The sequence below is a fragment of the Paramormyrops kingsleyae genome, chromosome 2 (genome assembly GCF_048594095.1).
Source record: "Paramormyrops kingsleyae isolate MSU_618 chromosome 2, PKINGS_0.4, whole genome shotgun sequence".
Classification (NCBI taxonomy): Eukaryota; Metazoa; Chordata; class Actinopteri; order Osteoglossiformes; family Mormyridae; genus Paramormyrops; species Paramormyrops kingsleyae.
The window spans coordinates 10007760-10296117 of NC_132798.1; the positions used below are offsets into that span (position 1 = coordinate 10007760).

At 41.2% G+C, this 288358-nt stretch overlaps 7 protein-coding genes and 1 long non-coding RNA gene across 27 annotated transcripts in view; 4 read left to right on the forward strand and 4 right to left on the reverse strand.

Annotated features, from left to right (window-relative positions):
- Positions 1-5147: 5147 nt before the first annotated feature.
- trpm3 (transient receptor potential cation channel, subfamily M, member 3) lies at positions 5148-129093 on the reverse strand. Of its 17 annotated transcripts, none has more exons than XM_072705246.1 (27): positions 128560-129093; positions 53829-53908; positions 52700-52895; positions 51770-51983; positions 50539-50663; positions 47988-48159; positions 42856-43030; positions 41902-42025; positions 30716-30788; positions 29319-29419; positions 28702-28836; positions 27679-27729; positions 25220-25255; positions 24942-25082; positions 22902-22931; positions 21472-21764; positions 20400-20628; positions 18215-18382; positions 15220-15360; positions 14272-14400; positions 12827-13078; positions 11830-12004; positions 9753-9845; positions 8694-8844; positions 8283-8476; positions 7972-8104; positions 5148-7537 (listed from the first exon to the last, which is right to left on the reverse strand). In XM_072705246.1, exons 1-27 carry the CDS (start codon positions 128734-128736, stop codon positions 6067-6069), a joined length of 5259 nt encoding a protein of 1752 aa, XP_072561347.1. In that variant the 5' UTR covers positions 128737-129093; the 3' UTR covers positions 5148-6066. The 17 variants fall into 17 exon arrangements, 16 of the variants coding, with proteins under 16 accessions (XP_072561347.1, XP_023659048.2, XP_023659052.1 ...); XM_023803280.2 differs by having other exon boundaries at positions 18179-18382; XM_023803284.2 differs by lacking the exon at positions 128560-129093 and adding an exon at positions 104265-104518.
- Positions 129094-163264: 34171 nt separating this feature from the next.
- On the reverse strand, positions 163265-195008 carry cemip2 (cell migration inducing hyaluronidase 2). Of its 2 annotated transcripts, none has more exons than XM_023803278.2 (24): positions 194642-195008; positions 192260-192587; positions 190922-191062; positions 190051-190618; positions 185470-185639; positions 184921-185109; positions 181891-182060; positions 180856-181065; positions 180090-180295; positions 179046-179115; positions 178435-178563; positions 177688-177776; positions 175845-175976; positions 174540-174575; positions 174088-174243; positions 173286-173463; positions 171880-172095; positions 171314-171525; positions 170632-170814; positions 168104-168323; positions 167602-167703; positions 167139-167284; positions 166728-166834; positions 163265-166643 (listed from the first exon to the last, which is right to left on the reverse strand). In XM_023803278.2, the coding sequence occupies exons 2-24, from the start codon at positions 192573-192575 to the stop codon at positions 166444-166446; spliced, it is 4146 nt and encodes a 1381-aa protein (XP_023659046.2). In that variant the 5' UTR covers positions 192576-192587; positions 194642-195008; the 3' UTR covers positions 163265-166443. The 2 variants fall into 2 exon arrangements, with proteins under 2 accessions (XP_023659046.2, XP_023659045.2); XM_023803277.2 differs by having other exon boundaries at positions 192260-192591.
- Positions 195009-197676: 2668 nt separating this feature from the next.
- On the reverse strand, positions 197677-221837 carry abhd17b (abhydrolase domain containing 17B, depalmitoylase). Its single transcript, XM_023803245.2, has 4 exons — positions 221295-221837; positions 217592-218066; positions 200004-200183; positions 197677-198866 (listed from the first exon to the last, which is right to left on the reverse strand). The coding sequence occupies exons 2-4, from the start codon at positions 218056-218058 to the stop codon at positions 198647-198649; spliced, it is 867 nt and encodes a 288-aa protein (XP_023659013.1). The 5' UTR covers positions 218059-218066; positions 221295-221837; the 3' UTR covers positions 197677-198646.
- Positions 221838-222005: 168 nt separating this feature from the next.
- c2h9orf85 (chromosome 2 C9orf85 homolog) lies at positions 222006-227911 on the forward strand. The gene is made up of 4 exons (XM_023803247.2): positions 222006-222242; positions 223052-223158; positions 223524-223637; positions 226669-227911. The coding sequence occupies exons 1-4, from the start codon at positions 222141-222143 to the stop codon at positions 226895-226897; spliced, it is 552 nt and encodes a 183-aa protein (XP_023659015.1). The 5' UTR covers positions 222006-222140; the 3' UTR covers positions 226898-227911.
- A 778-nt stretch (positions 227912-228689) lies between these two features.
- On the forward strand, positions 228690-233763 carry LOC111839369 (uncharacterized). Of its 2 annotated transcripts, XR_011984845.1 has the most exons (4): positions 228690-229610; positions 230729-231443; positions 231973-232059; positions 232156-233763. It is a non-coding gene; the product is annotated as an uncharacterized lncRNA (long non-coding RNA). The 2 variants fall into 2 exon arrangements; XR_011984843.1 differs by having other exon boundaries at positions 228690-231443.
- A 4292-nt stretch (positions 233764-238055) lies between these two features.
- gda (guanine deaminase) lies at positions 238056-252698 on the forward strand. Its single transcript, XM_023803189.2, has 14 exons — positions 238056-238203; positions 238992-239080; positions 239258-239429; positions 240968-241055; positions 243099-243204; positions 243410-243437; positions 243628-243735; positions 244597-244704; positions 246266-246363; positions 248841-248908; positions 249054-249200; positions 249585-249703; positions 250070-250097; positions 251176-252698. The coding sequence occupies exons 1-14, from the start codon at positions 238084-238086 to the stop codon at positions 251244-251246; spliced, it is 1350 nt and encodes a 449-aa protein (XP_023658957.1). The 5' UTR covers positions 238056-238083; the 3' UTR covers positions 251247-252698.
- Positions 252699-261418: 8720 nt separating this feature from the next.
- Positions 261419-270949, reverse strand: zfand5a (zinc finger, AN1-type domain 5a). Of its 2 annotated transcripts, none has more exons than XM_023803297.2 (6): positions 270794-270949; positions 267222-267396; positions 266635-266740; positions 265382-265485; positions 263807-263935; positions 261419-263665 (listed from the first exon to the last, which is right to left on the reverse strand). In XM_023803297.2, exons 2-6 carry the CDS (start codon positions 267379-267381, stop codon positions 263517-263519), a joined length of 648 nt encoding a protein of 215 aa, XP_023659065.1. In that variant the 5' UTR covers positions 267382-267396; positions 270794-270949; the 3' UTR covers positions 261419-263516. The 2 variants fall into 2 exon arrangements, with proteins under 2 accessions (XP_023659065.1, XP_072561445.1); XM_072705344.1 differs by having other exon boundaries at positions 270672-270801.
- Positions 270950-280122: 9173 nt separating this feature from the next.
- The window catches only part of tmc1 (transmembrane channel-like 1), a 14579-nt gene continuing 6343 nt past the window's right edge, over positions 280123-288358 (forward strand). The window contains exons 1-9 of the mRNA XM_072709230.1: positions 280123-280236; positions 281989-282027; positions 284562-284955; positions 285031-285198; positions 285561-285651; positions 286081-286162; positions 286383-286489; positions 287425-287523; positions 287704-287846. Coding sequence (XP_072565331.1) covers positions 280200-280236; positions 281989-282027; positions 284562-284955; positions 285031-285198; positions 285561-285651; positions 286081-286162; positions 286383-286489; positions 287425-287523; positions 287704-287846 — 1160 coding nt within the window. The 5' untranslated portion in view covers positions 280123-280199. The remainder of the gene's footprint in view (positions 280237-281988; positions 282028-284561; positions 284956-285030; positions 285199-285560; positions 285652-286080; positions 286163-286382; positions 286490-287424; positions 287524-287703; positions 287847-288358) is intronic.

Below are 288358 nucleotides of genomic sequence, written 5' to 3' on the forward strand. Positions count from 1 at the left end.
ATAATTTGCGTAAGTGGATGATTTTATCAGTTACTTTCACTTCGACTTAAAGCATGAGAATATGTTTTTTTTATATAGTATTATCGCTTGTAAAATAGAATTTGTAGGTCAAGGTGATTTACAGATTTAATACCTAAGGACCAGTTTTGTACTGATACACAGTTTACACATACTCCAGAGAGCTAACAGAACCAGCCTAATTTTTTGTGTGACCATACTGAGACCACATTGTTCTTTTTCACATTCATGAACAGAGATACTTGTATATTTCGTATATTTTAATACAGTAAGTCTGTCAGTGAAACAAGACTTTTAATTCTTATGCAAAAGCTTCACAACGTCATTAGTATTAACAAGTGAACAGAATGTAGGAGAATGCAGACGCATATTGGAATACACTCCTGTGTAGTAGAAGCATGTGATTTCTTATTTTAATATTTGTATTCCACTGAAATAAACATTAAACGCATCTAAATTCAAAAAGTCATGAAAGCCAGTGGGTTTTTCTCAAGTTTGAAACCCTACAGTGCCTGTCACCAGTGTTGCACATAACAGAAACAAAATCAAAAGGTAAAATAAAATATTTCTCTGGCCACTGTGTGTGGGTGTGTGGTAGGAAGGTCAATTTTAAATGATTATTTTTACACAGATACAGATTTCCTTGTAAATTTGCTAAACTGCAGAATCTGACGACTCCCTTTGGGCCAACGATCCGCCTTTCTGTCGTCCAGGCCAAAATCTTCCCTGATTCAATTAGACGTTTATGGAAAAAAACGTGGCTAAAAAAGACCTTTAAAAGTGTTTGTGAGTTTGTACATTCAAGCTTTGAGTGAATGTCCCTCCTAGCTGGTGGCAGAGGAACTGTACATTTGAGAACTAGTGCCAATTCACAGAAATGCTTAATTTATATTGACAGTAGTGTTAACATATTTATAAGGGGATATAGTAAATAATGTGCATCTTTACAAAAAATCATATTATACATGAATAAATCTTTCAGTACTAATATTCACCATTGCAAGAGTTCCATCCTAAATAATGATTACAATACTGGTAATTGAATAAAATAGCATACTGAATAAAATATAAATATTTAGCTATGAATGTACTTTACCCTTTCAGAAAAATGGGTAATAAAACAAACTATTTATAAAACAAAACTCTTTTGACTGAAACAATCCAGGTATAAATTAAGCAATATATAGAAAAAAATAGAGAAGTCTTGGATAAGGAGTACCTTCAAGTAAAGGAATCTGAAGCACAGAATTCAGTTAATAAAATTTTGTCCCAAAATAAATGTCTCAATTAATGATTAAATTTAGCTTGATAAGCTTTAGACAAGATAAAGTAAATGTTAGACAATTATTTACAAAAGTTGAAAGATATTGTAGAATCACAAATTAAAAAGTAGCTAGATATCTTTAGTCTGAGAATGTTTTACATCACAACAGGGCCAACAACAAAGCTAAAATTTTTTTTTACCTCACTGGCCACTAGAGGTCAGGCGCTGTTTGGGTCTTGTCTACATCAGTCAACAATGCTGTAATTTGTGCTACATCAGATACACTGGCAGGGTGAAGACAAGTGTGGTTAGTCCCAAAGAGTATCCTTCCATTTGCATGCCATGATCCCAGCAAATTGGACAATTACAGGGCTGAGGGAACAGCCACGAGCACATTAAGCATATCAAATTTCCGTCAGTGTACTGAACATTTTAAACTTGTTCAATTGCTACTGAGCTGACTAGTGTCGGGAAACATGATTCATGGAGTTAAACGGTCAGGCAGCCAAAGAGGTCTTTGTGTAGTTAAAGCTTACGCTTTTGTTAAACCTAAGAAGCCATATCCTCTCACCCTGGACTGACATTTCCACCACTGCAATACATCATTCAGATCGTTCAGAAGTCCAGCCCTTTGCTTTAGTGCCACATCCTGCATACACAAACGACTGCGCTAGGACACACTTCCAATATCACTATATGAAATTCAATTTAAAATGTGCATATTTTAAAGCGTTTTATGTTTTAAAGTGCAAGAATCTCTATTTCACATATCTCTACATGTTACTTGCATAGCAAGTGCTCGTGTAATGACAAATTTAGAAGCATAGGTGGAATTCTTTGATATCGACTGCACATTAACAATTGTCATGCTGAAGAAATTATGTGAAACATTTAGTAACTAAATAAATTCTCTAGAAAAGAAAGCATCCCCATGAGTTCTGAAATAACATTCATCACTGCAAAGTGAAGCAGACTTCAGAATCAGTTATTCTCATAAATTAGCCTTTAATTTTCAGCATCCATATCCCTGCATCAGTTCCAACACACTGACACAGCTTGTGGCAGTATCACATAACCTGGATTTTCACTGGAGGCATTAAATTTTTTACAGTTATTCCATAAAAGTAAAACATTTGATACACTCAACAAGAGTTTTGGTCACAAAGCTGACAAAACCAACTTCTAAACAGATTCTAATTTTTTATTTGGTTCTGAAACATTTTATTTATTATTTTTGACTGAATACCTTAGAATAACAACTGTAAAAACGGCAACGAAATATTTTTTTAAGTTAAAAAATTTCAGTGTAAATGTTTTGCAGAAAAGTCAAGTACTACTGATATTGGGTCTGTATTGTAATGTATGAATCTATATAGTATGGACAATGATGAACTCTGGGAAGGTCATTAGCCAACATCCTCTATAACAGCCTGATATTCTAACCTAAACACCAAACGGCACCACCAAGTGTCCTTGATGAATTGCACTGAAAACACTGTAAGCTTCTTGGGACAAATAATGCACTTACTTTCAAACATGAAATAACACAGTTAAACATAAAAAAAATGTATATATAATGTGTATATAAATGTGTATTTCCATGTGCATTCAGTTTCATGGTGAGAATTGTTATGGGTGGTGAATTGTTTGTTGAAACATTTCTGTTTTCATTTCCATCTAGACAGGGATCTAGTCAAGCAGGTTATGATGAAAAGTGGCAGGCCGATTATTACTGTTACTATTATTTTGAGTTACTATATCCCTAATTTGCAATTTTCTTTTTCGAGGCAACCTACCATGTTGGCAATAGCAAAATTAACAAAAATGTTCATTTCTAAGAAAGTTGTCTCACCAGAACAAGCATACAAATCTGTGGACTATGATTATTTTATGCATTTTCTTTTTTTGCGTCCCCTCTGTGATTATTTACATTTTGTTTATTTCAGCCTTGCAATCTTGCTCAGGATAAAAGGTTGAAACATTGACAGTTTAATGTTGGTCTAAACAAATGACAGAACGGTTAGTATATTTGGTAACAGATTACATTCATTGCAACTTCACAATACCTTTGTAATGCATTTGTAGAACATTCAGTGCACCTTCATAATGCATTCCTAATCAGCATGTAAGTGCCTTAACATTCTAAAATACCTTAACAGCCTTATTATACATTAATAACAAACATTATATGATTATACAATTATAATGTTTGCTATAATCATATATTGATCATTATTAATGTATATTAAAGCTGTTAATATATGCTAGGATTTTAAGGTATACTTACATTCTGCTTATGAATGCATTATGAATGTTCATTGAATGTTATATGAATGCATTATAAAGGCATTATGAGGGTGCAGTTAACAAACATTTTCTGGTCATTCCGGTCAAATCTCAGGGGTTTTCTTAGTAGTTACTGATCGTCATCAATTTTTCCAATCAAGAAAATAATATCTAGCTAAGCCAGGCATGTACAGACAGGTATTGGCCAGGAACCCCAAGGGATTAAATCCACTGCTCAGATGAAAACTAGAAGAAATTGTTGCTTACTATTTTCAATGACCTGTTGTATAAACATTTATTTGAATGTGACCAAATCAGTTTTTATATAAGTAGAAATGTAAGATTAATTCCATCATAACAATATGACTACAGAAAACTGTGTCCTGGGTTGTTACTTTTCAATTTGCCAAAGTACTTCAGATGAAAGCCAAAGTGTTATTTTTTTCCAGATTAATGACTTGTTAAAACATTTGAACAACTTTATGAGAATGGCCACAATAGCATAATATTGCTAATCAAATGTTTCACACAAATAATATAGATGTATATTCAATATACCAGGTAATGAGTGTAGCAAAATAACCCCCTTTGCTAGGAACCAGCTACACTTATCTCTTTAAACTAGAAAGGGAACAATCTTTACTGCAGCAATAAACACCTATAACACCTATAACCTATGATATCAAAGCAATGCATGAAACATAAATGTTTCAGTGGACATACAGTACCAAGCACACACCCAGTTGATGGTCCTCACAATCTGACAGGACATTCAACCAAATGCTTTCCCTTTTTCATGTTTATTATTATCACAATAATTATAATCATAGAGACCAAATATACCCTGCCTTAAAATAGATTTTTCCCCCCAAAAAAATTAGTTTAAAAATGGAAATGGGGCAAATTCCAAGTTCTATCCTTCACATCACTTTAAAACATGGTTTAATATAAAGAAATACCTTTGTAATTTTTCCACTTAAGCTGTGGAAGGTGATGCCTTCAACTAAAATGCAACCATTATTTTATAGCATATATAGTGTAACTTTGCAAAATGCTACCCGTAACAGCAGCACATGTGAATCAACAAAACAAAATGACTGAGTGCATCTGAAGGAAAATTAATTAAAATATATCCCCTTATTGCAAGAGACTTAATAATCTGCATTTTAAGAGGAAAATGAGAAAACAAACAAATAAACAAACCTTGCTATAGCTCTCAGATGTCAAACAACTCTTTTGATGTCGCCTTATGTTTGAATTTGTGCGGTGATGGATGTTTAACCAGTTCAGGCATCACACAGGAAGAAGAAATCTTTGGCTTTAATACCCTGTTTCAATTCACATTCTAGACATCTCCTTATTTAGATTTTTTTCTTCTGAGTGTTATTTTTTCATTTGGATGTTGATTATTTTACAGGAACAGCTTGTCTCTGCTCTGCTCCCAACCAGATAATGTGAATTACATGAACATGTACTATATACAGCACCAGAGGATTTCAGCCTGTCACCAACCTGACAGGGACCCCTTACCACTCATGCAGCTTCATATAAGCAGAGAAGAAGATGATGGGGGGGGGGGGGGTAGGTGTGTGTATGTGTGTGTGTGGGGGGGGGGTACAACACACAACAGTTATTTCTTAATGCAAGCTGGAATTGTCTGTTTGATTCCATTTTTATATATTTTCTAGAGCGGTGCTTCTGAAGCCGGTATTCGGGGACCCCCAGATCGTCCGCGTTTTCCCCCCTCCCAGCTCCATGCCAGACAGTATACTGTAGGGACAGGCTCAGTAGGAAGCTGGGAGGGAGCGAAACCGTGGACTTTCTGGTAGGAAGCTGGGAGGGAGCAAAAATGGGGAGTGTCTGGAGTCCCTGAGGGCCGGGTTGAGAAACACTGTGCAAGAGGGTGCTGAAGGCTTTTTATTATTGATGAGCAGAGCCTGCAGCATGTGCAATATCCTTTTTCTGGTTTGTATCAATGATTAAACAGGACAGGTACGGAATACTAAGATTAAGACAGATGTGTAATCTAACAAATTTATGATTGACCTTTTTCTCCCCAGACAATGTTTTTTTCTAACTTAGAATAATAACAAAGAAGTTGGGTCCAAATATGAGAATCTTACGTTAAATAAAGACTAACAGCTTTTTTGTTTAATGCAAAATCACCATGGAATGTGTGTTTTGGGAAATTGTTGATTTGATCCACATTGACTGTCTCCATGGAAGAGTTTACACTGAATGCCACTAATTTTCAGCTCCTATTCATTTTTTTTTGGTTTGGTGATGGCCCATTGGCACCAGGCAATATAGTATGTACATAATATGCTAAGAATTTAGGAAGTCAGATAAACAATATCTTTGTACTGTAAACCCTCGGAAGATCTAGGTGGATTAAAATGGGTGTAGGTTGACTAAAGTGGTTGACATGGAACAACTGATTTCATCATTATTGGCAATAACTGTGTGGTCCTGTTCCAGGAGTCACGGTAAGAGACCCTTTATGTAAAATTCTGTCTGCTGTCAAAACTGCGGAAGGCCGAGCTCTTAGTCATCTTCTTCATGGTGAGACTATCTGTCTTACCATCTGACTTGGTTGTGGACTTGCTTCTCTGGAAGGGGTTCCTTGAGTACCTCTGCCTGTCCATCTTCTCGCTGAAGGAGAAGGTCTTGAGGGCATGGGCATTGGCTGTGTGCGAGTCCTCGGATGAGCAACTGTTGGCCCTTTCCAGCCGAGACAGCGGCATGCAGAAGGGGCCCATCATCCCCGCCCCGCTCTGGTAACCAGTCACGGTCGCTACCGTCGATCTGCGGGACTCGGCCAGCAATTCTCCTTCCTCGGGGTCGGACTCAGCGTGGCTGAGCTCGGCCTCCCGTTCGGGGTGTGAGGCGCCCAGGTCTTGTGGCTTGTCGAAGAAGCAGGAACTGGGCGACTCGGAGCGCTCGGGCGGGGCGTGGGGAGTGGAGACGCAGCGCGTGTCGATGCAGTCGGTGATGCTGGTGTACTCCGCGGCCTTCACCTGCACGCCCAGGCTGCCGTAGTAGCCACGCGGCGTGAACATCAGGCTGTGTGACTTAACCAAGGGCGGGTCTTCCAGGAAAAGCGGCCCTGCAGTGGACAGGTAGCGGCTACTCTTGGAACGCTCCAGGGTTGCCGGGGGGTCGAGGTCCCACGGCGTCAGGCTTTCGGGCAGCAGGTGGCTGGAGCACAGCGAGAGGTCAACAGCTGCGCTGTCCTCAAACACAGCTGTGCCCTCCGAGAGTCTGTCTCCCCCAGAAACAACCCCCAGGCCTGAACTGCTGTAGGATTCTCCAGCCTGGACGGCTTCCATGATTTCCGAGTGGAGGGAAGACTCCCCCGGAAGGGACAGCAACCTCAGAGGGTCAGCGTCGGCCATCGGAGCATGAGCCTCGTCCGACGCTGACACGTAGATGTCGATGCACGAGGATGGACGATGCTGCTGCGAGACGGCCAGCGTGTTCAAGGGGATGGGCTTGTGCTCTTTCTGGGCGGCAGATGCCATGGACTGCGAGCTGTTGGCACGGTGCAAGCTCAGAGAGTGCTCTTTGAAGAAGCCTTCGATTCTGTCAGCCCCGCCTCTGTCCCGTGAACCTCCAACATAGAAAGAATGGCTCCTGGCACGTGGAGCCAAGATGGTCGGTGAGGTGGGAGAGATAGATTCCTCACCAGCCTGCTCCAGGGCTTCCTGTATCCGGTAGGCGTTGCCCTCTTGACTGTTGAAGCTGCTCTGTCTCAGGATATAGGCCGTATCGGTGCAGTCGGAAGATGTGCGCGACCGAGCCTTGTTGACCTCGACGCGCTCCACCCCTGCAACCCGCTCCAGCGCCAGAGCCAATCGGCCAATCATTTCTTCCATCTGAGCCAGCCGGATGTCCACAGTCTGGAGAGAAGCCTTCATGAAATGTTCACGTTCGTTCACCTCCTCCAGGCGCATAGACATGTTCTCCACCCTGACACGAGACAAGCCAGCAGTAGAATGTTTGCATTTGTTGGCAAATTACAATGTGGCAGCCTTACCTATTTATATACACCAGATGCTTTTCTGAAACATGAATATGAGTGACAGAAGAAAGGACAAGCAAGCAGCTAACAGGAGCATATCCAGCACTCCCGCATTTACATTTTTGGCACATTTATTAGATCATGCATTGAAGTGGGTCTTAAAATACATTTTTAAGAACAGACTAGTCTTTCTCTCACATTGTATCACTCATTAAACAGAATATGTAAGTACAGCTGCTCTATTGGATAAAACATGAAACAGAATTTCTTTATCTCTTTGCTAATTGTGTAAATGTGGATTTAAAAAGGAAACAACTTCCATAGCTCTTGGCCATGAAGACTATCGCAACACCCCGACCGTGGAAATCGCTACAAATCCAACCTCTCAGATGTGACTCGGATTCTCTCGTCATTGGAAGAGTTGAAGCAGTCCTCCTTTTCTCTGAAGTACTCTTCTATACACTGCTCCTCAAAGTCATGCAGCTTCTTCAGCTCGTCTTCGGTGATGAAAAGCTCTGCAGGATTAAATCGAGCGGCATTTTTTTTTATTCCACACTAAAGGATTGTAGAATGTAAGTGCTTCCTGTTAATATTTCAGTGTCTACAGTACAGAGGAGTTTCGTTATGGAGTCACGTTCACTGGTGTATTAAATGCGCTTTGCCCGGCCCTGCGGTATCTCGGCGGTCACTCACTCAGCCCATAGTCATGCTCATCATCGTCATGCTTCCGCCAGCGACAGCACAGGTGCTTGAGGACCATGGTCATGTGACTGAAGATTATGAGCGGTGGGGGGAGAACCGGCCTCTCGTGGAAGGTCATGATCAGCTGGTATCGCTGGAACTTCCAGACCTGATTAGAGATGGACTTCACCTCAAAAAAGGTGTTACTGTGGCAAACAGTAAAATATAAAAATATATTAATATGAAGAGAAATAAACATTTCAAATGACAGGCAAGAAAGCACGACGTGTTCACCAAGGGCTTCACAAAACAAAACAACTGATGCTTTACTTTGTACATAAAATCAGCAAAACCAAATCAGAGTATGGGACTATTATTTTTAAAATTCTGGTTCATCATAGATAGGAATCGTTCTTGGCTTACTTGAAGACAGCTATCAGAAGGTTGACCAAAAGGATGTTGGCAACCAAAAGGTAGCAGGCCATAATCGCTGGAACAATCCAGGCTCCCGTCTTGCAGGGTGGAAGTGTCACAATGCCTCCATCTTCATTTGTGACATTCTGTCCACACGGCGCTGTCCGTTAAACAGAGAAACAAGACGGGGGGCTCTTTTATTTATGAAACCGCAATACACATTTTCTGTCTAAAATGGAAAACAATGTGCACTGGAATGTATACTAAAAATATTTTTGATATATGTAAATAACTTTGCATTGACAATATATTTAAACACATGTTTAAAATATATTGTTGCTGTATGCATAAAAAGCAAACTTGTCGAAAATGTTTGTATATTACATACAAAATGTTAAATAAATGTATTGAAAACACATAGTTCGTTTTTTCCATCTGGAATGGTTCAGTTGCTGTGGTTCATAAAAAGGATTAACATTCCAGAATTAAATGTTTGGATAAAAAAAAAGATAATAAAATCTCGCAATAAAACACAACATGGAAGCCCAAAAGTAGAGAACTGAAACAAGCGTTCCTATTGGCTGCATTTGCCTTTGGAACGAAGCGATCAATCAGAAACTATGACAACTGAACCAAGTGAAAAAACTTTTATGATGAGAAGATACAGAGGCACATTGGGCTGCACGATTCCCATTGCCTTGTCTCTCCATACTGCCATGGATGAAGTGATTGTCATGTGGCAAAAGGGATTTTTTACATGCACTTTTCTACTCTAAAGACACTGGCGTACAAGGATGGAACTAACTTTTATACTGAATTTTTCCAGTAGAGTAGAATCCTGATATGGATTTCCCAAGAAAATTTGAATGAACCACATCAGAAAATGTGTGGAGCTGAATTGCATTTACTTGAAATAAACAATGCATAACAAAAACAAAAAACAGCCACCACTGGTCACTAATTTATGCATCCTGCACGATTCAGAACTCTCTAAAGAGTCAAAGAGAGATGTTTTGATGACAATGATAGTGGGATGGCGTGGTTCAATAACTGCTCTGCTGTATGGACCATTGTTACGCCACGTTCCGTGAGTTCGAACGTTATTTTCAACCAGCCAGAATTTTTCATTCAGCCTGTGCTGTGGCTTCCTACTATTCATATCTGAAACAAAGAATGACAGCATTATTTCAGTTCTCTTTTTGGGCAACCTCTTCCTACACACATACACCCAAAAAAATACACGCATACAAAAAAACACGCGTCCTACATTGATCTAGCAAATGCTACATTTCTCCAGATAGTATACAGTGCATACATACAGTATGGTAAGGTTTCAGTCCTTTCTAGTCCTCCACATTATGTTGTTTCAGACTCATCTTAAAACAGATTCAGTCCTTTTTTTAAGAAAAAGAAATATTCAATCTACACACAATACTTCACAATGACAAAGTAAAATCAGGCTTTTGGAGTGTTTTGTTAATCTGTAAAAATGAACACACTGAAGTATCCCATTTACATAAGTATCAAGAGCCTTCACTTTGAGAGCAATGACAGCCTCAAGTCTTTCAGGTAATGACCTCATAAGCTTGTCACACCTTTCTTGTGGAATTTTCTGCCATTCTTCTTGGCAGAATCATTTGAGCTCTACCAGATTGGAAGGGGTGTGTCGGTGCACAGCCATTTTAGGTCTCTCCAGAGATGATCTCTTAGGTTCACATCCAAACTTTGGCCCGGCCACTCCAGGAGTTTAGCAGTTTTCCTGAAGTCGCTCCTTCGTTTCTCGTTGATGTGCTTTTGGTCCTGCTCTTGCCGAAATGTAAACCTTCTCCCCAGCCTGAGGTCTTCAGCACTCTGGAATAGGTTTTACCTGAGGATTGCTCTATACTTCTCTGCATCTGTCTGTCCCTCTATCCTAAATATTCTCCCAGTTCCTGTAGCAGAAAAACATCACCACAGCACGATGCTGCCACCACCGTGTTTGACCGTAGGGATGATATTAATGAGGCGATGCTCAGTGCCTGCTTTCCTCCACATACAGCGCTGGGAATTGTGGCCAAATAGTTCTCTCTTTGTTTCATCAGAGCGGAGGGTCTTGCTTCTCATAGTCTGAGAGTCCTTAAGGTGTTTTTGGAAAACTACCAGCCGGCTGTCATGTGCCTTTTAGTGAGGAATGGCTTCTATCTAGCCACTCTACCACAAAGGCCTGATTTTGATCTATCTAGCCACTCTACCTGTTTGACCAAGGCTCTTCATCCCCGATCACTCAGTTTGCGTGGACGGCCAGATCTAGGAAGACTGCTAGTGGTTCCAAATCTCTTCATTTGGAGGATGATGAAGGCGCCTGTGCTCTTGGGCACTTTTAATGCTGCAGAATTGTTCTGGGTCTTGCTACAATTCTGTCTCGCAGGTCTACAGACCATTCTCTCAACCTTAAGGCTTCACTCTGACATATTCCATCAACTGTGAGACCTTATATAGGCAAGTGTGTGTCTTTCCTAATTAGACATCCATGGAGGAGAAGCACACCAATCCAACAGCATGACACCTCATTTGCTTCATCACTGAAGTATTGTTTGTAGATTGATTATTAAAAAAAATAAATTGAATTCATTAGAATTCAATTCGGCACAGGTGGACTCAAATCAAGTTGTAGAAGCATCTCAAGGATCATTGATAGAAGTACGATGCACCAGAGCTCATTTAAACGTGTCATAATAAACAGTCTAAAGGCTTATGTGAATGTGATATTTTAGTTTTTTATTTTTAATAAATTAACAAAACACTTCAAAAACCTGTTTTTGCTTTGTCATTATAGAGTATTGTGTGCAGATTGATTAGAAAAAAAAAATGAATGAAATCTTAAGATGAGACTGAGATATAATCAAATGTAGACAATTTGAAAGGGTCTGTATGCACGGTAGTTCAAATCTTTTTTATGTTAATGTGCAAACAAAATTTTAATAGGGAGTTATACTAGTGTTCATTCAGAAACACTAGGCCTGCAGAAACATTATGTTTAAGCAGGATGTAACTGGGATTGTATCAGAATTTTTAACGAAAGACCTAAATCTGCCATTGCTTCAACTACGTCATGCCATTTAGGGCAACTGTGAACATCGGAATAATTCTTGGGCAGTTATCTTACGGTCAATCTGATCTGCAAACACCTCTCCATAAATCATCCAGTAGGGCATAAAAAAGATGTTGCGCGCCAGCATCCAGGACGGGTCCTCGTTGGGGTTGAGAATGGCCTGCCGTGCCACTCCGAAACTCATCAGCACCACCAGCATGATGATGACAAAGTACATCATGTCGATCATCTGTTAATAGAAGTAAAGTTCAGGGGAGAAGATAAAGTTTGTCAGAAATGGAGGAGAAACATGTCAATCCAACTACATGATACCTCCAACTCTAACCACACCACTACTAAAAACATCTAAGAGCTCCTAACTGGAAACAATCACTGGGGACCCACAGTGCGGTCTGTCCATACTGGGCATGGGATGTTAGCTAGCTTCTCTATTAACATCTGTTGTTATTAACATCTATTAGCATGTCTGATTTATGCAGTTTGCTGATTGTAAGACTGATCTTTGATAAATCCTCTTAGTCAGTGAAAAGTTGAATAGAAGTGAGCTAATGAGAGTCTGAAGGGGGGCATATAAGGACTGCCCTCTTAGCACAAACACATGTGTGTTTCAGGGAGTTTTTAAATGTGCACAACTAGGGGCATACACGGGGGAGGAGTCACAGGGACACTGGCCCCAGCTGAAGGCTGATTGGTGCCCTGTCACTCTGATTCAAAACATATCATTGGCTAATGATAAGGTAGGCCCCTCTGCACGAATTAAGGTTACACTTACATATCCCACCTTAAAAAAATCATAGAATTACTCTTGTGCATAACCAATGGATTCAACGTTGACCAAAACAGCCAGGAGACGGGGGAATACCAGAAAAATATTAAGAACTGCTCCTCAGTGTGTTCTCCTCTTTATTAGAACTTGATTTATCATATAATACACATAATATAAATGCATCATGAAGTTCTTGACCAGAACTTTGTGAAATCTGATGAAACAGCTGTTAAAAATGAAACATTACCGATTTATGTCTTACATAAATGGACGTTTCTTACTTACCATCTTGCCTATCATCATGACATAGGGACCCAGGTACTTGTTGACCCCAAAGATATCCAGCAAGCGGATGTACCAGTATATGATGTTGACACAGTAGATCACCCGGCCATAACTCATCAAAGGCGGGTCTTGGAGGCGGAGGACCATGCCCACAGAGAAGATCAGGATGGCCATGAGGTCTGTGATGTTCCAGTATTCCTGGAGCCAGACTTTGACCTTCTGTAGAAGCTTCCCTGGCTCTGACATCAGAATCTAGGGGATCACAGAAGGAACAGAAGCAGGAACCCTGTGAGTCATTAGATGTTTCTGTCTGGTTGGGTATCGTCATGCAGTATTTAGATTTTTTCTTTCATAAAACAGAGATAGCTTAATGTTCAATGTTCTAATCAAAATGGAAGAGAACAGAATGCTTGGGATGAAGACAAAATTTCCAGTGATTTTGTGGTATGTGCTTGTTAAAATACAAATATTAATGTACTAGACATTAATTGTTATTTCAGAAAAAGCATGGCATTTAATGTTTGAAAGGTCATTTTACATGTACAATTATATAGTTTTAACAGTTGTGCACTTTCCATGAAGAATCACGCAGTTTATTATCAAGATTTTTAAATGGCAGATATAGTCAAACATGTTAACATTTAAATAGAATAAAAAAAACTCTACAAAGCCATTAGTACCACTACCTCAAAATGTTCTCAGAAATTTAGAAAAAGCATGAAAAACCACTAAACAGCAGCTTACTATTTTGGGGGGGGGGGGGGGGGTTCTGTTGAGAATTGAGAATTCTGTTGTGTAAAAATGTCTGCTGTCTGTATAGTGAAATGAATATGTTCAGAATATGTAATGAAATTGCTTTCATAAACATGTTAAATGTACATATGAGAACATATAATTAACTCAAACTATCAAATGATTAAGTATTAAGAAAGGTACAATGAGTTAAAATATGCCTGTCCAAACTGCAGGGGGCAGTATAAACATGTTTGCAGAATGGCAGATACGCATGACCAAAAGAATATCAATAATAACACCTTTTAATACCCAATGTTCCAGCAACCCTATCTCTTTAATATTTACGTTATAAATGTGCCAGTATTTTCATGGAATGTCGGTACAATGCAGAAGGTTGCTGGTTCAAACCCAGCCTCGGCATGTCTGTGGGTCCTTGTGCTAGGCCCTTAACCCCCAGCTCCCTGGGCGCCACTATGGGTGGCTGCCCTTCACGGACAATTTAGTCTACAAAATAGAGGAAGTTGAGGGAGGCATAAAGACAGTTTCCCACAGGGGTCAATAAAGTGTCGATTATTATTAAGTATTCTGGAGTGTTTTTCTATCTTACAATAACAATTCCATAGAATGGAAATTAACCACCTTCTGTGTGGCATTTGCAGCTCAGGTCAGTGGTGTGTGTGTGAGAGAGTCCATTACCCCCACTGACACACCTCTCTCATCTTCTCGATGCCATTGGTGAAAATGTACGCAATAACGATCCACTCCTGGGGGGATGGCCACAGGTCCATCTTGACCAGCACAATGTAGTTGAATAACATCAAATACCCAACATAAGCCATCTGAAGCAAAGAGACAGACACCATTATAACCCATCGGATCTAGGTTTGATTAACCCACTGCAGAGACCCCCGGAAGGTCCAGCGTGACAGTGTCATTGAGCACACACATTTCCAAGAAAATCCGCTCCATATTTCTCTTCTCACCAGATAAAACAAGTATTGAATGTGCTTTCTCTCAGTTATATTGTACCCTGCAAAAGGGTAGGACAAGGCGATTGGAAAGTGTCTTGTCTAAGAAAATTTCACGTCAGGGTCTTGACTGCCTCCGAATCTCACAAAAAAGGCTAATATTTCTTCCATCACTGCACCCAGGTAGGTCGAGTAGTGGTGATTGTTTCCATGTTTTCTGCAAGGTGTAATTTAATGTCAAGTTGCTTTTTCCTCAGAGTTGACAGAAAAGGATTAGACGGTTTCTCTGTTATATCATTCACTATAGCGATTATGTTACGGGAAGGAGTACAAACATTTCATTTGTTTATTTTCACAGCTCCATCACTGGGAAAGACACGACCATATAAATCATGCTTTCACTGGACCGTTTCAGATTTGTAAAGATAACAGAAAAATAGGTTTCACACGAAGAACCAACATGCATGTGGATCCAACCTCAGACCCCTTTCCAAATATATATAAGCCAGGTCACAAAGCTCTCTGCTGGCTAAGCAGATGTGAAAAATGGAAAAAAATCCTAACCTGAAGAGAACATTGGATTTATTCACACAGCCTAGAACTTTGTTGTGTGTAAAATAAGAAATCAAAGAAAATAATAATTATATTTGATCTTTTAAAAAGCATAGGGAATAAAACAGAATTACTCACTGTGTGGAACCAGAACTTGACGATTGGGGCATTATAAAATTCATAGATCTTTCGGCCGAAAGGGATCAGTCTGTGTCTGCTCTGAACTTCCTCCACGTCTTTCTTCCGTGAGGTTTCTGCAGTTACTTTTCCTAACATGGCCTTAAGTTAACACAAAGAGGAAGAATGAAGGGGAAAAAGAAGCATAGAGAAATGAGATTTCCCTGAAAGTGTGGCTGTATAAAATTTCAGTGGCTACATGAGCTGATTTTTGGTGCGATAGCATGAAAATGTCAACAACTCTTTCAGACTGAATTTGCATTCATTCAATTATCAAGCAAGGTCTTTGTCAGGAAGTGCACTCACACCGCTCAGGGCAAAGATGCCGATAAAAACAGAAATCGACAATGGAATGGATTAAACATATCCCAGATATTTCATGACTCTGGCTGATGGATATTTAAAACACAGTCCAGGAAAATAAGTAAATTGTATTGCAATGATCAGCTTTGCGCAACTCAGCAAACAGAATTCAAGTCAAGCATGATACTTGTTCTTATAGACAAGTAAGCTTTGTACAGTACTACGGAATATGTGCATTTTGGCTAATCATTCCCAAATTACTCCTTCATCTTGTCCTCGCTGAAAAACATGGGTTCAATGAGTGAAAAGTAACTGATTTGCAGGCATGTGATACTCACTCCGCAAGCTCAAAGAAATGTCTGCAATAGTTTCTAAGCATTTCTGAAAGTTTATCCAATCAAATGACAGGACTGACTGATGGACTGATTTGGGGGTAAGGGAGTGTGCTGGATATTGAAACATTTTGACTGTTAAATCTCAAATCCGTTACATTTGGGGTTTGTTAAGTCACGGATTTACTGTACCATAATATGCAATTGCATTTGCATATGTGAAATGCTCCAGGTGTTCTAGAACTTCTGCATTAGCACGTGTTTCTTTCTTTAGGGATTGCCTCTCCACATTCTGACAATAGGTTTCCGTGCTAGGTCTCCGTGTGAAACAGCACAGCATAGAGGAGCAGTGTGGAGCATGCTGGGAGATATGTCTAAATAGCCTCTTGCTTGTATTATTCTAAGTACTGTTCCTGATTGTTCTGTGTGCCCTTGCGTGTGTCATGCGTGACTCCTGTCCAGTCCCTGTGTGTTTTTACCTGCTGAATAACTTCCCACTATGTGTGTGCCTTACTGCCCTTGTGACTTTCCTTACTATCTTATTCTACTATTGACACTTTTCTCTACTCCACCACCCCAACATATATGCCTCTTTCCATTATTAAATCTTGGTTTAATCTGTGTGATTCGGCCGTGTGATGTATGATCCTCATCACGGCACATTCATGAACAAACTGACAAAGTCACAGTCCCACCTCATTGGCTTTGACTCAAGAACAAGCAGTCCCAAGACCACAGAATAACAGCAAGTACAAAAACATTTCAGCTTCAGCTTTTTCTGGAAATGCATCTAACCAGTACCATGCTACTTAAAGTTGGTGTGCATGTTTATTTTAGTATATTCTTCATAACCTCTGCTGGACAGGGACGGATTATGGACCGGGCCAGCAGGGCCGCTGCCCAGGGGCCCTTGGGGTGCAGGGGGCCCGTGGGGCCCCTAGCCCAAAACAATTTGCAACGCTTATCAACAATGTATTTTCGTTTGTCTATTTTAGAGGGCCTACATTCTTTGATCCTCTGCCTACAAGGGCCCCTGACCCTATAGGGCCTCTGATGGAAACATGGAGGGAGGGCGTTTGGCTGCCAAGGGCCCTTGAATTCGGGTGGTTGTGGTGGTGGTGGTGGTGGTGGTGGGGGTGGTGGGGGGGGGCTCGCGAACGTTTTGCCCAGGGGCCCACACAACCCATAATCCGTCCCTGCTGCTGGATGCTACGGAGGTCTGGCTTTCTTGGAAGGGAACACTTGATGTGTACTGGCATAACTTTGGTTTGAACATTGGGGGGGTTGAGAACTCTACCCATTTAAGGGGAGACATGATTATTGAGGGGGGGGGGGTATACCCTGCCACCCGTATTTTATGCCCATGGTTGCAATGCTTAACCTCTCAATGTTTTGTTAGATATCTTAGGATATTAGGATTATCAGCCTTGGAGAATCCCAAGAAAATTAGTTAGAATGCAGCTGATTTAATCAATTGTCAGATCAAAACAAAGGACTGGCTCAATTCTATTAATTTTCTTTGAAGTGACAGATTATTATCCATTTCTGCTTTAAAAGGAGGCAAATTGAGCAAAGCTGAGCTGCAGTACAATTTATTCCAGGTGTGGAACTACTGTATACAGATGTGGTATAAATCAATTTCCCTGGTTTGGGCTATGCAGACACATGCGTGACCCTAGCTTGGTCTGCATAGCCAAACGCATGTGTCTCATTTGGCCAGGGCAGATGGACACATGCGTCTGATTTTGTCTGCAGATGGATAGGCGTTCACCGTATTCAGATGCATACTGATACACAATACTGTACCTCTGCGGAAACAGCTCTAGGTAGAAGTTGGCAAGAGAAACAGATAAACCAAAACCACAGTGAACAAACAAAGACAAAGTCTGGAGGGTTGGGGTTTGGAGGGAACCATTGCGCTGTCCACATTAAATAAACTATTGAAGTGGAAAATGTTTGTATGTGCTGCTCTCATAGTGGGGAAAAGGGGACTTTAAATATGCATATTTATTTGAAGAGTGAAGAAAGAGATGGCGGTGTGCACCAGGGTGGGAGGAGGTCCCGGGATATGAGTGCAAAGCTGGGCCCTCAGGCCCGTATTAGACGTGGTTTGTGTGTTTTTTAAGTGGAGGTAAGGGAGCAGGGCTGGAGAGTGCTTGGTGTGGGAGATGGGAGTGCTGGTTTGTGTGGTTTCATGGGGAAAATGGAGGCTGCGGTAGGTGTGTGGACCAGAGAGGGGCCCACGGTGCAGGAAGGAGGAGGGGGGCTGAGGTGGGTGCTCTCACCACGGAGTTGTACTGTGTGCCACAGTAGGACCTTACTGTGAACTCCATGTCCTCCTCCTCTTTCTCCTTGACTTGTTTCTCCGGCTCCTCCACGTCCTTCTCCTGTAAGTTGGACTCCTGATCCTGAGGCATGTAGGACAACTCGTCCTTGTTCTTAAACTCCAGACTCAGGATGGAAGGGGGTAGAAGAAGCCCCAGGATCACCTGTGTAGGTATAATGATGCAGTAACCTACCCAGATTACCTTCCACACCACACTGAATAGTTAAGCAGTTAAATCAATTAATTATAGAAGAATAATGAGCAAATAAAAACAGGTCACCACGTTAATAAACTGAATAACTAAAGACAGTACAAAATGTATCCACTAATAAATAAAAGCACAAGTTAATGTGAACGTTCCGAAAACTATATGAATTCCATATTGACAAATGACATAGAATCTTGAGTTGATTTGTATTTCTTCAGAAGAATGGGATTCATGTTCCCACATTAAAAAACACTCTATTATTAATGTAGTCGGTTAATGAAGTCTGGATGAGTCTATAAGGAGGAGCAATTAAAATAAGATTAGTTGAGACAATTCTATGACAGAATAGAACAGCAAAGGCTATGAGGCATGTTGATATGCAAGAAAAGTGAAGGTTCATTGCCAGCTGTAATCCATCGTTATAGTGAAGAAAAAGACCAGTACTCAATGATGCACTACTCTACTTCTACATAAACGTAGTATGAGTGAACATTGAATTGCTTAGCTAATGCTTTCAAAATTTCTGCTTGATTTCGGCATTTCAGGTTAAGCTCAAGCATTCCACTGAGCCGGAATCATATGCAGGGAACTGGAATGCAAGATTAAGTTAAATAAGTACGTATCTAAAAAACACACACACACCCCAACTATCTGCAGTCTGTTTTCTGCACACTTGCCATGGCAACCTGCGGTATGATATACCATGTTACAGTCCTAGAAGGTCACAACCGCCTCTGTAATTTTTCAAAGAAATTAATCAATTAATGGAGATCAAACTGTGACGAGCTGGCTCAGTGCTCTGGAACGAACAATGCAGTCTCAATTATTCACTTATTATTATTGACTTTAGATGACTGTCCTGAAATTGACCTTTGACTCTAGGGTGGGCAGTAATGACTGCTTAATAGCATATTTCTGGTTGGACACAGCACAGGTCCAATTTCCTGGAAGGAAACAGCACAGGCCCTACTTTCAGGGAGCAAATAACACATGTCCTGCTTCCTGGGAGGAAACAGTATAGGTCCTACTTCCTAGAAGGAAACAGCACAGGTCCTACTTCCTAGAAGGAAACAGCACAGGTCCTACTTCCTAGAAGGAAACAGCACAGGTCCAATTTCCTGGAAGGAAACAGCACAGGTCCAACTTCCTAGAAGGAAACAGCACAGGTCCTACTTCCTAGAAGGAAGCAGCACAGGTCCAATTTCCTGGAAGGAAACAGCACAGGTCCAACTTCCTAGAAGGAAACAGCATAGGTCCTACTACCTAGAAGGAAACAGCACAGGTCCAATTTCATGGAAAGAAACAGCACAGGTCCTACTTCCTAGAAGGAAACAGCACAGGTCCAATTTCCTAGAAGGAAACAGCACAGGTCCAATTTCCTAGAAGGAAACAGAATAGGTCCTACTTCCTAGAAGGAAACAGCACAGGTCCAATTTCCTAGAAGGAAACAGCACAGGTCCTACTTCCTAGAAGGAAACAGCACATGTCCAATTTCCTAGAAGGAAACAGCATAGGTCCTACTTCCTAGAAGGAAACAGCATAGGTCCTACTTCCTAGAAGGGAACAGCATAGGTCCTACTTCCTAGAAGGAAACAGCACAGGTCCAATTTCATGGAAAGAAACAGCATACGTCCTACTTCCTAGAAGGAAACAGCATAGGTCCTACTACCTAGAAGGAAACAGCACAGGTCCAATTTCATGGAAAGAAACAGCACAGGTCCTACTTCCTAGAAGGAAACAGCATAGGTCCTACTTCCTAGAAGGAAACAGCATAGGTCCTACTTCCTAGAAGGAAACAGCATAGGTCCTACTTCCAAGAAGGAAACAGCACAGGTCCTACTTCTAGAAGGAAACAGCACAGGTCCTACTTCCTAGAAAGAAATAGCACATGTCCTACTTCTAGGATGAAACTCCCTGGGAGGAACAGTAAAGGTCCTGCTTCCTGGGAGGAAGCAGCACTGGCTCTGCTCACCTTTAGACCGGAGTTCTTGCGCATACGCAGTCGGCCCATCCACATATCTGTCAGGAGCATCTGGCTGCAGGTGTGTGCGATGAAGTCTCGGTGCTTGGCTGCAACAGCCAGCTGCAGGCAGGTGGCATTGCTCCAGTTCTTCAGCTCATAGGTGAGCAGCTTCATAGCCATCTGCTCATCCTGTTTATAGGACTGGTCAAGAAGCTCCACGGCCAGCTGACCGAACTCCCTGGGGAACCACAAGCAGACACACGCAGGCACGAAAATAACTCCTGTTAAACAACAAAGGTATGTAGGCAAATAATGTCAACACACAAAATGTGAAAGTTATACACAGTAATGGCAGGATTCTCTAGGAATAAAAATTGACTATTAAATATGAATACAGTTGCGCAAGTGATAGCCTTGTATTATCAGTATAGATGTATAAATATTAAATTGAGCAGACTGGAATGGAAATGGCTATTACTCTCAAGTAATTCAAGCCTAAAACATGATGTGTAAATGTGTATATAGAGTTTTATTTTGCGTGAAAAGCAATCCTAACCAGACATTCATCACTGAAATCACAGCAGAGCAAGAACAAAATTGAGAAACCGAGAAGAGATGTTCTTCTCTCATTAAAGGGTTTGGACAGTGACGAGGTCAGTCGAAAAAACTGCAGGGTACACAAAAGCAAATTATAAGCAAGAAGCAAAACTCCGAGATGGTAACTGTAGTGAGGGTGGGGACTCTTGGATATAGGGGATACGATTCTGGGTACGTTTGCAAGGGGTCAGAGGAATAAGAAACGAATATTTATAGCACTAATACAACAAGGAACCTGTAAATTGAAAGAGAAGAATTCTGGACCCTGTTAAAAATGGCTGCAGCTTAGAAGGCTCCGGTCATGCTGCTCCGTAAGAATCTTCATGCTATCAATCAGTAGCAAACAGACCATGTACCTCTAAAAACCAAGCCCTGTAGCATTACCAGTGATTTTAATTAGCTGGTTTGGATGACCTTTCACAGTGGGGATAAACAGTTTTACTCTGCATCATGTATGTGTAGTCATGTGAAGGAGGGACGCCACCTGGAGTTGCGGTTGAGTTCCTGCGAAATGTCGTCAACCATGTCATTCTCGGACGCCTCATGCGCCATAGCCTTGCAGAGTTTACATGCAACAAGGGCTTTGGCCATGGCTTCCTCTCCATGCTGCCAAAAAAAGAGCGCCATCTTCTGGCGCTTCAGCAGAACTGCCCACACCATCAGCTCATGGAATGGGAAGGGGAAGTGATTAATCTCTGGGTCATCCAGATCAATATCCACTTCCTCTTCTCTCTTCCTCGTTGTCTTCTGTCTGCCTCTCCTGATTGGCATGTCATCCTGTAGCCAGCAGGAGCAGATTAGATTTTTATTTTTTGTGATTTTTAATGGCTTGATTTCTGTGTTTATAGAAGAAGAAATCCATTTCATAATTATCTTTTACAAATATCAGGATAGCATTATCATTACAATAACAATGTACAGAGAAAATCCACGGCATGTTTTTTATTTTCGTTCAAAGATGACTGTACACAAAGTAGCACTTAATTACTTCTCATAAATGATATAACCACCTCCCCGTGCTTACACACCTAGCATGAGGATCAAAATGTCTCTCAATTTTAAAATGACCCGAGAACAGCTTACTGTCAACTCAATGCAACAAAGAAGCTGGATCTGCAATTAACCTGCTGCTGGTTTTTAGAAAACAGTCACTTAAAGACTAAAACATGATGAATCTGAAACCCTGAAGGAGAATCTTTTTCCATTGATGCAAGCATCACAATGACAGTATGTAGCTTTAATAAGCTGAACACGTCGATTTAAAGAGATCAGCCATGGATGCATTTGGCGGCAGTGGGTACTGAGCCTCGCGATATAATGATGAGTTGCAGCACGGATGAATTCCCCCCCCCCCCCTACGATGGCTTCCCATACAAATTACAAAGCAAATGGAAACTGACATAGGTCTGGTTTCGCAGCACGATTTCCACAATTAAAAAGAGAGAGAAAAATAAAATCCCTACATGTACCATTTGTACACGTTCATATGTATGAGATTAGCGAAAGAGATATATACAGAATTATTAAAGCTTTGAAAAAGCATTTCCCAGATGGTAGGAACACAGAGATAGAATCTTCATTTAGCCCATTACTGGTAGAAGCATTCAATTTAAACTGCAGGCAACTATGTGAGGTAATTTTAACTGGACATTTCACTGAAGGGAGACCACGGTATGGACCTTTTCTGCACAACCAGCATCCTAATTACCGCCTGCCACTGTCATGCCAACATGTAATAATATATTATTGTCCCTTACGTGTGCCCAGCGCATATTAACATTTTAATGCATGATACTGCTTAGCTTTTCTTCCAAAGCTCCAAGCGTAGCATAAAGTGATATTTGCCATCTCACATGCTGCTATTCTGAGGATTGTGGGAGAAAGCTAGGTTAGGTTAGCTTAACCATCACCTACCTCCATTCCTAAGAGCTTCAGTGCTTTTGGCTATTGAAGAGAGAAAGTCAGAAAGAAATGTTCAAGAGTGTACACATTGCACTTCACAAGAAAGATTAAATATTATTATAGCAAACAACTCATAACCCTTTACAAGGATAAATTAAATAAGAACATTTAAAGTAAATGGCAGAGGATCTCCTTATGAGGCAAGATTATCTCCTTCAGGTTGTGTTTCCTGAGGGTCTGTGTTTGTATGTCTGTGTGTCAGTGTATCCCTTTAATCAGATTAAATTTCATTCTTTTATTGACGTATATCAGACAAATTAAAAACTTTCTCTCACGCATGAAGAGACTGCTTGATAGGATCAAATAGCAAAGCAAATTTCCAAGCTTAGAATTTACAACTACTAACATAAGGTGTGTGTGTGTGTATATATATATATATAAATTTTATAAAAGTATATGGGCAAAAGAATTTACATATCCTATATATATATATATATATATATATATATATATATATATATATATATATATATATACACTCACCTAAAGGATTATTAGGAACACCATACTAATACGGTGTTTGACCCCCTTTCGCCTTCAGAACTGCCTTAATTCTACGTGGCATTGATTCAACAAGGTGCTGAAAGCATTCTTTAGAAATGTTGGCCCATATTGATAGGATAGCATCTTGCAGTTGATGGAGATTTGTGAGATGCACATCCAGGGCACGAAGCTCCCGTTCCACCACATCCCAAAGATGCTCTATTGGGTTGAGATCTGGTGACTGTGGGGGCCATTTTAGTACAGTGAACTCATTGTCATGTTCAAGAAACCAATTTTAAATGATTCGAGCTTTGTGACATGGTGCATTATCCTGCTGGAAGTAGCCATCAGAGGATGGGTACATGGTGGTCATAAAGGGATGGACATGGTCAGAAACAATGCTCAGGTAGGCCGTGGCATTTAAACGATGCCCAATTGGCACTAAGGGGCCTAAAGTGTGCCAAGAAAACATCCCCCACCCCATTACACCACCACCACCAGCCTGCACAGTGGTAACAAGGCATGATGGATCCATGTTCTCATTCTGTTTAAGCCAAATTCTGACTCTACCATTTGAATGTCTCAACAGAAATCGAGACTCATCAGACCAGGCAACATTTTTCCAGTCTTCAACTGTCCAATTTTGGTGAGCTCGTGCAAATTGTAGCCTCTTTTTCCTATTTGTAGTGGAGATGAGTGGTACCCGGTGGGGTCTTCTGCTGTTGTAGCCCATCCGCCTCAAGGTTGTGCGTGTTGTGGCTTCACAAATGCTTTGCTGCATACCTCGGTTATTTCAGTCAAAGTTGCTCTTCTATCAGCTTGAATCAGTCAACCCATTCTCCTCTGACCTCTAGCATCAACAAGGCATTTTCGCCCACAGGACTGCCGCATACTGGATGTTTTTCCCTTTGCACACCATTCTTTGTAAACCCTAGAAATGGTTGTGCGTGAAAATCCCAGTAACTGAGCATATTGTGAAATACTCAGACCGGCCCGTCTGGCACCAACAACCATGCCACGCTCAAAATTGCTTAAATCACCTTTCTTTCCCATTCTGACATTCAGTTTGGAGTTCAGGAGATTGTCTTGACCAGGACCACACCCCTAAATGCATTGAAGCAACTGCCATGTGATTGGTTGATTAGATAATTGCATTAATGAGAAATTGAACAGGTGTTCCTAATAATCCTTTAGGTGAGTGTATATAGTATATATAGTCGGGATTGATTTATTGATTTATGTTTTCAATCAAAATTAATTATTGTATTAAATTCAGATCTCCATATTTAATGTTTCAATTGGTATTTGTGCTTCACAGGGGGGGGTGAATTTTTAAATCTGAAGTTATCTTAGCATTAATTCTTAAATCATAGCTTTTATAATGTGTCAGGAAACTGAGATTAAGAGATAAACTGCTGCATAATTTCTATTACACATCAGGGACATTAATATCTCTGGAAGTAACCTCCAAATGAGTCTGCTTTAGAAAAGAAGCAATAACCCACTCACTCTCTTGGGGCCGAAGAGATTGTGATAAAGAGTTCGAAACCTTTTCCTGGTGTAATTGCAGCGGTAGGCTCCCCCCATCAAGTACTCAATCACCAGGCCGATGTCAATCAAACTGATGCGATAGTCTGGTGGCAGGTTGCCCTGGAAACCAGGAGTCCATTCAGATACACTGGACTTGCACGACTACCAAACTTTTATGTCCAATGATGGAAAAAAAAATCAAACAACTGCAAAGCAAAATTAGCTAAACTGGAAAAAAACGTTATTAGCTGATTCACCTTGAAATAGATCCAACTGAACCCTGGATATTCTTGCTTGGAAAGAACACACAAGGTCAGTGAGAAAGAACGCATGATATGGGAAAAACATGATGACACTGAAATCCCACAAAGATCCCTCCTTAAGTAAGACAAGTGTTACTTTATGTGGCTCTTGGAGGTTCATTGTAGTCACACATTTGGGCACATTTGAATGTGTAATTTAGGATAAGGCTTTACAGGATTTCAGCGCTTAGAGGTCTGGAAGAACAAGGTACACAATGAAAATTCATACTTAAGGAGTTCATGGCTTGGAGTACATAAAACAGAAGCTGACACAGACAAAGAGAGTAAGTGACAGCTTGGGTATTAGTGACCATCCTACCTTTCACTGTGTACTTGTTGTGCCTGATCCTCGGATAATAATATTAATATTAATATTATATTAAATATGGATAATATGTATAACGAAATTTGTTTATATTTAACCTAAAGGATGCTCCTCTGAATCGTTAGAATATTAAGATTTATTTGAGAATAGCCACTTTTGACCTAGTCTCACATGCACAGCAAAGAGGGCGTGCTAACAAGCTAATGCGACTAAAATGTGATTGTCTACTGATTTATGCAGCATACAGTAAGAAATTAACTTTGAACAATATTTCTTGCAATTTGTTTATATTTAACCTAAATGATGTTCCTCTGAATCGTTAGAAGATTAAGATTTATTTGAGAATAGCCACTTTTGACCTAGTCTCACATGCACAGCAAAGAGGGCGTGCTAACAAGCTAATGCTACTAAAATGTGATTTTCTACTGATTTATGCAGCATACAGTAAGAAATTAACTTTGAACAATATTTCTTGCAATTTGTTTATATTTAACCTAAATGATGCTCCTCTGAATCGTTAGAAGATTAAGATTTATTTGAGAATAGCCACTTTTGACCTAGTCTCACATGCACAGCAAAGAGGGCGTGCTAACAAGCTAATGCTACTAAAATGTGATTTTCTACTGATTTATGCAGCATACAGTAAGAAATTAACTTTGAACAATATTTCTTGCGAGCATATAATGTTAGTCTTTTGATTTAGAAAGCCGAGAATCTAGAGAATTCCGCTGTAAATGGCATTGTCATTGACAGCGTGGGTACGCTATCATGCACCAACCCCAAAACTACCAGGCACCACAAATACTACCAGTAAAGGGAGTTTGTGAAAAGCTATAGGCACAGAGCAACTAACACAAGCAGTGAGACGAGGAGATACTACGACACCCCCACAAATGGCCTTCATGCCTCCATACTCCAGTACTGGGCAGCAAATCAAAGAGCAGAAGCAGCTTGCAGTGTACATACTGGGGGGGGGGGGACACCGGAGGCTGGGGATAAACATATAACAGGTGCAGGGTCGAGGATTGTAAGGACATGACAAAACACGACGAGCCCCGAAAGCACCAGCAGGGTGCGCTCCTCGGTACTGGGGAGTCTCCGTGTAAAACGGGGGGATTTAAACATTGTGTGAATGGCAACCATGTGAGCTCGGAATACCCAGCTATCCTTGCCTGTGTACTAATCCGGCACAGTGTAAGATGCTTCTCATAGGCTTCCAGTTTCATTCACTTTTTACATAAGGAGATTACAATAAAATAGCATGGACAGAACTGCAAGTACCAAACTATGATTCATTATGTACAGAAGACCTTCCACACTGCTACATATCCGCCATTGCTGGCCCAGAAGAACAGGTGCATTTTTAAAATTACATTTACATTCATTTACACTCATTTATCTGATGCTTAAGGCTCATTTATACATCTGCATAGGATGTCCACACTCGTTATGGCTTTGGTCCTGCGTAGTCACGCACCTGACACTGCAGCCTACGCCTTTGGCTGAAGCACACCTTTCCAGATATGTGGCGCCGGGCATCAGGCTGCAGCGTAGGTTACAGTGTAGGGCACATGGCTACGCAGCTACTGACAGCATAGATGCTACGCAGAAGCATGGATCAGCTTCTTTCAGCAGAGGGAAGGGGTATAATTTATGTGCGCTAACTGGGAAAAATACCTCAATTATCTGTGGTACTGCACACAAACTGCAGACGATAAAGTATCTTTTTTCATCTGCTCCATGCCACATAAGAAAAGTTCTGCCAGATGCTGAACGTGAGCTATATTATCTATCCACAGTCAGTCCTCATGAAGATTGCAATCTAAATACAGAATGCTGGTGCTTCAGGGTTTTGTGGAAAATTATATCAAGCTGACTTTATGGTACAGAATAAAAAAAACAAGAGTGTATAAATCAAGAAAAATAAACAGTCAGCTGTATTTTCCAGCAGTTTTAGCAACATTCAGAACGACAGCTTCCTCCAATGGAGATGACTAAGACCTACAGTGCCGCAGCTAGAGATTTGCTCCACAAAAGCACTAAATGGAAAACTTACTGGCACAAAATACATAGAAGAAAACAACTGTACCTTTTTGACATCTCTGACCAGATGGTACAGTGTGTTTGATGGTCCGTGTCTCTGATAAAGACAAAAGAAATTATTTAAAAATAGGGAAAAGCTGCAGTTTCAAATTTATTCTAAAAATAGTTCGATCATCTCTATTTCTTGAGTCCAGCGGTTTCATTAAGTTATTGGAAAAAGGTGATCCCTTTGGAAAACACGGTTTCCGATTCTGCGGCATCGTTTAAACGTGTCAATTGTTGCCTAATGAGGCCCTAGTGAAGGTAGCCTTGCGAGTATCACGCTGTAGCGTCACTCTTGGCCCACAAAAGGCAGCTAAGGGAGCTAAGAAAAATGGATAGATCAGAGAATAAAGAACTGAGGTAGATAGCGGATAAAACACAAATATATGAAAGTATAAAAAACCTGAAATTATATCATGTAGATAAACAAAGGCAAATATCAGCCTAAGAATACATCAATGCGATTTACCTGCCTATGCTCAGAGGTGCACATTAAAGCACAAAACCAAACTGGTAACACTTTATTTAAAGCACTCATGTATAATGCATTATACATACCTTTATAATGCATTATAATGCATTCATAAAGTATTATAAACTTGTATAAAATTATGCATCATGACTGTCTTATGAAGCTCTTATCTATAATGCACTATAGGTACCTTTATAATGCAGTACAAAGCATCCTTAATGCTTATACTACCCATTATAATGCATTATGAATGCATCTATATGTATTATATATATGAGCTTCACCGTGCATTCATAATGCCTAATAAACATGGCTATAATGTATTATGCCTTTTTATTACTATTTATAGCCGTAATTATAATACTTTATGAACGCATTATTATGCATTATGAAGGTATCTATAATGCATTATGACGACTGCTTTAAAGTGTTACCACCAAAAAACAAGTAATAAGTAAAATGAGAGTGAGCGATAGAGAGAGAGAGAGAGAGAGAGAGAGAGAGAGAGAGAGAGAGAGAGAGAACAGCAAGAGGTCACCATGTGGGCGGAACTACCGTGTTGTAGAGCTCCTCCAGCCTGGAAAGAGTCAGGAAGCGGTGCATGCTGACCCCATTCTCAATCAGCAGCTTCACAAAGTCCACCCTGTCCAGCACTAAGGCATCCAGCATGGACTGCTCCAGGGAACCCACCTGCAGACCAGAAGCAGCCATGTCACATCCTCATAGTATTCTGCATGTATCAGGAGGAAAGGGATTTCAGCCACTGGGTTTGCAGTGTTATTTTGCTTGTTTAAATGGCCCTTGTTAATGACTTAACAGTATTACAGAAAGTAATGGAGTGTGACTCGATTATCAGAGACATATGTGAAGTCGATCTGGGCAAGTTACTTAACTTTCAGTATTTATGTAAAATCATGGAAGTGGAGAACAGGAATGATTCAAGGTCTATGTGTAGTTTTCTATAAGTAAACAGTATATATAAATACAGCAGATATAGGGTATTCCTCATAAACAACAGAGCACACATAATGTATATATCAAGCATCTGAATTTTCATTTAATGACTGTCAAATAGATCATTATTTCCAAACAATAAGTCCAGAGCACTCCTTGTGTCTGCCTTAGGTAGAGGGATGTATGACAATGGGGGGGGCTGGGGGTCACTGTATTACCGGCCACTGCTGTCCATAAATGAAGATCTGGCTCCTGGCAATATCCACCCTGTTCCAGGCCAAAGCCAAGCTTAACTGATCAGGGGCTGATGCGTTGGCTCCTATTAAAGAAATAGTGGGAAAAAAAGGAAGTATTTCACTGTAAAAAGCATTCATGACTTTATTACCACATTCCTAGTGACCGGAATTTAGAAACCTATGAAAGCATGCTAAAACGAGAACAACTTCACATCATTTAACATCTCACATTTAAATGGTCTTCTAGAGGCGGTTTCATGAGATGGCCCATGTAGATCTATCCTTTGCTGGCACAGCCCATCAATTGTAGAGTCATGAGCTCTCCTAGATAGCACAGCTGATAGGATAATGACGTGCACTTGATCTACTACTTAGCAGATACTTGTCTCAGGCATGGAGCCTCTAATTATACAACAAGAGTCATGACGGGCCTTTTGGGTTCTGTAAAATATGCTCATTTCAACAGCTTTCTAAAAAATGTTGCTACCATTGAATGTGGAGCAGCACATAATTTCAATGGTGTGGTTGTGTTAATTTAACATACGAGTCCTTCAGGACCCAAACAAACACCCTCTGTGACACATTAACGCTGCCAGATTTTCTGTGTTGCCTCTAAATAACGTTACGCTAAATGGCACTTCAGTCCGTTAATTTTCATAGGTCTCCGGCAGCCGAAGGCCTGACGAAACACTGACTCTCACGGCCAATCAGAAGACGGGACATGCCGCTTCCCTCCAGACAGAGGGCACTGCTTCATAAATTTTCCATTCCCTCGCTGTCCAAAGTTGACCCAGAAGCCAGATAACTTATGCTGGGCCCACGCCACTGTGGTGTCCAAAGGGAACCTAGTGGGTGAGTGTGGGTGGAAATCATTAGCAAGTGTCAGCATATCTGTGCTGGACAGGGTGTTGGACGGTTCCCATTGTACATCTGTATCCCAAGGCAGGTGTCAAAAGGGCTCTATGCCACTCATTGGGAGGGACTAAGACAAATTACTGATCACAGCAAAGGTTATCACACTGTCCATATTTCTCTTTTCAACGCACTGCAAGGTGCTGGGTTTTTTTTTATTACTGGGGAGAAAGAAACAGAGAAATTGGAATGTGAGATAAGACAAAATGCCTTTTCTCTATTTTTCTTATAGATTCATCGTAAACATGGACAGATAAGAGGATAGAGGGCGGGCGAAAGCAGTTTTTATCTTGCTAAAAAAGGAACGCTTTTCATAGCTCGGACAGAATGCCCTCACCCTCTCAACATGTAATATTTAAAGCTCATTAACGAATGAACCTCAACGGTAACATGCAGAACACATGTCCAGGACACAGTACAGGACACAGTCCCCATGGCAGACATTACAGCAGACGGAAACCCGTTACCTTTCAAAAGGGCTGTCAGGATGGCTAGGTCGATGTCTTGATGTCCCTCTGACCCCATTCGAAAAACGGTTATCTGGTATTTAAAAGGAAAATGCATCATTCACTTGAGGATTGAGCGTTTATGCCTTTCGACAAAAACAGGCAACCCGACAAAGCAATTTCGATTCATAGCTACAAGCTGATAACTGCTGATGTATTCTAAATAATAATAGACATGTTAAGAATAGCTATAAATTCATATATATATTGTAGTGCTGAGCACATCAATATTATTGGTTATGAAATTCATTTAAAGGGAGGACTTTCTGCTGTGTATTGTTTCTGTTTAGTGGGAGAATATACAAAGATTTATTTTACTGTTTAGTTCTACAACTTAACTGGCTAGATTGTACTTCTCTATCTTTTGAAGAAAATAAAATTCCATTTCCTCATACACAACATCTACAAGCCTCTTTAATGAAGATATATCGCCATTCATTGTAATTCATCAATGCACATTAACATCATTGTAACCGAAGGCTGTGCACGCATCCATTTATGTGAGAAAACACAAGTTCACAAATTTATGGCAGACATTTGCAGTTTGTCACCTTTCTTCTAATTTTTATCACACTGCGAGCCACCATATGTAACTATCTGACAGAGGTGCTAAACGGAAAAATAATAGAAATCAATAACACTTAATTGAAGATTCTGTCGATACCCAGACCTCTGCGACATTCACAGTGACACTCACAAAGAAAGTGATTGACTGAAATGTTACCATAATCCCTCCTGCCCTGCACCTCATTGCTACCGCTGTCCTTGGGGATCCCCGACTTCACGTCAGTTGTATTGCCAAGCTTAATTTGTTCAGGAGCATTTGGCATAAGCTGCTACATTTTACTGAAAGAATATAGGATGTCTACAATTTAAAACAGCTAAAACATTGCTAAGTAATTAACAGAATAGCGACTATAAGATTGTCATTAAAATAATGTAACATTAATTCCAGAAACAGAGGGGAGGTGTGGATTGGGGTCTTTTTGATTGGTGTTTAACTTAGAAGCCCATTTGCTCTTGATATTAAAATTGTAGATTAAATTAGACCAATAACAGGTGCCCAATCAATTGCTAGCTACTCATGCATTTCATTTGACTACATATTCAGATGTGATAGCAGCCTTACAAAACGGCAATTGGAAGTGCATTGATAATTGTGATATTTATGTCACATTGTACGTAATTATGGGAAGAACACATTTTTTATTCTACATTAAGATTGTTTTCAGTGACAGCTATAACTGTGTTCTTAGGGTGAATGGATGGTAAGCACATTTCCCTACTAATACTGCAAGAGGACCATGTGCGTTCAGGGAGGAGGGGGGATCGCCAACGATTTGGTCTCTACCAATGTTGAAATTAAACCTACACCCTTGTCACCCTTGTCATTTTCATATTTATTTCTAGATATGTCTGTTTCAGAATGGAGCACAAGTAGTTATCCAATTTGTCAGAATTTCCATGATTTTTCGCCAAGAATAATAGTCAAAAAGACCTGTGCATAGTTACCTGTTTTTGGATGATTTAAGACAACAATTGACATTAGCTTACAATTAGGGACTTTTCTTATGATAACTCTTAGTGCGTGATTTAATACAACTTCTTCATTTGAATTCACTAGAAACAATTAACTGGTGTAATTGTCATTAGAATGGCTCTAGTCCTCTGAAAATGGCAATTTGGTTTGCAAGTAAAGCCAATTGAACAGGGACCACTTTTTGGTCACACTCTCCAGGCCTTTGGTCTTTTAATAGCCACTGTTTCTATCCTCCCTGCTAAAATCAGCAAGAGTTAATGGGCGACTCAATGTTCCCCTTAAAGTCTATATTTTTATTTTACACAACCCCCAAATGGATACCTGTATTGACTCTTCAATAGCGGGTTGTTTAGCACTTTGCAGAGGCTGGCTAAACATTACTAGGAAAGATATGTAGCCCAGCTGTCCTTCACTGAAATGGCCCATTAAGCAAAATGCTAGCTTCTGCTTCCTCTCCAGCACCCGGCATTTCAGGTAGTAATGGGTGACCTACATCGGAATCCTTTCAGCTGTGGCACTATCAATTTTCTAATGATGGGGTAAAACACTGCTTCGCACAGCCTCTGTGGTGTCACTGTGAATCATAATCAACATAGTGTGCACAGACAATGACTTCCTATGCTGACTAAACACTGATGAAATCCGGGACCTTGATGTCAGCCATTCCTGTACAGACATTTTAAATAAGTATATATTCTTAAGTGAATAATGAATAATAATGGTATGTATATGTCAAAGATCTACAATAATGTAATATATACAGACAATAATGTAGTGGTAAAGGAGTATTAAGCAGGAAATGAAGAATGCAAGTAGTCATTGGCTCAAAAGCAGAAGTTTTTCCCAGAAGAGATCCTGCAACTGCAAATTTGAATGAAGAATTTAGTTCAATATGAAAATTTACCTGCATACAAGGAGTCATCCGCATTAGATAGAAGCATCAACTAGAAATTACATGTTTTAAGATGGTGTTCTAGGCAAACTTGCTGATCGTGTTTCCTAAGTTAACTAAATCTCTTTTTAAAACTGCCCATCGAGGTGTTCCTCATCAGTGACACGGTGATATCCATGAACAGAAAGACCACGCAGGGAAATTGGTGATGCATCACTGGCTGGCAAGGGCACAGAGGAGAGCATCTCCAGATGTGAAATGCTGGGCGTCACATAGAGGTCCAAGGCCATTGGAAAGCGCTTGCTGCACGTCCCGGAATTCCACCCCTCGGATGATAGGACGTTACAGCATTTCAGACCTCAGAGGGGGTGAGAGGGAAGGAGCAGCAGAGCATCACAAAGCCACCACTGAAAGGGCACCTTGTCGTTTCCATGCCTGTGTCTCGCAAAGCTCACGCAGATGGGATAAGCACTGCAATCCAATTTGTTCCCCTTCCCTCTGTCAACCCCCAGGTCTCCACAGCAGAACCCACTGATCTTCTGGGACCTTTGCAATCCATCGCCTTAAGTGCATTTATGAACATGCATCTCTGAGGATGCCCCAGGAAGATTCCATCTCCCCAAATCTAATTACATTTCTTTCTTCTATGCATTATATATTCCAGATATTTGGCAACAACATAAATGGATGCTAAGCCACTATATTCTCCTTGCATTATATAAATGATATTTACATGATGTCCCACACAGGCTCAGCATTTATTAGCTGCTTGAGTTTAACCAATTTTGGGGAAATATGAGCGTTAAAAGAATTAGTTGGAGGACTGATTCTTTTGTGATCAACAGAATAATAAACGTATATAATAAAGGTATACGAATATCAGGATAAATCTAAATGTATAGCAAGAAAAAATTAATTGACTAGACTGATGCTTACTTGGTCACGTGAATAGTCCTGTGAATTAGCAAAGTAGGTGAAGTTAATCATTAAGCTATTTACGCCTCCAGTCACTGTGTTTCCAAAAATATGTTTTCTCCGTCCATCTGTCCATCCCGTCCCGTCCCCCCGCCCATCTGTCCGTCAGTTCATCCATCTATCCTCCGACCTCTTATCCTGGTCAGGGTCAAGGGTCTGTCTTATGATTTTTACTGCAATTTCAAGGCTATGGTTTAAAATAATAATAATAATAATAATAATAATAATAATATGCTAAAATAAAAGCTTGACGAGACGTAAACAGAAGAAAATCTCAAAGACTTGCAGGTAGCTTAGCTTCAGTTCTGTAAAATGGGCAGGTGACAAACAAACTACAAGCCTTAGACAAAGTCACAGCTGAATAGAGGTCACTGGATCCAGGTGACCATATCTGAAGTTGCACAGAGCAGTGCCCAGAACAGCATGGCACCAGGGCAGTGTTCCCCCAGTCCTCCTGGAGCATATGGACTCTCAGCAGAGTGGGCATTTTCCTGGCCGGCGACTGCTCCAGGTAGGCCCTATTTTAAAACCTGATTCAATAACACCCAATGAGTAGGTCTGATTGGACACTTTCAGTAGCTCACGCTATGCTCTAACTGCAGCTAACTGCAGCCAAAAGATGATGATAATAATGATAATAAACATTAAATGCTCCCGGAGCTGAAGTCCCGCAGCAGAAATGTGACAGTGTATGGACTATTATACTGTGCATCGATGCATTTTTAACGGATTTTGGTCAGCCATCATCCGTGCATCATTTTCAGAATTTCATGAGCACCCTGGTGTTTAACCCTGATACATATTTAAATATCCTGGGCTCAAAATACATGAAGGTGCTGCATGGCCTAGTTGCTCTAAGAAAAGCTATTCATCTTCATTTAATTGGAGGAAATCTCCTCTCTTGGCAGGGACTGCCTCTCTCGATGGCGCTCCATTCTGGAGTGTCTTCAACCTAATTCGGCGCGCAGCCTAATTACGTCAAAATTTCCCTCCTGCATAATTCTATCCTTTTTTTCCCTGGAAAGCAAAAACAAGAAAAAATGATACTATCGATTGCAGCATACTTAGCCTTTGGATGATATAAAGGGTTATTATGCACAGTTACTATGCTGCATTGCGGCTCTACAGTACACCTAGTAATAGCTTAGTCAAGTGGCTGCTTTGATCGGTCATTAATTAGGTACTGTACACTGCAGAGGATACTCCCTTGAAATAGGGGGGGGGGGGGGATGAAATACCTCAGCATGTTTCCAAACACATTTTGCATGCATGATCGCTGTCATTCTGAATTTTAGTTTGTAGAATTTCCTCATCTGAGTATCAGAAAGCTGAGCATGTGGCTTTTCATCTTAAAGGGTACAGTGAGTGCCAGCATTTAGCAATGTAACGTTGTCAAGAGTTATTTACTACGGCATGTCGTACACATTGCCGGTGTTTTGCGGTAAAGCATCCCGGATGTTTCTTCCATTAGTCGTCTTGTGTATCATAACGATCATAATAATGACAACCATTAGTGCACAATAAAGGACCAGGAATTTATGACTGGCGGTAAAAAATGACTATTCGTTTATATATATATATATATATATATATATATATATATATATGTACACACACACACACACTATATCTCCTCTTGACTATTAAATATCTGTCCATAGTTAAACTGAAATTAGCAGTAACAGTTAAAATTATTACATTATATAATTAGCAGAATGTTCTCGAAAAGGGCTCAGGGAGGAGAAAGAACCTGCGTGAAAAGTGAAGTATGAACAGGGCCTTTGGCAGCTGTTCCCACACGAGGCCTGAAGCAGCGACAGTGTGGGCCCCGAAGGCATCACAGGGGCCACCGGGCCATGTGACACCCAGCAGTCTGTCACTTTCATTAACGAAGCCTAAATCTAAACCGACTGCTGCTTCAGTTAAAAAAATCAGGTTGCTTCTTGGGAAAATACAGCACGTATCCTCACTTATTTAAGAACTAAGGTCGACACTGAAGAGTACAAAGAATAACTGTTGTTTCATGTCAAGATAATTGTTGCTTTATTAACTTTAAATTGGTATCTGATAAATATGTTTGTATCTTTAAATATTACAGTGGAAATTCAGTTTAGACTTAATATCTTATTATATGTCAACTGTCAGATTAGTATACAAACAGATTCATGTCTACTGGCAGATTAAAAATTACGCGAATTAAACAGACTGGATTGTTCGCTTGTTAAAATTGACCAATCTAACCTAATCTAAATCTGTCCTTGGAAAACACACAATAATATTCAACCCAAAACTAATTAAGGTCTGGTAATTAAAAATCCTTCTTATCTGATGTTTATTGTGCAATGCTTGCAAACTAAGTAACGCAAACAGTAAATTCTCAGTATTAGCTAGAGATGTGTAAAATGTGGAATCATTAAAGAACAATACCTTATATACTTACCCTGTTATCCAGTACTTAAGCATCAAGGCCACATCTCTAGTTAATAAGAAAGGGGCCTACAGACATCAGCAAACCTCAGCTTCATAGCCTTCTTAGAACTGCTCACACGATCACCATATGCTTAACATTAGAAACAAGTGGTTTTAGCACCTTAGGGTGACTCTGTTGACAAAGGTGCTATATAAAAAGAAACTGAATTCAAAACTCTAGTTACCACTGAAGAGAAACAATGTTTCCCATGCATTTGATTAATAATAATTTATATGTATACCTTTCATATCATTCCATAGCTTATCTATAATTATCACTTATTTATAAACACTGATTCATTCATTTTTACAGTATGAACTGACACAGGAGTGACTTTAACATAGAGGTGTTTAGGTAAGTTCTGGAAAGCCTGGTAGTGATTTTGTTCCTACAGTATAACCTGCTATGTGTCTACAGTAGGTGTCTGATGCTGAGTACTTGATTCATGCACAGAGAGAACTTTGTCACATACTGTACGTCGCCATTAACAAATACAGAGATAAATAGCAGATGAAAAGCCAGTACTACATGGATTCAGTGCCGTTGTTACGAGACCCCACGTTCTGATGCTGGTATCACTACACACTGTTCATTATCCTCTCAGCAGGCCCACATGGTCAAAGGGAAAAAAGAAAAAGCATGATTTACAGTCTAAATATTCACCCAACGCAGCTCCAGTGTAAGATCAGTGCTCAGCGCTGATCGATATGTGCTACCAGATACAAATGGGACAGAAAGAGCCACACCGCCTAATATAATGGGCAGCATTTCCACAGAGGAAGTGCCATCGATCTGCCTGGCACTGGGGCTACTACGGGAAATAAACACTCAAGCCATCTGTCAATATTATTTAAAGAAAATCAACAGGTCACAGTAATCAGAAGCTCATGCTGGGAAGCAACTGGTGCCAGTCAGGGTATTTCCCAGGGAGAGACAGCATGCAAGGAAACAGTGTGGCTCCAGGGGGCTATCAGGCGTGAGGGATCCTCAGCACCCAAATGGGACCCATGAAGGCATGGGGAGGATATGCACCCACATCAAAAAGCCCAGGGCATGGAAAGCTGGAGGTATGAAGCAAGTCACCGACTCAGCCCTGATAGGCCATTGTTATTCATTATTCTGCACCTCAAAAGCTGAATGTGCTTTTCTGCTTTCTTGCTGAGGTCGGCTTTGCATACAGGGCTGGAGCCAGGCGTCGCCAAACTAGGAAGCAGCCAAGGGTCCGATTGATGTCTAAAGTCATTATAATATATATATAAATACTGTATATATGATATATATGTTTAAATGATCTTTATGTTGGTGTAAAACTGTGCTATTATGACTGTCAAAGTGTGTTAGCTTAGCCATTTCAAAACCTTTGCTAAAGTCACCCCAGTATTTCCAGCAACCATACAATAGACCCATGTAGTGTTTGATTCAACCACTAGCACACTTCGTATAGCTAATCAATATCTCATTGACATTTTAAACTAATTAAGTTAATTAATTGAGCTGATGGTTAAATTTAATGAATACATGGAATGGCTGAGGTGCCCCTGAGGAGAGGTATGGGAATGGAAATGGTGTTCATCAAGCCATCCAACAAGATATCAATAACTTTTTGGAGAACAGAAGAAATTTCGTTAGTTTACTTCAGGGGACACCAATAATGTAGTAGCACACGGTTATTTAATGCATTAATTAACCAGTAATTGAGCGTTTGTTAAGTACTTATCCCATGTTCATTCATCATTAATCAATCATTATAGTTCAAGTATTTCAGGGGGAAACCGATATTAGCTGATGTTTTGTTTTTGAGTAATAAATGAGTTAATAAGTAATGTTTCCCCCCCTCAAGTTGTCTTATCATTAACTAATTAGTTAACTGTTAACTAATATAGTACCTGAATGGAATATAGTAACTGTCATGATTGATTAATGATGAACAAGCATGGGATCAGCATGTAACTAACACTTAGATACTGGTTAATTGATGCATTATGTAAGCATGTACATTGTAAAGCGTGACTGAAATTTTTAGTAGTTTTTATTGTGTTACCCTTAATTTGCATACATTCTAAAGCTAAATTGTGTGCTTATTATCCTGATAAATGGTATTTAATTTTTTTTTGACTGCCTAAGACTTGCACAGTACTGTACATGGGTGGCTCTAGCTATAGGCAGAGCTGGCAGTTGCTTAGTGACCCTGAACTGTCTGTATTGCAGAGAGAGTGAAATGATCATCAGTAGGGTGGCTTCCCCAGTAATGCTTTGCCTAGGGCCCTGGAAAAGGTAGATCCAATATGCAACAACTGGGAAAGACAAGTGAGAAAAAAGTATGGAAAAGGCATTTTAAAGTTCTCATTTCATCATGACTAGAGTTATGAAAACCTGGACCAATTACTAATGTTTTTTTCCCTATTTGCCCTATTTTTGGCAAGGGGTTCATGATATATGTGCATAAAATCATTTTCATGTATTTGTCAATAAGTATAAGTATACAAATGGCATATCCATCTAGTTGTAATTAGAATCTGAACAACCCCCCCCCCCCCCCATCTCTAATCTAATAAAGTTGTAAAGAGAATAAATAGCAAATTCCAAGAAATGTCATGAGATTACAGTTTCTCTAACGGCCAAAGGAAAATTCCCTTAGACCCAAACTGCACCGGTTCGGGTGGGTCTCTGCCATGATCCTTATAGTAAACAGAATATCCACACTAGTTTACTAACTGCCACACAAATATTTTTTTTTCAAATTTTGTCCGTTCAGTAAGTCTGATTGGTTAAAAAATTAAAATTAAACCACGAATTTTGCTACCTTCAATTGGAATTATCATGTAACAAAATGGCACCTTTAAAAGTATTTATGATTCCTATTTGTTTTGAACAATATAACTGAACATGTCAGTACTTTTAGTTCTGATTTCTGTTTCACATATTGAAATAATTCAGCCAGGTCTGTTTTTGTTATGACTGTCAGAACGAGTTTTAAAACAATCGCTATGAGAATGTCTGCTTCAGCACACAGACTTTTGATTTTTCTGATGCCTTGTCACCAAATACTCTCTTGAATATATAATGGACCTCCAAAAGAAAAAAAGCCTCTTTACATCCTATTACAACAGAATTGGAAATCAGCAGCGGCCAATGAAAATGACCCGGATCAAAGGCCTGCCGCCATGTGGAGTTCCGGGCTGCAGAGATTCTGATCACGCGTAGTCGCAGAGCCTGTGACTGAAAGGCCTCAGCTTTCTGCTAGAAGAGCTGCCTGCTCACCAAAGGCAGAAGAGTAATGAAGAGGCTCAGCACTCTGCAGGAGTGTTTCAGCAAGAAACTCTCAGAACTTCTTACAACAACACATGTGATTCATTTTAATAATGAGTTTAATAATTGATTATATAATTATTGCATAATTCATAAATCCTGTATATACCATATACTAGGGAAGTATATTACTTGCTAATTTTAGTAATGTTTTACCATACTTTACATCACGATTATGAACTATTATATTTTTTTTCAGTAATGGAAACAGCACTGTAAATAATTCTAGCACTCTGCTCTCAAAGAGTATAATTTAGTAAAAATAATAACAACAACAAAAACAACAGCACAAGACACAAATATTTATTCAACAAATGAATTGGAATTATTTTAATAATTAAATGACAGAGAATGAACACACAACAACAAAAACAAAGACACTTCCATTACAAAACAAAGTTTATGATTTAATGTCGATGAAAAACAAGATCATACACATTTAGAAGCAAAAGAATGGGCTGCCACATGGACACACTGATCTTGTTCAATGTACATATGCAGGTGACAATAATACACCCATGAAGACTGAACAGGCATTGATCACATGATCAAAGAGGGAAACTATACCCTAAAAATACATTTTACTTTATATGAGCCTGAAATGCAAATGGTGTCCCTGCAGCATTTAGAGGTTTTGGTAATGAACTGTGCAGATATACATCTGACATCCGTCTGATGCAGGGGTCCACGGCTTATCCTAGAAGCTATGGGCGCAAGGCAAGGAATAACCCAGGATAGGGCATGCGCACGTGTGCGTGCGCACACACACACACACACACACACACACACACACACACGCACGCACATGTAGGGTAAACATATCCTTATGGGGACCGCTCATTCATTTCATTGGGAAAAATGCTAACGCTAACTATGACAACCTTAACCCCTACCCTGCCCTAACCATAACCATAAGTTACCATAACCATAAGTTTCTGCATTTTTAGTTTTTTCATAGCAGTCACCGATTTTTATAAAATAGAGTTTTCCCTTATGGGGACCAGGAAACCGGTCCCCATAAGGGAAAAAAAAACGATTATTTATCACGTTATGGGGACATTATGTCCCCATAAGGATAGGTAAACCCGCTCGCACACACACACACACACACACACACACACACAGGTGTGTAATTAAATATCTTTGTAATGACTCTCCATTAATTTCTATGGGGAAAACTCTAATCCCAACAGGAAGACTCTAACCCCTACCCAGCCCTAACCTTAACCATAAGAAACTAAACAAATTACACATTTTTAGTTTTTTGATTGCATTCTCTTATCTTTGTGGGGACCTGAGAAATAGTCTTCACAATGTAAAAATAAGTGGGGTACATTTGGTCTCCACAATGTAATGTAAACATAATCCACACACACACACACACACACAGGTGACCTCACAATGATATGAGAAGAGCATGTGTCATTAATGTGCATGTCATGTCATTCTTATGACGGTTACATGTCACCCTTATGTAGACTGCTTCAAGTAAAGTGTTGCCAATTACTCTAATTGTGACAGTGAACTGATGATAAAAATCAGGGTTCTGGTAAAGAGTATGGCTAACATGGGAATAAGTACACAGTAACTAACGCAAGCAGCATTTCTTGTGTATTTAGGTAATACTGCATGTTACACTGATTCACTACAATAATATAAAACTTAACCGGTATGTTTACCTCTTTGGATACTTGACTGCTTGGGAAATTTGTATGAAGGATAGAAGTATTTTATGGGTCGTATTCTGCATACACACTCTCTAATCACTTTAATACCTTCTTCTCATTTATATATCTGAGAAGCACCAAAAAAATAATAATAGGAGCAGTTTGTGTTAGATTATATAAATATGACTCCAGCTGTCAGAGTAACCGCATTCACGCGGCTGCTGACTCCTATATGTGCCGGAGGTGAGTCTGACGTGACAGAAGCCTGATTCCCAGGCACGAGCTCAGACTCACCAGCTCCTTCTTCTTCATGCACTCCATGAGGATGATGAAGAGGTGCTGCGCCTGCGTCCGGCTGTAGTTGAAGGTCTTCTGGATGGTGACGAGCAGCTGGTCCCTTAAAGACTCGTTAATGATCCTGCGGAGCAGAGAGGAGAGGAGGGACAGGCCGCGATTAAGGAAGGTGGAGGATGACTGGGGCGGAGGGGGGGAAGAGGAGAGGAAACAAAGGGATGCTGGGAACAGCCGGAATGCAGCTAACATAGAGGTGTTTTTTTTTCTTTTCGTTAACGTTACGTTAATGCCTGCAGACTCATGCAACAGATCTGGCAAGTGTGTCTATTTAAATCATATACACCTTGAAAGATTTACCAAATGTTTCTTTTAAAAATGGCATTATATCTGAATATGATTTCAATGCATTTTTAAATCACTTTCTAGTATCGCCAAATGATGCCCAAATGGATGAAATAAATTAAATCATCATATCATCAAGTTTTTTGAAAGACCTAAACTGCACCTGCAGAAAAATCGCTGGAGATGAAATACTTCCTGCAATTTGAACATTTCTTTAAATATATTTGTATTTTTTTCTGAAATATGTATTAGTCATTTGAAGAAACACTGAAAAGTACAAATTCCATCAATTTCACAGAACCTTACACAAGAAGCTACATCCTAAAAAGTTTTTTGATCTTTACTTCTATGTTTCTTTTCCTGTGGTAGATATTTTTTAATATTGAAAATCTGGATTAAAAAAAAATATATCATTAAGAGATCATGAAAAAATAAACACAATCAGCAGAAAAATCTCTAAATGACAACTTGACCAGCTATATAATAAACACTCAGTTTCAACATTGTTAAGAACTTGTTTCAGAAGTGGAAGAAATGCTTTATATCAGAGTTCATTCCTCATGATCAGTCAGTAATGAATCAGAGCTGCTTGACGGTGAGCGCAGACCATACCCTCCTTCTTCAGAGTATTTGTGCCCAAAGGCCAGGATGTCTGACGCCCGGCCACTGCCATCACAGACCACAACAGGCACAGGGGGGGTGTCTCGCAGGTACTCCAACACGATGGAGATCACGTTGGGCCCCCCCTCCACGATGAGCGCCACCACAGGGACCCCCTGTCCGATTCCTTCCAGAAATTGAGAGAAAACTCTGTTAGCTTTGGCAGAAATGTCATTCTGAGGTTCATGCTTATCTTAGCTTATTTCAGCCAAACCATTATTCCATCCATCCATCCATTTTTGTAACCGCTTATCCTATTCAGTGTTGCAAGGGGTCCGGAGCCTATCCTGGAGGTTATGGGTGCAAGGCAGGGAACAACTCAGGATGGGGCACCAACCCATCGCAGGGCACAGTCACACGCCATTCACTCACACACCATCCACTCACACGCCATTCACTCACACGCCATTCACTCACACGCCATTCACTCACATGCCATTCACTCACACACCATCCACTCACACACCAGTCACTCACACACCATCCACTCACACGCCATTCACTCACACGCCATTCACTCACACACCATTCACTCACACCTCATTCACTCACACGCCATTCACTCACACCTCATTCACTCACACGCCATTCACTCACACCTCATTCACTCACACGCCATTCACTCACATGCCATTCACACACACCATCCACTCACACACCAGTCACTCACACACCATCCACTCACACGCCAGTCACTCACACCCCAGTCACTCACACACCATCCACTCACACGCCAGTCACTCACACACCAGTCACTCACACGCCAGTCACTCACATGCCATTCACTCACACAGGCACACCTACGGGCAACCTGGTAACTACAATTAACCACAGCACATTTTTGGATTGTGGGGGGAATCCATACTGTAGTACCCAGAGGAAACCCCACAACGAAATGCGGAGAACAAGCTGGTCCTAGAGGTGTGAGGAAACAGTGCTAACCACTTCAGTACCATGTCACCACCACTGTTCCCTATCCATCCATCCATCCATCCATCCATTGTCCAACCCGCTTATCCTACTGGGTCGCGGGGGGTCTGGAGCCTATCCCGGAAGCAACGGGCACGAGGCAGGGAACAACCCTGGATGGGGGGCCAGCCCATCGCAGGCACTGTTCCCTATAATGTTACTAATATTAGGAAATAATTTGAAAGACTACATGATTCAATGAATGTCAAGACATGACATCACATACTAAGAGATACCTTATTACTGCAAGCAGAAGAGTTCAAGGTCATTCTGCTCCACACACACAACCATCTGACCGACCTCTACTGCACCAACCCAAGTCTCTTATCTTATTGTCTCATGTTCTATGTAATTAAGCATTTAATTAAGATTTCTAATCAGAAATGATTGAATGGTTAGCCAATAAGCAGACTTTGATCCCAACGTGACAGGTCAATGCTTTCAGGGTAACAGATTCATTTGACATTAATTAAGATCCACCAAATATTTAGAAAGACGTAAGATGATGCAAATTAAAAGAGGCAACAGTCAACATTACAGGAGTGCTGCAGTGGGTTTTTCCTCAAAATGTAGAGAAAAACAGAATCATTAACCGGAACGATCAGTTGGTAGCATTATGTACTATAATACATAAACTCTTATAAAAGACAATTCATATGCACCATATCTACAGAAGACAATGCTTCCCATTCTCAGCTTGCAGCCATATTGGCAGATATAGCATTCCTCATATTTAGCAGAATCAGGGCAATGAAGAAAGCTCTAATTTTGACATACAGTGAAAATGTATTGCAATTTTTATGACTATGGTTGATCATGATAGTGTTTTTCACAAAGGAAAACATTTTCTAATAGGCTTCAAATAGCAAATCAGCCTCCTAAACCTTTCGTAAGGAAAGTGATTGACTAAAACTCCAGGGGACATAATGTCTAACAGATTACAGCAGTAACGGAGGAACAGATTGCAGCTGATTTCGAATCACAATGGCTGGGGCTGGCTGTCACATCTAAGCCCATTTGTGTACAGGAAGAATTCATGGAGCATCTACAAGAGTTCCGATAACTCAGCTTGTATAGCAGTATGGCAATCGGTTTTTAGGCATCATCAGACACATATGCAACTTGTCAAAACTAGAAATCCCTGTGTGATTTTAATGTGACATAAATATGCTTCCCCTCCCCGGACTAGCGCACACAGAGTTCGTGTATGTGTGTGGGCATGCTGTCTCAGCGAAATTCACACACTGCGGTCTATATAATTCACATCGAGCTGGGAGCAGAAAAGGTGGGCTGAATCCCGATTCTCAATCTGTGCTGTCACTGCCCTCAGAAACAGGCACAGTTACATAAATAAGCCTGTTCTCAGCATTATCAACTTCAAAGCTGATAATCATCTGTGAGTCTTGCATCTGAAAGTAGGAAGTTGTCGCTTGTTAGTTTTCACACAGTCATCTTTTTCCCTCTCCGCATTAATTCCTAGTGAAAAGGCAAATGTTTCAGAAGATGACAGTGAGGGAGTGCAGGCATGTAATGTCATTCGTGACAATTTAACAATGGCTGTTACATTTAACAATTTAACAGCCTATTAGCGCTAAAAAAACAGTAGTACTAAGTTACAATGTCAGCATAATAATGGATAATGATCAGATCAAAGTCCAGTGGCTGACACATAGAATTCATTATTATATACAGTACTGCCATTGTAACATCACCGTGCTTAAGCACTACTGATGGATTCCTCAAATGCTGAATTAATCAGAAACATACATTATCTAAAGATATTTTTATCACGTGCATGTTTATCTTTATAGGAGATGTCATTAGTATTGTGTACTTTATGAAAATGACTTTCACTGCTACAGGAACAACTGACTTATGAACAATTTTGGATTCTCAGCAGACCCATGATTCTATATTTAGTCTGGGAATATGGGAGGAAAAGCAGGCACATATAACAGGATTGAACAAATCTATTTAAGCATGGAGTGAGTCATTAGAAACGCATTTGGGCTGCTGTAAAGATGCAGGCTGGGGTGGCACATTCCTGGGTGACGGGCGGAGACATCCCTGAATGAACGCTGGCTGCTCTCCCATGCAACTATCCTGGAAGAAGGGGGAGGGTGTCTTTGAACCTCAAACCAAACTATGTCTGTACCAGCTAACATCACACTGCAAATATGCAATCATTCTGACCAAGTTGTTTTCGTCTTGAAGAATCAGTTTTTCCATAAAGTAAGAAAAATGAGCAAAGGAAAAGTACCTGATGGTGGAGATGGAAGATGGACGGGCGGAAAAGGTCAGTTTAGTTGGAACTTGCTATACATAAAACACAGTTTTCTTAAAGGATAAAGGGGATAAATAAATATCACAACTAATAATAATAATTATAATAATGATAAAAATAAGATATTCACAGTAATGTTATGGAGATGATGCCCATAAATAATAAAAAAGAAATACATAAGCATTGCTCAGCAGTGACAGACTGTTATTTTTGTTTTTTGGAAAGTGCACATTCGCTCACATTTCTGTTTAAAGCAAACAGAAAAAAGCAGATACCAGATATACCAGATAAATAAATACCAGAGCCCATTCAATTTTTTTCAGGTCTGTGCACCTTCTGTTTTGAACGTTCGGTATCGATCACACAACTATATGACCAATCAATTAATGAAGGAATCAATTAAATCATACAGAAAGAAAAAAATCAGAATATATAAAATGTCCTTTCTTTCCTTTTCTTTTTCCCCACACTTGGAGTGTCCCTATAGTCAGATCAGATGTGTGTCATTTCTTGGAGTGAGAAAAAAACGCAGCGAATGGGAAAATGGAGAGAAAGAAGAAGGGGGGGGGGTGGACGACATGAGCAATGTGTGTGCTGGATTCAGCAGGGGGGGTAAGATGCTGATGATGACTAGTAAGCGTCCCTTTGCCTTCCCAGCCCCCGTGTCAGATTCTCAGGCATAGGATGACAAAGGGAAGTCCACAGGCCATGTGAGCAGATGGGCAGATCGTCAGAGCGCTTCCCCGTACCGTGCGTCTGCATTTCCCACAGCTCCCGCATTTCACAGCCACCCAAATGTGGTGTGTCCATGTGGGATAGAATGGCGGTTACAGAAATGTACGTTATTATGAGTCAGGTTTGAGGGAAAAGCAGTTTTTATGCATTATGGAGTCTATTAGCATAAGAACCACCATGGACAAACAAAATGCAGTGAACCGCCTCAACATATTGACAGTGAACATACAGAGCGATGGGTCATGGCTGTTTATGCATGTTACTGTAAGCGTCACATAGCATGTAAAGCAAATTAAGATGAACAGAAACGCTACTGAAAAGTGTTCAGTTGTCCATGAATTATGATGTATGCAATTTTGTTGAAATGAGCCATTTCAATTTTTTCGTTCTCAGCCTGTTTCAGTCATCAGAAGGGTTCCTCCATGAAAATAAGTATCGGCTGCCCTTCCTGCCAGCTTCATTACAACTCGGGGGGGGGGGGGGGGTTCATAAAAGCAACGCGATGCCATCGATCTTCATTTCAGCAAAGAATCATGCGGAACGCAGCGGAATGGAGTTCTTACACAAGAGAGTCAAAAGTAATCAATCAATAAACATTCTTCTCAATTAAGAAACGGCACTTTCTCATTCAGTTTTTATTACATGTGCTGCCGTGAAAAGCTGTTTAAGCACTATATGGTGCCTCATACTGTTCACAGCTTCAACACTGAGATAAACTGACAGAGTAACATGCTGTGACAGGGTGCAAATAAAAGGGAATATAAAATTTTAATCCCATCCATGTGCTGGCATTAAATCTGTGGTCACTGCATGGATTTTCATTGCTAAAGTTATATTTAAGAATCTTTTATTTGTAAAAAGAAGGAGAAGTTGCTCGGATTTCATTGTCTCACTGAGGATCACGCAAAGATATCATTTCTGCTAAAGGATAAGAATCAGTCACTCCGAGGTCGCCAAGCCGACAAGGAGTACATTCTGGACAATGACATCTTGTCAAGGAGACAGACCCACCATAATAAACTACTGCAATCACCCCTACAGCACAGGCCGAGAGTTCGATCTGAAGTTTTCCCACGTTATCTGGGTGCGTACTCACGAGTATTAATCTTCTGAAGTGAGATGTGCTTCTCTAGCTGCCTGCGGAGTTTGACTTCAGCTCCATACTTTCCAGTGGTGCCGTTGTCAGCCAGGATGAAGTGAGAGTGCAGGCTGTTAAGCACCGTCAGCTTGCTAAGAGGATTTGACATGGTCTGGTACGGCCTGACCACCTGCTCAAAATATGGAATGGCGACCAATTAGCATGTAGAAGCAGACAGAAGTTTAAAAGAGGCATGGACATCATTAATGGCCACAATAAGACAGACAGTAACAGTTAAAGAAATTGGTTAGCTGATATATAATAATCTACCTATTCAAAAATGTTAGTACAACTGGTAAACCAGACGTATTCTATAAATATGGACACTGGGGGCCATTTAATTCTCCCAATTTGGTAGGATTCTTTACTGGGCTTGATGATATCTTTGAGCATTTTTGATTTGGCTTGGAGTATGAATAATTATTTTTTTTCTCCACTTCTTACTCTGCTTCAGTGGCAACCAGAGTAATTAAAGATCCATCCCCGCTAGAGGCCAAAAGGCCCAAGGAGTGAATCTGCAGTCTTTGGCTCTCGGTTGCTGTTCCCGGAAAGTGGATTTTAACATTTTAATTTCACTGTCAGAAATTCGGCAACTGAAACATGCTGTCTTCTCAGTGAATTAATCAATTGGACCATTGAAATGTTTAATTATGGTGCATGTCATATAATTATTGAGGCAGTTTCCGGAAATTGGCTCTTTACTTGCTAATACTTTGTATCTGCATTATGGAGTATATAACACACCCTTGATAACCACAAATTTTTAGATATACTGTATATGTCTAGAATATTTAAGTATTATCAATGTAACACTGGGTCCACTGAGCCAAAAATATGAATTGGCAATGATCAAATGTGTAGCATGGCTTCACCGTGGCCCCCTACTGGATAAGTGAACTAAGATGCAAAAACCCTAGCAGGTCTTGCAAATATTGCTATAATCATTACTATAAGTAATATTATGCTGAGCAAAAAAGAAGAGTTTATTGCCAAATACGGAGTAACAGTATTTCAATCCTATATACAGTAACTGTATTTGACTATTATGCTTGATGTTCATGTACACAGAGTTGATATACAATTATAAAGAGCCAGCACAGACAAAAATAACAGTTTAAATTAAAATGGTTTTTGGTTAATTGTTGGTTACTCCATAACATGATCTTATTTATTATTTAAATATGCACCTCTACTCTTTCATGCAAGTTATGATGTAACTGCAAGCTGCTGGCAAAGACATTTTTGCCCATTTTATTTATCATTTAATAAATCATGCTGTATAACTTAAGAATCAAAATGTCCATGATTTTTTTCTTAACAACACTAGCAAAAAAAAAACGGGACACTAAAACAGTTGGTTTAAACCAGCTTCTGGCCTTTAATGTGTCATTCATTTAGCAACTTCTGTCATTTGTGCTTAATCACTCTGCTGCAGCTCACTAATGAGTTTGCAGCATGTAACAGAAATCGAAGAGGCTTTCTTAATGTGAGCTGTCATAAATTCACGTTCACATGGTAATACGTGTAATTCTTCGACAACCTGATGAAGGCAAGGAAACACTGGCAGTAATTAACATCTCGGTGCAGAAAGATAATTGTGTGGTTTAATTTTTTCTATTTTAGAAACATACATTTTATTTTTTAAATGTTAAATTTTACATTTACTCAATGGTTCACTAGGAGTTGTGAAAAATATTTCGTTTCGGGGACAGATCCTGTGTAATCGATTATTACATTAATGGGGGTATTATTGTCTAATCATTAAAGCGGAGCCCAGAGGATACAGCGATCTCCATTCCTGCAGCCTCTCCAAAGCACTAACGCCGCTCTAATTCCCCTTAGCTTCTTAGTTACCAGAGCAGCAGTCAGTGGAAGGCTGATGTAATACAGGCAAATAGGGTGAAAAATGTTTCCTTTTTCTAATCAGACACTGTGCTGAACTGCATCATTTAGCATTTAGCATAAATTACTGACTTACAACACAGGAAACTATGCTCCAAATGTAAAGCATATTTTATAGCAGTTTGAATGGACTGTTTGATTGGATTAAGGGCCCGTAGGAACGGCTTTTCGCCATTCTGTGGTGCTCTCATGTGTCATTATAATGGTATTAAGTGTTTCTATACAGCGCTTAATTTCAGTTACAGATGGCTGGTGTTTTGTTGTTTTGTCACATTCAGATGTCCCTGATAGCAGTGTACTCTTATCTTGAGACGGAGAATACGAATGGTTGACCTAGCTGTCCTATATTCATCTCATACTGGGTAAGCACATCACGGATCAGTGATATCTGTTAGCCAGAGAATTGATTCTTTTCCATTATTTTTTCTTACAGACACACACACAGCAAATAATGGCCAAATGTCTGTATACCAATACTTACTAACGTTACACTATCGCATGCAAATGTATTATATCTAACCACCTGTCACAGAAGATGTAAAAGCATTAATTCAGAGAATGAGGTGATTATCGCATAAATAGAGAATGACTATTCACAGGCACATACGTCTTTGCCGATGAGGTCATCCTGATTCTCCACAATTCCCCAGGGTGCGATTCCAATAGTGCAGATCTTGCCCCTGGATTTTGAGGCATGGTCCTTAAGTGCATCCCCCACGTGACGGATCACGCCTGCGGACGGCCATAACACTCCGCTCAGGCACAGCATTTAAAAATACAAGCCCTGCTTACACTGCAGCCAGACCTGATTACATGGATTTTCATTATTAATAAGCACCTACCTTACACTCATCGGACATGACAGAATATTAGCTCCAGTGTTTCCGTCTTCATTACGATGATATCAAAAATATGATGGTACACTGATATTTTTATCCACATGCTACCCAGGTTAAGCCCGGTTTTCATGAGGCTTCATGAGATTTTCACATAAAACGTCCATATTTCTTTTGAATAAAAACTAGGTGATGATCTTAAATTTAGAGGACATAAGTTCAAGTTACTTGCACTGTTGTAGTCTTTCATGAGTTGCTCAGTTTATGTAAATCCTACTTTGTTAAAATGCATGTCTGCATTGTGTGAACAATATGCAATTCATAAATGCTTTCAGAAAAACCTTTTTACAATGTTGAGTGTTCACTGGGTATGATGGACAGCCTCTGCATCTCACCTGAAAATATATTTTCTTTTTCTGCCATATACATTATAATAATAATAATCTTATTGCGTGAAACAGAAAAAAAATAGAAGGCTGCGTAGAAAACATTTTAGCAATAATGGTATCTATCCATCCTCTTCTATATCTGCTTGTCCTATGTAGGGTCCGGAGCCTATCCTGGGAGCTACAAGCACAAGGCATTAAATAATCCAGGACAGGGTGACAACCCATCAGAGAGCATACACATCATTTACACCTATGAACAATCTGGCAGCTCCAGTTCGCCCAAATGTGTTTTTAGACCGCGATGGGAGAGAGCGTAAACTCCATATATGTAGAACCATGGTGGAGACTTGAATCCTGGGACCAGAGGTGAAAAGCAATAATGCTAACCACTGTGCAACCATGCTGCCCACAATGATCATATGTGCAAGGTACAGTACATTTCCCATAATGCTTTGCAATCATTGGGTAATGTGATTTTCAAGGTGGTTTCCTTCAGGAATGAACACAATGACCACAATACACCATAATTACTTTTAAGTACTGGTAAATAACTGTTCTTAACAGCACATTCATAATAATTCATCACCCACACCATAATATGCAGCTCCCTCACCTGTGTTCACTCCCCCAGTGAAGATCCACGCCCCTGTTGTCATTGCTGCCTTAATGAGCCCTTTACCAAAGACCTGCTTGAGTTTGGGCTGCAGCTCAAAGTTCTGCAGTCCGCCATGGACCGAGATGAGGAGCTTGGGAAGGTCCAGCTGCCACTCCTTAGTCATCAGGTGCAAGAGAAGGTCAGGCTTGGTGTCATATGACACCCTGACGTACTACAAGAATATGACAACCAGAAATAGCAGTTACATATTTTCACATCAAGCCAAAAAAATTAAACAAAATTTTCCATCAAAAATTATTTGATGGAAAATAGCAATAGTGTTTGCTGACAAAATGCAATTATATTAAACAGCTGTATCTAATTAATATTTCTGTATTATTCACATACAATCTAAAGTCAACTTGGGCGGTACAAAATTCCTGCTTAAGATAAAAATGAGTATGTATCAAAAAAATAACATCATAATGACAATATTATTACTGTTTTGTCAAAGAAACATCACAATTAATGCAATTCACCTGGTTATTTATTTAACGTTAATTTAGTGAATATGGCTGACGCATTACTGGAGGTAATTTATCTGAATGACTTTCAGCAAATATATTTTATAATGACCTATTACGTAAGACACACCATAATTATGCACTATGTTTTGGAAATGTATACACTGATTGCAAATGCTTAGTAAATGTGCAATATTATGAACACAGACTACCTAGATGAATACCTTATTGGCCTACTCTAACTAAGAAAATGGCTTACAATTATTTTGCAAAGAGTTTCATTTTGAACCTCCTTAAAATGCAATGCTTTAATTCAGATTTTACCATTATAGTCCTACTTTTAGACTCCACTACATGCAATTGACTGTATTAGCAGAGCATAGCTGAGATGTTTCTGACCTAGTAGGTGGAAGTCTACACTCACCATTGCTTTGTTAGAGTGTCCCCCTCCCTGAAACTCAATGGTGCCGAAGGCATCCGTGGGGCTGATCTGCGTGTGCTTGCTGACAGACCACTTCTCCAGCAGGCTGTCATTTTTCCTTTCATTCTTGTCATTCTGACTGGAGGAGATGCTCGGGGGCAAACCAACGTGCTGACCAATCAGACGTCCGCAGCAGCACCTGTGGAAAGCGGGGGATCACACATTAGGCTCTCTTACATGAAAACCGCCAGCGGCAGATCAACCCGTGTTCCTGCGAGATAGGAAGTGACATAAAGACCCAAAATCCGTCTAAATACATATAAGCACAACTGCTGAAAAGTAAGATTTACTGTACTTGAGGCATTTATAGAATCTGGGATAAACAGCTCAATGAAATTTTTCATGAGCAGCACAATCACATGTTATTCATTCATAACGGTTTCGTATAATTCGTCCTGTCCTGTTACAGTTCAATTAAAAATCGAATGATCACATGATTTTGCAGTAATAAATTTGGACTAGCTGTAGAATTAAATTGAACATCAAATTTAATTAGATAAGCTGTGGTGTCTCAAACAGAACCTTCTCCTGAACACGAACACAGGCAATGCAGTTTGAGCACTGCAGTCAACAACAATCCCTGTCAGGGCTCTAGACACAGATGTTTCCATCTGATTTTTCCGTTCAAGGTCAAACTGTGGTAACTGAACAGTTCAGCTTCTGCCATTTTCTGTAACAATGAGTCTCAGATAAAAGCCTCATCTGTGAGGGACACATTACAGAATCCATACATGACATTTTGCCAAATCTAACGCCGTTGCGGCAGCAAGATTCTCACTGAATATTTTATGAGCGTTTCCTCATTAATCTGGCATCATCCTACCCCGATTCTCCCTCTTGGTGCAGACTTGCCTGTTTGTATAGAGATATCCTTAACAGACACTGTACGCCTCCCATGTGAAACGTTTTTCATGGGTGATCCCAGGTCAACAATTAATAGAAATAAGAAGACATACAGATACTCTTCGCCAACCACATCGCTATTCTTCGCATTCAGCAGGGCATTGTGTGCATTCGTGTAAAACCCATAATGCACCTGGACCAGTCCATATGAGGATAACGTGTTCCTTACCTGTGGTGGTCCTTTGTGCTTACAATTACGTGTACACATTCTCGCTTGCTGAAGGCTCTTTCTATCCAGGACTTCTGTGCCTTGGGAAACAAAAGGGGAGGGGGGGAATGAGTAATTTAAATTTCGTAAATAAGTTCTGGCTGAACAACAAGAAGCCAAATGTCAAAAATACGCACACGCTGGTGCAATGCTGGGAAAAGGTATAGATAAAGAGAAAGCAAACATGCCCAGAGTAACTCATTTTTGAGTAGTACTATAAATAAACCGTAGTAATGCTGCAAAGGAAATCATCATTGGGGTGTGCAGCTGCAGTAGGACATAAGGTTCTGTACGCCAGTCATGGGCACAGTGTTGACAGCTGTACAGACTACAAGTATCTTACTTCCAATCTCTTATCAAAGGGCTAAATAAATGCAGGGGGGGGGGGGGGAATGCACAGCCACCTACAGATCCGGAATTCACACAGTAGATTGACAGCAGGTGAGAAATGTCTTTATTCCCTTTAATGTTTGATAAATGTAAGAGGCATCACGCATCTCCCTCATATTTATGATGAAACTAGACCCCGCTCTTAACCTCAGAAGTGAGGCACAAAGATGAATGATACAAACCTTCTCAGATGTCAGGAGAACTAGGTGAGGAAATCAATGATGTAACACAGAGCTCAAGATCTCTCCCTGACTTAGATCTCCTGCTGGAGCCTGACTGGCATGACAGCACCACCTCATTCACCCCAACACACCCTGTTCTCCTTCATATAAATGAATGATGGGGATCCACCGTAAGCTGACTCGCTGTGCTCACGCTGCTGCCGTCCTCACGTGCCTATCCACACACACACACCTACACAAGAGGGCGGTGCATGGCTCAATGGGTTACGCCTCTGTGCCTGTGACCAGAATCACGCCCTCAGCAGAATAGTCACACGTCCGTCGGGCCCTTGATCCTTCAACGTGCTCCACGGGCCCTGGATAGATGGCTGACACTGCGATTCGGGCCCCAAGCTTCACTCTCACCTCTAAATGTGCGTAATTGTCTCAAAGGAGAGAATGATAAGCAATGCGGAACCTAAGGAATTCCTAAGTGCTCGTGCAAATGGCAACATATTGTTTCATGAAAACTAACGCAGAAATTCAACACTTTAGTCAACATTCGCAGACCACATGCAACAAAGGAAGCAACAAAGAAACTAGAGGCACACTTAAGATTAAATAAGAGAGTGACTGTCACTAAAAGAATATTAAAATATAAACTGATAATGTGATTTGTTTGTGTCACATGATGATATATAATGATAAACAAAGATACACCAAACAAGCCAATACAGTGACTACAGGAGACAAATAGATTGCCAAGCGCATTATCATATTGCGCATTGGAGGATTAAAAGTGTTTTGACCACTTTTGGAAGACGGCTGCTTTTACCCTGCAAGGCAAAGAGGTGGATTTACAGGGAATCTTGGCAAAACGGCTGGCGATCGGTGGATTTTACATCTTTATAGCCTGCAACGTGAGCACCGCTACAATGCACAGTTGACAGCCTGGGTGGTAATTAAAGTTTATCTTGGTGGAGGTTTTTGCCAGGGTTCCCCACAGGATGGATGCCAGGGTGCCGGGGGCGTTATTTCTCTGGCTTGGACATGCTCTGATTCGTTGTGGGTGCTGTGATTGTGCTTCCATAAACATAAAGTTATGCTGCCGTTAAAATAAATATTAGTCTTGCAAAATCAGAAATAACTCGACTGAACCATCCTTAATGTCACACCCCTTCCAAACACACTTCATCCTTCGTCCTCATCCTCCCAGCAGCAGGGTGGATCAGCGGCTAGCTGTGATGGCCTCACACCCCCAGGGTGCCTCCGTGCCGTTTGCACCCCCTCGAGTTTGTGTGGGTTTCCATTCCACGCGTGTGAAATATGCTGGATTATGAAACATTGGTATTCCCATGCTCCAGTTTAAAACTGTGTCCCCACAGAATTCCCCGGTGACAGAATTATTGATTACACAACTAACAGTTAAACATAAATGTTTGCTAATTAAAAATGGCAAACAAGACGAGTTACATAAAACCAAATAAAACGCTTGAGCAGATATCATGTGAGAACCAGCAACAAAGCCCTCATGCTCATTTGATTAAATAAAAATTATTGCACATTTAATTTGGTTTTAATTTCTCAGTAAATATTAATAAAACACAGTAGCTGTATACAAAGAAAGTGCAGAGTCATAATCAACTAACCCGCTGACTCCCTGCTTATAGCTCATATTAGCCAAACAGCTCCGTTCATATTGCAGAAGTCAGGAGTTCTATCAGTTATAAACTTTTACAGCAGAGCAGGAGAATTGAAAAAGCATAATTTTGCTCAGCAAATTCAAAAGAAAAGAACGAATCTGATTCTGACAGTAAAGGCACTGGAACAGCGGCATGTGGTCTTTGGAAACTACGTATGAAAAATTTATCAAATATTACTGGTATATTCTGTAATCCTAAGGAAAAAATCATTTCAAAAATGAGAAAAACTTCTCCGAGCATACAGAAGAGCAAGCTACTGCTGTACAAATATAATTTATTCTTTAATAAATAATGACCTTTTTAAGATGATTCTTCAGTTCTGATGGTCATATGACTTCAATGTATATTCAAAGTATAGTTTAGTTAAAATAGTTTTTCTCTGCAGTTTTTACACCAGTGCTAAGTTTTCTTTACTACATTCTACTTAGCAACAGATGCCACAACTTAGCTAATGAAGCAATGTCACATTTAGCTAATTCATAAATTGATAAATAAAAACTGGCATTACATATTTAAAATAGTATAATATTACTAAACAAACACGACTCACACTGCCCTTAATGGCCAGTACCTTGTCCTCTCATCCCACGCTGCAGGGAGCTTCTGTACCGTCACTAACAAGTGTGGCGTCCGCTTGACCCGCTACTCGGCTGACTTCACTCACGGCTGGACACTCAGCAACTCGCCCGTTGAGTCCCTGGGCTGGGAGTTTAAAACCGGCCGTGCGCTCAGGCCCCATTAGGCACTTGGAATGTGCCACTGCAGGATTAGCCTCATTAGAAGGCCTGGGTACAGTCGCCAGGGACCTGAAATAACAGAGCCAGCCCCCCCACCCCCCCCCCCATCCCACACCCAAACGCCAACCGGGCCCCTGAATTCCAAGGTATGACTGGCACATGTGTGCTGCCTCCTCTCTTCCTCCATCTCCCCCGCTTTCTCTCTTCATATCACCATGCAGAAATGTGAGTGTGCATGATAACAAGGCAACTGGGAAATACATATTTCTCTCAGCATTCCTACTCGCTCCAGAGAGAGCGAGGGAACATGGGTAAAGATTGAAAAAACTTTGAAAAATCATCATCTTAGATAAAATAAGCTTTTGAGAACAAGTCTGTCCTCAGGTCTCTCTGCGTCAGTGACTTCCATTCCTTTAAAGACTCACCATCATTTCATGTTTCACCATATACTGGATATCTCTGAATTTAGTGAAATTGTTTTTAGCAAAACTAAACAGTACTTTATTAGTCAGTAAATAAAACAGGCCTACCTTACAAATGTCAAAAGGCTTATTGAAAACCAGTAAAATGCCAAAGATTCATTCTGGAATTCAAGATGGGGTCAAGATATAACCAAAGTGCTTAACTGCAACACAACGTAAACGCAGAGGCCACATGCTCGTGCACTGAGTGGACGATAACGCAGCGTGATGCGAGTGTTGCTTTTGGATTTTCCTCCCCCCCAAAAGGGCTGTCAGGCTGGAATAAATTGCTTCAAAATCAGACCTGCATAAGATATTCCATTTGGACATTTGCATCAAGCCCACAATTGTTCTCTAAAATAAGACCAGCTGCACCGCTTGTGGAAACCAGCACCGAGTTACATGTGTGGCATCCGACTTGCAGGTTCACAAACTCCTGATGAACCTCCTGAAATATCGTCTTCCAGACAAACCTAAAAATACACAGACAAACAAATCAACAGATATCCATCTGCCCATCTTCCATCGCCGCTTTTCCAGCACTGGGTCACGGCGAATAACATTGACTTTACAAGAAAAAAAATCATTTTGTATCATTTTGAATCCACAGTTAGGGAGGGTGACCTGAGGGAACCGTACAAAAACACGAACCTTTTTCAGCGTATTGAAATGTTCCCAAAGCAGGAAACTGACAGACGTGCCGACACAACAGGTCAGAAATATTTCCAAAATCTGCTCGCCTGTCAGGCAGCCTCGTCCTACGCATTTCGACATTCTGTTCGAGAGTGAAAGAGAGGTGCTGAACCTGTTTACAGGGACCCCTGCGGAGACAGCACTCGCTGTGCTAAAGGCTCATTCCGATTCACTTCACCGTACAGGAAAGAGCAGAGAGCGGCAAGCCTGAGGCGCTGAGTGTTCCAGCAGCCAAAGCCAATGTGAAATTAAGCCATCTATGTTCTTACAATTATGTCAATGACTGAAAAATGGTCCTAAGGTACACCAATAAAAAATTCAAGAAGTTATATAAGATTGAAAAACTAGGGAAGGTAAAACTCAATTTCAGTGCATTTTAATGTGACCCAGAGCATCAGTTTATATTAAGTCTAACTTAGAACACTAAACATGTTCCAGTTCTAGCTGTAGGTTATACTTGATGAAAATCAGAGATTTGGGGACCACACGAACTGCAACGCATTCAACAAAGCAGTTCACTGCCATTAATAACCTGTGGAGTGACATTTGATGATACTGCATCTGGTGATGATCAGAGAAGATCAAGGGCGTGGCCTGGACTGTGTGAGTCAGGAGGCTTGTTTCATGTCGTCATGACGGCGGCGATCCCCTTCAGATCTCAGTTTTCCAGTAGGCCATTTGACCTCAATCTACTGGATATCTCAACCTGTACAAAATAAGTGTCTTTTTTCATAAAAATCTAAAGCTGCAACTTCAAAGTTGATTAAAATAAAAAATCTGAAAAAAGGGGAAACTGGCCCTATGCTGTTACTGTACAAACTCTAACCATCTATAAAGTCCCTCACTGCCGAATGGTGAAGCTTCTCATGCCAAATGTTTATCCAGTTGCTCTCCTCGGATAAACTCAAAGATGCAGATTAATCTCTCACTGCAGTCTGTATATCCTATTACATTTTTTATATAGCATTTTTGTATGATTAACTGGGGCTTGATACAACATAAAACTACATTTTTAATGCATTATTAATTATACGATGAAAATGAGAGGTATGAAATGAAAAGAAAGTTAAGGGGTGTCTTCTGGTGAGATTCTGACTGCTATAATAAAGTTTGCGGTCACTAATAAAGTAAAACGGAGGTGGTAAGCGGGGGGGGGGGGGGGGTGTTAGGAGTAAATATATTACATGAGGAGTCTATGCAAAAAAAGACAGGACTCCTGGATATAAAACCCATGAGGGGCAAAGCTGTGCTTCTGGGTCACTGATGAGGCTGGATGTCTGTGGCAGTAAGAGGCTGGGGCTGAATCCATGCATTGAGTTTGTTCTTCATGTTTTATTGCAGCAGCTACTTGAAGTCAAAGCCTGACTGAGGCACTCAGGTTCAGATCATGGCGGTGGGAGGGGTGTCTCCAATAATGTGATATCTCAGGAGATTCTTCCACAGGGTCGGTACACGGTATCCCAACATGCAATGCGCTGTGCTGTTGATCACTGGTTGCCCAAGTGCTGTTTCACCAATGCATTTCCTCCAAAAAAATGTATTCACAGAAGATTACATAGTTTTCCCCCTACAGCTTGACATAATTAAAGCTACTAAGATTTGTTAAAGACTGTTTATCTCGGCGGATTAGGATCACAGTTATTTAACAACCTGAACAAAAGAATTTCTTGTGGACTTGCTGCTCAGCAACAAATTCTTCCTGTGCTGAGTGAAGTTAATTTTTGCATCTCGTGATCAGCTAAACAGTGAGATACTATACACAAAGGGCAGCCTGACGCTGCAATCATTACATTACTCAGTGTTAGGACAAGTATCCACTGTTGTTGCAAATCTTTCAATACTCAATACTTTGCTGTGCAGGTTAAGAAAACCTTTCAATACTTATTATGGATCTCTAGTAGAATTTGAAATCATTAAAGGAATTAAACACTTAAAATTAGATCGTCAAAAGTCGTCAGTATTTATTATTTTCTCTAACTTTGAAGGCCAGTGAAAGCTTTCCTCCAGGGCTTGAAATTAAGCTGGCCCAGTCACCTGAGTACAAAAGAGTGAACAATAGCCGGCTGACTAGTAAAAAAGAAAATTTGCATGTTGGACTTATTTTTTTTTAAGAATTAGCCCTGTCGGCTAGTGGGAAAAAAATCTTAATTTCTACCCCTGCTCATGCTGATAAAGAATTAAGAAGTGCCACAAAGTTTATTGATTTATTCATTATGACTTTTCCAATCCCTGATGCCATGTGACAGCTAATGCTGAAGACATCTGGTCAAATATCTCACATGTAGAAATAAGCTCAAGTCAAGGTTGCTCAAATACAAAGGATCGGTGTTGTTAAGAACAATCCCACCATGCGTACAATAGGTACACTGATTAATGGACAATACGACCAAGAAATACAGGAATATGTAAAACGGGTTGGTGACGAGAAACAGAAATAAATATAATCAACTGGTAACAGAGTATAGTACTAGAATTTAATATTATTTGAAATTGGAACTAAAAATTGACAGGTAGAAATTTGGGGTCCGTGCTGATAAATCACACAAAATTACGGGGCTCTGGAGGTTGGTCTGAAAAGCAATTTTGTTCTTTTTTCCAACCTGCCAACAAATTCCATCATACTAGCAATTCATAGCTTGGCATAAATTGTTTCTATTTCTGGATGTGATATTACACACCTCGAAGTGTCTAAAAGAAAGAAATGAGATTTGCTGAATGTCATCAGAGGCATTGTTATGTGTGAAGATTTCAGTCTGAAATGATAGTAATTAGCATCTGAGTCATACCAATTTCTAAATGATCGGAAGATAAGGCGCTAGATTAAATGGGAATGATAGCATGACTGATACGGATGGAGTTTAAAAATGCTGGAAGGGCTTTTGTCAATAGAATGACAAGCACTTCATGCTTTGTTGCGTAAATAATTTTGTAAATTCAGAGCAGAGCAGGAGAGAAATTCTAAGGGGAACACAATTACACCGAGAATTTAAGAGAAATGATACATCTAAGGCTACAAATGTCAACATACCACATTACGTATATATCTTACAAAAAAATCATGTGATTCCCAAAAGAATGCATAAGGGTATTGAAATTGGGAAGATCCTTGGGAAAGCACTTTGAAAATGGAAATTAAGAAATTACGCTTCACTATACACTAGCAATCTATATGTAAAGCCTTACCAAATGAAACGTTAAGCTAAATTAATTTGCATTTTTTTCCATATCTTAGAAGAGAAATATTTAAATGACACAGTACACACAGCAATTTTAAATGAAAAGTCAATCAAGGAACTATTCAATGCATGACCTTTTCACTTCATATATATATAAATAACTTTACTATTAACCAATTTCAAATGATAGAAAACTTCAAGTAATATATCAGCCAGACAAGTTTTTCAATCGTGAAATTTTTTTTGAAAGCTCAATTAAAATTTTGATTAGGGATGCATTGAAATGCATATATGGAAGTCATTTTCTTGAAGAGTAAACAACAATCTGCAATCTCACATTCCATTTGGTTTGTTTTTTGCAGAATTAACCCAGGTAGAGAGGTTAATTGTATTCCGCCAGAAATTCGCATGTTAATTAAGGTACTAATAAGCAAGTGGAAAAATTGTGGAAAGTCTTTATAAATAAGGCTATCTATATTCTTAGATGTTAGCAAGGAACTATCTGTTAGGGGAACTTTATCTGTGTTATAATGGGCAATTAGGGTTGAATCACTGCTGACAACGAACTACCTAAAAAGCATCTCTTGCAGTTTCCACACAATTCAATATTACAGCAAACATAATAAGGGTTTTCAATACCTATTAATTAAAGTTACCAGCAACATTTGGAAAGGACAGTCCCTAACATTATAGAGAAACAACCCACTAACCTTCAAGATCCTGTTTAAGCCACAGAATCCTTCATCCCCGTTGATAATATTCACATGAGGAAGATTATCAGCCTGTATTGCAGCCCAGGTGCAATCCCTCCATCTGAACATTTCCAGCTTGATTACTGTTTTAGTGAATTTCCACAGAGACAAGGCCTCTAAACAGACCTGGCCAAATAACTTCCCGAAAGCATGATCCTAAAAAAATCTGGTGATTATACATTTTTTGTCACCCAGAATCATCCTAATGAATGCAATGTTAATCCATAAAATATTTATGCTGAGTTGCTTCCTGAATAGCAGAAATCTAGGACTTGGTTAGATATATCAAAGATTTATCAGCCGTGTGAGGTGCCTTGTTGTGATTCAGCTGGCGGAGGCCTTTGTGCTTGCTTTAAGATGGTCTAAGCGCTTCTTCGGGGTGTGAGACCTGAAGGGGGTTCTGCGACAACGCTCCGATCTTCATAAACCTAGTCAATGTACACCACCAAAATGTGAGAAAAATGAATTTTAAAAAAGAAAAGAAATTCCTTTGAATTATTTAGATTTTTTATTTTGTCGGTGAAATCGACTAGTTACTATTTAAAAATCGACACATGAACAAGAGCTAAGTGACCCTGCTGATGATGTACTGAAGATCAAAGGTTTTCAAGCTTTGTGACACATGGGTAGATTTCAAAATCTGAGAACTTGGATGGGAAACAAAAAACAATCACATAACATCTATGTGAAATTTAGCGTTTCCTTCAGTAATGAATGCAGGCAAACAAACCTCAGTTTGTGACTGTCACCAATAGAAATAACGGGTATTTTCACATCATTATTCTGAGACTGTACATACTGTAGGCTCTACCCGACCACCACAGACGTGACAATGCCCTGCTACAGACCCAAGAACCTGATATATAGATAGCAGTTAATGTATTCAAGATATGAAACTGTTAATGGCTGACAATGGACTGCATATTTTCAAAGTATAATTATTTAGTGATGTGCATAGATTTGTAAATTATGTGACTGTGACCATTGTTTAAAATAACATGTAACATAGATAATGACGTAACAACACTGTCATACATAACCTTGAATAGAAAAGTTACTGATACTGACTTAATGGCATGGGTGACATTTACAATTATTCATTTCAAAGTCACAATTAGAAGTCTAATGTGCAAAAGTCCATAGAGGTCACAGTAAACCATAACATGCTTCAAGTGCTTCTGTCTTTTGGCTATACATGTAAATTCATTGGTCATTTTTGCATTTTGTGCTTTAAGGCCGGTATACTTATAAGTTTTAAGAACCTAAGGATTTGCAGGGGGAAATAATCCTGCAGTTGTATCCATGGTAAATGTAATTACTGAATTATCCCTGTCCTAAAACACTAGCTTGAGCTGTCATTTAAAAAGCCGGCTTTTATCGTTCAGAAACTCCCAAACCAAAAACAATGTTTCAGATTTTCATCAGACTAAGTGGGTCAAGATCCTCAGCTGCAGCCCGGCGCCACATCTGATTAAAGCTGCACTTTGAAACCTCTGAGCCGGAGCTGACAGGGCTGACTGAGGGCTTGTTTTTACAGCAGGTTGCAAAGGCCCAGCCCCTTCTCTCAGGGTGAGCTTAATTAACATTCATTTGTACAAAACATCAGGCGGTCTCAGCGGCAAGAGAGGATGCCAGTTTTTTATGTATCTGCTCTCCAAAAAACAACTGTGTACAACATATTGTCATATAGTGTCCAGAAAACAGTATTTTAGCAGAAGGCAGACAATTCATTATTAATATCTTCTGCTTGCCTGGATGAAAGAGAGTAAGACTGAGGTAATACTGAATAAGATGAAGAAGTAGAATTCCTGCTTACAGTATATTAACAGGTCTGAAAACTCCTGATGATTTAAATAGCTCTGTCTATATACACATGATACTCCTCAAAATCGTTGTGCAAACTTGATTTCAAAGCCCTAAGTAATAAATACTCCAAAGTTGCCCTCTAACACCAACATGCTGATATCAATGGGGTTAATATCTTTCATTAGCCCAGCTTCATTGCAATGTTCACAGATTTCTTTGGGAAGTAGTTCATGAACAAATCCTTCAGGAACAATCACAAATAACAGAAAAAAAACTAAGTTGAATAAGTAATATTGCTAAATGCATGCAAGGGCCATAGGCAGAAAAAAATATTCACATGTAGAGCCCTGGCAAAGAATGACTATTGAAATTATAAGCTCGTGCTCTCTGTCTGCTTTCGGATCAGACTGTGACATGACGACCAGAAAGAAACAGCACAATTGTGACATGAAGGTACAATGTGAAATGAAGTTCTCAGTGAATACAATAATAAAAGGCAGTGGCTGTTGAAAACAATCTGCTCTTATGGCACAGGAAAAGGAAATCGTTAGATGTAAAAGATCCAAAATCATTCATTCTAACTTCTGAAGTTATGTTTGAAGCATTAGGCAAAGCATAATGGGCTCAAGTTGATTCCAATACCAAGGAATCATGGGTCAGGATACCTGCCACCACACTAGATTGCTACAGCTTGTCTGAGAGGCAACAGAGTGAAACAGACTGGGGCCAACAGGTCTTTGGCACATCCATTAGTGCATCTCATTGCATGATTCAACATTTCTTAATGTCACACCGTTAGCTTACAAGAAACGACAGGCTCGGGCAGTAGCTAAAGGAATAGAACCTCGTTATTCAAACTTCTATTAGATGCTCCAATCCCCTGTGTGTATAATTATTTTTTTTTTTTATGGAAATACAAAATTCATTGGTGATTCTTGTCTCTGCGAAGAGTCTTGCAAGTATCGAGACAACATTTTGGCTTCTCAATAACTGAAAACATTGCAGATTGTTCAGCTCAGCAACCAGTCTTCGCCATCATTTTCCTGCATTTGAAAACCAAGATGTTGTATCGTACATTCGGAAAGCGATGTGTAGACACCATTTATTCGTGTTTGTCAGGGCCATTACTTACCGTTCGCATTATTGCGTGTCATGGTGATTCATGCGGTAGGACAAATCAGCCAAAGGCCTTCACCAAACGATATGGCTGCATATATTGTAGATCTGTCTTTGTCAGAATAATTGTATTTATAAACATGCACATTCACAGAATCAGGCCCTCTGGTATGAATATAATAGTCAATCTGTTATCATCATATTTGAAAAACCCCGCACTTTAGTTTTAAGAAGGAAAATGAGTGAAAAAATCTTAATTAGGCTACTCAGCAAAAACAAGAGCCCCAACAATGAATGACTGGGCAAGTTTTAATCCCCTTACCTGATGTCAATCCTTTCTAAACAACAGTAGGGCATTGAGGGATTGGGGGATAAAAATGCCTTTTAAAAGTCGTGCCAAGAAACATGGCTGACCAATAAGGTTTAGGTAGATTTGGGCCTGTTAAGTCTGGCATATTGATGGGGGGCCTTTCACGGTGCAGCCTCAGGTTCACCATGTAGTCAGGGATCTCTTTTGTTGTGAGAGTTGGGGCAGCTGTAACAATGGCGAGATCACAGGAAGACAAACACTGAGTTGGGCGGGGGGGGGGGGCAGTGACGGGCTTTGCCCATTTCAGAGCCCGAAGCGTTGGAAGTGACTCGGATAAAAGCTAGCAGGCCTTTCCCACAGCCATCCTTAAAGCTGTAAGCCACCCCCCCACGCAACATTAGGATTATTCGCATGAAGATTTAAAAAAGCATTTTTTTTTTTAAATTACATTTAAAGGGAGTTTTAAAATGAACATATTCTTCAATGATTCAATGATGGCTGGAGACTTCTTTCATGTTTTTACACTGACAACATCCTGAGTCATAATGCTTCTTCTGAAGCATGATAAAAGCTGACCATGGCATTAGATGTGACTCGAGTCCCATCCAGGGCAGACCGTAGCGTCGCTAGAAGCATGATGTTAGGTGAGGTTTGAGTTTTCCAGAACAGAAAACCCTCAGATCATGGAAACATCACTTATAGCATGCTGAGGGTCAGCAAACACCAAATTAATATGCCACACTAAGGTGATGGCTAGATTTTTATAGTAAAAGCCACTGATAACTCCAACATCTTAAATGAGTGGAGACCTCAACCCCCCAGTGCTCAGCCCAAAGTGATGCCATTGCTTTTAAGGGTCCCACTTCTAACAATAACAATAACAATACATTTTATTTAAATAGTGCTTTTCAGGATGTCAAAGACGCGTACATAGAATAAAGTAAACATAACAAAACAACAAACTGGAGCATCTAAATCAACTTCTATTCAAGCACAAGTGGTTTTCTTCACTCGGAAGCTAACCAAAGTGTACATACTACTAATATACTACTAAATCCCCTTATTTGTGTGTTTGTCATCCACAATCCTCAGTGCAGTCCAGTCATTTTGAAACCCACTGAGCGCATTACGACAGACATGAATCATCACCAGGAAACATCTACTTTACCGTAGCAGCTTTATTATTTGTATCATTTCCTATTTATTTTTTAGTATAATTATATATTTAACAAGCACATTTCACAGTGACAGTAGGTTAAATGCTACTGAGACAAGTCACCCAGCGGAATGTCTGGCTTTTTGCTCTGGCTTCGGACTCCTGATCATCGCATGAATGTTTTAAAGTTAATTTCCTATGTTAATAAGAAAGCATTGGAGCTTAATTGATTAACTTCAATTTAATTAAGTTTTAAAACTTAAAAGCGGATGTATAAGTTAAAGGAGCCTCTGTTCTCTGGCTTCCCATGAATTAATGCTGCTTATTGAAAGTACAAAATACAGGTATAATATGTCATTTATATCAATTTATTTCAATATCAACATAATACAACTTCCTGATAGTGGGGACTCATCCCCCACAATCCAGACCAGACTGAACAGTTACAGGAAGAGTGGATCGATGGCTCAACATTTATTCACTCCAGAAAGAATGTTTCATGTGTACAATTTTAATTTACCCCACCCATGGGCTGGAAAAACAACATATTTTCAATTATTTATTAAATTCCAAAGGTATTTGATAAATTCCAAAGCAAGGATTACATTAATCTCCCAACACTGCAATATTAGAAAAAGCAAAGCTTGCTGTTTGACTATGAATTAGTTCATAGTATAAATTACATAAACTTATATTCAATTAAATCATGCTCCCCAATAATACTATGAATTAGTTCATAGTATAAATTACATAAACTTATATTCAATTAAATCATGCTCCCCAATAATACTATGAATTAGTTCATAGTATAAATTACATAAACTTATATTCAATTAAATCATGCTCCCCAATAAGGCATGTTTTGAAATGTGAATTTGCTCCGATGCAATTGATATCTTTGGAAACAATTATAGTATGATGTTTTCGTCTGTTTTTTAAGGAAACCCAGACTTTAATTTATTACCTAGCATTCAGCCCAGACTACCTTAATTTCAACAGGGTATCCAGCTAAGCAAGAAATCCTGCTTCATGATATAGGCCTCCGTTGAGCGAAGAGGACACCGACCAACTGAACCGATTCACTTAGCACAAACTGAATACAAACACACCACTTACGGCATCAGCTCACTGCTTATGGTATCCTACAAGTGTTTGGTTTGCTATTGATCCAGCTTTTGTTTACTTTTATAATCTAAAAACGCTCATTTACTGTAACACCCCATAACCTGTCTAAGCGGCCTGGTTCAAACATGCCAAGCTGCCAGTACAAACGGAAAGTTTTATGTATTGAAGAGACGCTCAAAATGTTTAAGCTCTTTGAACAGAATGAGAGGACAAGTGATATTGTGAGAACAGCAGGCAGCAGAGACAATGCCACAGAAATTAAAGAAAGTTCTATAGCTGGAATAACTTCAAGTGCCGCAGTGTCCGCCCTCCCCCACAGGCAGCCGGCTCCTGACACCCACTCCCACCAGCAAACTTTAGGTCTTTGCGGGGAGGGTGGTGAAGTGCCATATATACTGTAGGATTTATCTATTTATTAGGTATTTATTACTTATAACACTGTTCTATCATTCTGCTCAGGTCCTTGCCTTTTTCTGTGTGTTACTTGCGAAGTTCTGAGCTTTAGTTTACGGCAGGGTTATTCAAATCAGTCCTTGAGGTCCGAGCACTGCTGGTTTTCCAGCCTTCCTTTACCTGTCAGTCAGGTGTGAAGCCTCTGACCAATCAGAATCAGTAATTATTAAACTAACTACCTGGGAGAACTGAAAACAAGGCCTGGATTTGGAATCGAGGTCCAGATTTGAAGAACCTTGGTTTACGGGGTTACCCAGGCTGAAACCCAGGGGCCTCGGCTTAAAAGGGGCCTCAACTAACCTTAATAAAATTGTAAATCTAGAAGTAGAGGATTTTCCATGTCCCTTTCATGGACATTTCTACCATTGTAGGGCCTCTGTCTATGCCAATTTGCCTCCGCTCATAATCAGCACAAATTTGATAACCACAGGATCTTTTAGATGTTGTAGGAGAACGTCCAGTAATTACATTGTGTATGGTACAGAATGCTGCATAGTTATACAACTACAGACTAGAAAAATCATAGAATTAGTTTTACGACTAGCCAATGTGGTGCTTATCGTGTCAATCCATTCAACGGATTTTGTAATGCTTTTGCACACCATTCTTCTGGGCATCGTTTTTTGGACATTGTTGATTCCACAGTTGCGAGAAACATTACTGACTGTGTAAATGAGTCTGTGAATAAGTATGACATTCAATAAGTATTAATAACCTGCGAGACAGAGCGACAGAGCGACACTGCTGTTAGGATGATAGGAGGCCTTTAGTCAGAGATGGAAAAATCCAGCTTCCAAATGAGAACGTTAACAATGCCCTCATCAAAAGAGAAAACACACCTGTATGACAGTCTTAATCCCTAAACTCCAGTTATGAGCAATTCAATAAGGCTTATTTTATTTTTCAATCCACAAAATCTTTGAATTCCACATGCATTTGTATTCTGTAAGCTTGACAGAAAATTTGGAAATGAATTCCTATTGCTACAGATAACAGGAATTAATTGTCTTCAGTCAACAAGTACTGTCTTCTTCAGAGTTTGCCTGTACTGAATGGGAAGATACCACTCTCTGGCTGCAACTACAGTATCTATACTGTAAAAATATTACCGTATTTCCTCCAGCGCCCTTCTTGTATTCCTGTATTCATTCTCTAATGCAAAAAGCTTTAGCTGCCCAGAAGGGGACTGGCGAATCGCCAGCGCGATCTGATTTCCAGCTGAAAGGTGTCACAGAAAGCCAGACGCCAGGATGCAACAGACCCACACAGAAGTCCCTCCTCTAATTCATTTCCTTTGTTGAGAGGCCTGGAAAATTCATTAAAGGGCTGATCTTTCCCTGCCTGCTGAGCAGAAGTAACAGCTGTCAGCTCCGCTCACCTGGCACACAATCATCCATCTCTCAGATGAGATTCAGTCCAGGAGACTGAGAACGAGCCCTTTGACACACACACACACACACACACGGACACACACACGGACACGGACACGGACACACACACGGACACACACATGGACACACACACACACACACACATGGACACACACACACACACACACACACGGACACACACATGGACACACACACACACACACATGGACACACACACACACGGACATTCATTTTACCAAATGCAAGCAGACACACACACACACACGGACACGGACACACACATAGACTCACACACACATACACGCCGGACTCAATGTCTGGGATCATTTAAAAAAATCCTGTCAATGATGGGAAAAATAAATTGTAGGGTTTAAAAACCAGCTTCTAAGATTTGAGAATTCCATGTAAGAATTACATTTTTAGTATTGATGTTCTGCCAGAATTTTCTCAGTCCTATATTAATGTAAGTTGAATATTGAATAAGATTTTTTTACCTTTACATTTTAAATGAACTCTATGGAATGGAGTTTTAAATTAAATTCACTTCCTAGGCTGGAAAGCAGCTAAAGGGCATATGATGCGCACAGCACAACACGCTGTGGCAGAAACGAGCTCAGCGAGCTTGTAGATAATTTCACCTGAATCACATCAATGACCGTTTTCTGTGGAAGACAAATCTTATCATGCAGAAGCGCCCTTTGCGCACAAGCACACTGTGAGAATAAACGCGCATCAGCAGAATAAAAACACAGAGAAGACACGGGTTCCACCCACGACCCTGAATAGTACCAGCGGTTTCGGAAAATGGATGGATGGATGAATGCAGAGCAGTACTCATCACACAATATAAATACACACAGATGCACGTACACGAGAGCATTTCAGGCTCGGGAGGGAAGTATAACGGCCGGAAGCGAGGCGGACCATTCGGGAAGCGTCCTCCCCCGGCTGGCCATCTGCTTGGGAATCGCTCCATTCCTGACCTGTAACTGGGAATCGCACGGGGGCTGGCCTGCTGCCACCACTGCAGCAGTGCCCCGGCTCAGCTGGACCCACTTGCGTGCTGCTTTTTAAAACAGTGAACACGCCTCCCTGCACATCAGCTCATCACTGCGCTCACTGCCTTCACTGGAGCCATTAAGCTACCCGGGTTCGGCTGTATCGTCGAGATGAATGAAAAAGACATTTTTAAAACGATCTGACGTGCTTCTCTTACATTCCTATAGTCCATGAAAGTAAGGAAGTGGGGGGGGGGGGTTCTTACACTTTATTCATGTGCCTTACAAGAGTACTTTCAAAGTAGAATGGGTTATGTAACACATACAATACTTTATGCCAGAGCCGTGCTTCTGGCTGGCGTCAGGTTACCGTTAGTCATGCCAGATTTTGGCATGGAAGCTAAAATTAGACGGGCGAGTTGAAATTGGGCCAGTGCATCTCTGGGGTGTACATCCTAAAATATGGGATGTCATAATTGTTTGATTTTTTTTTCCATTTCTTATTTTAAAAAATGAACAGATCTACTGAAAAATGCTATTTTTTATCACACTTTCAGTTTTTAGAATTAAACGGTTTAAATATATGAATGGTGATGCATTTAAAATCTTAATTAAAATTACTACCGTTGGCTCTGATTTGTAACAATAGCAGGTTACTGTTCCGCGCTTAAGATACTCAGACTGTGGATATTGATGGAACATGTTTCATATATATACTATAGAAAAAGTTCTAAAAATGATTCATATCTGTCTTTCCATCAGTTGGGTTGTAAGCAGTTTCTGCATACATGATAATTATTATGCATTATATCAGTTGGATGAATCATGACCAATGTCGCAGACCACCAGGGTGGAAAAGTAAGAGCTTGGAGCGCTGTGAAAGATAAATTTACTTAGCGTGCAAACGTGTTCTAGGAGAGTTTTAAGCCGCAGACCAGAAATTGTTTTACATTGCCCCTTTACAGAGATTAAAAGAGAATCCAAATGTGGGAGGGTTTCATGGGGATACCAAGAAATGCCAGAAAGTAGACTTTCTGTGGAAATCGTCAAGTGCACTTGCTGTGGTTCAGCTTCCTGCCAGAATGCTTGCCGGTTCCAAGTACATCAACCCTGAACCAAGGTCAGAACCAAGAACGTCGGCTGACTGGATCTCCCATGAAGCATGGCAGCCCGTTCCGACACGTATGCTGAATTTAATGGCATATTTTTGTTCTTATTGCCAATATTTGAATAAAAAGAATATATAAACATATACAAATGCTGCCAAGAGCCGATTAATAACCAGTTAATCATTTGCATTCGTTACATTACCATTTGCAGGGGTTCAAGGGACCTGATTTCACCTGGGGACTTGACTACTCCCAGAGAAAGAAAAAAAAAAATCCACAAATTTCTAAGGTACATCCTTCACCAGGCCAATGTTATTGGACTGATACATGTCTGCACCTACATGTTAACTGTCAATCAAATGACACGAGAAACGTGTGGACATGGTCTACCACCGGCTGGGCAGTCTGAACCGCCAGAACTAGGCACAAGGCCATGGACAGCCATTAGTCACATCCTCTTGACATAGTTTGCCAACAGAAGCCCCTCTCTCCAGTCCGCCTCTCAGTGAGTAGAAGCTTAAATGTCTTCGCAAGGTTCGTACCAATAGCGAAAGGAGCAGCGCGATACAGCGAGCAGAGCAGACTGGCTTATCTCTGATTATCAACTCCAAAAGGATGATTTCTGACGCCTCTCTTCTATTGCTAGACTGTGCTAATCACACCCACTCGGCATTCCTTATAGTTCTCTAGCAGCCTCTCTTACTTATTAGTGCTCAGCTGGATAATTGCGGGTCGGAATGAGGAAAAGGCAGATTTTGCATTTAACCAAATCATTGTGACATAATAGAATGTCAGTGCTGGATGTAGGTCTATTTGTTATAAATTTGTAATTAAAGAAGGCATCTACAATCCTTGTTTTACAGATAGAACTGCATGTAAAATTCTGATTAACAATAAAGCAATATGCCGGAGTGGCACACTGAGAGGTTAATTACAGTATCTGGTGACAATTTAATAAGTGCTTTAGAGACAACCGGCTTGAAACAATTTTTTTTAATTGCTTGTCTTTGAAATTCCTTGTCAGAATTCACTTAGCGTTGTACTGTGCTTTATTCCTTGAAATAAGAAACCAATGTGTCCAGGAAATAATTCCAGAAGGAAAACTGAGTTTGTTCCTGGGTTTATGATGACCTAAAAATTCAGTTGTGGTATTTTTTTCCTTCACATTTTCTTTCTTCAGACAACTTGAGCAGTGAATTATGTCTGTACTCATAGACTCCTATGGGAATAACTGTTACATCTCTGCATACATCTGCACAAAGATTACCATATGGCTGGATAAGTCCATTTGCTTGTGCTTACAAAGCATCCACAGGGACTGTAATGTTTGGTCTCCAATAATAATGTACTACAATACAAAGAAGGATATTTCCACATGGTAAATAATGACTACAAGGATGCTGTTACGTTTGCATGTTGCTGACTGGATACCAAATGACCTTTCAAAAATTCCTGTCATTCCTAAGGGATACAAGCTGAATTTTCAACTTAGCTTTGACTATGAATGCAAATTAGAAATTAGAACCAATAGGGAATAACTAAAGTCTATGATTATTATGTTTCCACATAATTACAAACCCTCAGTACCATGCATGTCATTAAGGAAAGGACAGCGATCACATGGACTATACAGAAAATCACCATTTTCCGAATTACTACATTGTGATGTGGTGGTTAGCACTGTTGCCTCACACCTCTGGGACCTGGGTTCGAGTCTCTGCCTGGGTCACATGTGTGTGGAGTTTGCATGTTCTCCCCATGTCATCATGAGGTTTCCTCCGGGTACTCCAGTTTCCCCCCACAGTCCAAAGACATGCTGAGGCTGATTGGAGTTACTAAATTGCCCATAGGTGTGCATGTGTGAGTGAATGGTGTGTGAGTGTGCCCTGCAATGGGCTGGCCCCCTGTCCAGGTTGTTCCCTGCCTCGTGCCCATTGCTTCCGGGATAGGATCTGGACCCCCCGCGACCCAGTAAGATAAGTGGGTAGGACAATGGATGGATGGATGGATGAATGAATTACTGGAATGCTAAAAACAAAAAAATGTGTGGTCTTATCAAGATGTGTCAACCTTCCCCATCCGTAAAAGGTTTCTAACTGAACAATTCTGTATATCGAATCATTAATAGATGAAGTAACTGTAGTACAGGCAGGTTCTGTATGGCTCCTTGCACAACAAATATAAATTATGAATGAATTTCATGAGTGGTAGAGCAAAGGAGACATAGGGGAAGTTAGCTAGCTTTCCCCCACTCAGAAAAAGAACAATGAACTGAGCCATCCAAATTACATGTCAGTGGTCAGGTGATGACAACATAAAAACAGGAAGTGAAATGTCTCCTGGGAAGACAAAGAGGGCCAGAGGCTGTGCAATGAAACACTTTGCAATCAGCATCTTCCGGTATTTTCTCCATTCCTTGCATTTCCTTGGAATAACAACATGGTGTGTTTTCAGTCATCGGTCAGAGCTGTGAAATATTATTCGAAACCATATCCTAACTTTATTCCAGTTTGCTCCGAGTCCCTGCTGTTCACCGAATGTGATCCAATACTTGCCACCACACAAAATCTTGCAGTAATCATACAATCAATTGATCTAACCTGCAATCAATTGATCTAACCAAGCATGAAATGAAAAATATCAGCAGCATATCTATTATTTTACAGAAAATGTTAGAGTTTTAGAAATACTTAACTGAAAAATATTGGCATTATAATTGGTGCTTTATTATAAACAGCATAATAAAACATTAAAGATATTCGAAGTGACATTATTTAGACTGATAATGAATGAAGGTATATACATTCATAAAGACACCGCAGCCTGGAACTCGATAAGTGACTAGATGATGGAAGATGGATGTAAATACATTGATTTCGTAGAAGCACTTAAATTCCTCATAATCTGGGATCTGCTGTGCTGATAGCTTGACTAATTAGCCTTGTCAGATCAAAAAGTATGTTTTAGACCACAAACATCGATTAGCAGTCAATTCGTGGCATTTGAGTAGAGTAACTCTGGTAACGTAATTTGAAAAGGAGTCAGCTCCTCCTCTAGTATATTAATGCTACTGATAAGATGCCTATTATGACTGTAGTGTAATCTTTTGGAAGGAAGTATTATAATCTTTCTGTGACAGGAATACATGCCTGGCTACCAAAATCCATTGCACTGTCTGTACCTCCCAGCGAGCTTAACAGTTATGCCTGTTCTGCAGTCCTTGTGCTACATTAAATCTAGAATTTCTGTCTTCACGCATTTCACTAGCTGTTCTATACAGTACATATATCTTTGTGTCAGTGTGTATATATGTCTTTATATGCGCAGCTGTAAATGAGTTATTGTGTATTTCGATATGAACCCCCTGTGTGCCATTTACTGACCCTGAATGTCTGCACCAGAATCTGCTGATTTATTCAAATCTTTAGCGAAATGCGCTTCCAGTGCTGCCAGTGGACACCCGCCCAGTGGAACCTTCTGCATAGATTCCGTCTTTGTTTCTTCTATTATTTGCACTTTGTAAATACGGCACCCGAAGCTCACTGCCATCATGTCTGTAAGGGTTAGGGGCAGAGGATCACAGCGGCTGTGAAAATTTCCCAATAATACCTGGTCCCCCCCTAACCTCAACCCACAACAGTCCGCCAGCCTGAACGATAATGTAAAAAGCCTCCAACCAATTTCCAAACAAATATTACTGTACCGTATACTCTGCGTGTCACATTACCTTGTCATTTCCTACCAAGACCTTTTTGTATAGTATACAAACTATCTAAATTATGCCCCTGTATGTACAAAGTTACTACTGTACACACCAGGAACACTACGTCTTGGACCCATTATTAAACATGCATATTGACGTCACTGAAAAGTTTTAAAGGCACTGCGATGTCACAAAGACAGCTAACACATGAGTGAGGCAAGCCGTACCCAAGCCGAGACTTTGAGTATTAAAAGACATACAGTAGTATGAACTCACGATAACAAATATTATGTATTACTGATATCTATATATTACATGATTTGATGAGATCAAATCATTTTCAGTATTGTTTTTAGCTTCCATGTCATCAGCTTATACCCCTGTTGCTGATCGCATACCTACTGTATGTAAAAAAGTGTATTCTACTGTACTGAACTGAGTAATGAATAGGCTAGAGGTTTGATTGTTCGACTGTAATTTGCTAGAGACAGAAGCTTCATGCACTGCAGGTGCCCAATGGTTTGATTATTATTTTTTGTTTTAGAACTGAAGTTGGAATTTAAATCTCCCTTTTGAACTTACATGGTTTTTTAGAAGGAATAATCAAACGTCATTTTTGGTTAACTGTGACAGCATTAATCCTCACCCATTTTAAGTCTATATTGCTTTTAGTTTTTGCTGGTAGTTTGTATCAGTTCATTGTGAGTATTTTGAGTTCATTCAATACTGAGCATTTCTGCCTCTTACTTTGACTGTTAATTGCCATTATTGTTCTGACCTTCTGCCTGTTTCTTCACTTTACAGTTTTGGATTCTGATTCTGGCATTGTTCTATCCAGTTCTGGTTTTCTGACTAATTCCCTGCGGATGACTTCTCAGATTCCGTTTCAGCTTTGGTGAATAAACAGCCATGGAACAATCCCAGCATGGACCTCAGCCTGATCTGCTACAGTCGCATTGCTTATCTCTGATGCTTCACCGTTAAAAAACATCCATCCATTGATCTTCCAACTGCTTATCCTGGTCAGGGTCAGGCCTACAGCCCAGGACTGGGCACAAGGACGGGGCAGCCAGTCCATCGCAGGGAGAACCCGTCTAGTCACGAGTCGCTTGGGCAGTCTCACGGATATACTGCGGTATTTTGGGTACACCACAGAATTTTGGGTATACTGTGGTATTTTGAGTATACCACAGAATTTTGGGTATACTGCGGTATTTTGGGTACACCACAGAATTTTGGGTATACTGTGGTATTTTGAGTATACCACAGAATTTTGGGTATACTGCGGTATTTTGGGTACACCACAGAATTTTGGGTATACTGCGGTATTTTGGGTACACCACAGAATTTTGGGTATACTGTGGTATTTTGATAATTGTTCCACCCCAACCAGAAAATTTTACTGATATCTTGGGGCTGCAGGAGGAAACATCCAGAACTCAGAGAGAACGTGCAAGTGCTATACAGTATATACAGCCAAGGTGGGATTCGAACCCCAAACCTGGAGGTGCGAGGTGATAGCACTACCCCCCAAGTCACCATTTCACTCGCAAGCCAAACATTTAAAATTCATACAAATGTTACCATTTTTACAGTGTTAATCTGGAATTCTTTCATAAGTCAGGCGTCCTTTGGTTTAAAAGTTGTCACCTGGCCATAGCTACAGTGAGGAATTTGGCATCCTGCAGTTGTTTTTAAATCTTTTACATTCCAGGTCAAATGAACTACGGCTGCATTGAGATTTCACACACTTTTCCAGTGTCATGCCCTGTCAGCTTCTTCTACATCAGCATTTAATCAATATTCATAATATTCATGAGAAATATTCACTAAAAAGCTACAAGGTAAACATGGTAATGATGACACAAGGACAAATTATTATAAATATATGTGTAACTAGGCTGTACCTTGGGCTATGCTGTATCTGGGTTATAGTCTATGTTTCACGGTTACAGGTATCACAAACTGTATCTAAGCTCTAAAATACATAATCAAAGCCTTTGATTCTCCCATTGTGCCGTTTTTTGCTTTCAAACGTGCACTTTTCCTGGGATAATTATATTTTCTGAAATATTACAAAGTGAGAAACTGTTCACAAGCAACTGGCTAAATTTGCCCTGGTAGGTGGAACCATGGTTGCCATGACAACGCTGACCACTGCGGCATGAGCGCCGCCCATATCTACTCCGGCCATTCAGCTGATATTACAGCAGAGGCCAAGAACAGCATGACGGAGGAATACTGGGGGCCGAAAGTCCTGGCAGACTGAGGTTCACCTTTAACCTGGAAGATCACCATTCGGGAAAAAAACACTCTTTAAGCCATACCAACATTTAATAGAAAAGGTGCATGTATTGTATTTGCATTTAAATGTTAGATAAAAAAATAAACGTGAAAATACTGGAAAAACTCAAGAAAATGCTAGCCTCCTCATTGCATTATGACTATCTGAAGAATATGATACAAACAGAACTGAAGTCCACCTACCCTGCATCTCACATTTGCTAAAATAAGCCATCAGCCCTCTCTGCGGGTTAAAAGTGATCATTCTGGAGAGAAAAAATAACTAATAGTTATTAAAGGTGTCATCTCTTACACCCACATCTACAAAAGTGTGAACAAAAGGCTTTTCATATCAAACAATAGAACCAAACACTTTTGCAAGCATATAGAAATCAGACTTCTTTATTTAATACTTCCGTTATGCGCATGTCTGATTTAAAGATATTATTTCGTTTCTTGGATTACTAGGGTTCCAAGTAGCATAACATAATGGAACCCTATTATGTTTTACTTTTATTAATTATTATTATTATTTTACCGGAGCAGTTCAGGGTGAGCTCCCCGTCCTCAGGGTATTGTACAGGAAACCTTCAAACCACTAGCTTTGTCAGTAGGGATGGGTGATACTGGCAATTTTGTTTTCAATCTGATTCGATCCGATACTACATTTCCTGATCCTGACATTTGGTACAAACCAGACCATGACAGCGGTGCTGACAAATAAATTCCCTGAGTGAGGTGGGATCTTCCGTCAGAGGATTGATTGTCCCGTTTTCCTAATTACTAGTGTCTGGGCCCCCGAAAGCACCCCCCCCCCCCCCCCCATGGGCAATCCTGAGCGTAGTAATTCATGTCCTGCTCCCTATAATAATATAAGCATTTAAATGACCAGGTAAAAGTCAATATTTTAACGTTAGAATTGATTCTCAGAATGAAACATTCAGATGAAACAATCGAAATTACTGTATCGATCTTACAATATATAGCCCTGCTGGGCTGGGTCTTCACTGGTTTAACGATAAGGCCAATTCCCTTGGTTCAGTTGGTCCAGCTGTCCTATTTGTTATACAATAACAAAAAGGTAAATTTCTGGCCCATTCCATAATTCCTATCACCTACCCATGATTTTCTGTGATTATATATCCTGGTGGATGGGTGTCTACTGCACAATCGTGGACTTGATTGTCTTACACCACTCCGCTAATCACCACAAAATAATGGACGGAGGCTAAAATAGGAATTATATAATGCGACACCTGAGGAACACTGCACAGCCTTGAATTTTTGCCATTCTGCCTAATGAGCACATTTCCCTGATAATAGTTTTGTCAGCTTAGCGCCTTGGAAAAGGTGGGTTGCGCTCGGTCACTGGGCATTCCGTCAGGCGTGATTAAAATGCAGCTGAGGGCTGCCGTCGCTGAAGCGCTAATGAATCTTTAAAAAGACAATAAGTGATATATCTTGCCCAGCTGTAAATTTCTCTAGCAGAAGACTATATTTAAATACTAGTTGACCGAACATAACCTTATGTTCAATATATATTTCTTTCTATCTTGAACTAAAAAGGATTAAATGTAAATCTCAGGTGCCCCTCCATGTTAGGACGTCTCGGCACAACCAAACCTCATCCCAGTCTGTCCCACATATATGTTAAAAGTGTGAAACTGGTTGAGACAGGTGGAGCAAGTCCTAGACTTGGATCATTCCGGAATGATCCCTGGGGGGTTTCCTGGCACGAACCAACGGCCTTGGATGAGAGACAGCTCTCTGCAAGCAGGTCACAAGGCACCAATCGCATCAGCCCCGTCTCTCTGGGCCTGAGCGATGTCTGCATACATGTACGTGTTTTCCAATAGGAACAAGAGTGTGTAGCAAATGGAGTGAAAGGTCTGATTCTCAGCCCAATCAATCATGCTAAAAAAAATGGGTTTTCATTTATTCACAATATATTGCAGGGCAGCATGTGGCTCAGTGGGTTGGGATTTTCATTGCTTTGAAAAAAAACATCTGCTAAATAAGGAAAATGTTAATTTATTCCTATTGTCATTATGCCAGGTACATATTTCAAAAGCTCTTGTGTGAAAAATACCATTAGTTGCTTATAAGATGCTCCTTGACTTACAATGAGGTTACATGCAGATGAACCTATCTTAAGTTGATAATATCACAAGTCGCATATGAATATAATACACTCGGTGACAAACAAAGTTAAGCACTCAGAAGTAATGGTCCGATTTGGATGTAATTTCATACATGTGCCAACCAGTGATGGGCATGTAAATGGTTTGATTTGCAAGGAGCTGGCACGTCTAGTCACCAGACGCAGAGGATGCCACACAGAGGCATTAGACGGCATTACCAGCGCTTGACAGAGTTTGGTTGGGGTCAGATTGTAGGTTTGCATGACGCGGGCGAGTCGTAGTGTGCAATTGCCCGGCATGTGGGGCATGCAGATGTCACAGTCACCCGAAGTTGGGACCAATGGGCATGTGAGGGCACCGGTCGCCAAAGCCAGACCAAGGCAGGATCACCGTATTGTGCGGCAAGCATTACAGAACCTCATGACATCTGCGCCTGCCATCCAGAGACAGGTATTGGACTCTCTACAACACCCTGTGTCATCCCATACTGTGTCCTGACGACTGGCTTCAGCCGGACAATAGATTCCCTGTCCCATGCATAGGCTGCCGTTAACACCAGTGCAGAGACGGTGGCGTTTGGAGTGGCACTGTAACCAGGAGGCATGGACTGATGACGAGTGGCGCTGTACCAAGTTGAGCGATGAATCTCGGTTCTGCATCATCATGGATAACCATTGTGTGTGCGTATGGTGGCACCGAGGGGAGAGGACCAACCCTGCCATTGTGGGCAGTGGTGGCTTAATGGTTAGGGACGCGCACTTGTAATTGAAAGATTGCAGGTTCGAATCATCAACCAGCAAGGCACCACTGAGGTACCCTGAGCAAGGTACCGCCCCCAAACACTGCTCCCCGGGCGCTGAATTAGCTGCCCCCTGCTATGTCACATATGGGTTAAATGCAGAGATCACACTTCGCTGTTGTGTGCTCTGGTGTGCCAACAATGAAAATAAATTCAATGTTGTGGAGAGACACACTGGCGTTACTCCTGGCATCATGGTATGGGAGCCATAGGGTATGACTTCAGGTCATCTCTGGGAGTGACTGGGGGGCCCTGACTGCACAGTGTTACGACTGTGACATCCTGTGTCCGCATGACTTACCCCTCCTGAGACAGCACCCTGGTACAGTCTTTCAACAAGACAACGGCCATCCATACACGGCACGTCAGGAGTCATGTTGAGGTCCTCCCATGGCCAGCCAGGTCCCCTGATCTTTCCCCATTGGAACATGTGTGGGATCAGCAAGGACGTCAAGTCAGACCCAGTGCCAATCTGCAGGATCTCGAGCGTCAGTTACAGTAGCTGTGGGCCGACGTGCCGCAGGAGAGGATACAATGGCTGTATGACTCCCTTCCGCACCACATCGCTGCATGTATCCAGGCCCGGGGGGGGGGGTGCCACACCCTACTGACATGGGACCAGCAGTGTGCCCATCCTGCCAACTCTGTTGTCCATTTTTCTGATATTATAATCATTGCGATACAGTCACATGACCGTTCACCACGTGCTGATTCATTTCATTTCCACCACTCCGTCTGGGTGCTCAACTATTTTTTTGTCACTGAGTGTATGATATGACACACACGGGAGCTTAATAGACATAATGGGTTGGGAAAATTTGGTTATACAGATAATATCATAAACTCGAACCACCAGAAAGCAAGGCATCTGTACTTAAATGGAGCACAACGAAAACTGCTACGGAATGCCGAGCTGCTTTTCTGCTATATACTACAATTTCCTAATAAAGCAGCTACATATTGCAGTGATTCACTGTGAATGGACCCTAGACCACACTGTGCAAGCTTACCCTACAGCTCCAGGTCCTGGCCTCATCATTCTGTTAATGGCCTGGAATTTACTCTCTATCCGGTCCGTCTTTTCCTCTTCTCACGGCCCAGCGCACCCAATACGATGCTGCCCAAACCAAAACGTTATGGAAACATTCCAAAAAGTAGTTATGCAATTAGGGTTTCAGTGACCAAACTCGGAGGTATCAGGCCAAAGGAAGGCATGCAGTACACAGGGTGGTGGTTCGCTGCAGGGCATCAAAACATTTTCACCCAGTGAGGTGGATTTTGCATCAGAAATCTACCCATGCAGCTTGTGTCTGAGAGGAAACCCGAGTGGATACAGGGAGAAACCGTGAAAACTGTGCACACGCAGAACCTGGGCCTGGATCCAAGCCCACATTCCAGGAGTCGTGAAACAAAAACAAAACCCACTGAGCCAACTGACCACAGCGACCCAACAGCGCTTGGGCTGTAAGCAGAGCAAAAACAAGCTACACTACCCTCTAAAGCGAATCTATCCAAACCATGATCAATACTTCCTCCTTTTATTTAGCAATTTGAGTCTGATTGTTGTGTTATCTTACCCAAGTCATTTCTACTTTAATTAAATTTAATTATGTGGTACCTTTTTGATGCAAAATATTTGCAATAAAGATAAAATGACAATATATCTATACCAGTCCATGTCATGACTACTTTCCTGTGCTTTTAACCTGTGAGTATTATAAATGCTAGATTGACCACGTGGAAACAAACCCATAAGTGAGGGTTATACAGCTATTCCACATTCCGTTTATAGCCACTATCTGCTTGGTGGGCCTGAGATCTGAGGATTACTGACAATTTATCTTCTGTGCCACGAGGGTAGTGTAAACTGACAAATATCTTTGTAACAGATAAAAAAGACTGCATGCAATTGATTTTTCCACCCCCCCAGCAAAGCCAGTAGTATATGCCTTGTCTTCTAATGCATTTAGGATACCAGGCTCATGTCAAAAGAATTTAGCAAGTGCACTAAAGAAATGCTACATTATTTTAAAGCTGGACCAAGGCACAATGAGCTACGGTCCTCTCTGGTCTGTTGCAGTAAAAATGGACCAGAACTGTCTGAACGTATTTCCGCAGTCCAATGCCGCCGTCCTTATCCCGATTCTCCTTGCACCACTGGACCAAAACGGGTATTTCCAAGTGAGGAGAATTCACCAGCCATTCAAGGGTCTGAATGCATGTAGACAAGACAGGCAACCACCCACAACCAAATGATTGTATATACCCTGCATATGTAGCACAATAGAACAATTCACAGTTTTGCGAATCCGACATGGTGAATTAGCATACGGCCAATTAAAATAAGACTGAGGTATTCAGGATCTTAGAAAGGCAGCAAAAGATTACATGCGGTACATGTCGATTTTAATATGACTGATGAAACCCATATTTTATGTGTAATATACAGTACATACATTCACATATAGGCAGGAGTGCCGTAAAGGGAGGGAAGGTAGGATGACTCCAAGGGCCCCTGGGTGACAGGGGCCAAAAAAAATTTTGGATCATAATTGGATTGCTCTTGGTTGGGGGCCCAATATAACACGCTATCATTGGGCTTAAAATCTCTAGCCACACCCTGCATGTAGATAAGATGCATAGCCGGCTTTGAATCGAGTTAAACCGCATAAGGCAAAATACAAAAGCCATTAGTTTATTCACTTCCAAAGTGTTACATTTTAGTTGTTGAAAACAAATAACACCCTACATTATTACAGTTTTTCTTTTTTTGGATGAAATAGAATCCTAAAAGAAAAATGACCGTGTAGAGAGACCAAATAACACTTCAAAAAAGAAAATCTATTCACTTCACAGCATCGATTCTATTAGCTGGAGTAAAATCTAAACCGAAAGCAATCTAGGCTTCCTTTATCAGTAATAAAAGAACAAAATGATGAGCACCACTAAACTAATTTGTTGTCGAGATTGAAAAGAGTGAACGCACACATGCAAGCAAACTGCTCAAAACAACCATGTACGGATGATAAACTTCTGCAATCTAGTATTTGCTGATATCACAACATGAATACCAGTCTATCTAAAATGAAAACGTCTCTACTTTGGCAAAATAAAGAGATTTTTTTTCTAGTATAAGAGTAATCTTCTATGAATTAAATTAATTATAATAAAAATATATAAAGCACAAGTTACTTATCAGTATCAGAATCAGAAAAACTTTATTGATCCCCGAAGAGACATTTTCTTTGTTGCAGTTGCTCACCAATCAGTTAAGGGAGAAAAGAGGAGAACAAAGTAAAGTAAAAAGTGAGTACAAGCAGTGGTACCAAAATAGTACAAAAGAGTAAACCTGGACTCATTCAATGTTAATATTACATTTTAATCCTGATTATTTAAGCACTACACACTGTACAATCAAAGTACTATAAAATAGTATAATCTGTTGAAGCATTAAAAATGTGGTTTTAGGCTAACTTTGTGTGCCATCATATGAACGACTTGCTCAGAAGAAAATCTGGTAGCTAGTTTTTGTCGCTAATCTTGGGCACATTGTAGGGCATATATGCTGTAAAGTAAACATGACCATGACAAAACAAACATACCGAAAAACCTGGTTCATACTTAATATGGCAAAGGTAGCATTCCTCCACCATTCCTATGAACGGAATCCGGCAATAAAGCACAGAGCTACAAGTGGCGTGGGCTTCATTTGCAAGAATCTAGCTGCCAACGTTATCCTGTTGGCCATGATCTGAAGACACAGACACGGTGACTTGATTTTAGGAGATTAGTCTTGTGACTGGATGCTCAAGTGCAGATAATGAACTGACTAGCCAACTCAATGACCATGGTTTTTGATCAATGGGCAGTCTTAAGCACGTAAAGGCACCCCAGTCCTCTGCATCTTCCAGTGGTTTGCAGATCATAAAACATTATCTCTGCAATTAGTAAAAATGAGTGAAAATATGCATTGTGATAACGCATCCTTAAAATTTCAAGCAAGACTTTGCTGCCATCTCAGAAAATGAATGATAAATTATTCTTTATGATGGTGTCTATTATGTACAGAAAAATCATACAATTTAGAGAAACTCAAGCATTTTAAGGTAAGACAAATTTCAGGGTCAACCAATATGTCTCAAGTATGCTTATTGAATGCAATAGTGCTTTGCTATGGTTCAAGCCATGCAAAGACGCAACTAACAAAGAAGGGCGAGAGGGAGTTGTCAAAGGGTATTTTTCTTGTTCGCCATAAGTAGGGGTTACCAATTTCATAACAACAACCTGTCTAGCATACAAACCTGTCGAGGTGATCTTACAGTATAAAGCGTTTTGCCTGTGGGGCACTGGGACACACCACTGTAATATTTTGTTACATCACAGTAATGATTTTGGCTTGAGGGTAGAAATATGATATGAAACCAATGGACAGTCAAATAAATAAGTGACAAGTCTCGAAGTGCTTAATATGTTTCCTATTTTGTTATATGAATGAATACATTATTTAAGCTTAGAATTGAAATAAAAAAAACATCACAAGGGTATATTAAAGTGAAATCGATTTTTTTTTTAAATATTAAAAAAATCAACTGAATATTGTGTCACATGAAACGTCTTTTCTCTGAGATCAAGAGCATTATTAGCACTTTGTGGCTACCCAGTGAACATGATGTGTTTAATAAGTGTGGAGTGGATCTAAAAACTATGAAATTCCGCTGTTCAGTTTTAATTGGCTGGCTGCAGATCATTACGGACCGCGTCCCTCCTGGGTCCCATTCCTGGCTACACGACTGGGATAATCGTCTGCACTCCAGCACTGGGAGCCTCAGGCCAGATACCAATACAATCACCAGGAACCATTGTCCTGTTGAAAGACGAACTTATTCCCAATCTGTAGCTTTCTGACAGACCGAAGCTGGTTCCCTTGCAGGATTTCCCTGTATTTTGCACCATCCATTCTTCCTTCTATTCTAACACGATGTCCAGGCCTGTGGGGGAGGCGCAGTCGCACAGCATGAGGCCTGGTGTTTTTTGAGGTGTAGGCAGTGTTACATACTAGTGCTCCCTCTTAGTGTCATCTGACCAAAAAAGAACATGTTGCAATTGTGCTTTCACATGGTTCTTTGTGAATAATGACTTCTTGTGTACCACCCTTCCATACAAGCTACTATTATGGGTTCTCAGCTACTGAACTCTGTAGCTTCTTATTCGCAATGAGATTTTAGAGGGATGACCTTTTCTGGGCTGTGTCTCAGTGATTTGACAAATATTCTTCTTCCACTGAACCTACAGTGCCCACTGGAACAATCAAAAACATTGTTTGTACCCTTTACAAATGACTGCTTTAACTACTCCTTATCTCTTCTTCAGAATACTCATTACCGTCTTCATTTTCACAGCTAGAGCTGGGAGATATCGCCTAGTTGCCCTCCCCCACCCACCAACCACAGAAGCATGTTGATTCCCTGACAATAAATACTGGCAAGAAGGGGTTAGGGGATCCCCTATGATAAAATTTGCTGGGGGGGAAATGTGAACAAAAATACGGGACAAATCACAATTTCCTGGATCAATACAGGATACAGAATTAAATTTTTTAGTACTGGGTGGGGTGTGCACCACAAGCCTAGCCTAGTTCATCTAAATATTGTTAGTGGGTCTTAATTTTTTTTCTCACCTTGAAGTTGCAATTGAATAGATTCAATTGAGTTGAATTGAGTATAATTGAGTTGAATTGAGTTTAATTCAATTCAATTCAATTCACATTCTAGCTTCTGACTGGAAGATAGACGTTGATAAAATAACTTACAAGAATGGTGAGCAGACTATTGCTGCAATGGACAAATCTTGTGAAATGTTGTGCTATAATAGCCATCCTTTTGTTATCTTGCTTCATGGGTAGGTCTAAGCCTACAGTACAAAGGCAATAATTGCCGGACAGTCACTGTCAGATGTTGATACCGTGTTTCCTGTCTAATATCGTCAGCCCTACTTCAGATTCAAACAAGAATCATGACCAAAGTGTGAGGTTTTTATTCTGTTATTTTAATGGTAGAGGCCAATTTTAAAGCTATATCCTCTTTAGAGTGATGATTTGTTCACCTGTGTACATTTTGTGTATCAGCACAAGGTGTTGAGAATCTCCCAGTAAAACAATGCCATAAATGTACCTGTGCTGAATCAGTATTCACATGATTTTATGACATAGTAGGAAACTGAGAGACACGGACAGAGACATCACATAACATGACAATTGTTCGCCTTCCGAAGGCTATGAATGTGATGCCATTCTGTGGAAACTGATTGCTATTGATTCTAGTTACAGAGCACTTCCCAAGCGGACAGGAACAACAACAACACTACTCAATATGGCACTCATGACTGTCTGGCTGGAGTTCTAAATCTGGGCTACTGAACCACAAGCTTCCTGCAGATCGGGGGTCCAACCGACCACGTGAATCTGAACAGTCCTCCTGAAACTGTCCCAAGTGGCTCAGTCCCAAATGGCAGCATCCCAGACCAAGAGGGAGCTCTGGAGGATTCAATATATATATATATATTTTTGCACAGTGGGCCCGTGCTGGCCCGTGCTGACTCCAGGAGCCAGGAAGCAGGTTCTGGCGAAAGGCCGAAAGCTGTGTAATCCAAAGGATATGTGGAGCAGAGGGTGATGTGGGACGCTTGTTCCCAGTGTCTGGGTTACGGAGATAAGACTTTATAACGGGCACAGTGCAAAGACTGAAGTGGTTTCGCCTTATTGCCAATCAGTCAGCTGTATACAATCTGTAGCCGCTCATGTCATCTTGGCGGCCTGCTAAACAATCACATTAAAGCAAAGGGTCAAAACGGCGCGATGAGGGGTGAAGTTTGGGCATTACGCTTGGATCTCGCGGCTGGAGAGGTACGGAGATAATCTAACTGCGCGTGGTGTTGGTAACCATGGGGGGGGGGGGGGGGGAGTCGAGAGAAGGATGCGTCGTCTGCTGGGGGAGGTGCTGTGAGACTCAGCCCCTTTGCGGAAAACGCTCAAAAGACTGAACAGCTTGAGGCTCATTATTTATTATCAACATTCAGACCCACAGACTGATGTTCGGATAACATCAAAAGGGCAGAGCGGCAAATTACCCTTAATTTTACACTGTATCTGGGCTAAATTAAAAACTGAACTGAGGGAAGACTTGCACAAAGAGTACTTACAGTAAGGCATCACTTGCCCCCTGTAAATAATACATTCGATCATGTGACATTTTGCCAAACATCTGCTGAATAACAATGCAGGCCATGTCTTGCATCGCCCTCCTCCAAAAGCTCCCTTCAAATGTCAAAAGACAATTAAAAGGGAAACTGCTTCTGCTTCAGAGCTGCTTTCCATTTGGAGCAATAATTCATTCTGAATTTCTCCTTGTTTTCTTTTCTCGAGAAAATGAACCCGTCCCCAGAGACCCAGAGAACTACAAAGCCAAGAAGTGTGTTTACTGACCATTGTTCTCCAGCAAGGTTGGTTCATTTCCACTTACTCAGACTCAGTCTATAGAACAAACAAAACTCTCATGTATTACAGACACTGGACAGGAACCACTGTATTCCAATTCAGTGTTTGTTTTATGTTTCTTACACTTTGAATTACATGCCTTAATATTAACTACGGTAAAGATGGCGGGAAATCCTGTCGCCTTTCAGTGCCAACGGGATAAGGTGACCCATGTATGTCGTTAACCTGCGTCGAAGGTCAGATTATTCATGGGGAGTCCTTCACGCAAGTATTCTGTGTGTTGGCATTAATTAAGAGCACTGTTATGTCCAGCTCATCATGTCTGCCTGAATGTCCCCTCTCCTCCCTCACGCGGCCTTGATGATCCACGCCTGTTGCTTGTTGCCCTTTGTCAGTCAATACAAGTCCCTGTTTGTCTTCTTGTTCTCCACTACAGTCATTAATGTCGCTCCTCCCGTCTGTCCGTGTCCTTCCCTGTACCAGTCCTCCTGTCTTGATTCCTCGTGGTCCCATTTGTTTCGCAGCCCCTGTTCAGTTTTGTACAGTTTTTGTTTCAATAACGCCCCTCCATCTTCCCCAAACGCCAGCCCTTTGGTCCTTCATCCCACGCTTCATGACAGCACACCTGTCATGCTTAACGTAGATGATACCCCTAATTAAGAATTTAAATCACTTTAAGCATCAGTTTAGCATCAGTAATGTGTCCTGCTCTGTCTTTAGACAAGTCTCTGGAATGGCATGACCATAGGTAGTGTGGGCTTTGCAAAACCATTACTTGCTAACTGACAGTTTGTGGGCCTCTGTGTCTTAATAATAATTATTATTACAATAAATTAAATCATACATCTGACAAAACATATTCATTATGAGAAATAAAAACTCCGACAGAGCATTGGGTTAGAAACACCAAGCTGGTACCAGGCAATTCCTCCAAACAGGAATCTGTCGCTTCTAATATAGCACACAAAACAAGGCAGAGACTTTCATATCAAATGCTCCTTAACTTTGTTCCAAAAGGATATGGCTTTTACTCAACAGATCACATAAGTACATTACAGGGAGGAACCATTAATCTGTCATGCATACACAGTACATAATACCAGTCTCACAGCTCTTAATGGGATACAGATGAGATGCAGTTTCTAATGACCTGTTCTGCATTGCATATTGCCTCTGCTCTCCCTCTCTGTTTACCCACCTCATCTGTCTTTCTTTTGATGATTTTTCAGCCATGCTTAAGTATTGTCATTTGTGTCCTTTCTGTATTGTGTATTGTTTTCTCACTCAGAAACAATACAGTATGTGAGATTTCGAAGCATTGAGGATCTCGCGCTCGTCAAGATCTATCATCCACAAATGGAGGAGATGTGAATCTGACAAAGCATTCTGGGTTATAAAAGGATCTTAAAAACTGGAGCAGTGAGTCAAGAATAGATGAAAGAGGCAACAAACACCCATGTTCCCATGATACCTACACTAGCCCTTGACAGTGTGAATGTTTTTAATGCTACATTCTTATAATCTTAGAAGTGAGGAATGCCAGGTAAGCAGGGGTGGCTGATGGTCTCCATGGGGCAGGAACGGGAAACTAAAGAGGAGCACATGGCTTCAGGAAGGCATGGAGCAGCCTGAGCACCAGACAGACTGCATTCCATTCCCCCCTGCCTGAATGCAGAAAGCCAGCACTATAGTGCAGGGATCTCTGTGTTGATTTCAGTTACTTCCCTCTGAGGCATCCAGAGCTGGGGCATTTGTTACACTTATAATATAAAAGACATTAGAAATGTAGGATATTTAGAGGATGAGGTAGGAGACTGGGAGAATTTTTACAATATAACACGAACTAATTTGCACATTATATATAGTAATTGTGTGTATATATCAGTGGTCACCAACTGGCGGAAGTAAACTTGAGTCTGGGCCAAATAAATCCATCCAAATAAATGCATTGTTCGAAATTCTGTTCAGTCTCAAGGCCCTGCCCTACGACGGGTGTAACTCGCTTCATGTGGACACTCATCCTTGTCCAAGTGGACTGTGGAAAAGCCGTCTGGGAGTGATTGGGACTGAAACGGGTCAGGCAGGGATGCTCCTCTAATAGGCGCTCATGAATCTGGACCACCCGACAGGAAAATTCAATCAGGAGGTAACAATAAAAAATTGTTTGGGACGTCCTGCACAAAGCCTTGCAAAGTCATGTGACATAATTAAGGAGAATACAAATACAGTGGCATCATCCATTATTCATTATTATTATTTGTTTCATTTTGCCATATCCCATACCCTGACTGATTTAGCCCACCCCCCCCTCCTTCCTACCCACGGTGCCCCCATCACTTAGTTCACAACATGCTACTGAATATAAGTGAGAAGATATCGGCTGTCACCACAGAAGAGAAGGGTTCTTTAAAGGCATCTCTCCCAGCTGGGATGTGTAATGACAGGAATACCAGGAGGATCAGAGCTCATTTCTAAGCACAGACGTAGAGGGGGGGGGGGGGGGGGGGGCAGGCAGAAAAAGCCTCTTTCCAAGGAAATCCTGAGAGGATCCGCTGTGGCGCTTCAGTGCGTTTAACATTTGGTAATGAGGAGGAGGAATCCTATTATTCTTACCGTGAATTCCAAAAGGAAGCAATTCTAACCATAACAACATTTAAACTTGGTTGTGAATATGATTCAAAATCAACCATTTTTGAAGCAGTTCTTTAAAGAGATTGCACTCCTTTCTGTTTCTAATCACAATTTCATTAATTATTTACACGGGGCTTTGTAAAACTAGCCGTCTGTTTTAAAGAAAATGTTTTGTTTTGGAATGAATTGAAATGAATTTTATATGTGTCTTGGCCGATGAGGCAGTCCCCCCCCTCGTCTGGCAAGTGCCCCCCCAGAAGCTGGTGTCCCAGGCAGCCTCCTCTGTCACTTATATGACTTCACTTGCCCTGTGAGCAAAGCAGGTGTATGTAGTATTTGTATGAAGAGCCAGTAGTTAATATTTTATTCAAAAGCACCATAGACAATGGCATCCTACGATACTTAAAATGACTTTAAGAACTATAAAATATTTCATAAATGTTATCTTACAGTTACCAAAAGAAAATCACTTCTGTACAGACATGAAAAATGGACTGTGTTATAATTGAAATTTGAAAAAGTAGTTATACACATATAGAATTATATATAAATACATATACAATTATAAAGCTGCAACTACAGTTCTATTATATTTTTGACCTAATAACATAACAGTTTTCATACAACTTTGTGAAAAAGGCCAGAAAGAGCACTACATAGAATCAGCAAACCCCCATGCCTGCGTGCACATACTGTTGTGTGTGCGGGGGCGCCTGAGCACGTATTCCAGTCAAAGCAAAACACATCACGTTTCCATAGGGGTCCATCTTGGCTGGTCATGGTGTTCTTCCTGTGTTCTCCCACTACTGTCCCTCTCTTTGTGAGGGCAGCATCAAACAACACATGACAAATTCATCAGAAGAGTAAAAAGTTCAGGTCATGAATTATTTAATACAATTTTATCTTTTATAATTTTAGGTAAAAAAAATAATAAATGAATTAAATGCTTAAAAACTGTCTAGTTCTCAGCCGCAAATGTTATCGAGCTAACTGGCACACTTTTGAAAATTAACTGTAAAATAACTATGCTATGTGTAACATATGATAATCTTTAATGACTACTAGTATGTGGGGGATATCCCTGTAAAGTGATTTCATTTAGATGCAGGCCTATTAATGCAGGAGGCTGGCTTTGTCACTGGCTTTGTCTCTGGTCTCCTCAGGTTCTGCTGCCTGTGGAGAAACTGGACCATCAGCTAGCTGACACATGATCACACCCTTGTAACGAATAAAGCAGTCATGCTATTTGCTTTGGGTTTAGGACAGAAATGACTGAAACTTCAAGTATCAGGAAAAAACAAAACAAGTGAAGCCAACTTCCGTCACACGGGGACATCTGAAGTCTCAGCCTAAGGTACGTTACACTCTGGTGCGTGCGAAGATCTTTGGCACTATCTAATTTGCCTTTCTGCCAAAGACACCAAGAGATTGGCCATAACAAGATACGGGCTGAAAATAACATCTCAGCAAGGAATGGCTGGTGGCCCTTTACAATCCTGTGAGCTGGGATAATTCCTGCCATTACACCACAGCACCTAGGAAAGACTCCGATTAATGAGGAACTATTTTTACTCCAACTGTTTCTCAGGATTTACATCAACATTTACCAAAGCCTTCTCACAGATTCACAGCAGTCACTTTTCATTTTTAACAAAGGCATTACAAAACAATCTAAAGGCCTACAAAACTAGGTAAGGGTTTGGGAGAATCCATTAACAATTACACTGATAAGCCAAAACATTTCGACCACCCCCATGCGAATGTAATCTTCATTTTGTCTGTGCATGCCAAGGTCTGGGTGATATTAGAGGTAAGCTAACATTCATACTTGTAGTTGCCATGTTGAAAGCTGAAGAAATAGGACCAAATCGTTATGGCCAGACGACCGGATCAAAGACCATATCTCGGAACGGCGAGGCTTGTGCGATGCTCACAATCAGCCGTGGTGAGTCCAAGGAGGGAAAAACAACGATCGTCCGACAGGGTGTTGGGTGGCCAAGTCTTGCGGACAAAGGTTGTCTTGTCTCTCTGTGTCTGTGTGTGCCATACAAAAAGGCTCAGACCTCTAACTACGTTTTTTTCCCCACCGTCACCCAGTTTCTGCGGCAGATGAAAGCTCATCCCCCCCCCCCCCCCCCCCAATTAGTTTCCACTTTTTGCTCTATCCTCATCTTAATGTGTGCAGCGCTTTTAATGTCCCCTTTGTGTTTATGCCACAATTCCACAGCGGAGTCAGACGCAAAAGGAAATTCCGAACAAAAGGGCTACAACAATAAGAGCTTTTTCCAAAATAAATATAGCTGTAAGGAAGGAGTAGCATGGCCAAGAAAGACTACAAGAACCAGGAAAAATAGTTTGACCCTGCAAAAAATTGTTTGACAGCTGGCTAGTATAAATCTGTCTGTGAAATAACAAAAAGAACAGCGCTGTACATAACATTTGACTGTATAAAGCATAAATGCGGAATAAATGCATATTTATACATAAAGACCTGAACAGGAGAAAGTGCAGGATACTGACAGGAGTTGACATCAACTTGACGGCACCTAATAACAATACAAGCATGAACCCTCATGCTACACAAGGACAGCAGATACTGTTTTCAACAGCATTTAGATGCTGCAGAGAGTACTCTGAAACTCTGAAAGTAGCATTTTAATGGATCAGCTTATTAAAAAAAATGAATCCCTGCCTTTATATTAGGAGGTTTCAAATAGCCTCTGATCAGAAACAAATCTTCAGCACGAGCTGGATTCAGACTACAATAGCTTCATTTCAGGATATATGACATATGAGGCTGTGGTTTTTACTGTGCGCCATTATTCTAATGTGCTTGACTTTGGGACCCAGCAGCTGAGTAAAGATTTATGTCCTTCAATATCCATTAATGAAAAAGGGCCGTAACCTACTCTTCTGGCAGGGAAAGGTCAATCTAGTCCAATTTCTCAACATTCGTCACCCTCAGAGACCATTTAATACAACTTAACATAACTTACGGACAGCTACTTTAACACTGCCTGATAGGATGGTGTCATGAATTTCAAGAGCACATCTCATGTTGAAAGTAATTCACAGTAGTATAAGTGCGATTAGCAAAGTGTGTTTATCATTTCAAAGAGAAATATTACTGTTATTTGTCATTTGATACATTTTGGTCAAATGTGTACAATAAAAATTGTCTTAGCTGTAAATAAAACTACTTATTTTTATATTTTGTGCAGTATCCAGAGATTTCAGAGATTTTGTTTGGTGGTTGTAGAGATCCAGTAATATGCATAAGGATACCAGTGGCAGTTCTGGACCATATCAACTTGGTGGGGGGGGGGGGCAGACTGGGGCCAGTTTTTCTGCTTAGGGGGGCAGATGCTTTAATGTCCTCCAAGGTTTACATACACTCGACTGCCAGCATTAAAAAGCAATAGACAATTTTGAAAATCGATGTTATTTATGAAATGGTTTGCAGTCACATTTTACAGTTTTTACAAATATGCAACTCACTCTGATTACCTGTTCAGACTGTCTTGCTTCCAACAAGCTTGATTATTTCTTTCTGGCGTTAACTTCGCTTTTCAACCAACTGAAGCGACTCGAAGGCCCAGCACAGCCGCATTAAGAGTCCATCAAGAAAATATGCTTACGTTTGTATTTGGCCTGTTTCCAGCACACAGAAACTTAGCTCCCATATATAATAATGACACATTTATTTCACACCCAAGTAGCATACATATTTGGGGGGAGCACAGGAGCCTGAAGGCAACCAATGGTTCAGTATTCAGTGGCCCTTTGGTGTTCTTCTTTTAAACCTGAGCGATACTATATTAAAACAAACATTTGAGAAGCTCTTGACAAATAGCTGTCTAAAAAGAAACATCAGGTTGTTCACTGCTACCAACTGTCGAGGAATGGAGAGCCATCCCTCTCTTCATGAAGGTAGCCAGAGGAAAAATAAATGCAGTTCCTTATTGCAAATGTAATATAGATCACACCCAATAAGCTGTGAGTTGCAACTATATTAACAACAAGTGCCTTAAGCCACAGCAGAAGAGACCTATTACAGTAATAAAAAAAGCATGCTTTTAACACATACACTCTCTCCCTTTAGAGCTTAGTACTAACATAGTGGAATATGACGAAAGGATTACATGGTGGGGGGGCACGGTGGTTTGTACTGTCGCCTCACACCTCTGGAACCCGCGTACAAGTCTGTGCCCGGGCTCCATGCGCATATTCTCCCTGGGTCATCGGTGGGACTCCACCCACAGTCCTACTGTAAAACAGGCTAAGGTCAATTGGAGTTATTAAATTGCCCATAGGTGTGAGTGAAAGGCAAGTTGGTGGCCCATCTTGGATTATTCCCTGATTTATGTTTCTGGGACAGGCACTAGATCCCCTTAACCTGAAACGGGCAAGTGGATTCAGGGAACGATTGGATGGGCACTACATACTACATGGTGTTTTTTTTTGTTGTATTAAGCATTTGCAATCCGAGCGTCATGAATATGTATAAACTGAGCAGGGCGTGCATGTTCATTACACCATCACCACCTCATGTCCTGCCCTTTGCCCCCTAACATGATGTGACCCCCCCCCCCCCCCCCCAGGCAGTCATGCATAGTTTTTTTAGTTGGCACACAACATTTTTTCACCAAGAAGCGGCTCGGGACTTCGGAAATCATGCTCAAAGCTCTTTCTTCCAAGCACTATTTCGTTTCGAGTGAAGCAGAGCAGCATAAATTGCCCTTAGGAGACCCTAAGGCTTGTGCACATTGCAGGTCCTGGGCTACTGGGGCATTAACACCATCCATTAGGGCGTCAGGGCTACACCCTTTATGAATCATTCCACGTCAGCCTTGATTGCTTAGGAAGCTGGGAGCAAAAAGAAATCAAAGGTTACAGTGAGGAAAGTGCAGAATGCACCATACGATGGCAGCAATATTACAGCAGAGATGCAAACTGTGAAGTATAACAGCTTGGAACAGCATGTCAGGTAACATTGTTTCACATCAGTGAAGCAAGGAAACACTGATGATCTCCATCCTTACGCTGTTTTCAAATGAAATAAGAACTTCAAGTCAGGTCATAATTACCTCAAGCTAATAATCATATTTAAATATTGTGACTGTTAAACAGCATAACCATTATCTATATTACTGTAACCACTGATGCCATACAAATTAGATATATAAATCATTTTCATAAATACAGAAAAACTCATTACCAATACCAGTCCCAAAGTGATACAATAGAATTTTTATCTACAAGTTATATAACATCTAAATAAACTGGCTCTTGCTTTATTTCAATGATGTTCTGTAGATCTTGCTCTAATATTTGTTGTACTTGAACCTGGACATTCACTGTAAGTACAGTAATGTCCATCACTGTAAGTACAGTAATGTCCATCACTGTAAGTACAGTAATGTCCATCACTGTAAGTACAGTAATGTCCATCACTGTAAGTACAGTGCAGCTGCCTAACTGACTGCATGCAGGTTTCCAAAGAAAAAGCATCTGCTAAATTAAGCAAATTTATTTAGCAATTATTATCATTAATCAAGCATGATTTGTTTCTACAGTCACTGAATGCGAATGAGATCATCTTAAGATTGATTTAAAGCACAACACGAAGGTACAGTTCTGCCCCATGCAGTGGATTTATACAGATTATTCTTATCACCCATCAGTCAAAACTGAAACTCTTAGCAAAGACCCCATGGATTGCTGGGGACTCTTGGCAGCGCAAGTGAAAATGCAGCCGTCGCATTTACCGGCCATCATGTATGACAGCGGGGTCTGCAAGCCCCCATCACAGCGCTGTCAGAACTGCGGCTCTCCCAGGAAACAAATTATACTCTTAGATGGCTTCTGTCCATCATACCTGCACTCTGTCCCGCTACTCGGAATTAACCCTCCAAATTGAACAGTAAAAATATGGGGGAAAAAAAACTATATATTTTTTTATCAACAGCTGTTGTTCTTATCGGGGCTTACATCATAGCTACAATAGAGAAGTATCTGAGTCTGGGTGACTGTGCAGACATGCTGACAGGGCATTCCACAGAGAAAACCACCAAACAACAAAAAAAAAACATATGTTTATACATAAGGCTTTTTAGTTTCAGTCGTGATGGGGGATTCCACGTGGGCATCCTATGCTTGTTCAGCTGCAATTAAGGCCTGCTAGGGATGACTCTTAATTACCAGCCTTACCAGCAGTGGTCCTTTTTGGAAAATCGCGTTAGAGTTTTACACACGCGTGATTGTAAGCCATTGTGAGGGGGAAAATCTTCTCAACAAATTATGTTGATTTCTAAAAAAACAATTCCAAGACGTACATAAACATTCAAATAAAGAGCTCAAATAAAACTATTAGTTATCAGCATTGTTAATAATGTAATAGCTTTGCTTAGAAAGAACACTCACCTAAAGGATTATTAGGAACACCATACTAATACGGTGTTTGACCCCCTTTCACCTTCAGAACTGCCTTAATTCTACGTGGCATTGATTCAACAAGGTGCTGAAAGCATTCTTTAGAAATGTTGGCCCATATTGATAGGATAGCATCTTGCAGTTGATGGAGATTTGTGGGATGCACATCCAGGGCACGAAGCTCCCGTTCCACCACATCCCAAAGATGCTCTATTGGGTTGAGATCTGGTGACTGTGGGGGCCATTTTAGTACAGTGAACTCATTGTCATGTTCAAGAAACCAATTTTAAATGATTCGAGCTTTGTGACATGGTGCATTATCCTGCTGGAAGTAGCCATCAGAGGATGGGTACATGGTGGTCATAAAGGGATGGACATGGTCAGAAACAATGCTCAGGTAGGCCGTGGCATTTAAACGATGCCCAATTGGCACTAAGGGGCCTAAAGTGTGCCAAGAAAACATCCCCCACACCATTACACCACCACCACCAGCCTGCACAGTGCTAACAAGGCATGATGGATCCATGTTCTCATTCTGTTTACGCCAAATTCTGACTCTACCATTTGAATGTCTCAACAGAAATCGAGACTCATCAGACCAGGCAACATTTTTCCAGTCTTCAACTGTCCAATTTTGGTGAGCTTGTGCAAATTGTAGCCTCTTTTTCCTATTTGTAGTGGAGATGAGTGGTACCCGGTGGGGTCTTCTGCTGTTGTAGCCCATCCGCCTCAAGGTTGTGCGTGTTGTGGCTTCACAAATGCTTTGCTGCATACCTCGGTTGTAACGAGTGGTTATTTCAGTCAAAGTTGCTCTTCTATCAGCTTGAATCAGTCGGCCCATTCTCCTCTGACCTCTAGCATCAACAAGGCATTTTCGCCCACAGGACTGCCGCATACTGGATGTTTTTCCCTTTGCACACCATTCTTTGTAAACCCTAGAAATGGTTGTGCGTGAAAATCCCAGTAACTGAGCAGATTGTGAAATACTCAGACCGGCCCATCTGGCACCAACAACCATGCCACGCTCAAAATTGCTTAAATCACCTTTCTTTCCCATTCTGACATTCAGTTTGGAGTTCAGGAGATTGTCTTGACCAGGACCACACCCCTAAATGCATTGAAGCAACTGCCATGTGATTGGTTGATTAGATAATTGCATTAATGAGAAATTGAACAGGTGTTCCTAATAATCCTTTAGGTGAGTGTATATATATATATATATGTATATATATGTAATACTGAACTTTACACACAAGAGACAGATATCCATTTCACTAATCATGTTTCTATCAAACCAAAAACACAATAAACAATCATAAAATGACAGGAGAGTTACTCAGCATATTGTAGCAAGTGAACCAAAAAATGTTCAGTATTTAAATGCAGCAAAATAATGTGTCATGAATGGACTTTTTATCTGAGTCTGTAAAATATTTAGGTCAGATTTTTCAGGCTTCATGCAGGGTAGAATATGTTTGGAAACAGCATGACTTTCGAGCAGTTAGTGGCAAGGGATCCTTTGATTGCAGAGAAAAAAAAAAACAAATAAAAATGATGTTTTATGGTACCAATTCATGGTACCAATCAGTCAGACACTCCATAGTACATTAAACGACTAATAAGGGATTTATTTTTTATAAATAAGCCACGGCACAACGTGTAAACCATCTGCAAATTAAAAGGTTCATAAACCAAAGGAGTCATGCAGAGATGCCTAAAGAACAGCCACTCTTAGTTACTGCAAGCAAACAAATAAAATCATTGGACAAAAGCCAGGTGCTGCTTTGATGTCATTTATAAACAATTACTGCCTAATTAGAACTGTCTCGAAAATAATTGCTACGCTCAGCGGTGGCTGTAATCATTCAGGCAAATTTAGGCAAAACCCTGCTCTTGTGGTCTACATTTCAGGGAAAACTGGAAATATTTAAAAATGCAATATACTGTACAGCCACAATTCCATAACAAACACAAAACATTATGGTACTGCATTACATGGAATGATACGTGTTAAATTATTATAATGACATTTAGTACATACAGAGCATTGCATAGTGGGCTCTTTAACAGTTTAATATGAGGGTTGGAGTCATGGCTCACTCACGATTTAACCCAGCTATGGAAGCCGTCACAAAGTATCACACGCAACCTCCATCAATAACACGTTCAATAGATGCTAGGTTGAGCAAATATGCAGCGGGACAATTGCATTGACTGTGGAGCAAAGGGGTGTCATTGTCAGTTGAAGAAAATGTATTGTCCACTCTGTTCATCATTGCAGGCAATGGGGACACGAGACGCTGTTACCCAACTTTCATTTGGGCTACAGCTTAACAATGATTTAGGATTTGCCGTCCTTATGGGCTATGTAGTTTACAGTTTTCTCTAACGAGAGGGGAAAGTTTTCGATATATGGCATGACAGGAATGACGGATAAGGCAATTACCTAAACTGTACCCCCTGGGGATTCACCCCCACAGTTTAATTACCCCCGGCAGGAATCCCCATCAATTCTTTAGTCACACCAAGAGTTCATTAAAGGCTGAGTTTATCACAGGAACCAAAGTCTGCCCAGATGTTTTAACATTTAGCCTCCTGCATGTCAAATTCATCATTCATCATCACACCTGCATTACAGTCCCCCACATTCCTTTATGCGCATGGACCAGTCGCAAGCTGCCTTGGACTGTTCACGGGACCTTTGATCTATTAGATTCATACGGGCAGCCTGGTCTGAGCACTGGTTGGTCCACAGTAATTGTCGGTATCTGCAGAACGTCGCTGTCACCTTGGATGAACCAGCATGCGGATGTGAATTTGGCATCGGGTACGAGCCTCTACAGGTGTGTATATACAGTGGTGCACACTTGTAAAGGTAGTGAGTGGGTTTGAACTATCTCTGCGGGGTTCTTGCTGTGGTGATGCCATGCAATTTTAAACTAACAGAAATTTGTAAAACCTGATTAAATTGTCAAAATACAACATTTAAAGGACCAAATATGGGAAAATATTACAAGACAGTGACAGTACTGACTACTGAGTCTCTCTACAGTAGAACTCATTAAAAAGGACTGTATTACTGAATGTCATTAATGTCCTCCCTGCCATCCTGCCCGGGGTCAGTGGCCCATGTTTCCAGGGATACACTCCAGCATCACCATATCCCGACACTGCATCAGTTGATATAGACACTGAATGGGTGGGTGGGTGGATGGATGGATGTGTTCAGCATTATACAGAATTTTTACTATTGTGGACATTTTATATTGTAAGCACTTTTCAAAGGGTCAGAGAAATACAATATCAAGTCCCTCCAGGGAACGTGGAAAATAATTTTGCAGAGGATGAAGACAATCTGCAGTGACTTAACGGTCCAAAAGAAACTGAGAATGAGGGTGATACTGCTGGTCACAATGATGCACGACAGATGAGGGGTTTTTAACAGTTTCTATTTTCCCACAGACCATAGGAATAAAATGAGCATTAACATGTAAGTGTGGTAATATTTTTTATGTTCTGTACCTGTAATGTGATAAATTCATGTGCCTTATGAATGTATTCATGCTGAATCATCCGTCTTCTTTGTGGTTTGTTCCACAATAGCCACAATCTACACTCTGCCCTGGTCACCACTCATGTGATTAAATCTCCTCAGGAAGTCCTGCTGTCTTTTTCAATAAAAGACACGAACAATGCAGTGCAATGCTAGTCAATATACCCATTTTGGGGCCAGACGTGTCATTACTCAAGGGCAATGGGTGTTGGGTGATAAAGGTGCACAAGTTAGCAGTGATCTGTGATTAAAGTGTGTGCTTTCTTATGCCTTTTAACATTAGAATCAGGAAAAAAAATACCTATTTACCTGAACTTTGTAAAGCCTGTGGATCTTTTTTCCCTGCAAGTCTGTTTTGATGTTCCGGTTAAATCTCAGTTGGATGTGACACAAAGAGAACTACAAAACCTTGCAGTCTTCAGAAGTTATGCTGGATGACCTACACAAAAAGGCAATGCTGTACTTCAAACACCAATGGGCGGCTCGCTAAAAATATTCAGCATATATTGAAATTCCTAAAACCATGTGTATGACAGAGCACTCCAAATATGCCACTCCATAAGGTATCTTACAATGCTGCAAAATAAAACATAAGCATTGCTCCCAATTCACAATGGTCAGCTGACACTGTCACTCAAAGCAAATTCACTTCCTCACCTTTCCACATGCCGGCAGAAATTCAGCTTAATCAACTTCAAGGAAAAAATTTTTAAAGTCATCAAAATGCACGCACAGCATTTATGTGCTTTTCTCTGAATGAAGTGCCTTCATTGAAATTTGAATCTCAGTCTCATCCAGTTCCTCATAATCTAACTGTAAAACACATCAAAAAAATACATCTGACAATTCTAATCTGAATATGTCCACAAGAAGATAAACACGGAGTAATAAAATTCAAGAAAGTTCACTATCTAAACCCTTTTCACTTCTATTATGACAATGATATCAAAGTTAAAAGGTACTTCTCTGCTTGACTAACAACATGAACAAGTCACATTTTTTTTATTTCATCATTTACATTTTAAGGAGTGTACAGTGGCAAGGTACAGTAGCTAGACATAAGTCATTTCCTTAATATTGATCTATTCTCAACGCAAATCTGTTCAAACTGTGCAAATGTTTAAAGGAAAAAAGCACATTCATCATCTATTGCATCTGCAAAAACTGTAGTACCAGGTACCCTTCACACAGAATACAAAGAGAGAAGCCTGATCAATTAAACCACCTTACAATGTAACTGCATTAAAAATTCAATAACAATTCAATTTTCTGTCAAAAACATCCACTACGCTTCATCAGGTCAAACACTCGTGGCATGTATTGATCCATACTTCAAAGCTGTACATGTAAAAAATGCTGATATGTTAAGTCAGATTTTACCTGTAACATCATTATCAAGGCATCAGGTTTGTTTTATCCGTCAGTTAGGTTTTGCTTCTCTTCTATTGTGCTGTTTTGTTTAATTTCACTCTACTTTCCTTTGATTACCGTTCTACTTTCAGAACTGACAGGAATGTTTTTACATTTGTATAGTTCCTCTCTTTTTATCAACCTGCACTCCTCTAAATATGCAAAACCTTCTGGCACGGTAATTGTTCATAAACGCTACACTCCCTGTGAATGGAAACTAACAATCAAAATGGTTTCGCTCTCATTTTAGTAGTAGTTTTTTTTTCCGTTGTATATTACAGTATTTTATGCTTTGCTTCTGTGTTGCATAAAAGCTTTGGGGGGGTTTTAATAAGTCGTAATTTTTCCACCCACTACCATTTACTTCACGTTTCATTTTCATCAACAGTAATAACCTAGTTGTGCATAATCCACAGTGTGAGTTCTGTTGTGAAAAGAAAAAAAAAATGTGATTGTTGGTATCAACATGACTCTAGGGCCAACATGGCTTCCAGAGTAGATGGTTTAAATCAAGAACATGCATTGGTGCATCAGTGTCATCCACTTACTGCTGGATTCTTAAACAAGCTACCGTATAACCCATTGCTACAAAAGAATCCAAGTAAAGAACAGCACCCACGTCCCCTGCATTGGAAGTTTAATTGATACACTGTAGCTCTGGCTATCCCTAAGAATGCTCATTGTCTCACTGACCCAAAAGCCACTGCAGTTTCCAGTGCCCTTCATTAAAGTGTGAGGCAGTCAGCTCCAGTGGTGAATTTGTGGGTAGCGAGTCAGCGACCCACAGACGCAGTACAGCAATGAACCTCTGCAGGAGGTATCCTTTGGTGTGCGTGTGGGTTTGTATGTCCCCAAATGTCCCCATAATGTGGTAAAACCTGTTACTTTTTAGCTCATGGGGACATTTTTTCCAGTCCCTCATAAGCCTCAATTTAAAAAAAAAATCTTTGAATGCAATCAAAAAACTAAAGTAGCCAAAAGTCTAGCATTTTGTTTGGTTACTTATGGTTAAGGTTATAGCTGGGTAGAGGTTAGGGTAATCGTAGTTAGGAATTTTTGTCCACAGAGATGAATGAAGAGTCCCCACAGAAATATATGAACTGTGTATGTGTGTGTGTTGTTAAAATGTTTCTTTAATGATATGATCCAGCTCTAAATTATATTTGGTCAGGGTTTGAAGTTAATTTGGATAATATTCTTGTGTCTCATTTTGTACTATCAGGAAAGCGTGGTTGAATCTCAACAATGCAGTACTGATTCAGAAGCATGCTTGGGAGAGAGGAGACACTTCTCTGAGTATGAGTAACAGAAAAGAAAAAGGGACAGAGTCGCAGTCACAGCCTTTTTCAGTCTGATTATCATGGAAGATTAACCGGATCAGCTACAAGCACAGAAACGTGAAGAGAAACTGGCTCTGTGCTGCAGGCCACAGGCGAGATGCCAACCTGGGTAAAATTCATCAGTAACAAAGAGGAGGGCTCACGTTGCCTCGTAATCAGTTCTGCCTTTGCTTTAAAATGTTGACAAATACATGAAGTTATCGTCTCACTGCCATGGGGAGGGGAAAAAATGGCACATTAGCAAGAACATGCCGGGTTTATGAGGCGTAAACAATGTCCCATATGATTTCATGCATATCTGCCCCAGTACAGGTGCCCCAGCTCAGATGCTGCCGTCCCAGCGGAGATTCCCCCACGCTCTCCCAGCCGCAGCTGCTGCCCGAGGTTCTTCTCCTTTTATCCTCCAGAACCTCTCCAGGAATCTCTCCAGTGCAGGAGCGGGCAGCTGAACAGGAGCTCTGCCCATTCAGTGAAAGGAAGCCCTCACACACCTTTGAAATGCTAGGTCTGACATAAAATTAAGGCTGTCACCTTCCCTCCGAGAGGGCGAGCTCATGCCAGGCGGGGGTTAAGTGCATCTTATAACTGATACTAGTGCTTATTCACAGAGGATTTTTATTCTCTGACGTGTGTGGAAACTGATGCCAAAAAGGTTATTCACCAAATACTGCCAGAGAGGTAATTAAAAATGTATATTATATGGTCATCAGTACAAGTACTTTGCTATTATTAGCAGTAGTTTGTTGCAAAAACACCCTTCAAGTGTATGTACACCATTAACAAAACATCACTCATGCACATTTCTCAGGTGTAGCAGAAAAAAAATCATATCCACAGCAGCAATGTGTCAAGAGCTACACGGAGCCACAGGAGACATCCAGGCTCCCCTATAACCCACAAGTACATTTTTAAGACCATTCCAAAAGACATGCCACAAGACGACGGACGACAAGCCAGGAGCGTGAAGTAAGTGATGGGAACAATAATGTGTTTGTCTAGGTGTTATTATTGTGGGTGGGTTGAGGTGAGTGCCCTCTTCAGCCCCCCCCCCAATACTAAGGGTTTGCATCCCATACCTTAAGCAGGCGGACGGAGGGCAGGAAGGCAGCATGGCAGAGTTTCCGGATGGTCCAGTTTAGGGGACGCGGGGCATCCAGTTGATTCATGTCCCCTCAGTTTTCCCCCCCAGCGAGACAATCCCACTTCCACACAAGCGCTCCCGGGGGTGACGGAAATCTCTCCAGTTGGAATCCGATCGGGGCTCGAATCATGACCGCCTGCCACCCAACCCCCCAAAACTAACCTGACCTTAACCCCCACCCCCCACCCCGCTGCCCTGTGGTCCCTCTCCTCCTCTCCTGTGCCCCCCCCCTCGCACTTCCCCTCAGATAGCCAGTCCAACTAGTTGAATGGGGTCCGGTGCTCGGCGCAGAGTGAGCCGGCGTTGGGAAAACATCCAAATCCACTTGCAGCGGCAAGGTGGCCCCACTCGGAGCGGACGGAGCGGAGCTCATGCATACCAAACAAATGCAGGCTGACTGAGAGCAAAGGAGTAGCAGGGGAGGGGCTGCGCTGTCTCGAAGACGAGCAAGAGAGCGAGCGGGCGGGCGAGCGAGGGAGAGGGAGAGAGAGAGAAACAGGGAGAGAGAGAGAGAGAGAATGGGAACGAAGAAGAGCAAGGGAAAGACTAGTTCACTGCAGCAGCTCGTCGAAAGGGGCTTTTACACCCCAGGCTGTAGGTCTCTAGGTCACGGCTGATGAAGCGGCCAGGTGCTGCTTATCACACCCATCTGTCTTTTTAACTGGAATATTTTTTCCCCTCGTGTTTAAAAAAGACATATTTTAAAAATCAATTATATGCGTATGAGGGAGAATTCAGCGTGTGTGTGTCTGGTGGTGGTGATGCAGCCCGTATTGATCCTCTCCAAGCAGTGTATCTAATTCCAGCTAATTTTTCGTGACTGACCACTCAAGTTACAATTACCGCAAACTGCCATTCGTCTCCCAGTTTTCGGGAAATTCTTACCGCGCTTCATGTCATAAAATTCTTTGATTTCACTTGTACACCTCAGACTGAAATACATAAATATTCCACATATATAACCGATCAGACACGTGGTGAAAACTGCAGCATCAGGAATTACAAGTGGTGGGCACATTTGGCAAAATAATTTTTTCAGTTGAGATTTGAGGGGGTGAGTACATAAAGAATTTGCTCTACACCTGAATCACACAACAATATTTTACTTCTAGTCCCGCTTTTGGCATTATGCAATTTCCCAATTAAATTTTCCAACAGATTAATAAAATTATATATATAAAAAAATTGATGCCATATGAATGGTTTTCTGGGTACAATTAAGCTTTGCACCAAAAATGATCCTGATATACACACAAATCTCATCAACCACAGTAATAACTTGTCAGATACAAATGCTTCTGATGTTATATAACACATCGTGTGAATGCATGCAACCATGGCAACCTCCGCATACTGTATATTGCCACTGCACTCTGATCTCACGTGTCAGTAGAAGAAAATCTTAATTTCAGGGTTAAACACAGACATGCAACTCTATACCGCAAGATCTGTACCTTCATTCATACTGAATGCACTGGCATACGCACACTGTACACACACTGTACACATACTGTACATTATGGATAATTTACTTCTTATTGTTGCCTCTTGGCAGACACATGCCTGTAACTACTCTATATCCACCTGGATGGTTTTACATATGGATCATTTACATGTAGATTGCAATGCCGGGGACCTTAAAAAACATGCCTCTAGTCCATTAGCAAAATGTATTTGCTGAAATGAAGCCTGCACTGGGAAAAGAGCTGTGGGATTTATTTACTTCAGATGCCTAAAAGCGTGGAATAATACAAATGGAAAACGGCGCGTGAAACCCCCCCCCCCTCCTCGAAAGCTGACGTTATGGACATCTCTGCGAGAGGCCTCCCCCCCTCCCCCAACACGACTTAACCTGCCAGTGCTAGGCACTCGTACTGAAAGGCAAAGCGCCAGTTTGAAAGTAGCAAGGAGGCAGGCTGCAGAGCGGCTGGGAACGCCCGCTGATTACACAGGACCCCAAACAGCAACATTTTCCAAAGATTCTAATTTTCCCCACAGGACATTTTTACAAAAACAGACTACCTTCTGCTCTCTTGTACCCATTTTTAATTTAATGGGAAAATAAATTGCCAGATATTATGGACCTTTATGAGACTTCTGTTCGTGGCGATAAAAGACAGTTCATAGCAAAATAACACGTTTTGGATAACAGTACCATTATATGACACATTCACTGTACAACTCTTAAAAATAAACCTTTATGATATGAGGCTTATTTTCAAATTTACAAGATTATAATTTAACATAAAATTAATAAGCAACAGTGGGGCGACATGGTGGTGGTGGTGTGGTGGTTAGCACTGTTGCCTCACACCTCTGGGATCTGGGTTCGAGTCTCCGCCTGGGTTACGTGTGTGTGGTGTTTGCATGTTCTCACCATGTTGTGGTGGGGTTTCCTCTGGGAATGCTGAGGTTAATTAAAGTTACTAAGTGTGTGTGTGTGTGTGTGTGTGTGTCTGTCTGTGTGTGTGTGTACACATACACACATGTGCCCATGCCCAGTGATGGGCTAGCCCCCATCCTGGGTTATTCCCTGCCTTGTGCCTGTAGTTTCCAGGATAGACAATGGACTCCCCCCCCCCCCCGTAACCCAGAAGGATAAGTGGGTTGGAAAATGGATGGGTGGATAGAATAAGCAACAGTATATGTGTTACAACAAGCAGCACAGAAGTAGATGTGATAACAAAGCAGTAAAGTTTTATTGATTGGGGGGCTCAGTTTGCTTTGAAATTGGCTTTGCAAGAGAGAGGAGTAAAGAGCACACACTGATTACAGCTCATTGCCACACCCACCACACAACAACCCACCTCAGGGATGAGATCCTGAGTGCAGCCATGTAGCGGGTGATACCTCAGCACCACACTAGTCCAAACACAACAGTGAGAGTTTTCTCTGGTGGCTGGAGAGCCAATCCTGCCACCAACCCCCAAACTTCCCTGTAAGTTGAAGGATCTCCTTGCAGGGCTGGATGTAGCTTAATGTCATACCCAGGACAAAGCAATTGCAGATTAAGGGCCTTGCTCAAGGGCCTGACAGAGTATGATCACAACTGGCATTCATGGGTTTCAAACCAGCAACCTTCTGAGTGCTGGTAGAGATCCCTAACCTCAGAGCCACCACTCCACCAACCCATAACATGCAAGCTTATGTTGAAAATAAAATAAAGGTCTGAAATATTCAAACTGCAAACAACAGTCCATAACATAGACAAATGCATTTGTTTTGTTCATAATATATTATTTTGCTCTTAAAACATTTCCTCAGAAAGGTGAAATTACACTGCACTGTGCGTAAGTACGATGACATCAGGGACAGAAAGGAGAGGCAGAAGTGCCCTGCTGAGGTTTTTGCTGATGATTATGTGAAGCAGGGCCAAAACCATAATATTTCCTCATGCTTCAGATGTTAATGGAAACCCAAACCTTTGTGGTATAGGTTGATATGGATAGAAAATGGAAGGACGATAGCTATGAATGGGTAAACATCTTTATTTGCGTGTCAGGGAGCAACTGATGGAATTATGGCCTGAAAAATCCATGATATGTTGATGTCATACAGAAAATGGAAATGCCTGATATATCACTGACTGAAATGCAACTGGGAGCAGTGTGGGTGAAAAGTACTCTTTAGGTAAACTGGCTTCAAGATATGACAAGCCATACTCCAATTTAACTTGTTTTCCCACTCAACTGATGACATCTCTGGGGATTACTCATGACATGGACATGGAAAAGAGCAGGAGGAATAACACGGGAAGAGGCTTAAGCTTGGAATCACTAAGAAGTTGGACCAGGGAGAAGTAGTTATATTAACCTTCAAATTTTCCAAGTATTATGATGGTCTCTAAAGAATCGAGTCATCTCAAAATATGCCAGTACAAGACTGTAATTTTGTTACATTTGAGCTTCAAGGAAAAATTTTTACCCCTGATTTTAATCCAATTGTGTTTTCCTTGAAGTCCACAGTGTTCTAAAAAGTCTTCACCAGCGCTGAATTTGAAAGGTGTCAGTGCTCTTCCTGTCCTGCTTCTTCAGTGTCTAGCCTTCAGGTCCAGATCTTCTCTTTCACCGTTTTTGAGTCCAGAGTTATCTTGGCGTAAATTACGGTCAATCACAGATTGAGTACAAGACTACTCTTCAAACTGTGACTTTATGGGACGGCCACAATGCATCCCAAAAGGATTTCATTTCAACTGAGAAACAAAGAGAGCCGGCGGCCGGCATTTTACACTCATGGAGCAGCATAAGTTCGCTATCGGCCATCATCAGGCACAAAGACAGAGTCTGAGAAAGCTTATGTTCAGAGAGCATTAACCCAAAGCCATGCAGTCTTCCTTAAAGTTCCCAATGCCAGAGCACCTCACATATCCACATTCTTACTCTGAGCTCACCCACACACACACAGACACAAAAGGAAGATACAGGAGACAATCATAATTAATATCAAATATATGCAGGGATGAATTTGGAGACAGGCGGCATGCCAACATCAATATTCTACACTAATGTGTCAAATGTAAAATATGCTCATTTTACTATCATTTTACTAATAATGTTTGAAAACAAAACAAACAAAAGGTGGCGCAATACTCCACCTGCGAGTCCAGGTGTGTTTTAGTCCATCTTTAATTGTAAACGGTACAACACAATTTTCAGTGGTTTATCTTATCAAAAAACACAAACAAAACAAAAAAAAAAACAGAAACCTGATATATATTTTTGGTACCACAAGATTTCTTTGTTTTGGTTTAGAACAGTTTGTCAGATACCAAAAGGAAAAATAATTTGATATTGATTAACTGTGTGGCCAGTAATCACCTTCTACATGTCAGATGTCTGGCTGTCACTCCGATGTCTTCACCTCTTGGTACAAACTCCTCCTGCTGCCCTGAAATGTTTTTGCAGGTATTCAGTGATCGAAATCTCAAAGTGCAAAAAGAACAGTGGGCTTATGCTACGACCTGAATTGGCGCTATGACTCAGCAGGTGACACTGATGTAAAAATGCTAGATAATAGCTTTCAGCTGATGTGAAGAATTTGAAGATGACTATGCAACTCACCAAAAAGAGAGAGGCTTTCGGTGATGCAACATGCTAAGAAAAAAAACAACAAAAAGAATCACCTTTGGATATACCGCCTGCAAACCGACAGTGTGTATGAGGGTATGTGCTCAACCAATCACCCAGGCTGAAAGATGTCCTCCCACAAAGCAGGAAAAGCAGTGGGTAGGGGATCTCATGCTGTCAATTCGTGACAGCCATTGGCGCTCGTTTAGGTACAGCAACAAACGAAGGGTGACTGGAGACCCTTGAGATGCAGCAGCGCTAATGCGGAGCCTCTATTTGACAAACGGAATCCCTGGATGGATGCAAATCAGACAGCCTGACTGGGGCTACACACGGTGTTTACATTCCACTATAGTAAGTAATTCACCATGTAATTCTAGGGCTGCCTTGCCTAGATATCAAGCTTTTAAGCAAATCTAAACATTTCAAATCAGGGGCATATTTCATTTTCAAGGACAGAGCAACTAAACTATGGTTAATGATAAAAAAATTATGTCTATGGGAATAAAAATATGTCTATGGGAATGTTAAATCTGTTTTAGAAATAGTGTAGGTTAATTTTCCCATTGCTCCACATTAACCATATATTTTGGTAGCCTATAAGAGATGATTTTTGGTTGTCCATAAAGACTTAGTTTGGGTATGTGGGTCTGTGTGATCCTTGAACATATATACAAACATTTATATCTCTTTGATGTCATGAGAATCCACCTTAGTCTGATTATAACGATGCCTGTCTCCTAACAGCCTGTCTCACCGCTTGCATCATGCCCACACTGCTGCACTCTCTGCACCCCTCCATGAGCTCCCAGCCCCCCACCCCATTGCCAATAACCTCTTTATTCCCCGATAATCCTGAACTAGTTCTAGCTATTTTTATTATTAAAACTACAATATATTTTATGCCACATCTCAGGGTTCATGATATTCATTGCCAATAGTTATAAGCAGGTATTACTGGAGCCTGGTTCTGTGTTTCTGTAAAGCTGTGAGGTGCTTGTCACAGTTATACCGACACTAGATGGCACTCCTTTAATGCAAGACTTTCACTACAGCTTATTATGTTAGTCACTATTATCTGCCTTTTCCATGACAACCACTAGGGGGCTCCCACACACCTCCCAACACTCAATCTTCTTCAGAAATCAATTATAAATTGCATCTGTCTTATGGTCATGCCGAGGACATCCCACACCTACAGATGCTGAGAGAACCCAAGAAAATAAAATAAAAGCAAACAGTGTGCGAGCATGAAGGAACAAGACGAGGCCAGTGACTCTATAAAATTGCTTTAACAAGTATGTTTTGCCAAGTAACAAAATCAATTTACAACTGGGCATGCTATTTTGATTGAAGTTTGTCTAATACACAAGAGATTATCAATGATGTTTATTAATGTGCAAATAACTGTGCTAAAAAACATGCACAGACCTGAAATAAATGTTATGCCAAAATTTTCCATTTTACCATAAGTCTAATATTTCAAGACAGATAAATGAAAGTTTCTATTAATCAAGCTCTTTATTCTTAAAATTGAAACTGCTTCTTAGACAATGCTGTCAAGAACTATAGTTTCTTGTATGTATTCAAACAAATAGAAAAAGGACACAATTTTAAATATTGCATAATAAAGAAGGTGAACAGTACAGTGAAGAACAGCAGTTTGAAAAAGCAATGCGACAATGGGGACACCGAGGAAGGGAAACTTATATGAAACCTTGATTGCAAAGCTTGAAAATATTAATGAAAGAATGAAAGAGTTCAGATCTCCGCATTTAAACTTATAGTTTGAATTTATAAAGGAATCCAGTATCTACCTGTCAATGTTTTCCTTCATTAAAAAAGTCCTTCTTTTCCTTGGTTACAAAAAAATAACTGCATAAAAGACAAATAATTGTAACCTGAGTGAAAACGTTGCTTTTATTTAACCATTTCCTTAATATCTATTAACTGATCAACATCTCCATTTGCAATTAAAAAATTACTTCCATTGTAAACAATGTTGGACAGAATATTTGACAAATCACCTGAAATCTTAGTTATTTGGGTAGACCATTAATACAAAAAATGCAGGGGTCGGAACTATTTGTAGTTGCAGCCTGTACAATGGTTACTATGGCAATATTTACAATCCTACATGTGGGAGCACATTAAAACCTGGAGCTCGTTATAACTGCCATATTGGCATAGCAATGCAACCCCCCTAATGTGAGCTGATTCCAGAACTGAAATCCTGTTGTTTCAAAAATAATCTGTTTAAATTTGGAGTAAATTACCACTGGTTTAAAATCCTTTGGTGAAACTGGAGATAAGGAAATATGGATTTCATATATATACACCCACATCGGAAATGAATTTTGACCTGTGTGAGGTTACTTCTGCAGTTTGCCACCTGGGACCCAAACCACATCTTAAGCCTCAGGTGGCTGCTCTAACCAGGAGACCTGCTGACCCTCCCTTAAGCCTCCTCCATCTTCTACCATCTGCTTTACAGCTTCCATGCTCTCATTGTCTCTCAGGGCTTGGACACGTCTAGATGAGCTGTGAAGAAACATTTGTTTTTTGTTTTTTACTCTCGGGGGGTGGGGGTGGGGGGGGAGCTGGTCTTGCAGAAGGGGATTCTGGGCTCTCAGCATGACAGCCCATCTGCAATCTGCTGCCGTAAACTTCCCCTAAGCTGATTTGCCGTCCCCAGAGGTGCTGGGTGAGAATGCCAAGACAGAGTCACAAAGCCTTCGATGAAATTAGGCTCACGCTGGTCTTTCATCTATCAGTCAGGCGTCTTCCGCTAGCCGGAGAGATATCATCTGGAGCGATAAACCCTGCAGCCTTGTCGGGTCTCCCACCCATAAGTTCATAGGAAAACAATATCAACAGAAATAACTGAAGATGTGCCGCGTATGGGGGTCAGGGGTCAGGGGTCATGCCCTGTGTCCGTTTCTCTGAATATTAATGTAACTGTTGTAACTGCCGTGGTTAAACACTGAAATCTAAGTATTACACAAAGCTCCATTTGATGCACCTGCACATTTCAATTGGTTTCTTTCTGTCATTTAATTGTATAAAACAGTTAAGTGCAATCAATATGAACTCCTGGGAACCATTTCTACAGAATGTCTTGCATTCTGTTAAGATCTCCTGGCTTTTCAGTGCCGGGCTTTATATCAACAGTGCCTTTATGAAATCTGACTCAAGTATCAAATATAATGAATGCTGCATAACATTTTAAGACATTGATATTAATGTTCATTAGAAAGTAACTAATAACAAGGGGATATTGTTAAATAATGACCAAAAGGAGTGATGTTGATTAAGTCAAAATAAACAATAAAATAGTTTAACTGCACAGGAATCAATTGCATACCAACACCAATAAAGGATTCTGGTTGTCATAAATGCACTAGCATTAAATCAAAATATGCATTGATAAGCATTTTATTTTCCACACTACCGGAGTCGTTTGCATAAGCCTTTTTATGATCAAAGATGTCATGCTGAAAGGGGTGAGATCGTCCTCTCTCCTTGTTTTGATGGGTCTTTTCCCATTGTATATTTTGAATGGGGCATTTCTGTTAGGAGCTGACTGAAGTTATCTTTTGCTGGAGTCGGTCTCTATTCTCTAGGGATTTAATCTCATCTGGGGTTGTCCATGCCAAAACCATTCAAGGGAAGTCACTGGACTTCGGACACCGTTAACTTGGCATGAGCCGTCGGTCACCATAGCAACAGGGCAGCTAAAAGTCTTTCTGGAACATTTCAACTTTACACTTCATTCCTTCAATTTGCATTCAATTATAGAATTTCCACGAGGTCAATAAAAATACTTGATTTTATGAATTTACTTAAATGTCTTTGCATTTTGATTAGTGTCAAAAAACAATGCAAAGAAAGGGGACAATGAGGAAGGGAGAATTCCGTGTAACCCTGAGGGCAGAAGAGACCGACAGTTATGAGGACTCCTTTAATATTAGTACTTATTCAGGAACAAGAGGCCATGTATTGAAATTGAATAGTGCTGATGATAGACGTCCTAATATGGAAGCAGTAGTATATCCCTTTTAGGTTCAATCAAGTCAATGTTACAGAAAACCCCACCCACAGGTATTAAATAAACAGATATGCCTGTAATAGATACTATTTAAAAAACCCATTTCACCTAGTACTTTCCTCTTTATACAGAATAATGAGGAAACAATGCTAATCTTGGGTAAGCTAGATGTACAGATATGTGGTGATAATGAAGTTGTGAGGCCTACACTGACTCGCTCACTAGTTATGGAACTAATGTGTCATGTGATTACATTTACAAAACTACAACAAACTACAGGACAGCATCAGTTGGCTGGAATTCTGGGAAAATTGATCTGCACAAAACACTGGAATTGAAGTGTAATGCTAACTGTATTTGACCTATCCTTCAAGTAAGACAAATATTTACAAAAAAACTAAATCTTTATATGTTATTGAAAAAATATCAACAGAAAGGGAGCCACAATTTACATAACGTGTTAAAACAATTAGATTCAGTCATTAAACCCACACACCACAGCAAACTTAGTACCACAAAGTGTCCAAATAACAAATTATATCTATCCATGCATCTATATTCCATAACTGCGGTGAGTCTGAAAACATCATAGACAGCACAGTAACTAAGAGTCATGCAGCAAAAAAAAAAAACCAGAAAGTTTGGGACTGAATGGTACATGGAAAACACAATCATTCTACATATTATCGCAATAGCAATCTAATAATCTGCATTATAACAACTATTCAAGCATTCATATTGTCTTGTTTTCCATATGGGAAATTTAGCATCGCAATAAATTGAACTACATCTTGCAGCACTCTTGATATCTTTAAAATTCCTTATTTAAACCGTAACCTTTCATTTTAATACCTGTATACTGTAAAAAAATTTGAGAAAAAGGTTTACAGGAAAATGTGCAATGAAAGAAATGCAAATATGTGAATATCCATTTTGATAAGCCAGTGGACCGTTCAGCCCACAAGCATCAGATTATTTATGTTCTACTTACTATTCATCTCGGAAAGTCACACAAAACTAAACATGAAGGAGATTATAAATGCCGTTCACAAAAAATATAGTGCACACACCAAACTGCAGACATATGAAAGATCTATGACAGTGAAATAGCTAAATAATTAAATATTGAACTTGATTAAAAACTTTTAATGTTTTATGTCACTTTATCCTATTTGGAGAAACTTGCTTTCCATCCACCTTATAGGTTAAGAGAGTATTTGAATGAAATAAGGAAAGTTAACAGTAAAAAGCGTATACAGGGTTTGGGTCTAATTCTGAAAACAAAAAACTAAAAACAGTGGCACAACCTGCTTTACCCAAGAATCAGTCCATTTGTCTATATCTATGTGCTGACAAGGTATAATGTGCCCTATTAGCAATGCAATTCTGGACAAATACAGACAGACAAATCTATGCCCATTTACTACCAAAAACTACTCGTATAATTTTAGACCTACATCTTCTTCCAACACATCCACATTTGGTTCTTGAATAATGTATTGGGATCTCAATCATTAATTATTCTCTGCTGTCAAGTGAGGAAAACATGGCGTGGCACAAGTAAATCTGTTTAATGCTCACACTTCCACAACCATAGATGAATAATTATTGGGATGCTGGGATTAAAAAAAAAAAAATACTTTTCATCTGCTTAATACTGTTGCTGGAGTTTCTTTGAAGGCATCTCATGTGCTTCCTGATCACAGTATTACATTTACAAAAACAAAATCTTCAAACCAAACCATCATTAAAAACAGGAACTACCATGGCTGGCTTTATACAGCATAATCATTCCTGTCAGGTACAACACATTACTGCCCAAAAGATTTATTCCATGATACAAAAAATGTTTTACTTAAGCTAAATATTAAAGGTTTTACTGATCTAAGATCCAAACGGTGCAGGACCAGACCAGAATTAAACTAAGCCGATTGTTCAACCTGGGTAATCTATTATGGAAATTAGTAATAATAAAGTAGCAAAAAAGGCTGATGCACATAATGCTTCCCATTAGATAAGACATTTAGTAACATTAATATTTCATCGAGGCACCAAACATCTTGAGAACTCATACCTTGGTGCAGCGTAATCCCTTCTTAATAAAAGCATTTTAGACTCTGGACTGAAAGACTGATTTTCCTTGCATATAAGAAAATATATTATTTAGAGCTACCGGTATGCTAAATAAAATTGACATTATTATTAGCAGCATGAATAACATTTACACTTAAAACTTGGTTAAACAATTACATTAATGATTAACATTTTACCAATATTTTAATTTCCTGCCCAGTATTATCTTTCTACTGAAATAACTGATATTAAAGTACTTTGTTTCTGCATATTGTTGTGTGGTTACTGAAGTGATCTGAAGTATGATGTCTTTGTCAAAGGATATAGCAGGAGACCTGGTGAGCCTTTTAAAGTATATAGAAGTATGACATTAGTCAATGATTGGGTGGGTTTCTTTTGGAAATGGGCTCTTATAACATTTCCTAGCTGGAGGGGGGGGTCATTATTTTCCTCCCAACAGTAGATCAACGATCTGTTAGCCTGACTGTTCGGAGTATGACCGAGGGCACGGCTTCGTGATCTTTCAGTGCAAACTGGACATCTTCCTGCATGTTGGAAACTGATTTTTTTGTGCGGATATAGAAATCGACTCATTGCTTAAAACAGTTTCTCCTTATCTATGTTTTTGATCCCTGAATGAACACTGGTATTCCAGTTGAGCATCTGTAATGCTGCCAGATCACAAAAAACCCCAGCCACTGAGGACCAATGAAGTTGTCGTATCTTAAATCTGAACTCTACTGAGATATACTTAAGACCCACAGATACCATATGTTTGGTCAAAGCTCCATCAAAAAGCTACAGTATTTGTTAAAAATGCAGCTTAAAGTGTATCACATTTACAGCTCCATGTTTAAATCTTTCAAACTCATTTTTAACTCATTCTTCAGATCGCTGAGAACATAATTATTTTGAGATTAATTTTGTCCCCATACCTGAATATAGCTAATTTCACGGCATCCTTATCACAATACCAAGCTAATGTCATTTCTTATTTCCATGCTTGCTACTGCCTTTTCAAAGTGGTTCCATATATTTTTATTCAAAAAAAAAAAAAAAAAACGTAAAAGGCATGCGTCATGTTTTTTTCCCCAAGGTAAATTAATAATTTGAATAGTGTAGCTTTAATGTTGCCATTAATTAAACTGTAATTAATTACAATGTGGTTGCAGGACAAGCTGTAGAGGTTACGGCTATAAGGCACTTAGTGATATAACACCAGAAAAGTAACAAGCAACAGCACAAGTCAGTCAAGGCAGGTAAAAATTAAAAGCTAAAACTGCAGGTCAGCTGCCCTGTTTGAAGTGTAGCTTAGTGTAGAGCAGCTCTGCGGGAAGCGGCTGCCTTACAGACCACTGCTCTGATGAGGTCCCATTCCCACAAAGTACCCAAAGACTACAATACTTTTTTATTAAACAGTGCTCAAAACTGCTGCCTGTGGAATGTAGAATATAGTAAATGGGCAAATAACGAAACAATAAACAATAAATGTTTCTAAATTTGGTATAACTTGGATTCACGTGGATACATCCTTTCACCAGTGAACTTTACTGTCATCCCATCCTTATGCAAGTACAGTATATACTGTAGTAGAGTGTAATGAAATAATGACCCTCCACATCCACAGTGCCACGTGCATACAAGACAAAACACGTACTGCAACAAGATGGGACAAGTGCGACAACACAGTGAATAAAAATGTTATATAAATATATCAGCTGTGCAAAATAAAATAGAAAGTGGACCATCATTGGTAAGTAGCAGAATATCTAGATCAGTGTTTGGCACCGCAGAGAACCAATGAGTAGCTTGCAGAACACTAGAAGGATTTCACGTAATCATGTTAAGTCTCAGATGACGGGCACCACGCTGCTAAGGGGACGTGAAATCGTAGCTAATATCACCTCCCCCAGCCTGTACCGTCACCACTCAGCATCCCACTGTAAAAAAGAGGCACAGAAATGTGGTTGGTGCCAGATGGAAACAGGTTTCATAAGTCAGGGCGGGAATGGGGAGGAGGAGGATGTTTAGGGTTCCGATGGCCTGAGGGATGAGGTTTCAAAGCATAGTGGAACTGACCCTGGTGTTACTACATGGACATAGTGTGCTAGGTGGGTTCTTCATTATTTTAGCTAGTAATCTTTAGTTAGTAGGTATCACTGGCCTTCCCATCAGTAAAGAGTTCACAGTGACGTTTCCATGTGGAAAATCCAGCCAAAGTGTTCCATGCTCATTTTCAAATACCTCTTTATTGAGTGCGAAAAGTTTGAATTATAAGAAAGAAAAATCATAGTTCATTCATCAGTGTTGCTGCTCCCTGCCTTGTACCCGCAGCTTCTGGGATAGGTTCCCGATTCCTGTGAACCTGCATAGGGCAAGCAAGTATAGAAGATGGATGGATGGATGGATGAATGGATAGACGGATTCAGCAGTGTTGTCTTTCCGCATTCAATCCCATTCTTGGTTACATACTAACGTGAGTTTTCCTCCATCATCTATATCTTTTTACTTGCCACCTCACCAAGCCATGCACTCTGTTCGGCGACACACAAATTCAACGTGGTTTTAAAAGCCCAGTGTTGCTATAGCAACCATGCTATTTACATGTAATATCTGTGGTGTTAATTCTGCCCTGCATCACGGCACTTTGACCTGATAATTGGGATTAATACATGAATAATGAACTCTGGCTCTGCATGCAAAGGTTTGAGATAATCATTCTCACTCAGTAGCCAGGTGGAACAAAGACAGAAAATTCTGTTTGAAATACCCATTGATTAAAAACATAGGACTTCAATGAAGCCTTTTTTCATTACAACAAAAAACAATATATTTGCATGACCTGACCCAATAAAATCTTCAAACAGGCAGTTGATTACCATTAACTACAATTCAGTGCAAAGGTGAACCTTACTCTAACTCATTGCCCCTCTTGGTGGCAATTAAAGCTTCCAGCATGCTATGTTGTTTTGCTAAACTGAAGACAGACAGCCTTCAGCGAGTTGGTTAACAAAAATCTCAAAAATGTCTAGTGTATATATACAGTATATTTTTTAAAAAAGCCCTTGGGGAGATAAAACAAAGTTGAGGCTTGGTGAATTTTAAATGTAATATGCAAATGTAAGATCTTTACCAGCTATGATTACAAATATCTTTTTTCCAGTACTTACTCAAAGCACTTTCAGTGTAAATAATACTACAAGGAAGTTGGATTTTGTAACCAATTTGTCATTTTTTACTGAATATACTAATGATCATAGCCTGAAAGAGCTGATGACATCCATGCATTGCATGCTATTTTTTTTCCATGTCAATGGTTTGTTATATTTGGGAGAACTATCTAGCCAGTATGGATCAGCCAGACATATGGACTGCAAAGCGGAATCTCCACAGGACTGAAACTCAGGTTCGAGTATCTGAACCTGTGTGTAATTCAAAATACAACGTTCCAACAGATATCTGAACAACTGAATGGCATTTAAATTAAACTGACTGCATTTTCAAAGAGGGTTACCGCCGGCTCAAAACTCGGCCTTCGTCTTCCAACAACCACTCTTAAATATACATTTGTGAATTGCATTAGTATAGTGGAAAATTCTGAATGATAGAATTCATCAGTGTATATCTATAATGCTTCAAAGATATTTGAGCTTAAGTTTAGCAAACAATTGTTTCGTAATATCATTACCATATACAGTAGCCTGTCCCCAACTGGTGCTCTGTGTACCTGGAATAGGCTGCAAACTCACCGTCACTCTATACTGAATAGGGAACATTAAACATTAAGAGGTCACTGATATTAAAAACAAAACCTTTCAGTCTTTCAGTACAATTCAAGTATCATCCACAATCACTTCAGATGCTGGGTTCAGTATTTCAATTAAGTCCATTTAATTGTGTGAGAGCACAGCATTTGGATTCCAAAAAAATTTGGTAATAAAACCCAAACAACATTCTCATAATTTAAACAATGATTTAAGGTTTGCAGATTTACCATCTATATCAGGGTTCTTCAACTCTGGACCTCGATTCCAAATCCAGGCCGTGTTTTCAGTTCTCCCAGGTAGTTGTTTAACAATTACTGATTCTGATTGGTCAGAGGCTTCACACATGACTGACAGGTAAAGGAAGGCTGGAAAACCAGCAGTGCTCGGACCTCGAGGACCGTGAGTTGAATAGGCTTGATCTATATCATTTATACTGTAGTAGCTGCCCAAAGGTGCTTAGCCCACACTAAATAAAGGAGTATTTCTCTAAAATTATGAATGGATACCTGATTTTTACACAACATGCAAAGTACCTTTAAAGGCTGTTTTAAATGTGAACAGGCTCTTCTTGGAGCATAGCACAGGGACCAAGGACTGAATTTGGCTCACTCACACAATACAGGCAATTTAGACACACCAGTTCACCTACCCACGTTACTGGATTGTGGAAGGAAACTCGAGTACCTGAAGGAAACATGCAAACGCCACACACACACACACACACACACACACACACACACACACACAAATGGGCAATTACAAAGGAGATGCACAAATTATTAGAAGGCAAAACTTTTCACCTTCACTCCTAGATATGTCTTCTCTGTGGCTTCACATTTCACCACAGAAATGTACATCTCCTAACTAAAGTTGTGAAAAACATGTTTTTTTGTTGAATTCTGCTCTCATTATTCATAAATGGCAATAACGTTTCTTTTCTTACTGCGTTTTGCTCCACAAATGGGGAATTATTACGAGGCAACAATTCAGATGAGCCTTCACATGCATAAATTACACCGTACGTGAAACGCTTTGTGCAGAGGAGATACTGGAATATTTCACATGTATTTTACATTGAACGAACTGATACGATATGATGTATGAATTTGCCCTAGGATGTCGTCTTTGCATTCCACGTGTCAAACTCCCTAGTGAAAAGCAATTAGCAAACGTTATTTCTGACATGGACAGTCCAGAGACTTTCAATGATGACACAGTCTGTAAGTGGGTCATTCCGCTTAAAAGAAAGGAAAAAAAAATTGAACAGAAAAGATAAGTCCAATAAGAAGTCTATCAAAAATAATTGTCTTCTGGTGTGGGAAGCTCTAAAATTGAGACCTCAGTGGACATCCTCCTGACTTCCACTGCCACACTCTGCACGAGCTGTCATCTTCTACTCAATGAACTTCTCTCAACTTGAATGCCAGGCTGCAGTAACGTGTGGTGCACGCCCGTCACTATACAGGTCCCACTAGCTACAATCAGAAACTAAATAAAGTGCAAAAGAACAGCACCTATTATTATTATCATTATTATCATTAGTATTAATAATAATAATAACAATAGTAATAAAATACTACATTTTATTTGTAATGCACGTAACATTTGAATACAAATGTCAAAGTGCTACAAAATAAAAAGATCATAGCAAAAACAACATAAAACTCCTTTAAGAATGCAGCAACCCGCAAGGATAATTAAAGGCCATAAGTTCTGCTAAAAAGAAATGTTTTAAGTCCTGTTTTAAAACCCTCGATAGTCTGTGGTGCCCTCAGATGGTCCGGGAGGGTTTTCCACAGTGCTGAGCTTAGTCCTGGGGACAGGCAGCCAAAAACATCCAAAAATATCCAAAAACATCCTTTTTTCCATGCACTGCCTCCTGGGTTCGCCCAATGGCCCAATCGAAGTGCTGCTAGGTTTTCACCCCTATTGGGTAAAGGTGTGTTGAGGTGATGCATGAGTCCAGATCAGATATCATTCAGTCATGGTTTTACTTCCGCTCTGAGACTTGTTCAAAGTGGAAACCTCACCTTTTTAAACACTCCAGTGCACCAGATGAAGGAGATTATCCATGCCAGTCAGAATTAAAGAAAAAATGGAAAAATAGAAACTATACCAAATACACACACTAATACATAATATAATAATTAGACATGGCACAATACATTTTTTTCTGGTCTGATCCCGATACCAGTATTAAAATTTTGAATATCTGTTGACAGATTCCGATCCGATATTTTTTCCCTTTTATCAGCCATATTTGTATCCATACATTTCAATTAAAACTACCTGTATTTAGTGCTGTAGCAGCATTGTTTGAGTATGTCAAGAACAGGGAAATATAATGGTCATGTTGCTCAAACAAAAGCCCTATGCACAGTACACAAACATCTCCAGTACAGAATATACAACTTTTATGTAGTAATTCACCAAACCTAGTTTGTATAAATGTTACTGTTCAGAAGTAGCGGCCATTAATTTTGCAAACAAATATCACTGCTATTCAGCTTATTTCACATATTCTTTTGTTTACACATATGGGGTAAATTCTGGTTAAGAAAAATGAGCACTAGCCTTGCATACACTGCACTCTGCCATTTTGCTTTTTACTGCCTTCAAAGTAAAGTATTCCCACACAGCTGACATCACAGCTGGCCCTGGCCCCTGGCCATCACGTGATACTCGCTTTTGTTTAAGTTACGTCTCACTAAGACTGCAAGCATTTCTGCGATTTCCAGGCCATCTCCGATGGGATATCGGATTGGTTTCTTACTTTCCTGCCCCCCGATTTGCTTCCATTCTTGTACTGGCCCTATGTAGTTCACCCCAAAGATGCGCAGTTGAGATGAGCTGGATTATCCAGATTTGTCCTTAATGTCAGTGTGTCCTGTGATGAAGCTGCTTCCTGGCCTGAACCATGTGCTTCTTGGGTTAAGCTCCAGCCTCGTCACAACCCTGCGATCAGTAATGGACTGATTTCAGCTACCAAAAAATGTATCAAATTTGTGTTCTTCAACCCATACAATTTACATAGGAGCTCAAGTTTCAACCCACTGGAAGTATCACCTCTGTATATGTATATAATACACATATCTCAATACATACTGTACACTGCGCAGTGACCGATTATACAGGGATAAAATGTAGACGTACCAGCAGCAAATAGCCAATTTAACTGTGGCAGATGAACAGAAAAAAAACATACAGCAGGCAAAAGGCATCATACAGACCAACCCTGGCTGCTGTACAGTTCAGCTCGATGCCACAAATAACAGTTGCTATGACACCACGAGCAAGAGCTATCTCGCATGTTACCCCCTTCAGCTGTATGAAGATGAGATGGGCTTCGTCCCAGCTAGTCTGCTTTAAGATGCAGAGGCTGCTGGAATCCCAGGAATTGGTCCATTCAGGAGAATCATGCACTTTGGCATGGCATGGCGGAGTACGGTCAGGTCCCAGGTTACAAATGAGATCCATTCCCTAAGTCTGTCTTTAAGTCGAATTTGTGGGTAAGTAGGAAAATTCATAATGCAGTAAATAATAATTATAGCAGTAATAGTAAGACTACATTTGGTACCGTACTGAGACTCGAGCCAACAAACCACTGAAGCCGTGCAAAGTTTTCACAAGCGTCACAAAGTAGTGCATTTCTTATCATGAACCATTGTATTTAACCGGAATTTTTACTGTAATAGGCTTTATAGCTGTGTGTTTGTAAGTACAAGGTGTCCATAAGTCAGCCGTTCTTAATCCGGGGACTTACTGTACTAGGAGTTCAACACAACAAGTAACAAATGATACTGGTGTTGTTTTAGTATGTTCTGTTTTGTGACGCAGTGTCCATTTCATTCAGATTTAAAACACTATGTCAACTACAGGGATAGCAAAATAGAGACTTACAGGGTAGACAGAGAGAGAGATATACAGAAGCAGAGTAAAGAAAGACAAACAATTGGAGCTACAGCCAATGGCACAGGGGAGAGTTTGATATTGGTGGGTGGGGGGCAACTTATTCATTTAGATGCAAAGGTCAATCTATTGGGATGGATGAAAGAATCCAAAATAAAAAAGCTGGGTACATATTCCCCCCTTCCCCCCTGATTCCAACATCTCTGGGCACGGCCCAAAAGGGTACCATAGCCTCAAACCCTTCTCCTCAACAATGCAATGTCAAAATATGCAAACATATATATAAAAATTTTTAGTTATCACTTTTTTTAGAGGGTTACTGACTTCAAAGAGTATTATACTGAGCACGCTAGCTGAAGAATTAAAACATGTTACTGTCTGCAATGGTTCTGCCATTTGAAAACACACACAAATGCAGCAGTGCTTTGGAAATGCACGTCTACTGAGAAGGCAGCTTTTTATATTTGTTTTCCTTAATTTGTCCTAAGTGACAAAATGGCAGTACAAACAAGCTTGGCAGTTAAAGGTAATCAGCCCAAGCTGGTTAGATGGTGCTATGGAGACCATCATGTGTACAGCCCAGGTACACTGGAATGCAGGAGGTACTGTCATCACAACACCAAAACTTTATATTAATACTAAGTCATGAATTTAGATTGAGATAATTGATACTTTAATGATCCCCGTGGGTAAATTGTCTTTATGCCTCCCTCAACTTGCTCTTTGTAGAGTAAGCTGTCTGTGAAGGGCAGCCACCTGTTTGGGCTCCCAGAGAGCTGGGGGTTAAGGGCCTTGGTCAAGGATTGGTCTCATTAGACACCAGGTCATAACAGGGGTCGTTGCACCAGAAATCCGTCTGTCACTATAAAGCCAGGCAGAGTCTGCGGGTTAACACACCTGGAGACTGAACACAATGCATTCTGGGTTTAAATATCCGAGAAGAGGATGGAGAGAAAAACACAAAGTAATACTCAACTTCCTGTTTGTCTTTCTTACTGCTTATTTTATAAGAAACCGGAAATAACACTAAACAAACAAACAATTTTATTTTTGTATAGTGCATTTTCACAACATTACATCGTCTCAAAGCGCTTTACAGCATCCCCACCCAAAGCCCCCAGTGAGTAAACCAGAGGAGACAGTGGGAAGGAAAAACTCCCTAGAAGGAAGAAACCTTGGGAGGGACCAGACTCAGAGGGGGAGCCCATCCTCCTGGGGCCGGCAGGGAGAGGGCTAAGGGCTTTCGTTAGGAGGGCAGGAAGTTATTATTCATAAAAAAATTATATTGCAGTATTTGATTTGTATTATTTCATCATTCATACACACAGTGGCTCAAAGGGCAGCAGGGTCACAGCCTACACGGCCTGAGATTGGCTCCAGTCCCCCTAACCCATTGTCCTATAGTGGACATATTTACATGACTAGTTAAGAAGAGCAGATTTGTTTCAAAAGCTGAGAATAGTTTGAGCAAATGATCATTTTATAAAGGATTCTTCAGGCAGAAAGCCCTGAACACCTCCTGTTAGCTTCCAGCTTAATTTATCGCTTGTGATCCCATCCCCCAATTGTCTACCTGCTGCCCCCGTTCAGAACTGCAGGTACTGTTTTTAATATTAAACATCACTGACTTTTAAGTGTAAGAAGCATGTGGGGTTTCACCCCATTGAAAGGATCTGTCGGAGCTGGCACCGAAAGACTTTCCGAATCTGTACAGCAGATGCCGGAATTATCTGTCCTGCCTTTATCTTGAAATTCTTTTAGCACTTCCCACTGTGTGATGTTGATAACAAAAAAAAATGAAATGGATAAATAACACATTCTGTATCCAAGTTACTGTAACCAAGGGTGCCAGTTACAATCCCCTTGCAGTAGAAACAAAAAAACTCCTCTGTTAATAAAATGATTATTGGATTTGATCATAGTTGCGTTGATATGCAGTGAGATGAAGTATCAGCACACACTTGATGACTTGGTGTTTGCTCTGCAGCATTACGCCATGCTCCTGTTTCTCCAAGTGTAAAATCAAGCAGACTCCATCTCGTCTGGACGGCCCTGACTTTATGTTGAAATGCCTGTTAGTTTTGTAAATATTGTAATCACCCCCATCTCCACTTTGTTAATGAACTGCAGAACAGAAATCCCTATTATGTAACATATTACCCATCCATTCATCCATCCATCTCCCAACTGCCACCCCACCCTTAAGTAAATCGGCCCATACAATATGACTGTACGAGTGCTTCGAATGGATTGGCATCCCATATTCAGAAGATATATATTCATCCATCCATCCATTTTCTGTACCTGCTTGTCATATTCAGGGTCATGAGGGGTCCAGACCCTGGGAACAACCCAGGATGGGGCGCCAACCCAGCACAGAGCAGACTTACACACCTGTCGCACACACATGTACACCTACGGGCAATTTGGTAACTCCAATTAACCTCGGCATGTTTTCGGACTGTGGGAGGAAAGGGGAGGACCCAGAGGAAACCTCATGGCGACACGGAGAGAACAAGCAAACTCCACACACCGGGGCGGGGGGCAACCAAAGTCAGACCCTAGAGGTTTGCTAACCACTACACCACCATGTTGCTACATGTGTATTTACACACACACACACACACACACACAAAGTTGGTCTTCCTATCTAAATGGGGACCGTCCATTCATTTCTATGGGAAAAACCCTAATCCCAATCACAACACCCTTAACCTCTACCCATCCCTAAACTTAACCATAAGTAACCACACACACACGCACAGATACACACACACAGACACAACATGCAAAATGATGATTAATGTCAGAAAAAAGCATGTTTTGCCACACTATAATAAGAATGCAGCATAATTATATCCAGATGGTGCTTTTTAGCAATGTATGCATGTATTTATTGATTACCAAAATATTTATATATTGCCAATAAGTCATCCACCGAACAAATTTACATCAAAGGGCTTACTGTATCTGGCTCAATTTTTCGAATGGACTCATCACTGCAGAAAATAGTATTTACTCTTGGAAGAAATCCTAATGAATCACATTACAATGAGTAAAACCGTCTCATTAGAGACTACTTAAACATCAAACACAGAAATTCCCAGTTTTAGTTTAACCACAGTCCGAATACTAGCGGACAATCTGAGAGCATTATCACATTATGAAGCCTGTGGTCTACCTCACTTGCCGTTTGTAGCCTTTGATTTGCTTTGGGAGTCACTCCCAGCTCTGCCCGTGAACCTTGTTTTCAAGCCGACACAAACCGATTTCTCTATACACAATCAACTCTATGAATTCTAAGGGGTTTCCCTTTAAGTTCGATCCTATCCAGTCCTTGAGGTAGCAAGCTGATCTGTGGCCTGGCCTGCTCAGGTGTAAATTGTAAGGTCTTTATAAGACGTAAATACTTTTGAAAAAGCACATTTCAAAATATATTCCTATATAATTTTAAATAAATACTTAGGTATGAAATTATTTTAATGATTTTAATGCAGTTATTTTCATTAATAGTACACGTATTACTAGTCTGGAAAGATTTTAATCAAAGAGCTAAATTCCCAATATACAGATGCTGCTCTACTTACGAACTTTCAACTTACGAACTTTCAGACATATGAATGAAGAGGACTGTAAGTCGAAATCGTGGTCATTGGGCTCCTGTTTCCTGGCCGCAACATCAATTTTTTGATTGACTAACCAATGGAATTTGCAAATGAGCCAGCTTAAGGCACACAATGACGGACATCTCATGGTCACTTCCACCAACCGTATTCATAAGAGTTCTTTCCTCCTCTCTCACTCTCTCTCTCAGACAGCACAGGGCATCTGATCAAAAGCGTTGTTCCTCTCATTAGACGATCAATGACACACTGGTACAGATACCGTTGGCACATTTATTTATTTCCTTACTTTTTAATCACCTCTGTCAGCATGGGAGGACTGTATGTGATTGATCTACAGTTTATAGTTCACACACCTTTATGTCCGAGTCAGGTGGGCGCAAATTTATATTCTGTGTTAGTCATACGAAGTTAGTGTTAATAAGGACCTGGAACAAATAAAAGTTTGCTAGTTTATAAAAGTTTGCACTGTATAAATTGAAATATTATTTGAGCAGACAATGGAAGCTGTTTGCCATGATTCACAGCACAGGTCAGTACAGATAAAGCCCGCATTAGCTGCTCGACAAAAGAGTGAATATCAGCTTTCAGTTTGCAAAGTACTTTTTTATTAATGTTGTACAGTACTTCTTTTTATAACATTAAAAGAACAAGGGCAGTTAATATAGTGGCAGAAATAATCTGATATGAGAAGTGGCTGTGATCTTGCAGGCCTTTCATTTTACCGCAAGAGAGGCTTGCAGTGTCTTCAGAGCACTGAGTGAATAAAACGCTGACAGCAAATGGGCATTCAGCCAACTTTTATTCTTTTTTGCACTTTTATTTAACAGCCTGAAGCTTCCCTGTGGTAGGCAGTGCTGTCTCCGAGTGCCTTTCATGAGGAAATACGAAGAACCAACAAAGGGACGAAATACATACAAAATGATGTAACGTTTCCAGATAAATAGCTCCGGGCGTTGAGTGTGGTGAGCGAGGTGTGGTCCACACCCAGGCAACAACTCCCTTAGTACGTATGCCGGCTGAGCTCTCCCTCCCTCTCTCTCTCCCTCCCTCTCTCTCTCTCTCCCACCCTTCCTCTCGCTCTCTCAGCCCTGGAGCTTTATCTCCTCTCTTTCTCTTTTCCTCTTTCATGCTATTTCTCTCCCAACCGTGTCGGCTTCATGAGGTAACAGGGGATAACCCATCGCCAGGGCCTTATGCACAGCTGTAAATAATACAATACAGCACATCTGAAGCATCTTCCATTAATGATAAAAATTAAATGAGAATATAAACCAAAGACATGCTTATAATGGCTGTGTTCCATTAGACAAAGGTAATGTCCACTGACAGTATTTTCACCTTTAAAAAGTTTTTTGTTACACAGGTGATTTACCAAAATCTCTGGAATTTTTGGGTAAGATATCATTTTTTGAATCCTTGCATGCCTACAGAAAACACAACTTGGACTTAAATACTACACGCTGCAAACTTCCAACACAGTGGAAAGCTTCGTACTGAAACTCTCCGTTACACATGCATGGTCACACACAGAGACACAGAGACACAGAGACACACAGACACACACACACACACACACACACACAGCACAATATGCGAAGCCCCTGGTGCCCAGAAGCTTTGCCAAAACCCTGAGTCTGTTCCCCGCACCGCCCTCTCACCGCGAGCCCCCCCCCAGCCGCAGCCCACCCCTGGCACCGCTCCCTACAGGCGGCGACGAACAGCGGAACAGAATCTCACTTACCGGCAGCTGCAGAGAGGCCAGCCCAGCTCTCTTGGTGGAACTCTGCCTGGAGCTCAGCCTTTTCCAGGACTCGGAGAAGCGGCCGCGGGCGGTGCTCCTGCCCGGCCCTGGAGCCTCATCCCGAACGGAGCACCCCCTCTCAAGCTGCTCCCTATCATCCCATCTCGTCTTTTTCATTTTCCAGATGTTTCGGCTCACGGCGCGCGCTCTCTCGGAATCACAAAACTTGGGGCATCTTATGGCGGCTGCCGGCGCTGGCAAGAGCGTGAGAGTTGACGGGAGAGCGAGAGTGAGCGAGCGAGCCGGCGTGCAGTTGGAGGGGTCTGCCTGTTGCAGTTCCCGGTGCTCTTGATGTCGTTTTTCACTGTTAGTATTTTCTGTCACCGGCAGACGGGCGCTCGGTAAATCAGGAGCTCCGGGGGCAGCCGCTCCTGCCGGATGCCATGTCGCGGAGGTCTTGGCGACTCCCGGTGGGCTCAGATTGTAGAGGCACCAAAGCAAACACCACGCTCGCTAAGTGACTAGCATTCAGAATCCCCCCCCGCCCCCCCACCCCGCAACCTTCTCTCACACACACACACACATACACACACACTGACACATGCACTCTCTCTCCCTCTCTCTCTCCCTCTCTCGAGCTCCTCACAGCCGTACTTTACAGTCTTTGAACTGCTTCCTCCTCTTTTCTTTCTTAATTTCTGCTCCCACATTAAGCCTTTGTATTCAGGAGAGAAGAGCACAGGACCAGCCAGCTGTTTTGGCTGCCAACGCCACTCCTCTCTCACCTCGTTCACAGTTCATTGCACACACATTCCATGCCGCTGGGAACTCTGCCTCCTCACTTTGCATCCTGATGGGGTTTCAGTAACTGTCAAAGCTCAGCCCCCTGCTCACCACCCCTAAATACAGGTTTCTTCATGCAAACAACACTTGACATTGTCGCTAATATCGTCATGCGGTAACTAAGACTTTCATATTGCAGTTAACACGTTCACAGTTTAGCTAAGACTTTCATATCATAGCTAACACCATCAACCTGTAGCTACGACCTTCATACTGTAGCTAACACCATTACATTGCAGCTAGGACCTTCAGTGAACAAAAGTAGCTAAAATAAAGAGACAACAATATAGTTCAGATGAACTACGTATAATGCTATTAAGAACTTCACTGTGTTCTTATCTACAGCTCCATTATTAAACAGCTGACAGCAAAGCTATGTCTGCTTAATTGCCAGTCATGCATAAATAGCTGACATAAAAGCTGCTGTGTTCTGGCAGATAAAGAAGGGGACAGACAAACGCACGGATTCCTGGTTACCTGCAAATAGTGCTTAGGGGCTTACGGCTCAGTCATCCTGAGCACCATCAGCCTCAAAGGGTCGGAGGAGAGAGGGGTTAATTATACCCTGACCACCGCCTCCCGCAAGGTCTATGGAATCAAAACAACACGCACCTAGAGAAAACTAGACAGCCAGCCATATTTTTGTGTGTTTCCAATTGCAATCTCTGGTTTAAGACTGCAGTCTGGAAGAGATGAGCCCCGTTTTGAAATGTATCAAACACTGTACATAAATAAAATCGTACCATTCCTGATATTCAGGTATAGACTTGAGCAACTATAGGGCCCCATTAATTTGCCCAACCATAAACTTGACGCCCCTGTTTATCTTGTTAACAGAGGTATGTTCTCTTCTCCTGAGTAGATGAGTAGAAACGTAATTTAAAGCAGATGCTGACTGGGGAGAAACAGAGTGTTCAACACTAGTAATTTGCAGCATGACTGGAACGGCTGTCTGAGAGAGAGCACTGCATCTGCCCATCACAGACTCTTGAACTCCATTTCCTAACTCAACGTTTATTAGCTTCCTTCATCATTAAACAGCTGTCGAAATCTCCTGATTGTTAATGGGCATGGCTTCATGATGCATTTCAACACCACTGCATTTACACAGAAAGAAAACAAATAAGTCAAATAAATCAAAAAGAGGCAGAAGAAGCAGAAACAGCAATCACGACCTGAAAAAAATGTTTCTCTTTTTTGCAGTTTATTGAAGCAAATCATCAAAAATAATTGATTTTTTACTTATTTACCCTCTTGTTGATATCAACCTTCAAACAAAAACTGGAGAGCAATTTCAAATTGCCATGAAACTGTTTCATGCATCTCTTACTTGGATATTTAATCTAGATCAGCTTTTCAAGCATCAGGGTATGTTTTAGGTCAAAACTCATGCAAAGGCTTGCCATTTAGAATAAAACAGCCATGCTTGCAAGAACACACAGAGCAAATAGACAGTAAATGTATACACAGTATCATCTTTTGTGGTCCAATGTAAAAACTACTTTGTACATGTGTCAGGTTAACAAAACCTCTCAGATGTGCATCAGTTTGATAAGTGTTTTTAATTATCTCCTGTGGAAATGCTGTTTCAGAGGGGTACATTGATCCAAAGTAGGTCTTTAACTTGAACATGCACACTGAAAGCTATATATTAACATCATGCCAAATGTCATTGTCTCTGACAAAATTTCATCATGATGTTTCTTTGCAAATTTGCAAGACAATTATCTCTGTGGCAACTCCATCTAATGTAGTAAACACCTGATGAAACAGCTGACAATTCTTCAAGTTTTTTCCAAGAAAAAATAGACTTACATGAATACAAACAATCTGTTCCTGGTTTATCTCCTGAAATTGCAGGTGTTTTTTTCTGCTTGGTTAACCAGAGATCTATTAAGGATGGATAATGCAGTGGTCTGTAACATGTTTTTGGCATCTTCTTAAGGTTTATGAGCTCCTGCTTCTTGGATGGAATAGCCACAAATCCTCTACAATGGCAGCTCGCAATTGAACAAATTCAATTCATGACTTACATTAGTGAAAATTCTTTTTCGTTCATTGAGTAAGAGAATATGTCTTACTGAATACACAGATTTACAAAACTAAAGTAACTATTATAAAAGACACATCATTCAGCATTTGCCAAGACATGTTCTCAGCCAATGATTCAACTTGTCTGATTAAGGCAGGGCTAAATAGTGTTCTTTATAAAAATGTACCTTTATAGATCGTTTCTAAAGGCTCTCAATGTATAGTCAGCAACAACAATAATCACATCCTCTAACCCAGGGGTGGCCAATCTTATCTGCAAAGGGCCAGTGTGTTTGCGGGTTTTCGCTGCAACTCCATAATTAGATTGCCAATTAGAGGACTGATTGGCTGAAAAGTTCTCGCACCTGGGTTTGAACAGCTGACCTACAGGTTATCCCAAAAACCTGCATACATACTGGCCCTTTGCGGATAAGATTGCCCACCCTGCTGTAACCAATGGTCAGTGAACCCGTTTTTGTTTATGGCCAGAGTCTAATGCAGACTAATACTGCTGGGCTTACAACTCAACCTCTAACTTTGTTTTATAGTTGAGCCCTTCAGTGGGCAAATACCCTTAGGTGATCCCTATGTTTTGAATAGATTGTTCTGATTTCATTCCAAATGACCATTTTTATACAAGTCATACAAGCTGGTTTATTCCTTACAATGTAAAATGAGGTATTAGCTATGGATGGAAAGCGATAGGTTCCCCCATAGCTACGGTTACATTTTGGAACACAGAGAAACAGCGTTACGTAAAGATGGGAAACAGCATTGTATCTTGTAAGTAGCTGAAACAGGGTGAGCTTCTTAATATGATGTCCATTAAATGTTTAGACATAGTTCGTAACAATTTCAATATACATGAACAATTGTTAAATTTAGTAATCAGGACTACTCTACGATGAAAAAGTGAGTGATTGTACAACCTCAAAATAATGGACTAATTGGTAATTAGGCTTTCCTCATTACAGAAAGACATACTTGGTTTTGGTTCCATGAAGGAACAGTACATTATTTGTTCTACTTATTCTTCGCATAAGTTTTATCACTGATTTTACCTATTTTAAAAAGGTAAAACACTGTGGGTAGCTGAATTACCTTAGACCATCAAGGTTATGGGTTTTAACTCGGTCCTCAGTGTGTGAGGAGCTATTTTTTGTACCAATTTGCATGGGGATTCCAGAGGTACTGTGGTCAAAATGTCCGTAGTTTGTGCTTGAAAGTGTGTAGGTTCTCTACAATAGACTGCGATCCCATCCAGGGTGTACCCCTGCCTTGTGCTCTACACTACTTGGAAACAGCTCTCCAAAACCCACCTGTTCAAGATATGGGTTTTGATGATGCTTGGATCAACAAACAGAACCGGGCTTTCATTTTTCCTGGATTTTTCCACCTTACAACATAATTATCCTTCCCTGCAAGCCCCAATCCAATCCAAATACTTATGCAAACCATATACAGTTTACGAACAATCGTTTTGCCTGTCTCCATGGTAACCCCTTTTCTCCAGCTTAGGTTTCTCTGCAGGAGAATGTTTCTGTGTTCATTTCTTTCCATATATCTCTGACTTATGCCATCAATCACTTCCCTCTCTACTAACTCTACCGCTTCGAACCCCAGATTACAAATTATATTCCTGTGGCTGGCCAAGTTCACTTTTTCATTACCCTCCCAGATGGTACTAACTGAATATCAGACATTCTTGGTGAAGGTTACAGGATTAACACCAGCAGTGCATGAATTATTTGCTACAATTGCAATTTATGCGAAAGTCTTTAAATTACTGTAGGTAGCAAGTTCTGTTTGCCATTGTATAAAAACTGAACAATCAACTATCGCTCCAGTAGCAAACCCCGCCCACTTCAAAAAATCTGTTGTTCACTGTACGAGACAACAAACTATGTTGCAGTTAACAGCTTCCAGTGAAAACTTACAGTATCATCAAAGCTGAAGTACCCATGTGAATTACTCATGTTATTGTAAAAGTTGGCTCCAGGGTAGTAACCTTTTTAAAATGAGAAAAGACTGTCAATTTCCCTTTGCGGGGTAATCAACTTCAAAATTACTCAGCAAACCATGAAAAAAAGTTTGCTGAATGCAAATTCGGTGAGACTGATGACCCTCCCTTTGACAGGCATCTATCAAAAATGCATGCAGGCGTGCAAGCTGGATCAAACGCTTTTTTGTTTTTAATTAATAATGTCATGGTCAGTTGTCTGGATGAGCATGTCCCCACACTGAAGTACAACAGCTGTTCAAATTAATTAAACAAGATGCCACACAAAGTATAGGAGAACGGCAAAGTCATCAAAAACACAGAAGGGTTTGTCTCCTTGCCACTTAAACATGTGCAGCTCTCTGTGAATCCAAAGGACAATTCTGTTTGACAAGGCACAATGACAGTTTGATGACAGCTTGTTATATTCTTTTAAAATAAGAAACTGACATCATTATGTGAAAATTGTTAATGAGCAGCATCATTCAAAATCCCTGCCAGGTCAAAGCTGGCAGTTCTGATGCTATTTTTACATAATATTTTCCTGTGTGCAAGAAACATCTGTATTAGCTTTTGAGTACATTTCCTCTGATATCCACTACTGCCATTACTCCCACAAACATCCATAATATTCAGACACTTCCTCACCATTCAGCCACAAGTCCAAACCCTGATTCTGTCCAAGACTGAATAATATAACTCCCTCCATTGTCAGCACTCCTGCTTCAGCAATACGCCTGCTTCAGCAATACGCCTGCTTCAGCAATACGCCTGCTTCAGCAATACGCCTGCTTCAGCTCATATGGAAACTGTTCCTGTCTGCCCTCACCTTGCTCTCTGTCCCTGCACCTTCTTTCATGCAGGGTCCTTCTAATTGTTGTAATTTTGCCCTTTACTGCCTTGAATGTGCTTTTTTTTATGGTTTCATTCTTCAATCTGCTCTCTGCTACAAGATAACACTCTTCATCTGTATGTCTTTATCGATAGGAAGTTACCAAAAGGCATCAGAATGGGTCCACTGTCCGTGATCATAAACTTCAAACTCATGACAAAACCCTGCAGACAACAGCTCTGAGATTATGTTCCAACCAGAACATGATTTTTTTTTTTTTACCAAAAATGTTATAGCCAAGTTATTATTCATACAGCTATGCTATTCTCAGTAGCCTTACCTGAGGATTTTTCCACCATCTGTCATCATAACTCTACAAGGAGTTACTCTCCTGACCTCATTTACCAGACCAAAAGCTGCCTTTCCTGGACATCTTTGCACATAAATTTTTGTATCTATCTAAAGTTATCAAATTAGAGTATTACTTATCAATTAATAATGTGGCCTAGTTGCAATGTTTAGGGTTAGTTACATGCTATCTGTGAGTATTCATTTGTTGACACGTAGCTTTGATCGCATTTGTACTGAGCTTAATGTACCAAATTACAGACTTTCTTACGATAATGCTCTAATTTCCTTTCTGTAAGACTGAAGTTATCTTTTATAAAGGCATTAAATAAGTAAATTACATTCTAATTATGATAATAGTCTTGCTTTCTGCTTTATGGCAGTTACCTCGGAGAAAACAAAGTATGACACAGAATACTCTGAATTACAATTTAAGCCTTAGACAATGACCTTTGTGTGAACATTGAGGAGTATAATATGGAATTAATAATTAAGGTGAAGTGATACATTTTTTTTTTTCTTAAGCACCTCCGTAGCCAACTGACCAGAGCTGTATCACCTGCTGGGGGGCATCTGGGACATTTGGTCCCAAGTAAACAGATCTTAAAATGGACCCAGACATCCATCTCACAAGAGTGTCTACAAAAAGCATCCCTGTGTCAGCATGAACCCACCTATTGACACAATTATATAGGAAGATTGTTTCTTACAGTCCTACCTCCATCAACAGGAACACTTGACCATAAATACTCACCCCCTAACTGCTATAATTTATATAATCAATTCATTTCTACATAATGTTCACACTTACTTTTACATATTGTAGAGGAGCAGTACTTGATCACCTTCTTTAAATGAGTCAGGGGATCACTGTCAGTTTTTCTAAATAATTAAATTTGTTAAGTGCTCTCCATAAAAAATTCTTTGAAATCAGTCCTTCACTTGTAAACCTGTATAATGCCCAGTTTGATTTAATCATCTGGTAGTGCCTTCTGTCTACAATGCAAGCTGCAGATAACCAACAACGAGACTGAGATAGCCAACAATCTGTCCGTGGTGGTTCTACTATGCATCATTGTGCGAACTGTCAATCAATAAATTGCACACCTTGCAAACCCAAGGATAGTTTGGAGAGTCACTCAGTAATCGTGGAATGGGAAACCAAGAGAAACACACAAATTGGCAGCTGAATATGAAATAGCATAAACATCCTGCTATACAAAAGCTATGCACCCTTCTTCAGAATAGATGCTGTAAAATGCTGTTGGTGGTACACCAGTGTGAAATCTGTGGTTGTTTACTATACCACACATTTTACAAACACGCACACACATATTATATAAAACACTATCCAGTTCTAGGCTGGTGGCTTGGTATCACTCAGTCTGCAAGGTGAATATAAAGTGCATATTTGCAATAAAAATCAATGCAAATGTGTCAGGAATACCAACAAAGTCATCTCTATAATACACTACATTGACCCACAAAAGAAGCATTGATCATTGGCCAAAACAGTAAGTTGATCATGAAAAGAATATGTATACCTTCATATCTGCTGAGTGAGGCTGCAGGATCCTCCTGCTATGAGGTTTTCTTGTCATGTGGGCCTGCCAAAAATAAAAATAAAAAATCACAGAAGGAACTGAAACAATATAGGCAACATATAATGAAACACTTACTTAGAAACCAGTTATTTATCTTTGATAAAAGCCTTTGTGCTTTTGTTTAGCAGTTTTCTAATTGGAATCACTTTGTCCACCCTTCTCATTAGGATACGCTAATGTGCATAGGATTTACTTTATAGCGTGAGGCTTTGCTTTCAATTTCTCAGTTTAATCTGCTCAGTATATCGGATGCCTTTTCCATCAATTTGCTAAGTGCAGTTTCAACCCTCTGCTAACAAGTTTTCCATATTCTGGCACCATTTTCTTAGCTAACTTGTGTCACCTTTAATTGTAATTCTCTGTTGGAAGAAGGGAAGCAATAATGACTTTTATCTCATGTCTATAAAAGACAGCATGATTCATCAAAATGGTGTGTCATCTCAGACGAGGGAATCTAGAATCACTGACAGGAAAACTAACTACAGCGATTTAATGATATTACATCCCCTTGTAATTACCAAAAATGAACTAAATGAAAGTAAGCAGTTATTTATGAGCACATTAAGTGAGAAGCAGGAGACAGTTTACATAATGTAAGCAAATATTAAAATTTTGTGGTGAACACTGATAGGGGGAGATGTTGATGATAAATAACAGTGAAGAGAGAGAAATTCTTCAGCTGTAATTATTTCATTTTTTATTCCCAGTAATATTTTAGAAGGAGAGAGCAAAACATCAAAAAGCATACACTGTCTACAATGAAAAAAACAAGAACTACAAGTCTGAACTACAAAGCTACAAAAGGGTATAGAACAAATGTATTTCAGTAATGGAGTTTTGTTTGATTTCAGGAGATATTTTAGAACTGTCAGGATTACGCAATAGAACTCGATTACTCGATTATTTTTTTTTTTTAAAGAAGCACCGATTAAAACGTGCCTTGTCGATTACTCAACAAAATGCCGGAAGGAAGACAGAGCCACAGTAAATTAGGGTTCAACTAAAAAGAGCCACAATAAGAGAACGAAAGCCTCAGTTGCGGGGAAGCACTTCACTTTAGAAGTGAATGAAAATGCAGTTGTTTGTCAGTACTGCAAAACAGAACTTTGAATACCACAACATGAGGACAGCGATCCAACTGAAAGACTTAACTGTCTTAAAAGAAGAGATTCACTCACCCAATAATGCGAGGTTAGCCATAATTAATGCCTGCCATGCATTAGCTTCTCGGAGTAGCCTAGCCTGTCTATCATTACTTTAACTTTATTTTGCTCAATTTGCTATCATTTCTGTATCTTAACATAATGTGGTACAAAATATCCAGAATTTTTGTATGTGGACGTATTGCGTATTTTGAGAATGGCTGAACGATACTTTAAAAAGATATTTTACGTTCTATAGTTTATAGTTTAAGTTGTATATTTAGGAGTTAACTATATAGGCCTACAGTCGAACAGAATAGCATTTGCCAAATAAATCGGAGGTGTTGCCGCGAGTTATACCAGAAAGCTATCAACTTTCACGCATCTGGCGTGACACACACGCAAGAAATTTTACGGCGAATCTATATTATTACATCATAAACCTAAAATTAGCTACATCAAAAGCATTGGAATAATTTTCAAACCGTACAGACTATTTACAAGACAATAAAACTGTTACATACATGTACATTTGTGTGCAGACTAATCTCGAATTAAAAATCTCACGTCAACCAGCTGACGAAAATTGCATGGCAACACTGAATGCGGTGCCCACATATCTCTCTCTTTTACTCAATATCTGTAAACCTCAAAATATATACGCATCTCTTTTGGTGACTAGTTCTTGTTCGCGTTCCTGCTGAAACATTTTTTTGTGAAATTTCTCACAAACGCGCCACACTGTTTAAGTCAAACAGCAAGAACAAGAAACATTACAAATGGCACTGAGAGCACATTCAAAAGCAGCGGCGGTAAACGACTTTTTAACATATACTAGATATTGTTGAAGAGGAACCATAATTAGAATTACAAAGCTCGGTACGTTTTGTTTCCAGTTATAATTGATGGTCTCAACACAGCTGACCAGTATGTTATAATTGTATGTGCATAACATCCGATGTCGATGTCGCACATTCTGCAAGCCTAGGGCGGCATGTATGTTAATTCACGCCTTGGGTCTATGGGTTTATGGCGGATCCTGCAGTTTCCTCCCACGGTCTAAAAGTGAGTGTGCTGGCGTCCTGTTCAAGGATAGTTCCTGCTTCACACCAATTGCGATGCATTATATTAATTATATTATATTATATTATATATGAATAATCGTCAAATTAATCTGGAGATCACTCGATTATTAATATGATTAATACAATAGCCCTATAAGTATTTTTTTAACCAGTTGTCATTGATTTTTAATTGATATTGCTTTGTTGGGCTATTAAATTTACATGTTATAATGACGTTTGTCAAAAACATAATCTTTGTCACATGTCCTAGTTAATGAACATGCTGTAGTATTAACATTAGGCCTACATGACTGAAGCTACCCTTATCTCAAATTCATATAAACAGGAGACCACTTACACACATTTAAATAGCAGGTAATAGCTGAAGAATGGAAATCAAATAGCAGGATGATAACTTGGTAGATACAGTTAGCATAGTAGCCTTTTAAATCAGTAGTCTAGATGCTAGGCTTTATCCACAGCATGTTTAACATACGTTTCACTGTGACCTCCAGAAAGAACAGCAAACCTATTAGTTCAACATGACAAAAAAACCTTTCCCTACTTTACCTTAAAATTACATCAAAGGACATGTGTAGACACATTTAGAGTGAAAACGACATTAAAATGAAGTCTGATTTTTATCGGCATGATACAAAAAAAAAACAGTTTGTGAAGCCAATTGATGGAAACTGAAAATTTCAGAACTTTCCAAACTCAGTGTAAGCTACAATGATGCATTATTCAAAAACTTGTGTATCCAACCCAGAAAAAACATTTGCCCGAGGTCCCTCCTTAGGGGACGAAATTTCATGGATTTGATCTAACACCATTTTTCTGTTACTGTGTCTTCTATGAATTGAGAAATAACTGAAGCCAGTCATTTCTTTCAGGTGCATTTGTTTCAGTGTGATGCTCTGTTCTCTTTTTGTATTGCGCACCAAATGTGTCAAGATTGACTGGTTACATTTGATTTAATGGAAACTGGAAAGGATACATATTTTGAGTAAGATCACATGGAGCTTTCTGAGCAAACATGACAGCCATTGGTGAAACTCTAAAACAAGGATGCTACTTCAAGTCCTACCTACCAGATAGCTGCAAAATGACATTTATACTGGAAGTAATTTGTTAACAATAGGACTCCTGCTTAGACTACTTCAGAATACCTTGGCAATAACATACTTTTTCAGTTTTATAAAGCTGATGGTATAAAATGCATTTGTTTCTCACCATTTTAAACAACTATCAAAACAATAGCCAATATATAACAATTGTCAAAAGAGTGTTTCTATTTTAATGTTATTTAAGCTATAGAGTATGACAAAATATATAAAGTTATGTGCCTTTACATTGTAAAGGAAAAAAAAACTAGAAAAGAAATTTCTTTCCATTTTCGGTCCCCAGGAATTAAAATCACATTTGCAGTTAGTGATTTATGAGTCAAAGCTACACAAGAGGAACAGAGTACTTGTGAGAAAGTTGCCAAGTCGGGTAGAATAACTGTTGAACAGCTGGGGGATACATTCATCTGATAGGCAATGACTCCCTCACAAATACTTCATTTATGAGAACTCAAGTGAAAACATTCTTCACTTTCATTCCAAAATATAAAGTAACTGTACCTGTTTTGCAGTTGTACATTTTCCCCTGCACAACTTTCATGTTATATTTCAGTCCATCTGCAGTGGTTTAGACACAATCGTTTTAATCAGCGCATTTTTAAATTCCAGCACTTCTCATTCTTTGTAACAGCATGTTTCAACATACAGATTATGATCTAAAAAATTGGACGGTTTAATATGCAGCAGTTGTCAGAGCCTTTAATAGTTCAATTGCCTCCACAGTAATGTAACAAACACTGGTGAATAAATAAAGCACAATTATGTTGCTTTTATAATGCACTTTAAAAACTAAGCAACAGAAAAAGCTGATAAAGTAGAACTGGCCAATAGTGATGCCCACAGCAGAAAGTTTGCTTTCTCTCCCCTGTAAAGTCTTCACAGCCTGGATTTCTGTAGAGTTTATGTTTCATCAGAAGCACCTTCAAGTTTGTGTGTTACATTCCACTAAATGGCCATAATCAAAAAGGAAGTGTCTGAGAACTTTCTGGTCATCTGTGCAGGGTATACATCTTCACAGAAAACAAAACAGAGGGGTAACATCAGCAAGATAGTCAGTCTTAACCATCATTTGGGCTGGAAGAAAACGGAAGAAAGTGATTGACCTTTGAAAATGTATTAAGGCCAGTCAAATGAACATCTTTTGTGGTACGGCTTAGCTGTTATGTCTATTTACTTGCTGGTAATGACCTTCTACCCTGAACAGCAACACTAATTTGCACTTCCTTTTATTGAATGATAAAAAGGTTGTGGATGCATTTTTAAGCAGGCAGTCCTATCAATAATTCATGGTGCGTGGTGAAAGATCTTGTGTGCCTCTATTCCCTGGCTTTCGGAAGGAATGTTTCGCCCTATTTATATCTATATCATATTATTACTATGTGAAAATCATTGCTCCTAATCCCTTATATTAATTAATGATATGCTAATACAAAAAAATCTAAAAAGATTAGTGTCCACACAGTAATTCTGTCCTGAGAATCTGCAACAGAAGAATAATAGGGATCAAAAATCTGATACCTCCTTGATGATGCTTATGGTTATGATCAAGTAAGCCAACGTTTTATTTCCTACAAGTACTCCTCACCCAAAGTATACCTGTATATTAGGTAAGGTACAGGAAGGTATGATGATGTTTACCTTCAGAGGTAAAGCTTTTACCTCTTGTAGAAATAGCCATATTTAAACAATTACTTTAAGATGGTAGTTGAGCTTAATAGTTATTCAAAGAGTCTCTAAAATTAATAGAATTACCTTAAAATTACATTTCAGTGTTTGCATCATATACAATAATGCATTTAAATTAACAGAAAATGTTTGTCTTTCAAAGAAAATACGCTGTGCTATACCCTTGGGTATTATAATAGAAATAGTAATAAATATATTCTAAATGAAAACCATTATTCTTGATTGTGTTTTTACAGTTTTTATTCTATTTTGGTGCATCTCTGATATGTTTCTAGCAGTACATTATTCCAGCCTGTAATGAAATTATGACTCCAAGTCAGAACAATAAAATCCCCATGAAAGTTTGCCAAGATCACAAATTGCACACATTGATATTCACAAATACATCTGCAGCATAATCGATGCCACTGGCTCAAACACTCCCTGCGCTAAAGGAGGAGAATGTGTGCTTGTAATTAAGTGGCTTTCCTGAAGAGGCAGGGATGTACAACTGAAACACATCAACAGCCCCTGGAAAAGGGATTTTTTTCATCAATTGCCAGCAGATATTTCCTTGGGGGCTATGACACTTACCCCTGGTCAGATGGTACAGTATCAAGGGCAAAGTTAACCTCCTAAAATTTCCTTTGGTCGCTGTATGTATTACATAAAGAGAGACCTGTTGAGTGGTCCCCATCTACCTTTGTTTCACCATTTCTCTAAGTTTCTGAATCATTTATATTAACAGACCATATGGTGATGAATCCCTTCAGACACTATGGCTGCCAAACCACAAACAGATGGTTGGAGAGTGATTGATATTATTTATTTAAAACACCACAAATAAAAGGGTGGACATGCAAACTATTTATTGACCTCTGGGGTTTTTAAAAGAAAACAATTATTATATGCATAACACTGACTTATCAAATTGTTTATGAAATATTTCCATTTTCTAAGAGGTAATGTACAGTTCATTCCCCCAGTATTTAGCCTGGTTTAAATCACATGGTGCTGTCTGCCACTTTCATACATCCGGACTGGGATGGACAATATAAATTCAGAAAGTCAGTTTTCTTACCAGACTGAGTCTTTGGTTCTGCTCAAGTTTCCTTCCTCTTCCTCAATGGTCAACAGTTTTACAAGAAACCTCCAGCAGCTGACTGATGAGACACAAACTAGTGTATAAGAGTCTGTCTTCTGGATTAACAACAGCACAGAAAAGAGATCTCTTCTTTTTCTCACAGAAATCAGAAGTTTTCTAAACCACCTCAACAACTGATGGCAGGTTAAAATAGGATGCACTTTGGTTCAGTAATTTCTCCAGTGTCATGATTGCATGCTGATGCTTGGACTCCTTATGTGGCTGGAAAGCCCTTATAAAACCTAATTAACACCCTGAGCTGCTGGTGTTGATGATGATGATGATGATGATGTTACCCATAACAAAATCAAATGAATCCTTTTTCCTCAGTCAGGTGACATTAGTCCAATGGAACTCAAAAACAGCTCCAAGCCAGAGAAACACACGGAGCCACTATCCCTGTGTCGGACGGCACGCAGAGATTTTGTCGTCAGGGAGAAAAAAAAAAAAAGGACAGACACAACAAGCACCTGGCTTATCTGCTAACTAGTTCAGGGGGGCTTGAGGGAAGGTATCGCTTGCATCTGAGTATGTGCCCAAGTCCTCCTCAGTGTGAGTTGCTAGGCTAGGTTGTAAAAACCGATAGGGGATAATGATGTCGAATAAAATAAAACAAACAGTTGGAGGTTAACAAGCACTAATTTAGCCCGCTCACTGGCATAAATAAATAAAGAGACTGAACGCCCGTCGAGCCAGCGTCCTGGTGGCTTGGCTGGCTCAGGGCAGCGGGGGTTCACGTCTGTCCAGTGACGTCAGGCCAGGAGGATCTCTGTGTTGTCTAGCTACAGCGGCACGGCATGGCAAACTCTCCCGCTCTCTTTCTGTCTTGCCCTCATTCTCTCTCTGCCTCTCCCCTTCTGCCCAGTCTTTTCCACTTTCACTGCCCGCTCGTCATCCTCCACAGATGCGGAAAGGCTTACCAATTCAATTTGCCTTGTCTTATGGGTTGTCATGCGAAGGGGGGGAATCGAAAGGGATGAACTGTTGACACTGCTCCATGCTGCCTTCAAAGGGCAAGTACACCTGACAGGCGGGCATCATGTATTAAACATTAATAACTTTTTATGGGCTCTGTCTTTTTTGCATAAAGCTCTTTGTCAATGATAGTTTTGTCATTAACACAGCATCTCTTGGTTTTCATTTTATTTGAGACATTGACACATGTTGATCTACATGAGGGACCAACAAACAGACACTGGGACACTGAATTTGTTAACACAAAATTTACTCAAAACCCAAAAATCATCAAAACACAAAAGAATAAAAAAAAAAGTGTGGAACAAAGGAAAATCCTGGGCCCAGTAAAATGAGGTCAACAAAACAATGAAACCAACATTAAGGCATAACATAACCCCACTTACACTGAACATAACTGACCTACCAAATAACACACTGGGGAAACATATATACTGGCTGATCAGACCAGCAACACACACAAGGGGGAAATACCACAATAAATCTACACCTATATGCAAATAAATCTATAAACCATCATAACATATTCAGCCCATCAAATTATACAAAAATTTTAGAAAGAAAAAACCAAACTGACAAATATTAACTAGAAAATAATAAATAGTTATGCCAGAAACTAACCCCCCCATCCCCCTGCTGTGGGTTCCCGTTGGTACCGCCCATGAAAATATGAAGGGAACCACAATGACCCAGACTGTTTGCCCGTCGGACAGAAAAGATGCATGCACAAGTTCCCAAGCTGATATACTCCTCCACTTAAGAATACAAACCAAAACACACGTATATAAATGCTGACATAATCATACATTTTAAATTACCATCCTGACAAATAAAATTATTAAATGATGTGCTTTGTATATATCTAGGAAAAACCTAACCAACATGTATAAATGTATATACATAAACCTGGATAAAAACTTATGCAAGCTGTGTTTGTGCATGCTGGCCAAGGTGTAGTTACCATGCAACTATTGTGTGGCCATCTCTCCAGCCATCACAATCTATTTAAAGGCTTATACTTTAGAAAATACTGCATGTTAAAGCAAAAATTGATATTAAACCCTCTGCACCAGCTGTGTTGTGTTACACTCTATAAAACTGCCAGTGATATCACACATTCCTCTCTAATGAATGCTCAGTAAATTACTTATTAGATGTGAACGTTCTGTGAATACAAAAGGAAACTTAAATTCAAAGGACAAGGAAAGACAAAAACCTGCAGAAAGAACAAGATTTTTAAGGACCGAGTTATAACCCACATTCTGGCATTTCATTTTGCATCAGTATTCAGTAGTGTCACTATACGGTAGAGCGCTTGCTTAGCATGTAAGAGGTAGTGGGATCGATACCCACATTCTTCAGTCTTTTAGCTGCTGGGCCTCAGCAACTCAGCAGAAAACCCATAATTCACCTACCATCAAGGTGTTCTCCACCACAGCCACGGTAAAGAACTTCTCTTGGTATCAGCACCCCTCAGATTTACATGATGATACTACCCTCAAGGAAAACCCCCAAGAAAAGATACCACTATGTATTCAAAATAATGCAGTAGCCATTTCCAGAAACACTACCATAACATAATAAACGCTATCAGGCACTTGGAATGGTGTAGTTGTGGTGACACATTCACTTTCATTTATGTATCTGTCAATGCTCGTAACATATTAGTTGATGTTTTTTAAATATAAAAACAATAAAGAACCAGCTCTCTAATGACCGTGCAGAAGTTATTTTGAAGACCCATTAACCAGTGGCTCAAAGAATTGCATATTACCCTCACCCAAATGTGGGGAATTAGCTCAAATAGTAGAGCGCTTGCTTCGCATGTAAGAGGTAGTGGGATCGATACCCACATTCTCCAGTCTTTTAGCAGCTGGGCCCCGGCAACTCAGCAGAAAACCCATAATTCACCTACCATCAAGGTGTTCTCCACCACAGCCACGTTAAAGAACTTCCCTTGCTATCAGCAACTCTCAACTTTGCACAAGTTTCCAATATCTATTCAAAATAGATAACCCTGAAGGATTTTGTAACCCTCAAGGATTACAAAAAAATTGATGCATTTGATTACGTGTTGTACTTTGTATAACTATGTATGTGACAATTAAAGAATCTTGAATCTTCAATCTTGAAACCAGAAAGAAAAGCTTCCAAAATCAATTCAAAATAATGCAGTAGCCATTTCCAGAAACACTACCATAACATAATAAATGCTAACATATTAGTTGATGTTTTTTAAATATAAAGACAATAAAGAACCAGCTCTCTGACGACTGTGCAGAAGTTATTTTGAAGACCCATTAACCAGTGGCTCAAAGAATTGCATATGACCCTCACCCAAACATGGGGAATTAGCTCAAATGGTAGAGCGCTTGCTTCGCATGTAAGAAGTAGTGGGATTGATACCCACATTCTCCAACAACTCAGAGGAGGAATTAGCTCAAGTAACTTTGTATACCTAAATCATGAAAAATTCCAGTAATAATCTTCAGTCCCATAATTTGGCACATTGATAGGGAGACATAACAGAGGCAGTGCTCTGGACTCATGCAGTTTTGAGAAGTTGTTTTGGCGGTTTCGAACTGCTTTGGCTTCGGTCACCGTTTCACGTAAACGGTGCTATTTCCGTCAGAATTCATTACCACGTAGGGGAAATATAAAATGCAATCCATTTGTAATCCATACGCTGATGAAATACAGTATAGCCTTTTTCCAATTAACTTTATTGTCAGAGGTAGACTATGTGCAACAGCTGTAGTATATGTACTGTATGTAGAGTGCTGGCGCTACCTTTTCAGGGGCCCCAAGTAAGGGCCCCCTTACAAATAAACTGATGTTCACAGCACAGGTAACTTGGGGGCCTTAGGCAACTACCTATTCCGTCTATAATAAGAGTATAGGCATATAATAATAAAACTCAGTTACATGTTCATTTTCAGAATTTACTTTTTGTTTTTGAATTCATAAATGATGCTTTAAAATCTGGCATACTGTATAAAGGTTCCAGCAGAGACATTTAAACACAGTTGTATATACAGCACTTTTGTATGGCAAGCTGTTTTTGCTTTAATTCATCCATCCATTTTCTAACCTGCTTGTCCTTCTGGGTCACGGGGGGTCCGGAGCCTATCCTGGAGTATCCTTGGTATCAAAATTTGATTGTGACCAGTTATAACTTTCTGATATCAAAAATTCAATTTTAACCAAAAAAATAAAATGCATATATTGATATTGGACATTCAATTTTAACTAATTAAAATAACAATTCTTGATACTGGAAGTTCTGTTTTAGCTACTGAGATTCAAAATGTTTTTTCACATTAATTACAGTGTGAGTTGGAATTTGAACTACTTAAAATGCCAAATTCTGATATCAGGAATTCAATTGTAACTAGTTATAACTGAAACTGAATTACAACTGGTTAGAACTGGCATTATAACTAGTTACAAGTGAATGCCGTAAATAAAGAATTTGCATTCTAACTAGTTATAATTGAATTTGTGATATCCTCTAGAAATTAATTCAAGCTGAAACAGCTTGCCGCACTTTTTGCAGTTTCCCTGATCTGGGGGAGGGGGCATTGCCCCCATCAACTGCTTAGGGCAAACCTACTGAATCTCTTTCCAATCAGATGGTACCACACTCACAAATACTGATGATGTACAAGATTACAGTTCTGTATTAGGTGGAGAAAAACAGCAAAGCTTATGTAGATTTCAAGAAAATAAAAGAAAATACTTTTCTAACCGCTCCATTCCCTAAATAATTATTTTGATAGGAGATCAAATTAAATAGTTGCAAGTAAAGTTACTAAATAAAACATATAGATTCACACATCACATACGATATCAATTGTAGTTTCCTGACCATTAAGTACAAATACAGTATAGTATAATACATAATATATATTATAAAACTGTAATATGGGTATTATTTACAGTTGCAAGAAAAAGCTTGTGAATCCATTGCATTTATCAATTTTCTGAACAAATAGTTCCTAAATTAAGATCACATTTTACTAGCCAAGGAGAGATCCATATCAAATTTTCCTCACAATGGTATAATTGTATAAATGTGATATTTACACAAATAACCATATAATATAATATATAATATATACTACAATTTCTGTGAAGAAGAATGCAACATACATTCTAAAGCAAGATGCAAAACTATCATACATTAAACCAAAATACATTTTTTACAAATGGTAAAATGGTGACATTGTCTAGACAGAGTTATAGCAGCAAAAACACACAAATTACTGTATCTTTCCATATGCTTAGTAATATCCCCAAGCTGGGCTAAAATGAAACAGTTTCTCGTCACTCTAGTAGAAAACCATCCATGCTTTTTCATTCTGATTAGAATAGGGTAAAGCTGGACACACTTTTGGGAGCCTGTACCTGAAGTTTAACTACCAGAGTCCCCAGTCAGGTTTTACCTTCTTCTTCTAGCACAAGGACAAAGTTACAGTGTGGTGGTGGAAGAATTACACTGCCTTGTTACCGTAACGACCCTACAGTGCGGTGGTGGAAGAATTACACTGCCTTGTTACCGTAACGACTGTAAAGCGTGGTGGTGGAAGAATTACACTGCCTTGTTACCGTAATGACCCTACAGTGTGGTGGTGGAAGAATTACATAACGACCCTACAGTGTGGTGGTGGAAGAATTACACTGCCTTGTTACCGTAACGACCCTACAGTGCGGTGGTGGAAGAATTACACTGCCTTGTTACCGTAACGACTGTAAAGCGTGGTGGTGGAAGAATTACACTGCCTTGTTACCGTAATGACCCTACAGTGTGGTGGTGGAAGAATTACATAACGACCCTACAGTGTGGTGGTGGAAGAATTACACTGCCTTGTTACCGTAACGACCCTACAATGTGGTGGTGGAAGAATTACACTGCCTTGTTACCGTAACGACCCTACAGTGTGGTGGTGGAAGAATTACATAACGACCCTACAGTGTGGTGGTGGAAGAATTACACTGCCTTGTTACCGTAATGACCCTACTCCCTTGGGAAAGCTAGATCAGAAAAAGAAACCTTAGCAAAGCTCAGCAATGTAAAGGTTAAGTATCACAACCTAGGTAGTATACGAGCATAAATACCGAATTCAAATGGTTTAAGAGACATGACCTCAAAGTAGAGGGCAATCAAATCAAGCAGGTCATGCTAACACATTTTGTCGTATTACTCGTTATAATGTGCATAACTGATATAGAAAAGTGAATTCATAAATGATACTTAATCAAGTGATGTAGAAGACAGAAAGTGATTGGGTTCATAAAATTTACTTACAAGTAAACTTCTTTTCATGTGAAATTCATCCATCCCTTTTCGATAACTGCTTTTTCAACGCTGGGTCACAGAGCACAAGGAAAGGGACAATCTAGAAGGGATTTGATTTGAAAGTAAATAGCATTATTTTTATGAACACTCGTAACATACGGTTCATTCCATTTTAAATCAGCATATGCCCTTTGTGATAAAGGTTCGTGAAGTTTTCCTATTTTATATTGTGCTGCTGATAAAAATGAACTGTTTTGGTAAACCAGGGCCCTGTAGGATGAAGCGAGATATGTTGGTTAGCAAAGCAACTTCTTGGATTCAAGGGACCCTGGTTTAAATGGACGTTATCTTCCTTCACTTTACATCTAACCCAGACGACAACAAATCTGACAAGTTATCTTACTAACCCAAAAATCCAGCTTTGTGACACAGGCCCTCGGTATGAGCCAACTACAGCATATCAACAAGGATTTGCTGAAAATAGGATGTGGTGATGGTGTGACAGTACATGAGTGGGTGGATGGATGGATGAATGGATGGATGCAAGGCCATAGCAATGGAGTCAAAATTGGGGGACCAAGGCTGTAAATACTATATATATATATACATATACATACAGACGCTCCTCTACTCACGAATGAGATACTTAAAATGTTCGTAAGTTGTTATTCAACATCATTTTAAGGGTATACGCATGTACAAAGAACTCGGATGCTGGGAGTACACACGCTACGCTGCTATGGGTATACGCAAGTACAAAGAACTCGGATGCTGGGAGTACGCACGCTATGCTGCTATGCGGCGGGAGTGTCGGGCAGAAGTTGTACTGGGCGGAATTGGCACAAAGAAAAAAAGACTGATGTTGCGGACAGGAAATGGGAGCCCAATGAACACAATTTGGACTTGCAGTACTCTGTTTGTATGTCTGAAAGTTCGTAAGTAGAGGAATGTCTATATACTGTATATATATATATATATAATTATGGCCTTGAGTGAATCGATGGTTGGACAGACAGATAGATTCAGACAGATAGATCAATTACATGATTTTTCAACCTTCTCCCAGATGTCGATTTTGGGGCTCAAAAACTGCATTTTTAAAATGACTAGTAAATTTTGGGCCGCTTATCTAATGAACGACACCAAGTAACAGGTTCTACATACAAATAGTAGCATACATATGTATTTTATTAAAAAAGATACTTATTCCAGGTCCTTCACTGTTTTTTAATAAGCAAAAGTTATTAAGGAACTTTGCAGTGAGCTGTAGCAGAGCCATGTAGCTGTAACAATGAAAAACTGCTACAGCTCCTAAGAAAACTGAAGTTATCATTATTTTGCTACCTGCCAGGTGCAAAAGCTGATATCTCTCAAAGGGATTTTTTTTTAAACAAACAGCTGGAATGTACAGTATGCATAATTCACATGCCAAACTTTTTTTTAAAATTTGTTGAATTAAAATGGAACAACATGCGCAACCTGGTTTGTTTCTGAGAGGCCAAAATGCTTTTCGGTGTGAATGACATTATCACCAGTATACAAGTTACATATATAATTAGCATTCAAAGTTAGAGGAAACAAACCTGATTTTGAGTGCATATCCTGATCTGCCTTTCGAATGAAGGAATGAATTGATAAGGATATGGCAGCCATATATGTTATGGATAATATCATTGGACACAGTCTGCAGTAATGAGATAATGGCAGGAAAAATGGATTTGATGGGAGCCGATAAGTGCTTTTTGCACCACAATGGAGGGGATCATGCTGGGTGTCATACCAGGCAGCCAGCTGCTCAGCTGATTGACTATGAACTTGATCCATGCCATTTCTTAGTTACAGAAAATCTATAATTCATTACCTGCTGGCTCAGCCAAATGAAACAGAGCCATATATTTGTGATTATCTCGCAACACCGGTAACCTGCAGAAGAGCAAATGACATCAGCTATTGCATGGGGGGATATCCTAATTCCACACTAAAGTGGGGATCTCAAATAAAGGCACAGGAACGATGTTGTTGTCGGTGTTGGTGGATACGGCAGAACAGGTGCTGCCCCTCAAATGCTGTGAGCAGTTTCCATAAAACCAAGCAATCTGTTACCTCAGTGCTGTTCAACAAATGATGCAGGTCAAAATAACACAATTTGTAAGAACAGATGAAGGTTTTATATATATATATATATATATATATATATATATATATATATATCATGTACAATTCATGCACAATACATATTTTACAATTTTATACACTGAAAACTCTTGAAAAATATATAATATATCACTAACCAAAAGAGTCACCTTTTTACAGTCCTGTAACTACAGCATAAGGTTGTTAATAGAATGCACAAGAAAGAGAGAGTTTTATTTGCAAACAATGCCAAAGGCTGTCATTACAAAACAGAATGTCTAAAGTCATAACCAAACCATAGTGGGAGTCTGGAATTGCTGTTCCATTGAAATATTATAGCTGACTTTTAATAGCCAACATTACAAGGTGATCATTTTTCATTTTAACAAAAGTATTAATGATACATCCACAGAGAAAGTGCTTTTCTTCTTCTGCTATGTACCATTCTATATACCATTCGCCTTTTAAAGGATGCCACCATTTGGCACACTATGCAAGTGAGTTTTACTATAAGAGCCACAAAATAAATGGTCAAAGGGAATTTCTTAATTTTACACAGACATTTTTCATTTGACAAAACACCATGATATATAAAAACACGATCAATATACCAACATCTGGCATAAAGATATAATCTATACATAAAGATGAGATTTACAGTTTACACTTTACCTTTGAAAACTTTATGCAAACGTCAGATTATTATTTGTTTTTTTATAATAAAAACAGTTTAGAAAAAATATCAATATGAGATCTTTGGAAAGTTTACTTTGACTACAAGTTTTTCAGGGCATCTTTAAATTGTAAAATCGTAGGCCTAACTATTTTATCTCTTAACTCAAATGATCATGAAAGCAAATGATGCAGATCCATGAGATCTACTCTATTTTTGTGTTATTTCTCCAGTATCTATTTTAAGAGAAATACTACAAGCAACAAATGTATACAGGAAGGTTAGAGGTGCGATTTGTCGGATACTGTAGATTTTACACTGACGTAACAAACCAAATCAGACATCTTACATCTCGAAAAACATGCTTTATATATAAAGGTCTTTATTTATCGCTGTATTGAAAACCTCAAACCCTGTGTATGTTGATAACAGCAGGAGATTCCTAAGGGCAAGTACAGCCAATCTGCCAGATTTTTGGCTGGCTTCCTGCTATATGACCAACTCCTCCGTTCTCAATGGCTCTGACATTAACAAGAGATGGCAAGTATATTAGCCTACTGTGAACGGTCCCTACGGGGGTCCATCTTGTCATGGTAAGGCTCTCTGTGTTGCTGTCAGTCCTATTTAATAATTCACAATCAGACTATGGTATCATAGCCTTTTCCATATATAGACATGCATTCATAATAAAATAGGCATACTATTAAAATCAAAAACAGAGCAAAAATACTATATCAATATAGTAGTTATTTTACATTAGCTGTAATGCATGTTCAATTTTCTTATAAAAAACATGTCAGATTTGAAACCGCCATGTGTATTTTTGTGAACACTCATAACAGAGGTCATTCTCATCATTCCAAAATAGTATGAAAATGTAGAAAAATTAAGATACAAACAACAGAATGTGCCAAAATCAACCCACATCCATTCTGCACATTTTTGGAATATCTGTATGAAAATGTGGATTTACTGATCTTACTGATTATACTCAAAATCTTACATAATTTATAATATTTGATTTTATCTTAGAGTTTACTTCAATCTTGCGAGCTTTCCGCATCCTGCCTAGGAACCAGGCGAGATTGAGTACCAGGATGCTGCCACCACCGATGTAGACTATGGAGATGGCTTCTACAACCCTTTAAAGTTTCTACCAGCCCACAGGAGTGTCCCCCAGGCACCTGTCAGAAATAACAGCCCGATTTACCATGTGCCTGTGGAGTGCAATGTACCCTGATCGCTTTATATAAAAGGATATCCAGACTCCTGTCACTTCCATTTCCTTTCCCAGATCTGCGCATTGCAGTCACACTATCCCTGTAATCCTGGCTCATGAAAACTATAAGAATGATTGCCTATGTCTGCATGTTTTACAACACTAATCAGTTTATAATAGTACAACGGCACCATCTTAGCCCCTGACTGGTTAGGTGGTCAGTGTAGTATAAGGTTCTTGAATGCAGTAAAGGGGAAATGGCTAAGAAACCAATAAACAAAGTCTAAACTTAAGGACGGGCACCAGGTCAATGATCTCCTAATTAACATATCATTCGTGCTTCTTCTAACCATTTATCCTGGTCAGAGTCACTGAGTGGCCTCTAGATACTGATGGCCAAATGAAGCTTCATGAACCACTTGCTATATCTTCTGACTCCACTAGATGATGCTTTCTGTTCAAAAAAGGGCTCAAGGCATGCCCCAAAGCAAGCCAAGAGCACCATCTAGTGGCATCAAAAAATACAGCAAATGGTTCATGAAGCTTCATTTGGCCATCATCACCCGTAGCCTATCCCAGGCAGTACAGTGGGTACCCTGGATGGGATGCCAGTTCGTCTCAGGTGACTTATAACACAAGTGATTGCTTTAAGGCTACACGGGAAGCATGGCTTCTCCTATAAAAATGCCTAAAGAATTTCATTAGTCAACGTAACAATGTACATTCATTTTATTTTGTGATTAAAAGTGTAATGTATCTTACTAATACAGTGCTGATCATTTTACGGGAGTTTCTTTTGAAAGCCTATACCCTACATGAACAAATGTATTAGGACACACCTCTAAATCATTGAATTTAGGTGTTTCATTCAGATCAATTGCCGCAGGTGTATAAAATCAAGCACCTAGCCATGCAGTCGGGATTGCAAACATCTGTGAAATCATGGCAAGTTCTGAGGAGCTCAGGGAATTGTGGTATATGATGCCACCTTTGCAATCAAACAGTTCGTAAAATTTCGAGGAAGTACCAAAGGTACGATACCTGGTGCAGTGGAAAAGCACCCCAACAGGAAGGGCTGAGCATTTCTGTGGTGACATCAAATGTTGGGCAGGGCAACTTAATTTTGGATGACGTGAAATGCTTCTGAATGAAGGGTTCGAGGGATACCTCAGTTCCATCTGTGAGATTTGTCCAAAAGTTGCCTAGCACTGCTGATGGCTCTCTCCACCAGTCTGTTTGACTGTGGGTATTATGGGCTGCAAGTGACAAGTCTTACTCTTAAGCAAAGTAATTGAATTGCTGACCTCTATACTGTCTAGCACTATCTGAGATTGGTATTTGGTGCCATAAACAGAGAAATGTCTCCTCAATTTGGTGATTACGACTGAAGAAGTTGTGTCATGGTGGAGATCAATTTCATGCAAACCAGAGTATGAAACCAAAAGCACTTGGTAATGTTGCCCATGCCACTCAAACATGTCTGTGGCCACTGTAGACCATAGGAGTTCTAGAACAGGGTGCAATTGTAGAGGTTCTTTCTGTTGCCTGTGAACTGGTGCTATTACAGACATTACCTGAGAGCAGTTCCTCTGTGATGACACTCGTCATTGTCGGCCAAAAGATTACACCATGCTTAAGATTACACCTTAAGCATGGAAGATGCAAAAACCTCATAGGTTAAAGTTCACACATAATTTGAAACTACACTGCTACCCCAAAACAATGAAGAATGAACAAGTTGTTTTGTCAAGCTATTTGTTATTTGTTTCGTTTTTTGGGGGGAGTAATTGCAGTCAAAACGGGACACAGCCTGTTATTTATTTCATTATTTTTATTCATACGACAGGCAACATGTATATTTTTCATTATTAAATCTGGCTGGCAGATCGATCTTTCAGTTTCACAGAATAAAAAATGGTGTAACGTATTCTGCTAATAAGTGCTGGCAAGTTTCACCGCTGGCACCAGTGATATTAGACAAAAAGTATATTGGTTATTGATCGACGTTACTGATGCAGAAATATGGAGGCAGAAGCAAAAAAAAATGTCTTCATTAAATGTAAGCGAAGTACAAAAATAATTCCATCGGCTCAATTTTTGCTCCGCTAATTATATCTCTTTTATCCACACTTCCGTGTAACTTCCAAGTTAGCGGTGGTGCTTCTGGGCAACCAATCAACAAACTGTCACTGTAAGCCCCTCCCCAGTAGTTTGTGTTTGAATGAGAAGTATCTAGTCTGGAGTAGGTACTAAAAAAAGGTTCCAGAACTGCCTCCAGGGAACTACAATCAAGCTGAGTTCCTACAGTGTGAACACGACAACAGTCCCATGTTCCAGAAAAAGGTTCGGGTTCCAGAAAAAAGTCCCTGAGATGTGAAAGCGCCTCATGGCCTCTGTGTATAATGTTGATGTACTCACTCTGCAGTGACCGGGGAATGATTGTTCTGTGACCTTTCACGGCTGTACCTTGCTCTACTCCCAGCTCATATCATTAAGGGAAGAATAGGCATACAGCAGGCAGGACGATGTCCTTTGGTTGGCCATCCACGTTGGATGACTGTACTAAGAGTCTGTAGCACTTCATCCTCTGTTCTGTGCTGTTTGAGTTCTTCCAGGCCGGGTTATAACTAAAAGACTAGTAGTGTCAAAAGTGCAGAAAATATCAATTCTATCATATATACTATAAAACTCTTTCAAAACTCATTTTTCATGGTATCGATTCTATAGCCTGCATTTCAGGTTTGCTCTGACCACCAAGACTCGTAGGCTACAAATGTGTAGACCTAGACCTGAGTGCAATCTCACACACTGGAAAAGATGACTAGTTCATAAGCATCAGATTTTGTGCCATTGTACTTAATCGATAAAGAGTGCAGCCAGAGTGGCATCTGGAAATACTTTGGCATTGTGCTAAATGACGATGGTAAACTGCAGGACACATGTAAGCCTGTATGGCAGTTGTGTCACTGCACATTACATTTATCTGTATGAGCCTGTTGTGGTTAAAGTATTGATGTGTTTTTTTTTTCTAAGAGTTAAAAGTTTTGTAGTCAGACAATTCTGGATTATGACAACAGTCTGCAATTATTTTTACCTTTTGGGTTGTTTTCAGCTGCATACAATCTCGTGAGGTCATGTTAATTAGTGTTGATCATTCAGATGCAAAATTTTACAGTGCAGTTGTTAGAAGTGTTTGTGCTTTAAGAGATGACATAAGGAAGGCATGTAAAAATAGATTGAAGATTCACTGACACATTTTTCTTAATAACAATAACATTCTTCATTGACCATTGCACAAGTACATACAGTAGGAACTTGTGTCTTTGCCTACCCCCCACCTTGCTCTTCATAGCTCAATGATCACGGCGCAGGGTCAACCATTGTGTGGGGGCCCCTGGATGTGTGACTGTTCTGCCAAAGATGGGGCCTGAACCAGCAACCTTTTGATCACAAGCCACTCACCCCCCCAGCTATGTATTATGTATATTATATGTATTATCATATATATCAAGTACAGTGGCAACATCAGCAAATTTAAAGATGGAGCTGGAGCTGTACTTAGATATGCAATAGTGGGTGAAGATGGAGTAGAGCTGGGGGGCTCAGCACACTGCCCTGAGGGGTGCCCGGGTTGGTAATGTTGGAGGAAGAAGTCTTCCGACCAATCCACACATGCTGGGCTCTGCCGGTGAGGAAGTCCAGACTCCAGTTACATAGTTAAGTAAAGTATATCTCTGCATGGTATATGCATTATGGCATCATGCTTTGACTGATAATACAACGGAAAGTTTTTTTTTTTAGATTATGGTGACATGAGTTTACAAAAGGCTGTAAAGTTTTTACAGCAAACTAAACTGCAACTGAATTTTTTTCATCGCTTTACACAACACACATTTATTGGTATTGTACTGAAATTTGAAATTGGGTATCGTAACAAAACTATAATTGACATAATGTCAAATGTGTCATAATCGGTCGGATTTATGGAGAAGTGTGTTTGGAGCTTCTAACAAAGTATCAGCCAGATATATGTATTTGCCCTTTTTGTACACGAAAGCGATATCATAGCACTGCAACCAAAGAATCATCCACTGGAATTGGGCAGGTGCAGTGTGAATACTACTAGCAGCAGCTCCTTTACAGTTTGGCTGTGTTGTGTCTCCACCTCTGTCAGCATGCAAGACGTCTAGGCAACTGGCCGCCCTTCCTGTATGCATGTCGCTCCAAGTCCATATGCTTTTAGTCCATAGCATGATGCATCATGCTGAGTTTATACCAAACGGCGTCCAAAGGAATCTAAAAAGCCCAAATGCTGTGCTGAATGTAGTTAGCATTGAGGACTTTTGGTCCAGATGTATCTGGTCGAATAAGGTCTTTGAAATGAGGCCTTTTTCAAGCTGTGTTGAGTTCTTTTGGATTGAAACATAATTTGATTGGCTGACCGTCTTTATTACATGTCGCCATCATGGATGACACCCACTCAGAAAGCTGGGTAACTGATGTTATGACGTCCATGCTTTCCATGTGGTCAAGCCTGGCACTGGCTCTGTCTTGCATCGCCACGGGGACACATTGGGCTGACCGGACTACAGGCTGTTTACTGGGATCCACGGTGATGGAGTATATGACTGGGAGTTCTCCAACCTCATTGCTGAGACGGTCTTTGTACTGTACAAGGATTTGTTTTGTGAAGTCAATGTTGGTCTCTGTACTGACCTGCTGGAAATGTGGGGACATTGTCTCACTACCGATGTTTATGCATGCATGAGACCCTGACAGCAGGTGCACGTCCGGGTCCACTAAGGGTGCCTCAGCGTGAGTTTAACTTATACTGAAGTTAGAGTGTCAACGCTATAGATTGCAATTGGACATATGACAGCATCATACATTGTTTGTACTTAGACAACACTGATTTGACCGGTAGACTTGCAGTCAGATATTTTAGACCCTCCTGGAAACAAGACTTCACTGCATGTTCTTGGGAAACGTCTCAATAAGACAGAATAAACTACCAATAACATTTATGCTCACGACTGAGAAGTTCCTTGCTGTTGGCAGCACTGGCTTGCAATATCCATTCATTCTGTCCCATGCGGGGGCAGAGAAGAATTTCCTTGCAATGCAGAGTGACAGTTTATCATTTCGTATGACATCTTTTGCCATTGAAGTGTAAATAAAGTCACCACCATTGAGTTTTGAGTTTGATCATTTGACTAATTTTCAGTGAATGTTTGGTGATTTTTAGCAGACTAGTTTGGTAGCTAGTGTGCTAATAAGCTGTGTGCATTAAAAAAGGTCAAATCGCTTGAATAGGAGCGATGCTGGTAAGGCAGGGTAATGGATCATTTCATACAAAAGAAAGGAGAACAGAATTTACATATAAGTAACTGACAGACTAAAATAGGAAAAAAAGACCCTTTTTTGGTCATACTGCCAAATGTCAACACTGTGCTCCCCCCATTTAAAAAAAAACTATTATCCACCACTGAGTTATACGCAAACCCACAATCAAACGCTGTGGGGAACTGAGAGACGTCAATTTGACTAAATGCATGTGTTCAGACTGCGGTGGAAAACACTCTCATCATGGGGAAAATCAATTATACACACATACACACAGTCATGTAATGATATCTTTTGGGACCGCTCATTCATTTCTATGGGAAAAATGCTAATGCTAATTATGACAACCTTAACCCCTATCCAGCCATAACCATAAGTAACCAAAATAAGAGTTTTTGCATGTTTAGTTTTTTTCAATGCAGCCACAGATTTTTATAAAATTGAGTTTCCTGGTCCCCATAAGGTAAAAAAAAAAGGGTATTCATCACATTGCGGGGACATTTGGTCCCCACAAGGTAAGATATACCTGGACCACCCCCCCACACACACACAAGGTACCTATATCTATGGGGGGGCTCATCATTCTTAGATTTTTAATTGCATTCACAGAGTTTCCCCTTGTGAGGACCGAAAAAATGTCCCCACATACAAGTAGGTGACAGAATGTTTAGTACTAGTATTTATGAAATACTAGTACTAGTAAGTAGTAGTAATGATGAAAAACTGTCACATATTTGTTGCACAATTGTTAAGAAGATGCTACAAGCAGACAGTCCCTTAGGAGTATGAGAAGCATGATGACGTCTTCACAGCATAGGTGGCTTCATTCTGCAGCCATTAGGTGCAAGACTTGAAATGATGTGTCACTCAGTCAATGATGCTAGTTGTTAAGTCTTCATACACACTGGACAAAGAAGTATCTTATGGTGACCTTCCTGCAGTTTTATTTCTACTCTTGAAAATCTCATGTAATCGTACATGAGAGAAAACCCACTAACCTGATCTTTTTTCTTGGACAATGGGTTTCTAGTTAGCACTCACTGATTTAATCTTTCATTATTGCTACTTTCATTTAATAATCAATTTACTTTCATTTTAATCTCCCACTTACCAGCTTCTATGACTTTGTTTTACCCCCCCTTCCATTCAAGCTGTTCTTGAAAGCAAATCCTCCCAGTAAAGCCATATTTCTGGTATATTAGAAAGGCATCTTACAATAACAATGAAAAAATGTGTACGGGGTAAACAGTGAGGATGAGTTTGGTCGTATAAATTCACCGGGGGAGGATTATAAGCACACTGCTTCCAGTTTGACGACGTGAAAAACAAATACCCTTTCACTGGAGGGCGGGGGTGCTTGGTGAGTGGGCACTGTACAACTGGTGCTGTTTACCCAGCACCCCATTGTATGCTCTGACAAAGGCAGCTCTTTTACATACGCGTCTGCTCTAGCGCACTGCGTAGGTGTGTCCCTTACCTAGTAGCGACAGTAAGCACACTGTACTGTAAGACATTGACAAGAATGCTACTAGCGATGCTTCAAAATGCTACGTTTACTGATTTACCCAAAGCTTTTGTCCAAAGCGACATGCAGGTATGAATTAAAGTGCAGGGTCAGCCAATCCCTGGAGCAAATGGAGTTAAGGGCCTTGCTCAAGGGCCCAATGGAAATATGACTATGCAAGCCGGCGGATTTGAACTGGCGACCACACAAATTGAGTAGACTAAACTGAAAGCCAAATCATGAATCGGTAATCTTGCCGTGTGCGTGTGGCCTAAGGCTACTTCCGCAGTAAAGACGATAATCACAGGCTTCTCGCTGTCAGACACCGACACAGAGTTTCTTGTCTGATATCGGCGATTACCAATAGCATCGTCATATTACTCAGCCCTATTCCCTAGTACCACATTACTGAGGCAGCGCTGATTATGCGTAAACAAATTACTTGTACTTGTACTAGCTGTACATGGCAAAGTACAGCTATTTTTGCTTCTTTTGGTCCATAGGGGCTAGAGATGGTGACAGTTTAGTATGGTGAAGGTGTAGTATTGTGTAGCAGTTTATGCAAAACTGTTGTTTACTGAGAAAACAGTTTCGAACCCCCTCGGTCATTATTCCTGGCAGCCTATAGACAATTACATGGGAAATTAGACGCAAACAAAGGTGCTGTTAATTTATGCAGCAGGGAAATAATTAAAACATGTATACATATCTTGATGAACAAGAGTCACTTTCCCACACAAGTCCATTGCTTCAGAACCTCTTTCCCCAAAACATACTGTATCTCTTGATTTGTGCACCTTTTCAGGTTGCAAGTCCTCTATTAAAACAAACGTTACCCCTTATAAAGCTGAGGGAGGAACATCCACAGTGAACATACAATAACTAGAAAATGAGTGAAAATGCTTCACTGAGGGCTTTTTGCACCTGACATAAACATGTTTATGAACTCACAACTACAACATTTAAATGATCTGAGACAAATCTGTGAAAAAAAAACAGGATGCATTACTAATATTTTATTTTAATATGCACTTCTGGGTAAAAAAATGCCAAACCCAAAATTCCAAAATATTAAGCTTTATATGGGCTTAACAAATCAATGGTCAGATTCACGCATCACAGCGGCAGTGAACTGTTGGGGGAGAGCTGAATACAGGGAAACTCACTCAAACAGTCGTCTTGCGTGCAAAGATAAAATCACGAAAAGATTTAAATGCTTGATATTAAATTCAAACTAACACATGGCTTTGTGGTCAAAATTATTACATTTCTATTTGCTGTTGAAACCATCAAAAGCTTAATGTTTTGCAATTTTTGGTTTGCCAGCGTTTTAGCCCAGGAGTGTAATTAAAACGTAAATATATCGGGAAGTAGTGTGAAAATGACACAGATATATACTAAGCAGCCAGTGTACTAGGTACTCCTGCTTGTAAGGCAAGCTGCCTGCACCTCTGAACATACAGCACAGAGACAGTGGCCAAAGGGTCACCATCCAATTAATCATTAGAGAGGCTATGGTACATGATCTAAGAAAGAGTGAACACAGTGTGACCTTTGGAGTCATACATGTTGGTTAGAGCATCTCAGAAACAGCCACCCTCTCCTGGGACTTTAAAGAAAATGGTGTGTCGAGTAAAAAAAAAAAAAACATGCAGTCAATGTAGCTTCTTTGCGAAAAACACCTTGTTAGAGAGGTCAGAGGAGAACGGCCAGACTCAAAGCTAACAAAGAACACAAGTGCGAAAATAACAGCTCAGTGCAACAGGAGGGTACAGAAGAGCTTCTCTGAACTCATCTAACCTTGAAGAGGTTCTGGAGGCAAAAATGTTCTTACTAATAAACTGGCCACTAAGCACATACTGTATGTACACTGGCAGTCCCCAGGTTATGAGCGTGATCTGTCCCCTAAGCCTGTCTTTAAGTGGAATTTGTAGGTAAATGGGGGAAAAAATAAGTACATAGCAACAATAGTAATTATACAGTAATAATAAAAGTAACTACACTGGGTGCTAAACTGTAACCGAAGCACTGAAGCCACGTCATGTTTTCTCCAGCGTCAAAAAGCAGTGCACCCCTTCGTTATTACCAGCCATTGTATTTAACCAAAATGTCACTGGCTTTATGGCAGTCTGACACCTAACAATACACTGATATATCAAATACCTAGTATGGGTTATGCTTTGTTTATAAGATTGCTTCATGCCTTCTTAGAATGCTGTCATATACTACTGATATTTTGATGTTTGGGGGGGCGGGGGGGCAACAACAAATGGCATGTTACTCCATCCTGGTGTTCATAAAAGCACTCAAATTGGTTAATTGGCATATATGGGGGTGCTACCATATTGGAATACGGGAACATGATGAGGGAACAGTGTTTGCACCATGAGATGCACTTAATCCGGTAATATGGCTGTTAAACACCCTGGGAATCAGTGGACCTAATGACTGCCATAGCACAGCTGCCTATGCTAACGGACGGCAAGCCGAGACCATTTTTGGGCTTTACTGAAGCGTGCAAGATGACTCATAAAAACCATATTACTTTTTTTCCCCAGTAATGTTCAGTTCTCCAGTTCTGTCCTTCTTAAACCAGGTCACGGACAGGTTTGCAATGACCTAGGAGAAGTGGTTTTCAAACGGCAGCCCTGCCATAAATTTCACCTTTGTGATGCTCAAAATACTGAATGAGGTGCTGATTCGAGTTCATAGTTATGGTCCTTAACAACTACCATCAAAGGTCCATCTACCAAGCCTCTTCCACAGCTAATTGGCGTTCAGCCTATTATGACAGAGCTTCATATTTGGGTCTGCAATTATGAATGATTTATTTCAAAGTATATGTCATTTTTCAGCAGTGTTTATGGTACTTTGTCTACCCCCTGTACATTAGACCCTTGAGAAGGGTTTGAGACAACCCATGGACTCCACCACATTTTTCGAAGAATGTTGCTCAAAAATACACCTAGGATGGAAGCTATACTCCAAAGAGAAAAAGCTTTTTACTGTGAAAATAAAATAATAATAAGCATGTAGGTAACGATCCTTCAAATGATTAACTGATGCACCATTAAACACTACACAAAAGAATTTTTTTTTAGACCTCTGACAACACATAACCTTATACTAAAATCGGTGAAACCTGATAGCAATTTAAGTTATCGAAGGTTTTTAACAATCACATAATACATTCTACAAATAGTCATTATAAAATTGCAATTACATTTCTGCATTATTAAGGTCACAGCAAAACAATGGCATTGTCAGAGCACTACACCTGAATCTCTGCTGTGGGGTAATCACTACATCCATCCTGCTCAACTTTTCCTACTCTACTCAAAATCACTTCTTGATCTGCTACAGTTAAACTGTCAACGAGTACAAAATATAACAAAAGGGCATATGTCAGTAAATTGCAGACCCATTACACCACAGGTGGACTAAAATTTAATAATAAAGGCGCATTGACATTCAAATTCCAAAGAACGCCAAATAAACTCCTGAAATCCAGTCTAACTGTCAGATTCTTCATTTCTGAAAATGTGGCAATCCTGACAAGACTGCATATTTATTGTCTTTGTTTCGGATCTGATTTATTACGAGGCAGTCTGCCGGAAACACACAGGCCTGATGGATAATGAGTATTAATTCCAGACCGCAGATGGCGGTCACAGAGAGGCCCAAGATCAATTACAGGCAGCGGCAGAGGGAGCGCATCATTCAGGCGGCGTGTTTGTCCCCCAATGACAACTCTCTACATCTCTACAATTCAATAATTTATTGGTAAAAACACTTCTCAAATAATACATATCAATAATTTCACGTCAGTAGCAGCGTCAAAGCATTAATAAAAATATTCTTCCCACTCACTCCCAGAAATCTGCACACCTACACGATTACTCTCACGCCACAATGTGCCAGAACAGGAGCTGAAAAAGGTTATTACAAACACATCTTAACACTGCATAAAAAGCACTACTTTATGAATAAGGCAATACTAACGTTAGTGTCACGGTACTACATCTCCACCTAGTGGCAAGAATTCAATCAATTGTTAAATTATAAAATTACAATAATAAAAACCGGCGTTGGTATACGTTACCGCCTGATACAATTGAACTGGATTCAGTCGACATTCATTTTACTTATACGGGTAAAACGCTGGATCGTACTATGCAGACATACTGGTAGTTAGTTTACTAAGGTTGTATTTTGTGACCTGAGCCTCGCCTGTGGCATATCTGAGGCCTACAATTCTGCTTTCGTAATCGAAATTAACTTTTACCTATAAGTTTAGTTTACTATACTTAAAGCATTCTGTCCTTTTTGTGCTTTCATCGTGTGCTCAGATGGTGGGTCATCACATCGTTTTATTTTCCTTGGCCTTACATGAACACACATCTGATGTTTTAAAGGCAATAAATGACCGATAATACAGAGGCAGTGTGGCGAGGCTATGAAAAAACAGGGGAACAAAATCAGCCTACGATTTCAAAGTGTCTTCATCGTTAAAGGACTTAAGAGTAAGATAACCAGTACTTAACAGCATAAATACAATATATACAATACTGCAAAAGCGAAGCGATACTTTTAGAAACCTTTCAGCTGAGAAGCGTTTATGGGAACAAAGCTATATTTAATGTTAGATGCACTTTGGCAATATTTTGGAAAAAATGCATACTTTTCATACAAAGTATTTTTGCAAAGAGGATATAATATGCTTTTCACTCCGAGTTCGTCACTATTCCCCCCCATCTAAAACCGATGTTAATCGTTTTATCATAACGGCCCGGCTGTTGATCACAGTTTTTTCCTTTTCCGGGCACAATATCATCACGTACAGTATAGCTCCTTGCATAAAGTCACAGGCTATGTGATAAATGCTGGAGTGGGCGAGAGAAAACCGGGGCCTCACATATAAATAAGCGATTAATTTTACAAGTGTTGGCCAAACGACATCATTCATGAACTCCACATTTATTTCCATAGAACACATGTCTTAACATTGCGGTATGCTACGGTTAGTAATCTGATTAAGGCTTTATGTTTATCAAACGAAGATTGGGGACTGCATTTTAGCAAAATAACTTTAAAAATCTTTCGTACGTATTATCCGTTCTCGATGTGACTATTGCGTGTGTGCCCATCACGATATACATCACACCCCCCAACACCACTGCACGTAGCTATCTAGTAACGTCGACTTTAAATTGCTTCATATATATTGCTTCATATTTTTTTTAAAACCCAGATAGCCACATGCACATCTTAAAAAAAACCTTCCGTTAATTTTCAGTTCATGTTCTACACCCTGTGCCAGGGGCTTGGAGCCCATACCAGGCAGCATCCAGCACAGGCAGGAGAACAGCCTGCATGGGAGCTGTCAGGCCATCTAATGGCATGCCTTGGGGGGCGTGGAAGCAGGGGTTTCCCAGGCAAACCCATATGGGGGGAGGATATCGTGAACACTCAGGATTAGGGCTTGAATCCAAACTACCACACACCCCTAAGCAGAGTTGGGTAATTAAGGTCCAGAGAGTAAAAGTCCAGACCAGGATTCTGTTTTAACCAACCAGTTGAGTACTCTGTGACTGACTCTTTATGCTTAACTGGTTGATTGAAAGAAAGTCTGGACTTTTACTCTCTGGACCTGAATTACCCAACTCTGCCCATAAGCTTTATATCCTGCCTCTCATCATCACCTTATTGCATTTTTGTTGATCTTTTCATGCTGGTTTGAGTAACTTTAGAAGTATACATGTACCCTGACAACTGAAAACAATTTTAATACAATAAAGGGCAACATTTACTTTTCTTAATAAAAAAGTTTCAACATTTATCATTTTCCACTTTGTTCAATGTCACGCAGCAATTAAAAGTAATAAAAAAAGCTAGAGGGAAATAAACTCATTTACTGTTTTAAAACATTTTCAAATATATAAAATATTCATTACACATACAAGTGAAACAGCTCTTGAACCTTCTTACTGTCAGTAGTTCAAGAGGAATAACTTCAGATGGCAAAACAAAACAGGCCCTTTTTTGTCTTTTAAAATACATAGTATGATAGGAAGAAAAAAAAATATATAAAAAAAAAATCACAATTCAGTGGTTAAGAAGCAGGTGATGCCTAACAGCAAGCTCACAACGAAAGACAGAGGTTCAGGGCTTGTTTCTCTCTCAAATGGTCGCCTTTAAATTTCTGCAACAGCACCACTTGAGGCATAGCAGCTGGTGAAAAGGACAGTATTATCGGGTTTGAGCCAGCAGTGCAGTTTGGCGCCATCCACAAAATAACTGTTAACGCCAAAATATAGAGCCCTGCTCTAGTTGTTTAAAGGCACTGGATACAGATCACTTTGTGCACTGAGAGAAATCTTTTTTAAATTACGTGAATGTGATAATTTCTCCACCCCTACAAAAAAATAAATCAGACAATAAACATATCATGACATAAACCCAGTTCATTAATCACTTCTAAAACTCGGATGAAGTGGCTGGAATTTTAGAGGAAAGAAAAACAGCTTGTTATTCTGATAATTCAGGTCAAGCGACATTTAAGGATCCAAAGTTCTTTTGCCGTGTATTTAACTGACATAAAAGACAGATGTGCAAAACTGCAAACAATTCTTTAAGATGGTAGAATGTTCTCTGTCCAGTTTTCATCATTTAACATGACCTGAAATAGTTTTTTTTCTAACTTTGTTAAAGGCACTGGATCACATCAATGCTTTAAAAGGATTAAACTCTCATTCTCAATTTCTTTGCTGATGTGGCTTTGGTTGTGGCTGAGAATTTGTCTTGAAGAAAGTGCAACACTTAAAAAACAAAAAAACAAACAAAAAAAAAAACCTTTCTATACAATCCGTAAACATTTCTGCCATAAATAAAGCTCAATCTTGAGTTCACATTCATTCTAGTTTTCACATTTGCTAGAAAAGTTCATACTTTGGTTAAAATTTCTGTTAGAAGTTCCAGATCTTTCTGCTTTGATTTCTCAGCCTGTGCACAACCGTACTCCTCAAGGCCCAGAGGAACATACTTCTCGAGAACTTCCAGCTTCCCGGCCTCTTGGGGAGTAAACAGACCGGCCCAAGGAGGTATGACACGAGAACCTTGGAATCCAAAGAAAGCCAAGCTCTCTGTGGGAGAAAAAAAAGGTACAACAATCAGCAAGACTTCTGAGACACGCCATATGACGCTTGATGTCACAGACAAACACAAACCTTTCTTCTGCAAGTCTGCTGCTTTAGCTGTTCCCAAAGCAACCAGGTACTGTGCAACTTCACCCTGACCATCAAGCTGTCCTCTTGTTGCAAGCAGAACAATGGAGCTTTAATTGTGGAGAGACAAAGTTCTCTTAGACTGATAATTGTAGAAAAGTAGTCGATACATTTTGAAAGAATTTATGGAAATTCCTCAAAACATGCATTTGGTGCCATAAACTTTTCTCACTCTCCCTCAAATAAATTGTGAAAATGATCTACTATTATGCCATTACAGTGTCAAGACAAAATACTAAAATATGATTTACACAGCTACAAGATAATGAAACAAACACTGCATTTATGCGGTTCGAACCAGCAGTTCCTTTTGGTTTTTATACATTTTTATAAGTTCCCAGACTAGTCACTCACCTCTTTGGGATCCCACTATTTACATACTGTTCCATTTTAGAGTCCAGCTTGGAGAAAAATGACTTCTTTGTGACTTTACCAGTACAAGCATCCACAGTGACCCAGAAGAAACCAGGGTCTGTGAAGGAGAACTTCTCACCGTCCACCTCAACAAAGAAGTAAGGAACATTTTAGGGTCTAGCAGAGACACTGGCGGAAGACTATCAGGATTCACAGACCACAACTGTCGAGGGAGCCTGGACAAATCTACCAGAATCACAAGCACAAAATCTGGTAAGCAACTCACATTTGCATTTTATTTCAGGAGGATTCAGCTACACAACTCAGCCACTACAGACTTCCAAATATGACCTCATCAAAAGAGCTTTTACCATAACAGTTTTACCATAGCATTTCTTCATCCACCTCGATTACGCACTATCTACATTCCTAAAAACAGTCACAAGGCACCAACGATACTTACGGCGATGAATGAGTCTGTATCGCCCTTCTCCACTTCCTGCTGGCTGAGTGATTTGATCTGAACTTGGAGGTAGGTATTTTCGGGATCATTTGTGAAGACCAGCTGAAAGAGACATTTATTGTAACCAGACAAATGATTTTGGATATAGAAGTGATATTGCCCTCTTTATGATATGTGGCTAATTCACATCTGAACTAAAGCAGCCTTGCCGTGAAACAGAAGCACATGCAAGCAAAACCAGACTGAGTATTAAGTGCCCCAGGGAATCGCCAACCATAGTGGTGGCAGCTCACGAAATTCAGAAATGCGTCTAATATAGGAAAAACGTTACATTGGCTTTTCAGTGAGTGCCGTATTAAAATAATAATACAATCATATTAAATATATCAGATATTAAATTACATTAACTTGTGAAAAGACATTTGTCTATGGGACCTGGGGGGGTTAGTCTGCTTGGTGCCCCCCGCCGAGGCCCATATGGTTGACCCGGGCCGCCTGGTACCTTTGTGGCGCCGCAGTTTCTGCAGGGTGCCGTGACCGGCTCGGGCATCGGCACTTCGGCTTGCGGAGCTCTGGCGTACTTGGGGTAGGCCTTGGCCATGCAGTCGCTGGCCTGTTTTGAGGTTGTGGTGGCGGTGACTTTGACCCTCTCGCAGCCCCTCCTGGAGCAGTAGCTCTGCCCCTCCCGGCTGTGTCTCGCCCGCAGGGACAGCCAGAGAAGTCTGGAGACAAACGGGTGTCAGTGTCGAAAATGGGATTTGCATTAGATGAAAAAGGCAGCGAACATCAGCCATAGTAGCCCTTTGTGCTAAAGACTTCATAGATTAAAAGGTCAACAGTATATTAAATTTGTAATAAAAACATTTATACTTTGATACCTTTATCATCAATACAGACACACCTGAACCAAAGTATAAGACTAATATCCAGAAGGTCCACAGGACATAAGACACTACACTGTACGTTCTGCATTGCAACATAGTGCATCTCAAAGCCCCAAAAAGGTTTTTCCTGACTACTCTCGTACTTCGGCCCTACTACCTGCAATTCCCAAAGTGACAGCCAGGTGGTGCAAATAGTTTAACTGGTACAACAAAACTCCAGCAGTGATCAAACCACTAGTTGTGATTCCTACAGGTCACAGAGTATTTGTCTCATTCTTATCATTACCTCAAACGTGATACAGTTTGGATTTTCCATACTGTTCAAATGATCTCCCAAACAAAAACCATTAAGCTAAAACCAGCGGGAACTGGTGATTTATCTCCCAGAATGATCCTCCACCATTACATCTCTAGTGCTTCCGTTCCATTCACGAGTCATACTTAATTTCTAACACCAACATCTGATATTCTATGCACCTAAACCAGTGTTTCCCAATCCAGTTCTGAGGAACCCACAGCCGGTCCATTTTTTTGCTCCCTCTGAGCTCTCTGCCGGTCCACATTTTTGCTCCCTTCCAGTTCACAAAAAACAAAGACTGCCTGTGGGTCCCCCAAGGACTGGATTGCGAAGCACTGACCTAAACCTCCCACTTGAGGTACAGCAGCACACAGGATTCAAGTTGAAACAAATTGCTTAAAAGGGGTGAAGAGCTGTGAAGTTGTGCAAAAGGATATTAATACCTCGAGGCGCTTCCTGTTATTGCAGACTGGTAGCCGGGTACTCAGAAATGATACGTAGTACAATGTAATTTAAAAAAAAACTGGAAAACTTTAAATGATTTCTTAAGTGTGTGGATTAAGGATGCCAGACCTAAAGCCCTTGAGACTGCCATCTATTCTTCAGATCTTTTGAACCCATATACATAACAACCAAAGTCAAAGTCACAGGGCGCTTTGAAGTGCATCTTCAGATAATTCAGAGGTATACACTTTAGCAGTAAGAACTGGGATGCGGGGGTCTCTTTGGGGATCACATGACCTCAAAACATTTCATGAATGATTAAAATTGGATCTTTTAAATACAGCATTTATTTATACTTAACATATGTTTGTAACAAAACGCAGTTTTACTGTATGTTGCATACTACGTTATTTTTGTTATGTTACTTAGTAAATCAACTACTGCTCAGTGAACAACATCCGACTGCATTTACAGTCAGCTCTGGCTCAGGACAGCGCTAGACAACAGTGAAGGTTAGGATGGCAACAAAATGCTAAGGGGAGATGAAAGGGCTCTGCTACCTTTCCAAACTGATTGGAGAAACATTTAAACAAGAAACACCCACATATAATATCCATAAAACATGATTCTGACCATTTCCGACTTAAAAATAAGAACGCATCATCTCAGAGGTTTGAGCTGTTAAACTACACTTTAAACTGCAAATCACAATACGGAAATGAAAAGCAATAACTAAGTGATAAGAATGAGTTTCAAAGAAATTATTAAAACAGACTAAAACAGACATTTTCAGTGGTCAGCGCTACAATTCAGCAGGAAACACAAAAGCCTGGTCACACGTCTATTTGACTAATTCCGGCTAAAGAATTGTAGCATTTAATATCCTGCGTGAGCAGCTTCAAACAAATCGTGACCTTATCAAGTCTCCTCAAAACCCTATCAGTTTGCCAGCTTTATCACTATGAGAAAGATCGCCAATTGAAAATCCACTGCGGAGTCATGGGTATGAGAACATCAAAGACATAGGTGACAAGTTGCGTAGTTCAATATGCAATAAAAAAAATATTATTTTTTTTGTTTTGGGGGGGTGGGGGTGCATGATAATTTAATTCAGAAACAAATGAAGACTTAAGCCCCCAAGAATCATGTGCTGGGATTTTGTGTGTTTGTTGTACAGCAGGAAGCAGAAACTATGTGATACAACACTGAGGAAACTGGCTGCACACAATATCACTGCAAGTCATCTTACATTTCCTTGCCTGGATCCTACTCAGTGTTCATAAGAAAATATTGCACATACTGTCTTTGCACGTTCAGCCCAGTGTGTTCCCTTGTGTGGCATTCAATCAGTCTGAGGTGGCTGGAGTTATGGGGAAATCTTTGGGTCAAAAATGAGCCCCTCACCCTGTACCGCTGTCAAAGTAGTACTTCCGATCCAGGGGGCTTTTCTCAAGCTCATCCAGGGAACCCGCAGAGCGGTAATCCTCCATGTTGTCAAAAATATTGCTCTGACGGTCGTTTATATCAGACATGACATGGAAGGTGGTGTCGGTGGGGTAACAGAGACCCATCTGGACCCGGTCTCCTCTGAAGGGGCAAAACCAAAACGTACAAAAGAGTTCATTCAAAAAGTAACGTGATAAATAATCCGTGAGTACCAGCAGATGGTTGTTAGATCTAGCGTGAGCCCCTCAGCACACGGCACCGTAACGTGTCCACCTCAGCTTCGTCTAATAATATTATTATTATTATTATTATTATTATTATTAATAGATCCTTTATTGTACCCGTGGGGAAATTCTTTTTACGCCTCCCTCAACTTGCTCTTTGTAGAATAAGTTGTCCGCGAAGGGCAGCCACCTGATTGGGTGGCAGCCAGAGCTTAGACAATGGCATACAAAGGGAGAAACTGAAAGTTCTAACAACGCATGCTTGGCCGTCAGTACTTTATAATGTCTGACTGATAACACAGTTGTAAGGACCTAACTCCATCGTAAGTCCTGGGGCATCTGTATTCATATTCTAACCTTCAAATCACGAGAGAGACACTGAATCTTGGGTTATAAAACATAGAAACGCTACTCACTTGTCGAAATTGATGAGGGACAGCACGACCTCGCGGGGGGCAAGCCCCTTCCAGTGCACCGTGTAGCTCTTCGACATCATCAGCACTGGCTGGTACTGCTGTGACGACGCCCCAGGGCTGTTGATTCCCTTCAGCACCATGGGCTTCTGCGGGTACTCATCCCTGGCGATGGAAACGCTGACGTTCGAGGCTCCCTGGGTCTGAATGTATACCTGGGCAGGTAGGAGGGGCCATTCTGGGTTACGGCACAGATCGGCTTCGGGAAGAGCACAGTGGTCAGACAAACATGAAGACCCGAACCAGCAGGATGGACTCAAAAGTCACATAATGAATGTTAACAAGAAGCCTCTAAATGACCAACATCAATTTAATTTCACCTAATATTAAGAATCAGAATATTTAAAAGTGATTCGGTAACATCTGGCACGGGGGACCCACAGTACACGGCGATGGGCTAAAACACGAGTTCCTGGCATCAAAACACAAAGAGCCAAAAAACGTAATCAACAGGAGAAATAAATCAAACACATTAAAACTGATTTTGTACCGTTTGAGACGATTCTCACCTGAGAATACCTTCCGCTGCAGATCACCCCGTTCCACTCGGTGACGTTGACGCACTGGGGGTGGCGGATGAGGAAGTTGTCCATCCTCGCCACATAAGAGTCTGGGTAGCCCGTCGCAGAGCCGTCCACATCGTGGAAAATTGAATTTTTATCCCCGTCCAGATCGTTGTCCTCAAACCACTGGCCAGGTTTCCCAAAGAACGCCTTGAGGCCTTCCTGTCAAGGGTCACCAAAAAGCTGTTATATTTTATCTGATGGTCGATGAAATTAACTCAGCGAGTTACAGGCTGCCCCCGAGTTAAGAACACCCAACTTATGAACAAACAATTTTGGTTGAATGCAATGGTTCATAATAATGAACGCACACGCTACTTTGTGACACCTGTGAAAACACTGCGTGGCTTCAGCAGTTTGTCAGCTCGAGGTGCAGTACAGTATACAGTAGTACAGTACAGTACCGTATGTAGTTACTTTTATTACTGTATTATTACGTAATAATGTATTAACCTATTATGTACTGAATTATTTTTACAACTTGCCTAAAAATTCAACTTAAAGACGGACTTCTCATTCGTACCTGGGGACTGCCTGCATATTACATGTTGTAATGAAATAGCTGTTCTTTTCTATACATTTTTAATCATTTTAGCCAAAATACAGAGCTCAGGTGAGAGTAGACAGATTTTCAGACTTTCTTCATTATGATGAAAATAACTGCACTAATATATAACAGAGCAGTGAACAAGAGTGACATTGCGGCTTAAAATGAGCTGAAACATGTGGCTGACAGAGAGGTTAAAGTACCACATTTATGGAGTTTTTGTTACCGCAGTAAAAGCAAAGTTCCTGTGAGGTTTCGCCAATAAAAAGAGAGAAGATACCCAGCTCTGGCTGAAGGTCAGAAATGTGAAAATTGAGAAGACTAGTCTGACCATTCTTAAGCTCACTCTTTTCCCATAACACTGGCCAAATATCTTGTTTAAACCTAATCAAACTCAACTTTCAACAACGAAATGTCAGCAAATAATACATGTTGACAACTGAAAAGCGGCGTTTCATTTGCAAAATGCGTAAATTATCCCAGAGGAGGGACAGATGCTTGGTGAAATTTAGTAAGTTATTACAGCAACAAGGCTTGTGAGAAGAAAACATAAAAAATAAATGAACGTGTATAAATCCGTCAAATCATGGAGTTTAGTCGCGGAATAATTTAGCCTAAAACGTGCCTCATACATACAAATTTAAATGCTAATGATTAAAATGATCACAGCTGCTATATTCTACTTAGTGAGATGTCTGTAAACATTAGGTTGCTGGTAGGTGGGGGGATGGCGGGGGGGAGCACTGGAGGCTAAAGCCAAGACATAGCAGCCGGGGGGGTGAGGCGGGCGTGGTGTGCTACGCACTCTGGGATGGAAGGAGAGGCCCGAGAGGTTGTTCCGCGGGGTGAGCTGCCAGGTATTCTTCAGGTTGAAGCCCACGGCACTGGTGTAGCGATCGGCGGTGGGGACATAGCCCTTGAACGTGCTGTTGGTGAGGCGAACTGGGCCGTCGTAGATCTGGAAGCCCCGGATCGGAAAGGTCCTGGGGGGGAGAGCGAGGACCAATGAGCAGATACGTAAAACGAATAACTGCCACAGTCCGACCGCATGACTAACTGGCGAGCTTCACTGTCAGGCAGACAGCAGGACGCTGTACAGCTACCGGACTAGAATTTCATCCCCAGTTTCGTAAGCTTTATAGTTCTTTGGGTTACATGGGTCAACCGAACAAACTAAGCAACCTAAGAATTGGGGCCTTCCCCGGCTGCCACCTCTAGTGAACCCAAAGGGAGCAAATTAGTCAACAGGTTTTGAGTAAGCAGTCCTCATGGGGGGGAGGGGGCCGCTACCATTCCCTGCCAATATGACTACACCGCTGGATGCTTTCCTCCGAGCTGAATCAGATTAGATGCAATTGGAAACAGTTCAGCTTACGGGGGGGAGGGAAACACAAGCTTCTATGACAACCAGCGTCTAGTAGGACTACATTCTCACGCCACTACCGAATTTGGCACAAGGCCGTATACAACTGGAGGGGGGGGGGGCAGCAACGACAGGTCAGTGAAGAATGAGTAAACAGACAGCGGTATGGGGCCAATCCATTCTCGCTTGTTCTCTAGTGACAGGATGCCAATGTGCGCAGAACTTCCTGTCGACGGCCCCTCACTTGTTCCTGGGCAGCGTCCTCATCTTGCCATCCACCCCGCCGACTCCCCAGTACTTGTTCTGTCCGCCGTTGAAGCCGCGGTTCTTGCTCTCGCCCACGAAGAGGGACTGGGAGACCTCCTGGCTGGAGCCTTCATCCTTTGGATAGCTGCCATCGCTGAGTCCGGGGGCAGGAGGACATGCTTAGAATGCCGCTGCCGAAACGGCGGCTGGGGTGCGAGTCTAACGCGCGCTGCTTTGCCAGAGACTGGGACAAGAGCCCAGAGACGACTGCAAGAGCATCACCATACTGATGTTCTGGAAAACTCCCATTATGTCATACATATACTTCAACCACTATACTGCAAAACTTACAATATAAAAAAAAAATCTAACCATATCTAATTTAGAGCTACCTTCAAATGACATCAATACAAATACTATGCACCCCACAAAACTTACAAAATTATATACCTTGCAAATGACAGTCCAACTCCATTGTCTGCAAATCTGCCAAAGTAAACATACTGCATTCATTAGGGGGTCCCACAAAATGACAACATAATACTGCCCTTAATTCAGAGCTACCTCCTCAGCAGGGCAAAAAAACAGATGATTTAATAAAAAAATGTAATCAGAAAGTCGCGTCTATGTCAGCACGGTATCAATAATAACTTCTATAAGCTCATTTATTAAGCAAAACATGAAATATCCTGTAGAACACGAAAGTAATGGGATTTCTGCTAAAATAAAAAAAGCAACAAGTCCCAGTAAGCTGGATATAATTACACATATTAAAAAGGAATTAAAGTGCTTGCTGTTAAATGTAACAAAGAAACAATGTAGCATACTGAACAAAAATATGTTAAGTGGTTCTATCTATGCTGCAACCGCTTATCAATTTTGGTATCCAGTTTCAAAAATTTTCTCCATTACCTGTGGCATGACTAAGAGTCTAAAAAATGACCTCCAAAAGAATTCTTTGTATTAAGATAAAACAATAAAATATTATTCTGCCCTAAGACAGACAAATCAGTGAAGTCAATTTAAGTAAAAAAAATGACTGAAATAAACCCTTCCAATATGTTACAACACCAAGATTAATTTTTGTTTAACAGTCATTTCCAGAGGCTTTAAACGTTCAATGCATTATAGCTGTACGACAGCATATTGTGGGTTTGTTGTGTGAATTGTATTGTATGTCCATATTTTCAATGTCATACTTCTGACTTTGATGCAACCTGACAGGGACTAAAGTATAACTAAACTATATGTGACAATGTAGAGCCAAGAAAATACAACCAAAACAAAAATCGACATCTGCTTGAAAACGTGTAACATCTATTAAGAAATTTCAATTGCACTGTTTCGGTGGGCTAAGCTGAGGAGGACATACAGATTTCTTCACAACAGGACAGACAAGGTTGAGTAGAAAAGTTAAGGTTGAAGCCCACCCCCCCATTAAGGCTGTGTTCTGGTGCTTTTCATTTCCCCCCTTGTGCATAATCACCTAGCCCCAAGCTAACAGTCTCCTCTTATAATGGAACCCAGCTGGTCCAGATCGGACGGAGTAAAAAGCTAAGAATAAGTATGGCCAGCTGGACAGATTCTAAAATATGGGAAGCCATCTTTCAATGAATCCTGCTGAAACGCCGTCTTGTGGAACGTTCTCCTTTCTCCCACTGCTACATGAAGGGACCTTGTTCCCCGACCACACCAGTCACATGCTTGAAGGATGGCATCTGTTCATTTTACAATGAGAGTGATTCCATCACTCACCCTGAGTTCTGAATGACGATGTCCCCACCACGGATCCAGGCACCCAAGTCATTATTCTTGAAGGAGATCAGGGTGTCAATAACGGCTGCGACTCGAGGCCGCTTTGGGTCTGCATTCTCATGAGGTCGGAATCTGCAATGGCAGTGGTAACAAATTCAGACAATAAGAGGTATTTGGTTGAACAAAGTTTCTTCAAAATTAGATGCTGAAAGGGGAAGATATGGGCAAAGATTAATCAACGTTTACATCCATCCATCCATCCATCTTCTGTAACCGTTTATCCTATTCAGGGTTGCAGGGGGTCCGGAGCCTATCCTGGAGGCTACGGTCACAAGGTAGGAAACAACTCAGGATGGGGCACCAACCCATCACAGGACACACTCACACACCATTCACATTCTTACAATAAAATATTTACAATAAAAATAAACCCTTCAAACAAACCTGCATCTAGAGTGAAACCTTAAATACAGAAACGTGAAACAGGATAGAAAGAAAAAAAAAAAAGTTAACAGTCTTGGTATAAATCATTTTTATCACTGGCTCATCACTAGGCCTCGACATTTATGGATAATTCTATTTCGGCCCAGCCCTGTAAAGACGTGACTTAGTAGTCCGTCTAAAGAGAACCATGTGTCCACAGCTAATTTCAAAGTCCCAACAGGAACTTCCGAGATATTCCATATCCAGAAAAACACGTGATGGAAACCATCGCCGGAGGCCTGTTTTCTCTGTAAACGAACTGGGACTGATGGGCCCCCAGTGTGGACGAGGTGCAGTTTGCTTTAGGGGCGTTGCGGTCCCCCTGCCAGATGCTCTTCCTGTCTGGCCACGAGCGGTACGGCGTGCTGGCCAGATCCTACTGTTCAGCACAGGTTTTGGGGCGATGAGGGGTCTCGCCCCGCCTACAATGGAACGGGGCCAGCTACAGTCGCTTCTCGCACATGTGGGCTCTACAAACAAGGTCAGAGCCTATCACAGGACTCTCACGGCACAGCAGACCCCAACAGTGCGTTTCTGTACTGCGGTACTGTGCGCTTTGCAAATACAGGCCTATGCTAGAGTTCATCTCTCTCCCTGGAGGAGTGAACGGACGTCTCAAAAAAAAAAAGAAAAAAACCAACAATCAGAATGATAAAATGATAAACAAAACCTGCAGATGTGAAACCTACTTACAGTACTATTCATTTAGTTCATCTCCCTGTAACACAAGGTTTGTGGCAGTTACCACCACTCTCCCATAGCCACACAGTTCAAGCAAAATTTGATGTTTTTAATGACGTCATTTATCTTTCTTTTCAAGTTAAAAGTCTGACTTTATAGTGCAGTACAAGGGCAGTGGTGGCCTAATGGTTAGGGACGCGCACTTGTAATCGAAAGATTGCTGGTTTGAATCCCTGACCAGCAAGGTACCGCCCCCAAGCACTTACCCCCGGGCGCTGAATTAGCTGCCCCCTGCTATGTCACATATGGGTTAAATGCAGAAGAGACATTTCATTGTTGTGTGTCTGATCTTCTAATTCTAATGCAGAAGTAAAGTATTATTTCCCATAGTGGAGCAGGCTGGACAAACATACAAGAAGCTCACTACATACAAATGGGGTAAATTTAAATTAAATTTTTGATTTTTTAAGGCTGCACAAAGTTTAAAGGCAGCCCTGGGAACATTCCCCATATGTACATGCAGTATGGTCCAGGTGCAGAATGAATGACATAGTAGCTCATTCCTTTCTCTGTGGACTAGTGCTGTAGGTTTTACAAATGGCTGATGGTCTTCATTCCTCACATTCTCAGTGCTCAATCCAGCACAGACCGCCCCACATCACCTAGACGCAGACCTCACCTGGCACTGTTATCCAAGCACAGGTACTCTCTAGGGTCAGCAGCACTTGCGTTTGTGGTCTTCACACCCTTGTCGATGAATAGGCCAGCCTGAAACCAGGGGGGGGGGGGGGAATGTGAAGTGACGGTCCTTCAGAGGAGACACAAGGTGGGTACATCTCCCCTGCAGAGTGGTGAAACACTCCACCCACAATGCATAGTTCTCCACAAGTCCACCAGTTAAACGGAAAAGGAAAAAAAATAAAAAATCCACAAGGCATCACATTATCCAAAGAGTTTCATCCTACATACAGCAATCGGCACAATCACCTCAAACACCAACCGGCACCTCAGAAGCGATAAACATCTAAAATATCTCCTAAACCATTTCAATACAAGTTACCCACCAAAATACAATTATCTATTTGCTAATCTAATAATGACAAATTCACATTATGTCTGAAAATAAAAATAAAAAACATGCCCGGGAGCTCAGATACCCAATATTAAACGATAACGAAAATTAAAGACCATTTCTAGAGAATTCACATTGTGTGGTTAGGGTACACTGTAGGAAATCCTTTTCCAGATAAACTGCCCAACATGTGACAGCAAAGCTTTTTCACTCAGCGATGTGGTTTTAAAGATGCATTTCACTCTGGGACCAAAACGGAGACAGCCGGTGTCAAGCCACACACGAGGGCAGCTTAAAGTGGGCGCAGCTGCTGGAGCTGCGGGTTGCGCGGCGAGCTCCAAGCGTCAGCCTTGCCTTGAAGTTGGAATGCACCCTGTTGTTATAGAAGACCCCCAGCGGGGTGAGCTCCGCCCTCGTTTCGGGGACACGCCCGTGGGATTCGCCGGTCGAGGCCGCGTGGAAGACGAACCAGATGCCGGCATCCTAAACGACAAGCAGAAACGTGACACCCCCGGCCCCCCGACAGCTGCGCTCTTACTTTACAGAGTTGATGCACAACAAACAATAAGCTGGGATAAGTGATATTTAATGTGTAACACACAGCCTCAGCTGTCTGCTGTTCTTCTGCGTCAGTTACTACCACGATGTGACTTAGCAGTTATTACAACTCAAACTCGATTTCACAAATTTACAGTAACAGCTACTCCAGGGGTCCCTGGGCTTCTAAGGGGGTAGTGTGAATCTATTCTAATCCTTTTCCAAAGACTTCTCAACATGAGTAAGCAGTTAATAATATTGTGTGTGTTGGCTTGTCCTATTTGAGACAAGTCTGGATAAACAGCTATAGAAAATGTTTCATTAGCCTTCCATAATCTTTAATTTCGAATTTGCGTTTATCTATTAAATTACTCCCGCTACGTGACCCTCGGCGCTCCCCTTGAAGCAGCCCGTGCCAGTCGTCGTACCTGAGAGCCCGCTGCAGCGTTGCTGATGAGGTTATTGTTCGGGTTGGCGATCCAGAATGTGGACACAGCCCTAAAACCACATGCGACACGCACACTCAGAGGGGGGGCGGCTCTCTCAGAAGGAAACGGGCTCACATAACCTCAACCCATCTCATAAATCTGTCCCCAACGTCAATAAAAGAGCAGAAGGGTTCCTGGCGTTCCACGGCACCCACCCGCCGTCACATAAAACCCAACAATCTACATTCCTCCCTCACCAAATGCAAACCATGGCCACCATTTCCCCTTTGTTACTTTCAAAAACGGCCATCAGCAAACAGGCTTCTCCCTTGAAGTCGCAGCCCCAGCTGTCTGAGAAGCAGTGAGCTGTTAGACACACCCAGCACGCAATGGGCCCAAACAGGCAGCCCACAACACGTTATCCCTTAAGTGTTTTTAATGAACACCCTCTGACATAACAGTGAGGCTGCGCAGCAAAACATTGGTGTCTCTGGATTACTCTCAAGTTTACTATTTTGTTTTAAACTTGAGTTTAATTTTTAATTTCTAAAGGATTCAGATGAATACTTTAAGCCGCGCAAAATTTCTAAAAGTAAAACTGCTTTTTAATATGGGTCGACGGAAAACAGACTGAGCACAATTAAGTTAAAGAGGAGTATCTCATTTCTAGAATGTTTTGTTTTTCCTTAAACCCATGGACATGGGGCAACGCCACTAGTGAAATGTGACTTTGAGCGTGTAGTATGTGGAAATGTGACTTTGAGCGTGTAGTATGTGAAAAAGTAGCTTTATTCCCGACATGGGAAAAAAAATTACATTCTTTGTAATGGAGTTCAGATATTTCAGTTATAAGCAAATACAACAACTACTGAAGCTAAAACCATAAATATCTTTAATGAAATATGCCTATATAAGACTACACAATTTTTACAAAAAAGGGTAAAAATTGGTGTAAAAATAATTTTACACAAAAAGGCTCATCTCCACCTGTCTGAAGGCGTGTGCATGTACATACAAACACGCACCTTGGCGTGTGACACTTACTTGCACTCCGTTGCTGGTACCGGGACGTAACTCCCATAAACATTGTTTCGGATCGAAGTGCACATGGTCTCATTGCGGTCTGTGGGTAGAATGGTACCGGGCTTAGTAAGCAGGCCCAGATTGTGAAAGAAGGTGTTCCTTTGCTCGATGCCGTCTTCCAGGAAAAAGCAGTGCCCCAGGGTGTGGTAACCAACAACATCCTTTATCTAGGGGACACACAAAAAAAAAAGTGAGTGGAACAGTGATGGAACATAACAGGAAAGCAGATCATCACATATCGGAAAGGTTAACAGGGTATTAAACTCCGAACTGTGTGGGTGAATGTCATGAAGAACATGTTTTAAAGTAGGGAAATCCTAGAAATGTTTTCATTAAGGCAGGGGTGGTCAGGGGTGGTGTGTATGCGGGTACTCGCTGCAACTCTCTAATTAGATTACTAATTAAAGGACTGATTGGCCGAAGAGTCCTCACACCTGGGTTTGAATAGCTGACCTACAGGTTACCCCAAAAACCTGCATACACACCGGCCCTTTGCAGATAAGATTGCCTGCCCCTGTATTAAGGTATAAAAAAACAACGTACACTAAGAAAGAATATTCAAGATATGTCTTATCTACCTGAAAAGTAAAAGATGATCTATAAGCCCAGCATGATGTCATTTAGACAGTGCCAAGTGATATGACCTTACGCTTGGGTTAGCATACGAGTGTGAACATCAAGGCCACAGAAGCACCACACTTTCAGCATCTCCCGGCTAGGAGCTCACCAGCAGGCCGTGGGTGGCATGGACGGTGATGCAGCGGGAGAAGCAGTGGTGGATGGACAGGGCGTCTACGGAGGTCGGCGAGCTGTAGCCGCCGCGCTGGTCCACGTCGCCGCACATGTGGAAATGCAGCGGATAGCTGCCCCTGACCTGCTGCCCCATGTGCTTCAGCTCCACGTGGGACAGGTGCGCGGCGCTGAAGTTCCCGAGGATCTACATGGGTAGAGACATGGTCAGGCTACTAATGAGATGCGAGAGAGAGAGAGAAGTCACTGTATACACAGGATACAACAGTGATACTATATTCATCTCCATGGGGAAACTATTTTTAGAATGATATATATATATATATAGATACGTGTGTGTGTGTGTGTGTGTGTGTGTGTATGTAGGAGTTACACTGTGAAACCAAAACATCTGGTTTTAGACCTATAATTTATCAGTACGGTACAGGGTCTGCTTTTACAGCCAATACAGCATCAATTTGTCTTGGCAATGATGGATACAAATCCTGATTTTCAGAACATCCCTCTTGCAAAACAGTGGCCATATCACCACGTGATTCTGGTGGAGGAAAACGCTTCCTGACTCGCTGCTCCAGAACACCCCAAAAGTGGCTCAATAATATTCAGATCTGGTGACTGTGCAGGTCATGGGAGATGTTCAACTTCACTTTTACACTTTGAATCAGTGGTTGAACATGGTCCTCTAGAATAGTTTGGTAGCCCTTAGCAGTGACACACAAATTGCGGGCCTAGGGACCGCCATGATATTGCAGCACAAACCATCACTGGTATGTGTGTGTGTCCAACATGTGCTAAAGACCCAAAGCATGTCATAGTGTTTCCTGAAAGTCCCATGTACATAATGCTTAAGGTATTTAGTGTGTAAATTATGGTAGCTAGTGCCAGCACTCTTAAAAATATCGTTTTGACACCAGTATCGGTGCCAACCCTAACTGTGACCTGCGGTATAGTGAGACTCATTTTCTGGGGTAGACCTGAGAGGTGGTACGATGGGACATGGGTGCACACAGACCTTGATCTGTCCCCCAAAAGTATCATAGGTGAAGAACTGGCACCAGTTGTTTCCATAGCAGGCGTTCTCTGTCTCCCCTTGGATCAGGATATTCCGGGTCAAGAGGCCAACCTCCGCCCTCATATCGATCCCATCGAGGATCTCGCCCACGTGCGTGAATTGGGGTTTTCCTGTGAGAGAAGGAAAGAACGAATGTCATCACTAACTCACCTACTCAGGGCCTGGAGGGTCGAGGAAGGACAGGGGACGAGACAGGGGGTGCCCTACTGGGGAGGAAGGACACGGGACGAGACAGGGGGCGCCCTACTGGGGAGGAAGGACAGGGGGCGCCCTACTGGGGAGGAAGGACAGGGGGCGCCCTACTGGGGAGGAAGGACAGGGGGCGCCCTACTGGGGAGGAAGGACAGGGGACGCCCTACTGGGGAGGAAGGACAGGGGACGAGACAGGGGGCGCCCTACTGGAGAGGAAGGACAGGGGACGAGACAGGGGGCGCCCTACTGGAGAGGAAGGACAGGGGGCGCCCTACTGGGGAGGAAGGACAGGGGACGAGACAGGGGGCGCCCTACTGGGGAGGAAGGACAGGGGACGCCCTACTGGGGAGGAAGGACAGGGGACGAGACAGGGGGCGCCCTACTGGGGAGGAAGGACAGGGGACGAGACAGGGGGCGCCCTACTGGGGAGGAAGGACAGGGGACGAGACAGGGGGCGCCCTACTGGGGAGGAAGGACAGGGGACGAGACAGGGGGCGCCCTACTGGAGAGGAAGGACAGGGGACGAGACAGGGGGCGCCCTACTGGAGAGGAAGGACAGGGGACGAGACAGGGGGCGCCCTACTGGGGAGGAAGGACAGGGGACGAGACAGGGGGCGCCCTACTGGGGAGGAAGGACAGGGGACGTGACAGGGGGCACCCTACTGGGGAAGAAGGACAGGGGACGAGACAGGGGGCGCCCTACTGGGGAGGAAGGACAGGGGGCACCCTACTGGGGAGGAAGGACAGGGGGCACCCTACTGGGGAGGAAGGACAGGGGACGAGACAGGGGGCGCCCTACTGGGGAGGAAGGACAGGGGACGAGACAGGGGGCGCCCTACTGGGGAGGAAGGATAGGGGACGAGACAGGGGGCGCCCTACTGGGGAGGAAGGACAGGGGGCGCCCTACTGGGGAGGAAGGACAGGGCTGACAAATATGCACAAATGTAGACACACTGTTTAAAGTAGATGGTCGTCATTCCCTTCTTAAAGAAACTATTCTGTCGCTGATATGATCACCAAAGGGACTCAACACGAATCACCTTACTACATAAATGCGTAAAATTCTGTCTACCAACACAGCTGGCAGTCATGCATGAAGTAGTCCCTTGCAAGAGGAAGTCCTCTGTTGTCAGGCACAAAAACAGGCAGTGCCAACGAGAGGAAACGCGTCTTCCGGCCCACCCAGGAAAGGCAGGCTCTCTCCGCACCGCGCTGCACGGGTCACCCCGAGCGGCACACGTTAGTGAGCTTTACAGCCAGTGCCATATACCACAATCTGTTACCCATCACACTATGAGGAACTGACTTCCCTTTCAGCTTCTGACACCATCTACCAAGTGTGACTTAAGGCCATGACCACATCTGCTCTCTCTAAGGCCTCCCGGAAGTCCATCAAACTTCTTAGCAGAACCTTAGATATTAACTTTTGCATAACGCCAATCCTTATTACTAACATAACCTTAGATACTAACTTTAGCATGACAGTAATCCTAATTACTAACAAATCCTCAGATACCAACTTTGGCACGATGCTAATCGTTACAGCACATTCCTGCAGTCAACTAGTAGATTTCTTTGTGCACAGGGGGCACGGGCAACAAATAAAATGTTTTAAATATAACTGCTGGGCAGCTCTGTTTCTGGAAGGCCTTCAGAGGCCAGGCAATGCAGACGCAGTGAAATATGAGAATTGGTTACAGTAATAATGCAGAGAATAGACAGGCTTGTATAAAGCTCCACTCAACAAGACCCTTGGCCAAACAAACAAATATTGCCCATGTGGGACTGGTCATGACAACACTGCGGCTCTAAGACCCCAGACTTGTTTAAAGTTTATTTTTCAGTACTGAAGCTGAAATAAAGGTGAACAGTGTCATGAAGGGCTACTCAAGCTAACAAACAGGAAAAAGAAGCCAGAGCATCTTCATTAGTTACAGTCCATTGATCCAGTGACTCCTACGGTAATGTTTCTTCAGTGAACAGGAAGGGCAAGTGTTTCGTGAAAACCAGGGTTTTGGATTTATTACCAATTACCAAGTCCATCCTGCACCAGCTCAAACTGCAGAAGTTACTTCGCAGTGGTTACCACTGCAAGGAGTCCCTCGTGTTGGTTTAATTAGCCATTCACTGAAGTTCTGTTTTTTTTTTTTAAGGTATGTCCTCAAATATGTGAGACTTAGTGCTTTTAGCACATTCATCACAATGTCTTCTGTGACAAAACTCTGATCAGGTTAAATAAAAAAGTGGCACCTTGTAAAAATCTAATAAGACACAATGACAATAACAGAATTCAGGTGACATAAGATGAATGCACATTAAATCAGAGTCTGAGCACTTTATTCAACCCCAAAGGGGATAAAAGGAAATCACCAACGGGACAGTCTTACCAAAGTAAAAAGAAGAATGAAAGTAGAATTCAGTGTGAAGTCCCTTCACAAGAACATCTGATAACATTAGCTTGAATTAATAATTGGTAATAATTTACTGCTTGCTCCCAAACACACAGCAATTAGTTATGTAATTAGCAACATCCTAACTAATGAGCCATTCCTAACGAAGAATGTCATGTTTTGGAACGTGCACGTCTCTCTCAGTGATTCTTGTGACGCCCAACAAAATAAACAAATACCAAGCTTCATTCCAGATACATTAAGTAACATCATTTGTTATACAAATCCTCATTAACTGCAGCAACTGTGATCTTTAAAGGAGGAATCACTAATGAACTACATCACTGTCATACAAACAGAAATGACAAATGCAGATCTGTTGCCCAACCTTGTATGCGGACCTGGTTCTGGTTACACTGGGGGCAGGGCAGCAGGGTGAATTCCTCAGCCTGGTACATGGAGTAGTCGGTGCTGGCGACCACGATGCGATCTCCCGGCCTCCAGCTCCGTGCGTCATCCTTCAGGTTAAGCACCACCTGGTCTACAGCATCCACCTGGAAACCGGATATGGGGAAGCCTGGAAGACGAGGGTTAGTTTTCAGGAGAAAGACAAAGCCGGCTATTGTCCATGTGCACATACACAACAGAATGAGGCATTAAGCTCACATGGGGCAAGAATCACACATTGCAATAGTGTGCAATAAGACAGTAGATAGATAAATAATAATTATAAAATAACATTAAGAAGGGACCTCTATACCAATGATGATACAGAGACAGACAGATCTGTCTCTCTCATCTGATAACTATTACTGAGCGACATCATCATCATCATCATCATCATCAAGTACACCAAATCGTATCTTAGGTCAGAAGCTGCTCTTAAGCCAGCACTGCGACGCTTTCGAACCCGGACGACGACGCAGGCATGACGCACCGTTCTTCCACTCGCTGTACGCACTGACGCTGAAGCGCACCCCATCCACCGTGATGAACTCCTTGCGCGCCAGCGCCTGTCCGCCCGTGTCGTGGTTCTCGTGCTCCCGCACTTCCTCCACGCAGGAGCCGTTCCCGCCCCCCACCACAGACACCAGCGCCCACGCTTGCCTGGGAAATAAGGGGGGGGGGGGTTACAGGTGGTAACACAGCCAATGTGTGCCTTTGCAGTCAGCCGATTCTTTTCAGACAAACGAGGCAAAGGGACTTCCTAAGGAGATTAGAGATGACCTGCAGAAGTTCTTCATATACGTGACGACATGGTGTTCCAGGATCATTACCAGAAGCAGCACGCTGGAAACACGTTCGCCGGATACAGCAGAGAAAAACAGGACTGACACTCTGACCCAGGTGAAAAGTCTTCCTGAGCCACATTGTATTGGACAAGAACCTGGCAAGCAGAGCAAGCTCTCCATTAACATCAGATATCACTTAAGAGTGCTGACCTCAATCCAGATAGAGGAATGTCAGAAGTTCTCAGATTCCCCTTCTAGAAAGTCAGCAGTGACTGGAAAGGCTACTCCTCCTTCACACTCGTCATCGTTTACTTTTAGACGTTAGTGTGTAATTGACAGGACGTAATGTCCCACCCTACATCCCCTAGATGAAGTTAAAATCTTAGCAGAAGGAACAGCATAACAGGTCAGCAGTAATCCGGCGAACACCCGGGTAATACTGAGTGATGCCACAGAACAGCAGCATTTTGCAGTTTATTTTCTAAGAAGCACTGCCCTAATTTAAAACAGCGGTACAGTGCAGAGTTTCACCTTCCGGACCTTGCAGGACGCTGCCGGGAACAGATACCGTGTTCTTTTTCCACACAGAGTTCCTGACACCGGTTACGCACTCTGTCCCGGATAAACGCACAAGAACAGAGCCAATCCAGAACCGGGCCCCACAGGGGCCATGGTGACCCGAAGCGAACGCTGACGGGAGGGGGCAGACATGCTGCCCCGCCCAAACCGCGGCCCAGTGGTCTCACTAGCACAGCTCCAAAAAAAAAAAAAAAGGCTTATTTTACTGGCAGCCTTGTAGACTGAGCCCCCCCCCCACCACCCCCCACCCCCCACCAGGACGTGCAACTTTCCAACAGATGCCATTCTTTCCAGAGGAGAGCGGCGTTTTAAATTCCACTTACGACCACCACACACCCCAGCTACTGCCAACATCGTTATAGACCTCAGCTCGGGCAGTCCTCTCAGATAGGATGTGACAGGATGAGTCAGCGCATTTCTGCACTGCGTGTGTTACTCTGGCACAAGCACTGGCTCTTAAATGCATAGACCAGGCTTCCGTCCAAAATGTTGCAATTGGGGAAAAAGAAAGTTCCATCCATCCACCCACAAGCACCTTTTTTGTATTAGTGCTTAAGGATGTGGTCAGAGGCAGTGTTCAAGAATAGTTAAACGGGGCTATAAATGCCTGGTAATCTATGCACCCAAAAACAGCAACACATTTAATAAGAGCATTTAAGTGAAATAAATAATGCAGTTACACCAGCTGTGTAAGCTATAGGTTATATGGGAATCCATTCTAGCAGCCAGCCCTGACAGAAATGAGTAATACAGGCCAGGCAAACGTCAGCCTGCAAACCACATCACCCTCCTTCCAGTGTAATGTTCATGTTACCTAGACTAGCGTACGTATGAATGCGTTAATCTGCACAACCCCTGGACATAAGCGCCATCCAGTGATCACAGCATCTAACATCCCGGGGTTTGATTGATTATGCCTGTCAGTAAGGAGTATCCAGGTGCTGACACATTAAATGTGTATGCACATGCCGTATCGGGACCATTACAAATTCCAGTGACTTCCTCTCATCGGCCGACACAGAATTAGCATCACACTGCCGCCCAATTTCAGCAGAAGACCTAATAAATGTATCAGAGAGAGCCAGGATGTGTCAGGATCTGCTGCATGCCCGGTCTCCTAGCCGTTTTGTTTTTTCCTGGAACATCTAACTGTTGAACACTGAATTTCCTATCATTGCGTAGATGATCTATGATCACTGAGAGAGCTGAATGTAGACTGCATAGACCAAAGAGCTGTTAAACTGCATCCCTGGGGCCAGGACACCCCATCTGTCATCCACTGAAGCCACGTTCAGCAAATTTTAACATCTGAAGAGCTGAACTAAACAGACATACAGTCCCCAGCATTAAGTTATATTCTTATATTTCTGTTGAAACCTTCACGCTGGAAATAGCATTTCATTCACTGCAGAACCAGGCGCCCTGTGGACAAATAAATTAACACACGTGTGTCATTATCACTGACGCAAGCATTTACTACAGAACTTGAATTTTACCCTGTTAGCAGTTCCGAGTGGAATCGCCAATACCCAGTCCTAGTTGTTATATATTTTACTTAAGGTTTTAGTATTTGTATTTCGAGGGAGACGGAAAGTTGCAAGACGTTGCTGGCTACTACAAAGTGTTGTGATTTGCTGCCATTGACTATTTCTGTCGTTCAAGTTCTTTGCATGAGAGGCCCAAATATAAACAAATCATTACTTTAGCTTAACAGTATTTCAAACGGTAATGGGAAGTATTACACGTTTCTGATTTTCATCTCAGTTGATTTTGTAATCAATAGTTATAGTTGCCATTTAGTTGTAGCTTATATTTTATTTTGTATATTTTATTTCAGTCTATAGAAATGTTTTTGTTAATTTGTTATATATATATATATATATATATATATATATATATATATATATATATATATATATATATATATATATATATATATATATGGTTAGTTTCAGTAAAATTCTTCTTATTACATACATACCACACTTCATAGACATGACACTTAAAAACAGCTTTGCCAAGCACGTTGGCATGAGAAGTACGAATTTTTAAGACTGTGGACGTTGCGTGCACCACGACACACATGCTTTCACGAGAAATATGAATCAGCTCTGAGCCACGCTTGCGACAGACAGCGGGAGAGGGGGTAGAAGCAGTGGGACTGGCCAAAATGTTGGGGGCATTAATTTTTATATAAAAACTATTTGTCAATATCGAGGACAGAAAAAATTCAAGGTTATGTCCATAAATCATAAGTTGATAATGTAATTATCGTGACAGGCTTAGTCTTGGGTACAGATTTCTGCTTCCCCAAGAAATTAAGCACCAAAATTAACAAATATATACACTAATTAGTTCAAGTTAAGCCTTCACTCTCAAACTGCCAACAACTGTGCTACTAGGATGGTGTGAAAACCTTAAATCTGGTTTTTGTTCTTGGAACCATTAAAACTTCTTGACATTTCAGGAGCTTTTTCTTTGATATATCAAAGAGCAATAAACTCAAGGGGCCACTGACATTGTGTCAATAATCCCAGTTGTGCTCAAAATATCCTGAGGCTTTTCATTTCAGATGCTTGGTTTCCGAAGGGGAAAACTTCTTTTTATGTCGGTCCTTGCCTAGAAGCTGAACGTGTAAATAACGAATGTTCCGATTCTCCAAAATCAGAACCCTTTCCCGCCTCTTTGGCATTCCCTGGCACGGCTGGTATCTCAGTCGCATTCCCAAAGGAGGAGTTCCGAAAATTAAGTCCTCATGTTGTTTTTGCAGAAGAGCGGCATTTCAAAATTACGCAGCTATTAGGACATGCAAAGTGCAAACATATTTCGGGTCGTCTCATTCAGCCACAGGGTGCTACAGCCATCCCAAATTTATGACGCACACACGGGGTTAAACCATGGTGCTGGTTCTAAAGCAGAAGACAGGATCACCTAATTTGCTGCAAGATGCTTCCGGAAGGGCGGACATTCTCTGGAATTTTCACTGATGAAACATATCAAGTGGGAGTGCCATATGTATTCACAGTCCCAGTGTGTGTGTGTGTGTGTGTGTGTGTGTGTGTGTGTGTGTGCGCGCGCGCACGGCCTATTAGTAACTGAAAACTAACACACGCACACACAGCAGCTTTTGAGAAACAAGTAGAGTTAGTGTGGGAGACGGCCTAACGCAAGGTCCTCCCCTTTAACATGACCAAGAGCCAGGCTGCAGAGTGTTTTTTTTTTTTTTTTTTAATAAAAAAAACGCTTGCTCAACTTTGCCCAATAAAACTTTCCCAGAACAATTGCCTATGAGGCCTTTTAGCTAAATGACACATCCATACCAGATCAAGAAACTTCCTTCCAATAACTAAATCTGACACACTAAATGATTTTGTACATCACATTAGCACAAGCTCAGTATACTCCACGGCACTGGGGCGTTAATTTACAGGCCAGAGAACAGCCAAAGCTATAAAATGCTTGGGGAAAGCACAGTGGGTAGGTTATGGCTGAGTTTATTACTCAACAATACTCCAATTTGAGACCTTAGTGTGGAACCTGCAATTTACCCTGTCGTTCTTACATACTGAAAATTTTCTTTTATATCCATGCGACCATATTTTTGGAAACTTTACTTGTAGCCATTTTTTGTTAACTATTGATTTTTCTTTGCTCCAGTCTATTATAATAATCAGTTCTTGGGTTGGCCAATCAGCTCTCGAGGTTACCTGTACTTGAGATCGTTGACGTAAGAACTTCCCAGAATGCTCTCGATGGTCCTCTTGGTCTCCTCCAGAAGACTCTTGACAGCCGAGTCTCCCACAGCCATGGCCACGATGCGGCCCGGGGGCAGCCCTTTCAGCAGCTCGTGGAGCTGCCTGCTGTCGTTCTTCGATTCGTGCGTGTCGAAGCGGTTGGAGTATATGACGGTGGCATTGTCCTGGTCCACCACCCGCAGGTTTATGCCTCGGCTGAAGTTCCTCTGGAAGGCATAGCCACCAGAAGCCAGCCCCGATGATGGGACGGTCTTGGTCAGCATTGTCCAGGAGAGCTTCTGGGTCCCGTGGAGCTCCAGCGTTCCACCCGCTCGCACCCCGATAAACTTCCTGCCCAGGTCAGGCAGGCTGTAAGACTCTGGCTCGTCAGAGCGGCCGACCAAGGTGATGGTGGCGGTGGATCTGTAACGGCACTTTGGTGCACCAATATGCAACGCGCCCCCGTCCTCAATAAGAATGTGCCGAGTCCTTAGGGTGATGTTCTTGGAACCATCGGAATCATCGGCAAAAACAAGCATACCTGCAATAACAAAATTAACAAGTCATTCATTAGGAAATACTCACCACTAAGAACACAACCAAAACAAAATGAACTGGTACATTATGCACCCAGTGAAATGGCAGAAGGTCCCAACCAAGAGGCATGTGACATTTTATGAATTCAATGCTCCACACGATAAATCATTCAAATCAATAACAGAAAAGAATGGCAGAAATACAACCCAGATGTTCTGATCTACAAAGGACACATTTCTTTTCTCTTCTGTTCTAAGGGACATAGAACCGTTTTAACGGCAAAATGCTGATGAAAGAGAAGATGCACCTCCGCTCTGGATAATGACAGAGTGCAGCGTCCCCGAGGCGTCCAGTCGGAGCAGCCTGCCCTTCTTAATGACCGCTGTCCTCTCCAGGCTGTGCCCTGGCTTCCAGCTGCTAAGGGCAGGGTTGTGGTGAGGGCAGTTTTCTGCAGGGGAATGACAAGCAGGGACACACATTACAGATGGACGCATTTCCATAGCTACTGCTGTTGAAAAGGCAAGCCTTGACAGAAGAGAGAGCTGGTTTGAAAGCTGGCAGACTGATCTTCATAGGGGCTTCACGGTGAACATTAATTCTGACTTTCCATCAGCTGTAAAACCTCTGTGCCACTCAACAGGCAGCACCTTACAATAGGAGTGGGCAATGATAAATGCCCTCACACTATGGTACCAAAAGTGGTCCACTTCATCTTCATAGTCAGCAAAGCTTGGAGTTTCATCCACATTTTCCAATCTCAAATGCATTCCGACAATCTACATACCTTTGAAGTATCAATTGTCCATTCAACCATCATGGTTAGTGTTAACATATCAGCCAAGGATTTACGAGATAAAAATAAAGCCAGGAAAGCTGTGAACAAACATTTTAATGGTAAGGGTTCTGTGGGATTTGTGGCGATTTAGGTTGTTCATCCCTCCTAGTAGCAAGGTTGTTGGCAGTTGGAAAGTGCAAAATGTTTTAATTACTGCAGAAATTTGTTCATTTGGGAATGGGACTGATTGGTGAAAGCTCAAACCAGCACAAATCACAGCCTTGCAGTATCAGGATTTCTGAAACCTAAGACAGTAAGCCTCCCCAGCGTATCCTTATGTTTGCTGATTTTTGCTTGGGATGCACCTCCCATCAGACATACCTGGTCTATGGGAAGATACCAGGAAATCAAATATGCTCCATTTCAGTGGTCATGCTGTTCAGGGACATTAGCAGCTTTGCGGAGTGAATTATGTTAAGAAAAACCACCCAGAGATTCTCCTGAGGAAGATCATAGATTTATAAGCGCAAATATCACCATTATAAATTGGTGTTTGTACTAATACAGGCATAAATCTCTAGTTGGCCACTAACTTCTAGACATCCTCATGCTTTAGTACATTGTTCCGGAGCTTAACCCAGCTTATTTTAAATAAACACCACATCAAAGGGGGAAAAAAATGAGAAAAAAATCAGTTTGCGTACTACTGAATATTGCTGCTGGTGATATACATCTGTGTGGTAAAACCATTGGAGAACACATGAGCTGTGCTGTGCTATAAACACACAAGTCATACAGGCCAAAGGCCAAATCACGTCAGCTGGAGAGGAAGCCGCTGTCACAGGCCCCGTCCCAGCCAGTCCGACTCACCGTCCAGGATATCCTTGGACAGGCTCAGGGCCAGAATGAGCACGAGGAAAAAGGCTCCGGCTGACACGCCAAAACAGATGAGCGCGTTCCTGTTCTGCTGCAGGATGTGAACTCGCTCCCTCTTCTGCTGCTCCTCGCACACCGAGAGCGTGGCGGGGCGCTCGGGTGGAGTCGACGGCTTCAGCGCGGACGGCGTCTTCGGAGGCGAGCGCACGGGGGCGATCCTGCCCGGGACGTACACCGGCGGCCTGTGAGTGCTCCCGTTGGAGGGAGGCAGGAACATGGGGGCAGGGCTGGGGCCATCGTTCACCTGCATGGTATCAATCTGCTTCCTTCCAAACACGAGATAAGGAACATCGCCATAAGGACCACCATCGATCAGAAGACAAGCATAGTCAAGTTCCTACTCATGATCATTTATGTACTATTATCATTCATATACAGTTTCAAGTTGCACCTCAGAAATTCAAAAATTTTCCTGTAGGATTAGAGTGTACATTGTCTGACCCAAAATTAAGCTTTTTTTCATGCAGATGCTTATATAGAGACCTTGAAGACGATCACTGACTAATAATAATAATCATTATTAATATCATTGATACTTTTATTGATCCCTGTGGGGAAATTCTCTCTCTTTTCTTTTACACCTCCCTCAACTTGCTCTTTGCAGAGTAAGCTGTCCGCGAAGGGCAGCCACCAGGGAGCTGGGGGTTAAGGGCCTTAGTCAAGGACGCACTGAGGCTGGGTTTGAACTGGTGACCTCCTGATTACACGCACACAGGCTTAGCCCACTGAGCCAGGCACTGCCCCAACCAATACTACAACATTTATGTAAAAACAATGGCATAAGTAAGATATCTGCCTTCAGGAATCAGTACTACTCCGATTATAAATTCATAGTCATTTCATTTAAGCCCAACAACAGACTGGCATCTCACGGAGAATGACCCTGTATCAGATAAGCAATCTGAGGATAGATGGACTGGGTGGTGGTATGGATGATCTCATTTAAACAAAATGTGCATTCATTAAAATGCTATTACTGGTATAGCTGTGTAAACAACAAGTAGAGAGAAGATGTGTAGCTGCATGATGCAGAGAGTCTGACCACCACCTTCCTTCCAAAAGTAGATAAAATGAGTATTTTTCCTAAGATAAAATACATTTTGTAAAGTGGCTGAATACATTACTGTCTGAACTACCCCATCTTAACGTAAAGAGATTCAACAGCACTTAAGAGAAAATGTCTTCAACGGCAAAGGGATAAAAATCATGAAAGAATAACGGCAAAGTCACCCAGAAAGAGCTTCTTTGGTGTAATTCATGCCATTTTTTTACATTTGTGGTTCTGTCAAGAGAAGTGAAGAGTGGACTGAGTACATAACTTCAGCAGAGCTACTCAGAAACTCAGCAACAACAGCGGATCACCATTTAGTGACTGACACGATGCTTTGGCACTGTACTATTAGCTAGAGTTTCCATGTCCATTTCCACATAAGGCATCTATGCCCACAGATCTCTAACATTTTGAATATCAAGTTAACCTACTTTACATAAAAATCACATACCTAGATTCTGCGCCGCATCATGATTTTAAATTATTACAAAATTATTCTATAAGATCAGTGCCAGATAAGAGCTCGCCTACTTGTCGAGGACTCTTAAGGTCAAACCCCAGGAGGGAGTTTTTCCAGTAGCGCTGTAGGGGGCGCTATGACTGAATCCCGTGGGTAAAGCGTTAGTAAATCCGTAGAGCAATAGTTTAACTCCTAATACTAACTTTACCGGAGGGGTCTTACTCCCCTACTTAAGCACGATAGTTAATCTGACTTACTAGAGAGAAGCATATGTAAGGCACTTCGGACAAAATCATAAACGAAACGCAAAAAGCGTGCTGAGATCCCCGGGGTAACAGCAGCAGTTTTCCCTAAAAAGCTCCACAGAAATGAGCACCTATACCGGCTGTTTGTTTATATGGGGAAAATGCATATCAAGTAGGAATGATTGCAGTTAGATGAGAAACAGACACGGCTGAACAAAGAGCTGCAAAAGCGGAGAATCTGTTGTGTCTATAGTTTGGGGCGCAGAGCTGCCAAATACAGGGGAAAAACTGCCTTATCGTATTTCAGCGTTAGGAAGTGAAGGCTGCCGATTCGGCCGCCTAAAGCCGTCAAGCAAAACGAAATCAACCGCGTCACAAGTAGTTTCTGTGTTTTACCAAAAACTTAAGTTATGGAGAAGTTAAGCCATTTACCAAGATCATTTTCTATTTCAACTGTACATCAAAATGAACAGACAGAGCTTTAGAAAATCTACCTACAAGGCTTTTCAGTATATATAAGTCGGCTAATGCATAGCGGGTCATAACTAGCATTCACTTACCAGCAGCTCCGGAGTAACTTCACCGAAGAAACACCGTGTTACTGTATGTGTCTGTGTGTGAATCAGCTCCCATCCGGCGTCATGCTGCACGCTCAGGAACGGACGGGAGCGCAGGGCTGCGTTACGCGGGCTGGCGGGGGCTCGCTGACCGCTTTCAAAGCTCTTATTTCACTTGCCATCCAGCAGACTGCCCTCTCAACCAGGGCCAGGCAAGCTACCGATGCGGCTCTATCTATGGCGGCTCTGTCGCTTCTTGTACTTTTACATTGTGTTTCAGTGTATGCAGCTCGCAGAGGAAGTGAGGAAGAGGATTGGAGACCGAGGGAAAAAAGGAGTGGTCTAATAAAGAAAAAAAGAAAGAAAGAAAAAAAACTGTCAGTCCGGCCGCAGACCCGGTGCTCCACGCACTCCTCCTAGTGTCACGAAGGAAACATTTAAAAGGTCGATAAATGTGGCTGGTAAATCTCTAGGCTTGGCTCATGGGCGTCGTTAGGTCCGATCCCTCGGGGCTGTAGTCCTGAATATTTTAGCCCCAATGCCAATCTTCCTTCAAAAACAAAAAAGTCAAGCCCCAGGTAACTTGACTTAACCCCTGATCTTTTCAATAGCTAGAAACTCCCTTGGGTTTGACCATCCATCCTACTATTAAGCAGAAAGTTTTAACGAATTTTGCTGAAAGATTTCTGGTAGTCCATTTAGAAGTTATTAATAAACTATACACAATCCCTGCAGGTTACAAATGAGGTTTCCAATGGGGAATTCTACTGTGTTGGAAACAGATATGGGAGAAGTTTCAGATTTTGAGCTTAGCTGAACCTAAATTAGTGGGGATGTTGTGTGGCGGAAAAAGAGTGAAACAAAATGAAAATGCAAATTTACAGATTTTTGCAGACGTGGTAGCAGTCCTGGTGAAAAGATCAACACAAAGCCTCTCTGACCAAGAAGTCTAACCACAGATATGTGATCCAGAAAAGTGTGGTCAGGAAAACAAATCCATAGACTTACCTTTTACATGAAGGCTGGATTTAGATTGGCTTTCAACTCTGCCATAAACCTTGTCTGAGCACATTCCCAAAAGGATGCATGAGAAAGTAATTAGAGTTCAACAAGTACAATCAGAAATGGAATTGCCATTGTATTTGCTGTTGGAAAGTTTGTGAAGTTGTACAAAAGATTTTCAAAGAGAGAAATCATTGTGTTTTAAAAAGAATTTACTTCACATTATGTTTCCGTTAAACTAAACGAATTAGTGAAGATAGATTGAAGGTTTCTACCACACACTTTAAAGTGTAGTTCTCAACAGCTACATGCTACAGTCATTTACAAAGCTTTAAGGAGGGCGATAGAATTTACATCCCTTCCATCAGATATTAGACACATTTTCATGTTTTTTGCTCCCACTCCCCCCACTCCACCCTAGCTGCCAGTTTCTGGGTTTGGCTGAAAGCATCTAGATTTCATCATCTGTCATTGTGGTGATACTTAGCACAGACTGACCATTGTCCATGCCATCGGTTGGTGCCCCATCCTGGGTTGTTCCCTGCTTTGTGTCTGTAGCTTCCGGGATAGGACAAGTGGGTACAGAAAGTGGGTCGATGGATGGATGGTTGAATTGGGGGGGTCTATGCCATTGCAGAGCACCGCAGATGGTGTGATATTATCTAATATTAACCCCCCTCCCCCCCGTGGATATACATTTGATTGTTCCATACATACTATTATTCTGTCTTGAGAAGGATTGCGCTAAACCCACATTCATATCTGATTTGTTAGGCCCTTCTGTGGTTTTAGTAGCAGTAGTGAAAAAAAATCGAGTTTCTGCTGCGCTAAACTGCCATTTACACTTTCCTGCCGCAAGATCAAAAGTTGGGTGGATTCGGGCAGATATCACTGTTTGTGATGCTGCATTTGCTATGAAAAAAACCCAGCTCATTCTTTTGGTAAAATGTGCTTGCGACTAAGACAGAGCCAAAACATCAAGGCAACAAACTGAAACGATTATGAAAATTCAACAGATGGAATAGACATTTTGCGGCTGCATGTTTGCTGAAAGAGGAGCCTGCCCTGCTGGGTCGAAACACCTCAGTCGATGCCATCTCAGCAATGCCGACAACATGCTCCACAGCATTCAACGGCCGCGCGGACTGTTACACATCCTCACCAGTGACAACCACAGCGACACGGCTGGTGTGTGAGAACACGCCAGAATGTGACACTGAGCTCAGGGACCAGAGTGACGTTTGTGTCACTTTGGCTTTGCTGTTGGCTACATTAATCTGTTGCAATAGAACTGAAATCAATTTTTACTTTTCATGCAAGGTAAAATATGATCTTTTAAAATGTGTCATGATTCCCCTCCCCCCCCCTAAAAAATACATCCGTGTTCCTATCTAGAATAGTCAGCATGTGGCCCCATGGCTTAGAAACCTGTGTATGGAAGTTTGCCAGTTCAAATGTTGCAGCTGGCACAGTAATCACATTGCTATTGGGCCCTCGAGAAAGGCCTTTAACTTTAAAACTACTCTGGAGTGCTGCGTAAATGGCCAAGCCTGAGCTCAGACCCCAAGCGCCACTCTCACTTGTGCGTGTGCCCCTCCTGGGTGAACAAGTTGGGTTATATGGAAAAAAATAATTCCTACATACTAGTACAAATGGCAACAGTACAATTTTATAGAGAATCCTTCACACCTCTATTTCATGAATAAGGGTGTAAATCAGTACTCAGATATTTTACAATGTGGTGGTAGAATAGGGATCCTGATCAAGCTACTGTAGTGTACTAGAAGAAAATAGGTGCTGTATGAAAAGTAACAAGAAACCCCATTCAAAGCTTCTGCATATTGAACAAGTCAAATTCCTGTCACTAGAGGGAGCACAATACTTTATCACCCCCCCACAATGAATAGTACAATATCGCTCCACAAAAGACCCTCTGTATTATATTTTCTCTTCACGTTATTTGTTCTAGCATAAACAGATTTAGTTTCATATGGAATATTAAACATGGAATGCAAGATAATACACCAACTCTAGCATTGTTCTCAAATACAATTTATTTCCTATGATCATTTTTAAATTATAACTATTCTCAATATCATAATTACATACAGGAATCCCCTTCAATAATGAAAGGTGTATTACACAAAATAAAAAGTTACATTGGTCAGGATGAATTATGAAGCTTGTTTTCCCACCCTGTCCAAATCAAAAACAGCTTCACCAAGTATGTATACTGTATAACCAATTAATGGTGGTAGTAGTAGGAGTAATAATTGTACACTGGAATACAGAAGAAATAAAGTACAAACATTATTTACAAGTTTGGAACATGAGAAAGAGCCCCATCTCTCGGCACATTTTAAACATCCAGCACATCCAGTCAGTTAGCTTCTGTGAAAGAGCATTGGCAGGCTCTGTTTGCCTGCGTTCTAGCACATGAGCAGGAGAGGCACCCAAAAACAAAAGCCAAAATAAAAGTTATTGTGAGGAACAATTTTATGACGAAATGTTAACTTAAATTATCCAGCATTTATAGTGGTCTTAGGGAAACAAAAGTGAACTAGTTGTGAGTCAAAGTATTTTTATGTGTTTAAATTATATTTCTGAGAAGCAAACCTTGTACAGATTAGAGAGGTTTTAAAAACGTGTCCGTATAAAATCTGCCGTTTGATATGCTGATCATTTGGCAACACTGGCACTGAGTTCACATTTCATACAGTACTACTTTAAATCCTGTACATTACACCAAGTCCTTGTGAAGGAGTTGTCTTGACCACAGTTAAACAGACACACTTGCCGGTCAAGTCGTCCCCAGCGCAAAACTGGCACAAAAACAGTCTGAGGTCTGCAAATCATACCTGTGCATTGTTTCAAGGGTGGCAAATGACTTGCAAATTGAATCCGTGTTCACAGGTTCTACTGTGCTCTTGCAATTCATAATAGGAAAAAAAAATGAAATAACCAAACAGAATGTAGCTCACAGTTATAGAAACGTTAAGGAAAGTCCTACACATTGACCAACTCGTGGGCTACGAACTGTTTCAACCTCTCCAGGTACTGTCCATAGAGCTCGACGTCATTGTGCCCGGCGCCCTCCACCCAGAGTGGCTCCACAGGCCGCTGGCAGCGCTCATACAGCGCCAGCCCATGTGAGAAGTCGATGACCTCATCCTCTGTGCCGTGGATGATCAGCACTGGTGATGTCACTTTGGAGATCTTGTCGATGCTATAGATGGGAACGAGATACCAGGTGTGAGTGAATGTGATGAGCAGCATTTAAAAAAAAGTTTTTCTTCAATAAAAAAAAAATAAATGTAACTTAAGAAACATTAAACCTATTCTATAACCAAGCAAATGCTAATAGTTGGTGATAACTGGGAATCCATGTAAATTCAACCCATGGCTTTCCAGCAATCAACATCAAGTCATAGCACTTAAGTTCAGTACAACACAATTATTTATGAAGTCACTGGCAAAGTTGCAGACTAAGCACATTATTGCTGTATTTTAAAAGGCTAGGAAAGGCTGTTTGGACTTTCAGCCTCTGATTTGGTTGTTGGTGTGGTTTGGCTTCTTTGGGGTATTTGGAGCTGAGCTTCACCACATCCACATGGTGCAACTTGTTGGTTCCCTGCAAACTGTTTGAGTGTCACAGTTGTGTTTACGGCAGCCACAAGAACAGACGCCTCAAACACGTTCCACATCGGTGATGTTAGGTCATGTAGCAAACTCACTCGTCCATACTACTGACATTCCTGACCACAACAATTTGCAGCCGCTATTATCAGAATATGGCCACTTCACACATTACCTATTTTAATAACCACCACCAGGGGGCAACCACAGCCTGCATCATTCCCACTGAATGAGAGGACCACAGCAAAATCTTCAGAGCGTACTTGAACAGATACTGCCAAACAGTACCAGACATTCACCAAGCTATGCCTAACCCTCTGCTTCCACAAACAGATGTATTGAACTGTGCCTTTTGGAGGATAAGCATATGCTGTCTCATGCTACTAACAAGTGGCTATTTACATCACAAAGGATCAGTTTAGTAAACTTCCAGTGCTTATAGCATTTCACATGTGGAAAAACTGCACATATTCTTCTGTCAAATGGGTTTCTGCAATGGTATAATAAAACATCTTCGAGTAGATCCTACACTTACACATTTCAGACTAGGACCTGGGTTAAAACAATGACAACAAATGGCGGGATGAACTGAAGCCAATAGAGAAGTCATCTTGTGTAACTGCTTGCTGTCTGTCTCCATTGAATAATCACTTGTGAGCTGTGTGTAGGTGTGTGTGTGTGTGTGTGTGTGTGTGTAGGCTGCAGCAAAGGTGCAGCTTGCACTCACTTGGGAAATGCGTCAAAGCAGTAGGTCTTCTTGGTGTCAGGAAAGGCGACCCGCATGCCAGAGGTCAGCGGCGAATGCAGGATGACCGCCGCCGTCTCGTAGCGCGCTGCCAGATCCACCGACGGCACTGTGCCGATGCTCTGCCCGTACACGATGACGTTCTCCGGCCGGATTCCGTACCTGGGAAAACGTGCAGAGAGACAGAAGTGTTAAACATACGCTCCTCACCCTCACACACATACGGGGGGGGGGGGGGGGGGGGCGTTACCAACAACGGCATAAGCCATCCATCTAAGACCACGGAAAACCAAACAGACGTACGCTACAGTATGAGTCACTCTCTGGAGCTGAAGTGAGAAATTCCAGCAACAATCAAGTCAATGGCATTTCAATGGCAGAATCCAGCACCCTGCCACTCCCCTCCAAGAGACACCACACACACACAAACACAAAGGCTTCACACAATGTACTTCCAATGTGGGATGATAGTAGGACCGTGCTGCTCTGATAATATAAAGAGGGTTTGTAGGTCTTGATGGCCCTTTAACAGCAACTCAAACTAGGCCCAGGTCCCTAGAGTGGCACCTGGCCTCCCAGGGCTCTCTGCAGGTTGGAGAGAACAGGATGCCTCTTTCAGCTTGGTGTTGGGGTAGTGGGGGGGGTTGAGAGTGTCAGACAGCCTGAATGTGTTCTGTGGCGGGGGCGGTGAACAATAGCAGAACTGGTGGCGTGGTGAAACACAGCGCCTGAATGGTATAGATTTATCAGTACATGCCCTTTCGCAGTATGACAGTACACTGGGATACACCGATGCGGTAAAGCAAGGGAGCTCACTGGCATACAGCTATTACCGTTACCATTCTCTGGATGACCTAGAAGCAGTAATCAATGGATAATGTAATAGGAGCAATAAAAATAACAGAAAATCACCAGCAGAGCTTCAAAGTATGAAGTTTCCAGCTTCAACATATACATTATTCCACTGACGGACTGCAGGCATTTAAAAATATTCACATCTCATTGAAACGATTTCACATTGTGGAGAATATCTATTGATCTTATTCGGCTTATTCTGGTCAGGGTCACGGGGTGTTATGAAGAATACCATTTTAGAAAAGCATTTATATTGAGTACTATAATATGCTTTAAATGACGAACGATTTAGAGATGATCTGCCGGCGCAGGCAAAGCAAGCAGGAGCCTGCAGGTCCCATGGCCACTGATAGTTTCTCTGGGACATGTCTATTCAATAATGCATTACATACATATTGCTCATTCTGAACTGAATCCAGCTGGGAGGTGCAGTTTAGTGCCTGGCTAGAGGCAGCTATTCAACTCGGGGCGGGAAAGGGGGGGGGGCATAAATAAATAAAATGCCACATTTTATAAACTGGATAATATACATCAGCCAATGTGTGGTCACCCCGAGCCTGAAGCTTAGCCCAAGGAGGACAGAGCAAAGGCAGGGGACGGCATGGATGGGATCCCAACTGCTGTAAGACACACGCACGCACACACGGCAAATTACAGGTACTATTACAACTAACCGCATGTTTTAGGATTAGGTGAAGGAGGCTAGAGTACCCTGAGGAAACCTGAACAAAGACACATATTCCGCGCACATATGCAGCTGGGGTGGGACTCGAGCCTTCAGGACCCCGAGGCCTGTGTGATATGACCGCAGGGAGTTCGGGGTTGAGACAGGACGAGCCAAAAGCACCAGGCCTGACAAGCACAAAGAAGCGACGTTAACGGGGAAGGATGGGAGTGCCGTTCTACCGAAAACAAAGGGATTGTGTCATCTGCCTTGCAAGGAAGCAGGAAATAAGGGAAAAGTTATCTGTAGGAGCTGTACTTATACATAGCTGCATCAAGCCCAGTGTGCATTCAGCTAAACACAGTGAAATTTTACCCGTTTTTACATTTTCCAGCATCATGCATGTCCTGCAGGGTATAAAAACCAAACTTCATCAGAAATGAGGTTGAGGTGCCAGAATGACACGCAGATCACCAATGAACATCATGTGAAAAACCATTCCGAAATGCCCCACTAAAACGGAGGAGAAAAGAAAAAATATAAATCAATGCAGTTACAGCAGCCAGGGGAGAGAGCTCATCAGTCAGGTCAGACGGCCGTCTACTTCCTCCCCAGCCAAGCACATTAGATGCCCAATAGATTACATCAGTGGCCTAATAACCACATCCCAGGATAAAGGCTAAACAGTGTGACCCACCCCCTTCTGATAGCGTGTTTCTCTGGGGCGTGGCCAAAGCGGGACAGCCAAGGCTGTCATCTGCCTCTCTGTGTCCTTGGCCACTACAAGGTCAGGTTTGCATGTGTGCCAGTACACGTACCCAACCATCTGAAGCCCAGCTGTGGCCAGCGACATCACACGGCCTTGCCGACACAGAGGCACGTAACCGTGACGGCTTGGATCGCGGGGAATTTGTCCGCAAGCCTCGACCGTCGTTATTTAACCATGTGAATGGCGCTTTGCCACAGTCCCACGCGTGGTGCCAACCCAAGAGCTGCTTCACAACTGGATCAGTTGGTGCACTATTGTGTGTCCAAGTCAGTGTTGTGTACCGACGCCACCCACAACAGCAACCGAAACAATCAAGACAGAACAAGGAATCCATTTGATGAAATACCAACACAGTTAATTTTTTTAATTACCTTACATATGCAATGTGAGAATGAAGTAATTGCCACAGCCATGCAGTGGATAAATGAAATTCTAGCTTTCCTTCCCCTCAAATACTGGCAGTATTTATTTGCTGCTGTATTCTTGGGTTCTGTGCTGCACCACTGGATCGCTCCCTGCATAATACGCAGTGGATAAAGCTTCTGCACTTGCACACTGCCCTAAACCTTGCAGCTGGCCCTGGGCACAGGCTGCTCTGGTCCTTCACTGGTTCCACCAAGCAACACCTGAGATTAACAGCCCCCGCAGAGTACCTGCTGAGTAAGTACCCTCACACGCTGATGTACTTGTTAACTGATCTGATTATTCAACGCCCTGGTTCATTAATAGCCGATTTAGTTTGCTTCAGCGTCCTGCCATTTCTGCATTCCCACATCGCCATATTTTATTTTTCTTGCATTTGGCATTTGCCTGATATGATCCAAACTAGAAACACCATCAACCTGCATTACTAGGAGTGTTAGGTGGACTAATTAAAATATGTAACATGAGGAAGGTTGTAAACACAGTAACCATGTTCTGCAATGGACTGGCTTCTCATTCCTGGGCCATTTATCACTTTAGTGTGAGCCTCAAAGGGGCTTCCAGTAAAACAGGATAAGATACAAAAAAAAATTAATTAAGGAAAATTGCAGACATTCCACACATTCCTCCCAACTTTGCTGTTCGTTAGAAACACAACTCAGTCTGACTGCGGGGAATCTCCCATGTTCCGGCTCTGTGGGCTCCTGCTCTCCCAGTCTGAAATTGTATGAATAAGGCAGATTGGTGTGTGTCTTGGTGAATGGGGGCCCTGTCTAGAGGTGGCATCCCATCCAGACTCTCCATCCTGCTTCCTGCTGGGATGAGCACAGGCTCAGCCTGATCCTGTACGTAATAAGCAGCAGCACAATGGATGGCTGAATCGATTCAGCCTAGATACATGCTTGTATAAGACTGACAGGTCTGCAGAAAGATGCTAAACCGGCTGTTAGTCAAGGTCCGAATACTGCTGGATCCAGCCTGACGGGCAACATAGCCAGAGACAACTGATCTCACAGATCCAGAAGTTCTGTTACTAATACGTCACACCTTCAGGAAAACTGTGTTAAAAGCTAATCTCCATTTTCACAACCTAATAGTTAATTCATTGAAGTGCATTCCTTTGACAGAGCAATAATGAAAGACTGATGTAACTAAAGCATAAATCTTCCTGGATAATCTGCCAGAAGAACCAGATATTTCAATTGCATGTTTCTTGTTTTGTGTAGTGTTCTGTATAATATTTAAGCAAAGGCAAATTGGCAGGTACAAAAGCCTAAGCCGTTATTTTTTAAAAAAAAGGAGAAAAACCTTAATGTCACACTGACAGCACTGAATACTGGCTCTGTTGGGTGGAACAGAACTGAACAGTAATTCCTGCCCTTTCAGGTAATGTCAGATGTCACATGACATTGCTACCATCTTCCTCGTCACAATGCTGTCGTCACATTGGAGTTACTCACTCTCATTGCATCGTACCCGGTGTACCTTCTTCCAACAAGTGGGGTCCAGGTTACCCAAGGAGCAGGGCCCGTTTTAGGCCAGATCAAATCACTCTACCTCCCAGGGACCAAGTTCAGCAAGAGACCTCCCCCCAACCATATCAGCAGTAACAATTCGACCTTTGTCGTAACTAAACAACTGCGGCATTCACATTTCCATGAACCATGAGAGTCTGTAAGCACATGTGACGTGGGACTCTGATGAAAGAACAGGCACACGCCTCAAACTGCTAGGGGTGAGAAATGGACTTTATGCTGCGTGTCTGTAGCTCTTAAAAAGAAAAAAATGGAATAAAAATAACAGGCATAGTATCCTGTAAATATTACACACCAAATTATGCCAACCACTAACTGAAAGGATAAAGCTTAAGCTAAGGTTTCACAATTTACAAGCGGCACTGTGACTTGGGATATTCAGACACTCAAATGCACCAACTGTGCTTCAGGCCTTAGAAAAGCTCGTCTCAAGGCCCACAACCCAATTAAGACGGCCAATATGGAAATTCTCATTGTGCTACTACCTCCTGCTCCACCAGTGTCACGGTAGCTGTTGCTAGGACACATGTCCTTCCTGGGCGCATTCTACACTCGCTCCTTAGCAACTAGTCAATATTTAACGGGAAGGATTGGCTGCTGGAGTCCATCCCAGAAAGCTTCCCCACATATAGCTGCGACTGACGGCAGCAGTGCATATACATAAAACGCATGCATGTGATCATGAGACAGCATGAATCGACACCTATGCTCTTGTGTGAAAAGAATTCCAAACAGATGAAGAATAAATACGTAGAACCCTGAATGAAAACATAGTAAAGACCCAACTGTAAGTTTACTATATAGAATGGTGAAGCAAAACAATTGCATGTACGTTCCAGAGTATATCCAGTGTGCCCTAATTGCATCAACACTCATTTCGAGAACACAAAGATCCTCCCATAAGCAACACATACCTTAGACATTTCTATATACAGGCCATACATTATTTTTGAGAAGCCTGCAGTCTTCGCTTTGCTTTTCTCCAGGTACTCTGCTTCCTCACACATTCCAAACACACAGTCCTGGTGACCTTGATCTCCCTTAACACAGCAAAGGTTGATGTGCCAACAGTAAAAGGGCACATGCACAACAGTGTCCCCTGAGTGATGTCCCCACACTACACTTTCCAGAATGAGCTCTGGGACACAGGATAGGATCTGCCACTGCAAGAAGGGTAATATCACAACAAACCCACAATGTAAGATTTTAAGATCTTACTTAGATTAAGATTACTAGATTAAGATCATCTTAATCATCAACAAATTTTACATCTCAGTGATTAATGGGTTGGGATGGAATCTCAGGATTTTAAAGCCTGTTTAATAAACCTTAAGCTGCAGGCGCGCGCACACACACACACACTATACACACAAACTTTCACACATTGTTGTAAATGGCATGCAAGAATAAGGGTGAGAAAAAAAACAGGTTTCATGTAACCCTGTGAAAACAATCACCAGCCTCTTAATGTACAAAATCAGTCACATTTTCCATAGATGTGAAGATATGAAACAAAGTGTCAAGAAGCTGAATCAGAGAACTGGCCCCATTAAATAAAAACTCAAACTCATTGGCTTTCCCACTATCCTAAATTAATCACCAGCTTCAAATGATGCCAGCTAATGGGCCTGGTCTTCCATTCTACTAAACAAAAGGAGGATATTCCAGAAGCTATATAACCCATCCGTCTTGCAGCATGGACCAGACAAGGCGTCTTGGAAACTCTATGATTAAATGCTCAAAAAACACAAAACTCTCAACATATTTTACGTTTTGTTTTTATTGCCATTAAAATCAGCTTCTCTGCCCTTGAGTCATTGTCTATTATAAATTACTTGATATAGATCATGCCAACAAGTACGTTTTAAAGACTTAATTAACCTTTTAAATATTTGAATCAGATACGATGTGAATTCGGAATGGACACCGACTTCTTCAGGGGCTTCACAGGGATAAAATCCACACAATAGAAAACGAGCCAGCACTGGTTCAGCCAGCACTGGTTCAGCCAGCACTGGTTCAGCCAGCACTGGTTCAGCCAGCACTGGTTCAGCCAGCAAAAGCAAGTTGCTGGTAGCCAGTTAACTTACTTCCATAGCTGGCATGGCACCATTTAATCGTCAGGATGAAATAGAAAGTGGTTTGACAGAGACACAAACTTGAGCAGTGAAACAGGAGTGAACCAGGGGTGGGACATCAAAATGAAGTGACAAATGGCCAAGTGCAAAAGGTAAGCGTTTACACAAACATAGCAAAGTGTAGTCATGTGAACCTGTAAAGAGTCAGCTTCACATTCAGGGGAGAAACCGGACGCAAACAACCAGTCACAGCACGGTTACGGACCATCCCTTAAGGCCCACATTAAAAACTGCAGCAAAGTCCTACGTCAAACGTTGTCATAGAGGTATGAATAAACACAGGTGTGGCAGGGTGCAGGTAATACCTGCTGAATCATCACACACTCACCTGATGAGTATTTCCTGTAGTCAGGGCACACGCCCGTCCTCCACTTCAGGCGCACGTCCCAAATACAGCGAATCACTCCTCAGCCAAAGGCATATTCTGGCCTGTCAACCTGTAACCTTAGTTGCTTACTGAGATCTTCAATCAAAGCCAGAATGGTGGCTAGATTCACAACCAAACGGCTGCCATTTAAGTCTTGGGAAAGGCTGCAGTCACGCCCTCAGGACGTCGACTTAACCAGGTGTCATGTTACTGAGGCATCCAGCCAAACGCACTGACAGCGCAACTCCAAGTGCCACAAGTGAATTCTTATAGTCAGAGCTTAGTGAGTATAACAAGAATCACCCAAGAAGAGGCCTCCGGATTCGTCCAGCATATTCACACCAACTAAGGCAATAACTAGAGGCAAATTACGTGATAAATGCGAGAGAGAGAGGATCTCACAGCCGGCCGAATCTGGTCTCATCTGATGCTCAGTGGATGAATCACAGCCTGTGGATTTTGCTGAGCTACAGGGTATGTGTGTGTGTGTGTGTGTGTGTGTGTGAGAATGTGAGAATGACGACTCCAGCGTGACAACGCTAATTACTCAACAATTAAAGCTGCACCCAGCTATACTGGGTCATCTAGCAAGGAGACACACAGAAGTGGCTGCCTGGATGCCTGGTCCTCTAAACTTCTTGTAGAATTCTCTAGGGGCGTTTCACAAATATCTGTAGGTCAGCTGCAATGCATGCAGCACCTTCATTAAATACTCGCGTCAAAATCTGATGTGCGACTTCAGGCTATCTCAGGAATAGGGCGCATTCAGAGTGCTGTGTATAGCAGGTCTGAGTAAATAAAGGACCCAACTATCCATATTCATACAGAAGAACACGAAGCATGCCTCACAAACACAGCTGGCAGGCAGGCCAATTAACCTCTGGCGCTCTGATCGGAGAGTGGTGAAGGTCAGCGGCTTGTTTCTGGACAGAGCGCTGAACTAAATCTATCCATTCTACTGCCCTGGGAGCTGAGGAACAGAAACATAAAAAGAAACCATGTCCCCAGGACAGCCTCCCCCTCCTCCTTACCAAAGCACTGAACTAGAAAGGCAACATAGGGAAGAGAAGCTTGGCGAAATCTGATGAGACGCATCTTGGCTTGAAAGCCAATATCGAATGAAAGGATTTGTTGACAGCAAACTGCAGGAGGCACATGAAGAGCCCAGAGGGCTGCAGTGTCCACTGCGCAAGATCCTGCCTCCAAAGACTGACTGCAGCTGAAATCCAGCAGAGATCCACCTAGACGACACGTGAGCATGACTTAATGACAGAGCGCGCTTACCCTTTGCTAACCTACAATGAGCTTAACCTGTCAATGAGCTTAACCACTTGAGACAACGCGAAGGATATTTCTATAGGTGTCTAAGAGCCAAATTGTCCAGCTTAATATTCCTGAAAAAACCCAAAAAAGCGTAAAAGCTACGAAAGGAGCAGCACGGAGCAACATAACACAGGCATGATGGACTGAGACTGCATTTAATGACCAGAATGTTGAAGGATCTGTTCTTGAAGGAACAGGTCCCAGACCTATGACTATTCCAGAGCAAGAGTGTTTTGAGAAGCAACTCAGGTTGGTATACAGATGTATGGGTGAGTATGCAGTTAGCCAGTTTGTGTAAAAGCATCTGCTGAACAACTGCAATCAATCATCATCATCATCATCATCATCATCATCATCATCATCATCATCATCATCATCATCATCATCTACTCTTTGATCTCACTCATGGTTAATATTCTAGAAACCCTCAACAAGCATTGGTCAGGATATGTGTAGGTCTTTATTTTCAAGTACCTTTTTTATATCCCCCTTCCATGGCGTTAACCCCCCCAAACAATGTTCACTGCAGAAAATACTACCACAAGCTTGGAGACCACATGGGAAGCCCAAGCAATAGCCCTCTTCTGCTTCAGTGGATTACTCACCCAAGCGAGTAATGAGAATGAAGCAGCAGCCACTATGCAGTGAAATAAAACAGAAAGTGCATCACTACTGAGTAATAAAGGAAATAAATGTACTTATGATGAGAGATTATCAGCACTTTTGTGAGACTCATTCACCATACGTGTATGTGTGTGTGCATGTTGACTCACTGCAACTGCAGGGATTGACAGTAGCAAAAAAAAAAATCTACACAACATCCAAAAATTTGCTGTTGGTTAGGTAAGGAGCTGCTTACTGCTCCCACGCAGCTGCTGAGCAACTGCGACACCCACAAGTATCACATTCCAGCAAGGACAGCATGCACACCACATGCACATCCACGCGCAAACACACAAACAGACATGAACACTACGGCATGTTCCCTGGCTGCAGCATGATCAGTGAGTGAGCACATGAACTTGAGAGAAGGGACTAGTGCTTTTCAACAAAGCCAGAGTACAAGCTACAATACATGTATGTCCAGAGTGTCTGAATATCAGATGAAGCCCGAGGTCTTATATAATTACTTATGCTACACAGCAAACGGGCTGAGAAATAGACAAGGGTCCCACCAGATTGTCAACTTCAACGTTTGATGCAGAAGTCTCACATACCTCCATATTATAACTAAGAATATAGGCTCAAGATGCGTATTCTCATACACTACATTTGTAAAATATATGAAGAGCTATTCAGAAATCCAAGAGATAACTGTCCTGTATTTTGTAAGTTCCAGTATTAAAATAGGAATTGGGCCTCATCTACTGAGTCAAGCACTCATCTAGAACATCTTCCAAACATGAATATGGACAGTTCTACCAAATCAAAATGTATAACAACATATAAATGTATAAAAATGCAGCAGACTGTAGGACGATCACAAACCACCATCGACACAAGGACTGTGACTAGATATTTTTTAACCATCAATTGGATTCATGTCCAAATTCAGTCCACTGGGGCAATGTGGGTGAAAGGTCGTCTGCCTTTCCTCCAGTAGACAGGATCGGCACAAAGAATCTTTTCAACCGAGACAGGTCTTAATAGGCAGCACATCCATCACCACCTCACACACACACGCCCGGACACAAAGACATACAGGGAAAAATAAAAGCGACGGCAGCAAAATCACAAGGAAAACAGAGTGTTTTTAATGTGTTCGACAGCAACAAACCACAAGTCACAGTGATCACAATCCTCCCCACCCCTCCCCCCTCCCAGTATCTCCGGATGGACTGAGTCTGTTTACCTCTTCCTGGTGTGAGAGAAATAACGACTGGGGGAGGGAGTCAACCCACTCAGCACTACCAGGTTGTAATGAAACAGTCACTAGACTGATGTAAGATACACTGGTCCCCTCCCACTACTAGTTCCTGAAAACACAGACAGCACAAACTCTAGAAGCAACAAGGACCTAAAAGCTTTAAACTGATCATGCACTGCACTTAATTTCTTTCAACAGTTTGCTAAGTACTGCCAAGTGGAACTGACTCCATTTATTGTATGATGCTATTTTTAAGGTCATAAGAGTAGCTGTTATAGCGAGAAAACCTTGGGAAAAATAGGGATGGTACATTCTAAACCTCACATCCTTTAATAGCTAAAAGCAGAGCATGAGTTCACACAGATTAAGCAGCCAAGCATGATCTCACTGTCCAAACTGTCCAATCAAACAACTCGTAAACAACCTGAATTAAAACAGTGGTCATTTGAATGCCAGGTCAATCATGCAGAACCCCTCTTCCAAATGACAGACCTGCACGAAACTGTTTCCGTGTGGTTCTACTGAATGTGCCATGTTCTGCTTCCGCAGGTCAGATGCCTCTTGGGCAGTATGACTCCTTCACAATGGGCAAAAAATTTGCTCAACACATCGATTAAAGCGGATTTACTCACTGTCCGGGAACGTGCAAGTCCGCTCCCTTGCAATTTCACGCATTTTATAACCACCCTCCTGGCGCTGACGTGCTCCAGCTATAGCAACCAGAGTTCCGATCCGGGGGGGGGGGGGGGTTCTCAGAGTATCGGGATGATTAGATGAGGCAGACTTTATAGGACTTCGAATTGAAGAAGATTAAAATTGTGATTTTCTGGTGTTATCACAGAACATGAGTGTGTGTATGTGTGGGAGGAGATGACGTAGGAAGTGCGAAAACGTGAACAGGCCAGACAGATGCACAAGGACGTCGTGCAATAGCATTGTGAAGCCCAGTGACGACAGGAGGAGGGACAAGCAACCAGTAAAAAAAAAAAAAAAAAAAAAAAAACCTTGACATTAGGAAAGGCACTCTGAACAAATTCTTAAGATTAAGTAATGTGTCTTTTATAGCTGTATCTCCTCACGGAAAACAACACAAAGCCATTCAACGAGCAAACAGAGTCGTCGTGGCTAATCCCTACATTGTGAGTTTGGAGTTTACAAACTCCAAGTTTTGCAGCTATGAGAAAACATGCTGTTCTATCGCCCATCACTGCATCTCTCTAATACGGCTTTCCCCACCGCTGACCTGCATTGAGCAATACTGCAAAGGGTTTGGGTCACTCAGTAGACACAGGCCTATTGGAAACAGCACTGGTCTCAGACCTCCTCTGTACCAGGAACACCATCCTGGTGTTATTGTGTATATATATAAAAAAATAATAATAATAAATCCTCTTTGGAGGAGCGATTGCAAACATTGCAAAATATAATTACCACAGTGTTGAGTACATAAGCACAACCATATCTATTTGGTCTGATTTTGCCATAGTGTCAAGAGTCATCAGTCCACAGTGAAGGTCTACAGGACTTTTCCTACCCCCTGTGCTACAACTGAGCTAATACTCCCAAGTTTTTTGGGTGCAACGAGCTTGATGGAATTCAGATCCTATAACATGTGACTAGTCAGTGTTACAGGCAGTAATCAATGAAACTAGGCTAGTTCTTTCTATGTTACCATTTTATGGTCGACGTCTATGCCAAGTTTCCAAATTATAGGAATTTTAGGGGATGGGGGGGTTCCCCTTTTGTTCTTGCTGGATACAATATAGAAAAAGTCCATGAGGTTCTCTGAAGGCTAAAAACCTTCAGAGAATCCGCAGCCCCAAACATAATGTGAACTAAGCAGCTGCAGTACCTGCAGGCCACTGAAAACACCAGGTCACACAGACAAGATTAAGACCACCAAAGGGGGGGGGGGGGAATCAGCTGGTCTCCCAACACATGCCTGAGTTCTCTGAAAGGTTCATTCAGCATTTAGTGTGAGAACAGTCAGTATGGAAATTGCTTCTTCGCTCACCGCTGTTAGCATAACTACCAAGGTGTTGACACTCACTGGTCAAGGCCAACATCAGTTCATTACATATTTAACATGCATCTCCTGTCTTCTTAACAATTAAACAGAGGTGGGCATTTCAGGTCCAGAAAGTAAAAATCCAAACCAGGGTTTTGTTTCAACCAACCAGTTGAGCATAAAGAGTCACAGTCACAAGAGTACTCACCTGGTTGGTTGAAAGAAAATCCTGGTTTGGATTTTTACTTCCTGGACCTGAAATGTCCACCTCTGCAATTAAACTTCCAGGAGTCCTAAGTTATGGTGCAGTGTGCAGCAAGCTACAATAGAACACCACCAGGTTCAAAGTGTCAGTTTGGCCACAGACAAAAGTATTACTGCATCTAAAATTAATAACTAAATTTTCATAATTAAAATGTCATCTGTCCTAGGGTAACTGGTATTCTCAAAGTAAACTTCAATTTGTTAATTTTTATATTGTATGACATCACAGACCTGCACATTTAACACTGAATTGCTCTGCTCTGCTCTGTAATAAGGCAATCGGCATATGTTCCGATTAACCTTGTAAGCACAACTTTTTGATACACCATACAATAAAATTCACACACAGCGGCCATTCGCTGTTTTTAAGTGTTGGTATCTGATCATGCTATCGCGAGATCTGAACACGTGATGCGTGAGACGTCACTGAACTTCAGCATTCAGGAGCAAAGCCATCTTGCCAAGTTGCTGAGGTATGCTAAGCACGAGGGTGTTCACAAGAGGTTGATGGACAATTGACCGGCAGATGAGAGTAACCTTTCAGCAACGAAGCCCCATGTTTTAATCATGAAATGTCATTGTTCAAATGAAAGCCTGACTGCAGAAATGAAAATGTCACAGCATAAATGGCAGAGAAAAGAACAAAAATCTTATAATCAGACGGCTGTTTAGTTTATATTTTATGGTTATTATACTCGTGATTTAACAGGCATGTGCAATTAATAAAACCTGTCTCTTCAATAAGAAATAACACTGTAATGTATAATTTGACAATGACAGAAGGCCCTACTCTTTGTAAGTAGGATGAGAGTGTCATTTTTCTACTGTTTGGCTAGCTATTCAGGATCTTATATCCAGTCTAGACCCTGTGTTCAGAAAAATACTGAGCTGGAGGAATATGGACAATCTATTCTAAATTATGAATTATATGCAAGTCAATATCCAGATATTTCCATTATTGTGGAAGATCATTAATTACTGGAATTTTAATGTGCATTAATCTAAAAGACAGGATTGATATTATTAAATTATTGTATTGTAATAGCTGGAGCACTTTGTCCAGGCTTAGAACTGATTAGAGGCTGAAACACAAGAGACAAGGGAGGTTCAGGTTGTATGATATGCAAATGCTATACGAGTAAAGCTAGCAGATACCACTGTATGCTGGAAGAGCCATGTGTTAGATGGCACTGATCCGATACCCAGTATCAGTACTGAGCCAATACCGACAAAAAATGTTCTAATGGGATATCAGAGGGACGGGAAGTAAGAAACCGGTCAGAGACAGGTCTAGCCTGAAAAATCACGAGAATTCTTGTACCCTTAGCGTGACATACCGTGAAAAGAAGTGAGGGACACAAGTAAGGGCTAGTTTGTTGAGCAATGCGTCTGTCGGAAATACAGTAACCCCTTCACATTCTCACATCTGACATTCGTGGTATTGGCTATTCATGAGTTAGCCGTAAATAGTTAGATGGGAATATTATTCATCGCAGAAACTTGCAGACACGCAAGCCAAAAACAATACTGAAAATTATTTGCATCACATAAACTCATAGAATACATAAATATTAGTAATACACAATATTTGTTAGTGTAAGTGCATCCTATAGCTTTAATATTGATTAAAGGTTTCGGCTTGGGTACACTGCGCACCTTTGTCACAGCTGCCAGCTTCACTCACACGTTAGCCGTCTTTGCGGCTGTGGAATCTCTCATTTCTCACAGTAACTTTTTAACTTTTCAGTGCCGGTAATTTTGCATTCCAAAAAGTACTGTTCCCAGTGCATATGGGTAAGGGGTGCCTATTTGCGAATTTTTACACTCGCGTCAATCTTCCCCCCCCCCAACCCTTGCGACTATAAAGGGGTTATTGTCCTTTACGCTGAAGGAAGAATAAAAGCAAAACTGCAGTGGACGAAAGGCTGGTGTTTTTCTTAAGGCTGAGCACAGGAAAATTTCATTCTAAAATTTTCTTAATTACTACCTAAAAGATGTATTTGTGCTCCAGATTGTTCTGGAGACTCACCGTATATGTACTTTTTGACTAGAAATGGTCTGTTGGGGAACAGAGTGATATTTTTATGATCGGTTAAACAATTGGCACTTTAAGAAACATTTGTTCGTTTTGTAATAATTTTACTGAACAAAGCACACTTGTGTAAATCATGTTGGCCGTGGATGTCTTACCACAGCATAGCTTTTGTTTGAGCAATATTACCATTATATTAGCATTATATTTTCCTATTCTTATTACACTCAAACAATGCTGCTACAATAATAAATGCAGGTATTCTGCCATGGTAATTGAAATGTATGCAAATATCTCATTTAATGCTTAGTAATCGATAAATGGGGAAAAACACAGGACTGATATCTATCAGCAGATATTTAATATTGCCATTGGGAAAAAAATTATATTGTTCATTCTCTACCAGGCGTGTTTCAATGTTTTAGACAAATATGTTTAATGTGCTTAATGTCAAGAAAACTTGCAGAATATATGCCTAGTATTCAAGTATTTGCCAAAATAAATGATAAGATGTGACAGCATCTGGAACTTCTACAGACTCTTCCTTGACCCCCTAGTTCCATGCAAGGCCGAGATGACCAAGCAACTTACGTCTATTGGGTATGTGTGTGTGTGTGTGTGTGTGTGTGTGAGGGGATAGAAATTAAAAGGCAGGAAGAGCCTTCAGCACCAATTCATCCCAGAATAGAACTCAATCCTGTGGAGTCACACAGCAAAACATGGGGGGGGGGGGGCGGCCTTCACTGAGATGGAACTTGAATCTGCTGGAAGTTGAAAACAAAGCCAATGGAAGCCTGTTTACCGATGAAACTCGTTCTTTTGCTATGCAAATACCCACAGCTTCCCTCTGTTTGAATAAGGGTGTTCAGTCGAAACTGCCTACTGAAAAGCAAAACGACTACCATTACCCAAAAAGCACTGAAGCTAAGTCAATATTTAAGCCATAGGCTAATTTGCGCCACTGTGCATTATACAGAAGGAATAGAAGTGCAGAAATGGTGGAAGAGGTGGAGTAAATGAAGGACAATCTATAAGAGATTTGATGGACTCTGCAGGTGCTCCTTCCCAGAATTTCCATAACAAACCCTGGGTGGCTAGACATGGGGCACATACAGGAAACTGAAAATGCCTCGCTAAGTATGTCATATTTACAGAGCCGTGACCTCTAAACACACACACTGCCACCTATCCTAAAAAGAAGCAGACAAACAATAATACAAACCCTATCCTAAAAAGAAGCAGACGAACAAACAATAATACAAACCCGATCTTAAAAAGAAAGAGACGAACAAATAAAAGTACAAACAACTCCCGGCTGGCTTTTAGAGAGGCGTTCTAATGGGCGCACAAATTTAAATAAATAAATTTAAAAAAAGAGCGAAAGAACTGAAACAATTTACACAGCCATTGAAACGTGCAACTGTAGCCTTGCATGTCAATTCATAATGCAAGACATCACAAAGGAATCACCCACTCATGAATCACAAAGAGAAAGAATGAGGCTGGGTGGGAAAAGTCTGACACAAGCAAGTACAAGTGTCTCAGAAGTGCATGTCACATCTGACATGAAAATGACATGAAAGTCAGAACTACCACAGCAAGCTAATGTCAGCTGGCTGAAATTGCATATTGATACTGTAGTTTGCTTTCATTTTAACTGTTGTAGTTCGCTAACAAAGTAATTTGGTTCTCTCAAGACTGACTGGGCAGAGTTGGTCCAACCCAGCATTAAAGCTCATGTAATGTTTAATGCTGACATTCGGATGCCTCATCTTGCATTTCCCAGGATCTGACAGCACAATCCTCACAGCTGATACAAGAAGCAGAAATGGATCGACGTTGCATCCTGATTCGTCATTCAATAAAAACAATTTTCAGCTATTACTCAACTTGCACTGGAAAATGTGCATTGCCTAACACTATCTTTGTTTACCAAATGAATCAGTTTCTTACTCAGGTTTCAGATGCAAGGCCAAAACATGTAATACTGATTACTGTGCTTTTGGAAAAAAAAACCCAATAAATGTAACTGGAAACAATCACATTGTTATTCTGGGAAGTCTGCAAAACAAATTGTCTCAAGTGGTGATTAATTTGAGGCTTTTTTATATGAAAAGCAATGTAACATTTCAGGCAGCTAAGCAACCAACAGTGGAAGAGAGTATGAGTGGGAATTTAAGGCTGGGCATGTACAGATTCATTTTCTTATTACCATAATCTGTGTGTTCAAAATAAATCTTTTAGGAGCATAGCTGCAATAACCCAAATACCCATTATGAAGTGCTAAAAATAAGATGTGCAATGAAACCACAGGCACCCCAAGAACTGACACCAAGCTCTATAATGTCGTGGGGAGCGAAACCATCAGAAGGCCACAGTCCGGCCACTCAATACCTCCCTTTTCAAGAGTAACTATACAACAATCAAGTCAGAGCTCCTCAGGGTCTGCCGTTAAAATTAAACTGAGAAGATTAAAGAGGCAACAGTGAAGTTACAGTTCTTGCAGTAAAAAGAAATTATTATATAAAAACACCCATACAGATGGGATTCACAAGCTTAAATGTCTGAACTGGGAAAATGCCATTAAGAACAAAAACACCTGTTTTACTGTTTTGATGCCTCGAGTTAAGTGGCATTTGATTTAAGTTAATGAGCTTCACTCCACACAAGACTTAATTCCTACTTTCAGCTAAACAAACCTTATTCTCTAGATGACAGACCCGCTAATAATAAAGTGAGAACAGCAGGCAAATCAAAATAAAACAAACCAAGATTTTTAAACATTGTTTTCCAAAATGAAAGATTTCAAGATAACTTTCCATGACATCATATCTAGCTGTAAAGCTGATGATTTCAGTTGTGGTGAACTATTGAACCAGGCTAAAATTCTGTTCACAAAGACAAAAGCTTGTTTGTTTATTTCATAAACACGAACAAAAGACGACCTGTATAAACTTGTGAATGAAGAAGCTAAACAAACAACAGCTTTTGCATCATATTCCCAAAAAGCTGCATTGGAGTGTTCAAACCACTTAGTATTTATATATCCAAACTGGGAGCTGAAGTGACTATGGTGACTCAGGCATTGTCGGTAGGTGGTAGGTGAGGAACGCCGAAAGCCTTTGTGGAGTGAAAATTATTAAACTTCTGATAAATGAGCACAAGAAACAGAAAAGGCCACTGTAAGAGAAGAGGTAGGAGGATGGTAATTCAAAGCTGGCTCAGAAGTAACGAAAGCAAATAGCAGAACACTTCTACCTTCAAAAATAAAAGAAATGGATCGAGGGTTCTGCTGGGGAAAAAATAAAATTAAAAATCCCCCTACCGTGTCCTCAGTGCCTGCCAGGCGGCATCCACGTCCGCGTACAAGTTCTTCTCAGACGGCTTCCCTGAGCTGGCACCATAGCCGGAATAGTCGTAAGAGAAGACGTTGCAATTGATGCGAGAGCCCAGGCCAATGTAGAAGCTGCTCATCTGGCCCAGGTCCACGGCATTGCCGTGGGAGAACAGCAGCGTGAACTTGGCGTTGGGCGAGCAGCGCACGAACATGCAGGCGATGCGGTTGCCCCGCGAAGTCCGTGTCATAAAACACTCGATGGCGTCCTTCTCCCGGGAAGAGTACTGCCAGTCGGCGCGCTCCGACAGGTGCAGGGTCCAGCGGCTGCCGCTCTCGTCGCAGATCAGGGTGTACGTGGGGTCAGGGGGCAGGAAGGCCAGCTTGGAGGCAATCTTACTGGGGCAGGGTGGGCAGCAAAACAGGCAACAGAGCTCGCTGAGAGACAGGTGGTTCATTTTCTCCTCTGAGGAAACACGAAATGAGAAAAGATGACACCAAGCAACACCGACTTGACAGGCAAACAGATAAACCAAAATGTAGCGTACCAACATTTTAAACAAAAAATGAACAGCTTCTACCAATAAGAGAAGAGCCCCTAAATAACGCGGTTAGAAAGTATTCTCTACAGAACTGAAACAAGTTACATGCTTGAACAGCAAAGTTAATTTGCAGACGGCACCTAGAAAGAGTGTATTCATCTAAAATTAGAGGTCGACCGATATATCGGGCCGATATTTGGCATTTTTAAAAATATATCGACATCGGCCGATATCCGAGTGTAGTACGCCGATTTACAGACAGGCATGTCTGCGGGCAGCCCAGTGTTATTGTTGCTGTGGAACACGTGACCCATGCTGCCTTGTGCAGGACCCCAGCCAGAAGTTTTGGAAGAGTCCTGGGAGAAAATAAGGCTTAAATTCTGATCTTTCAAAGACCTATTTATTTAACTGGTTTGCTGTGAAATGCTGCTTTAAAAGAAACCGTGAGTGCTATTGAAAGAGAACGCGAATTATGCTGTTGGGAACTGGCGTAATGTTGGCCTTCAACCAACTGTAGCCTACAGGTAACGTTAAGTATCATTGATTCTGACAGAGTTTGGAATTCCGATGCTGCTATTTTTATTGTTTATAGTTTAAGTTATTGTTTACAAGTTGTATTGTGTTTTTGTTAAGTTTATATTTAAATTTACACAAGTCAGTATTCAATAAATGCTAAGTTGAGAAATTTTGTGTATCATTTGTTATTATTAGTGTGATATTTTGCCATGCAAATAGAGGGGAAAACGTCCAATTATCGGCCAAAAAAAAATCGGCAGCATATATCAGCCAACCCTGACTCCTAAATATCGGCATCGGCTATTGAAAAACCCATATTGGTCGACCACTATCTAAAATACAAAAAAAAAAAAGAATTAAACACTCAATATCCCTCTAAAGGGAAATGATGGGAACACTTGAAAGTGTCACTAAAGGAAGCTGAATTGCATTTAAAATGCACATTAACCTGTATTTGAGCATACAAACAGTAACTAAAAAGTCTTTATAGCAGGAATTCTGGGTGAATTCCTCTTACTTCAGAATTCCAGTTTAATGAGGACTACCATTCCCAAGTAACATGTGATGGCATACCATGTGATTCCCAGACTCATGTTAATGAAAAGTGAATGTGGTCAGTTACAGTTTACAGAACCCACTTATACAGCCAATTAGCAAATGACGCCAATCCTGCAGATAACCCGAATCCCTAAGACATGATAGAGTTTAGCTTCAAAAATTATATCTGGACAGAATTACGACTAAATGCTACCTGTTCCAGGAGAAATGTCACTGAACAGACAGGCAAGATTGTGCAGGATCTAGCTGTGAGACACAGGTGAACACAGTTTCAGGGTGATAGGAAGTGCCTGTTCCATGGTGGGGGGGTTAACCAACACAGGCTTAGTGCCTAAAGCCTTTTTTGCCTCCTTCACAAGCTCATACAAAAACAGGCTGCCTGGGGCTTGGCTTCAAACACCCAGTTCTAGCATAGACTAACAATGCTGCCTTTATTTTCACATAGCTCAAAGGATGGATCTTTTTGCATGACAGAGAAATTTAAAAGCTTAGCACAGAAGTGACCCACCATTATTTTAATCAATGTACTGCAATCACTGTGGAAACCAAAGACAAGAGTGTCTAGAAATAGAGTACGAGTATTAGAAATTCAAAAATACCAAGCTGCCTTGCCTGTGAAAGCTCACTCACTGTTGAAACCACAAACACAGTACACTTTAAAAGATGAGAAAGTTCAATGACTTGTTCTTCTGATCATCGCAACCCATCCTCCCCTCTGAAAAATGCACCTGTTTTCCCCACACACACTTACTCAGGCTAATTTCCATTTCCAGAAGGGAGTTTTAATAAGGAAGTTTCACTTAAGGGGCACTTCCCCCCCCACCTGAAGTACAGACCACTGGCACATTTCGATAAAATCTTTGAGCTACTGCCCAGGAAAACCAAGTATCTATTCTCGACACTGGATTGTTATCTCATAAGTTTGAATAAAAGGAGATCAGTTTGAAACATGAGGAGTCCATTCTTGTACAAACACAAGTTTCCTTGTCTTCAGGGCCAGGTAACTGATATTGCATACTGCCTAAGGTAGAGAGGCTTCCTACCTCTCCAGAACACAGCTGGCAAATGTTTGAGAGAGGACGCACGTTTGCGATATCTGCAAACAAGCCTGACCCATGTAACATAAGTGAAGAAACACGAGTACAAAAAAGGAAAACCATTCACGCAGGTGTAAACAACCTGTCTCTAGGTGTGTCAACGTTTGCTATATGGGCATCTACTGTCGAGACACTAATTCAGTACTTTATGCCAGAACAAAGATTATACTCCAGCAAAATAAAACGTCCTAAAAGAATAGTGTATACTTGCGCACTTAAATTTGAACTGACTGTTTAATGAACTGATCGCTATATCATAGTAATTTCATTTGAAACTATGATTAAACTGTTCTATTAACAGGAGGCTCTCTTTGACCCTGAGTGCCGCATCTTAGGAATAATTCACTAGACTAGAGGGAGCACAATATTCTTATATTCAGCTAACTAGCTGACGCATTTCTGGGATTTATCATCCACGCAACCAACAATTATCTGGGCTTATTTTACTTGTTTAGGTGCCTTAACTGCTCCTGAAATTAGGTAGCAATCCTGAGGTCCCCCCCGTTTTCAGGGGCCGAACCCGGTACCAGGCAGCCCCGCTGTGACGGGCTGGACCACAGTGATGTAATGTCAGACCCTGTGTGTGTCTGATACAGCCTGTCGAAACGGTGGCCCGATTCAAACACTGGAATAATAACATTTTAATTAAATAACCCGAAGTAGAGATGAAAACAGCAAATTATAACGAAAATTCCATTTATTATCTATCAAGATTTTACAGCGGGTGGGATGACAATGAAACATACTTGAACGCGTCCAGTTATCAGGAATCGATAGCTTGCTGAAACTCCAAGACTACAGACGAAATAACAGAGAGCAAAACCAAAATATATTATAAAACACGCACGACTTCAGTCACTAAATGAAAACGGGAGCATCGAACATCATGCTGGAGTTCACTTGTCATGAAAAACAAGTAATATCGTCCAGCTACATCACAATTAAGCGGCATCGAGGTAAAATATAATTGCTGAGACAAACCTGAAAGGTGCCTGGCCGTGTAGGTTCGGGTGGTTTATGTAGGTGGGGGACACCGAGGCTTCAGCGGAGAAACAACGCAGGGCGATTCGACCGACTGTCGACTAACGTTATTCCGAGGGACGTTGGCTCAGATCTCAGACTGGCACTCGGTGCAGCCAGGGACTTGCGAAATCTTCCCGAACCAGTCTCCAGCGTTCCTTTGTTAATCAATCTTGTGAACATGTGGTCCAATTCATTGCGAGAGAACACACATGACACTCAAATAATGTAATTCTGACTAAGCAAAACCCGACGGCTCACCCTCCGTACTGCGTCTCGCTACTTCAGTTCACACAACGTAACTAACCAACCCTCCTCCCTAGCTATCTGCCTGCCGTATTTTCAATGGAAACCTACTGTATAAATTAAGCGTAAACGGGTAAAGTCTGGCAGACCAATAAAAACAAAGCGGACAAAACAGATGCACCAATGATTATTAGTATGGGTGTTACACGGGCGGGCCTTGTTGAAGCATTTGACTACATCAAATGGTAAACGGCAGGAGCCGAAAGGAACCAATCAGAAATTACTATGCCGCAAAGTAACCCCGTCTATTTGACCAAGAGCAGAGAGGAGTTCGGCCGGTGCAGAATGACGTAATGCCTTTTGTGTTATCGGAGGAGCTGGTGCCCGAGGGGAAACGACAGATTTAAAGAAGCAGTGCCAATCACGTGTAGGAAGTCGGAAACAACGCGAGAACTGCGTCGCCCCCGGGGTTTATTTTCTTCCGGGTCGGGGACAGGTCTGCCATGCGACTTGGGTGAATTTTGAATTCTTTGGCGAATTAAGTAATGTTTGATCATCGACATGAGTTCTCAGAAGGGCAATACTGCTCGTACGCGAGGCCAGAAGTACCAGAATACGACTGCTTTCAAAAATAACAAGTATGGGACGAGTGTTCAGGTCAAAGTAAGTACCGCTGGTTAAATCGTGTTACATAGACAATATCCAGAGGACATTAGTTTTGGATTAAAAAAAACAACCACTTAAAAGACCAGTAATGTGATGTCTTTGCTGTCTTTATCATAGTTAGGTGTCCCTGTATTAAACGCAAAGTCCAACTGTTAATGACGTAGGTTATTAATAGACTATACATTTCCTCTTGTTGTCAACGCTATTTGTATAGAATTTAAATATGTAGAATTAAATGGCAGGGTATCATTGACCTTAATTAGTAATTATTATAATATAATTATTTCTGTCTTGTTCTTGTATAATAACGGGATTGGGCTTCCCAAATATTTATTAACTTCTGAAAGAGAAATAAGCACCTTCTGAAAGCATGTCAGGAAACTATCTTCATCGTTATTGTGTTCAGGTGTAACCATAAGCACATCAATATTAAGCGAGGAAGTTTTTAAAATTCCTTGCCTTCTGTGCCTGTGTAGGTTTGCATTTCTCAGAGCCCTTTAGCAGTTGCTTGGCAGCACATGTCTTTCCCTTACTGAGGGCTGAAAAGTGACTGAGAGTACCAGGCAGTGTGCCCCGTTGCCATGGGGCTCTTCAAAGGATACAAGTCCATGGCAAGAGTTCAAAAGGATTTAATTTGCTAAATTAAAATTCAGCTGCATATAATAACCACTTGAGAGAAATTATTAAATGTTTGATTAAACTTTTGGGCCTGGTCTTTGTGTTTCTGGTCAGGATTAAAAAAGTTTCGTGTAGAAATATAGTTCTGTTTCTTTTTGTTTATTTTATTCATTTAACTCCTTTCCCAGACAGCAACTGCAAAGGTCCATGATGGGGTCTGCCAGCATTGCAAAGATGTTTTGGAATGGAAAGTGAGATATAACAAATACAAACCTCTAACTCAGCCTCGAAAATGGTAATGCCTCCATGTGTACCATCCTTGCTAGTATTACCTAACTAGCTAAACTCTGATGATGATGATTAGTGGTTAACTTGGAACATAGGGGTTGCAAAGTGGGGGAGACATGTTATTTTTGCACATTCGTTGGTTGTGTTGATCAAAGTACCATTAACCTTCCCCCCCCCAAATGCTCCAGGGGTGCCAAATAAATGGTTGACCCTGTGCCCCCACCTCAAGCTTCGCTCTCACCTGTATGTATGTATGTATGTATGTATGTATGTGTGTGTGTGTGTGTGTGTGTGTGTGTGTGTGTGCACACATTCCTGCCTGTTTAGAGAAATTAATTGTGAATGTCTTTTGTGCTGTCTCATGTTGCCCAGTGTGAAGTGTCTGCAGAAGACTGTGAAGGATGCATACTACATCATCTGCAAGCCCTGCGCCCTGAGGTTGCAGCAATGTGCCAAGTGTGGGAAAGAGACAGACGTTGTTATCCCGTAAGTGTGCTTCCAGGGGGGTATTCCAGAAAGCAGGTTATGTGACATACCCGGGTAAGTTTAGGGTAAGTTAGTGGATAACCTCAACTTTCGGTTCCAAAAACGGAGGTTAACTTTCTGGGTATGTACGTAACCATAGCAGCTTACTCTCTGAAGATAACCTGCTCAGTAGCAGGTTATGTTCCAGGGTAAGTTTGTTGCAGAAGGTTACTGAGCATGGCGTGCCCTTTTGATGACGATCCTGTGAACGTGGAGGCATAAATTATACAAGGTTTTTTTCGCCGGGAGAGAGTTATAAGACCGCGTATTGATGTCTTGTCATTTCCTAATGATTATTTGAAAAAGCGTTATCAGTTTTCAAAAGAATCGTTCATTTACTTAACATCTCTTGAAACCGCATATTGCAAATGTCACAAACCCAAACCGCGGGTCTGCGCTTAGCACAGAAAACATTCTGTACATAGCGCTTCGGTTTTTTGCGTCAGGGCATTTTTTGTACAATATGGGCGACGCAGAGCATATAGGAAAGGCAACTGTGTGTAGAGCCGTTCGCACAGTATGTCTGGTACTTAACGCTTCTTACACACGTTTATACAGTTCCCTGTCCATAAAGCTCTGCGTGTTATTAAAGAGGAATTCCACAGAGTGGTAGGTTTGTCCTTTGTAGTAAAATCTATGATGCATATTTAATATATAGTCATACTATTTATATCTATAGCCTACATGTATTCATCCTGCACACACACACACTTGATACTTCCCTATATGACTTTCTATTTCAGGGTTTCCAAATGTAATTTGGAATACATGTAATACATGTATAGTGACAATAAAAGGCATTCATTCATTCATTCATAATTGGGTGCATTGATGGCACCTACATTCCTATTAAAGCTCCTTTAATAAATGAGGGAGACTATGTTAGATAGATAGATAGATAGATAGATAGATAGATAGATAGATAGATAGATAGATAGATAGATAGATAGATGTCTTTATTGTCACTATACAAGTACAGCGAGATAGCGGAGGAAATCTATTCATAGTATCAATGTGCAGGTAACTTGATTTTGTATCCTTAATTTTTTGCCTTGTTAAAATCATCAAACTCATTACTTTTTTCCACTAACTATAGGTAATCATTACAGGACAGTACAATGCTGGTTACCACTGGTTGCCCTCAGATGGGGTGAGGGGAGGTGGTGGTGGGCTCCCGCCAGTTAGACGGGCTTCAGCCTTTTTTCTATTAGCTACATGACAGAAAGAATATACTAAATCGTGTTTAATAAATAGTTAAGTGATCGTGTAATCAATAACCTTTTTGCAGAATGTTTTTGTGTTTCATTTTGACTTGGCTCAAAGTTCTTCTGTCTCCAGAAGGATTACACCTTATTAAATAAGAAACCATATATTCCTAGTCGAGACACATTGTTATTTTAACCTAAAGAAATGAATGGCAGGAAAAGTAAATGCTTTCATAGTGATTTAACAGTAAAAAGGATGCGGAAGGGTTATGTGTTTAATTATTTTGCATTATAATAAAAGGGGAGGCGATGTCAAATTTGCAATTTAATACACACGCATTTATTCTGTCCTTTATTTTTTGCCAAGCCAACTCTTTCTTTAGCCGATGCAGCCGTATTGCTTTTTTTCATTATTATTGGCTTGAATTCCTCATATGTGTGCATTAAAACTTCCAACTCCGCCTCTGTGAAGTATGCCGCTCTCTTTTTTTCACTTTGATTTTCCATTCTGACTCGTGAAATCGGCGATCAATTGAAAACGTCTTTATGTATGCACGGTGCACGCGCATTAACTCTGGGTAAGCAATAGGAGGTTGATTGAACTTACTCTTCTCAGGTGTTTTGGAACCGACATACTCATGGTATGCGGGTTTGGGGTATATCAACCCAGAGGTTAAGATTTACCAAATGGTAAGTTAACCAAGCTTTCTGGAATACCCCCCAGGTGTAATCAAGGCCTTGTGCATGACAGATGATGTGTTCCTGCTGATGCAGGCCATGGTCCAAATTGCTCTGTTTCGGGACTGATGACAATATTGTGATTATTTCTGTATTTCTGAGTTTGGCAAGTACCAGATTATGATTATCAAATTTTGGAAAAATTACATGGACGCTTTGTATGGCACCATGTTTGTGTGGGTATTGTTTCACTTGTCTTTTGGCTGCCACCTGGTGGATATTGTGAAGTGTACAGCTTAACCTCATCACTAGTAATAACAAAGGGTCTCATTTATAAAGGGTTCATACAAACGAAAAAGAGAAACATTCATACATATGTTATTTTTTTCTTTGTAAATTCCAAAATCATTGTGTGATTTATCCTGAAACAGTTTGCACATTTATGAATGGTCTTAGTAGTTGTATGAACATTGTGAAGGAAACAGAAAAATGCAATATCTATAGTTCAGTTAGAAATGTGCATATACGTTGCATTTACAGTTAGTTTTAGTGCTTGGTGAAATGCTTAATAAACCTTTTCTTATCCTAAAGAAGTAAAGAAGGTGATCATACTCATGTTGATGCACATAATTTTAAAAACTGTAAAAATACAGCTAACTGTCCTCATAATCATTGAGAAATGGTTAAAAGTTTTAATTACACTCATTTTTGCTGAACACTGTATGTATACCTGTAGCCAGTTTTCATTGCCATTTTGGGGTAATTATTTTTTTTTAAGATAAGTGAGCGCTAAGGTCTTTTTAAATGTCAAATTACATTTGAAAGCAAATCGTGGTGTAGAGTGCATACACAGGCTTTATTGATTAATAATGTGCAGGACAAATTGATTTAAAAGATATTTAAAGACAAGGACGTGTTTGGGTGGGCTTTTACTCATGCAAATAAACTTGACTGAGCTAGATATGACTGTGGAGGACTTAATTGTCTTTAGTGCAAGTTAAGTTTAAACTAAGTTTTATGTTCCATACAGCTTTCAGTGAACACTACAATTCCTATCCATCGTTTAAATGCCAAAATCATTGTATTTATATGGTTGTTTTCTCCTTCAGGCTTACGACTAATGAGGAGGAAGAAGAGGGCAGTGACCAGGCAAGCGGAGCTCAAAAGAGCGGGCAGCGACAAAAGACAAAACACCAAAAGTTAGAAGATGATGACAGTGATGATTTTGACTCTGACGGTGAACTGGATTTCCCTGAAAATGGTGATGGATCAGTAAGTGACCACAATGAAGTTCACGTCCCTGATATCTCATCTGTGAAGAAACAGGACACAAGCTGAGGCAGTTTTAACTCTTCTGCCACGTCTTTGACAGTCAATATTTTGCCTTAAGTTGATGTTGCTGCAGTTGTACACAGTCACCAGAAGGTGGCTCTTTGATAGCCACTAACACTTCTTTGTATAACTGGGATAATGATGGGTTTTGTCAGAAGTGTTGCTCCCATTAAGCCTGTAGGTTAAATTAAATGGACTTTTATGCTGAAGAAGGGTAAAAATGTAAACTATAACGATGTGTGTAGATGGACAGATGGGACTCTTGGTAATGCTTTAGTTCTCTTGATGCAGGACAGTGCAATATCAGTTATTTCATAGTTGGATTTCTCGTTTGGCTGTTCTTGACTCCAAACAAGAGCTAATACCCAGAAATATAGTATTATTGGAGATATTCCAAAGACCAGGTTTTCCCCGAGTTAACTGGTTCAGTTAATATGCCAATTTCAAGTTGTGCTTTAGAAAGAACTTTAGTCATAAAGTTGCTGGAGCATGCAAGTTATCAGAGCATGTCATTGTCTGTATAAACAATTCATAACTAAAGAGAACATCGTGTACTTTGGTGTCACCAATCTATGGTGTCTCATTCAGTACTGGAAGTGTAAAGGAGCACAGTTCCATGGGGACAAGGCTTGACTAAAGAATCTATGGTTGGATTTCTTCTTAATGTCTCCTAAATGACAGGTTAATGCACGGGCATTCCGAATAGTGGACAAGGACTCCAGCAAGGCCTTGTGCCTGACGTGTAAAAAAATAAAAATAAAATGTCTGATGCAACTGGCTCATTTTATATCGGAAAAAGTCAGTTTGCCACTTGTCAGCATTTTCTGACGAAACTCTGTTCCTGTCATGTCTGTCATCAGCATTTTTAAAGTATCATATGAGATTTATTGTTCTCTTATCCCTACTAAAGACACCCAGACCCTGATTCCTGCATCCTTTCCAGAACCTGAAGGACCTGGTCCTTCTTGCTTTTGTTGAACCCATCTCCACTTTTGTCCCTAAATAAAGCCCTTGTTCTGATCCATGTGTTTTATACTTCTTGTATCTCTCCCAGGTAAGTATTACAACAAATTACTGTATCACATATAGCCCTCTTAGTTTTTCAGTGCAAAAGGTTATAAGCTATTTGCAGAGGAACTGCTTCAAACCAAGTCATAGTTAAGTCAGCTATTATATTTTGTCTTAAAGGGGTGTTTGACCTATGCAGTACAATAATAGCTTTACATGACTGTAAGACCTAAGTCTTTACATTTCTGTGGGGACATCTTGAAATTAAAGAATAGTCTTTTTTTTGTGTGTGCTGAGTTGCCAGGTTTGGAGAGTGACGGTGTCACCTGATTTCATCCTGCGATTCATAAGAAGCTGTCGGATAAGTTAACTGTCATCTCTGCCATTACAAATTCACTTCCACCCCCTACCTGACCCCCATCTGGTCGCTCCCAGTGTCTCCTGCTTCACCTTATTCTGGTGTACTGTTGTATTAGAAATTTTGAACCTGGAAGCAACCTGCTGTTCAATATAGCCTTCTGCCAGCAGAACCATAATTAAAACTGCATTTTAATGCAGATATATAAAAAATAAAATATGCTCTTTTTCTATCCATCCATGTCCTGAAACTGCTTGTCCTATTCAGGGTCATGGGGGGTCTGGAGCCTATCCTGGAAGCTACGGGTACAAGGTAGGAAACAACCCAGGATGGGGCGCCAACCCATCACAGGCCACACACACACCTCTGGGCAATTTGACAACTCCAGTTAATCTCAGCAGTGGGGGGGGGGGGGGGATGAACCCCATGACAAGGCAGAGAGAACATGCAAACTCCACACACATGGAACCCTGGTGGAGACTTGAACTCAGGTTCCAGAGGTGTGAGGGGACACTGATGGCCACTGCGCCAACTGTGCCGCCCGATGCCCTTTTATGCCTTTAGAAAACCTGTGCAAATAGACGCAGATCACGGGTATATTTGTGCATTTTGACCAGTTTGAAAGTGGTGATGCAACCAACTCAGTTTGGTCACACTTTCAGCCTTGCTAGTAAGCAGGACCATGTCAGCGCGGGTACGGCTTGGGCTCGGCTTGGGATCAGCTTGGGCTCGGCTTGGGCTCAGCTTACATAATTTACAGTGGAAAACTCTCCCCTCGCAATATGGCTCAGTTCTTGATGGCAGTGGAAAAGTGCCATAAATTGCCCATTACGCATGTCCTGCAAAGGCGTGACATCCCGTGCATAGTGTTCCACTGGCTTGTACCCTGTGCTTTCTGGGATTGGTTCGAGGCTCAGTGCAATCCTGTACTCTGCAAGTGATTGGAGATTGGATGAAAGTCTAAGTATAGTGACAAATAAGAGAGAAAATTCTGTCATTTTATACTGCTGAGATCTCCGCATTATACTTCTCTCTGCATGTTTGTCACCATAATCTGTTGTAGGAAAGCAATGTAATTGTATATTTAGTTAAATGAGACAGGAAATTAGAAGGGAAGTGTTCTCTAAATCTTTGTTTGCCAGCATTTGCGTACGTTTCTCGTACTGAGTGATTTAAAGTGACTTAAAGTGCCAGTGACTGGGAGCTGAAACTCAGACTAAGCATATCATTGGGTTCTGGAATTTTTGTGCAACAGGAAACAGACGGTCAATATCCACAATGACACCATCAAGTCTGCAGACTAATATCATGGGGCTCATCACATGTGATGACGAAACATCTTACGGGGAGCAGGTGAGACAGCTAAAGTCAAAACCACAACTTCTCTGTTTAAACTAGCAAGACAAAGTTCACAGCACCAAGAAAGACCCTCTAATTGCTCTCATGACCTCCTACTTTCTGGAAGAAGGTTGTGCAGCATCATCCAGGTTCATGAACTATCCATGAACTAGCATAACCATGTAAATGAAGTATTCAGCACATTTATTACTGCTAATGTTTTATGGAGTCTTATTCATTGTTTAAATGTATTTATTTTGTTATGCTTCTGTTTTTAATTGCACGGTGGTCCTTGGGGGTGCTGTATTTCTTGCTCTCTCTTGCACCCCCCTGTAATGACAGTGACAATACACTTGACCACGTTAACCTTAAACTAATCCCTAAACAATAAAGTACATATGAAGCGATCTTAAAAGGTAAGTTAATGCCATTACTTGAATTTGTCTCTCCCTTATTTGTTTGCTCGACTTCAGATCTGGCTGCCTCTGACGTTAACGCTGCTGTTTGTGTGTCGTCGATACCATGTTCCATGCCAACCAATTGCGTAACAACTGTACACTGGGGCAAAAATTAACCATACCCCCTTCCACTTTCCAAATTCATGCCTAGGGCCTGCCTGCACCAGTTACAGCAGTTGCATACGATAAAATTTAAGTAGCCTCCAAATATCGTACCCATCATGCACTGCAGTAGTTATCAATTTTCACAAACATACATTTTTCATCAAATACATGCCTCGACAACAGTTTGATTACAAGACATTGCAAACTACTACATTTCAAAATTGTTTTAAGGATTGTACCACATATTTTTTGTATTATGATTCCCGCCATAATGAGACTGTATACATAAAAATGAGATATAAAAGTAGCATACACCAAAATGCATGTAATATGTGCTGTAATCCTCATAAATATTTCACATGTATGAGATTTGCAATCAAAGGGGGACCCTTGACATCACCCAGACATGTCCCCCACCTACTAGTTCACCCCTGAAGCCAACATCCGGTGATCTTGGAGAACAACCTTCTCCTTATGCTTCGCCTGCCAGTTTGCAGCTCTGCTATTAGGCGACAGTTAAGGTAATTTCCAGCAAAGACTGTTACCAGTGTTTTTTCCTCATCCTTGCAGTTGGAAGAACCTCAGTAGGATTCACGGAGTGATGTTTCCCAAACAGCTTCAGAGGACTCCCCACAGGGTGTTTAGTTACACATGACTGATGCTGTGAAAACAGGAGAGGCTGCCTCTTCACACACCTCTCCAGGGCTCTCAGGAGGACATACACCATCTGTCCCATGAGGAGTCTCTGGAAACAAACTCAGGCTGTATGTAGCTGGGGCCACCACTGTGACACCTCCATAAACATTGGTGTCCATTGTACCTTCAACCACCCTATTTATATAAGACTCACCCCCTGATAACACATCCAAAGAAACAGTCTCCTTTCTGTAGCTGGATCCTCAATCTGTTTCAGCCACATCCCAGTACTTCCACACGCAGGAAATACCACCTGACCACTACTACAACAGCAAATCTCCATATTGTCTCACTCACCCAACTGTAATTTTCCATGTGCACATTTCTTATCTTAGCAGGAAAACTTACTAATCACTTTTCCCTTAATTTACCACTTATGGAATCAACAAAACTGTTACAGAATGAACAGGGTTCATTTAAATGGGGTTCATATACTAACCTATGACCTCCAGCACCCTGCTACTGGTATTCAGAAAGGGTTCAAAAGGCTTCTCTCTTCTCACCAGGACAACAAGGAGAATGACATCGGCATGGCATGCTGACATCTAGGGAGTTTTTCCACTGCAGCAGATACGGTATTTTTGGTCAGGTACATTCAGTAGTTTCCCTTTTTCACTGACTTCCGGTCAAGGACAAGTGCCAAAAGTTCCAAACCAGTTGGGGTTTTGGTAATTCGGTGCTTTGGGTGGAACTTGAAACATTTTTTTTGTCGATTGGTTATGTAAATACTGAACACAACAACTGCCGCCTTGAAAAAAGTCACGAACTCAGAAAACAACGATAAACGAAGTAAAAGAAAAAGTTATAATAATGAATGTGTGGACAAATAAAGAGACCCAAGCTTTGTGATTGGGGGGTATTCCACAAAGCAGGATATGTTGCTTAGCCAGATAACTTCTTGGATTTAAGGTAGTCTGAGCTAAATGTAAGTGAATGAAGATAATGTTAATTTATCCCAAACCATCTAAGAAGCTATCCGGCTAAGCAAGAAATCCTGCTTCGTGGAACACCCCCCTGGTTGGAAGAACATATATAACAAAATAAGTATTTTATATATTATACTACGGCAGAATGAAAAATATATGATTTATGTTTATATTAAATATTTATTTATACAGCGAAAATTAGTGATTTAAACAGCAAGGATGAACATCATTATGATTGTCTCGGAAGAAGTATGCAGCACTCATGCAAAAGCAGCGGAGGTAAACTTTAAACTGATTTTTAAAGATATATTAGACAATCTTGAAAAGGAATAATCATTAAAATGGCAACGCTTGCTGTGCTTTTTCCTATGACAGAATGAAAATGTTTTTCGGCATGGGACACCACCACAACCAGGACAGGACAGACAGGACCGAACACAGGACCAATAGGACACAGGACAGTCACCACAAGAGACCTAAGAACAACAAACAGAGAAGATCAAGGACATGAGACAGGTTGGACACATAGGAGGGGCCACAGGGGACACAGGCCTGCTCAAAACAGAGGCAGGACAGGGTATTGGGACAAGGATCAAGGCGTGACCGGGTATATCTGGGGGGTCTGGGTGGTGGACATGAGACATAAACCCCCCTGGGCTGGATCACTGTCAAGACAGGGCTGCAGGACCTAAGGGCCTTGGCCAGACAGCAGTACTGAAAGGCGCTGAGGGCACTGAGGGCCAGAGCAGGAGTGTGGTATGGGTCCGGTCCCCTTAGCCTTTGTAGGAGAGCGGTCCAAGTGGGCAGGGTCAAGTGAACAGGAGTCTGGGTGCCTGGCACGAATAATGAGCCCTTGTCTTCCCCTCTGGGAGACAGAGACTCAGCCAGCCAACTCCAGCTGACACCGATGGTCCCATAGAGACCTAGGACTGGGTCAGCATAGGCAGAGGCCCACAGAGAGGGACTTAGGGCAAAGCCCAGAGGGTCCCACCCTAAGTCTTCTGGTGGGGTATCCTCTGGGTCGATCCAACACAACCTGGCAGTGACAGGGGAATCAGGCTTTAACCTGGCAGCAACTGGGGTGTCGGGCATTGGATTTGTAGGGACCAGTGAGTCAGGCGCCAGCCCGGTAGTAATTACGAAATTGGGCGTTGGCCTGTCAGCAACCGGGGAGTCGGGCAACAAGGAACAGGTGGGAGTAATAAACACAAGAGACTCAAGAATCAAACACTACAGGGAACAAGACAAAACTAAATACAAGCTGGGAAAACCAACAAAGTAAAAGGACAGGATAGCCAATGACTAACCTACTGGCCAAATGGGGAGATGAGGGACAGGAACAAAACAAGGTGGTACTGATTCTGACAGGGAATCAAATCCCCAACCCTGACAGAATGATGCAACGGTGTTATCCAGTCCCAACTTTCAGATTTGAGGTTCTTGAATTACACATGTATACTACGCAAGTTTACAGCCATATCCCAAAAACAGAGTTTAAGTGAACTGACATTTCTAAATTGCCCATTACACATGTCCTGCAAAGGCCTGACATCCCATGCATGGTGTTCCATTGGCTTCTGCCGTGTGCTTTCTGGGATTGGTTCGAGGCTCCCTGCAATCCTGTACTGTGCAAGTGATTGGAGACTGAATGAAAGTCTAAGTATAGTGACATATAAGAGAGAACATTCTATCATTTTATACTGCTGAGACCTCCGCATTATACTTTTCTCTGCATGTTTGTCACTTTACTCTCTTATAGAAAAGCAATGCAATTGCATGTTTCGTTAAATGAGATAGGAAATCAGAAGGGAAGTGTTCACTAAATCTTTGTTTGCCAGTGTTTGTTTACATTTCTCAAAACTGTTGCATGGCAACAGTTGGTTTTCCAATATGAGAAGTAATTTAAAGTGCCAGTAACTGGGGGCTGTTTCCTTCAGAAGGTTTTAATGTAAGGTTGTGAATTGATTAAAAAAAATAACTAATTATGTGATTAATTGTGATTAATCACACCTAATATTTGATCTTACAGTCAAATATACACACACTGAATCCCCAAATCAATGCAGAATTAACACAAAGGGGAATATGAGGGTCACTCTCCTTACTGCAACATATTAATATACTCAACTTATACAACTTCATTGTTTAAACTGTCAGTTTTGTTATATTACCATTTATTTCTGTAATAAGCAAAACCATTTCATCAAATCCAGGGCAGGAGTTACAGAGATGAGAAAAAAATAACAAAACCTTTTCATCCTATGTATGCCTTTGTTTATCATTTTTTAAAAACGAAACAAACCAAGTAACATCAGCTTGAATGTTTTGATTTTAGCTTTGAATTCTGGGATTCTGCTCAACGTCATAACCTAATCTCTCACATTGTTAATCAGAATGAAGGAATATTATAGGTCTTCATTATAAGTATTTGCTCATTTTATTCATATTATTCTCACATCAAAATACAGCATGTGTTAATGCGATCAAAGAAATAATAATGCATTGGGACTTTAACGCTATTCGTTAAAGTGATGTTTCCCAGCTGTAGTTTAATGTGTTAAACCAAAATTCAAATGCTTATAATAATAACGTATTTTTAGAGAATTGGGTTAGACAGTCAAAATCCACACGTGGACAGTAACACCAGGGCAATGACATCATCAAGTCTACCGACAACACTACAGTCATGGGGTTTTATTACAAGTCCTCTTACGAAGAGCAGTTGACGCAGCTCAAAGTATCGCGTAAAAACGCAATTTATTTCTTAATACTGGCAAGACAAAAAAAGGCGGTTATCCAGTTCAGAAGGGCAAGAGCATCTCATTCCCTTCAACATATCAGTGGCTTGGCTGTGAAATGATTTTATAGCTTCAGTTTCTTGGTGGTGCACATTACCCATGGACTTTCAAGAAGTCAGAACACATCCTTCTCAGTGTAGAGGGGAAAACGCCACCTATTTTTTTTTCTCTCAAAGATAGCTAAAGAGACTGTCTGTGTATACACATGCTCTTCTGGTAGTACTAGAGATAGTCAACTGACCTATTGCAACACTGTATGGGGCTGAACCTTTGTGGCAGGAAGACCCTACGATCATCATCCAACACATTGCTGCACCCCAGGTTATTTTTTCTACCCAAATGCTGAGAACAGCCTGTTGGGTAATTTTATAGGGTAAGTTTCATTCCAAGTACCCAGTCCTGACCCTGCATTTACGTTACTATCCTGACCTGACAGCAGGGTTAATAATGATACAGGGGTTGGACAATGATACAGAGGTTAGTCAATGGTGTTTGATAGTTTCAAATATACACACATGCAAACAAATAAGCCAAGCCTTGGCCATTATCCCAGCATGTACCACTCCTCCAGGCCTTCTTTCCTATTCTCCAACGTTTCTACCACACTGGCCTGTAAACTATGAACATAAACATTGTTTAGTGGGGATAGCAGTATAATTGTTAAGTGTGTGCGTGTCAAAGTATATTCTTTAAGTGTATTTTGTAAAAACCTGGTGTGGATTTTTCAAAGCCCAGTTGTCCAGAAAACATTAATTTCCGAAGTACTGCAAGTATTTAACAAGGATAGTAACACACTTTGTTACCAGCACATCAGCATCAGAACTAAAGCTGACTTATTTCCCCCGGCAATTCTGATTACCTACATACGACTCAAATTACAGCTTAGCTATAATGAAGATGCACATTTAAACAAGCGTAAGTGTAAAGATGGGGAGATTCTTTCCTGGAAAACTTTAATAGCACTTTAAGCACTTATGGTGTCAAGCTAATATATTACCAGTGCTAGCAACTTTGGCTAGCTGACTGACGTGAGATTTTCAATTCGAAACAAGTTTGCACACTCATTTAATTGTATGTTAGTTTTATTAACTTCTAAATAGTCTGTAAGCTTTGCAAACTACCCCGGCGCTTTTGATGTAGCTAATTTTAGTTTTTATAATTGAATAATATACATTTGTCGTAGGATTCCTTGCGTGAGCGTGAGAGTCAGAAAGCGTGACTGTCACGCTAGATGCGTGAGTGTTGGCGACCCTGATATTACCGAATGCTAAGAGAAGGGTCTGGCTGCAGAACGTGCACTTTCAGCAATCTGCACGCTCAGCCACTGACGTCAGGTGCATGCATGCTCAGCCACAACAGGAAGTGCAGGTGAATCAAGCGCTAACTTAATTCTTGAGACCAATGTCAACAGTATGTTGTTTTATTATTTGTATTACTGAATGATATAGTTATGTTTATTTATTTCATGCCATACATCATTGCAATGTAAATGCGTTGATGTAGTCCTTTAGTAACTTTTTTCTCTGATTAATGGCGTGAATTTTTTCAGTTAAGGCAACTACTAGCCAGTTAGCTCACGTTATCTTACCGTAAAATAGACACATTTCTACTTTTACAGAGCTTTTCATGGAGAAATCTTGTGAATGTCTTAGTTTCCAGCATATAGTTTTTAGTTGTTCGTGTGGTATTGAGGAGAACGTTTCTCGGTCTCCATATGGCAAGGCAAGACAAGTTTATTAAGTCCGGTGTTCTGTCGATATATGCTGCCTTGTCGAAAAATGCTACCGTAGTGCTAATCGATAGCCCTCACCCTAACTCTTACGCTAACCCTAAACCCCCAAACCCCCTAAAACCCTTACCTTAACTCTAACCCTAAAACCTAACCCTAATCCCAAAACGGTGGAACTGCACATGCGCAGAAAGGCTCGATAGCACGTCTCGATAGGTAGTATTTTATAACAGAACACCGGTCATTGACGTCCGTCTTGGGCTTCTCCGATGTTCCTGTTTTGTCTCCCTTCTAATAAGCCCCGGTTCACCGATCTCACGGGGTCTGTGCTGCTACTCCACCGAAAGGCGTGACTCAGTAAATGTACAGCTAAAAATCAGACAATGTTAGATGTTTTATATTATATCACAATGTTGTTAATGGTTCGTTTTGTTTAGTTTTTTAGGCTGTTATATCTTCCTGATATAACAGCCTATAACATTCCTGATGTCGTATCCAGTGCGCTTTGTTTTTTTTCCATCCAGCTTTTATTAAGCACAGTTTGGTACTTCATGGAATATGTAAAATGTATTATACTACGTATTACAGTTCTGATATATGATTATTAATAACACGTACAGAATTGTACTAATTTTTGATTCCATTTTACTCTTTATTCACACACACACACACACACACACACACATAAATGCGGTGTGTGCGTTTACGCTCGTTAGCGAGTTATGATAGTTGCACAATAAATTTTTCCTTGGAATAACAGCGGAAAAAATAAAGTAGCACGGTCTGAACATCAATGCTCTCACTACGCTACCACGACCACGATGCTATAGGCTATTAACCAACAAAGGCCAGCCAAACAATTTAAATATGCGCATATTAACATGATTAAGTATATAAAATATCGTTCATAACTGGCAAGACTGTAACTCGAAAACGTACCATTTTTACACTTTATTAGCACTAACTTAGGAATTAGGAAACGATTCATCGTGCATCTGACGTCAGTGGCTGAACGTGCAGTGGCTGAGTGCACGTGCTGCAGCCAGACCCTTTTGAATGCTAATACATAACTCCACCCCTAGTTCAGTTATCTTGGTTACAAGGTATTTACCGTTGAATACTTAGCCCAGAACACCTAAGGATCACTCGTTTGAGTGGCACACAAATTAGGACATACCTAGATGCATATTGAACGCAATGCATTCCACCCTGTAAAATGTCTAAAAACAAAACCCGAAAAACAGGTCCAGTTTTCAGTTGGCGCTTATCTTTCTTTTATTGTTAATGATATAACTTCGACCTCAACAAGGGCTGCACTGGGATTAAAAATTGCGTTGGACTTTGGAGTGCCCTGCGGTATGCCAGACGGCCAGCCGAGCACAGCTTCAGCATCGCCGAACCGTGGATGCAGGCGGCCTGAGCGAAGTTCTCAGTACGTTATCTTTTTTTACAGATTCACTTCCACATTGTTAACACGTGTAGTTAACAATGATTTATTCCTTACTGGCACTGTACTGTTCCGTCTGTGCTCACAAACAAATACACTATATATTTCCACAATCAAACAACCGATGGAACAAACGGAAAAATTAAGCGATTTTATTCCGTCCTTTGTATATTTTGTGAGCGCACTTTCCTCTAATATCAAACCCACTACCGCATCAAGAAGCTAAATCGTCTGTTATTGGTTAACCGAACGAAGGGGCGGAGTGCACCATTCCGTAAAGTATAAGTAGCAGAAAACCGATTGTCACCGCAATAAAACATTTTGCAAGGATGGCAAGTGATAAAGTTCAAATTGCGCAAGTGTACAGAGGAACATTTGTACATTCCACCCAAAATGCACCTCTAGAAATTTTGGAGGACCGAATTTTAGGAGTCGGTACTGATGGCAAGGTCAGGGTTATTTATCTTTTTTTTTTAACTGAATTTGATATGAATATTAAATAAATATTCCTTGAAAATAACGTTTCATGTTAAAATATAAACACTTGTTTTGTGTTTTGCTAACGAAACTGACTGGAATAAATACGGAATGCAAGTTGATTTTAACCCTAAATCTGAATTCAATTAAAGCGAAAGTAAATTTACTTGTAAAAACCAAAATATTTTCATCAAATGTGACGTTCGAAATTAGTTATTTTATGGCTTTAGTTACTGTACATAAAAATTTTACAATATAGGCTAAAATTACTGGACGTATGTCTAATTTGAACAGATAATTTTTTAAACTGTTAGTTCTCATGTAATGTATCAAAAATAATTCATTTTTTAGAGTACTTAGTACAGAGGGTGCTGAGCCTTCATCCCGCATCCAGAGTATGTAGTTAGTTGAAATGGAGTCTACAGGTTATTATGTGTGCGTGTTACCTGCGATATCCAGGCTGGTGTCCTGAAACGGGGCTACAGGCTTGTCCAGCAGCTCTGTACGGGGCAAGATGCTGAAATATGTCCTAATAATAGCCTATTTTTAAATGTTTCCTTGTCTGAGTACTTGTACTTTGCGCAATGACAAGAAAGTTTAATCTAATCCAATACAATCTAATGTAATCTAAAATAATTTAAAAATTTGAGACATAGGGGTGGCAGAAATACCACACCTCAGGACATGTAACAATACTTAACCTGGTACTTGTGCTTTTGGAGGACTGGAAATTTATATTAAAATAAAAATTTCCTACCAGATTTCTTTCATTGAGCCTGCTGAGAAAACTGACAGCCTCTCTGCAATATGGAGATTCCAAATATCAGAGGTGCAACAACTAGGACCAAGGTGAATACTTAACACACTCACAACGTGTGTGTGTGTGTGAGTGTGTGTGTGTGTGTGAGAGAGAGAGAGAGAGAGAGAGAGAGAGAGAGAGAGAAATGGTGAAATGTATTCACTATACCCATATTTCAGATTAAAACATTATATGCTGTGTGCTTATGACTCTGGTGTGTCTCGCAGCGAATTCTTCATGCCTGGTCTGATCGATACGCACATCCATGCTGCCCAGTACTGCTTCATGGGTACCGCCCTAGACCTGCCACTGCTACAATGGTTGGAAACCTACACTTTCCCCGAAGAATATAAATTCCGGAATCTGGATTATTCAGAGAATGTCTATACAAAAGTTGTGGTGAGCTGGGTTGACGTACTATTCGATGTAAAAATTCCATAGGCTTGTTCATATGTCTGTCATCAAGTATAATCCTAGCAATTTCAACATTTGATTTGAAGAATTCTATCATATAATCATATGACTGCTGCAGGAAGAATTTTTAAAAGAAGTGCTTGTTCTGAAACTGAGAATAGACGCTTAAGCAGATCACTGCAGAAATAAGCCCTCAACTGTAAATGTCCAGCTTAAGGACTAATACATCTCCAGTAATTTTTATCAAACAATGATGCTGTGGTGGATAGATGGGCTATGAAGTTGCAGCAAATAATAAGGCAGGGGATCTTTATTCAACCACAAGGTGGCGTTTACTGCAGCCGTACCAATCAGTTGTAACAACACACACACTGCCCACTGTGCTGGTCACTGCCACTACCCACACACACACACACACACTGCCCACTGTGCTGGTCACTGCCACTACCCACACAAACACACACACACTGCCCACTGTGCTGGTCACTGCCACTACCCACACAAACACACACACACTGCCCACTGTGCTGGTCACTGCCACTACCCACACAAACACACACACACTGCCCACTGTGCTGGTCACTGCCACTACCCACACACACACACACACACTGCCCACTGTGCTGGTCACTGCCACTACCCACACACACACACACACACTGCCCACTGTGCTGGTCACTGCCACTACCCACACAAACACACACACACTGCCCACTGTGCTGGTCACTGCCACTACCCACACAAACACACACACACTGCCCACTGTGCTGGTCACTGCCACTACCCACACACACACACACACACTGCCCACTGTGCTGGTCACTGCCACTACCCACACACACACACTGCCCACTGTGCTGGTCACTGCCACTACCCACACACACACACACACACACTGCCCACTGTGCTGGTCACTGCCACTACCCACAACACACACATACACACACACCACAATTTACAACAATTAATGCTACATAACATTACTAGACTACACATTAACAACACCATACATAACAGTTACACTGAACTATTTACACTCTTCACATCCGCTGATACCGCTCCAACTCATCACTCTGTCCCATGGGTAGCCCCAGCGCTGCATTGCCCCCCTCCTAAGGGGTTAACCATCGCAGTACCCTCTTGAAGTTCGGGCAACAGTGAGCCTTACGTGGTCACAGGCTCACAAAACGGTGTGGGCCCAGGCATTCACTGTGCAGCACAATAGTCCTGCACCACTCTGGCATCCGCATCCCGTTCACCACCTCGGAAAGCCGCTTCACAAACTCCTCGTGGCGAAACAAATACAGGAATCCACATATTAATTTACAGGTTATTCAGTAATATTTACAATGACAGGGCAGTGCAAGGCATGCGGTATGTAAATAACTGAAGTCTATTGCCTCGCCCCGTGGCATCACAATATGTAGCTGTAATGTTATTTGCTTTAATAAATGAATATAACTTGGATAGGAAACAATCGAAAACCTATCAAAAATAAAACACAAGCCTCATTTATATTTCAGGAAAGAACCCTTAGTAATGGCACTACTACAGCATGTTACTTTGCCAGCATATACACAGATTCCAGTCTTCTTCTTGGAGAGATTGCAGGCAAGTGAAATGTCCTTTTTTCCATGTTTCATTGATGTCATGTTGGTCTAATTATCCATTATTTAATAATTAGCATCTCATGGCTAATTTTAATTGATAATTTAAATCCATCCCATCCATCCATTTTCCAAACCACTATTCCGTCTGGGTCACGGGGGGGCGGAGCCTACGGGCACGAGGCTGGGAACAACCCTGGATGGGGGGCCGACCCATCGCAGGATAATTTAAATCAATTAATTTAAACCACAACAAGGAAATTGTGCATATACTGCATGTATAATGATCTCCTTAACAAAGTGAAGCTTTTGAAATATAAACTGTATAGGTCTATATTTATATAAGTGTAGATGGTTTGCAGCTCAGCATGTCAGTGATCTGTGTCCAGGGTTCAAACCCTGTGGCCACTGGAGTAATCGATTGTTTCAGTGTTGAGCCCTTTCAGCAAGGTATTTAATCTCAAATGCTCCAAAAGGCAAATAAGTAAAAACAGATGCAAGAACAAGCAAAACTTTGACCCTATCACTGATAAATATCAAACCTACTCAACACACTTTTAAAATGCATTGGCACTGGCTATAAGGATACATTTCCCATTGAAAGGAAATTTTCCAGATGATTGCCTTACTGTATCTTTCAGGTTGCACTTCCTGAACTGGGGGTTTGAATAGCACTTCCGCTGTGTGCATGTGCGTTCCCTGTGATGGACTGGCATCCCAGTCAGGGTGTACCCCTCCCTTGTATCCTGTGCAGCCTGGAGTATGCTCTGTTCCCCAGTGACCCTGATCAAAAGAGGGTTCATCCTATGTCTCTCTGATATGTACAGTATGTTAATAGTCTTTATTTATAATCTTTAGAATTCTCTGTGTCATGATAAAGTACTTCACTCATTCATAATTCTGAATGTTTTTGATTATCCAACCATCCATTTTCTGTGCCTGCTTGTCATAGCAGGGTTGTGGGGGTCTAGAGCAAATCGTGGAGGCTGAGGATGCAGTGCAGGGGTGCCACCCCATTGCAGAACACACACAGGGACACACACACACACAGGGACACACACACACACAGGGACACACACACACACACACAGGGACACACGGACACACACACACAGGGACACACACACACACACACACAGATTTTGACTAGATCACTCCAAAACCTTAAATTCTGTAGCAGGACTCATGTCTTCTTAAAAGTTCCACTTTTGACTCATCAGCACACAGAAGATTCTCCCCAAAGTGACGGAGGTAATGGTGATGTTTGTTATGGCAAAGTGAGCCTTCATGGTCCTCTTGGTCACCTGTGGGTTTTCACCTTGCAGCTGTCCCATGGCATTTCTGCCCACTGTCTTTCTTTCTAATAATGGAATCCTGAACACAGACACTATCTGACCTGAGAGAGGCCTGCAGCTCCTTAGGTTTGGGGTCTGCTGGGACCTTCTTGGTCGGTTTCCAGTGCATTCTTGCAGTAAATCAGCTAAGTTAGCCACTCCTGGGCAGATTTTCCACTGTTCCAAGTTTGTCTTTCCCATTTGGAGATGGTCCTCACGGTGATTCACTGGAGTCCAAGGGTCTTCAAGAGTGCTTTGTACCCCTGTCCCAACTAATATATTTCAGTAATTCACTTCAGTCTTCAGGAAGTTCTTTTGATTGTGTCACGCTGTGCTGCTTCTTGATACCCCTTATCCAAATTCACATTGCTGGAATGGTTCTATTAAAGTCATATGTAGATTCAACATGAGTGGCAGCAATCAAGCTGGGGTGTGTCCAGTTTAATTTACCCATTATCATTTAGATTTGGTTCATTGATTGATTGAGTGACTAAGGGAACAATTAGTTTGTTAGATGGGTGACAATATTTTGTCATGGAACTATACTGTCCCATTGCTTTATATCACTGTCATCACATGCTCACTTTATTTTTTGCAACTGTAACTGCAGTTTCAGGACGGCGATCTCCTACCATCCTTCATTAACTCTAAACTGTAATACGCTAAGAGCTAATCGAAGTGTAGTGACATTTTTTTTTTACCTTTCTCTTCAGCAAAGTTTGGTCAGCGAGCTCTGGTGGGCAAAGTGTGCATGGATGTCAATGACTCTCTGAAAGTTTACAGAGAAACGACAGAACAGTCAAGGGAGGAAACCGATCGGTAGGCGAACTTGTCAGCACCTTAACCCTGTTGAGAAGATGAAGACAACAAAATTATAACAATGTTTCTCATCGTGTTACTTGCTCATGTATTGCAGCTGGGTCACGGCCAATGTGCATGGACTTAAAACAGAAGATGTCTAACTGTGTTACGATGACATTGACATGAAATATCGTGCTGTTTATAATGTTATGTCTGATTTTAGGTTCATTAACGAATTATTGAGAAGAAATGTAAGTATTTGTACGATAAAGCAAGCCCGAAATAGTCCACAAATGTTACATACATCACAAAGATTAGACCTGTTGTTTAACCCTCAAAAATCTGAAGTGGTGACTGAAATTAATTTTATGCTATGGTTAAAGTGCATTACTTAATGAAGTGATTATAGCTGAGCCTGAGATAGCTCTGTTTGCCTCCTAGTATCCCCTGGTGAAGCCCATCGTTACACCACGCTTTGCCCCATCTTGCACTTCAGACCTGCTCAGGCAGTTGGGCGAGATTGCAGAGAACAATGACTTGCATGTCCAGGTGAGTCCTTTCAGTGTGGCTCCGGGGAACTGATCTGAGTCTGCTTTCGCTGTGGGCTGCTTGTCGACACAAACTTCGGTTCATTAAATCAGGCAGGCAGACAGACAGACAGACAGACAGACAGATAATCCTGAAGGAAACCACGCAGTACACTATGGACTCGATATGTGAAAACATGAAGAGGGTGATGTTCATCCATTCCTCGAGTCGTCTTCTATAATCACTTAATCAGTGGATACAGGATGACATGTTTCATATATGCCATGCATGTACTCAAATATGTCCAAAAGTATATAAATGTCCTATATAAATGAATATTTTGCCTAATTAAGTCACACCCATTACTGAGACAAGTGTGTCATTAATTTTACAGTGATACAATATCCTGCATTAAACATGAGCAGCAGAATGAGTCATTGACAGGAGAGGATAGTGACACTCCACTTGGCACCTTCACAGGATGGCATTTTTCCAACAAGTCAGTTCACCACATTTCTGCCCTGCTAGAGCTGTCCTGGTCAACCTCGAATTAAGTGATTGTGAAGGTCAAAATGCCAGGGAGCAAATTCAGTTGCAGTTTAGAGAACATGGGTCCAAGCAACTAGAGAAGGTGGGACTAAGGTGCACCTCCTCTAGTTCTTTGGGCCCACCTCCTCTGCAATCTGATTGGTTATCTCTCTGAACCAATAATTTTTCCTTCTTCCCTCAGAACAATTTCGTACACTTAAAAACTCCCATGAGCGTAACTTGTAATCTTAGCTAAACAGAGTTTTGCTCAATGGTGCTCTTCCAGTGGCCATTTTCAAGGCAGCAGTATAACAACAAATATATTTTTAAATGTGATTCCTTTTATTCCACTAGAGTCACATAAGTGAGACAAAAGATGAAATGAGTCTGGTGGAGACGATGTTTCCTGAATCCCAGTCCTACACAGATGTGTATCTCGAGCACGGCCTCCTCACTAGCAAGGTCAGTATACACCAATGTCAAATTGGCAGCATTGTTTGCCGTCTTTTAGGTCTTAAAAATTTCCCCATAGGCCCTCAAAACCGTAAATAATCAACCCGATCTCACGAATTTTCGTGCAGCCATCACGACATAAAATCCATTTAAACGTGCTGTGATCACGTTTTCGGCTTTTTTTTAAAGTGCTGGGGCAACGTTTCCCCTCCCGGACATTATTCAAATGCAATTGCAAATGGACTTTGCTTTTTTATTTGAAATGTGGCAGTCAGTGTTCGTTCGCGAAAGCAAACGGTAATGCAAAATTTGCAATTGCATTTGAATAATGTCCGTGATTTCCCTCCATACACTAACTCATTCATGAAACAGAAGTAAAATCCAAGCGCTGTTTTGCAGGGTCGCGTCTGTCATGCCCCGATCGTCCGCTCCTCTCATGTGCCACGCCCCCTCGTTAACCTCATGTGGAATCCCAGTGTTTTACAGCTGTTCCTGATTGTTGTCATTAGTCCATTGTATTTAGTCCGCGTTTCCGTTTGTTTCCCCAGTCCGGTCATTGATGTGATATGATGTGTGTTGTTGCCTGCTTAGTGCTCCGATTAAACCCTGTGTTCCTGATTCCTGGCTTCCTGCTTATTCGTCTACGCTCCGGGCACTTACGCGATCGTAACAGCGTCACACGTTATCAGATCACGAAAAACACAATAGGATTCTGGGGATGCATGACTTTCCCGTCATTAGTCACCAGTTAGCGCTCATAGTGGCGGTGTTAGGCACTGCCCATTAAAACACATAGGGAGGGCAAACGTTGCCCCAGCACGTAAAAAAAGCCGAAAACGTGATCACAGCACGTTTAAATAGATTTTATGTCGTGATGGCTGCACGAAAATTCTTGAGATCGGGTTGAAATAAACCCATAAATTGAACTGTATTGAGAAATGACAGCGTCTATTGTGTATATCTTGGAATGTAATTTAAACTACACATGCTTTTGCTGCATGAAAGTGGTCATAACATTTCCCAGGCAACGGTCACACTGTTATCTCAGTTTATTACATCATAAGAGGACTGTTATCATGCCTCATAGGCCGATATCATGTGACTATGACAAAAAGGAAAAAAAACACAATGAAATTCACCATGTTCCATATTCCATTATGCTGCCATTATGCTGCCATTATGCCGTCTTTGTCAGTTCTCTGGTATCATGTGCAGTGGTGGCTTCTGCATCCAGACCTCAAACCATAGATTTTCACTCTGTGCACTTGCATACTATGTAAATATGTATAGTATCTTTATCCCTAGGGGCATAAGGTAAGAGACCATAAAAGTAGGACTTTGACCTGTTCTTGTTTGTCTTGAAATCATGAACTTTCAATGACAGTATTTGGAAAGCAGTTGTGAGTTGTCATGCTGCTCAGAGAATTGTTATTAGTATACAAATGATATTGCAGTAAGCAGGACAATCTTTCAGCTTTAGTGTTTGTATAATCGGTGTGTTTATTTTGAGTGTTGAATTCTGGAGTTTAGAACTCATGGCAGTGTCAGTAATGTGAATGGTGATTTACAGACCGTGATGGCTCATGGCTGTCACCTGACTGATGACGAGCTGGTTATCTTCAGAGACACTGGGGCTTCCATTGCTCACTGTCCCAACTCCAACATCTCGTAAGTGCTAAGCAGCTTGGCCTCCTGCCCTGAGATATAGCCCAGAACTTAGGTGGAACCTTCAGCCAAACCTATGAAATTAAGTGTTTGTTCAGACTTAATTGGATATTAAACATTTCTAATGCTGATATTACCATATACCGTACAGTCAAATTAAATGAATTAAAAGGCGGAAACCCCCAGCCAAAACTGATTATTATTGCAAAAAAAGTTTTCTCAGTGCTAGTTGATGTTCTTGTCTTGTGCACTATGTATGCATTTATATGTGAATGTACACTCACCTAAAGGATTATTAGGCACACCTGTTCAATTTCTCATTAATGCAATTATCTAATCAACCAATCACATGGCATTTGCTTCAATGCATTTAGGGGTGTGGTCCTGGTCAAGACAATCTCCTGAACTCCAAACTGAATGTCAGAATGGGAAAGAAAGGTGATTTAAGCAATTTTGAGCGTGGCATGGTTGTTGGTGCCAGACGGGCCGGTCTGAGTATTTCACAATCTGCTCAGTTACTGGGATTTTCACGCACAACCATTTCTAGGGTTTACAAAGAATGGTGTGCAAAGGGAAAAACATCCAGTATGCGGCAGTCCTGTGGGCGAAAATGCCTTGTTGATGCTAGAGGTCAGAGGAGAATGGGCCGACTGATTCAAGCTGATAGAAGAGCAACTTTGACTGAAATAACCACTCGTTACAACCGAGGTATGCAGCAAAGCATTTGTGAAGCCACAAGACGCACAACCTTGAGGCGGATGGGCTACAACAGCAGAAGACCCCACCGGGTACCACTCATCTCCACTACAAATAGGAAAAAGAGGCTACAATTTGCACGAGCTCACCAAAATTGGACAGTTGAAGACTGGAAAAATGTTGCCTGGTCTGATGAGTCTCGATTTCTGTTGAGACATTCAAATGGTAGAGTCAGAATTTGGCGTAAACAGAATGAGAACATGGATCCATCATGCCTTGTTACCACTGTGCAGGCTGGTGGTGGTGGTGTAATGGTGTGGGAGATGTTTTCTTGGCACACTTTAGGCCCCTTAGTGCCAATTGGGCATCGTTTAAATGTCACGGCCTACCTGAGCATTGTTTCTGACCATGTCCATCCCTTTATGACCACCATGTACCCATCCTCTGATGGCTACTTCCAGCAGGATAATGCACCATGTCACAAAGCTCGAATCATTTCAAATTGGTTTCTTGAACATGACAATGAGTTCACTGTACTACAATGGCCCCCACAGTCACCAGATCTCAACCCAATAGAGCATCTTTGGGATGTGGTGGAACGGGAGCTTCGTGCCCTGGATGTGCATCCCACAAATCTCCATCAACTGCAAGATGCTATCCTATCAATATGGGCCAACATTTCTAAAGAATGCTTTCAGCACCTTGTTGAATCAATGCCACGTAGAATTAAGGCAGTTCTGAAGGCGAAAGGGGGTCAAACACCGTATTAGTATGGTGTTCCTAATAATCCTTTAGGTGAGTGTATATATAATCAGTCTGGCTGTGGTATTTACGAAAGCAAACTGGTGTATATATTGTTTATTTGTCCAAAATATTTTGTTTGTATGTTGGATGTATGGTTGACAATGATGCGAATGATGAGCCGATGCCATTTGTTGATTTACATTTTTTTTACTTATCTCTATCATAAATTGCATGGTGACTACAGAGAAGCGACATTTCATGGTAGCCACATGGGGCGTTTCTGCACATGTAAGCTTATGTGGTGAGGTGAGGATCTCGAATCACATCTAAAGCGGCTATGTGGGTGGCATGGTGGTGCAGTGGTCAACGCAGGTTTTTCCCAGGATAGGCTCTGTCCCCCCTGCGATCCCAGTTGGGATTAAGCAGTGATGGTGATGGATGGATTGAGTGGCTATCGGCTTGCTTATTTTTCATGGGCTTCTTAAAGTGCTCTATTACAGTCTTGGTGGTTGATTTCATGAGAAATGTATCGCCTCTTCCTCATAGCAAGCCTTTTAGCATAGAAATAGTCCTTGTTATTGTATAAATGCTATGCAGCAGTCTAGTGTGGATCTAGCCTGGTATGGTGTACATCAGCGTACAGCTATGTTGTGGATGTGATATTAAGAGGCAGGATTCTGTAGACTGCTAAAGTGCTCAGTAAATGCACTCAATCAATGTCTTTTGTTACTGGGAACAAATCTCTGCCCTGAGCGCCGCACCTGAAAACTATGGGTTATGATCTCAGTAGGACTTGTGCCCATCAGATGTGTCACAAGCCTGGTGCATTTGGGGTCCTGAATGAATCCAGATGAACCCCAAGTTTTTTGTTTTTTAACAAAGTGTTTTAACAACCATGCTCTCGGGTTGGGAACCCAGAGATTAGGTCTCTGGGCTCAGGTCTGGATGTCCATTATCCTGCAGATAAAAAGCAGATAAATCTATTCAAGCTCGTTACTTTGTTTGACCAGGCTCTGAGTTTCATTGGTGTTCTTCCCAAGGCTGTGCAGCGGCATGCTGGATGTCCGCAACGTTCTGAACAAAAAAGTGAAACTGGGCCTTGGAACAGGTATGCTGAGACAAATAAAACTACTTCATTATCTTGATTCATCCTGCTCTATTTTTTATATATCTTTGATATTAATCTGATATCAATCCTCGTTTGTCACTTCTATTATAACATTTTCCTACCTGCGTTACCTTGATCTTCGCAGATGTTGCTGGCGGGTGCTCGGTCTCCATGCTCGATGCCATCCGGAGAACGATGGAAACCTCCAAAGCCCTGAAGATCAACAACCCTCAACATGAATGCCTCCGTATTGACGAAGTCTTTAGACTGGCCACACTGGGGGGAAGTCAAGGTTGGAGATGTACTATTATTCAACTGGCATACATAAAGAAATCGTAGTCAAGTTACGTTTTCTGGTCAGGCAGCAAGTAGAGGGCAGGTAATTAGGTGGTGCAGGGTTAAAACGATCGAGGGCTACTTCTGTTATACTCTTGAACAAAGTACTGTGTTAGTAAGTCAGTAAAAAGTTCATTCATCTATCCATCGTCCAACCTTTGACCCAGTAAAGGGGTTGCAGGAGGTGTAAAGAAGTGATCTATCAAAATTTGTCAAGCAAATAAATGATGCCAAATGATGACTGGAATGTTCTCAGGAAACGAGAGTGTGATCTTCATCTGATTCCTTGTGCTAAATTTCAGTCTCTCAGCCGTGATGTATTTCCTGGTTGTCTTTCCAGCTCTGTCCCTGGATAAAGAAACAGGAAATTTTGAAGTGGGGAAGGATTTTGATGCACTGCGCATAGATCCCACAGCCTCCGAGAGCCCTTTCGATGTCTTCAGCGGTGATGACATTGAAGTACATCCTCACGCTCCTTAGCATTTTTATCTGTGAATCTGGGCACATGTTATACATATATGGAAAAATCACACTTATACTCTGCTGACTATAGTGTCAGAGAGTAGGTCCATTTACAGATAATTACTCATCCCTGGGTGTCATCCAGCTGTGCAGATTTAATGTGTCTTGTACAGAGACAGTAAGAAGGCTCTCTGTTGATCTACTCTGTTGATTAGTAATTAAGAGAAGACAGAAGCATAGCAGTCATTTTATTTGGTACTAGTATTCCATGTTATAGGAGATAAATTAAAGCAAGTGATCATCTGCTGTGCAGGGTAATTTTAATACTGTCTTATAACTTATTTGTAATCTCTCACGTTGCAGATAATCCTGGAGAAGTTCTTGTATTTGGGTAAGTCTGTGTTTAACTTTCTCCTCAAAACATTTATTTTGTGGAACTAATAACTTGTCTACTCATGTCCTCAGGGGCATCGGAAATTGTGCCCACTGTGATGGCGTGATTTACGTGCCCCAAACTCCTCTGACGCCGCTACATGACCTGAGTACTAAATACTAAACTGAGGGAATCATAGCTGTGGCGCATGTATGGTGACTCAGTTGGTAGCACTATTGCCGCATACCTGCAAGGCTAGGGGTACAAATCCCAGCCCTGCTCTGTGAAAGTGTGGAGTTTGCACTTTATGCATGTGTTGTGTGAGTTTCGTCAGGGTGCTCTGTAATCATGATTCGCAATTGAGCCAAATGGTTTCCCTAACTTACCTAGCAGTGTGGTTCGGTGGGTTAAGATGCTGTGCCTGTGATTGCAAGGTTGCCAATTCAAATCCCAGGATCTGCAGAGTAATTTCGCCATTTGGCCCTTGAGCAAGGCCCTTAGCCACCAATTGCTCCTGGAATTGTCTAACCCTGCTGATTCTATAAAAGCATCTGCTAAATAAATTAAATGCATATGTACTTTGTGGGTGTTTTACTTATACAAAAATGTTATCAGGGCAGAACGAAGAATGAGTTGTTCAGAGAGATAACCAATAAGATTGTAGAGGCAGTGGGTCCAAGTAAGGGGGGACTAAGACATCTGATTGGTTGGTCCTGCCTCCTCCAGTTGCTTAGACCCACCTCCACTACAATCTGACTGGTTGTCTCTCTGAACTAATCACTGTTTTTCTGCCCTCAGAACATTTTGTGTAAATGAATGTATGTGTAGTCTCACCATATTTTGTTTGTTTAGCGTGCATTGACTACATTTACAAACATCTAGATTTTTGGAAATATAGACTACAAAACTGTGACCTTGTTTCAAGTTTTAAAGTTTTATTATCGGAAGGACACAATGAAATGCCACAGTTGCAGAGGAGGCGACAGGTGTTTGGGAGGATAATGGAACAGCAGCAGGACAATACAGGACAAACAGTGGCTGGTGTAATAAAAAACTTTCCAACGATATAACATATTTTCTCTCTCTGACTGTGTAGGTGACGACCGCAATATCAGGGAGGTGTTTGTCGCTGGCAGAAGGGTGGTGCCGTTTGCGGAGCCCGTCTAGCCGCATGCTGCTTACACTTATTCATGGATTCATCCAACTTTTTTTGAAGGCTGTGATCAGCATTTACATATTATAAGCATAGTTCTATGATTCGTGTGAGTATAGTTACAGGGATTCATTCATTTTTTTTTGCTTATATTTCAGTTTGCACTGTGGAGGGATTTCAAGCAGGTAGCCACTTAATTACGGTACCTTTTTAAGCTAAAGTACCTGACTTCATTACAATACTACTGCATACAGTGCAGAATAACACACTTCAAACAGTCCTCATCATGGGCAAACTTGGTTGTGGATAACCTTCTGCCTTGCTGCCCCCCACTGGCTAATAAGGAAAAAAGGGAGACACATAATTACCAATTTAAACATACTGTTAAGCCTTGTTTTAAAAAGGAAATAAATGAAAGTACTTATTAACATTTTGCACTGCCACTGGCTTCTAGTGCAGTGTTTCCCCACTGGGACCCCCAAACAGTCCATGTTTAATCCTCCTACCAGAAACTGGGAGGGAGCAAAAATGTGGACTGTCTGGGAGGGAGCTGGGAGGGAGCAAAAATGTGGACTGTCTGGGAGGGAGCTGGGAGGGAGCAAAAATGTGGACTGTCTGGGAGGGAGCAAAAATATGGAGTCTCTGGGGGTCACCGAGGACCAGACTGAGGGACACTGACCTAGACTTATACAGGTTACTACAAAATAAAGGGGAAAAAAATGACAGGGAAAATTGCACTGTTTATAACTGAAGGATTATCCAGTGAACTGTACAGAAATGTTATTCTTAATATAAATGAGCATAACATTCATAGAAATAACATGTATGCTCACTGAAAGAAATGGAAACATTTGCCTTAACATATATTTAATGCCTTATACCTGCCTGTGGACTGTCAATCAAATGCACTTTGAGGGAGAGATTTTCCTCCATGATCTTGTATCAAACTTGAAAGTTAAATTCAGCTGAAGGCCATTTTGGATTTCCTACAGTATATAAACATACAAGAAATCATTCACCCTAATTTTCTTAATGAGACCAAGTATACCATACATGAATGATTTCTGGTGTTTCTGACTCAGGAACGACCTCGCTACAATTAAGATTCAGTCAAGCGTGTGCGATGATTTAACGATCTTTACTCTCTGTATGGCTTTTGTCTGTTTCCCTTCACTCTGTTTTTGTAGTTTTTTGACTCCACTCCAGTACCAAAGATTTCCTTTCAGGCATCTGCAGCAAACACCTGACATTTGAAGGGACCAAGGCTATTGCTCTATGACTTTTATGCTTGATTCTGTTAGTTACACATTAATCCTAGCTAAGCATATTAAAACCGTATATGTTGGATTGTACCTGTAATTCAATTGTATAGTTTTTATGGGACAAATACTATTAGTATACTAATGATGTAATTCACATAATGTCAGTGAAGTTATTCATGATTAAAGTTTTTTTTTGTCCACCAACACATCTGATTTTATTTGCTCAACCAAAAATAAAATAGGCATCTTTCTGCTGAGGAAAGCACTTTCTTTCTGTAAATGGTGGTACAAATATGTTCTTAGCCCACAACAGTTGGTGTGTAAAAGAGGCCTGCTAATTGTTTTGTACTGAATAGATCACGGGGTGTCACAGTAGTACAGTTACTAGCAATGTTGCCTCAAACCAATTGAGGCTCTATTTGTGTAGAGTTTGCTTGTCCTCCCTGTATCATTGTGGGGTTGCCTCTAAAGCAGGGGTGTTAAACTCCAGTCCTGGGGGGCCGGAGTCCTGTGTAGCTTTAGTTCTTTCCCTGTTCCACCACAAATGATTCAGCTCAAGAGCTGTGTGGTAATTAGCACAAGGAGCTGAATCAGGTGTGTTGAATGAGGGTGAACCAAAAACTGTGTAGGGCTCCGGCCCTCCATGACTGGAGTTTGACTCCCCTGCTCTAGGGTCGCTGGTTTTCACCCCCCCAAAAAAAGTCACACACTAAAGTGAATTGCAGTTCCCAGATTGTGAGTGGTGTATGTGCCCTGCGATGGGTTATATGAAATTCTGGACACATCTGCTTTTAATATATTTGTCTCTATTTTAGATTTGTTATTCACCTTATAGTAAAAGGCCTCAAAGCAGTGAAGTAATGCATATCACATATTGCCATGACCAAGAGAAGTGTTAAACATCTCAAATTTTCAGAAATTTAAGATTCTTCAAAACAGCCTCATTTTCCCTTAATGACAAAAGTGCAAACTGTTGGCATTCTTTCAATCAGCTTCCAGATGTAGCCACCTGGAACGCTTCTTCAACAGTCTTGAAGGAGTTTCCACATGGTCTGGGCACAAGTTGACTACATTGCACAACATCCCAGACCAGCTCTGTAGGGTGTAGTTTGGGGGGAGCGGGGGGGAGCAGGTCATCTGTTGCAGTGCTCCATTTGTTTTTGCTTATTCACAAGATAATACAGTTCTTAGATAACCTCTAGGTGTGCCTTGAGTTGTTACCTTATGGAAAACCAAATGATTTTCAGTAGGTGTGTCCATATATATATGTATGCATATATGAACTAAGTGCTGTGCCAGTGAGTTAATAAGAATCTATATATATACAGTATATACACAATGAGTACATCATCAATCAAGAAGACCTTACTATTTAAAGATGACAAATGCCAATTTGAGAGTTTAAATGGGTTCCACATTTCTTTAAGTTTAATGTTGCTTTTTGAGTAGATGACATCTAAACAGTAATATGTAATAAGTGTGATCCGGTGATTAATCTTTAAATATTTCATGAATTAGCAAGATATTTTTTTTGACATGTTAGAGGTAGAGTATTATGTGCAAGCCATTCAGGACATGGAGAATGAGAACAGACCTACAGCTATGTGAAAAAGAAAGTACACCCTCTTTCAGTTTTACATACCAGGGCATAATAAATCTCATCTTTACTAGGTTCTAAAATTATTTAAATCTAACCTCAGGTGTAAAACAAAACACTGCGTCATTATTTATTTAACAAAAATTAAACAAAAATGGAGAAGTCATTTGTGAAAAACTAAGTATGATTCAGTAGCTTGTAGGACCATGTTTAGCAGCAATCAACTTGAAGTAAATGTTTTCTGTATGACTTTATCAGTCTCTCACATCATCGTGGATGAATTTTGGCCCACTCTTCTTTTCAATGTTGCTACAGTTCATTGAGGTTTGTGGACATTCCTTTATACACAGCTCTCTTAAGTTCCTGCCACAATAATTCAATCGGGTTGAGGTCTGGACTTTGACTGAACCATTGCAACACCCTGATGCTTTTCTTTCCTCCTATCCTGCTGTAGGTTTGCTGGTTTGCTTGGGATCATTGTCCTGTCGAATGACCCAATTTCAGCCAAGTTTTAGCTATCGGACAGATGGCCTCACATTTGACTCTACAATACTTTGGTATACAGATGAGGAGCTACAGGCCACTTGGCAACAATGTCTAAAACGTCCTTGATGGTTGCATATCACCTGGACATTTAGTCCTAGGAAAACTTGACAATGTAAGCTTTGTTTGGAACTACTGTAAGTGGCCATGAACCACGTGATCACGTGGTGGTGAGATCAATCAGCGTCGCAACTCTCTTTCTCTCAGCAGCTTTGGGTTGGAAGACTCGTAAATCTAAGAGCAAGATTACGACCTACTTTAGTTACGAAGGGTTTCGCGAAATGCTCGCTATTTCACAATCGATCTTAAATGCTAGATGAAAGAACTACTTAGTGTTACAAAGATTCAAGCTGTTTTATAACAAAATAATTTACACAATCATATATGAATCTTACCATTTCAATGAAGTTTATTAAAACATTATCGCTGGGCAGGTCCCTGCTTGCCAATCTATGTACCTGATTAAAAATTCTCCTGGTCTCCATTTTAGGGGGACTAAAGACCAGTTAAGCAGCCCAGGTGGTGCCCCTGCTGCCCAGTGAGTAGGGTTGCCTTCCAGGTTTTCTTCCTCTCTCTGAGGGAATTTTTCCTTGCCACTGTCACCTCAGGCTTGTGCTCCGGGAACCTAAAGCCTGGAACTCAGAGAAGTGCCATATAAAATGCTCATTGGTAAAGCACTATATAATGAATGAAAGTTATATTTACATAGCGCTTTTCAGAACCAGTGGGGAGCCACTTCAACCACCACTGTGAAACACCCACCAGGATGAAGCAACGGCAGCCATTCTGCATGGGTACTCTCTATGGGTACTACTACAGTACCCATTCTGCATGGGTACTCTCACCACACAGTAGCTAAGGTTTTACATCTCATCCAAAGGATGGCACAATTTTTACAGCACAGTGTTCCCATCACCACACTGGGGCATTGGGATCCACACTGACTACAGGATTGGCTAACCAGTTGGCCACAGTGTCCCATTACTGCACTGGGATCCACACTCACCACAGGGTGGACTAACCTGTCAGCCACACCAGCAGCAACCCAGCTTTCCCAGTTGGTTTCCCATCCACATACTGGCCAGGCCCAAATCGGCTTAACTTCAGGTGGATCACCTAGTCTGAACTGCAGGTACTATGGATGCTGACATTAACTCATGAACAATGACATAGGTAATCAATCAATTACATTTATTTAGGAGACTTTTCTTTCCAAAGCAGTGTACAGGTGAGGATCAGAGAGCAGGATTAGGCAGCTTCCCTGGAGCATTTGACCTTGCTCATGGGACCGATGGAAACATCACCCAGCCAGCCACAGGACTTGAACCAGCCACCTTCCGGTCACAGATCCATGAACCACCCACATATGTTTAGCTTATTGATCAAGGAGGGAAAATTGTTCCAGATGTTCCAGGTGAAGCTTTGAATGGCTGCTGCAGACACTGCCGTATAAGTTCCATGCAGTGGATAGGCAAGAACAGGCAGCCACCTTGGGCCGCCAGAAAACAGGGGTCCCTTGAAGATACATTTCCCAGAAGTTACATTTATGAATATAGGCTAATATGTTGCATCCCCTGTCCAGACTGTAATCGAGGTGTTATGCTATAATGCAAGAAGCTCATGTTAATAGATGGAGTTAGTCAGGGCCCCGTTTATGTTTTTGGCCGCAAACCTTTAAGTCCACCTCTATCGATTGCCCTTCGATAGCTGCCTTTAATTTGCAAGGCGAGCTGGCACTTTTGTCCAAAGCGACATACAAGTGGGTCTCAGAGAGCTTTTGGGGTTGGCTGTATTAAATGTCGACGATATTGCTGCTTGCGCCGGCCCCTCTCATAGGCTGGTGGTGCTCCCGTTTAAATCCGAGCTGTCATTTTCACCTGCCAGCTGTCTTTAACACTCCCTCTGGCTGTCAATTACCACCCACTTTCCCAGACCAACAAAAGCCGTGTTTGTTTATAATAATAGGAAGCTTCCCTCAGCTAACTAGTGTGAAACAACTGCAGTTATGCACATAAAAATTCCTGCAGTGGGTTGGAGCCTTAGACCTGGGTCAGGACCCCTGTGACCCTCCATCGGACAAATGGGTAAAGAAAATGAAAGGCTGTTATAAAAAAAACCGCCACTTGGGGGAGCACTAACACTACAGTTTCATATTCAGTATACTGTGGCTTTCCATAACAATATGTCTTAAAGGCCAGGGGCATTATAAATAACAATATTACATATTCCTAAACAATATTTTTTTTTATAAAATATGGAACCCCCAAGATTCTGTCCATGATACCCTGTTGGAGGATGGATTAAACTTCTTTTTTTGTCTGCATGTTTGCACATTTTTAACATGATGGCATTTCATTGTTTTTAAATAAAAAAATTTTAAAAGAAGGTGTCTGCAGAAAGAAAAGACAAAAAAAAAAATTCTGTGACCACTGTCCATTTATTTCTATGGGCAAAACTCTCCCAATCCCAATAATGACCTTAACCCCTACCCAGCCCTAACCTTAACCATAAGTAACCAAAAAAAATTTGATTACAGCCTCAGATTTTCATAAAATCGAATTTTCCCTTGTGGGGACTGAAAGAATATTCCCCGTAAAGTAAAAATAACAGGTTTTTAATCACATTGTGGGAACATTTGGTCCCCAAGATGTAATGTATACCTGGATCTCACACACGCACACACACACACACACACACACACACACACACACACACACAGTGATCTAGATTACATCACAAGCTAGGTGATTTATCATTACCCTCAAAATTTTCTAGAATGTTCTTATGTGTGTAACCTTAGATGTGAGAACAATGTTAAATAGAAAATATGCCCCCACAGTGTTCACCTAATTTACAACTCATGCAGACTTTTTTAAACAGTTGACCGTTCCTGCAATAAGGGTGAGAAGGAGAAAGAAAGAACCTTTGGTTTACCTCAGCACAAGAGGCATTTAACGATGTCCTGCAAAGACTCCTGGGATCTGAAGATAGCATGAAAGCAAGCAGAACAGCTCATACAAACAGGCTTGGTGGGGGCACTGCAACCTGCCATTAACAAAAACTTGGAAACAAGCTTTTATCACATTCAACTGAGTTTGATCCTTCAGAAATGCAGAACAGCATTGATCCTGCACTCACCTACACACTGGGCAATTCGGACCTTTGCCAAATAGGGGGAAGCTGCACGGTGAGTGTGACCACAAGAGAGATAAAAAGCCTGAGTTCTAAAGGTTAGCAGAAGAAAGAGTGACAAGAAGCGAGGGAGAGAGCAGGAGTGAGCAGCAACTCCACGTGAGGGTGACGTCAGCTGGGAGGGGAAGAGCAGAGCAGAACCTGCTGAGGTGCAGAAGTGCAGAGTAAGAGGGTCAGACAGAAGGAGATTAGTCTGCCTGAGAAGCTGCAGCTAGACTGCGCAGAGGGCAGCAGTCTCTAGGCACGGTGATGCAGGAACACTAACATGGCCTAGCGACTTAAAGAGACAGCAAGATTACACTACAGCGGTGTTTCCCAACCCGGTCCTCAGGGACCTGCAGACGGTCCACATTTTTGCTCCCTCCCAGCCCCTTACCAGGGAGGGAGCAAAAATGTGGACTGTCTGCGGGTTCCTGTCGACTGGACTGGGAAACACTGCAGTACAGTCTCATCAACAGACCACCCCGTAGGGAGTAAGGGGTCAACCCACGGAATATTGTGACAGAGATTGTAATCAAAATGCCACTGACATGGTGTTTAAAGACATAGCCTCAATAAAAACATTTTGCCATGGACACAGAGGAGTCCTGCCACAGACATGTTTGTCCGTGTAACGACAATTTGATGATGCTTGCTCTGACATAAATACTGAAATGAAAATATTTCACTCCTAGAATGTAATAATACAAAATAACACCTGGTTGAATATATATGCAGGTTAAATCCATAATGTATGGATGTATGCAATGTACTTCGAAATGCAATTTAATGACTGCACCGAGAAATACCGTTGTTTTTACCACTGTTTACAATGGGTCTTTTATGCAGCATGCTTCTCTCTCACAAAGTGTCTCCAAAACAGATGAGACCAGTCTTCCCAGTGCCTCACATGTTGCTGTCATGCAGGCGACTTTCTGTGCTCCTCAGGCAGCAGGTGAACGTCTCTCTCTGTGCAGCTGGTGGCCCGTCAGCGGTCTGCTTGTGGCCAAATCTACCTTCTTGCGTTCAAGACGTCAAGCCTTGTGGTTTTCTTAAATTTATGTAATAAGGAACAATGAGGGACGGCCTGCATGAGGTCTGCTGAGATGGATAAAATCCAGCCATAATGTGGAATTTTCCACAATGTATATATTACAATTGCTACAAGAAATGCTGATTGTTACGTGCATTTTAATTGATAGCAATCCTTAGTCTCTAACCCAGGGGTGGCCAATCTAATGTGCCAATCAGTCCTCTAATTAGTAATCTCACAAGGGAGTTCCAGTGAAAACCCACATACACTCTGGCCCTTTCTGGATAAGATTGCCCAGCCCTACTCTAGCAAAGTATAGTTGAAATGACTCAGATAATGACTGTGACACAATCCGTCTTTGTAATCCTTTGTAATCCATCAGATCCTTATCCATTCCTTTTGACCATTCACAAGAAGCAGCTAGCAGAGCAGACCATAGCATTGCTGGTCAGGGACACCACATTTCATTATACAGAAGAGCACTTCTGTAAAATATTAATAACACAAAACTTTTTGCTTCACTGACCACATGATGATTGCGCTTGTGGATTGTTTGTGTTAACTGACTTTAATTTGAATCCCGAATAATCATTTACAGCAAGAAACATCTAAAAGAAGTACTCCAGTGATTACAGTTCCTGCAGTATGTTATCCTGTCCAGATAAAGACTGTCTATTTAACTCTGGCTAAATACCATGTGACTCGCCTTGAATTTCTAAGCACAGCTCATCTGCACATGTGCTTCCTGCTTCAGAGCAATGCTGCTCCTTCAATCCCTCCTTTAAACACATACCTACAAGTTGTCACTAGGTGCATATTGGCTTCCCCGTACAGATAAGTCAGCACAAACACTACTTAACCAGAGCAGAAGTGATATAGATTTTAACGTCTGAGCCGTTTATTTCCTCCACCTAACCCCATTGAATTATGGGTATCGATTAGTCACGTATTACTAAGCCAGATACTATGGGTACTAACGTGACACAGATCTGAAATTAACAATGACGTTGACGTCATTCTGCTTAGTCTGTGATTCCGTCAGAAATGACGTAACACCTGGAAAGCATTCAAATGGCGATATCCATAGTAATTGTAAATAAGGGATGGTTTTAATTAAGAACACATGACTGTTTACACAAGTAGTCTGGAACTGGGCAGTTGGACCTGGGATGATACTAAACAGAACCCGACAAAGGACTGATCATATGAGTCAAAGCATGATTAATGATGGGCTAGTAAGGAAATCATGTGATGCGTTTAGAAAACATACCAATAGTAATTAAACAAGCATGTAATATTCTATATGAGCATGTTACGGTCAGATTTTCAGTATAACCTCTATGGTATTAAGCTAACTGAAAGGGTCTTTACACCATTTGTCTTGTAAACTGTTTGGAATTAACAGAGTTTGGAAAAGTACGTCATGTCACCCAGTCTGTTAAAAATAATAATTGTAATATTCAGCAGCGGGAATGTACAGCAGCAAACATACAATTCTCACTATTAACATTTCTAAATAGAAGCATTCCCAACCGAGAGCTCTTTGCTCACTATCACATATGCCACAAAGGAAGAATGGTTCTGGGTTTAACAGGAGTGCATTGTAATCTGCTTACTTCCTTCAATGACTTGCACACCACACACACCTCCCACAAAGTAAGAACTGAGCCCCATTCATGCAAGCAGAACATCTGTTACCAGACGTCCTGGTTGTGCCTTTTGAGTTGTGCCCCATGCAGACACAGAGAAAGCGGTAAATGCGGACAGCTGGTGCCAGGGACACCATTTAGGACAAGTATCACTAAGGGGGGAGAGGGGGCAGAGGACAAGGGAAAGGACAAGCTGTTGTACTTTTTGACAGTGAGGGCAAAAATGTCATTCTGACATAACCAGATCACTTTTCAATATCCACCGGTTCTGCTCGTCTAGTACAGGGTCACAGTGTAACATTGAGAATGATTTCCAAATGGTGCAGTGTCGACTAATCTATTAGGTTAATCTGTACAAACTTGTGGCTGTATTCCCCCTTGCATAATTTTACCTGGAAGTCCTGGGAACTGGTATTTTCACCTGCCAAACTGACACCAACCCAAATGGCATGTCCAAGTATGACTGATGTCCTGAATGTCTCAGTACTGGACCGTGGGAAGGGGGGGTTGGTTCACACCTCAACTCATTTTGCTTAACCATTATTACAGCTGTCCAGACAGCTGACAAAAGGCACACACCTGTTTCCCTGCTTCCTGGTGGGTGACAGGTTTGTTCACCACAGGTGAGCCAGAAGACAGACAATGAATTCAAGTGATCTGCATTAATTACCCATAAAAATCCCCAAAGGAGACAGAAAGTGAAGAGAGAAATGACATTCCGGAGGGTGACAACAGTAGGCCAGACAAAAGTTAAGTTTTCAGACAAAATTAAAAGATTTGAAAAGTCCCAGTCAACAAGAGTTTGGGCATTTTACAATAAGAAAAAAAAAAATCATTGTAGCCATTGGAGTGGTCTATCATGACTAGTTTCAGTAAAAAAACTGGTTCATGCATTTATACAGTGGTTCAAAGACAGAAAACGAAAACAAACTTTAATGTCTCTCTGTACATGACGTTTATTTACATGATATTTTGCATTAATGCTGGGGAAACAAGATTAGGCGTAATGCATAAATATAAAGTTTGTACAAATTTGCATAACTAAGTTCAAAATTAAAACTTGAATGATACATAATTTAAATGACTACCTCACTTGCCTTTAAATAAAAAATAAAAAAAAAAAAAAAACACACACACACAAAAAAAAAAAAAGACACTTGTAAAAATAATACAATGTGTTACCACACCGCTAGATTAGACTAAGTATAGAAATTCACAGGGGTCCAGAGGAGCAGACTCATCACATTAGCCCTGGACTGGAAAAAGGAGAGGAGAGGAGTGCATCTTCCACTTAAGTCAATAAGCTTCACCCTGGATTATGTTTAGAAGTGTATCAAAACACACAAATATTCAGCTCGAATGGGACACCCAGAGCAGCCAGTTTTATTCTGGGTCCACATTTCCATTTGTGATGAGGGCTCTTTCCACCCCTGTATGCACGAAAGGTACATGTTTGGATCTGCAGCCTAATTCATAAACCCATTGAGTACACATACACAGAATATATACGTACATATCAGCACAATCTCTAGACATTAGAAAATAAAAGAATTAAAACGCATTACAAAAGGTGAAAATATTGACCAAGCATTAGTGAAGTATATTGCCAATTTCTACAATTCAATTATTTTTCATTGCCTTAGATAAGCAATCCATGCAATACACTCATTAATACTACACTCCAAGACCCAAGGAGAGAGGGGGAGGGGAGGTAAAGAAAAAGAGCAGGCAAAGTGGGCGTGATTTCAGGCCTCAAACCACCATCACAACAGCTAACTGCAAGACAACGTACACAGCCGGCTTCAATTAGTGACGTTTTCACATAGCTAGGGTTTAAAAAAATGGGAGACTCAAACTACAAAAAGAAGACAATACAGAAAAGAACAGTTCAAGCTATACTCCTTTTAAAAATAGTCATTTTATATTCGGGTAAGGAATATTCTTAAAAGTATTCTAAATGATGATATCCAATTTGGGCACAAAGGATTTAGTCTATACTCCGTTTTGAAGAAAATGATACAGCCATAGCACAACATCAAGCACCTAGAGATAAACTGACAGCAAGGCCCTGTAAGAGACCACTCTGTTCCTTAGTACAGTTAACAATTCTCATGGAAAACTAAATTCGGTTTTACCAACACAACAGCTGGAAGCTATATGCTAGCCAGATATTGGCCGGGAAAGACTACATGAGAAGACTGACGCGGAAGTGTTTCTTTAAATGGGTGCCATTTTCAGGAAACCGCAGGCTAAATATCAGGCTAATCTTTTTAAACAAAGGCTATTAAGAGACTATAAAAGGTGCACATAACCCTCCATCTTTCACACGACGACTCTCCCCATGGCTCAATATTGCAACATAACTTTTCAGAGACAGGAGGGGTGGGGGGGGCTTACATTAAATGTTAACTGAACCAGACACATCTAAGCTTGTACAAAACATGTTTAGGGGATTGGAGGAAGGGGTGACAAGCCACTGTTAATCTCATTCGAAAGCATATCAAATGCCGCATATCATCCATGATCCGATACTGAGAGCTTGAAAACAATACTAAAGACCTGGATCTTCATCACAGAGTCACATGACCCACCTTGTTTTCCCCACAGTACCCCATAAATATACTTTAGGAAGGGGAGGGGGGCACTTCCTTTTCCATTGCATCACCCATTTTATAGGGAACTAATGAGACCCTCCCCTACATCCAGTTCCAGTCTGGTACCTCCAAATAAAACATGTTCAAGTTCAGACATATTCATTTTGGTTCCGTTTTGGCACAAACACCAATTTTTGCAAGAATTAACATTGGGAAAATTTTGGGAGGACATTTAACCATCATGCCCAAGTCTGTGCTTTAAATGCATTTTATATGAAAAGTGATCGATCATGCATCAGCATAGAATTTAAAATTGTGATTTAAAAAAAAAAAAAAAAAAAAAAAATAATAATCCACCCACACACACACACACACAAACGATGTCCTCTAGCCCATTGTGTCAGTGTTCAGGTCAAAGGTCACACACAGGAGTCTTTATATTCTCTGGATTTTGTCGGCCACTACAACAGGGTTCTCCTTCCTGATTTTGGCAGCCGCTTCCGCCTTGTAATCATATGGGCAGTTGTGTTTGTCCGAGTAACGGTGCAATCCACAGAACAGGTTTCCACACCGACAGTCAAAGCCTGCAACAAAACAGATGAGCCCATTAAACAACTTGATACTCTTACCCCTGATCACAGGAGAACGAATCACAACACACTCCCCATTCATCACCTTGCTGGAAATCCAATATAACCAGTAAGTTTTTTTTTTATGCCTCTCACCTGTTAAGCCAACCTTCTTTCTGCACATGAAACATCTGTTCTTCTTGGTTTTAGGAACTTCTGGGGCCTTGGCATCATCACTACCTGAAGAGCTCGAGTGGGAGGTAGAGGGAGTGGGCTGGGTGACAACTGGGGAAGGAACACAAACACATTTTCATCAGCTTCAAAATTTGAATTGCATTGATAGAGAGATAAACCTATCTACTGTAACTTCCAGACAATGTTGTGAAAACTAGTTATAGGCTTTAATGAAATAAATGAAACTTTACTGATCCCCAAGGGGAAATTCTCTTTTTGCCTACTCATCTTGTTCTTCATGACACAGGTGCCAGCGAACAAGCTTGGCACCAAAGGACAGCAACCTGTAGTAGTGCTCAAGGACCCACAGATGTGCATATTCTACTGAGGCTGGACTTGAACCAGCAACCTTCCAATCACAGGCACAGAGGCTTAGCCTATTGAGTCACCCCCACACAACGTTGCAAATTACACAGAAGGTGTGGATCATCCATGATTCCACACTGGGTGTGCTCTAAACAGAGCCGATTCAAGTGGAAGCTCAAATCTTTAAGGATATAAGTGCATGAAATCTTTATCATTTTTCAGTACAACAAGTTCCCTCAAAAGTCCAACTCACATCATGCATCACAAAATATTTCAAAAAGATTAGAAAAGACGACTTAAGCCATTAAGCTAATACCAGGAGATCTTGGGAGTCTCGTATGAGCGAATTATCTGATAGGGCTCTGCACAGCCACCTTGGCCTGGATACAACTCAGAACATGGAATCTGAGCCAGTAAACACCTCATCTCTAACAAGTGCTGCCCCACCCACGTCACACGGCATGCCCAAACAGTTCCATGTCTGATCATGGTGTTCCTTGATCATTCTGGGGGACTCTCGCGTGCTGGAGGTATGCAGGGTGTTGGCAGAGGGCAAGCGCTCAGACAGCTGTCCTAGTTACTCAACGGGGGAGCTGTTTGCTGTCAGTTATGCCCTCAATGCTTGACCTGTCTCAGTGCACAGGCTGGCAAATCACATGGTACGCTGTCCTGGAACATCTCGCCTTAAATCCAGCACTAGCTTAGTACAGTAGTCACACGCGTTCTTTGGCAGGATTTGTTGGTCTCCAAAGCTACCAAAAACTGTAAAAGAAAAAAAGGAAGCCCTTGTGTCATGTCAGACAACCCAGTATGAAACGGAGGACTCTGCAATCCCACATTTGGGAGCTGCGAGTTTAAAGAGAAAAGGCTCTGGCAAGAATTAAAGTCCATCTGGAGTTCATTTCTGTGTGCTCAGCAAGCATCCAAAAAAGGAGGAACCTAGGACATAAACCAGTCCATTTACACACCAACCTGAGACTAACTTCATAATGGGGAATGAGAGATGCAGTGCTTATCAAGAAATTCACTGGTGAAATGCATTCGAGCCACTCAATTCTCCCCTTCCCCCATGGACTGGGCCTCATCACTTGCAGCAGTTACAATTACAGTAAAGTACCCAAGACAACAGTCACACTCAACACATGGGTGTGAAGACCATCAACAACACAGAAGACGTGCTGCATCTGTTACCTGGCTCCACAGGGTCGGTCTTTGGCGATGTGACTTTGTCCTCACGAGAAATGCTCATTTCTGTCATTTGTTGCGTTACTGGCAGAGATGCTGCAGATGTACTTCTGAACAGGACAGGAGAACAAAAAAAAATAAATCAACTACGAGACTAAGTGCACCCAGTACATTTCATATATTACCACACATTTTAGTGACAAAGGCCTTAACTTGGCAACAGAAATATTGGGGTGGGGGGGGATTGCTTCTATTCCAGGGGTATGAAACCCTGATAATCAAGAACCATAATGCCAAAGGTTTTGGGAAATTAAATACCCAGGTGTTCCATCACTAAATATTGCTGTGCTGAATTACTGTAAAGAGGGAAAAAAAAAAAAAAAAAAAAAAAAAAACACAGCTCAAACACAGGAAAGGATCATATAATACAGCTCATGAGGGCTATAGCCATGCCTGCTTTTCCTGCTGACCTTGTTCTCAAAATGGCACTAAAAATAAAACTAGTCATTGGGGTCAACTTTATCGTTGCCCCTCAAGCTTTTGTATACCTGAATTAAATTCACAGTAACAGTCATACATCCTGACAATCCTTTCACATTTACCTCAACCCAAAAAAAAAAAACAAAACTATCCATCCATGCTAGAACCTGTTTATAAATGGGAGCAGCCTTAACAGAACAAGGGGTATACCAGTGATCACCCCTGTCTAATCGCAGGCTTTAACTTTCAATGCCAGATCTCTTTCTGATTTGCTTTGACACGCATGCTGACAGGCCACAGATAAAGATGTTTAGTTTGAAGATCTGCGCCCGGAAATCTGAATGTTTATCCAGGCGACCAGATCATTCCAGGTGAGCTGAAAATGCTGGCATCAACATCTGATGATCAATTGGGAGCCACACGGGCATCCCAGGGAGGAGGTTGTCAGTCCTGAGAACTTATGTGGGCAGTGGTGGCTTGATGGTTGGGGGAAGCGCACTTGTAATCGAAAGATTGCAGGTTCGAATCCCCGACCAGCAAGGCACCACTGAGGTACCCTGAGCAAGGTTCCGCCCCCAAGCACTGCTCCCCAGGCGCTGAATTAGCTGCCCCCTGCTATGTCACAATGTCACATATGGGGTAAATGCAGAGGACACATTTCATTGTTGCGCACTGTGGGCTGTGCTGTGTTAACAATGACCACTGATCACCTAATTCTAATTCTAGGACAACGCCCAAACTGCGCAGATGTGGCTGGGAGAGGATCATGAGATTCTTACCTAGATGTGTCTGCGACAGAGATGGATGAAACGTCTGAGTTACTTAGGGTAGATTCTAGTCTTTGGATGGCTGCAGCATCTGCCGTGGGGCTGCTGGTTGCACTACCTGATGTTAGCAGAAGGGGGATAAGATATGGTTGATACTTTAAAAGATTTTATCCCCACACTCTCCCCTCTTCAATACATCAATTTAGAAACTGCTTAAGATCATTTTCCGCTGACACAAATCCACTGCCACATTAAGTGACCAACAACAAATTCAAGTTTAACTAATAATGCTGAGGGGGGGGGGGGGTGAGGAGTTCAAACTTCTTTTGTCTTCCTTCTATGAGAAGAATGAACGCTTTCAGCCAATGAACTGACTGAACTCTGTTCTTGAGAGATATGCTTTATCTTAGTATGAATGCCCCAGTCTGCCAGAAAGTTAACTTGCCCCTCCTGTAAGGCACCAATGGGCACATTCGCAATTTCTGTCCCACTTTCCACAAATCATACATATTCCACATAGGGATTCCTGCCAAGGAAGAAAGCCAAGCTGAGGGAAGACGACGAATGAATGGACAAGCAGGGAGTAAGTTGCTGCTTACCTGTTGAGCCCATGGGGCTCATTCTTCCACTACTCTGCTGTCTGGTGAGATGCTCCTTGTAGCAGACGGAGCACATTCCGTTTGTCCTGGCATTACCATAAAAGCCGCAGCCAGTGGAACACAGCAGGGGCACTGGGCTCTGGTTTGTCTCCTGGGCCATTTCTGATGGACAGTCCTGAGAAAAAAAATCCGGTCAAGAACTAGCTAATGGAATTGAGTGCGGGACATACAACAACATTCATCCAGCACTGGAACCACACATTCACGAAAACCAGGAACTTCCTTCATTTAAATGTGACAGATTCCTCCCGTCTCAATATTGTGAGCGAAGCTAATTTTAGACCAATCAGGTTATATGGAGAGCTGAAAATATAAGGCAGTGATTTAATGGCAGCTAAAAAGTACAGACGGCAAAGCACGACACGTGCGATATAAAAATGTGACAACCTGTTAGTGTCATTATTTTGACTGTGGCCTTCACCCTTTAAACAGAATAATGAATTTATTAGAAGTGTATGGCAACATATATTACCTGAGATATAAGCAATTAAAAAAAAAACCTATTGCTGTCACCATCGGCCTATGGGAAAGGACCACTCATCAAAACCCGCCAAGAATTAGTTTAATGAAAAGATAACAGCACATCAGACATGCGCTGAGAGGCATACTTTTGGAAGTTTGATTCATTGATCTTGCACATGGCTTTACAAAGCCTTTAAAACACAGCCGTCGCCCTTATCCAAGTATCACCGCACATTATGTTCTACTGTGTATGAAACTTTGTATGAACATTCATCTGACACGAACCACCAGCCAGCTCACCAGGTTTCGTATCATTTTACAGGTGGAGCACCCACGTGTGAATGAATGTGTGCTCAGAAGACTGCCAAAAGAGCTGGTATTTCAGCAGTAACAGTTCCAGTTAGCGTGGGATGGCTACCAACCACAATGACCGGCATCAACCAAACACAACATTCATGTTTTTCAGCCATTGTCAAATACACACTACAGAACACAGAACGTTCAGCTTGACTAACCTGGTAGATAACATATTTTATGTTTAATATGAACATAGCCTGAGGGCCAGAAATGCATGCTTGCAGAACAAAACCTGCCAACGGCACGGCGCAGGTCGGCATACGAGTGAGGAAGTGACAATCGCAGATGGCACGCCCTAGCCTGGCATAATAGAAATTGGGTACTCTGTCTTACAAAGGGGGGGGGGGGGGGGGGGGGGGGAGGGAAAGCTTTAGGGGAAAAAGAACCAAGAACCAAGATTAAGTACATGCAGCTATCCAAAGCAACTTACAAGTTCAGCCAATGGTACTTAGGACAGAGTTCATCTTGACCCCAGACGTCAGTGTTGTGCCAGATTAAATGAACATGACACATTCCACGGGCATCATGCTCCAAATCCACCATAAAAACTCTGATGAAAACTCAAAAACACCACTGAATGACAGCGTGGCGATTGTCAAGCCTTTCAGGTACATTTCATGGGTGCATCTGAACATTAATTAGCCAACAGGCTTTAAAATTCTCACATCGCCTGGTCAAAAAAGTAAGTGCGTGTGAAAATTTCCAGTATAAACCTCAATGATCCCCCTGTCCCCTCAAAAGAGGACTATATCATGTTCATATGTAACAGGGGGAAAAGCAGCTTTCAGATCGCCCGATCAACAAAACCAGACAAGAGACTGTTTGGCTGACAATATTGCATCACACCCCCTCCAACAAGCCCATACACCGTGCGTCATGGTTTTTCCCTAGAAAGCCCGGGTATCACGTTCCATCACATGTATAACCTGCTGATCGCAGTACTTCACAGCGGCACAGCCACAAAGACACACAAGGCCGCCATGTGACACACTGGTCCGGGGGGCGCTGGTTCAAAATAAAATCCTTCAACAGAGGGCCCGTGCTATTTATATCACAGTATAGCTGTCCTACACAGGACGGCGTACGCACGGCAGCCATCCGCCCCCGACACGCACACAAAATGAATAGACGGAAAACTATATTTGGCTATAGCGCCAATACAAATAAGACACAAGCGCTGGCATCAGAGACCCCGCGACATGCTGCATTTCGTGGTCCGAATAGGATGTGTTGGTGAAATAATGCGAATACATTTGTGGTTAATGAAATTGAAAATAGGAAAAACAGCGGATGTCGAGGTTATACGGAACTATTACGGTGAAATTTGTTTTTCAAAAACAAAAACCGAATACCATCCATCCATCCATCCATGTTCGTAACAGGCTACCTCACAGAAACGATCACCGACTATTAAAAAAAATCTGAATTGTGTTTGTGTAAATGATAGGCGTAAAACCAGTTATGGAGTCGTATTGAAAATGTCAACACATCGAACGAATTGGTTACATTTTAACTCGCCGCGTCTCTCAAACAGCACCGAAGTGTAAATATGTATCTATTTACCTTGTTCGTGAAACGCAGACACCGGCAGGGGGGATTAATAACAGCAACCCAAAGCACCCGTCACATACAGAAAGACGCTAAACCGTATAGCATCCACCAAGTTTCTCTAATTCAATAGACTCAGAAATGCCAAAAGAACAAGTACGTGAGCCTATATATGACGGGAAAATAAGCACATCTACACAAATTAATGAATAAACAGATATATCTAAAGGCCGCAAACCTTTCCCATTGAAAAATACTGAGTCATGCCATGGTTAGACAACACAGACGGTGCAACTCTCGATCTTGAGCTTCATTATTAAAAAGAAACCAGAAAATTAAAGGGAAACAAAACGACTGAAGCATGAATTATTAACATAGGGACTGGTAATACTGTAGGAGGCATGTGGCAAACACCCATAAATCGGGCTGGATCCTCGGCTTAGGCGCGCCGCGCTTTGTCTTTCTTTGTTTCGCCCTCTTCCTGTTTTGACGCTCGGCGGCAGCTAGCTACGAGTCGCTAACGACTGACTTCGATTACGGCCACAAAACAGTTACCACTCTCGATCCAATGAATGTTAACAGACTCAATAGGTTTAAATTCACTTTATTACGGCGGTGCCAGGGTACCCCCGACCTTAAAGACGGCATCGTGTCGGGCCAACAACACATATTTACAGGCTATGTAGCTAGCAGGACGGAGACACCTTAGCAGCTACCTGTTCCCCCCCCAAAGAAAAACATCCAAGCAGTCACCCTTCGGTGGAAGGATGTGATATCTGACAAATATGGGCTCACGTCTGACACAAATCACCAGCCAGCAGAAAAGACAATGAACCAAACGGCCGCGCTAACGACATCACCCTCCTGGCTACCCAGTGCTGTCTGTGCTCGGCCACTTTTTCCTGTTAGCTTTTCTGCCCTTACCTTCTCCTGTGTTCTCGGCCTTTGGAAAGAAAACGACCGAAACCACCAAAAGCCACGATTTCATTTCCGAAAAACACACACAAGAGATAGAATCCTCACTTTAAAGTTGGACCCAGATACATATCACGCTGTCTGGCTCCATTCTTATGGCGAACCTTTCTTCTCTTCTCCCAACTTAAAAGCAAAGAATAAATTTAAAAAAAATAGTCGCCAACACTTACAGTTCAATATATAACGGACAGATATGAACGTGTAGTCGGGTTTTCTTCAAATGTTGAACGGCTCCCGTCCCCAAGACGCTCCTTTCTCCTCCGTGTCTCTAACAAAAAAAAAACCCTCAGCCGAAGCCCTTCCTCTTCTCTGACTGTCCTATGTTTGTTTCCTTCTTTAGTAAGAGGAGTGGCGGCTGGCGTCACGGGGGAAACACACCTCTCGATTGGTTGTCGTGAAAAAATCAGTCGTCACGGAAGAATCACACGTCGCGATTGGCTGTCACCGAAACTCCAACACTCGGCCTACAACTGCTCTAATTCAGATGGGCGGGGACTAATGCCAGGGATAGCCGTCGTCACTCACTACTGCCCAAGGACGTTGCACAATGCTTAAAATAACATCAGCAAGTAAATAACATTTGAGAATCTGCTTACCTTCGTTGCAAAACTTCATTCATTCTCTTTCGGGAAATGTGACCATATTTAGGCAGTTTAAAAAGCGCCGATGTGAGCGTAATGTTGCTTAAGGAGAACTAAAACATTTTTTTGCATATAATTTGTTAGTGTGTTGGTATTGGTGATGGCTGGTTTGTGAGTATACTATTTACGCAGGCTTTAATATATTTATTTATCACTTAGGTAATGTTGAAATTATGCCGCCCTTTTAATTAGACCACAAAATTGGGTTTGTCATTGGTTCAAAACTTCATTCCAAATGCAGACTGTCACATTTCATCACATTTTATCTGAACGAAAAGGGAATTAAGTATCCAGTTAAAAACAAATGGTATATAATTCACAAAAATTGTAGGGTGTTTATGAAAAATTAAGACAGAATGTTGCTATCTAGACTCACAGGAGGTAAATCTAAAAATTAGCTTAAAAAAATTGTAGGCCTGTCCCTTTAAACAGAGTCAAAACACAGTGTTACAGCTCTGAAATTGAAAAAGAATACTAATCCTAAGCGGCAAGCATCTCACAGCATGGTATTTACGGTGGTGATGTGGCTCTCTCATCCTGTTTTTTCCCTCTTGTCTTTGCTCTGGGTCTCAAGACAGATGGTATTATTCAGCAGTTACTGAAGTCAGTCTTCCATTTCATAACAAAGAATCAGATAGCCAATGTTCACACAGTTTTTTTTCTCTGTGCATTGGACATATTTGGGTCTCTGAGAAAGTTCTGTAAAACTTAAGAATACCCCTCAGGCATGGGCTTATCAGCAGATAAGCTTCTCTTCACTGTTCCTCACCACCAAATGCCCACAGGGGTAACATGAATGTCCAGATGTGCTGAGAGTGGCAGCCGTTGTTTTGCAAAGTGCTCCACTGTCTACACATGATTTCACGCACAGGTGAGTCTGTACACTCCTCCCCGGAAACGATAACTTGTGTAATTTCCCCCGAGCAGCAACACGGAACAGTAAGACGCAACTATGAATTAAATGAACCGAAGTGCAGTCTCCACCTATAAGAATCACTGCGTCACATAGGTATGGGAGGAATGATTGGGACATTATTTGGGATTGGGAGTGGAGACGGGTTTAAAAAGCAGTGGGGAGGAACACGAAAGGCAGGAGTTTCGATGTCATGACACGTAAAACACACATAATAGAACGTCAGGTTCCAGAAACACTACATCTGGGCTAGGTACATTTGTTAAAAATGAGAGAAATCAAAGCTCGCACTTAGGATTGTGAGTGTGGAAATTGCCCACACCACACCTTCCTACCCATTCTTACCTCTATCTTTGACAGAAAAATCAAGATATTCTGGTACATGTAACCTTATGCCTCAGCTTGATTAAATTATAAGAAATAACTATTTTCAGCCCACATCTAAACCAGAGTATGTGTGTGTGTATGTGTGTCTACGTGGGGGGGGGGGGGCAGGTGTATAGAGTATTTTTTAGGAATTTACCTGTCTTAGTGATATTAGAAATATGTGAAGAGGAGAGGTTCCCCAAAGGGCTATTTCTGATGCCGGTTTTGTGTTTTTGAGCATGATGCATGGCTGTTTTCAGACATGGCCTAAAATGTCGTTGATATTATTGGAGGTGTTAGAGTTTCAGGTTCTTGAGAGGTAGCGTAGCTCATTTCTGTCAGAGGCTCCGCAGCAATTCTGTGACTGAGGCCTGAATGCTGTCTTGACGTAATGGACAGGCACGACCAAAAACAGCAGGTCAGGCAAGTTCCGGCACGTCACCTGTTTCGTAATTTTCTGTTCATATGTCTTTCCCATATTTTGAATAGCATTCTTTCAAGAAAATACAAATCCAGCATTTCAAACTCAAAATCAGAGCATTATTTATGAAGCTGATAAAATGTTACAATTATAAATTGATTGGGCCTATCATTTCTGTTCTGAGTCTTACTTGTGCTATGTGAAATTATTGTAGCTAATGTGTTTTGTGGTGTATTAACAAGTATTTGTCACATGTAGCAAGATCCCGGAGGCAGAGGAAGCTGTTCTGTCACCATAGAGGTGTGTTTATTCACACTGGGACCAGGAGAAGCAGGTGCAGTCTTTTGAGTCCAGGTTACTCTCACCAGTGTCCATTGGGAGGGGGGGAGTGCAATATAGCATCTTCAGCCAGGGCCAGGAGGAGTGAGCCAAGCAGGAAGGAAATGGTCTGAATCTGGTTTTGACCAGATCCACATAGTTGGTCTTTCTCCTTCATTACCTCTGTAAGGTTCCGGGGTGGGCCTGCTGAGTTGTCTTCAGCTGGCCATGTTAATTGACTGCCAGTTGGGTGTTATTGGGGCGCAGCCGCTGCCCTGCCTTGCTGAGCCATCTTTGCTCTATGCGCCGCTGCACCGGCGAGGCCATGAATATCCTGAGGCTCTGTCGTCACAATTTACTTAGTGTGAACGAATTATTATTCTGTGGTTTCAGTGGAATGTCTGTCAGAAGCTCGTCCGAGGGAACAATTAGGTAACATAGCGACTAACGTCGCTGTCCTTAACAAGCAACGCTCCCGCGGATGTAAATGTTTTGGATGTACGCATAAGGCGTGCGGCTCAGGCTAAGTTAATTAGAAGTTAGTCTTATTTTATCCTCTTACATATGTTGTGTCGCACAGGATGAGCTCTTCTGATTGGGTGACATGTCACCTTATAGTCAATCCAGTCTAGATACTGTGGGGTAGGACGATGCTTAATCCTGAATTACCTCTACTTACGTCTAAGTGGTACGCTGACAATGAGGCCTGAGAGTCAAAAAACCTTGGGGGTAAAAAGGTTGGTTGTTTTTTTTTTCATATTATCTTGATCCTTAGAAGGCTCACAAAAGCTTTCTGTTCGTTATGCTCACAAATTCCCTGATTGGTGGGTAGGTTATTTAAAAAAAAAAATTCTGTCCAGAGGCATAAACATAGTACATTTATGATATTTGTTTGTTCTGTCTTTTATGTTTCTTAATCTCCCTGTTATAGTCCCTCAAGACAGTTACCATTCAGCTGGATCTTTGCTGGTATACATTAAGCCAGACAGCCTCTTGCTGATGTCTTCAACTATTTTAATAACTGTTTATTCAATGCAGAGTCTTGGTCAGTATAGGGCCTGTTCCAGAGAGCACAGGGCAACCACCATGGAATAACAGGTCATAAGAGGACACACGCTATGGATAAACTGAGACATCGATCCACCAAAGTGCATGTCTTTGGACTGTGAGAGGAAACTAGAATATCAGAACGAACCCCAAAGACACACAAGGGGGAACATGCAAGTTTGTCAAACCCACAGCCCTAGAAGTGTGAGGTCACAGTGCTACACAGTGTATTATTGTGCTGCCCTGCCTAAGTCTGAATCCACATTTTATTACCAACTCAATTGTATATGAGTGCATGTTTGGCAGGGGAACATACTTATTCCACTCAGAAATTGTATCAGGTTAATTTTACAGGGCCTTGGTATTCCTGGAACCGAGCCCGGAAGGCATATGGGACGAGGCAGGGGAACACCTAGGATGGGGTTACAGGCCCTTATGGGGCACATACTCACCACGGACAATATAAAGACCCTTATTCACCTAACCGCCTGTTTTTGGACTGGAGGGGGTGGTGGGAGTACGCCAAGGAAACGGGCCCAACATAGGGAGACCATGCGGACTACTGACACACACAACTGGGGGGCTGGGAATCAGAGCCAGAGGCCTCTGCGTGTGAGGCTCAGGGTTATCAACTGAGCCAAATCAAGTTGAATAAAGCAATTTAATATCTGTCCAAAGCAAAATAGGTTACAGCTTTGACAGGGGTCTGGCCGTTGGTTTTAATAACTGTTTTTCAATTAAAACTTTATGTTGGAGCATCGGTGAAGCAGAAATTGTAGAGACCACGCTGTTACTTAACCATACATGTTTGTTTCTGCATCTATTTAAATATAAATTGAATCTTGGTTTCTAGCACATTTATATGTGCCATCAGCTCTTAGGGTTTGGCATAGAAATGTAAAAGCTTCTGTAGAAAGGTCTTGCCCATGGAAATAAATGCTCTTTTTCCAGCTGCCGTACTCCACAAAAAGGCAGCTTCCAAGTAAATCCCTTGAGTTACGCAACATGGTGTACACTAGTCCCAATCGTCTTACTCTGCATGAAAAGACCACCTATGGAAATGTCACTGAACAGTCAGGGTAATGAAAGAGAGGCGTGAACAGGCACTGTGTGGTGTTTCCCCGCTAGTGCATTGCTGAAAATGTGGCAAGCCTGCAGCGTATTTTTTAAATGTAGGACTTCAGCGGCGATGTATGAGTGTAGGTGTGGTTGTGAGTGTATGTGTTCGGTGTTTGGGGGGGTGTGTGTGAATAAATGCACTCCTGTTACCCCTTCTTGGTAGCGCTGGAGCAGATGTCCCCAGTGTACAGGACGGTCTGGCTTTATTTTTGTTTTCTTGTCTGCCGACAGGACCTGCCATGTGATTCGGTTTCAGTAGCAGGCACGCCTCCTGAAGACTTTGTTTTTAGTACAGTTTGCCCCCCACCAGCCCCCAACTCCCATCGCCCAAGCAATCAATCATGCTGCGCAAGTGTGAGAGGTCTTGCGCAATATCGGGGCTGCTTCTCAAAGTGCATTTAACTTTTGTTTAAACTGTCTAACCTCACAAAACAGCAGCCCGTCCGGTTGGGTTTCCCGTGTTGTTGATGGCGCCCGTTCTTCAGTTTGCCCAGGAATACTGTAAACATGTCTTACCCTTCTCTGTATAATCATGCATAAATTTGTGAGACAAACCAAACTCATAGTTTGAGATTAGTTACACTCTTGCCTCAGGAAATTCTTCATAATGAAATACAGGGTACTTATGTTACATACTGATCACTGATGCTATGTTTGTCCAAGGAAGTCTGACAGAATGCTAATTTGAATGATATGTGGCGAGTCGGAGAACTCTTCTTCTGCCTCTGTGGGTCTCCAAATAGCAGCCATGTAAGAGAACTGAAGCTTCAATTATGCAATGTAGCCCTTAGTCATAAATGAGAAGCACAGTGTTATTCATTTCATCTAAAAGACTGATGGCTTTATTATTGTTCTTTAAAAGTGAGGATTGCAGGAGAATGTGGGAAGCTGTGTGATCATTTATTACATTCTGTTCTGGCTCTCCAGTGTTCTACCTGAGGCACATTCATTGAAAACCTTGATAGCCTTGAAAACACAAGATGCACAGGAGATCTCAGCATAAAGGTTATCATGAATATTGCAAAGAAGATAAGACCATTCAGCCCATCTTGCTTGTAATTTCATATTAAATATTCAAATGCTGGTATAATTCACCCAGTGCTGACTAAGCAGGATGTCAGATACTGGAGGATCAATCCAGAGTTTCGAAGGCTTGCTTCCTTTGATCAAAGCTCGGCTGGTCACTTACTGCATTCTGTCTATGGCCGTTTGTTCTTGAATCAGCGCTAGTAAATCGATGACCAGAGTTCAGTGTGTCCAAGATTTCGGTTACTTTGATCATAAATAGCAGCAGATATTACCTAAGTTAATGTTAGGCTTTAATTGGCAAAACTGAGACACTGCATGCATGTCATCTGTTTTCATCTTGACTTTCGGAAATATTAATCTTTTTAATGTGTCCTTATTAGACAGCAGGGGTATAGACATGTTACTGATGCATTTTGTATGCCATGCATGTCTATGCTTCTTCACTGGATCAGCACACAATGGTAAAGATAAGGATTGGACCTTAAGTCTCTGACCCTAAAATAGAGCTCTTTTCAAGCCTTCTTCATTAGAGAAACATTCGACATGAGTAATAGCACACAAAGATATATGCTCAATCTTCCATAAGCCAAAAAGGAGTAGGTACGTTTAAGAATTATTCAGCTTATACGTGTTCCTTCTAAGTGCTAAGAAATGGGGCCTGTGTATTGCATTATTTTTTTGTTCTCTCTGTTTTCTCTGCTTTTGATTTCCTATTGATTACGATGTTTTTCAATTCCTTGATTTGATGTCATTTAACATAACATAATTGTATTCTACTGTATATGCATGTGACTCCTGTTGTTTATGTTTTTGCTCGTATTTGTAGAAGGTTACAACTAAACATGAAAGCCTCTAATGGAAGAGAAGTGTTTGCTAGAGCTATTAAGTAGTGGGAGTGTTTTTCCCCCTTTTGTTTTTACACTGCAGATGAGAGCTGAGGTCAGCAACAAATTCCTAATGGCGAATGCTGGAAAAAAGAAATGAAGTAGTTCCCTTTGCAATCTAAGAATTCCAAGGTTCACATGACTTTTGAAAAAATAGCATTCGGAATTAGAGAAAACTATAAACAGCATTATGCTTTTTGGGAAGAGGCCTGTTATATTGTGCTCAAGTGTTTAATTTGAAATGCAGAAAATATGATGTATACAAGCAATGGAATCCAATATGCATGCTGTCACATCCCGATCGTTCCGATCCTCTTGTGTGCCACGCCTCCTCCTTTGCTCTGTGTGGAATCCTCATATGGATTCCCCATGTCTTCAGCTGTTCCTAGTTGTGTAAATTGTGGTTACGTATTTAAGTCCGTGTCTGTGTGTTTTCGTTAGTCCGCTCATTGACGTCGTTTCATGTTCCTGAGTGTGTTGCTCCTGATTAAACCCCAATGTTCACTCGAGTTTCCTGGACTCCTTCTCCTGCTTCCCCGCTCCATAATCCTCACTGTTGTGACACATGCATGCACACAAACAATTTTATAATGCACAGTATGAAAGAGTATAATGGACAGTGGTGTGCACTTCACGTTTATGCAATTAGAACAGTATTCAGTAAAAGTATCGGTCACTGTTTTCGTTCCTGTAGTATCTGCCAAATTTAGCAGAGGGACCTGATATGTGGTTTGTTGGCCTCACATATGAGCTGCGATCTATTAGAAGTTGTAGAGTCATCAATTCTGTATGGTGACTGTTCTGAATGAATTGGAGAAGAGGTATTGAGAAGAGCTTCCGGGGATCAGCTTGAAATCCTGACACCAGCTTAGCGCTACAGTGATTACAGTGCCCTCTTGTGGACAGCCACAACATCACTGTTCCTTGGTTGCAGGACTAGACATTTTTTTTGTTTTATTGATTCCTTAAACAGTAGCAGATGAGGTGCAAAATTTACCAATGGGACCCCCCTGGGCCAGCAAATTGTACCAAGTGTCCCTTTTGATTACAAACAATTGTGCAATATTTTACAGAGAACCACCACCCCCCAACCCCCCCCCCCCACTTTGAGACCCCTCCACTCTACCCTTAAGATAAGATAAGACCTTTATTAGTCCCACAGGTGGGAAATTAGCATTTTACAGCAGAAAAGTGGACAGTGCAGCAGAAATAAGTAGAATGCAGAAAAGTCATTAAGCAATAGCAGTAATATTTAACAATAGGGAATAAAAAAATGCAATATCTACAATACGATAGTCAAAAATGGTACAATTTTGCCGTAAAAATTAAGTATAAATGTAATGTAGGTTATATTGATTGATAAATAAATAAATAAATATGTATATGTATATACACATATTAATAGCAGCAGAAATGGGTTGCAGAATAAATAAATATGTATATGTATATACACATGTTAACAGCAGCAAAAATGGAGTAATGTAACATAAAATATATGAGACAGTGCTTCATAAAAATATTAATTCTTAAACATATTATAGTTAGGTCTTTGCGCACACAGTGCTCAAAGGTATAAGCTCAGCTCCTCTGTGCACACAGTGCTCAAAGGTATAAGCTCAGCTCCTCTGTGCACACAGTGCTCAAAGATATAAGCTCAGCTCCTCTGTGCACACAGTGCTCAAAGGTATAAGCTCAGCTCCTCTGTGCACACAGTGCTCAAAGATATAACCTCAGCTCCTCTGTGCACACAGTGCTCAAAGGTATAAGCTCAGCTCCTCTGTGCACACAGTGCTCAAAGATATAACCTCAGCTCCTCTGTGCACACAGTGCTCAAAGGTATAAGCTCAGCTCCTCTGTGCACACAGTGCTCAAAGATATAACCTCAGCTCCTCTGTGCACACAGTGCTCAGAGGTATAAGCTCAGCTCCTCTGTGCACACAGTGCTCAGAGGTATAAGCTCAGCTCCTCTGTGCACACAGTGCTCAGAGGTATAAGCTCAGCTCCTCTGTGCACACAGTGCTCAAAGATATAACCTCAGCTCCTCTGTGCACACAGTGCTCAGAGGTATAAGCTCAGCTCCTCTGTGCACACAGTGATCAAAGATATAACCTCAGCTCCTCTGTGCACACAGTGCTCAGAGGTATAAGCTCAGCTCCTCTGTGCACACAGTGCTCAAAGGTATACGCTCAGCTCCTCTCTGCACACAGTGCTCAAAGGTATAACCTCAGCTCCTCTGTGCACACTGTGCTCAAATGTATAACCTCAGCTCCTCTGTACACACAGTGCTCAAAGATATAACCTCAGCTCCTCTGTGCACACAGTGCTCAAAGGTATAACCTCAGCTCTTCAGTCCTGTACAGCATGAAAGATGCTCTTAATTGTCAAACTATGTTCTGCCAGGTTTTGTTGTCTGTGAAGAAATACACTTCTACAAGACTTGCATTATGCATAAATGTTTGTATTTCATCTGCCTACTGTTATTTGTATCAATATTTAATTATTTATAAACATAATTTGCTACCCAATTGCTTGCTACTTCAATGTGTTTAATCGCTTCTGCTTGTAACTTTGACTCTAAACATCATATAATCTTTGGTCAGGCTTCTGTAGTAACCCCAGTCATCGCCCCAAACAAATAAACAAAAATGAAGCAAAACCATGAATAATTGAAAGGTAGTGAAACTGAGTGTCTTGTTTCACTTTGCTTTGTCCATTTTTTTTTGGGCAGGTGAAAGTGAACAGAGCCGGTAAGGTGCTTCTTTTTGTCCATCCTAAACTCTTCCCTCTCCCCATATTACGGCACACTGTGTTCAGCCAGGTTCAGCTGTGGGTCTTCAGATGCCACGTCGGAAACTTATTGCTGCTGAAAGTGATGGTAACGTATTATGTTTAAAAAGTATGGGTACATATGTGATGTTCAGGCAATTGATTGTATTAGGAATGTAATAAACGCTACATTAATTAATGTGTAATGGACTCTCACGTAGGCCTGTATTTTGTGCATTATTGTGCTGTTTTGTTTTTTCATTATGATCTTTGTCTTTAGTATTATTTTTATATATTTGAAACTGTAACATACACAATTTTATTTTCCATGTGTTTCGTCTGCAAAGTGGGCTAGTTTATGGATTGTTAATGTTGTTTGATTTTGCGAGGGAGTGATATCTGCCTCGTGGTCACTTGACATATTTCGGCTTTTGTAAAAGTATTGCCGTATATGGTAAAACAATGAACAGGCACTGATGTACAGGAGTTTTGACCTGCAATCAGCGGTGACGTGCACTTAGTGCCGACAGTTAAATGCTTGCCATTGTTTAGAAGCTTTTTGAGGGTTCAGCATCTCATCATTTTTGCCGTTTGAACAGTGCGTTGGCGTGTTGTCGGTGCTTCGTTTGCATGTTTGCGCAAATCCTCTTAATTGACACTTATTCCTACTTGACCACATCGCACTTAAATTTAAAGGAAACAATTTACTGTCGGCATACAATTAACGGAAATAACTTTATGCCATTATTTCTTAAATGGCAGAGAAACGAACATGGGAAGATTGCAAAATATACATATCGCTTAACCCTCGCCTTACGGAATTCTCTCTTGCATAAACGGTGATAAATTATCAGTTGTGTAATCGTGTCCCTCCCGCTTGTAGAAGGGCTCGATAACAGAAAGGTGCATGCTTGAGGTGTGTTCTTTGAGGTAGCGCTATCTGTTACTAAGTATTGTTGAAAAGAGCTGCGTGAGTCGCCCTGGGCTCGATAGCCCCTGACCCATGTGTGCCCTCCAGCAATTACTATCGATAGCAGGTACTTCATTAAGGGCTCTTTTGTGGTCTTTGTAAAACATCACTCTCCATGTAATGGTGCATGTATCAAAGCAGATTGGGTAACACAAAAGACGTGACACAGGGTCTGCAAAAACCAATAAATGATTTAACAGGCTCCCCTATTAACTCGTTGAGTTTCTGGGTCTTTAGCTAGACTTTGTGGAAATACTTATACTTACTTATACTAGTGGGAAATGTGAGATAATCTGTATGGGATGGTAAGAGACATTTTAATTACTGCCGGGTAAAGAACCTTAGTGAAACAATTCAAAGTTTGTGTGGTTAAGTTAACATGATTTTGGAAGGTTACTAAACACACGATGAGCTCCATTTGCAGTTATAACCCCCTATAATGTTTGCTCAGGATCCAAGTAATTCCAAGGAATTGCCTGGAAACATAATTTTTAGAAACATAATAATTCACTGTATAGCCTACTACTCTGTTACCAGATATTCCGTCAGTTGTCGCTTTGATATAAGAAATGCAATTCTAAGACAGTAACCGTAGATCAAATGTATTTGTTTTTCTGTTTTCACCCGCTTCATTGCTCTGTTTTGCTTTTCATTAGCACCTAAAGCATAAAACAAAGACTGTATTCTTTTGGGTAATTTAACTGTTAAAATTATATATAAAGTTCTTTAGAAAAGTTGGTGCTGCTCTGGAAAAGAGTGTTGCCACACAATGATAACAAAAATGGAAATTACAGTAATATAAAAATAAAAAGAAATGTTTCATTTCACAGACATTCTGCTCAAAACAGATTTTTTTTTTCATTTTAACAACTGGAATTGTTTCTGTTTCAGTCAGTATTGAAGTGGAGACTGACGATTATGACAAGCAAGGTATAGTAAGATTTATGCTTGATTTAAATTAGTGCCTTGTTACTTTATTTAAGTGCATATGTGACTAATAGGTTAAATAACAGTCTCGCTTGTTTCTCATCTTTCTTATCTCCAGTGCTCTATCAAGGTAAAAAAGGAGTAATATTGTTATACTGTCTATTATACAAATGTAAGGCATTAGTGGGTAGAAGATTTTTATGTTTTTCCATGCAAGAGTCAAGGCTCAAAAACATTAAAAAAATATGGAATTCCCCAGGTATGTGTGTGTGTGTGTGTCTGTGTGTGTGGGTGGGTGGGTGGGGGGGTCACCCGCCCCCCCCCCCTCCCCCCCTTTTGCCTGAATGATTGAGAGTACCCCCCCAGTCTGAGGTTTTAAGTGCCCCTTTTCAATAACCAAAATTTAAAAATTTACTGTGGAGACCGCCCCCCACAGCAAGCACCCCCCCCCAGTAAGCACACCCCCCCATGCCCAAAACAGTCACTGTATTCTTTTATTGAACTTTCTGTAACTGAGGAAGAAGAATGAACTTTAAATGTGCCATGTATGCAAGCAACTTTGATCTGAAAATGAATTGGTGGTACTTGTTTCGAGTACAAGAGTATGTAATATACCATATTCACAATGCAGATTAAATGAATAAATACTTTAAATTAAAAACTGTGGCATTTAAATATATAGCTTAATAATATATAATAAGTATTCTACTCAAAGGGTGATTTTGCTGTTTGAAAATGTAAGCTCTTTTTGGTGTCCATTTCTGTGTATTGCAATGATGAATAAACTATACAAAGAGGGTTATTCCCAGTTTTTATGCGTTCATTGTTTTAAAACTGTAAAAAGTATCGTCATCAGCACGTCAGTTTGCTTGGAATTCCTCAGAACATACCACAGTGATTTAACATGGAACAGCAGGGCAAGATTTTGAGTAAAAGCCTGCAATTCACTTTAGCCACTGTGTATTAAGTGCATTGCAGTTGGACAAATACATTCTTGTTTTTCCTTTTCAAAGCTTGGAAAACTCTGTCTTCCAGTCGTCATATATGATTACTTTATAAACACAGTATTGAAAGCTGAAGTAGTTGCCTATGCAATGGTACCTTCTTATTGAAAAAAACTGGTGATTTTCCGGTTACTGCACTGTCAGAAAAAAAATATCAATTTGTACCTTTCAGGGTACAATTTCTAGTCACTGGGGCTGTACCCTCGAGGGCCTGCTGTAGGTAAATGTACCTTTAAAGGCACAGAATTGGACTTTGAGGAACAAAACTGTACCAGGGCTTTAGGCTTTTTCTTCTGACAGTATGGCAGAGTTCAGGATACTTACACTTATCCATTGATTATAAAAAACTAACAGACCTATTTAATGTTTCATTCCAACCAGAAATTACATTCTGTAATAAATCTATTTCGCATTTACATAAAGACAGAAACTTGTGGTTTCTCATCTCTTATGACTTCTGAATTAATTACAATTCAACCTCATGTATCTTAGTGGGCCTGCGTTCATAGTGGGGTACCGCAGGGTTCAATTTTAGGACCACTATTGTTCCTAATTTACATAAATGATATAGACACCAATATATACAGTAAACTGGTGAAATTTGCAGATGACATCAAGGTGGGTGGTGTGGCAGATACTGAACTAGCAGCTCAGCAGCTACAGCGGGATCTTGACTGGGCCGATACCTGGCAGATGAAATTTAACATAGACAAATGTAAGGTACTCCATATAGGGAGCAGAAATAAAGTACAGGTATTTTATGGGACCTACTGAAATAAAGGTAGCTGATTATGAGAAAGACCTTGGTGTGTATGTTGATGCTTCCATGTCTCATTCTCGCAAGTGCGGGGAAGCAATAAAAAAGGCCAATAGGATGTTGGGGTATATCTCCAGGTGTGTGGAGTTTAAGTCAAGGGAGGTAATGCTAAGATTATACAATTCCTTGGTGAGACCTCACCTAGAATATTGTGTGCAGGTTTGGCCACCATATCTTAAAAAGGACATTGCGGCCTTAGAAAAGGTGCAGCGTAGGGCCACAAGAATGATTCCTGGTCTTAGAGGAATGTCATACGAGGAAAGGTTAGTTGAGCTAAATTTGTTCAGCCTCAAGCAAAGGAGACTGAGGAGGGACATGATCCAGGTCTATAAGATTCTAACAGGTTTGGATGCTGTTCAACCGAATAGTTACTCCAGCATTAGTTCAAATACAAGAACTCGTGGCCATAGGTGGAAATTAACAGGAGAACATTTCAAACTGGATTTAAGGAAGCACTTCTTTACACAGCGTGTAGTCAGAGTATGGAATAGTCTTCCTGATAACATAGTGCAAGCTGAATCCTTGGGTTCCTTTAAATCAGAGCTAGATAAGATTTTAACAACTCTGAGCTATTAGTTAAGTTCTCCCCAAGCGAGCTCGATGGGCCGAATGGCCTCCTCTCGTTTGTATAGTTCTTATGTTCTTATGTTATGTTCTTAAAACCGCCAGTCATCCATTTTTCTTACATAATCCTTTTTTATACAACTTTGCTGTAGATTATGGAGGTTCCAGTCAGAAACGGGAGACGGGAACATGTCACAGAGTTACCAGGGCAGGAAATTCTGAAGGTGAACGGGGGAGGAAAGTGACGGAGGAGAAGTCCCACAGGGACAAAGGCAGGAGAGGAAACATAAAAGAAAGGAGGAAAGGGATAAAGGAGAAATATGAGGTGGAGGACGAGTGTGACGAAGATGCGCCCAAACGTATGAAGAACAGAGATAATAAAAAGACCAGGAAGAACGAGGAAGGAGAAAAATCCAAGAGGAAGACCAAGATCAAGAATGTGAAGGAAGGAAATGATGGAGAATCTGATGACGTTAAATGGGGACGTTCTAAAAAGAAAGAAAAGGCCAAAAAGAAGAAGGGGAAACAGGAGCTGGTGGAAGAAAGGTGAGGTTGTATCTAAGGCATCGTTTAAGATGGAGATTGGGTCAGGCTCCTGACGCGCCTTCGTCGCTTGTGTAGCTCAGAGTCTGAGAGTTTCTCTGAGGGAGGGGAACTGCCAGAGAAGAAGGAGGGATTCACACAGGAGGAGCTGGAGCAGCTCAAAGAGGCGGTGGATGAAAAACGAAAGCTGATCATCACCCTGAAAGGCAAACCGTGGCCCATGAGAAAGAAGCTCGTGACCCTGAGGTCAGTATCTACTGCTTATGTACAGAATGTTTGCATTAAGGTTTATTTTCTGTGATTTCATGTACCTCAATATAACTCATTATATGGTTATATGAATAATAAACAATGTATAAAACTCTGATTAAAACAATAAAAATGTTTTGGACAAACCACTAAACCGTTATATTAATATATACATCACTTAGTACTTTTAGTGAAAATTAACACAATTTCAGAAAACTCTAAATTGCCTTTTCTTCTTTGTAATATTTTTATCGCGCCCAGTGAAACGAGTCAATTAAACTTCAATGATTTGTGTTTTATTGAGTTTTGAGAATTACTGATGTTTCACAATGAGGCTGTCAGTGTTTGTGTGGTTGTAGGGAGTCACAGCAATTTCTGGAGAAGTACGAAGGGGCCCTCGGCAAAGGGAAAGGAAAGAGGGTTTATGCTTGCAAAGTCATCGTAATGAAGGTGAGACCCACACCCTGCTCTTACGTTAAGCTTAAAGATCACGAGAAAGCATTTCCCCTGAGGAGCAACAAAGTATTCTGTTTGATTTATGTGTGTGTCCAGTTAATCTCTAAAGTATTGTTTAGTGATTAATGGATTCTAATGGAATATTCGTTTAATTTTTTTTTCCTTCTGTGAAGTGAAATCGCTTTTGATGATTTAAAAATGATTTAAAGAGAGATACCGATACAGAAAATTTTCATCAATGACATTATGCTGTATGTGTATCAAGTTATGGTAAAATAATATTCATGTATTGCTGAGCTCTACTGAGAAACTAAAATTGATTCTAATTATAAATATTGTCAGGTTGAGTAACTCGGCAGTTGGAATGGTTTAATTATGCAACAGTGCCCTCTCCTGGTCATACACTCGCAATTGCATTTATAGAAATGGATGAAGTTTCAGCGGGATCTCGAGAACTTCAAAACTGCTTGTATCCCTTGGGAAATGAAAATAAAAGACATTGAAAGTAAGATTTTGAATAATCATACATGTAGTTCATTTTTATAAAGCAAATTTGCATAAAACTTTATTAGCAATGTTATACATTAGTATAAACAGTAGTGGGATGTGTTTTTGTATCTAGTGTCTGAAATATTTGTCATCAAATACAGTCTTTACTAAAATAAGGAATAGCATTTTTGTATTAATCGACCATTTATGTTTTTGTGTCATGGTGTATTTTTTAGGCCACTTTGGATCGTCGGTTGCCTCCTATTTCATATTTTTACGATGGATGTACGGCATCAACTTGATTTTATTTGGTCTGACATTTGGCCTGGTAATGATGCCCGAGGTAAGGCAGGAAGTGTGTTAGCAGATAGAGTGACATACATATTTTCCAGTATTGTCATTAGGGCCTGTCACATTGATTTATACCATATCCTGGCAACCATATTCAGTGTTCACAGAAAGTCCTGGGATGCTTGCTAAATCCTGCAAAAATCTTGCAGATTTATTGGTTTCATAAGAAAAGTCCATTAACAAGTAATGTTTAACATACATTTAAGTGTCATAAATTTGACTGACTCATCATTTTGATGTCAATTGCAATTGTAGTCACAAAGGGATACTAAACTCAAATATTTGGTATTTTATGCTATTTCAGAGGTACTAATTAATAAGGTACCCAATGCGACTGCTTGTCAATGAACTTTTTAACTCAGCGCAGCTCTTTTAAATCTATAATTTGTCTTTTGGTTTATCACTGCTTGAAATGAATGTTTCACTACAGGTTGTTTCTAATGTGATATCATTTGTGAAATATTGAATAAAGTAATGGCTTTTACAATTAAGAAATTTGCAATAGGTTCTCAATGGGATGTTCCTTGTTGTGATGACTGAGTCCTTCCACCATTTGACTTATATATTTCCTTTAAGCAAATGTATTAAAATAAACTTAACAGAAATGTCCCAAAATTCCACCCCAAAGGTTTAGTCTCAGCATTAAAAGTAAATACAAAGCAGGTAAAACCAGGGGTGTTCAAGGGGCATGGATACCCCATGACACAATCAGGGGGTCCAGCATTTCACAGGGGCCCTTGAATACGTAAAATTATAAAATTATATAATTTAAGGGATGGGGGGTTAAATACTGTCTAAATAATGAATAATAAATATCTTCTAGTGTGGAGGTTTTGTATATTGTCTTTTTGTTGGCATTAAATGTTGAAAAAAGGTGAAGTGATTGAGGTTTGGGTAAACTGAGTGGAAGCTGTGGACCTGCCCAAGGCTCTGATGGGGAAGCCCTACGGCAGCATGCCCAGAAAGACCGTCCCGAGAGGCGAGGAGGGCGGCGCCATGGACTTTGCCGTCCTTTGGGATTTCGGGGTGAGCTCCTCTCACACGGGGGAATATGCAAGAACCATGATGCTTAGTCAACTTTCTTTATAGTCTCTGCTCTCTTCCAATATGTCATGAGTTTGTATAATTTGCATTGATCCTTGCTTTCCGGAGCATGCACACATACAGATGCTAACAGAGAGTGCTGTCTATCTTTTTGCCCCTCAGGGCTACGCACAATACTCAGTGCTCTTCTATGGATACTACAATAACCAGCGTGCCATTGGCTGGCTGAAGTTCCGGATGCCCCTTTCCTATTTTTTGGTCGGAGTGGGGACAGTGGCATACAGTTATATGGTGGTCATAAGAACGTGAGTGTCCATAAGATGGTGTCCTTCACGGTGCGAGTGTCTGTAAGGTGGCGTCTTTCACGGTGCGAGTGTCTGTAAGGTGGAGTCCTTCACGGTGGGAGTGTCTGTAAGGTGGAGTCCTTCACGGTGGGAGTGTCTGTAAGGTGGAGTCCTTCACGGTGGGAGTGTCTGTAAGGTGGAGTCCTTCACGGTGGGAGTGTCTGTAAGGTGGAGTCCTTCACGGTGCGAGTGTCTGTAAGGTGGAGTCCTTCACGGTGGGAGTGTCTGTAAGGTGGAGTCCTTCACGGTGGGAGTGTCTGTAAGGTGGAGTCCTTCACGGTGGGAGTGTCTGTAAGGTGGAGTCCTTCACGGTGCGAGTGTCTGTAAGGTGGAGTCCTTCACGGTGGGAGTGTCTGTAAGGTGGAGTCCTTCACGGTGGGAGTGTCTGTAAGGTGGAGTCCTTCACGGTGCGAGTGTCTGTAAGGTGGCATCTTTCACGGTGGGAGTGTCTGTAAGGTGGAGTCCTTCACGGT

What these genes read in the sequence shown, in the direction of transcription:
- c2h9orf85 (XM_023803247.2), top strand. Translation starts at nt 222,141, where the DNA reads ATGAGTTCTCAGAAGGGCAATACTGCTCGTACGCGAGGCCAGAAGTAC. An exon ending in CTAACTCAGCCTCGAAAATG is followed by an intron (nt 223,159 to 223,523) that starts GTAATGCCTCCA and finishes CATGTTGCCCAG; the next exon opens with TGTGAAGTGTCTGCAGAAGA. An exon ending in GAGACAGACGTTGTTATCCC is followed by an intron (nt 223,638 to 226,668) that starts GTAAGTGTGCTT and finishes TTTCTCCTTCAG; the next exon opens with GCTTACGACTAATGAGGAGG.
- zfand5a (XM_023803297.2), bottom strand. Translation starts at nt 267,381, where the DNA reads ATGGCCCAGGAGACAAACCAGAGCCCAGTGCCCCTGCTGTGTTCCACT. An exon ending in GAGCCCCATGGGCTCAACAG is followed by an intron (nt 266,741 to 267,221) that starts GTAAGCAGCAAC and finishes TGCTAACATCAG; the next exon opens with GTAGTGCAACCAGCAGCCCC. An exon ending in AAAGAAGGTTGGCTTAACAG is followed by an intron (nt 263,666 to 263,806) that starts GTGAGAGGCATA and finishes GTTTTGTTGCAG; the next exon opens with GCTTTGACTGTCGGTGTGGA.
- cemip2 (XM_023803278.2), bottom strand. Translation starts at nt 192,575, where the DNA reads ATGCAGGTGAACGATGGCCCCAGCCCTGCCCCCATGTTCCTGCCTCCC. An exon ending in AGGACGCTGCCCAGGAACAA is followed by an intron (nt 173,464 to 174,087) that starts GTGAGGGGCCGT and finishes TCTCCCCCCCAG; the next exon opens with GACCTTTCCGATCCGGGGCT. An exon ending in ATACAGACTCATTCATCGCC is followed by an intron (nt 167,285 to 167,601) that starts GTAAGTATCGTT and finishes TTCTTTGTTGAG; the next exon opens with GTGGACGGTGAGAAGTTCTC.
- trpm3 (XM_023803280.2), bottom strand. Translation starts at nt 128,736, where the DNA reads ATGAAAAAGACGAGATGGGATGATAGGGAGCAGCTTGAGAGGGGGTGC. An exon ending in ATGACCTCATCGGCAAAGAC is followed by an intron (nt 48,160 to 50,538) that starts GTATGTGCCTGT and finishes TATTTTGAGCAG; the next exon opens with GTGGTCAGGCCGTACCAGAC. An exon ending in CGGAACGTGGCGTAACAATG is followed by an intron (nt 8,845 to 9,752) that starts GTCCATACAGCA and finishes TTTAACGGACAG; the next exon opens with CGCCGTGTGGACAGAATGTC.
- abhd17b (XM_023803245.2), bottom strand. Translation starts at nt 218,058, where the DNA reads ATGAACCACCTGTCTCTCAGCGAGCTCTGTTGCCTGTTTTGCTGCCCA. An exon ending in TGGCAGGCACTGAGGACACG is followed by an intron (nt 200,184 to 217,591) that starts GTAGGGGGATTT and finishes ACGTTTTCCCAG; the next exon opens with GTACGGAATCCGGCCGGAGA. An exon ending in TGCTTTGACGCATTTCCCAA is followed by an intron (nt 198,867 to 200,003) that starts GTGAGTGCAAGC and finishes TCCCATCTATAG; the next exon opens with CATCGACAAGATCTCCAAAG.
- gda (XM_023803189.2), top strand. Translation starts at nt 238,084, where the DNA reads ATGGCAAGTGATAAAGTTCAAATTGCGCAAGTGTACAGAGGAACATTT. An exon ending in ATGTCTATACAAAAGTTGTG is followed by an intron (nt 239,430 to 240,967) that starts GTGAGCTGGGTT and finishes TTTATATTTCAG; the next exon opens with GAAAGAACCCTTAGTAATGG. An exon ending in ACAATGACTTGCATGTCCAG is followed by an intron (nt 243,736 to 244,596) that starts GTGAGTCCTTTC and finishes TTATTCCACTAG; the next exon opens with AGTCACATAAGTGAGACAAA.